The 288,358-nt window shown below is 40.7% G+C and overlaps 4 protein-coding genes and 2 pseudogenes across 26 annotated transcripts in view; 2 read left to right on the top strand and 4 right to left on the bottom strand.

Moving 5' to 3' along the window:
• ANKS1B (ankyrin repeat and sterile alpha motif domain containing 1B) overlaps positions 1-135,025 on the top strand; it is a 1,150,317-nt gene extending 1,015,292 nt beyond the window's left edge. For 3 of the 16 annotated variants that reach the window (XM_018048139.1, XM_013964002.2, XM_013964005.2), the window contains 10 exons: positions 36,327-36,434; positions 38,510-38,689; positions 61,587-61,661; positions 67,604-67,732; positions 69,936-70,007; positions 86,646-86,657; positions 87,558-87,644; positions 96,639-96,776; positions 129,597-129,764; positions 133,177-135,019. In XM_018048139.1, the coding sequence (XP_017903628.1) occupies positions 36,327-36,434; positions 38,510-38,689; positions 61,587-61,661; positions 67,604-67,732; positions 69,936-70,007; positions 86,646-86,657; positions 87,558-87,644; positions 96,639-96,776; positions 129,597-129,764; positions 133,177-133,287 (1,080 nt within the window). In that variant the 3' untranslated portion in view covers positions 133,288-135,019. Of the gene's footprint in view, positions 1-36,326; positions 36,435-38,509; positions 38,690-61,586; positions 61,662-67,603; positions 67,733-69,935; positions 70,008-86,645; positions 86,658-87,557; positions 87,645-96,638; positions 96,777-129,596; positions 129,765-133,160 lie in introns of all 16 variants that reach the window. The other 13 variants (XM_005680487.3, XM_005680486.3, XM_018048142.1 and 10 more) reach the window with 11 other exon arrangements.
• On the bottom strand, positions 111,039-112,064 carry LOC102189741 (annotated as a pseudogene). Its single transcript, XR_001295705.2, has one exon. The product of XR_001295705.2 is annotated as a 60S ribosomal protein L5 pseudogene (transcript).
• On the bottom strand, positions 153,209-235,688 carry APAF1 (apoptotic peptidase activating factor 1). Of its 5 annotated transcripts, XM_013963999.2 has the most exons (28): positions 235,087-235,674; positions 234,737-234,934; positions 231,626-231,804; positions 231,268-231,457; positions 230,434-230,631; positions 220,304-220,487; positions 218,267-218,379; positions 218,047-218,178; positions 213,003-213,241; positions 212,431-212,598; positions 211,110-211,241; positions 208,821-208,934; positions 208,192-208,376; positions 203,708-203,834; positions 202,311-202,436; positions 200,614-200,745; positions 198,164-198,289; positions 188,823-188,984; positions 184,801-184,929; positions 182,151-182,276; positions 179,551-179,670; positions 177,415-177,531; positions 175,406-175,531; positions 169,462-169,581; positions 169,023-169,148; positions 164,502-164,627; positions 162,596-162,742; positions 153,209-156,432 (listed from the first exon to the last, which is right to left on the bottom strand). In XM_013963999.2, the coding sequence occupies exons 3-28, from the start codon at positions 231,761-231,763 to the stop codon at positions 156,286-156,288; spliced, it is 3,750 nt and encodes a 1,249-aa protein (XP_013819453.1). In that variant the 5' UTR covers positions 231,764-231,804; positions 234,737-234,934; positions 235,087-235,674; the 3' UTR covers positions 153,209-156,285.
• Positions 235,765-262,058, top strand: IKBIP (IKBKB interacting protein). 2 transcript variants are annotated; one of them, XM_018048136.1, is made up of 3 exons: positions 235,765-236,168; positions 242,830-242,947; positions 261,106-262,058. In XM_018048136.1, the coding sequence occupies exons 1-3, from the start codon at positions 235,993-235,995 to the stop codon at positions 261,859-261,861; spliced, it is 1,050 nt and encodes a 349-aa protein (XP_017903625.1). In that variant the 5' UTR covers positions 235,765-235,992; the 3' UTR covers positions 261,862-262,058. The 2 variants fall into 2 exon arrangements, with proteins under 2 accessions (XP_017903625.1, XP_005680538.2); XM_005680481.3 differs by lacking the exon at positions 261,106-262,058 and adding an exon at positions 250,980-252,766 and having other exon boundaries at positions 235,880-236,168.
• Positions 246,224-246,583, bottom strand: LOC108636016 (annotated as a pseudogene).
• Positions 267,285-273,476, bottom strand: SLC25A3 (solute carrier family 25 member 3). 2 transcript variants are annotated; one of them, XM_005680479.3, is made up of 8 exons: positions 273,330-273,476; positions 272,933-273,093; positions 271,258-271,379; positions 269,862-270,041; positions 268,933-269,114; positions 268,283-268,455; positions 267,706-267,816; positions 267,285-267,625 (listed from the first exon to the last, which is right to left on the bottom strand). In XM_005680479.3, exons 2-8 carry the CDS (start codon positions 273,087-273,089, stop codon positions 267,465-267,467), a joined length of 1,086 nt encoding a protein of 361 aa, XP_005680536.1. In that variant the 5' UTR covers positions 273,090-273,093; positions 273,330-273,476; the 3' UTR covers positions 267,285-267,464. The 2 variants fall into 2 exon arrangements, with proteins under 2 accessions (XP_005680536.1, XP_005680534.1); XM_005680477.3 differs by lacking the exon at positions 271,258-271,379 and adding an exon at positions 271,536-271,660 and having other exon boundaries at positions 273,330-273,464.

The following is a 288,358-nucleotide window of genomic DNA, read 5'->3' as shown; positions in this document are numbered from 1 at the left end:
TCCAAAAACACTGTCGCAGAAACATCCTGAGTAATGTTTGAGCACATATCTGGGCACTCACTAGGAATCAGCTGTCTGGAGGTGGAAAGGTCCATGGATGGTGCATCATGCAGAGACATACAAAATCACCTCTAGTGACTTTAAAGGAGCACAGAGCATTGGAAAATTAATCACAGAGTATTTGGATATTAATCTTCGGCCGTGTGGACAAAGTGTTTTCTGAAATATCTCAAATGCTGATGGCATGACTGATTGTCCCTTGGGGAAAAGTAGCAAATACACGCACACAAAAAACAGACTTCCTTGAACGTGCTGGTTATCTTTGGGAAGGAAGAGAAAAATTCTAGCAGAACTGACTGAAAATTAACCAGGCATATGTTATGGGGCAGGTCTTATTGGGAAAACAGTAAGAACAAGATAGCTCCTTCCTTAAGCAAAGTAGAGTCTGAGGGGAGGTGATTTCTCTTATAGCCACTGGGGTGATAACACTGGCGTGCTTCCAGGCCACCTCCAAGAATATGAATGCATTTTTACGTTTAAGATAAATCTGGCACAGCACATGCATGTGTAGGTAATGCAGAGTGTTAGCAGATATTTATCTATTCCTTTTGTATCATCTCCAGTTAACTTTCTATCAAGATGATCATGGAAAGAGAATTCTCTAATATTTGTTGAATTTTGCCAGTTATACCTTTAGCATTTGTTCCTCAATAGATAATGTACCAGTTTATTTCTGTTCTCAATGGTCCATAGTTGATATGAAAAAACAGCATGTTTTTTTTATCTGTCAACCAAACTGACATGACGAGTAACAAATATTGTTTATATTTAAGAATATTCTCCTAATACTGAACCTATACACCAACATACATTATTCAATCCCTCCTTTAGAAAAAGGAGGCTAACAAATAATTTTTACATGCCTCGTACGGGAATTAAAAGTTTATTACCGTAATCTGACTAATCAGCATCCCCGCCTAAGCAGGCACAGCACATAGAAATGCCTTGCTTGGCTCAGATTCAGGGCCATTTGGGTTTTGTAGCTGATAATGAACGTCAGGACTCTGATCTGCATAGTTGGTGTCTCCTGTCTGTTGCCTGTGGAGAGGCTGTTAGCAGCAGAGGTCGCAGAGGCTGGGGTCCCGCAGAGCTGCAGGAAAACCCTGCTGTTTTGTTCTTCTCAGGTGAGAAAGGACAGAACCCCTCTATTATTAGTCATTATGGTTAATAAACATTAACTAATCCATTAGGGGGTAAACTCCACTTAGGGAACCTACAAGCTTATTATGCAGGGCAAGACTGGAAAAGTACCTGGAAAGACCTATCTTTAGGGGGGTCTCCCTGTCACAAATAAGCCAAGGACCTCACAGTTGGTGACAAACCCCCGTGACATGCATGGACTGTAGATGGTGTGGTTCATTGCAAGTGTGTTGGAGGTTATGTTGCACGATTTTTCGGTTTTCACGTAAGGACTGGGCTTCCTAGGTGGCGCTAGTAGTAAAGAAGCTGCCTGCCAAAGCGGGAGATGTAAGAGATGTGGGTTTGATCCCTGGGTCAGAAGATCCCCTAGAGGAGGAAGGGGCAACCCACTCCAGTGTTCTTGCCGGGACTGTCAGATGTTTGCAAGCATGCTGGACCATTAAATTGTGAAACTCTGTGATGCAGATCTATTGTTTTGTACTGGGGCCAAAAAAAAATTTCTGTGGGGACATATTTCTGTTAAAATGCTTACTTTGCGCATCACATTTCAGAACTCTAAATGAGTCTTGAATGTGTATGAATATGTATAAAATGTAAAGCACGTTGTCCTGAACAGTTTTTTGGGGAGAGAGGGACAGAAGGGACTGAGCATTACTGATTCATGCTTGAGAGTGCGAGCCTATTCTTTTTCAATAAATAGCTTTTCAGACTGCAGAAGTTGCTCATATTAGACATTTCCACAACATCCAGAAGTCGGTCATTGCTGAGTTACATTATTTGAGCAGAGGATTTTGTGGGGGGTAAAAGGTCAGTTCACACTTAATGATGAAATTTCACATTCTCAATAGTGTATTGTAAAGGTGAGTTCCCACTCCTCATATAAAGAATAATTATATAAATTATTTTTCAATTTTTCTGTTTTAATAGGGATTCCCTGATAGCTCAATTGGTAAAGAATCCGCTTGCAATGCAGGAGACCCTGGTTTAGTTCCTGGTTGGGAAGATCCACTGGAGAAGAGATAGACTACCCACTCCAGTATTCTTGGGCTTCCTTTGTGGCTCAGCTGGTGAAGAATCCACTTGCAATGCAGGAGACCTGGGTTCAATCTCTGGGTTGGGAAGATCCCTGGAGAAGGATATATCCGCAGCATCTTTTGTCAATCATTGCTGAGTAACACTATTTGAGCAGAGGATTTTGTGGGAAAAAATGTCAATTCACATTTAATGAAGAAATTTCACATTCTTGATAGTGTGTTGTGAAGCTGCGTTCCCACTACTCATATAAAGAATAATTATATAAATTATTTTTTAGTTTTTCTTTTCTAATAATAAAGATAACTGTGTTGGGTAGTTACTATGTGCTAGTCGCTCATTACCAGCTCTGCGTAGGTAAGCTTATTTATTCCCACCCAAATAACCTTATTATTAATATTGCCATTTTGTAGGTGAGACAACAGGACTGCAGAGAAAGTTAAGTAGCTCTTCCATGGATAAATTGCTGGGAAGTGGTAGCATAGTGCCTGAGTCAGTCCCACTGACCACAGAGCCCGTGCTGTGATATCATGCCAAGGTCAAGTCATTCATTTTCTTTAAGAAAAAGAAACTTCAGTGTCAGCATAACCACACCAAAATTTTATTACACCGAGGAATGACTAAAACAATATAGAATAAAAGAGAACTGACACAAACTCTTAACCTTTAGAAATTAATGCAGCAAATTTGTCTCTCAAAAAATTTTTAAAGGATTTTAAAAAGAAAGAAGGAAAATGAGATTTAAAATATTAATAGCATTTTAAACGTGGGGAAACAGGAAGGTCAGGATTTTTTAAAAATCATTTGTAACAGGAGAAAGCTAACCCCAAAATGACAGTGTTACTTTGTGTTATTCTTTTTCAAAGTGTGAATCTCAAAAACTGTGATTTGCGGTAGAAAAGCAGCATGTCAGAACTCAGAAGCCCAGGATTCACTTTTCTTCTAACTCTGGGTGACCTTGAACATATCACCCTCTAAGTTGCAGTTTCCACAACCTTAAAATCGTTTTATTCTAGTAATAGCCACAGTTCGTGCCAGCTCTAGCATTTTATAAATATCTTCGGACTAGAAATTAGTGTAGAACTCATACACGTAGTCTTAGAATCAAAACAAATTAATCTCTTTTCTAAGATGAGAATTCTGTTGTTTTCTTGATGAGATTAACAGCTAGACAGACTTTTCCCATCAGTGGCTCTTTGGTCATTTGCTGAGGTCGGTAAAGTCTATTCTCTTCAAGAAGGCACTGTCAGGCCTTAAGATCACAGTATAGAGCCGTATAGAACCATTAGAACAGCAAGCAACAAGGGTGATCTAGTCAATCAGCAGTGCTCGCTCTCCTCCCTTCTTTCTTTTTTCCCCCAAAGACGTTAAGTCAGTTTTCTCTTTATATCAGAAGTTAGGCTCCATGAAGTTCCTCCCAGGAAATCAACAGGAAGAAATGCTCAAATTAAGATAGCGAGCCTGATCCGTCTGTATTGACAACACCTCTATTGACAGCTGGGAATCATAAAGCAGTAGCATAGAGTCAGAAGGAGAATCTGTCATGATTTTACCCTAAGAGAACCTAGTGGAAAAAGTCAGAGTCTTTCCCACTTTTCCTAACCCAGGGAGAAGGGGGAGTAGGGACAGATGAACTATGAAGCCTTTCAGACTGCCACAGTTCTGTCAATAATCCTTTTATGGACTTAAAACCACTCTGTTCCCATTGCCCCTTCACCTCTCAGAAAACAGCAGCGACTCATGTCAATGGAGGGGAAATGAGAGCACTTTTCATTTGGGGACCCTTCAGCAGAAAGGAAGTCTGAGGAAGTCTCTTTGAATGCGCCTTTGACAGTGACATGCTTCTTCTTTTGACAGACCTGCAACGTCCTGCCTTTTTTTTTCCTCCCCCTTCTAATTTTGTGCATATTTTAAGTGAGGACTGTAGTGTGCTTCTCCATCAAGGTTTAATTAAGACATTAGTATTCATTCAGTAAGCACAAGGCAAGCTCGTATCTCCAAGGAGCAGAGATAGACACCACAGGGTCAAGCTAACTGAAATGAAAGTATGGCATCTTGTCTTGAAATTCAGAGACCCGGAGTCTGGCATTTGCGTGAAAAGCTGACACAGGGCAGCTTTAGCATGCAATGAAAAATCTGTGGTCCCTTTCAAATTCCTTTGTTTGGAGAATGTATTTCAGTGTCTGTGTTCAGCATCCAGGTGTGAAAACTGTGTATATTAGGATATTTGGGACTGTGAAAACACATAGGTTTTTTTAAATCTTTTGAGATTGCAGAAATCGCATCCATACATTAGCAGAACAGGTTTTTAAAATCATCTTGGAATGAGGGAAAACGTGAGTAGCCTACGTGAAACATATGGTAAGAACTGTTCATTCCATTTGTGTTTGTTTCTGAGAGCTGTACTTATTGCAGCTTATAAAATCAATTCAGTTTGGTTTCTGTTTCTCTGGGCAGTAAATTATTTTCTGTGTAATAAAGGAGACATGAACCCAAGATGCGGATATGGAAATGTTTTTATCACAAATAAAGATATCAGCATTTTGACTTCAAGCAAGATTGAAAAGTCTCTCTCCCCGAAACCAAAATATTAAGGAGCCTTTTCCATTTTGCTTGCACTGATCTTAAGAAAAATAGAATATATAAATGTCGGTTGTTTAGAAGACCACACAAGGCTGTACTTCTACTTCTGGGCTGAACTGATCTAAATAGCATCTAATACATTACCAATTTTAATTTGATTAACTAAAATATATTTTCTTAAAAATAATTTGTTATCCCTATTACTACCACTGGAAACATTGAACCAGCATCCAAATTATACTTTTCTGATGAAATTCTTACTCTGACGAGTCTTGTTTGTTGTCATTCATTGCTTCACTTCTAATTCATTATTAATCACAGCTCATGTGTTCAATTGCTATAAACAGTTCATAATGGCTTATTTGTAGCTCTTAGGTTTTCTTTAATCTCCCCACTGTGAATTACAGTAGAACTCAATTTATTTACTGGCCTTATTAAATAGTTGGTTAATACTCAGGTTTTGAATTGTTAGTCTTTTCTTTTTTTATATAAAGAACTGAAAAATCATGATTTGCTGTTCTTGCCAGAAACCAGTAAGAATTTTCAAAATATTTCTCTTTGAAGACTTGGGCTCGGATACTCTCACACATGTGAATGTTCTATTGAAGTTGTTTCTGGTAGCTTGAGCTCCCATAACTGTCTTTTCTTACTTGTCAGGTCAGAAGTCCTGGCATTACACCCAAACCCTCTTCTGGAACTCAGCCCTTATTTCCTCAGGAACAGAATGAGTTCATGGGGATGAAATGTCTGGCAAAATGTACCACAACAAGCGAGACATGACATTCTTTAGCAAATAGAAAGGCCATGAAAGTAAGCATTTTCCCACTTGCCCAAAATCTCAGAAAGAGACAATACCCCTCAGAGAAGCAGAAATCTTTTTAATATGATATATGCTCCTCTCTCATCCCACGGGAAACAGATGGCTCAAAGGACTTGCTTCCACAAGGAACACTGGGAGAAGCTAAGGTTGAATTTAGACAGACCTGCAGCAGAGCCTAGGTTTGCAGTCAAGTGCTTACCCCTGAGCTACACCCTCAGGGACCTAGGTGTGGACATCAGTTTCCAGCAGTGTGAGAACTGCAATCCTGTTTCTGTTCCATGGCTCCTTATCGCCCATGGAGTGAGGGTCAGATTCACAAACAATGAACGCATTTGGAAACTGAGTCTTAACCCCAACCTATACTTGCCTCACCTCTCAAAGCACAGCTGAAAGAGTGTCTCTTCCATTCTGCTGACCAGCTTGTCCTCTAAACGTGCTGTGCACACCCCGGCCTCTCTCTCCTACTCTGAACTGTGCTTTTTCATTGATTCAAAGAGCTGTCTCTTCCTGGGCTACGATATAGTGCTGTCTTGTCAATGGGATCCTCTCTAATCACCCCCGTTTGTTTGTGGGGAGCCCTGCTGTAGTGCATTAGGTTCCAAATTGTGACCTGAAGGCATTGGGGATGGGGGAGAGGTGTCGGGAGAAGGTGGAGGATGCACTGAACCACTAAAGCTGAATCTGTCTATGCAGCAAACATTGTCAGGAACACAAACACAACTAAAAGTACAACTAATGTCATAGACAGGTCGTGACAGTAAGGAGGGAACACTTACTAAGCAAAATCAGGACGCATCATAGTGAATTATATAAAACTGCAAACGTCCCTGATACTTTTCCCTTTGAGTATTCTTATTTTATGAACCATTCATTCAACTGTCTCTGCTTTGAAAATGCCAGTGATGGCCTTGCATATGTTTCTCCAATTCACTTGTAAATACCTTGAGTCAGAAGCCTTGCCTTCATTTGTTTCGTGTTTACTGATCCCCGTAAATAGCTCTTCAGACCTTTATTTCATGCTTCTTAAGCGTCTGCCCAGCCACCTTCATTCACTGAGTCAGTGACATTGCCTTTCACCATGCCAAGAGCATGAAGGTAACTAGGCATGTTCTCTTAGTACTTACTGCCAGAGGACAAAGGAAACTTTTGGAGGTGAGGGACATGTTTAGGACATAGGTGGTGGTAGTGGTTTCCCAGTTGTATGCTTATCTCCAAATTCACTGAGTTTTATACATTATATATGTACAGCTTTTTGTATGTCAATCATACCTCACTAAGGTGGGCTTTTTAAACCGAAGTATAGTTGATTTACAATATTTCAGATGTACAGCAAAGTGATTCAGTTTTATAGATAGATAGATAGATAGATGCTTTTTCAGATTATTTTCCAACATAGGTTATTACAAGATATTGGATATAATTTTCTCTGTTCCACAGCAGGGCCTTGTTGTTTATCTTCTTTATATATAGGAGTGTACATCTGTCAGTCTTAGATTCCTAACTTATCCCTCACCCTCCCCCCCTTTCCCTTTGGTAGCCATAAATTTGTTTTCTCTGTGAGTCTATTTCTGTTTTGTAAATAAGTTCATTTGTATCATTTTTTAGATTCTACATATAAGTGCTATCATATGATATTTGTCTTTCTCTGGTCAGATTAACGTGATTTTAAAAAGAAAAAGAATTTACCATTGTTCCACCTCTAGACTTACCCAAGTAACAGCCAGACTCACCTGCTCATAGGAACATGTGTCCCTCCTGCTTGCCAAAGCTAACCATTCTCTCAGTGCACTGCGTCCTTCGTCACTCCCCCTCTCCAAAGTCCATCAGCTCTTGTCTCCTTCTTCTAGCCTCGAGGCTCCCTGCAGCACCACCCCAGCTTCCTGCTGCTGAGATCGCCGTGCCTCTGCAGTATCAGAATATCTGCGATGCTCCAAGCATCGCTCACACAGTATCCCATTCCTAACTCCTCCTTCCCTGTGAACATCTCCTCCAAGACCTAGCTTAAAATATCCTCAGCTCCTTGAAAAATCTCCTTTTAAATGTCTTTTAATGTAGGACTGATCACAGTCTGGCAGGTGCTTTCTTATGCACATATATACATGCTTCCCCATTAGATTGAGAACTCATTGTATGCAGGGTTACATCTTAAGAATCATTGCCTTTCCCTTACGTGGCTTTCTTGCAGAGTCGTTACTTTAACACATGCTTGTGGCATAATTTTGCTTCCTTTTCTGTCACCAGGTAGGACGTAATGAAAGTAAACACTCATGTCATATGCCATTTGTGTTCTCAAATAGCTTTCTTTTGATGATGTGCCTTCCTAAAGATTCTTCTAGACATAGAAGAAAATATGCTTTAACAACTGTTTTGTTTTGTTTTCCTTTTGTTCCTAGCTAGTTGCTCTCATCTGTCCTCCTAGGCTCACAGAGGTTATTCAGGATCTGCCTGTGGCCACTCTCCCCCTTACCCTCATCTTACACAGCCCATCTGACTTCTAGAATAAAAAGGCAACTAATAGCGCTGACCACTGTCCTCACAGTCACAGTACATCATAAAGCAGAAGGGAAAAGTGTGAAAGTGTTAGCTGCTTAGTCGTGTCTGACTCTTTGAAACCCCTTGGACTGTAGCCCACCAGCCTCCTCTGGACAATCCCTTGTCCATGGGATTCTCCAGGCAAGAATACTGGAGTGGGTGGCCATGCCCTCCTCCAGGGGATCTTCCTGACTCAGGGATCAAGCCTGCTTCTCTTGCATCTCCTGCATCGGTAGGCAGGGTCTTTACCACTAGCACCACCCGGGAAGCCCCAGCATAAGGGAAGGGCAGTGTTTATTACTCCTGCACCCGACATGTGCACACATGTGCATGCACACACACAGCAGATCTGTGGAGGAGGTATGATTATCCTTTTCATTCCACACACGCAGAAGCGGAAGCTGGGAAAGAAGGATGCCTTCCCCGAGATCCAGCCTTAAATGTTAGAGCTAGGAATCAAACTTGGGTCAACCTTGCATCAAAGCCAGGGTGCTTTCTGTTCCTCATATGGCCTCAAAATAGGGGGAAGTGATTAATGTTAACGCTTGTAAGGCTCATATATATGACTGTGGTAGATTATTCATAGCTATATTGGGTATACATCATAAAAATATAAATTAGTCACTAAACCATGATGTATCAGGCTTCACATATGTTCCCAACTGCTGAGATAAGCACCTCGCAGAGCATCATTCACTGAGGCATTATGTAATCTGTGCTTGCAACCTTCATCTGAGGCAGAGGACACTCCATGGTTCAGAGGAGAAAGTCAAGGCCCAGAGAAGAGCAGATGCTCCCCCAGAGTCAGAGCGACAGTCTCAGGGTGTCACTCCACCCCGGATCTGTGTGTCTAGGTCTGATTAGCCATGCTTTTGAGAAACAGTCCATCAGCCAGTTTGTCTTGAAGGGGCAAAGTTGACACTTCCCCAACTAAGGATTCCAAACAACAGACTAATTTGGAAAGGATGCCAGGTTCACATGACAACCCCAGTTGTAAGAAGAAGACAGCAAAGGCATGTTGCAGTTCAAAAATATTTGAAGACCATATTTTTAAAAAACCACTGGCCAGGAGCCAGTTTTGAGTCCTGAATCCCTCTTTCCCAAACTTTTCCTACTAGTTTTGTATTTATGTAAGTGGGCCCAGCTTTTAAACCCTAGCAATTCTAGATTTTGTATATGGGTAGGATTATGAAAAAATAGATTAGGTTAGCTTCCATTTATTTTCTTCATTTAATACCCACTCTCTGCCAAGTATTCCATATAGTTTGAGTGAAGAACCAGAAATGATCCTTTTCAACATCAGAAAATTAAAGATGTTGCAGAATATGCTTCTATTTTCAAAAACTGATGAATAAGCACATTAAGCAGCAACACATGACGTGTAGGGATATTTAAGGCAGTGAAGCCCTTTGGGATGAGCAGATTAGCAAAATACAGCATCAGAAGAACAGGTTTCAGTGCTATAAATATGGCTGCTGCATATTTCAGCTCTCTTGACAACTATAGCCAGAATGCAGAATTCATGTTCCTTTCTTTAGAATTGTCAGAGAAGATATTTACTGCAAAACAAGTATTTTGCAAGGAGAGAGTTTCTAAAAAAGAGAAGAGCTGTTTAGTAGGATTAAAATCATTCAGTGGGAAATAGGTGAAATTCTCAATGACTGTCATTGTAGTTAACACTGAGGGAGTAAAACCATTGCTCCTGTAACGTGTTCCCAAATGGAAAATGCACCATTTCTTGGAAGCCAACATTGCTGCAATGCCATGAGGCCATCAGAAATATATTCCTGGTATATCAGAAGTGTGTAAGAAATATGTAAGAAATGACATCGCGGTAAGAAATTTAGAATTCTATTCTGAGCAGTTATCTGGCTTTGGCGCCAATGGTGAGAAAGTGCAAGTGTTGAAATGTAACAGACTTGGTTGCTTGCATAAGCTCCCTGAACCTGTTTCCTCATTTGTAAAATAGGGGGTGATATTACTCTCCATACAAGTTTTAAGGATTTGCTGTGATAAATTATGCATAGAGCCTGGCTGCAAACTAGTCTTATGTGGCTTTCTAGCCATATTACTATATATCATCTACTCATTTCGACCCTTAACAATTTATTTCACTGGTAGAAATGCAGGGGAACAAATGCAGTTCCAGAACCTCCCATGCCCTGAAATATGCAAATGGTTTCCTACAGTACCATTTCCTGGAGTAGTTTCTATTCCCACCCCGGCACATTCCTGATTCTCCTAGCAGTCGCACCACCCACCGAATGGTCCAAACACCTTCCTGGTCTACTTTGAGCAACTGTGAGTCCTTCTGTCTGCACAATTATTTTTATATGCCATACATATTTAACTAGGAGAGCAAGGGAGCTACTCCAAGGTTGAGGAATAGTGGTGTTTCTGTGCTCCTCCTTTGGGATTGAGTGCGAACCACTTGGTTCCTCTGGTTGACTTGTCCTGCTGATGAGACCACAGAGGTGGCCTCGGTCCACATATGAGCCGATCCACTGCTCCATTTCTGGTCCCAAACCATGACACAGCCTAACTGTGGAGCAGGATCCCCAGGTACTGGTCCTATGCTTTTCTGCCGTTTGTCTCATGATCTCAGGCTTAGCATCATTTGTTCATTAAAACAACAAATAGGTTCTGACAGCTTGCAACGTGTTAGGCCCATGCTAGGAGCTGAGCTGAATCAGGTAAAGACACGTTACCATACTCTGCACAGGCCCCTGATGGTGTTCAAAGGTTTTGTCCAGGGCAAGAACATAGCACATCTCACCCAGTGGCCACTTGCTCCCCACCCAGTGAGCATATTACCCAGTCTCTGAGGGAATTTTGCAGACACCAGTGGTGTGAATATAGATTTACTCAGAACCAAAGATCTTTGCGTGGTATCAATATAGGTTTACCCAGAACCAAGGCTCTTTGAGTGGTATCAATATTGATTTACTCAGAACCAAGATTCTTTGAGAAGGGATTGAAAGCAAAAGAGTTGTAAACTCTCTGACTTTGGAAAGCAAAATTCATTCTTTTCCAATACTTCAAATCCAGATTTTCATGTTTTAGGAAAATTGACAGATAAAGACAGAAAAACAACTCAACAAGTTCTCTGAACCATGGTTGAAAAGATGCCTTTGCCAGTCAAATGGTCTTAATACAGCATCCAGATCCTATCATATTTTGCACTTTTCTAGAATTCCTTAACAGGAATCTAAACATATTTTCTTCTTATTTTTTTTAATATCACCTTGTTTTTTATAGAATGCTTTATGCTTTTCAAAATATTTTCATGTCCTTTCAAAATATTTTCATGTCTTTTTTGGTTCCCTATGATAACTGTGTTGGTAAAGAATCTGCCTGCAATGCAAGAGACCACATGCAATACAGGAGACCTGGGCTGGGAAGATCCCCTTTTGAAGGAAATGGCAACCCACTACAGTATTCTTGCCTGGAAAATTCCATGGCCAGAGGAGCCTCTTGGGCTACAGTCCATGGGTTCTCAAGAGTCGGACATGACTCAGTGACTGGACCACCACCCGTGATATCTGTGTGAAAGGGGAAGGCAGGTTTGGGAGTATTCATGAACAAAAGTTAATCGAACATATGCTGTGGTTTCTTTGCAAAAGTACCTTGCCTCCTAGCCATGAGCTGTCAGAATGTGGAATATACCTTATTCCAAATGTTCGTTTTAAGAGGGGAGGCAGTATGGTGGAGTGATGAAAGCGCAAGCTTTGTGGCAGAAAGAAGTGTGTGTGTTTAATCTGGACTCTGCTGCCTGGTTAATCTTAAAGCCTTAGTTTCTCCACCTGTAACCAGGGGTAACAATACCAAACTCAGAGAAGGTCTGTAGGGATTAAACAAGGTGCCTGTGAAAGGCTCCTTTGCACTCCCTTGACCACTTTTTCTCAACACTCAGGAGAGGCTGAACCCAGCAGCTGCATGGACAGTAATCCTCACTCTTGTGCAAGAGCCTTGTCTTCCCCTCTGACCCTCTTCCTCTTCTCTGCAACCCTCGCCTAAGCCCAGTTCTCTGGCACATTCCTTTAAAAAATTCCCACTCCTTCATCGTTTACAGCTAACACTCATGGTCCCTGCCTTTTCTGCTGCCAAATGTTTCTGAGATCTACTCCCTCTACTCATTGCCATTCGTTTATTCATTCAGTGACTATTGGGTGCCTACTGCATGCAGCTACTTCACTGGACTTTAAGGTACACAGTGAATAAGACTTCATTCCTGACCTTCATTCTCACCCACTTGAATTATTTCAGTGTACCAACCTGTGGACGGGATCTCCTTACTCCAATCTGTTCTCAGTACTGACGTCAAATTTAGTATTCTAGAGCAATACTGATCTCTGACCTCATCAACTCTAATCTCATCCTTTCCCTTCTTTCAAACTTATGTCAACTTCCCAAAGATTTCACCATATAAAAAAGTCCATATTTGCTGAGCATACCTGCCATGCCAAGCATTATTCTAAGCACTTTACACATGTTGTCAAATATAATCAAGTTGGAAGACCAGGTTTCTTTAGAGTGCCCTTAAATCTGGCCACAACCCACCTTCAAGTCTCCTATCCTGCCATTTGCATATACAAAAGTTCCTCCTTGCCAAAAATGAACAGAGACATAAAGAAAAGCTGTTAAACCATAAACAAATATGCCATGTTCTTTTGTTTTTCACACTTCTGTGTTTTTGCACGTGATAGCTCTTTTGTCTGAATTCCTTTCCCTTCTCTTTCTGGAAAACTCCTACTCATCCCTGAAAACCTGTCTCCTACACCACAATCTCCCACAGGCAGAGATCATCACTACCAACGCCGAGCTTTCATAGCACTGAAGGTGCTCCCTCAGAGCATCTGTCACTTTATCTTCCCTACTGGACCCAGAATCTCTTGATGCAATAATTATGACACATTCACCTCTGTATACCCCTAAGCACCACCCAAAGAACCCTGGATGGAGAACTGTGTGCTGCAGGCTGCATCACTGGGGTCCCCCACCAAGGTGTGACAAGTTGACTGTAGGGACCTAGAACGGGGGGACTGTAACAGTTCTGACAAGGACACAGTGATCAACTTTTGTACAACATGCTGTGGTTCCTTAATAAGCTTTCTGGCTTTAGTGTTTTGCACTTTAAGTAAAAAAAGTAATATAATAAAACTCCATGCTTAATTAAAAGGTTGTTGCCTTGTTCAGTGTGAGGTTAAGTCTTGGCCAGCCTGAGTGCTGTGAAGATGACAGTATTGATGGGCTGGGCAGAAAGAATTGGAGAGGATCTTTTTCCCTTAAATCTTTTTCCCTTTAAACCTCCATTTAATTGCCTCGTATCTCCATTATATGGGAAATAGCTTCCAAGCCTCCAAAAGAAGCTTTCTGCCAAAATTTTAATCAAAGATCAAACTGAACATTTTGAAAAGGAGTACTTGCTAATGGAAGACCAGGCACTTATAATTCCTGGTACATAATAACTGATTAACCGTCTTCCCAGAAGTTTCCAGTTGTGGAGAATATGACAGTAGATCAGGAAGAATGGTAACGTGAACTCTTTCACTTACTGAGAGGTAATTCATTGAAGACATAAGCAACAAAATATGCTTAATTCTGTGCTCTTGAAAACTGACTTTTTTCATTTAATTAAGATAGGGTTCTAAATATTAAGTATGCCATGGGGTGACTGTCTGTCTGTCTCGTTTGGAAGCCAAGTAAATTTTCGGCAAGCATAATGATTTAATCATCAAGTAAACTGAACCAATCAGACGAAGTCCATTTGTTCTGTTGTCTTCATGATCAGTTCAGATCCTCCAGCTTCCTAATAAATTGCTTGGCAGTCAGTCCAAATTAGCTGGAGACATACATCTATTTTGACCTTGTATATAGACAAGATATTAGCCTTGAGGCCATTCCAAGGGATAACTTCAAATTCTATGTTTAAACATTCTTGAATTTAAGCTCTTTCATTTTGAGATGGATAGTTTATAAAACCTTTTCTCCCTGCAAAAACCCTCATAAATGACTGCAATGTTACTATTTTAAAATTAAAACTGTCTTTTTCAGCTTCTGCGTGACTAAAGATTTTGCAAATAACCATGTAAACCGTTATAAAATGGGGGGAGTGTTTGAAAAGTCACATTTTATTAAATTCCTAGCAAGATGCAAATTTTTTTTCTTTCAAATTCATGATTTAAATTATTCAGCTTTTGGTTTGCCCAAATGCAGCCTTTTTTTAGGAAACAAAAACTAAACCATACTTATGTAAGATTCAAGTGCTTCATAAAAACCACTATATTAGTAATACTTGGATTTTAAATATTATGTTTGGAAAGGTAGCATCTCTTTTCTCCCAGCCTCCTTAATTAGCATCTCTCATAAGTGACATTTCTCTAAGACACACTGCAGTTAAGGAGCTAAAGACTCCACAGTGATTTTTACCTTTGCCTGTGGTTTTCCTGCAGGGAGATTTCAACACATTCTGTCCATGTTCAAGAGATATAAATATCATTGTTCATGAACCTTGATGAGAAAAACAGTTAAACCTAAATAAAAACAAGACTTGCTGGAGAAAGGAAACCACTGTCATCTCAAGGAAGAAAAACATGAGATTTCAACAGTTGAGGCATTTGGCCTGAATAACTCTCAAGAAATTCTTTTTTAAAACTGAGATTAGAATACTTCTGTGGCAAACAGTCATTTTATATATACATTGGAAATAAGCTCTGGCACTTAAACTCATCAAAAATCACAAATTTCTTGAATCCCATAGAGATTGAACCAGGAAAATTTAATTTAAGCATGGGTGGAAAACTGTTGATGTAATCAGTAGGTTTAATATTGAAACTGTAGCATTTTCATCATTAATTATGCATTTCATGCATATCAGGTGCCCACTATGTGAATAACACTGTATTGATTAATTATTGACATGCCCTATACTATCGTCATTCTAGGGCAGCAAAAGAATCAGTTACCAATTTTTCATCATATGTTGTTTTCTGTCCAGCTTAATGTTAGAAATAACTTAAAGTAAAAATGAATAATCTCTCTCATGGTGTGAATGACATTATATGAAGGTAATGAGTTCAGTGACAATTGCATATTAAACCTTGTTTTCTACCACATGCTAAATCATGGTTTATTGCTTGGTTTTCATTGGAGACTTGTAAATTAGAGTGAATTATACTGACAACTGGGGGTATTACTTTTCCATTTGATAGTTCAGCATCTACTTTTCAGAAAGCATTGCTCTTCTTTTTGCTTTTTTGTCTTGAGCTCATAAATTCGATCAGCAAGCTTACAGACTTGATATAAAGTAAATATATTTCATTTTTTCATGTAGTGTGCTAAGTCGATATTTTTTCCTTGGAGCATGACTAATTTGATACTGTCATTCAAAAGTCTATTGCTGTGATTTGTTTTGAAATTTCTTTGTTTCGATCTGGTTTCGTTTAGTTTGGGGCTACTTTCTAATAACTGCATGTGAGGAATACAAAGAGAATAAGACTTTTTGCCTTCAAGATTTTGGTCTCGAGAAGGAAACAGGCAAACACCTAGCTGTTGTACAGTATGACAAGTGGCAGGGCATGGATGAAAAGGGTGTTGGTAGAAGTTTTGTCTTTCTCGAAGTAATATTTGAACTTGATCTTGACATGTTGAAAGATGATTAGAGATTCACCAGATAGAGAAGAGGTGAAGGACACTCTTAAAAGAAGGCACAGCTCATAAACCTCAAAAGCCTCAAGGATGTGTCCCATTTTATCATAGATTAGGTGCCCTGGCCCCCAAAGAATCCTCTAACCCTGAAAGATTACTTCTTTGCATGTCTTTATAAGAGACTTTACAGCAGAGCTTCTCAGTTCGTTCACTGCACAGGGCAACCTGGACACTGACCATGGTCATCCTTCTGTTCTCCAGGATGGGAAGATAAGACCAGCACCATGGACAGCTCATGACTCCATCTTCCTAGGACTCTCATTCTCCAGCTTTGTGAATCATGGCTGGCCTCAGCAAAGAGAAAGGAGAGAACGTTAAAAGGAGCTCACCCCTCTCCCTCAAAGAATTATTGTTATTTTTTTTTTACAATGAACCCTCCATTAACTGAAACTTTTAGATAGCTGATGTTGTCAGCCCTTGCTTTTGGTGCAAGCGACAGTGACAAACAACTGCTCCTAGGTATTTATTAAAAGGAGCAAAACCTGAGATGCTGCAAGGGCCAGTGTGCATTCCTCAGCCACCTTCTGAGGCAGGACTGTGGCCCAGGAACAAATGGTCTTCACACAGCATAATGCCGTGTGACATTCCAAATATTCAGGAAAGAATTAAGGACCATCAATTAACTGTACTTTGGCAGAGGAGGAGCAAAATTTGTTTCTGTCTATATATATTAGATACAGAGAGATTATTAGATATTATGTATAATATCTATCATATATAATATTTAGAATTCTTCCTAAATGTTTACATATATTATCTATAAAGATGATATATTATATGTTTAGAAAGAATATGTTTTATATATATCATATAACATTTAGAATTCTTCTTGTATATTTTTATATTTCACATTTACATGTATATCACTAAATATATGTTTATTTAGGAAGAATGTCAAACATTCTGTTATATGTGACATGTATAAATATAAATATATGATATATATATTTAGATAAAAAATCCAGTGAAGACACCAGCAACAGCAGGAAAAAGGTGTCATTTAGCCATTGTTGTTGCTGTTCAGACACTAAGTCATGTCCGACTCTGCAATCCATTGGACTGCAGCACGCCAGGCTTCCCTCTCCTTCACTATTTCCTGGAGTTTGCTTGAATTCATGTCCATTGAGTCTGTGATGCAATCTAACCATCTCATCCTCTGCCACCCTCTTCCTTTTGCCTTCAGTCTTTTTCCCAGCATCAGAGTCTTTTCCAATGAGTTGATACGCTAAGTGAAAATGTTGTATGCTATATGCATATCATTATTCTAAGGTTACCTAACACATCACCTCATTACCTAAAGGTAATTGAAGTTTTATCATGTAAATATGCAACATGGAACCTCTCATGCAGCCCTTGAAAGTTACCTTAATTTAAGAAAAAGGTTTTGACTATTCTAGGAATCATTACTGACTGACAGACTTCAGATTGCCCTCAAATTTCCCTCTACCTTTTCCTGGCCAGGGCTTCCCCTTCTGGCATGAAGAATGGTTTTGGAATAATGGTGAGAGAGTAAAAAGAATATAAGAAATATTAACAATCATTTCTGTGGTAGTTAAAATTAATAGATAAACTTGAAAAGACTTAGAACAAACTGTAGGGATCATATTGTAATAAATAACTGACTGTGACCACATGCATTCTCAGTTGTATCTGACTTTTTTCTACCCCATGGGCTGTAGCTCCCCCAAGCTCCTCTGTCCATGGAATTCTCCAGGCAAAAATACTGGAGTGAGTTGTCATTTCCTCCTTCCTCCAGGGGATCTTCCCAACCCAGGCATTGAACCTGAATCTGCTATGTCTCCTGCATTGACAGGTGGATTCTTTATCATTGTGCCACCTGGGATCCATGATAAATAAAATACTAGTCTATTAAATTAGCACATAGCCTTACAGCTAAATGAGTCTCTGGGGAAAGACCAAGAACTTTCAATCAGAAGATGTGGGTCGGGCACCATGCTAGGTGCTACTATTAAAACTGTCCTACTTGGGCCTCTCAGCACCTCTGAGAAAGAAATGACAGCAGGAGATAACAAATATAAAGAGCGTGAATTTTGGAAGTCAGCTCCTGTCTTTGCCACCTACTTTGGCAAGTTCCTAAAATCCCTGAGCCCCAGTCTATTCATTTCTAAAACAGAGATAAACACCAAGCTTATAAGACTGAAATGGTAAGGTAGATGAGGTGATCGATATTATATGTGTATTCCTTCCCTCTTCTGACCTGTCATTTAGTGTTCTTTCCACAAAAGCCTCTTTTTTTGTTGTTGTTGTTCAACTAAAAATTCAGATATTTCTGTGAACTTTGGCAAAACCATATCCTCCCATATCTTGAACTTGCACAGTTGATTTCCTTCAGCACCCTAGTATAGGACATTACATTTATCCATGTTGAATTGCATCTTTTTTGGTGTCAGCATGGCCTGTCAGCCTGTTGAGGGAATTTTGAATTTTGCATTGGCCTATTACCATATTCAATATCCTTTACCACCTGTGTCATTGAACATTCTGATACACGTTCCTCTTAGGTCTACTTGGATGCCATTAATAACAATATTGAATAGAGCAGAACCCGGGGCAGAGGTCTATGGCATTCTATCTGTGGTCCCCTACAGGCTGTAACAGAATTACTCATCAAGCCTTTTGGATATAGATTTACAACCAGCTGGGAATCCACTTAATTTTTCTCTCCTAGAACCCACCACGTTATAGATAATGAAAGACTTCATCAAGAGGTTTGTTGAAATCAAAGACACCATATCTATGGCATTCCCCTGGTCTGACAACCTCATACTAATAACCCTGTCAAAAAAGGAAATTAATATAGTGCAGCAAGAACTTATTTTTAATGAGAACACTGAAGTTTGAAGAGAGGCTGATGGCGCAGGTGTCGTTTCGGAGAAAAGATGCCTGGCCAGTTGCTGAGTGAGCCCTTTCCAGTGGTGACATGACGTTGATGTGTGACCAAGTTCCAGAGGCTGGGCTCAGCCCTTCTGGTTAAAAAACTGGACTAAATCACACACTGAATGAATTTCTATTTATTGAGAATCATTCTGTGCTGGGCACTGGGCTTAGGTGCTTTACATATATCTCGTTTAATGCCGACACTAAAGGTACGTACTATTTTTTTTAACTCCCATTATTTTGGATGAGTTAGGTGAAGCTGAGCGAGGCTAAATAATTAACCCAAAGTCATATATAGCAAGTGCCAAATCGCGGCTCACACTCAGTCACCCTGACACTGAGCCCTGCTCTCAGCCACTGTGTTCTCCCGATACAATCCTGTGTGTTTCTGTGGTGTTGATTTGGTTGATGTGAGAACAGCGTAGCAGCAAGATTTGCAGTCTGTTAATGTATTGTGGGAAGGCTTCCCTAACAGTGATCAAAGGCTCCCCACCCCCAATCTTTCACACTTCCTTTCCTGGTATCTGGGAACCGAAAAAAAAAAAAAACCAAAAAAACTGATTCTGTGATTGCTTCCTGATGCACATGGTATTGGAGGAAGAGGAATTTTGAGGGATATCTTGCTTAGATCAATACAGGACCTGATGAAATAGTCTCTTGAGTGAATGCTAAGTCACGTTAGTCATGTCTGACCATAGCCCACCAGGCTCCTCTGTCCGTGGAATTCTACAGGCAAGAATCCTAGAGCAGGTTGCCGTGTCCTGTTCCAGGAGATCTTCCAGACCCAGGGATGGAACCTGAGTCTCTTGAGTCTTCTGCATTGACAGAGGTGTTCTTTACCACTCGCACCACCTGGGAAACCTGAAGTAGTCTCTGCCCAGTGGCAGAAAACGTCTCCCAAGTGATCAAAGGGCTTCCTTTCTCCAGTCAAACTCTCTCTCTCAGCAGTACTGCCAAGGCTAGGCTCTCTAATTGTGTTTTTATCCACTGTTTTGCTGCTTGAATCTGCCCTCCACCCTTGCTTACATGCCCACCCACCTTGACACATACCTTCTTTGTTCAATTGGGTTTTAGTATCACAGATTCAACAAAATAGTCAAATTGCCAGTCTATTCCATAGGCTCTTTCTGGACCGAAAGTCATTCTGTCTCCATTCATTCTGTTGGTGTGATTAAGTGCTTAGAATGCCACCTTATTGCTGGTGTTTGGGGGCATCTCATTATCAGACTTGCTATCCCTACAGAACCCATATACACACTTGCTACCTCTACAGAACCCATGTTGGCTGCTAGTGAGCACTGCTCTCTTTTCAAGCTTTCACAAACCATTTGCTGCAAGCATTTGAAAAGTATAAACAGGACTTCCCTGGCAGTCCAGGGGCTAAGACAATGCACTCCCAATGCAGGGGGTCTGGGTTCAATCCCTGGTCAGGGAACTGGATCCTTCGTGCCACAACTAAAAGATCCTGAATGCTACTAAGACCTGGTGCTGTCAAATAAATAAATATTAAAAAAAAAAGCATAACCATTTGTACCAGTGTCATGGCTAAGAGGATTAAGTAAGACTCTTAAAATATACATTGGAAGCCTTAGGTCCTAATTTCCTGTACACATGTAACACAGAATGTCCTGCTCACTCACTAGTTTGTGGCTAAACAGCACTCTGTACCTAGAGCAGATCTACCTTTTGGGTCCCATTTCCCTTGAAAGATCCTGGATACCCTGCAGTTCTATGTTGCTTATCCTTTAGTCCAGGTGGAAAACGACGCATTCCTGGAGGGCAGTGGTTGCTCTCTGGACCAAGCTGAATTGCAGCCTTCAGGAATAGCTTACTTACACCTCACTTGCTGAATACTATTGAGGGCCTTCTTCCCAGCGTTATTCATTTCTTTCAAACAGCTTTATTGCTATGTAATTATGGATCATAAAAATCACCCATTTTAAATACACAGTTCAGTGAATTTTAGTAAATTTATACAGTTATTCACTCATCAGTACTATTCGATTTTGGACTCTTTCTATCAGTTTAAAAAATTCCCTCCGAGCCATCGCAGTCAATCCCATTCCCACCATAGGCAACCACTGATCTGCTTTCTCTAGATCCAGTTTTACATTTTCTAGAGACATCAAAAAATGAATCATGCAATAGCATTGAAACATATGCATTACCATATGTAAAATAAATAGCCAGTGGGAGTTCATGTTGATGTATGGCAAAAGCCATCACAATATTGTAAAGTAATTATCCTCTAATTTAAAAAAATGAATCATACAGCATGCAATCTTCTGTGTCTGGCTTCTTTCACTTGGCATATTGTTTTTGACACTCATCCATGCTGTAGCTTGTATCTCTAACCTGTTCTTTTTTATTTCTGACTAGTATTCCATTGCGTGAATGTATTATACTTGCTTTGCCATTGTACTTTGTATTATACTCGTCCATTTGCCATTAGATAAGACATTTGGATTGCTTCTGGGTTTTAGCTGTTATGAATAATGCCGTCTAAACATTGATTTTCAAATCTTTGGACGTGTTTCCATTTCTCTTGGGTCACTACCTTGGCATGTGCTTGATGGGTTGTATGATAAGAAACTGAATCATAATGTGAGATATTGGCAGTTGTCCCACACTTACATATACCATTTCACGTTGCCACTAGCAATATAAAAGTTTTAGTTTCTCCACGTCCTCACCACCACTTGATATTGTCAGTCTTTTTTATTTTTTATTGGAATATAATTGCTTTACCATAGTGTGTTAGTTTTTGCAGTGCAGAGGAATGAACCAGCTATATGTATACATATATCCTCTTCCTCTTGGACCTCCCCCCACCCACCACCCCATCCCACCCATCTAGGCCAACCCTCGCAGAGCGCTGAGCTGAGCCCCCTGTGCTATGCAACAGGTAGTCTTTTTTGTTTCATTCTGGTGGGTATATAGCGATTCCAGGTTTATTCTGTTATGTGATTCTTCAGAAGATAGAGATGATAAGGAGATAGCCAATGAGGGCTGGAAGAGACAATGAACAAAAAGGATTATAAAAAATCTTTCTCTCACTACCATCCTGCTTTCTCATCTTGATTCTGTCCATGGGACTAACAATAAGATCTGCTTTCCTTAGAAATCCTTTTTTTTTTAATCTTTAACATCCTTTTTCTTTCTGTACAGGGGGTGAAATATAGTGAACCCCCAATTCTAAAGTGCAGTAATAGCTAGCTAGGCTAAGTAAAATCCGTGCAAGCATTTTTTACACCTTAATTTTAGCTAGTTTTAGATAGATTTTTGCCTCCTCCCACACCAAATTCTTTTATCAGAGCAGCTGACGAGAATCAGGATTGACTGGTTTGAATTCGTTGCCTCTTTCACTCTTCTAACCTCTGTTGGAGGGTGTTACATGTCATGGAAGTAGCTGCACAGCAAGAAGGAGGCAGTAAGTGAGAAGAAAAGGAGACCATTTATAATCCAAAAATTGAATAATCAGGACCTCACCTGAGATTGTCTCTTGAGATTCAACTTGACTTAAAACTTCTCTTCAGATATGTATATACCCATATATTTTATAAATCTCAGTTTAATTTATAGTAAATGGACATGTATTAATAATGAATTTTGTTAAATGTAATTTCATTTACAATAATGAGCACATTGGGCATACAATATAATAGTAAGTTTTATGATCTCAAAAACCTAAATAAAATCAGTTGAAAAGTGCTTTCAATAACCATAAATATCCAGGGCTTTCCTGGTAGCTCAATGGTAAAGAATCCACCTGCCAATGCTGGAGACACAGATTTGATCCCATGCCCTGGAGCACCTAAGCCCATGTGCCAGAGGTGCTGATTCTGTGCTCTAGAGCCCAGGAACCACAACTACTGAGCCCACAAGGTGCAGCTACTGAAGCTCTGCCTGCCCTAGAGGCTGTGCTCCTCCACAAGAGAAGCCACTGCAATGAGAAGGCCACACACGGCACTAGAGAATAGCCTCAGCTCTCCACAACTAGAGAAAAGGCTACGCAGCAGTGAAGACCCAGCACAGTCAAATCAAATTATTTTTTAAAAATATCCAAAATATAAGCAAAAGTGTGGCCTCTATACTTTTTAAGATGCAGAGCATTTTCAGGTATTAATAATACTGCAAAGAGATTTGAAATTTTCAAATGCTATTAGCCCATCATCACATCCGTAAGAATAACGTCAGATATGGGATATAGCACACAGTTCTCATTTTTTTTATAACAAATTTTTCCTTCAGTAGTCTCAACAATTGGGTTATTGAGCAATGCAAACAAAATTTCTTCTATGAAAACACAATTTGCAGTAAACTGTACTCACTCACAAGTAACTTAAAAAGAAATTAGTTAGGAGTTGATTGGTTGGTTGGTTGGTTTGCATTTTTTAAAAAATCTCCTGGAGCAATGTTTATGTGAAAATATAATCAGAAAATTAGTACTTTCATCAAGAGGTAATTCAGAGAGCTTTACAAATAAACCTAAGATTCTCATTGATTACAAAAGAAGGCTTTCTATCTCCGGAACCCTTAAAACACTCAGAGGCAATTATACCATTAAGGTCTCTCTTTCTATGCAGAGATTATCTCACTGCCTCATAATTAGTATTTCCTGTTTATTGAGAAAGACTCCATTCAGAAAACACACGTTTTCCACCCCCGACCCAGCCTCACCTCCCTGTCACACTCGTCCTTCTCACTGTCCTTTTCTCTCTCTGTACCTTAGAACCTCTTTTCCTTGCCATAAGTTAACAGTTGTGTTTTGGGTTTGGGTCTGTTTTTTAAGTACAGTTGACTTACAGTATTACATTAGTTTCAAGTATACAACTTTGATATGTTCATGGATTATCTTCTATATAGTGAAAGTGAAAGTCCCTCAGTTGTGTCTGACTCTTTGCAACCGCATGGACTGTACAGTCCATGGAATTCTCCAGGCTAGAATACTGGAGTGGGTAGCCTTTCCCTCCTCCAGGGAATCTTCCCAACCCAGGGATCGAACCAAGGTCTCTCACATTGCGGGTGGATTCTTTACCAGATGGGCCACAAGGGAAGCCAAAGAATACTGGAGTGGGTAGCCTATCCCTTCTCCCGCAGATCTTCCCAACCCAGGAATCAAACCGGGGTCTCTGGTTACAGGCGAATTCTTTACCAACTGAGCTATCAGGGAAGCCCATTCTTCATATAAAGTCATTATAAATTACTGCTGCACATTACATCTTTGTAACTTATTTATTTTATAGCTGGTAGTTTGTGCCTCTTATTCTCCTTTACCTGTCTTGCCTCGCCCCCTCCCACTTCGCTCCCTTTGGTAACCCCTAGTTCTCTGTATCAGTGAGTCTGTTTCTGTTTTGTTATATTCATTTGTTTGTTTTATTCTTAAGATTCCACGTATAAGTGAAAATACATAATATTTGTCTTTGTCTGCCTAGCTTATTATTTCACTAACCATAATAGCTTCCAGATTCATTCATATCGTTGTTGTCAAATTTTTATTCTTTTTTTTTGGCTGAGTAATGTTCCATTGTATGTATATACCACATGTTACCTTCTTTATCCATTTATCTGTTTATGAACACTTAAGTTACTTCCATATCTTGGCTGTTGTAAATAATGCTGCTACAAACATTGGGGTCATATATCTTGTCAAATTAGTATTTTCATTTTTCTCAGATATATACCCAGGAGTGGAATTGCTGGATTATTTGGTAGTCTGTTTTTAATTTCTTGAAGAACCTTCATACTGTTTTCCATAGTGGCTGCATCACTTTACATTCCCAGCAACAGTGTCCTAGGAATCTATTCTGTCCACACCCTCACCAACACCTGTTATTTCTTTTATACAATAACCATTTGACAACTGTGAGGTGATATTCATTGTGGTTTGATTTGCATTTCCCTGATGGTTAGTGATGTTGAACGTCTTTTCATGTGCCTGTAGGCCAGCTGTATGTCTTCTTTGAGGAAATGTCTATTCAGGTTCTTTGCCCATTTTAAAAATCAAGTTGTTTGATGTTTTGATATTGAGTTGTAGAAGTTTTTTATATATTCTGAATATTAGCACCCTATCAATCAGACATATTATTTGCAAATGTCTTCTCACTTTCAGGAGGTTGCCTTTTTGTTTTGTTGATTGTTTCCTTAATTGTGCAAAAGCGTTTAGGTTTGATGAGGTTCCACTTGTTTATTTTTGCTTTTATTTCCCTTGCCCGAGAAAACAGATTCAAAAAATATTGCTAAGACCTATGTCACAGGACTGGAAAAGGTCAGTTTTCATTCCAATCCCAAAGAAAGGCAATGCCAAAGAATACTCAAATTACCGCACAATTGCACTCATCTCGCACGCTAGTAAAGTAATGCTCAAAATTCTCCAAGCCAGGCTTCAGCAGTACATGAACCGTGAACTTCCAGATTCTCAAGCTGGTTTTAGAAAAGGTAGAGGAACCAGAGATCAAATTGCCAACATCTGCTTGATCATTGAAAAAGCAAGAGTTCCAGAAAAACACCTATTTCTGCTTTATTGACTATGCCAAAGCCTTTGACTATGTGGATCGCAATAAACTGTGGAAAATTCTGAAAGAGATGGGACTGCCAGAGCACCTGACCTGCCTCTTGAGAAACCTATATGCAGGTCAGAAAGCAACAGTTAGAACTGGACATGGAACAACAGACTGGTTCCAAATAGGAAAAGGAGTACATCAAGGCTGTATATTGTCACCCTGCTTATTTAACTTCTATACAGAGTACATCGTGAGAAACGCTGGGCTGGAAGAAGCACAAGCTGGAATCAAGATTGCTGGGAGAAATATCAATCACCTCAGATATGCAGTGACACCACCTGTATGGCAGAAACTGAAGAGGAACTAAAAAACCTCTTGATGAAAGTGAAAGAGGAGAGTGAAAAAGTTGGCTTAAAACTCAACATTCAGAAGACTAAGATCATGGCATCTGGTCCCATCACTTCATGGGAAATAGATGGGGAAACAGTGGAAACAGTGTCAGACTTTATTTTGGGGGGGCTCCAAAATCACTGCAGATGGTGATTGCAGCCATGAAATTAAAAGATGCTCACTCCTTGGAAGGAAAGTTATGACCAGCCTAGACAGCATATTGAAAACCAGAGATATTACTTTGCCAACAAAGGCCCATCTAGTCAAGGCTATAGTTTTTCCAGTAGTCATGTATGGATATGAGAGTTGGACTGTGAAGAAAGCTGAGCTCTGAAGAACTGATGCTTTTGAACTGTGGTGTTGGAGAAGACTCTTAAGAGTCCCTTGGACTGCAAGGAGATCCAACCAGTCCATCCTAAAGGAGATCAGTCCTGGGTGTTCTTTGGAAGGAATGATGCTGAAGCTGAAACTCCAATACTTTGGCCACCTCATGCAAAGAGTTGACTCATTAGGAAAGACCCTGATGTTGGGAGGGATTAGGGGCAGGAGGAGAACGGGACGACAGAGAATGAGATGGCTGGATGGCATCACCAACTCAATGGACATGAGTTTGGGTGAACTCCGGGAGTTGGTGATGGACAGGGAGGCCTGGCATGCTGTGATTCATGGGGTCACAAAGAGTCAGACACGACTGAGCGACTGAACTGAACTGACGTCAAAAAGTATACTGCCTGTGTTTTCTTCTAGGAATTTTGTGGTTTCAGAACTTACATTTAGATCTTTTTATAAAATAAATCCATTTTGAATTTATTTCTGTATATAGTATAAAATATTCTAATTTCAATCTTTTACATCCAGCTGTCTAGTTTTCCCAACACCACTTATCAAAGAGACTGTCATTTCCTCATTGTATATTGTTGCCCCCTTTGTAGTAGATTAATTGGCCATATGTGCACAGGTTAATTTCTCGGCTCTGTTCTATTGCATTGATTTATGTGTCTTTTTTCATGCCATACCACACTGTTTTGATTACTGCAGCTCTGTAGTATAGTCTGAAGTCAGGACGTTTGATACTTCCAACTTTGTTCTTTTTTATTAAGTTTGCTTTGGCTCTTCAGGATTTTTTGTGGCCCATACAAATTTTAGGATTATGTGTTCTAGTTCTGTAAAAAAAAAAAAATGTCATGGTGTTTTGATAGAGATTGCATTGAATCTGTAGGTTGCTTTGAGTAGTATGGACATTTTATCAATATTAATTCTCCCAATTCATGAACACAGGGTAACTTTCCATTTCTTTGCATCATCTCCAGTTTCCAACACAGTTGTATTTTGATCGCATCTGTCATACAAACTGTTATTTGCAGATTATTTAATAGCATTTACAATAAAAAGTAATAGCAGAAGGAAAGAAAAATTGGAAAATCTAGTCATAGGTTTTTATTTTTTTAGTTGAAGTGTTAGAGGTATAGGGAAGGAGCTACAGATGGTGGAAGAGGAGGGAGGTTTATATCACCCTTGGCAAGACTATGTGAGAGAATTTGGTGCTAAAACTCTAAAGGAGTAGAAAATTATTGAGAGTAGAAAGGGAAAGAAATAGAATATGACTGTTCCTTTCTTCTCCTCCAGAGGATCTTCCCAACCCAGGGATCACCATGGGTCTCCTGCATTGCAGGCAGATTCTTTACTGTCTGAGCCACAGGGAAGTCCTATGTAGACATATATATTTAGGTGGATGGATGATAGGTAGGTAGGTGGGTGGGTGGATGGATGGATATGTGGATAATATGCAGGAATACATACATACCCATGTTTTTAAAACTATTTTCCATCTACTAGATTGAGAGCCCTAGAGGATTGAATAATTTTCTTTTTTGTTGCTCTCAAATTGCATAACGTGGTGATTATGTGAAAGACATCCAATAAATGTTTGTCAAATAAGATTATTATCATCTGCTTAATATCACACTTCAAAAACATTAAAGATCACTTAGCTAGAAGGAGAGGCAAGGCAAAAATAAAAATTTCATGATTGTCTCCTCCAGAGGTCCTTCCATCCACCGCACCATTTCAAACACGGACTATTTCAGCCCAAGAAATAAGAGAGAAAATGTCACAGTCAAAACGTAAATGCAAGTTCAAACAAGGATTTCTGGAATTGTGGGAGCTGAAACTGAGTGACACCCAGGCATGCTTGCCTTGATGCTCTCAGGTGGAAAGTGTTTAGAAATTATTAGCAGGGAGGGGGAAAGCTTTCACATTTAATTGCAATTTTATTTCTGCAGAAGAGAAAAGAGCTGATAAACTTCCATCTCAGCTTCCATTCTGGGCATTCAGAGCACCTGGAGTTTTTTAGAAGAGGTCCCTCTGAAGGTAGATGAGCTCTCTAGACTTGCATGGGAGCTGCTGTCCTTAGGTGGCAAACATTTCGCAAAGGAAAGGGGGAAATAGTCTACTTTCTAAAATTGAATGGGGCTTCCACATGCAGGGTGGAACTGTTTCATCCAAAATATTAGTTAAATAAAAATAAAAATCCCTTCCTAAATAAAAACCCAGAAATAAGAAAGATGCAGTCTCATGGTGAAAACTAGAATCTCCTGTGTGCTCAGCACTGCTGCATGTGTAATCACTGGAGGATTCCAGCTACATGTGCTATTTCATGTCTGTCAGCTAAATCTGAGCTCCAAAATATAACAAATGCAAAACGTGACACTGAGGAACATTATGTGAGTTTGTGATTTTCCCTGGAGGGTGTGGTCCAGCAGGCAAAAAACGGATTGAGATTTCATGTGGAACATGGAGACAGACTGTCAGTACATGCCTCTTCTTCGTGACTCACATGCATTCCTGCAGCTTTCTTTGGTGCAAACATGGCAACAAAAATGGAAGTTGAAGGATGATAGCATTTTTAAAAAACACGTGGAATATTTGCTGTCCTGGAAAGGAGCACAGACTAAATTTCCAACAGTGAGGAGAGTAGTTAATGAATTATGACATAACTTCTCTAAAACCCAGTGTGGTAATAAGGAGTTACTTTAAATTCCTACCAAGAGTCATATACTTAGGAAAGTTCTTTAGGTTTAATATTGAGTGAACAACATTAAGGTGAAAATTGTGCTTACATTATGACCACCACAAAGCATAATCATGGGGACAAAATGAAAGGAAATATAGCTAAACACGAAGAGCCTAGGATAATCTGTTCTCTTGTTTGTTTCTCTGTATTTCCTGTCTCTATAACAGGAAAGCAGTATTGTTCTTATAATCAAAACATTGTTTAATTTTTAAAAAGCAGATAAAAGAAAAAAGCATGTTTAATTTATATCACAGTAAACTTAACATGTTTAATTTATATCACATTAAATTTTTAAAGGAAAAAAAAGTCTGGGTATCCTGACTTCCAATTTGCTGTGACATATATTCTGATGTGAGCTGTTCAGTGTGAGGGTAATGTCATGATATTGCATAGCAGAATTCCCACAGCTAAACCCAGAAATGTAAATGACAGTTACATAGTATTATAGCCTTGTCACTCAGCACAGTTACTCTATTGTTGGAGTGTGCCAGCTGGTTTCTGACGTTTCCCTCTTGAGTCTCTATTGGAGAAGACTCCTAGAGGCAGCTACTGCTCTGATGAATGGAAACCAATATGCAGGCCTGCGTTGTTTCCACAACATTCCTTCCCTTCGACCCACATTTCTCATGAGAGTTATAATGAAAACCAAACCAAGCTTTCCCTTTAACTTTTCACCTGCTGGAGCTCAGCAGCTGGAACCACATTCTTATCTTCATGTGTATAATAATTTATTCTTAGTTAGTGGTTTGCGTGCATGCTTACTCGTGTGCTTGGTTGTGTCTGACTCTTTTGTGACCCCATGGACCATAACCCGCCAGAATCCTCCATCTGGGGATTTTCCAGGCAAGGATACTGGAGTGGGTAGCCATTCCTTTCTCCGGGAAATCTTCCCGGCCCACGGATTGAACCTGGGTCTCCTTCATTGCAGGCGGATTCTTTACCGTTACCAGGAAATCCAGTTAATGGTTTGGTGATATAGTATTTATACCAAGTTTCTCTGAGTTTCCTCTTTGAGTCTGCCAAATAATTTATGACAGAAGCCCATTATTGTTTTTTGAGCTGAGCAGAATTAGCTCAATATCTTGCAGTAACTAAATCCTCCGTATACTACCATTAGTCTACCTTTTACTCCAATAGGGTTTCTTCCTTTTACATGCAGTTAACTTTTCACCCGGAGAAGGCAATGGCACCCCACTCCAGTACTCTTGCCTGGAAAATTCCATGGATGGAGGAGCCTGGTGGGCTGCAGTCCATGGGGTCGCTAAGAGCCAGACAGGACTGAGTGACTTCACTTTCACTTTTCACTTTCATGCATTGGAGAAGGAAATGGCAACCCACTCCAGTGTTCTTGCCTGGAGAATCCCAGGGACGGGGGAGCCTGGTGGGCTGCCGTCTATGGGGTCGCACAGAGTTGGACACGAGTGAAGTGATTTAGCAGCAGCAGCAACTTTTCACCCAAGCAGTGATGAAATCCATACAGAGTTCTATACTAACACAATAATCGTTGCTCTGCCTCTTTGAAAACTGAAGATTTATAGGCTGACTGGTTGTGAGTTACAGTGCCTAGGGTGGCATAATTTTACTATCTCCCTATCTGCTTATAATGACAATCACTGAAGGCAAACCCAACTGCCTTTGGACTTGACTTTTCCATAATAACTGTCTTTCTTTAGAATAGTCTCTCTGTTATTGTTTTGCCAATTGGATTTCTTATTGTCAGCTTTGGAGTTTTGAAGCCAAATGTCTACCTTCCCTACCTGTGTAATATTAGTCAACTTGGATTGAATCTTGGGTCAGTGAGGACTTCTTGTCCTTTGGTATATACTCATTTTACAAGGAATTCTGTAAGATATGTGCCTGAGCTCTTTCCATCTGAAGCTTTAACCCTGCTACGAGCCTTGTCCAAAATTGAAGTTGTATTATTTTAATGTTTTCATATGATCGAGACCCAGTATAAATGTTTTGAACATGATAATTCAAAGAAAAAAAAAAGCACCAGCTGAAGAACCATTATAATGTGTAACCAGTAGTATGTGTGTGTGCTGCGTCGTGTCCAACTCTGCAACTCTATGGACTGAAGCCCATCAGGCTCCTCAGTCCATGGAATTCTCCAGGCAAGAAATATAGGAGTGGGTTGCCATTTCCTGCTGAGGGAATCTTCCTGACCCAGGGATTGAACCCACATTTCCTGTGTCTCCTGCAGTGGTAAGTGGATTCTTTACCACTGAGCCAGCTGGGAAGCCCAAACAATAGTATAGTGAAGTGAAGTCGCTCAGTCGTGTCCAACTCTTTGCGATCCCATGGACTGTAGTCTACTAGGCGTCTCTGTCCATGGGATTTTCCAGGCAAGAATACTGGAGTAGGTTGCCATTTCCTTCTCCAGGGGATCTTCCTGACCCAGGGATTGAACCCAGGTCTCCTGCATTGAAGGCAGACGCTTTACCCTAGTATAACTAAGGCCAAACACTATAGAGGTTGATAGCAACAAGAAGAGCCTGTGGTGAGTGGTAAAGAGCAGGTTCATAATCAGGTGCGTATTCCAGCCACGATATCCATTAGCAGTGAGACATTTGACAAATAACAGTATTTCTAAATCTCAGGTTTGGCATCTGTAAAATGGGAATGATACTGTTATTGTAAGAATTAAAGGAGATGTTTACACATATATAAATGCACCTGGCACAGTTTCTGGCACAACTGGAACATAGCAGATGTTCAATAAATGTAATCATCAGTATCTCCTATAACATGTGATCATTTCTAATAAGGAAGGGGAGTTACCCAGGCATTGTTGACACAAATCACATTCTGTGTTAACTAGTTCATTCTAGCTGCCTATATGTCTGTCTCCCTTTTGGGGGTGGTTCTATGGGGCAGGCAGCATCGGAGCTCCAGTGTGGAGAAGGACCTCAGTTTACCTCCTGTTGGAGTGTAAATGGTGGGATGGAAGACTAGGACACTTTCCTTTAGATTAGCTCTGGGACTAAACTAATAGCTAGAAACCAGACCCATTCCTACCAGAGCATGTCGCTTCCATGAGGACTTTTCTGAGGTTAAGCACGTCTCTTCCTGCAAGGCATCACCATATCTGTTTGACATGATTAACTTTATGAAAGTGACCAAGTCCCTGTTTCGCCGGGTCAGCTCTCCATGTATCCTTAGAGACTGTTAGCGGAAATGAGCACCCTGTGAAGTTACATCTTGTATGTGCAGGGCACTGTGCTGATTGTTTTCAGTTTCACTCTATCTTTCCAACAGCACTTGAGATGGGGCATTAACCTCCTCATTTTGTAGGCAGGAAAACTGGAAACAGAAGAGTCAGGTAACTTGCCCAAAATTGAGTTGTCAGTGAATAAATCAAAAGCAGCAATGGAGGTTACACCCACTCAGTTTTGCCACAGTTGTTATTTAGTGTCAGTTATTTGTCAAAATAATTTTGAATGTTTTTATTGCTATAAGAACATTTCTTGGCAGGATTCAAGGGTCTGTGATAGCACCATCACCATCAGGTTCAATTCCCTCCTGAGAGAAAGGCAGAGAGGATTTTGTGCAAGAAATTTACATTTAATAGAAGTTTTAGCCAAGTAGTTGAGAATAAGAATAAAAGGGAATAAGAAAATGTAGTGGTTTTTAGACTTGCAAATACACTTGAAAAGGTTAATGTTGTATTTTTCAGAAATGGAGGCTTTCTTTGATCTTGATGTTTAAAAAACAAGAAACAATGCAAGGGCATTTCTCTGGATTGTACAAACAGTATTGTCTGCAAGTAATCAGCCCTGGGACTGCATTTATTTAGCATATTTATAAATCATCTGAAAGAAGGGGTACATGGTGAAATTCCAGAGTTGCAAAAACTACTAAGTTCTTCCAGGTAGTGAAATGCCACTCTGGCTAATATGAATATAGAATGATAACACAAGTTTACATGAATGGGCAGAAGGATGGCAGATGGGCTTCTGCATGGACAACTGTAAGATAAGGAATGTAGGAGCAATCATTCAAACCATCCTTCCAAATTAAAGGGCTTTCAACTACCAGCTCTGACCGAATTAAGAGCTTTTACAGTCATTGTATATTTTTGTGCCTCTTTATTCCTACTGCAGCTATATGGCCAACCAAAAATCAAGAGTGCTTAGAAAAGGCATTTTTAAAGGGCATTAAAAGCAGGAAATGGTATCCTGCTTAAATGTAATGCCAAAGTTTACCTATACCTGGATTATTATGAGTAACTTGTTCAGCAGACCTGAAGCAGTTGAAATAGGGGAGGAGACAGTACAGAGAGAGTGGACTAAAGGGACTGCTTTATGAAAAGAGAGCTGCTTTATGGAAACAACCTGCCAAGATGAGGATTTATCAGTCTGGGGGAGATGAAGGTTTATAAAATCAAAGGGAGGTGTTGCCTGTAGACAGACCTTGATTAACATTCACCATCCCCACCCTCGACAGACATGGGTCAGAGAGTGAGTATAAAAAGGAATTGAACAAACTTACGGTTAACAAAGGGGACATGTAGTGGGAGAGGGATAAGTTAGGAGGTTGGGATTAACATATGCACACTGCTATGTATAAAACAGATAACCAACAGGGACTTCCTGTAAAGCACGTGCTTATGTGTATTCAGTCGAATCCGACTTTTTGCAACTCCAGACTGTAGCCCTTATAGAGCTTCCCTGGTGGCTCAGAGGTTAAAGCATCTGCCCGCAATGCAGGAGACCCGGGTTCGATCCTTGGGTTGGGAAGATCCCCTGGAGAAGGAAATGGCAACCCACGCCAGTACTCTTGCCTGGAGAATCCCACGGACGGAAGAGCCTGGGGCTACAATCCACGGGGTCGCAGAGTCGGACACGACTGAACTACTTCACTTCACTTCACACTGTAGCCCACCAGGCTCCTCTGCCTATGGAATTTTCCAGGCAAGAAATACTGGAATGGGTTGCCATTTCCTACTCTGGGGAGGTTCCCAACCCAGGGATCAAACCTACATCTCCTGCTCTCCTGCGTTGGTAGGCAGATTCTTTACCTCTGCACCACCTGGGAAGCTCTTACTTACTGTGTACAGCGTATGCACTGTATTTACACTCAGTTGTGTCCGACTCTTTGCAACCCCATTGATTATACAGTCCATGGAATTCTCCAGGTGGGTAGCCTTTCCCTTCTCCAGGGGATCTTCCCAACCTAGGGACAGAACCCAGGTCTCCCTCATTGCAGGCGGATTCTTTTACCAGCTGAGCCACAAGGGAAGCCCAAGAATACTGGAGTGGATAGCCTATCCCTTCTTCAGCAGATCTTCCTGACCCAGGAATCGAACCGGGGTCTCATGCATTGCAGGCAGATTCTTTACCAAAGGAACTCAATACAATATTCTGTAATAGCCAGTATGGGGAAAGAATTTGAGGAAGAATAGATATATGTATAACTGAATCACTTTGCTGAACACTTGAAATTAACACAAAATTGTAAATCAGCTATATTCCAATATAAAATTTTTAAAATATTGTAAAATTTAATTTAAAAATAAAAGGAATAGAACATCATGCTAACTTAAAATCAAAATCAATTTAGGCAGAGAGACCAATAGGCTAACTGACAAATAGGGTAGCACAGCATGAGTGCCAGAGAAATACCCCCTCAACCCTGTAAAATTTGAAGAGAATTTTTTTAAAAAATCATTTTAACAATGGGTCATATACTTTTGGAACTAGTTATCCAACAAGAATTGTTCTAACCTAGTACCGTACGTGTGTAGGAAAGAGGTGAACATATTTCTTATGAATGGATTTATAATTTGTTGTTTTTAAAAAATCAGTGATATTTGGAGAGATGCCCAAACTTTGCTGTTTGCCTTAGAGTAAAACAAATTTTTTTTTTTAAGAGTAAAACAAATTTTGGAGTCAGGCAAACCATATTCAAGCCCCAGAGCCACCATGTATTGGCTCTTTGGTAGGCTCCTTCACCACTCTGAGCCTCAGTCTCCTCTTCTGTAAATCAAGAAGAGCACCTTCCCATTAGGAATGTTGTGATGCAGGAAAGAGTGTAATGTGTAAAGCTCTGGGTAGGGCTGGGGACTGAGGCTCTCTGCAAGGCTTGCTTTCCTATGTCATCTCGTTTGCACTTTGCCCTTTGCAGTATGCTGTCAAACTCAAAAGTCCCATCCTGGGGAGACCCTGGTCAGCAGTACTTGATTCTATTCCTACTTTAGACTTGCATCTGCCTTAATATTCATTCTTCCATATTCATTGAGCTTCCATTATTTCAAACATTGTTGGGGAAATAATGATGATAAAGACATACCTGCTCTCTGGACACTTACCTGGGTGAATGTTTTTTTGAGAGCTTCCCTGGTAGCTTAGCCGGTAAAGAATCTGCCTGCAATGTGGAAGACCTTGGTATGATTCCTGGGTCAGGAAGACCCCCCTGGAAAAGGGATAGGCTACCCACTCCAGTATTCTTGGGCTTCCCTGGTGGCTCAGATGGTAAAGAATCCACCTGCAATGCAGATTCGATCCCTGGGTTGGGAAGATCCCCTGGAGAAGGGCATGGGAACCTACTCCAATATTCTTGCCTGTAGAATCCCCATGGACAGAGAGCCTGGCGAGCTACAGTCCATGGGGTCGCAAACAGTCGGACATGACTGAGCAGCTAAGCACAGGCAAGGCTGTCTTACCTGGGTGAGTGTTAGCGTCAATTGTTCAGTCGTGTCCAACTCTTTGCAATGCCATGGACTGGACTGTAGTCCAGCAAGCTCTTCTCTCCACAGGAAGTCTCCAGGCAAGAGTACTCGAGTGGATAGCCGTTCCCTTCTCCAGGGGATCTTCCTGACCCAGGAGTTGGACCCAGGTCCCCTGCATTGCAGGCAAATTCTTTACTTCCTGAGCCACCAGAGAAGCACCTTGTTGGGAGGACTACACAAACACCAACCCTGCAAATAAAGTTATTTCAGAGAATGCTACGAAGAGGTTGACAGGGTGGAGCATGATGGGGCTGAGGGCTCGATTCTTTTAGTAAGGAGGTGGGATGGGCCTTGGTGAAGAGACCATACTGAAGCAGCGTCCAGATGGATGAGAAAGCATCATTTGAAAATTGCAGGAGAGGCGGTGGGTCAGGATGCCGGGGGAGCGTTCCAGGCAGATGGAGAAACAGGGGTAGAGACCCCAAGGCCAGAATGAGTGTGACTGTTCAAGGAACAGAGAAAGCCAGAGGGGAGAGAGGCAGGGACCAGAGAGAGACAGAGAGCAGCCACCTCTGTTGGGCCTCGAGGCCAGGTCGGGACTCGGGTTTTGCTCTAAGAGCCGTAGGAAGCTAGTGGAGGGATGAGACCTGACTCACACTTGGAGAGGCCTTGTGGCTGCTGGGTGGTGAGCTGGACCGTGGGCAGCCTGACTGACGGAAGCCCTGCCCCTGCTCCTCCTCTGCCTCGCCGCCCCGGTCCTCTCTCCGTGGCCTCGCGGGGACACACGGATCTCATGCCACATCTCTCCTGGTGCAGAGGTAATTTTGCACAAATCTCTCCCCTCCTGCATCTTACAGGACAAGTAAAAATCATTTTTCTCAAGTGAAGTATTTAATCCAAATATATATGTCGTTTCAGGTTTTAAAAATCAATTTGATTGGCCACAGGAAACGTATCTTGGCATCTCTGGGAGACAGGCTGCACGACGACCCACCACAGAAGCCCCCTCGGTCCATCACCCTCAGGGTAAGTACCCCGCGTGCTTGTTCCGTCCTCCACTCATATCCTCAGAAACTGTGTTGTGCAGTAAGAGAGGAATGACTGAGCAGTGGGTCAGGAAGTACAGGCTGTTTTCCAGGTAGCTTACCTTATCTGTATAAAAAGCTTTCTTGCCTTTGATAGCATTTTCTAAGAGAAGGTTTGTTTTTCTCGGCTGGTTAAATGTGTGGTTTTGAGATTTAGATAAACATCTGAAAAACCATCACCTTTAAAAAACCTCTCTGCTGCCCCCCATCCCACACTCCCCTCAACACAGAGAGGAAATAAATTTTCTGTCAAACTCCTCAAACCCACAGAAAGAAAATCGATGAGGACCAGAGTTAAGTTAAAGATCGATTTAAAATTAACCTTCGGGCCTTCTGTTTTTTAACAAATGAATTGTTCGGTTTTTACCCACTTCAGAAATTAAGAATAGAGAATCTGGGACTTTAGTAAATTATTTCAGCTATATTTTAGAATTATGGGGTTAGAAAAACTGGAGAGAAACCATAGGAGGAAGAGAGAAATAAAGAGGAAGGGAAGGAGGGCAAGAAAAAGCAGGGGGAAAGAGACAAAGAGAGAGAAGATTCCAGGGAGAATGGTCCTGGGAAGGAGTAACCAGCAGTCTCTGGTGTTTATGAGGCCCATAGGAACTTTTCAAAAATTCACCATAAAGCCAGGGTCTCCATGACCAGTTGGAGGGTTCCACCTCTGTTCTCTTTATTGAGCCCTGTACTTGCTTGCTTCTGATTCCTTTTCTGCAAGTGTCAGAAAGGGTAGTGATAATAAATGAACACAAAAGTGGCACTTAGATGTAACTGCCAGCAATGAAATGCCGTTGAATGTTTCCTATGCTGTTTGACTTCAGCAAACAGCATAACTACTGTCAGGATAGCAGAGGATCAGGCAGGAGAGGAGCTGTTAAGATTTTGAGGCTGATTCCATTTTAAAGGAGAAGAAAATACACAAAGACCTCAGGAAAGGCGAGCGAATTGGCTCCAGGAGGGAGCCATGAGGAAAATTGATGACTAGGGGAATTGGGATATACGCGTTGTTTGGAAGCTGGTTGAGTAGTGACTATATATATATATATATATTTTTTTTTTAAAAAGGACCTATTTTTCTCCCTCAATAGAAGGAGCCTCAGATAAATTGGGGGGGGGGAGGGAAATGAGCCAGAAAGGGATTACTGTTTTGCCTTCATTTTGCTGAATGAAGAGGAAAATGATATAGGCACCCTCAGTATAACCATCCTAAATGACCTTTTGGAGAAGTAGTCCCTGCTGCATCCCGTACTGTCTCTCCTTCCTCTTCTGAACCTCTCCCTTTGGCTCTCTGGAAGAGACTTGAGGAAACAGCAAATAAATCAAAGAAAGAGGTTCCCAGGAAAAAAATGCAGGACCGTATGAATCCATCAGAGCCCGTCTGGAATGTCTTGGGGAGAAGTAGCTGGAGAACCAGCACGATCTGGCCCTCCTCTTCCTCTCAAACACCAGAGCCCAGCTCTCTGCCGCCCTTTATCTTCCTTCTCAACCAGTTTCCTCCAGTTGTCTTTGCCATCAAAGCCTGTCCTCGTGCATTGCTCTGGAGTCCGTGCAGCTGGCATGCCATTTCCATATCGTGTCCCCTCCCCTGCCTGATTGCCAGGCTGCTCTTTGATGGAAGATCAAGACCCATGAGGTCCTATTTTAGCTGTCTTGTCGTGGCACCTACCGTAATGAGGCCACTCTGTTCACATGGAGACACAGTTCCCTCCCTTGTATATACGTGTGACAGTGTGGGGGGTGCCTAGCATTTGTGTGCCTCTCTCCCGAGATCATCCATGATGGAGGCTTAAGAAAACAGCCTGGCTCTTTATACTGTAAACCTTTGACCTGAAAGGCTTAAGGGGGGACATGTTGATCATGCCATTAATAAAATGGTAGAATGTCATTGATTCCTCAGCAGTTAATTTAAAAATGACTCCCCACCCCCGCGGTGTATCTTGTCAGTGTTTCACAATTTTGAAACCAGAGGTCAGCCACAAGAACATGGTATTTATTTCATGATGTATTTCCATTCAGGAACCCAGTGGTAATCACACTCCTCCTCAGTTGTCTCCATCACTTAGCCAAAGCACTTACACCACTGGTGGCTCCCTAGACGTTCCTCACATTATCATGCAGGGCGATGCAAGGAGGAGAAGAAATGAAAACTACTTTGATGATATTCCCCGATCAAAACTGGAGAGGCAGATGGCCCAGGTAAGGTGTTCAGAGCCTCTGTGATGTTTTTGCCTTTCTCCCAGATAAAGTAATGCATTCCGATTTTGAACAGTCACTTACAATGGATGCATATTGTACCCAACCTAACTGGAATTTTCCCATTTTATGTCATGACTTTTATTCCCTGCTCAGTTGAGCTAGATTGAAACAGACCTTTCTCGGAATGGAATGTAGACTCAAATCATTGTTATCCAGTTCTTGACTGAAGATATTATGTCTGATCTCTTTGCACCCAGAAAGTCTTTGCTCTAAAGGGAATAATGCTGTGTAAGAATCATAACACAATGAAAAGTCATAAAGTTCTAGATTACAGAGTTAAATTGGTTGGATGACAGGGTGAAAGTCCCGGGGGCGGTAGGGGGAGTAGGGCTAACTCCAAGTAATGCTGTTAATTTCCTGCCAAGTTTACACATTTGTATAGGCTTGTACAGTGGGGACTAGTTACAACCATCTCATATTGTCATCTTGAGTAGCTGAAAATGATGCTGCTGCCTGACACAAATACCTGAAGAGAGAGATCTGTCCTGTTCAGATCTCTTCATGTTTTGGGTATGGATGTCTGGGTCTCTCCTGTCCCCAGGTCACTGCTCAAAAATTCAAGTCAGCCGTAGCCAGATGGCAGCTTGCCCTGCAGTATCACCCCGAGATTCCAAGCATTGGATCTGTTGACAACTATTGGCAGAATCAACTCTTTTCATCCTCATTCTAGGTTCAGACTGATGTGTTAAGAGACTTCTCTCTCCCTCCCACACCTAAGATGAGAATCTTGAGGTGAAAATTTGACTGTAATTGCTTTGCCTTGGTTGTTAAATATTTTTCTTATCTGTTTGGTGAGATTCTGTTTTTTTAAAGCCTTTGGTAAACATTCAGTGCTACCGCTTGTGAAAGAAATGTGAAAAGAATGTTCTGGAAGCCGTGGCTATTCTGCCTACAAATGCCCTGGAGAGAAGGGGTCTGAGATATTGTGTCTCCTTTCAGCTTGCTCAGTACTGAATTGGTTTCAGGGTTCTTTGTGCAGAGAATAGCAGTGTTGGGATTATGGAGAATCTTTTATTGCAGGGAGGTGGAAAACGTAGGAGAGACAAGAAAAGAATAATCTTCCCTCTCTCTCTTGTTCAGTATTGTCTTTTAATCCTTATTACTGTTTCCACTGATTATTTTTTTAAATAACGAATCTAAAACCTTCCCCCCAAAAAAATGTTCATATATTTTCTGCTGTTTGTTAGTATTTGTGGATCACATATGTGGGTGAATTTCTCTAATGACAGCAGAGACATTTGTTTTAACCTTGAACCATGTAGTCTTTATGTATGAATACAAACTGGATCTTTCCTAAACCCTTACCTACCCTGCTGGATAAGGGAGGATCATTCATTAATGAGAATTAGCCATTATTGACTGTGCCAAATTCAGCAACAGAATCACCTGGCTGAACTGCTCATGCAATTTATGAAATTTCTCCACATAGTGCAGTTTTTTTCCAAAGAGGAAATTAATTACTCTTCTGCCTGAGCGTGAACCCTCAGAGGTAATCTAGCAATTGCTCCCTTATGGTCTTTATGAGATTCACAAGCTAGGGGAAGTATTACTTTTTTGAAGAGTGGAGATCTTTTTCTTGTCGTTCCAATCAGAATGCATCCCTTTCAGGAATTGCCTTGCCCTTGAGAAAATTGAATGAACTTCTATCTGGCCAGGTGAGAAAGGCACAAATGCAGAAAGAAAGTGAGGTAAGCAGCAGATGAGATGTGAGCTGGAGAGGGTCTGTGTGTACGTGCTTATTTCCCTCCCTTCCCGCCCCCACCCTAGTGCTGTTCCCAGTGTTCAAATGACTGATGGAGACCTGGGCCTCCATCAGCAGCCAGGAGCTTATTAGAAGCTTTCTAAAATCCCACTGCTCAATATAGTGCTTTTGCTGCAGAGTAAATAGGAGATGGCACTACAGGAATCCGATCAATAAGAAGACGAGATTTGGGGATCTCAACTCTTTATGTTGTGTTAATTGCAGTCTTTTATTTGTCCTGAGACTCTTTCCTAGTCTAGAAATGCTAGAAATCGTGGAGAAATGAATGGATACCTTTTAAAAATAGCGTCATTTCAAAGCTTTAACCTGTCAAAATATGAAATACTCAGTTATTTTGTTGTTGAATGGCTTTATTTATGTGACTGTTCCACCATTCAGCCACTCTGTTGATGTTTTTTCTTATTTTTCTGTTTCTGATTGTTTGCTGTAATAATTTTTGAAATCCATTTGGTTTTTTTAAATATATAATCCATCATACTCTCTCTAGACCAAGTCTTCCCCAGAGTTATGCCCTTAGCCAGTATAAAGCTGAATTCAACTCTTCTTCCTAAAGACGTGAATTAGCAATTAAAATTCCTGTAGGAAAGCAGCTAGTTACACTTGCTTCCTACTGGGAGCTCAGTTCCCGCCGCCCCCACCCCAGCCCCCCCCGTGAAATCCTTTCCCAAGGGATTTCTCCTGAGGGGCTTACTGGAGGAATGCATGCCTAGCCAGTCTTGTTTCCCACTAAAAGGCAGAAGTCCACCTTCAGGCTTTCTTACTCCCTAACAGAAAGGAAAATTCAGGTAAAAGAAAACCACCAGGACAAATCCTTATTCATAGAGACCCCTCTGCTGCTTCAGATTTAGCTGAGCCCCCAGCAGAGTGATTTGAAATTCTAGCCATAGGCCAGGAACCTGAAGCTCTTAGTGGCTACAGTAATTATAGGAACCTAACTTTGTTAATGTTTGCCCAGCAGATGTGTGAAAGTGCTTTAACTTAGTAAGCTCCTTCTTAAGGTTAAATTGAGGTAAATTTAATGTCCATTCTACCTGTAAAATTTGTTAGCGTATATTTTTCAAATGGTAACCCAGTATTTAATTACTTATTTTCAATTGAAACTGTTTAAAATACGTTTCTTGGAATCCAGAGAATTTTAAATAGCAGGGCTATTGTTTGCTTTTATTCTGACATAAGCAATGTTGTGGCATCAAATTGTCTTACACAAATATGGGAGAAACAAAATCAAGTTAAGTACTATTAGGATTTTTGAAACCATGAAATGTAGTGATGTCAGCACGTTTAAACAATGGGTTTCCTATCACGCTGGAAACACTGGATTCATTGGCTCAGTTCTGAAAGGCTTCCCTATTTCCACACCCCTAATAGATAAATGTCGCATTCACATTTGTATAATAATACCTTAATATGTATAGAGCTTGCTTTTCAATTTCCAAAGTGCTTTCACATCTGTTCTCTCATTTTAGCACAAGCAAGGTGTCCTACACAACTATGTGTGTGTAGCACATTGCAGATCAGCTTTTAAGTCCAAGTTCTATGGAGATAAGATAGTTAAGTGAAAAATATGAAAAATAATAACAGAAGGAAGAAAAATATTTCCAGTATTTAGGACCTAATCGACAATATTTAGAAATTTTCTTGAGTGATACTTAGGGTAAATCAAAATGTTCTTAAAATGAATAATAAAGAAGAGTAATAGAATTAATAAAATTTAGGGGCCACATGCTCCAAAGTTATGAAAAAGAAACAAAAAATTTCCCAGTGTGACACTTATAGCCATTTATTTATAACCAAATACTTATGGGAAAATGAAATAATCCTATTTTCACAAAATAAAAAAGACTCCTGAGCAGTACGAGAAAACCCACGCTAAAGAAGTTCTTATGTTTTGATTGCTGTCATCTAAATAGCAATATCAATATTGCCTGAGGCAGTTACCTTACCTGATGTACACAAACCTTAGAAGCAGACTTATCCACATTTCAAAGACTGGGAAACTGAGAAATTATGTGACTTGGTCTGGGTAGCACAACGGGAAAAAGATGAAATCAGAACTTGCCTGAGGTGATATGTTAGGCACTAGAAAGGCTTTGTCTCCATTGCTTCTAAATCACTAGAAAGTTCATTCAGTGATGAATGTCTAATATATTTTGATCCAAACAGTATTACTTAATATGTATGACTAGATCAATTACTTCTTTTTTAATTAAATCTTCCTTTAAAGTCTTTATTGAATTTCTTACAATATTGCTTCTGTTTTATGTTTTGGGTTCTTGGCCGTGAGGCATTAGGAATGTGGGATCTTAGCTCCTTGACCAGGGATCGCAAATCTGCAAACCGTGCATTGGAAGGCAAAGTCTTAACCACTGGACCACCGGGATGGTACCTCAATTACTTCTTTATTTGAAAGCAGTTTACATATTATGTTAGCTCTACAAATGTTTGTTCTTTTGATACTGTTAGAGGAAGAAAAATGGAAATTGGGCCGCATAGAAGCCCTGCTGTGGCCCCACCCATACCTGAGACTCCACGTGCAGTATCTTATTTAAACCTCACCACAGCCCCTCCTATACTCAAGGAGCCCATGTGAGTGAGTGGTTTGCCTCACAGCTGCTGCATGGCAGAGCCCAAACACAAGCCGTCTGCCTGACCGTGTCCTGTTCTTCTATGCCCCTAGTGGGCTACTTCTGTTTTTAAATGATATGAAATGTCTTCATAACACTTCAATAAATACCAATTTCCCATATGCTATGTCAGATCCTCTATCCGTAGAATCCTCCAGGCAAGAATACTGAAGTGGATAGCCATTCCCTTGTCCAGGGGATCTTCCCAGCCTAGGGATCAAACCTAGGTCTCCTGCATTGCGGGCAGATTCTTCACTGTCTGAGCCACCAGGGAAGCCCATACGTACAAAGAGACAGTGAACAGAACAAGGATAATATCACTGGTGGTTAGTGGAAACTTATGGAATCAGCTCATGGTTCTCACCATAAAACTTAATTTTTTTAATTTTATTTTATTTCAGTATAGCTGAATTACAATATTGTGTTAGTTCCAGGTATACATGGACATCACCAGATGATCAATACTGAAATCAGATTGATTATATTCTTTGCAGTCAAAGATGGAGAAGCTCTATACAGTCAGCAAAAACAAGATGGGGAGCTGACTTTGGCTTAGATCATGAACTCCTTATTGCCAGATTCAGACCTAAACTGAAGAAAGTAGGGAAAACCACTAGACCATTCAGGTATGACCTAAGTCAAATCCCTTATGATTATACAGTGGAAGTGACAAATAGATTCAAGGGACTAGATCTGATAGAGTACCTGAAGAATTATGGATGGAGGTTCGTGACATTGTACAGGAGGTTCGTGACATTGATCAAGACCATCCCCAAGAAAAAGAAATGCAAGAAGGCAAAATAGTTGTCTGAGGAGGCCTTACAAATAGCTGAGAAAAGAAGAGAAACTAAAGGCAAAGGAGAAAAGGAAAGATATGCCCATCTGAATGCAGAGTTTCAAAGAATATCAAGAAGAGATAAGAAAGCCTTCCTCAGTGATCAATACAAAGAAATAGAGGAAAACAATAGAATGGGAAAGACTAGAGATCTCTTCAAGAAAATTAGAGATACCAAGGGAACATTTTATACAAAGATGGGTACAATAAAGGACAGAAACAATATGGACTAAAAGAAACAGAAGATATTAAGAAGAGGTGGCAAGAATACACAGAAGAACTATACAAAAAAAGATCTTCATGACCCAGATAATCACAATGGTGTGATCACTCATCTAGAGCCAGACATCCTGGAATGTGAAGTCAAGTGGGTCTTAGGAAGCGTCACTATGAACAAAGCTAGTGGAGGTGATGGAATTCCAGTCAAGCTCTTTCAAAACTTAAAAGATGATGCTGTTCAAGTGCTGCATTCAGTATACCAGCAAATTTGGAAAACTCAGCAGCGGCCACAGGACTGGAAGAGGCCAGTTTTCATTCAAATCCCAAAGAAGGGCAATGCCAAAGAATGCTCAAACTACTGCACACTTGCACTCATTTCACACGCTAGTAAAGTAATGCTCAAAATCCTCCAAGCCAGGCTTCAGCAGTATGTGAATCATGAACTTCCAGATGTTCAAGCCGGATTTAGAAAAGGCAGAGGAACCAGAGATCAAATTGCCAACATCCGTTGGATGTTAGAAAAAGCAAGAGAGTTCCAGAGAAACATCTACTTCTGTGTTATTGACTGTGCCAAACAAAGCCTTTGACTGTATGGATCACAACAAACTTTGGAAAATTCTTAAAGAGATGGGAATACCAAACCACCTTACCTGCTTCCTGAGAAATCTGTATGTAGGTCAAGAAGCAACAGTTAGAACCGGACATGGAACAACAGACTGGTTCCAAATAGGGAAAGAAGTATGTCAAGGCTGTATATTGTCACCCTGCTTATTTAACTTCTATGCAGAGTACATCATGAGAAACACCAGGCTGGGTGAAGCACAAGTTGGAATCAAGATTGCTGGGAGAAATATCAATAACCTCAGATATGCAGATGACACCACCCTTATGGCAGAAAGTGAAGAAGAACTAAAGAGCCTCTTGATGAAAGTGAAAGAGGAGAGCGAAAAAGTTGGCTTAAAACTCAACATTCAGAAAACTAAGATCATGGCATCTGGCCCTAGCACTTCATGGCAAATAGATGGGGAAACAATGGAAACAGTGAGAGACTTTTTCTTAGGCTCCAAAATCACTGCAAATGGTGAGTGCAGCCATGAAATTAAAAGTGGCTTGCTCCTTGGAAGAAAAGCTATGACCAACCTAGACAGCACATTAAAAAGCAGAAACATTACTTTACAGACAAAGGTCCATCTAGCCAAAGCTATGATTTTTCTGGTAGTCATGTATGAATATGAGAGTTGAACCATAAAGAAACCCGAGTGCCGAAGAATTGATGCTTTTGAACTGTGGTGTTGGAGAAGACTCTTGAGAGTCCCTTGGACTGCAAGATCAAACCAGTCACTCCTAAAGGAAATCAGTCCTGAATATTCATTGGAAGGACTGATGCTGAAGCTGAAGCTCCAATCCTTTGGCCACCTGATGTGAAGAACTGACTCACTGTAAAAGACCCTGATGCTGGGAAAGATTGAAGGTGGCAAGAGAAGGGGACAACAGAGGATGAAAAGGCTGGAGGGCATCACCAACTCGATGGACATGAGTTTGTATAAGCTCCGGGAGTTGGTGATAGACGGGGAAGCCTGATGTCCTACAGTCCATGGGGTCAAAAAGAGTTGGACACGACTGAGTGACTGAACTGAACTGAACTCCAAGTGTACAGCACAGTATGAGTTATACATACATGTATACATATCTGTTCTTTTTCAGATGCTTTTCCCTTATAGGTTATTACAAAATATTGAGTATAGTTCCCTGGGCTGTACAGTAGGTCCTTGTTGGTTATCTATTTTATGTGTAATAGTGTATATGTGCTAATCTCCTCTTCCTAATTTATCTCCTCCCCATTTTCCCCTTTGGTGATCGTAAGTTTGTTTTCTGCATCTGTGAGTCTGTTTCTGTTTTGTAGTACGTTCATTATCTTTAGATTTCACATAGAACTGACAGCATATGATATTTGTCTTTGGCTTGTTTTACTTAGTAGGATAATCTTTAGGTCCATCCGTGTTGCTGCATATGGTATTATTTAATTGTCTCTATGGCTGAGTAATATTCCATTGTGGTAATATTCCATTGTGTGAATGATAAAGAATATATGGTAATATCCATTCCATATCCATCAAGTGTCCTGTTGATGGACATTTAGGTTGCTCTCATGTCTTGGCTATTGTAAACAGTGCTGCTGAGAACATAAGGTGCAGGTATCTTGGCGTATAGTTGATTTACAATGATGTGTTAGTTTCAGGTATACAGCAGAGTGAATCAGTCATATATATATATATATATATATATATATATAATATATATACACGCACATATATCCATTCTTTTTTAGATTCTTTTCCCATATAAACCATTACAGAGTATTGAGTAGCATTCCCTGTGCCATACAGTAGGTCCTTAGGATTGCAGGATTACATTGTAACTCTGTTTTTAATTTTTTAAGGAACCTCCTTACTGTTCTCCATAGTGGCAGTACCAATTTGCATTCCCACCAACATAGGAGGGTTCCGTTTTCTCCAGATCCTCTCCAGCATTTATTATTTATAGACTTTTTGATGATGGCCATTCTGACTAGAATGAAATAATACCTCATTGTGGTTTTGATTTTCATTTCTCTAATAATTAGCAACGTTGAACACTTTTTCATGTGCCGTTGGCCACCTGTGTGTCTTCTTTGGAGAAATGTCTATTTAGGTCTTCTGCTTATTTTTTGATTGAATTGTTTGTTTTTTTGATATTGAGCTGTTAGTGTATTTTGGAAATTAATCCCTTGTTGCATCTTCTGCAAATATTTTCTTCCATTCTATAGGTTATCTTTTCACTTTGTTTATGATTTTCTTTGCTGTGCAAAAGCTTTTAAGTTTAATTAGGTCCCATTTGTTTATCTTTGTTTTTATTTTCATTCCTCTAGGAGGTAGATCTAAAAGGATCGCTGTGATTTATGTCAGTGTTCTGCTTATGTCTTCCTTCATGAGTTTTACAGTATCTGCTCTCACATTTAGGTTTTTAATCCATTTTTGAGTTTCTGCAGTGTTTATTTATTGATTCTCTTGTGGGAACTGCTCCCTGAACATCTTGGGAGAGCTCTGTCTTCCTGCCATGTTTGTGTAAAGCTTTGTATGTGGGTGTGGAGTTTATTGCTCAGAGAGAGAAGTTCGTACCTGTGGGGACCTCTCCAGTGAATGGATGCTGCTTCCTTAGCAGCTTCTTCAGTTGGAGGTTTGATTTGGTTTCTTTCTGACTCTGTGATCTGTATCAAGACATGTGATTTCTCTAACTCTAGTTTCCCTGTCTTTAAAACATAGATAAAGACTGCCTCACAGGTTTGTGTGAATCAGATAATTATTGTGAAAGTAGATTCTAAACTATGAATCATTATTGTGTACATATAGATAGATGTATGACTGTCAGTTCAGATATATCCTCTATCAGTCCCTAACTCAAAGGTCCCTGGTTCATAGTAGGACCAGTTAATAACAAAAGCGTTAGGTAAGTGGTCAGAGTGGTAACAATCTATAAAGACCACCCTTTTGTTCCAGTATTATACAGGCTTAGAATATATATTGAGAATGAAATTTGAACTTTCCTCCTTGTTATGTTAATTGTATGCATATGAAGGCCGCCACAGAGTATCTCTCATGATGGAAAAGGGATCTGTGAGATGATCACAAAGCAAGTGAAAGCAGAGGAGAGCTGGAAGAGTTCTCTGCAAATTAAGGGTACAAAAGTATGAGGCAAAGGATATCTTCCAGTAATAACACGTTATTATTGTAGTGTGGTAAGAGAAAACATTAAGCAAGAAAGAAAGGATTGTTTTTTCCTTAAATGAATCTTACAACTTGAAATAACCAAGTACACAAAATTGTCAACTAGAGAAGCATAGATATCCCAAAAATCCATGAGGTAAACACTGAGCCAGCCTCTGGGCACGAAGATAGTAATTTATACTTCTGTACTTTCCCTGAGAGAAAAAGCCTGGTCTTCCTAGGTTCTACCCACTGCTCTTATGTGATGGAATTTATAGAATCAGCCTTCAAAAAATGGCGCAACTGTTTTGAAAAGAACAGCATTTTACAAAGTGATTTCTCACCCCCCATGATACAAGTTTTATTACTGAGTTACATTAGATTTTTTGAAATGTCCATAAGTTAGTGGCTAGTTTTTAATTTAGATTTTTATCACTTCACTGCTGCTGCTAAGTCACTTCAGTCGTGTCCAACTCTGTGCGACCCCATAGACGGCAGCCCACCAGGCTCCCCCATCCCTGGGATTCTCCAGGCAAGAGTACTGGAGTGGGTTGCCATATCACTTCACTACTACTCAGAAAAACTCAGCATGACCATGACTTCAAAAATTTTTATGAAGGTCTAGGAAGAATAACTCCTAATACTTCACTACAGACAGATAATGTATAACTCAAAAAAGAAGGTTAAGAATAAACTCCATAAGCTCTTCCATCAGGAGCTCTCAGTATGAGCTTGTTGGGCAGACAAACTAGCACCCAGCTTCATTGATAACTTGGGATGATGATGATATCTGTGCCCCATTTCAAGCCAGAAACTCTGGACCATCAGCCGTCTATTCCCAAAGGCATCATGCCAAGCAAAAGTGCAAAATAGTGCTCTCATACCTGGAACTGAAACCTGATGTGTTGCACACCTAGTTTATTATTGTGGATGGTTAATTGCCTCTTCTCAACATATATGCTACTCTCCCCATGACAGTTTTGGTGCTGGAAATTCCAATATGATTAGCATCTTACAGGCAACATTGAAATGTTACTGTCTATCCTGTACCACAGTCAAAAAAATAATGAGGAGAACTTGGAGAATCACTCAGATGGCTTCCCCTTCAGGCTTTGATACTCCTCTTACAACTCTCGATTCTTTTTTTTAATATAAATTTATTTCTTTTAATTTGAGGTTAATTACTTTCTTGCTTCTTTCATTCTCTGTCCATTTCATCAGTGAAGCAAATTAGACAACCAGGAGTTTGTTCTGATCTATGCCATCAGACCTAAACACCTCCGGTCACTTGTGATGCCACCACCTCCCCTTCTGTGCTGGTACTTAACCGAGAAGAATGTTTCCAATGAAAACCAGACCACAGATTTTTAAAAAGACATAAACAGAAAAGGTCCTATTTTCAACTGAATATGTAAGAAATCTGACAATATATGAAAAACCCTATTTTAGTGGAATTGATCTTGTGATATTTAGTGGAGCCTTAGGCTGGCTGACACTAGCAGCTTGTTCACAAAGAGGCACACCAGGCTATTTTTCTCCACTTGTTAAATTTTCAGAATGTTCCTCATTAGATTCAGTCCAGTTCCTGGGTCCGCAGGTCAGTGTTGGCTGTTATAATGTGACCTTGATACATTTTCAAGTGGTATGAGAATTCTCTTATTCTTCTCCTTCTTCCTTTTCTTTTTCCAGTATTAAAGAAAATAAAGAGGTTTTTAATGTCTAGGGGAAATAGGGCTTATTGAGCAATCCTATCTCAGTAACTTCGTTCATGTATGAGTGAAGCAATAAATCAGCAGAGACTCTGCTGAGTGCATGCAGGTAACAGAAATCCAGCTCAAGCATGAAAGGGCGCATATTTGGGTCAGTTTTGCTACGCAGTCCTGGTAGCCTGGGTTCAGGTGCTCACTTGATGTCTTGGTCTTGGACTCCTCTTGTCTCAGCTCTGTTGTCCTCTGGGTTGGCTCTTTTCTCAAGCAGGCTTTTTCTACATGAGGGGAGTTTCAAGTCCAATTCCTGTTACACTCGAAAACCTGTGAGAAAGAGGGCTTATCTAACCAAGAGTTCCCCCAGAAAGACCCAAGATTGAGTCCCATTGGTTCAGATCAACCTGGATCTGGTTTGGATCATTTATCTGCCTTGAGCTAACCACACAGGAGTGTGTGTGTGTGTGTGTGTGTGTGTGTGTGTGTGTGTGTGTGTGGTGTGTGAGATGTGATTAGCCAGGAGCATGTGTGTGTGTGTGTGTGTGTGTGTGTGTGTGTGTGTGTGTGTGGTGGTGTGTGTGAGATGTGATTAGCCAGTCCTAGGTCACGTGCCTAGAGATGGCTTTAGCTCCACCAGAACCACAGGAACTGAGGGGTGAGAAGGGAGGCTCCTCCCGTTGACAGGCTGTTATGACCAGAAGTGACAGTGGTTTCTGGGCCAATAGAGATAGCAGTGGTGAGCACCTCAGTAAACCCACTCTGACTTCCAAATTCTGAAAATGTTTGATGGAAAATTATTATATTATTAATCCACGCCTGACCTGCTACAGTCCATGGGGTTGCAGAGTCGGATACAGCTGAGCGACTGGACAGCAGCAATGCACGAATATTACTTTCACTTTTGTGTACTTAATTTGAGGAGCTTTTAAAAAATAACGTGTACACTTATGGCGGATTCAAGCCAATGTATGGCAGAACCAATACAGTATTGTAAAGTACAATAAATTAATTAAATTTAAAAAATAAAATACTAACATAAAAAAATAAATAAAAAATATATTTGAAGTAATCAGATCAGGGTTAAAAACCCTATCTCTAATATCTAATACCTCTGTAACCTTGAACAAGCCTCTCAGCTACTCAGGGCCTTGGTTTTCTCTTCCTAAAGTAAGATTATTGCCCCCTCCCATCACTGTTGTGAGGCACAAGTAAAGTAGTAGTTGTCAAGTATTTAACAAACTATATAGCTCTACATTTGGGTGGTTTGGGAAATTATTATTATTTTGAGATAGCTCTAACTTCCTTCTTTTCTGTGCTTTTTCAACTTCAACTGGGAATGAATGCATTCTAAAATAAAGCTCATAACTTTTAGCTGTGTTTTACAAAAGTATTTCTATTTTCCAGCTGGTAAACCCCAAACTAATACCTCTCCACTGATATGGAAACAATAGTTCTTAGGACTACAAGCACTGTACAAGAACTTCCTATCTGTATTATAACCTAGTTAGTATTGAAGCTCTTTGGAGAGGATTTGTGGATGATTCCATACTTAAATACTTTATGAGTTAACATGTATTAAAATATGCCCTTATATGTTAAAACATTTTATTTCTGTTATAGTAGAGTCTATGTGGGCTATGTAGAGGTGAGACCTGACTCTTCCTTATTTTTTAATTCCCTATAATAAGCATCCCATACTTATCAGATTATACAAGGTTTTTAGGCACTGCAAAAGCCACAGGTTTTTTAAGATTTATTTTAATTAGAGGATAATTACTTTTACAGTGTTGTGTTGGTTTCTGCCATACAACAACGTGAATCAGCTATAAATATATATCACTTGAATCCTCAGAGCCAGGATGAGGACCGTGAACTGCCTACCAGCTCTGAGCTAGGCAGGTGATTAATTCATTGTCATTATCCTCAGAGCCAGCACTGATTAGTACAGCTTTATAATGAGGAAGTCAAGGCACAGAGGGTTTATGCTGTTGGCCCAAGACCACAAAGGTTGTAAGAAGCAGAGTCAGTACTTGAACCCAAGCTGTCTAGCTTCAGAGCCTGTGCTTTAACCACCGTGATGATGAACCCCTGGGTTGTATCTACACAGCAGACATGCTGCTGCTGCTAAGTCGCTTCAGTTGTGTCCGACTCTGTGCGACCCCATAGACGGCAGCCCACCAGGCTCCTCTGTCCATGGGATTCTCCAGGCAAGAGCACTGGAGTGGGTTGCCATTTCCTTCTCCACACAGCAGACATGACACATTCTAAAAACTCTAGAACCCCAAGAGGCTCCAGTACAATGTTTTGAGACTTTTGACATATTCTGCGAGTAATATTTAATACTTTATGTAAAATCACTTGTAGTAGAGACTTGAATCTCTAAGGTGGTGTGGACAGACATTATATTTGAAGAGAATCCTTTGCTCTTGATATCCAACTTTTTATTCTTTACAAATCAAGGGGAGTAAAGAGTAGCTTCATGAAATCAATTGCAAAATTATGTGATCTCCACCTTTCTGTATGGATCTCTACCCTGAGGCTTGAATGCAGCCTCACAGGAATTTACAGTAACTTGCGTTCTCTATATACATTTATGGCTAGAAGTTTCTTCTGTGCTCCTATTAAAGAAAACCAGAGAACTTTAGGGTGAGAAGGGGCCAGAAAAGTATCCAGTCCTGTGACTTGATGCAGCACCCCCTCCAACACAGCCTTAGTAAACAGCCACAAGTTTATACCTCTACTTGTCTCTGTAAGGCCGCCCCTACTTTGTGAGGCAGTCAGCCCCGTCATCACTGAATAAGTTCTAATTAATAGGACTTTTGCCTTATAGCGTATTGAAATTAGCCCCCTTAAAATTCCCACATAGTCAGTTAATGCTATCTTCTGAAAACACGAAGAGTAAATCTACTCCCTCTTGCTGAGAGTAGTGAAGACTAAAGACTCTGTGATGTCTTTCCTTTGCTATATTAACCACTTCCAGCTCTTGCCAATATCTTTCTGATAAGAGGGATATGGGCTACACAGCATTCTGATTCCCCAGCTCTGGTCATGTCGGTTTCATTGATGTTCATGCTTACCATTGGGATACTATTAATTCTTGTTGAACTTTTCTATGAAAATGCTTTAGTCTTTTTCAGTGGCCATGAGCCATGCCTCCCTTCTCAGGCCTCAAAAGTGCTGTGTGTGTGTGTGTGTGTGTGTGTGTGTGTGTGTGTGTGTGTGTGTGTGTTTAACCTTAATGCAGGATCTTACATTTACGTTATTCTTTTGCAGGTCTAACAGTTTTATCAAGTAATAAATCCTATTCTGTCAGTGCCTTTTTAGAACTTGGTCAATGCTCAACATGTCACTGATTCTTCCCAAGTATGTAATGTGCTGATTTTAAAAGCACACCTCAAAAAGTACCTATCAGGTAACTCCTCCAGTGTGTTGACTTCAATGTTGAACAGGGCAGACCTGAGGAAATACCTGTGTAGCCTTCCATCAGAGACCTCTTAGGTTGGCATCATTCAAGATGATCATTCAAGCAGACCTTGTTTTCCCATATATTCCACAAGGATAAAATGAGGAAATAGTGGGGTCTTGATAAGTATCAATGAATGAATGGCTTTGTCCAATACCCCCTTTTTTTAACTTCTTGGCTGCACCATGCAGCAAGTGCAATCTTACTTCCCCAACCAGGGATCAAACCAGCCCCCCCTGCAGTGGAAGCTCGGAGTCTTAAGTGCTGGCCTGCCAGGGAAGTACCTCCAACACCTCTTTTTCACTAGAGGCAGAAAGCAGTGTTGAGCATACAGTTTGTAAATGGGTTCAAATTCCTAAAAATGACATCCTCGATTTACAAGAAAGGAGCATGATTTATATTTTAAAGCGATGTTACTGGCAAAGAACAATTTTTACTTTGCAAAATCGAATTTCTTTGCAGCAGTTCATATTATGATAAAAAGCTGACTGCTGCTGTTCTGAATGAGTGATTAATATTTCTGCTAATGGCCCTGAAAAATGTTTATGTCAGGAGTAGCCAGACTTGGAGGTAGAACAAGTAAAATAGTCCATATTGCAAGAAACAGCATGATCCCAATTGACTTAAATTTCCTGCAACATCCAGGGAACCTGGGGCGCTGTACAATAAGATCGGAATTGTACAGTGTTCTGCTTTTGTTCCTCTGCTCTGTTTTTTTTTTCTTGTGAAGAGATTTCATAAATTTCATAAATAATCCTATAATGTCATTTAGGTCTACAACTGTCATATTAGGGAATGCAGGTTATGTATTATCTCTGCAAATGAATAACAGGTCACATAGCTTTAGTTCTCTCCTGTTTTGGCAGCTGAGAGCTCACTTTATGTGCTGTCAGCACCAGAGTCAGAATTTAAAGGGAAAGAGGGAAGAAAGCGAGGAAGGGGGAGGAGAAGAGGGGGAATAGAAGGAGAGAGGGAGGAAGTGGGAGAGGAAGTTGTAACTTTGCAGGCAGCAAGTACTGTCAGACTTCGTATCATGTCAGGGTACTAATGATGAGACCAAATGTGGTGTTTACTTCCACTTTTGCTAGGTCAATTCATTCTGATGCCAGCAATAATGGGTCACACATGGGAAAATGACTGTTGGCCTGGTTTTTCACTTCCAGCAGGTGATTACTGATCTGTCCCAGAATGTCCCTGATACAGGGACAAGGTCATATACATGAAGGTGTGAGAAGACTGCTCTTTAAGAAAGGGAAAAAATGACGGGGAGCAGGATTTTTTTTTTTTTTGAGTCCAGTATTCCCTGCAAATAAAATAGTTGACTCGAAACCTTTTACAAAAAGAGTCAGTGGTAAGAAAGCCTGAACTTGAGACGTTCCCAGCATAGTTGAAAAGAAAGAATCACATATAGTTGTTACAGGGGCGTGTACACATCACGAAGCTCACCTGAGAGGAGAGGAAGAGAATGGCTCCGTCTATGATGGTGGGACAGAATAAGGTGCTGGCCTGCGGCTTCTGGGTAACTCAGGAGAGACGAAAGGTTCTGGTTTCTGACTTCCAGGCAAGGTTCTGAGAGTGCCCACGGAAGAGGAGACCACAGGGGCCATCACCGCTGAAGAAAAGATGCACGCGAGGTGTTTGGTGTGTGGTTCCTTGGCTGAACTGAATTTTTCTGACTCCATCCTTTGACAGGTCTCACCTCATTTTGGGCTCTGCTCAAGGAGCTGCTGAGTTTTCTGGCTGCTGACCAAGGCTCCCTTTGTTAGGGTGCCCTTTTTTCTTTTGCCTTTGAAGCTGTTTTGTTCTCTCTTCAAGTTTGTTTTTGTTTTATTTTAGAAGCGCTGTCATCTGAGAGAAGAAATGGACTTCATTACTCTTTTAACTTTCACTCTGAACCTTTCCTATTTCTTGTTGGACTCTTTCTGGTCCGTTTCTGAACACCCCGAAGTGTGAAAGAATTATGACAGACATAAGAGAAACAGAGGGAAAGCTTTTTTTTTCAGGGCTAAAACAAGGCAGAAAATTTCATCTCTGATGGAATCTGACCAGAGGGCTCTATTCATACAAGTTTCTTTATTAAACTGGCTACACAGCATCAGCAGACACATGGAAGGTTTTCAGTGCCTAATTGATGTTACTGAGCAGGTGGAGCTGTCACAGACTTGCTCCTTCCAAGACCTGCCATCAGCTTCTGAATCCCAGTTGACTCCGGGTCCTGACAAAAGAAAATGGATCATGTCCATAGCAATGCCTGTTCTGTTCGCATTGACTGAAAGCAGGGCTGACCCCTGCTCACATTGTGACCCATGCCTTGTACCCCATAGATGAAAAGTAATTGTCTCTGAATGAATCTCAGGGTGCCAGGAAGACAGGTTCTTATGCTCTAAACTTTCTCCCCCATTTTCAGTTTGCACTTGAAAGACTAATCCCTTTGTAGCATGGAAAGCATGAACTTAATTTGGGTATAACATGCTGGGTGCTTGGGGAAGGCTTCTCTGGGAAGGCAACCCTGGAGTAGAAGGTGAGTGAGGAATTTGGTCATGCAGCATCTGGAGAAGGGGAAACAAGTGCAGAGGCTTTGATACAAGAGTGCGCTTTGCTGTCCACAAAGTGTGAACGGGAGGGAGAGAGGTGAGGCAGGGTAGGGGTAACAGAGGATGGAGTTCCTTGCAGGTCCATTATTAGGACTGAATTTTCTTCTGAGTAAAATGGAGCAGAGCAGCACGATGCAGCCTTCATTTTAAATGGATCGTTTTGGCTGTTGTATTGAGAATCAGCACAGCGGGCCCGAGGATGAGAGCAATGAGACCAGTGTAGAAGCTAATGGAAGAATCCAAGTGAAAAAAGGTAGTGTCTTGGACCAACTAGGGATAGGACGGTGAGATTTTAGAAGTAAATTCAGTAGGATTTGTGGCTGGATTGAATGTGAAAGGTGAGCAAGAGGATGACCCCAACTGGAAGAAGAGAGTTGCCATTTAGTGAAGTAAGACAGTTTATAGGAGAGAGAGGTCATTTGAAGCTTGGTTTGGGGCATTTAATTTAAGGTTAAGATGCTTTATTAATCATCAAGATTAAGAGAAGTGTTAAGAAGGCTGGGTCTCTGCCTCTGGAGTTCAGAGGAAAGGTTTGGGCTGGAGACATAAATTTGGGCATCAGGATAGGATGAGACCACCTGGTAAAGCCAGAAGTAAAGCATTAAGGACTTATACTGCAGGGGTCAGAGGATGATCAGGTCACAGTAACCAGCAGAGGAGCTAGGAAATGGGAGGAGTGATCAAGTGTCAGATGGTCAAGGAAAATGAACAGCTGGATTTGACAAAATGAAGAACAGTGGTTTCGGTAGAGTGGGCTCACGTGAGGAGAGGAAAGGGGAAGCAAAGACCATATAGATAGCTCTCGGGGCCTTTGCTTTCAAAGGACAGAAATTGAGCAGGAGCTCAGGTAAAATATTGGGTCAAGGGAAGGGGCTTATTTGCTTTTAATGGGAGATGTTTCAGTACTTACCACAAATGTTAAAAAACAGACAATGAGGAAGAGAAAAGTTACTGTAAATTACCAGGTTACTACCGATTGAGCAAAAAAGAAGTCGACCTTTAGGAGAAAGACTTTGGAGATAGATAATATTCTCTTTAGTTTGTTATTAGATTTGAATGCAAATGCGTTGTATTTTCTGAACTGTACTCATGGTAACCTGAGGTATTTGATGGTAACAAGAACAGGATGTGTGTTGTATTAGAAAAAACATTTCCAGAGTCAGGAGAGAGGTCTGAACTTGAGATAAAATTTATGCACCTCCAAAAGTGTGCTGACTTCATCACCAAAGAAATAAATATTAAATTATTGATATCTCAGTTCTAAGATTTCTATCCCTTTAATTAACCCCCATTTATTTGGATTTCATGGTAATTCAAATTCAGATCAACTAAATTAGCCTTTGCAATGTATGAGAAAAAAGAACTGAGAGAAAATTAATAAGCATATGAAATTGCAAAGGCTGTTTACCATCCTTTTACAGAACTGTTTCCAGGCTCCTACAAGCAGCCCGTTAGCAGATAGGTCTCTAATTACAGATGTTCCTCTCTTTTCAACGAAGTCAGCAGCTCTTTTTCAGCCTTTATCAGGAAAAAATGAGACCATCTCTAACAAGAAGTCTGCAAGGTTAATCTCTGATGCATTTTGCCAGAAGTGTGTTAGCAGTGATGTAGTTTACTGAGGGCCCAAGTGGCAGCAACAAAGTAGATCGACTAAAAATTATAACGAGGAGAGTAATTAATGTTTCCATGGTGCTTGGTCATTTGCCAAGAAATACTGAACACATTCTGTGATTCCATTCACTCAGTCAATACGTTTGACAGCTTCTGTATTTCAGGTCCTAGAAACCTAGTTGTGAAAAAGTTCCCTTTTGCATGAAGCTTAGCATGAGCTGCACAACAACCTGGTGAAATAAGTAGGCCGAGTGCTATTATTAATCTTTTCAGATGAGGATATTCTAATGTTTAATTAAAACTCAGATTTAACTCACTTCTGTTCTAGGAATTTGGGCCCCAGCTAAAATTTTATCACTAGTATTTTCTTTCTCAAAGCTTTTGAACACTCAGTACTTCAATACATGTTGTACTCTGAAATTTTATCTTCATAAATATAGTGGAGGAGAAGAGGGGGTCAGAGGATGAGATGGCTGGATGGCATCACCAATGCAAAGGATAGGAACTTGGGCAAACTTCGGGAGATGGTGAGGGACAGAGAGGCCTGGCATGCTGCAGTCCATGGGGTTGCAAAGAGTCGGACACGACTGGGTGACTGAACAACAACAAATATAATGAAATTCTGCAGGGGAAGCTCTTTTGCATTTAAAAAATTCATTCCATCACTCAGTCTGATAACCATGTGTCTGGAAGAGCCATTCCATGTTATGAAGACACCAGTTATAGCTGGTCCATCTTAAGTTACTACTCTAGGAGCGTGATCAAGTCTTCACTGTCATCAAAATTGGCTTCCCTGGTGGCTCAGTGGTAAAGAATCCTGCCAGGACAGGAGACGTGGGTTTGATCCCTGAGTTGGGAAGATCCCCTGGAGAAGGAAATGGCTACCCACTCCAGTATTCTTGCCTGGGAAATCCCATGGACAGAGGAGTCTGGCAGGCTACAATCCATAGGGTTGCAAAAGAGTTGGACACAACTAAGTGACTAAACAGCAACAGCAATCATCAAAGTTAGTGTGATAGCTGACATGTATCAGCTTTTTAAAAAAACAACCTCCGTAACATACTATTAACTGCCTTTATTTTAAACTGTTTTTAAAATCTGACTTTTTACCACTTACATTGAGGCACATAAATATTAGAAATGAGAACATATTTACTTTAAGTTTGCACATAGGTTTTAAATGAAAAACAGTTATTGTAACTTCTTTAAAAGGTATATATGGCACATAGGAACTCTCTTCAGTGTATATGACTGGAGGTAGGTTTTATTTCTTCATTGAAAAAATCTTACACAGATTTTTAAAAAATAAAATACTTGTGGCACAAGACCCTCTCTTTCCTTCTTGACTCTCTGGTAACTTCTGTGACTGTTGGGAGATATATTCACATAACAGGATGCTAAGGGGGAGCTTTCCTGTAGGCTCTAAGTACTGCACGTTCTAAAGAGAGAGCTGCTGGTAATGGAGCCCGACTCCCTCCTTGGAGTTGACCAACAGGTGGTGAGTCCTGTCCTGCATCGTCAGCTGCCTGTTCATAGAGGCAGAAGATTGCTGCTGGGAGGGCGGGGGGCGCAGGTCAGAAGAATGTCTGAGCCACAGTGCAAGGAGCTGAGGCTTTCCCTCCCTTCCCAGGGGAGGGGAGAGAGCACATGCCTGGGCAAGACAAGCCTGGGGAGAAGGGTTCCCAGGGTAACGTTCACCCAGAGTGGGGCAACCTGGCATCTCTCTCCGTCAGTGGACTTCTGGGAGCAGACACGTGTAGACCAGCCTGAATTGAGGAAGAGAGAGCTGGAGGGAAGTGTCCTGGCAGAGAGTGGAGTGGTTTCAGAGCCACGTGCTCTGCATGGCACAGATGTACGTGTGTGTGGTGTGGGTGGGCATTCAGGAAGAGGCTGGGCTTCTGTGTGCTCCCCTGCCTCCCACACAAGGGCGTCCTAGGAAGGTTGAGTAGGGGTCAGAGAAAGTCACCCTAGAGCCAAATTTCTCACATCAGGAACAGTGCTATCCGGACCCCACGCCCTTCCCAACAGAGCCCTCCAGAGAACCTGCGTGGATACAGTAGAATCCAGGGCCAGGCAGCTCCTACAGGAGGGGTCAGAGACCAAGTTAGTGTTACCCTGATCAGCAGACAACCAGCAGAGAGAATTCAGCCACTGCCAGATAAGAAAGGGGCCCTTGTCCTTCTCCCCAGAAAAGTGCATGAAGGCGGTAGAGCTTGGGGTGGGAGGGCTCCAAGGTGGGTTCTACTGCCCCACCAGGTGTGTGATGAGGAAGAGCAACGTTTGAATCATATATGATATTGGAGTATGGCCCATCTGGGGGTCATGATTGGAAAATAGAACATTAAGGTATCTGAACCCCGTGTGGAGTTGAGACTTTCATAAACTGACTCCATTTATATGTATTTCTTTCAGGATTAGTAAACAGATTCCATATAACTGAATAGACCCTCCGCCTTCTGGTGAAGTCATTACTGGGCTGGCACTCCTTCCTAGCCAGCTGACATGTTGTAACACTTTCCTGTGTGACCTCAGCGAGCTACTGAACCTCTCTGGATGTCATTGTCTTCATCTGTCAGATGACAGGTGATCCCTGGGTTACTTCTGTCACTAAAATTCTGTGAACATTGTAGAAGATGTAATGTATGTAAAAGAATTAGCTCAAATCTGTGGGTGACAGTGCTTTAAGGGTGTCCTCGAAGTATGTTTGGTGCCAGTTAAGATGGTAATCCTACTGAACCATGGAGTTAATATATTTAAATCAGATGACAGCTATTGGAGACAAAGCTGGGAGTTTAATGACCCCAATGCTTAACTTGCTAGAGATTTAATTTTTGAAAAGTAGGAAGGGGTAGATGCCCCCCTGTGGAGAAAATGGCATGATGTTTAGGGCAGAAACTGAGAAGAGCAGGGCTGCTTTTAAGTGAGAGGTGGTTGGAAGTGCCTTTTGGTCAGACCCCAAGTATCTTACTTTCTGAACAGAATGCCAGTTACCTGACAGTCTGTCCCCAGCAAGCCATCCAGATGACAGAAGGGATGGAGAGCAAGATGTAGGTGGGTATGGAGCTGCGTTTGGAACTGGAGAAAGAGATGTTAAATTTATGGTGAGCGTTTCTGGGAGGGTGGAGGTGGGAGAAACATTTAGCCAGAGGAAAGCTTTCGTTTCCGGAATCCGCACTTGCTGGTGATAGGGTTCCTTGCTGGGTTTCTAAACCATACTGTGCTCGTGTTCTTATCTCCTTTATGCACTGATCTTTGTACGCTCTGCTTGTGATTCTGGGGATGTTCACAGTGTTGGCTGAATAAGCTTAGGCGCTCTGCCATTTTCTGTGATTCGATTTCACAGCGTCTTTTAGGTGATGGAATTCAGGAAAAGAACTCTGTAAAGGTCAGGCCAGGAGCCTCGTTGGCTTATCTGGTGGTTTCTTCTGTAACTCCTGGGAGGCTTCTGGTTCATTGGGCATTTGATTCTAAGCAAACATTATTGCCTTTTAATAACTGTTGGATAATAATTATTGGATTGTTAATGGTGTGGTGGCGAGTCCAAAACATGGAGCTGACTCATTAGGCTCATAAAAAAGCAAATGCTGTTACCCAGAGTTTCTGGTGAGTAACAGAACTGAGCTTCCAGACCCCACCCCACCCCCCATTCCGCCTCCGCAGTGCCCCCTCCACCACCACACGCTCCCACTGCTGGGCAGCAAACGGACACTTCTCCCCTTGTTAATCACAGAGTTTCGCCCTTGAGAACTCTGGAGGGGGAAAATATCTCCTAGGTTTATCAAGCTGAGCAATGACTAAACTAGGAGAGTCGTTTTATTGCATTGTTTGCTCCTGGTCGTTTGCCTATATGAAAATAAAAATGTTTGGCCTGTGTTAAAGACTTTTTTCCCATCTTTCTTGAACTTCATGAAAATATTTATTCTATGAAATGAATGACGTGAAGGGGGAAAGTATTTCCATTCTCTTTGGCAAGTAGAAAAACACAGTTTGCTTTTTTCAAGATGTGAGTGGATTGGTAATTTCCTTTGACATAAAATTAATGCATAAATGGTCTTTTTTTTTTTCTCCCAGCCAACCCAAAATGTTTTTAAGCAAAAGAATGACTTGGAAGTCAATTATTAAACCTCGGGCACCTTAAGTATTTTTTGAGTGTTCTTGTTGTTTTTCTAAGAAATGTGATTCTTTGCTCTTTATCATTTTCCTCCTTCCCTTCCTTGATGCTACCTTGGTAGCTGCCGTGTTTTAAATATTGACAAGATGAGATAGTTTTCTGTTTATATCAGCAGTCGTCTGTCTGTGAGATATGGACGAATCAGAACGCTGGATTTCCTTTCTCAGCCATCCATCAGGTTCATAATGTAAGATTACAAATGGTTATTTTCTCTTCCTGACCTTGCGCTGTGTCGTGTGTGGCAAAGTGTCGTCAATAGCTATAGGGACTATGTCCTGGCAGTGCAGAAAATTTGTGATGTCTAACAACTCCTGAGAATTTTTTTTATCGTTCATTATATTTCATTCACTGTGCCTTGTGACTAGTTAACGTGCAAAACATTGTCCTGAAATGAGAAACATACTTGGTTTGGAAGTCTACAGTTAAAATCTGTCCCGTGTGAGTTTGGCTTTCATCCCAGGTGTCCGCGTTCACTTGCTTTCACAGGAGAAAGGAAAAGGGTAAATTGATATATATATACCCATGTATATATCAGTGTTAGTCTTCCCCATTTTGTACTTTCCTTGTCCATGGGCTATTCAGTCCTTTGTGCCTAATACAAAGGTTCATGTGCTTCACTTGTGAGAAATATTTGAGTATGATTTGCATGATATTCTATATAAGTTTTATGCAAATGCAAGAGGACTATAGCCAAGAGAGGCACCATTACAGCTACAAAGTGGTTCTCAGCCTAATCTTTTTTTTTTTTTTCCACTTGACAGTAGTGAATTGATCTTTGGAATGCATGCAAAATCACGACCTATTTTACTCTGAGCTGCTTAATATTCAGATATTCACATTTCACCTTTGCATACATTTAAAAATTCATTTTTGTTTGGAAAGTAAACATTTTCATGTTTGGGTTTTTTTATCTATTTCCTATTTTAAAATACAATCCTATTGTCACACTCTTAAATTTTTCTCATTGGGCAGCCTGCTGTCTGAGAGGTTGAGACTTTTGGTTGAGAATCACTCAAAAGAGCTTTTGCAGAGCTCTTGGGGCAGCATGCAGAGGGCCTCTTTGGGGTGCCATGCCAGGCGTACCCCTCCTTGTGTGCATGGGGTTCTGGCTCTTGGGGACCACAGTCTATACATCGCCTGGTACTGCTGCTCCAGTGACCCAGCGGTTCCTCCTGAACATGTAAGCGCTGCTGCTGCTGCTGCTGATGAGTCGCTTCAGTCGTGTCCGACTCTGTGCGACCCCATGGACGGCAGCCCACCAGGCTTCCCTGTCCCTGGGATTCTCCAGGCAAGAACACTGGAGTGGGTTGCCATTTCCTTCTCCAATGCATGAAAGTGAACAGTGAAAGGGAAGTCGCTCAGTCGTGTCCGACTTTGCGACCCCATGGACTGCAGCCCACCAGGCTCCTCCATCCATGGGATTTTCCAGGCAAGAGTACTGGAGTGGGGTGCCGTTGCCTTCTCCAAAACGCTCGCTAACCAGTGCTTTTTCATGTTCAGAAGTGGCCATCTCCGCTCTTTTATCAAAAGAAACAAATTTAGGATAACCAGCTGCATTCTTTATTCTTGAAGATGTTTTAGAAGAACTGCACCAGCCTCTTGCTTTCATGTGTATGTGAACTGTTTGTAGGAGGCCTTTCCTTACATTCACATCCCAATGTATGTATACATATTTATAAGTATGTGCCTTCTTCAGAGCTGTTGAGATAAGGGAAAGTAAATGTAATCACATATATCTTATGTATGTTTGGGTAGCCCATCTCTAATATTTGTTAGAATTATTGAAAGTGAAACCTGAAAATAACAATTGTCATTTAAAATCATTTTAGTTTTTCATTAAGTGATCTGAAGAAATAGAAAACAATGTTTGTTAATATTCAATCTAAATTTACAAGCAGGTAGGTGGGAGTTGTTCCTAATAGAAAAGATTTAAAAGCTTCTATTAAAAAATCAATTAAGTCCTCATTTAAAAATTTTTTTAAAGAATAAGATAAGGCTTGGAAAATACCATACCTTCCTGTTCATGTTAGAGAGCTAGATCCTAATCATAGCTTTTAATTATTTACTGACATCCTAACAAAACTTTTCCTTAGGAAGAAAGTAAGAATATAAATAATGTTTCCCCTTTGTATTCTCAGAACACATAGAATATGTGATATCTTCAGTTTCCTAACAAAACTTTTCCTTAAGAAGAAAGTAAGAATATAAACAGTGTCTCCCCTTTGTATTCTCAGAATACAATAGAATATGTGATATCTTCAGTTTCCATTTTGGGGAATAGGACGTTACACGATATGATGTTTTCGAATTAGATATCTGGTGCACATGAACTAAAACCATGCAGTTTTACCACCTTTTGAAATAATGAAAAGATTAATAGCTGCATTTTGGAATCTACCATCCAATAAACATCTATCATGGAATTTTGCAAATTTTTTTCCGCATTATAACTAAATTCAGTTAGTGGCTTATACTTTTCAGCCGGTGGTATGAAACATTTAATTTAATTACATTATATTGAGTATGGCCCAATTATAATCCTTCAAACTCAGCAGGCTGAGAATTTCTAGTTGGCAGTTGGTAAATACCTATTAAGCAGAATCAATTCCCTGTTTAAAACTTTAATCTCAAATTATGTTTTTCCTTCGTATTAGAAGATTAAGTTTTATTTGAGTTGGAGGGATAGCTAATAATGTACATTTTCTTCTGTTTAATTATGTCCTAAGGGAACAAATACATACATAAATGCCAAGTAAACAAGGTTTTAAGCCATGACCAAATTCTTGAACTATTAAGATCATTTAATACATGAACCTAAAGGAAAGGTTTTCCTCTAAGTATTTTAAGCTATAAAGAAGTAGCCTGAAGATATTTAGTAAGAGTGCCTTGAATCACTGTAATTTCTCTTCTGCAATTACTTAAGCCCTTTAAAGAGTACTGCCAGTCACTAATAGTTTACAACGTGACAGACTTCTGTGATTTTATTTTGTTATTCTAATTAAACATTATTGCCTCATAGTAACCCATGTTTTGCTAAACATAAGACTTTATTATAAACCGTTATTTCAGATAAAAGACTTTTTAAGTCTGTTTGATTTTTAGTTAATATTTGATAAGCATTTTTAACTGGGAGATTATTAATTTTTTAAATTTACCTTAAGAAATACAGATAATATCTGGATATAAATTTATTGCTTAATAGGACCTAATACTGGGCTTCACAATTGGAATTATTTTATATGTGAGGCAAACCCCTCCCATATTTTTCTCTCTACTGCTCCTGCATGTTATCACCATCTACCTGTCTCCCCCATAGTTCATTCCTGCTATAATTCGGCCTCCAAAAGGACAGAGATCTAAGGCACCCTTGCTCTCTAAGTTCTTTTGCTTTACTGTCCTTCAAGGAGATGAAGCTGAATCCCACCCCAGGGCAGGCCACATCTGCCCTTTACAATAGTGTAATGAGGAGTCCATCCATTCCCACTGAATTAATTCCAAAGAGAAAAATCAACACCTACAAACGGAGTCTTCTAAATACTCTTATATATAAGGTTAAGAAATAATAATAATAAGTTGATGAGTTTCCAGGAAGAAAAGAAAATTGTTTCCTTATCAATTCAATTTTAAGAACACTTTTCCGTCTGTTTGAAAACGAATTTCTGGAAATAGCACTCAGTATGACAAAATTCAGTTTCTATTTCCAGAAAGGCAGATTCAGTCCCTGTAGGGAATTTTTAAAATATTTGGTCTGGAGCATAGTTTCTGGGCCACAAAGAAAATAAGGATTCTGTTTCTCTTCCCTATAATTATCTTCCCCCATTGCATGTCGGGGAAGCTTGTCAGAGCACTCCAGATTCGGAGCAGGTGGTTTGGGATTTCTGGACAAAGTGGAGTCATAGGAGAGCAGATGATGGCGCTGCCTAAGCAGATGAAATGGACGCACCACTAGATTCTTCAAATGCTTACCAAATAAGAGATCGAGGTCATTTCCAGACTGACGTGCTATGTGCTGTTATTCCCAAAATGGCTGCTCTGACTTCTGTGGATGATGTAAATATTTGGATCAGCATTCTGCTTTAAGTGTATGTGGAACTCACGTTGAAATTTAATTATAAAAGTGCCTGAGTTAATTCAGCAATTAGAGAATGAGTTTGCATATGATTTGCATGCTTAACGTACAAACACCTGAAATGTCCCCATAGTCCCAGCTTCATCCCACCCATTCCCACCCCCAGCCCTCCCCCATCCCTTGACCCGCAACCCATGGTACCCCCAGCTCCTGCCATGTCTGTTCAGGCTTTTCTGAAAACTGCCTGTTGAGCTTGGCCAAGGTGAACCTCAGCTAAACGATGACAGGGCTAATGCTGAAGACTGGATGCTTGGTTTGCGTTGCCGCATCAGCACACACTGGATCCAAGGATCTCCTGAGGTCAACCACCTCCCTTTGTATCATTCCACGAAGTTGCGTGCAAACTTCTGTTGTTGCGTTAACAGTGTTACCTGTGACTTAAGTGTACAACACCTGTTTGCTGTGTTGTTGTTGCTTTATCAAGGGAGGGGGGAGACCAGTGGTGTCATTTAATGGGGGAGATGAGAGGATGATTTGCTGGATGTGGGAAGAACTTTGAATTAAGAGCTCACTGTTGCATGTTTCCAGAGTTTTTAACTGTTATCATTTAAAGGTTATTATAGTCACCTTTGAAATAATATTGAAATTCACATATTCTGCATTTTAAATTTTATGCTAGTCTTTTTAAGAGCAAATCACAGTCAGTTGAAATAAAGATCCAAACATTTAAGAGAGAAGGAAAAGAAAAGATCAAAATAGCAAGTCAGAGGAAAACTTAATTAGTTGCAACTAGTTACTGTTTTTACAAAATAAAAATCCATATAAACAAAGAGAAAACTTAAGAATGATTCAGGGATGGGTCATAAAATGAAGGATTTTTGCTTAAAAATGCTTAAGTAAATAAACCAGATAAAGTCTTAATGATATCAACAGATGGAAGATGGGAGAACCGAGCCCTGTGCAAGTAAATTAGCAACTGGAACAAAGCTAACAAGCAGAGTAGCTCAGAGAGAGGAGCTGGGGGTTCTGACCAGTCACACACTCCAGTGAGAAGCCAAGGAAATAACATGAGGCTCATTTTTCTCTTCCCGTGGTTGGGATTGACAGATCTCAAAGAGAAAATTTCAGGCTCTCTGCCTCACGAAATGGCCCGTGCATTCCTAAGGGGCTCTGGAATTCTTCTGTTTTTAAAACCAGTTAGAAATTTGACTTTATAGGCACTCACACTAAACCATTACAGTAATGAAACATGTTGAGGTTAACCTCGTGGAAAATGGTCATTAAAATGATGGGATGTCCTTCTGCCTTAAGCCTGTCTTAGTGGGCTCAGGTACTGTGTGATATACCGTCACATGGACTGTGCTTGTACTTGTGATCAGGCTCCACAAGTACATACACAAGCACATATGACCAAACCTGGTATTTAAATATTTATTCTTCATTCATGCTTTAGGTTTTCTGAGGGAGGTGTTTGAGTATATCCAAGACAATCACGGTGGCGTTATATTGATACAAATGAATTCAGAGGAGGGAAACTAGCTATCATCCACCAGTACATTTTCTTCTGAAATTTTGTCTAGTATCACGCCTACCATATTTTCTCTCCAGAGATACAGAATTTTTCAAAGTACATGGTACATGTCCTCATCAGGAACTGAAATTTATAAACCGGTGTATTGTGAATGCATTTCAAACTAAAAATTTCGAACAGTCAAGTTTAAAAACAGAAAAGTCTTTCAAAGATCATATGTTCTTTTCTGTTGGAACAGAAAATTATGACTTAGTAAATCATTTATGAATATCTTCATGTTTAATTTTAAGAGTACTTGGCTTAGGCTGTCATTCTAAAAATAGAGTAAATCAACTTCTTTCATACCTCAAAAGTTAACTCAGCTTTGGGAGACAGGATGCTAGGACATATAAAACCATGATAAACATATAATACACCCAAATGCATTTGCACCTTTATGGCACACAGGTTTAAGATGAACTCAGGCGAGCTATAGTGCATGAACTTAGCCTATTACTCATGCTACCTCTAGAATAAATGTGATTTTCAGACAGGAGACTGGGGAGAACCTTCCATTACCTTGCGACCTCCAAACGAAGCCACAGCCTCAACTCCAGTGCAGTACTGGCAACATCACCCGGAAAAGCTCATCTTCCAGTCATGTGATTACAAGGCTTTTGTAAGTTACCCAGAACTGAGTGCTTGGGTACCAGCAGGAATAGAGGGTACATTTCTAGCTTGTTTGCTTTTATATTCAGTATCCCCAGACATCCATCACTGAAATTTCTAAAATGTTTTCCCCTTCTCTTTTTTTCTTAAAGAAGCCTTCTTCAAAGGCTACTTGGAAATTCCAAACAAATATAACTTTATAACCCTTTTAATCTTGTAAGCTTAAGGTCTGTTTTGCCTTCTTCATATTAATCGTATTTTAAATTAAATGGGATAAATTGCTATCTTAAAATGGAAATGACTGTAAATAGAGCACATATAGGCATTTCCCCATAACTCACCAGTTATCTCAAAACATTGGGTCTACAGCTTTATGTAAATACCAGATTCTTTTCATTGTCATCATTTGGATTATATTACTAGGCCTTTTTTTTTTTAGATAGGAGAGGGAATCAGGCTTAGCTGAGATTGTGAGTGATATAAGCAGGTAAATGTTCAAAAGATACCATCAGTTTAGGGGCAGGTGGTTGTCATGACTATAGCAGGGAAAGTGGCTGAACCCTCAGCAGAACACTGAAACTGTCTTTCTTAAAAATGAATGTTTTAATTAGGACAAAGTTTCCTGATAACTTAAAAGATGAGAATTTCATATTTTCAAAAATAAGATAATGAAAAACATCAGAAAGAAGATAAGGATTTCACCACAATCATCATCGTTAGTTTATGAAGATGTAAAGGCCCTAATTATCTCACAGCAGCTCAGTCTTCATTTTGTGCCCTCTTGCACCTCTTTAACTGCTTATGTCTTGAAGCACTGGACTTATTTCAGTCGTAATCTCCCCCCAGACTGTAAGACTGCCGTTCCTCCTTCTTCCTCCAAGACCCAGACGCCAGATCCCTGAGCCTTTTTGAGCATGCCTTCTTGGAAGCCTTTGACTGAACCCTCTGCTATTGTGCCTGTGCACAAACTCTTCAAGTCTGAAATCTCCTGGGTCTAAAAGACTGATTCCCAGCCCAGTTTTTGCAGAGTGCCAGGGTCTCCTCAGTCACGTCCAGAAAACAATCATTTTAATACACTCTTTTAAAAAGACATATTGAGCTGTTTCTTTTCTCTCTTTTTTTGAAGGAAAGTAGAGAAAAATGACAGATGGAAAGAACCCTATTGAAGTTTCAAAAGGTTGTGTGTGTGCGTGCTAAGTAACATCTGACTCTTTGTGACTCTCTGGACTGTAGCTCGCCAGGCTCCTCTGTCCATGACATTCTCCCAGAAAGAATGCTGGAGTGGGTTGCCATGCCCTCCTCCAGGGAGTCTTCCTGAACCAGAGATCGAACCTGAGTCTCGTATCTCCTGCACTGGCAGGGAGGTTCTTTACCACTAGCGCCACCTGGGAAGCCCCTTTCAAAAGGTTCAAGGAGAGTCAATTGATAGGAAGGCAAAATAGACATTTTGCTAAAAACTTTTTGCCCCCAGCCAGAACTTGGAGTGTGTGTGACCATCTGTACTAAGGCAGCATTGGAGCCTATCACCTAACAGCAAAGTGATTGGTGATTCCTGGAAGGAGATACTGCCATCCTTCTCCTGCCCTGTTCAGCCCCTCCAGTGTCAGTTTGCACCAAGGAACTCAGCTCCCTGGGCTGTGGAACAACTGAGAATGGCATTCTGCCTCCCTGCATACTTCCAGCCCATTCTCAGGTGGATCAACCACCAGGCACGAAACTGAGAATGAAAAAGGTCCAAAACTTTTTCTCTGCCTAAAAGCAGCCGAACATTAATTACCTATGCAGCCAACTAAGTCCAAATGGGCTGTATGTTGCTTCGCTTCTCAGCTGTCTCATACAAGCCTGTAATTACATAGATAGTGATGTGATTTATTTTTGCAGACATTGCTGCCTCAAAAAAAAAGGGAAAACATTTTTAGATGGCCCCATTTTGCAGTTAAATATGATCTGAAAGATGGCTTCTTTAGAAACTACTGCAGTTTTATTATAAAGAGCAATTTACAGCTTTCAGAACTGTGGTTAATTCTGCTACATTCTCTGTATACATCATTTATTTGTTAGAATTAGTTACTGTTAGTTTTTAAAAGTTGTGCAGCAGCCTACAACCAGGAAAGCTGGCCAGTAGTACTTTTACAATCTGCTTTTAAATTGCTACTCATATTTATGTTCTGTTTTTCATAAATCATTGATTTATTTCTTTTTTTGTATTTCAGTATTTAGGTTCTATGCTGATAAAAGAGCTCAGGGGGACAGAATCAACCCAAGATGCTTGTGCAAAAATGCGGGTAAATTTGCCAAACGATTTTATTTCTTGTCACTGAAATACTAAACACTGGGTATGGATACAAATTGCTGCTTCTCAAATTACTATTTTCTTCATCTGTTGTCTACTGAATCACACTGGTGTTATATAAAAAGGTGTTTGGGTTTTGTTCGTGTTTATGCCACTGTGCTTTGATTTGATGTCTATTGGATACAGTTAGTATTATTTTTAAAGATTTAAAGTAATTTTATATACATTGATCATCTCCAGATTTGGAGAAAAATGACCTTTAGTTTACTATGAAAAAAATATTTTACGCACCCACATGGCAGTCTGAGAATACTTACTGACAAGACTGCCAACTAACTAAAAATTAACAAACGCAGGAATATTGAGAGCATGTTATATAAAGCTAATATGCCTTAGGAGCTTCTTATTCGTTTTTTTAAAATAAGAAAACCATACAACTCCACATTGAATCATGTAAGGACACAATCTTGACAGAAATGGCAATTCCAAATGTCTGTGATTGGTGGCTGCTGGGTTCCAAGGACCCTGTATTAGTCGAACCAATTCTCCCTGAGAGAGATCCAGTGAGCTTCTTCTTTCATGTGTCCCTTATTCTTCCTCCATAGCAGATGTGTAGAAGCCATGGTGATATCTGACTGATGATACAAAGCAAGAATAATCGGACTTAATCCACATAGCAACTAACCAGTCAAGTTTGAGATCATTAGCAAGTGAAACCCTAACTTCTGTTTATCATTTATTTTATACAAACAGCTTTGGTGGGAAATACTGAAAAGCATGTAACTTAACAGTCATTGCTCATGGAACACTAAACATGTATGAATCTTCATGACATTGATGTCTCTGTATGTAATGGCTGATTTGATATTTTGATAGTAGCAGAAAGACTGAAACAGTTGTCCTTCTGTTTGATGTAGGTGTGTAGGTATAGTATACTTAAATTGTCAGGACCAAGGAATCTTTATTCCAGGTACTGTGTTTAGATTTAAAAAAAAAAAAAATCCCTGATATGTGCAGGAGCTCCAGGTTCTAGTTCTGTTGTTGCTTGCTTGCCTTAGGGGTCACTTTATAGTCATAATAATAACTGGTAAATTGACTGAGTAGTTACAATGTGCCAATCTTCTGTGCTGAATACCTTGAGTGTTTGCTCATCTAATCTTTACCACAAAGCTATGAGATTAATACTGTTGTTATCCCCATTTTGTAGATGAAGAAACTGATTAAATAACTTTCCCAAGATCAGACAGTGAATAACTTGCCAATCTGGGACTGGGTCTGTCTGACTCCAGAGCCCAAGCTTTTAACTACTACATTCCCCTGCTTTTCCTGGGCTTCATTTTCTTAGGAAATAAGAACACTGGACTAGATCCCATTAGGGTTCTTCCGGGTTTTATAATTCTGGAAAACTTGTATTCTAATTATCTGTCAAAGAACAATAAGAAAATGGGAAAGGTTTTCAATCATTAAGCCTCGATAATTTTAGAGCCATTCATGAACATGTCGAGGAAATTAATTTGGCATCTCTGATTTAATACTATTAACTCAGTTATCTGAATCCAGCTACTTCGATGCAGTAATGAGCATAAATAGCACATAGAGCACATAGCGCCATCTAAAATACACCAGATTTAAATTTCAGTCAATTTCTTGAAATTAAGTGGATCTGAAATTCCATTTGGACAGCAATATCAAAACCATTTAATAGTCTCAGTGGAGAATAATTTAGTTAAATACTTGTCTGTTGCTTAAAATGAAAAAGCCATCTATTTAGAAGCCATTCTTCTGTTTTTTAGGGTGTTTTTCCAGTTTGCTGCCCTTGGTGTTTGTTTTGAGTAGTTTACATGAAAATAAAGAACTTCATTGCTACTTGGGATATCACAGACCCTTATTTCCCATCTTGATTAAATTAATATCAGTCTTTGACAGAGTAGCTAAAGTTGCACTCACTGGGTTCATCAGAGCCTTTAAACACCAGAAGTGCAAATTTGATCTGCTATCTGGGACTACTGAATTGTGAACTAGAGCTCTCACTGACTGAAAATGCTGTGGATCTCAGTTTGCAGTTAATGTTCAGTTTGAACCTCCAGTTACTGTTCTCTCTGTTTTCAATATGGTGACATTTCAGCCAAAAGTCCCAGTAGAATCAGATCTCCCTAGGGGAAGTATGTTAGGGCAGGGGTCCTTAACCTCTGGCATCTAATGCCTGGTGATCTGAGGTGGAGCTGATGTAATAATAATAAAAATAAAGTGCCTTGGGCTTCCCAGGTGGCACTGGTGATAAAGAATCTGCCTGTTAAGGCAGAAGACATAAGAGACATGGATTCAATCCTTGGGTCGGGAAGATCCCCTAGAGGAGGGCATGGCAACCCACTCCAGTATTCTTGCCTGAAGAATCCTATGGACTGAGGAGACTGGTGGGCTACAGTCCATGTGGTCACAAAGAGTCAGACATGACTCAGCTACTGAGCACGTACACACACACTACCCCTCACATGTGCCAATTAAACATTTATTTTTTTTCAATTAAACATTTATTGCCCTGAGTTTTAAAATATCTGAAAAGGTGGATCATTTATGTTGATAAAGAAATAGTTTTAGGGTAGTTTTAGGAACCCTTAAAGAGTCTATAGGATTCAGTCAGTTCAGTCACTCAGTCGTGTCTGACTCTTTGCAACCCCATGAATCACAGCACACGAGGCCTCCCTGTCCATCACCAATACCCGGAATCTACCCAAACTCATGTGCATCAGGTCGGTGATGCCATCCAGCCATCTCATCCTCTGTCGTCCCCTTCTCCTCCTGCCCCCAATCCCTCCCAGCACCAGGGTCTTTTCCAATGAGTCAACTCTTCGCATGAGGTAGTCAAAGTATTGGAGTTTCAGCTTTAGCATCAGTCCTTCCAAAGAATACCCAGGACTGATCTCTTTTAGGATGGACTGGTTGGGTCTCCTTGCAGTCCAAGGGACTCTCAAGAGTCTTCTGCAACACCACAGTTCAAAAGCATCAGTGCTCAGCTTTCTTCACAGTCCAACTCTCACATCTATACATGACCACTGGAAAAACCATAGCCTTGACTAGATGGACCTTAGTCGGCAAAGTAATGTCTCTGCTTTTGAATATGCTATCTAGGTTGGTCATAACTTTCCTTTCAAGGAGGAAGCATCTTTTAATTTCCTGGCTGCAGTCACCATCTGCAGTGATTTTGGAGCCCAAAAATTAAAGTCTGACAGTTTCCACTGTTTCCCCATCTATTTGCCATGAAGTGATGGGACCAGATGCCATGATCTTCGTTTTCTGAATGTTGAGCTTTAAGCCAACTTTTTCACTCTCCTCTTTCACTTTCATCAAGAGGCTTTTTAGTTCCTCTTCACTTTCTGCCATAAGGGTGATGTCATCTGCGTATCTGAGGTGATTGATATTTCTCCTGGCAATCTTGATTCCAGCTTGTGCTTCTTCCAGCCCAGCGTTTCTCATGATGTACTCTGCATATAAATGAAATAAGTAGGGTGACAAGCCTCAGACACAGCCTTGACGGACTCCTTTTCCTATTTGGAACCAGTCTGTTGTTCCATGTCCAGTTCTAACTGTTGCTTCCTGACCTGCATACAGGTTTCTCAAGAGGCAGGTTAGGTGGTCTGGTATTCCCATCTCTTTCAGAATTTTCCACAGTTTATTGTGATCCACACAGTCAAAGGCTTTGGCATAGTCAATTAAGCAGAAATAGGTGTTTTTCTGGAACTCTCTTGCTTTTTCGATGATCCAGCGGTGCCAACTAAATTAAACCATTTAGGTACAGACATATGTAGTAATTTGGGGTACATTCCAGTGTGCTAACGTAAATAAAAATTTTAGGAGATTTTTTTAAATTGCATACTTATCAACTGTAAATTTTTTTCCCCATAACACTTACTTCAGCACGTTCACTTTGCCCTAGCAGAAACCAAGCGCAGTCTTCCCTTCTCAGAAACACTTGGAGTGTTTGATAGTCATAACTGGTTAATTTCTAAGTTTATCTAAGCTTATTTATTCATCTCTAAGATCCCCTCAGTCCTGCTGCTGCTGCTAAGTCGCTTCAGTCCTGTCCGACTCTGTGCGACCCCATAGACGGCAGCCCACCAGGCTCCCCCATCCCTGAGATTCTCCAGGCAAGAACACTGGAGTGGGTTGCCATTTCCTTCTCCAATGCATGAAAATGAAAAGTGAAAGTGAAGTTGCTCAGTTGTGTCCGGCTCTTAGCGACCCCATGGACTGCAGCCCGCCAGGCTCCTCCACTCATGGGATTTTCCAGGCAAGAGTACTAGAGTGGGTTGCCATTGCCTAAAGCAATAATTCTACATTGCTCTCCTAGTGTTTTATTATACACCTATTATTTCAATTAAAAATATATCATAGTTAACTAGTGGTGTTAAAGAACCCGCCTGCCAGTGCAGGAGACAGAAGGGACACGAGTTCAATCCTTGGATTGGGAAGATTCCCAGGAAGAGAGCACAGCAACTCACTCCAGTTTTATCTGGAGAATCCCATAGTCAGATGAGCCTGACAGCTCATAGAGTCAGACACAGCTGAAGCAATTCCACACACACACACACACACACACACACACACATTTATCAGGTTTCCCACAGCCCCCGCCCCAGATCTAAACCCTAAATAATGCCCATCTTAAAATTACCTTTTAAATTGTTTATTGGGGAAGAATCAATAGAAACTTGCAGGAAACCCTGGTCATTTTTAAAGTAAAATTGCCTTTTTAAAAAATAAAGGCCTACAAAACTATCTTAGGAAGAATGATTTCTATGAATTATTTTGCACTTCAGTGGTACAACTTAGCTGCTTATTTCCTTTCCCATGACAGCTTTACAGACATGTCTATTTAAAATTAAAATTTTAAGACCTATCTTAATAATACGTGAGAAGCTGTAACAGATCTCTGAACACATTCATTTGGTACTGCCTTTATGTTTCTGGTTGGGTTTTCCAGCTAAATGTATGCTCAGAGACAGAGTCTTCATTCTGAAAGGACTCCTGAGAGGAATCCTGGCTCTGTGGTCCTGAATATGTGCTCCCCTAACATGTTACACAGAGAGCAGGGAACGTTCCCTCTGTCACACCTCACATCACACTACGTAACATCTGGCTGTCCCTGCCCCATGCCCCACAGAAGGCAGTAACCATGTATACTGTCTCCCCAAGGCCTGCTGTGTAACAGCTGCCTTAGGAGATGGTCGTGATGATTCCATAAAAGAATGCCTCTGAAGGGTCTAGTTCAGTAAAATCTTAAAACACATAGACCTCTTCCTCCAAATGTTTGAGAAATAAGTAAATTGATGGTTAGATTTGTGCTGGAATGTTTCATTTGTTTTTCCTCACCTCTGATGCCAGTACCGCAGCCTTTGCCCCAGTTTTCTGTGTGTTAATACACAGTATTAAAGAGAGTATTCAAACACCTAGGAACCCTGCACTCTTCTGTCCAGTTTTGTTTTTTAAATGTATTTATTTTATTACCTGGCTGCACGGGCCTTAGTTGTGATGTAGGGGAACTAGTTCCTTGACCAGGGATTGAACGCAGGCCCCCTGTACTGGGAGCATGGAGTCTTAGCCACGGGACCACCAGGGAAGTTTCTTCTGTCCAATTTTTAAAGGTCATTGCCAAAAGGGAGAAGGAAAACAAAAGGGCACTGTGGATATTATATGTAATTTTCATTTTATATTTAGGGGAGGTAATTTGTTTCTGAACTGATTGGGAGTTGCCTGTTTTAAATGATGTGTCCACAGACTGAACTTTGTAAAGCAATAGATTCTTTTGGCCTTTCAGTTCTCTTTGGTATGAGTAGCTGCCACTTCAAAGATTCTAAGTACAGAGTTTGGTAAAATGAGGGATTTGTTCTGACCACATGAGGTTCCACTATTCCATTTTCCTCCCTAGACTTACTCATGCCCTATTCCCCAACCCTGAATTTTGTCCCAGGGTATATGTATTAGTAATATACAGCACTCTCACTTCCCTAATTAAATATGCCATTAGGAACACATCTGCTCCTGTAAGAGGTAGGCCATTTTATTCAATTTAGTACTCTGAAATCTGACTTTCTCTAATCCCATATTTGAGGGTTAGAATTGTTCATTGGTGTATGTGTTCAAGGAAATTTCCCTTAAAAAAAAAAAAAAAGGAAATATCTGTTCTCAACTACGATAAGGTAGAAACCAGCCTTTCTGATGTAAGAATGGAAATATTTTTAAATTATTTTTAAGTCAGCAATAAGAAAATCTTCCAGTGTGTTTAGATTTTGGAACCTCTGTTTTCCAAAGGGCTTAGTTTCACAATCCATTCAGGCTTCTTGTTGAGTCTGTACCCTTTAATTTATATGATTTCCAAACTTTCAATCTGGAAGCAATTCTAAAGTTGAATTTTCAAATATATAGATTCCCAAATAATTGTCTGTGCCTTGGTTGAATCGTGAAGACCATCTTTTTTCCTATGGTTGCAAGGAAAGAAGTGAACGGCAGAGAATGGACTGGAAAGCTTGAAAAAGGTAGATTTTAGAATCAGATGGAAATGTTAAATTAAGAGTCCTCTTTCCTTAGGAGACACTCAAACAGAAGTCATGTTATAGATATATATATAATTTTATTTATTTTTTGACTGTGCTGGGTCTTCATTGCTGCAAGGGCTTTCTCCAGTTGTGGTGTGTGGGGACTACTCTCTAGCTGTGGTGTGAGAGCGCCTCATTCTGGTGGCTTCTCTTGTTGTAGGCCTTGTTTAGGGCCCTCGGTCTTCCGAAGCTGTGGCTTCCAGGCTCCAGAGCACCGGCTCAGCAGTCGTGGCGCGTGGTCTTCGTTGCCCCATGGCGTGTGGGATCTTCCTGGAAACAGGGGTCGATGCCATGTCCCCTGCTTTGGCAGGGGGATTCTTTACCACTGAGCCACCAGGGAAGCCCCAGAAGTCATGTTTAGTCCTGCACTCATAAAAATCCCTTCTGTGAGGAATTATTTTCAGAAATACCTTCAGGGACTACATCTCAGAAAACAGGCTGGGGGACAAAAAAAAACTATAAACAACTGCTTTTTAAAAAGTTTCTGTTGCCCAAGTTTCAGGGGAGAATCAAATTTTGTCTTTCTCTCTCTCAGAAGTCCCGCACAAGGCAGGTATGTGGTGTGTGTTGTTGGTGTGTGTGTATTAAAATAGTAATACACACACACAAACAGTCGCGCTTCTAACCCTGTTGCCAAGCTTTCCTGGGTACTTCTTGCTTTGTGAGTCTTGTCCTTTCTTAGGGGTCTATCCCAGTGGCAAACTAAACCACCCAAGCACCTTATCCCAGATCATCTTCATACCCCAGATCTCTTTATTTTTCATTTTTGTTTTTATTACTCTTGTTACTGGATTTTCTCCCATGTAACACCCTCGTTGCTCCACATCGCTAGAAGATTTTGTGCGCCTCTTCTGTCTTTAATTTCCACTTGTCTGAAGCTCTTTCTAAACATGGTGAGTCAGTTGTCTTTGATTCAGACATGCTGCTCTGCTGAATTTTCATTGGTGCAGCCATTTCACTGCCATCCTAGCATGTTGGCCCAGACATTATTCAGTTATCCTCATGGATTCCAATTTTACTTCTGCCCTCCTTTGCTAGTGGGCTGCTGTGCTCTGGAAAGCCAGCCATCCTCAGAGTAACAGTGACAGCCCAAATCTACTGATGCTAGGCATGTCTCATCTCACAGCAGCTCCACAAAGTAGATGCTATACTAACATACCCATTTTACAAATGAAGTAACTGAGACAAAGAGAGGTTAAAATACCTAGCCACATAGTTTGAAAGGGGTGGAGGGAAGACCGGACTCCAAACATACCCTCTGGTGTTCTTACTGTAGTGAGTAGAGGAGGCCCTGGAAGAAGGAGCTCCTCACTGGGTCCCTTCATAAATTCAAGATAACCCCCCAACCAACACACACACACTCACTCTGAAGCTGTACTTAAAAGTGACAGACTGAAAAAGTCCCTGTGTTTTTGCATGTTTACAATTGGCTTTTCTCACCTAAAAAATCTTAAATTTTTTCAACTTACATTTGCTTCTTACAAAAGCAGTATACATTCATTATTAGTCAACTTTCAAACAGAGATACAGAAAAGAGAAATAAAAACAACTGTAGTTAAAAAAAATGTAGTTTTATCATCCCGCAGTGTTAAACACCTGTTAACATCTTGTTGGTATGTAATCCTCCAGACTGATTATACATTCATAAGCATCACTTTTCTACCAAAAAATGGAAATATTATGAGCCTCCTGTTTTAATCTGTTTTTAAATATATTTTGAAACATTTTTATTCCAATAACTATTCATCCCCAATATTATTTGTACCAGTTGAAAAATACTCCAATCCATAACTGAACTAAACTTATTTAACCATTTCCCCTGGTTGATCATTAGCTTATTTCCATTTTTCTTCCAGCTATAACCAATACTATGGATAACATCCATAAACCTGAGTCTTTTGCAATGGGTCTGATTATGTCTTTAGAATAAGCCACTAAATGTAGAATGAGTAGGTCAAAGAATATACCCATTTTGAAACTCTTGATAAGTATTGCCAAACTGCCTTACAGAAAACACGTTCCAATTTATACTCCGAGAAGCAGTCTACAACTATGTATTGATGTTTGCTTGTCACATCTCTCAGGATGTGTTGGATGTGTTCCCATTGGTGGCACTAGTGGTAAAGAACCTGCCTGCCGATGCAGGAGACTTAAGAGGCATGGGCTCAATCCCTGGGTCGGGAAGATCTCCGGGAGGAGGGCATGGCAACCCACTCCAGTATTCTTGCCTGGAGAATCCCATGGACCGAGGAGCCTTGTGGGCTATAGTCCATAAGGTCTTAAAGAGTCAGACACTACTGAAGCAACTTAGCACACACACATATGGGGAATTTCTATGAGAAAACACATCTCCACCATGACCCCTGGGCTTATCAGCTCTATCCGGTCAACATCTATTCTAGATATAACTCTAGGATCTGTCTTTAGGACCCACACCCTTTATTTTATGTGCATAATGTTTTATTATACTTTCACAGTCCCTGAGGAACCACGGCCAAATTAAATAATACTTGTTAATTGTTCTGAAGACCAAGATCTGCAGCTAAGTGCTAACTAAGGATTTTTGGAAATCACTTGTCAAGTGGAAATAGCGTGTTTTGATAAATTAACATCTCTCTGAATTAATGTAAGTTGCAGCACAACTTTGTATGCATGGCAGCAGAGAACAGTTCTGACACTGACTTTCAATCAAATTGATCAACTGTATTTTTAGAGCAGAAATTCTCAGTGTGGTCCCCAAACTGGCAGCATTAGCAGCATCTGGAAACTTGTTAGAAATGCAGACTCTTGGGTGCTACCACTGACTTGCTGTCTCAGTCTGTTAGAGCCACTATAACAAAAACGGAGAAATTTATTTCTCATAGTTCTGGAAGCTGGGAAGTCCAAGATCAAGGCCCTGACAGGTTTGGTGTCTGGCAAATGAACTTTTCCTGGTTCATAGATGGCCAGCTTTTTACCATGCCCTCTTGACAGGAGGGGCAAGGGAGCTCTCAGGTCTCTTTTATAAACACAATACTTCCATTCCTGGGGGCTTCACAGGTGGCTCAGTGGTAAAGAATCTGCCTGTCAAGGCAGGAGATGCAAGAGACACATGTTCAGTTCCTGGGTTGGGAAGATCTCCTGGAGGTAGCCATGGCAACCCGCTCCAGTGTTCTTGCTTGGAGAATCCCATGGACAGAGGAGCCAGGCGGGCTACAGTCACAAAGAGTTGGCCACAGCCGAGCACACACACATGCACAGAGTCCCTTTCCTGAGGGCTCCACACTCATGAGCTTACAATCCTGTAAAGGCCCCACCTCCTAATACCATCAGTTGGGCATTAGGATTCAGTGAATGAATTTGGGGGTAGGGAGTGCAAACACTTGGCCTACAGCACTTCCTGAATCAGAAACTCTAGGGGTGGCATCTAACAGTCTGTTATTTACCAAGCACTCCATGGGATTCAAATGCTCTCAAGTTTGAGAACCACTGCGTTGGTCCATGGGCAACCAGAATGGCTGCTGTGTAGATAGACTGTCCTGGTAGAACATTGTGCCACGGTGCCTGGAAACCAGACAGGGCTGGAGGAACAGAGATCGAGGGCATTGCTTTGTGCCCTGCAGACTCGCCCAGGCTGTGTTCTTTACTCTGACAGTACACGCAGTAGCCGAATCTTAGGCAGGAGGACTGGTTTAAATGGCTGCCGCTTGCTGCGCTGTCTGGTCCGGTCACTGGGCCTTACTTAGGCTCTATATTCGCCGAGCCTTTGGGGCAGAGTCCTTGTGACCAGAAAAGCCCTTGTGAGGTCATTTATACCCTCATTTCACGCCAAGTGTGACGTACCCCAAAGTCGTTAGGAACAGATGAGAGTGACACTATGATTAAAGAGCAGGGGGGAAGCTTCTCAGCTTTGCCTCTAATGATTCTTCTGCCCTCTCAAAAAGGCTTTCCTTCTTATCTTGGTGCTGGCAGTTGGAGCCAGTTTCCTGTTGCCAAGGCCTAACCCTCTACTTGAAGCTGAACTATCACGAGATCTGTGAAGCGTTTGCCACCCCAGAGGAGTCTGTCTCGGTCCCTCTCTCATCACATCCATGGTTCTCCTCCCACATTCTTCGGAGGCCTGCAGGCCTGGCTCGGGGCATCTGGGTTCTCTGCAAAGTGTTCTGAGCTCTCCACGTGTTGAAAGGCTGGGACTGCAATTCTTCTCTGTAAAGCTGGCTTCCTACTCATTGCTGTACATTAATTCATTTGTTCATTCCTTTAACAGTCATAGATTTCAGCAGCTTTTAGATTGATTCCTGTAAAATTGCTGGTATTTAGCCATTTTGACCTTTAAAAAAAAATGGCGCCTTCATAAGTTTCACCTGAGACCTGTGCTAGTCATTGTAGGACAAATTTGGAAAGGTGGGGGCCGTCCTCGCGGAAAGGGGCGGGCCTCACGGGGAAGCTGACAGCCCCACCCGCACCGCGAGGGGAGGGAAGGGGAGGAAAGCAGCCCCTTCAGCCAGGAGGCCAGAAACTGACCAGAAGGCGACTCCAAAACTGAGCTTTTCCCAGAAAGTGACCTTGAAACTGAGCTTCAAAGGGTAAGAGATCATTTCAGATGGCTAATTTGCAGTCTACTTTTTCTCTCTTAACAGTCCCTGCAACTTAGCTGGTTTTGCCAAATACAAAAATCACCACAATATTGCTTGTTTGGTGTGGTTTTTTAGTCGTTTGAGAGTCACTTGGGGCTTCCAAACATTAAAGTTTGATCCTGTTTTAATTTACTTGCTGAAACTAAATATAATAATTAAGCATTGAAATAAGGAAAGTATTATATGGCAAAATTAATAGTTATGACTCAGCACTGGCTATCTCACTAGAAAGCATTCTCAGGGTAGTTGTGTGCAGGTTAATACATGCTATAAGTTGGATGGCAGTAGCCCATCAAGAAATCTGTGCCAGTCTGTGCTTAAAACACCCCCTGGCAATGATCGGATTTTGTAAGAATGAGGGGTCAGTGATATCCTCCCTGTGGGCTCTTCACTCTATACTGACTATGGGGCACAATTGAGTCCTATTCGGAGCATAAATGTCACTCTGGACCCAAACCTAACATTGCAGCTCACAACTGAAGTACTTCTCGTCTCAGCTCTAAACCTCTTTACTCTCATTTACCCATGAAAGTCCTGCTTTGAGATTTGTGCATGCTAAGTCACTTCAGTTGTGTCCAACTCTTTGCAACCCCGTGGGCTATAGCCTGCCAGGCTCCTCTGTCCATGGGATTCTCAGGCAAGAATACTGGAGTGGGTTGCTGTTCCCTTCTCCAGAGGATCTTCCCGACTCAGGGATTGAACCCAGGTCTCTTATGTCTCCTGCAATGGCAAGCACTTACCACTAGTGCCACCTGGGAAGCCCTGCTCTGAGATCCAAGGGCCCCTGTATTGCAAAACAATATGTTCTCATACTGTTGATTCTGCATTAGAAAATAAGAAACTATTTTGGGGGTGTAAGGCTAGAAAAGCTCAATGGCAATTTCTGACTTGATACAGATATTCCAAGCAGTTCATAATTTATACTTTAAAAGGAAATGAAAAGTGTTTGAAGAAAATTAAAAATGGTTGTTACTACTTTCCTTGGTGAATCCAAAAATCCCTCTTAAAAAAAAATGCTGTAAGAGTGTTCAGTTACTATTTCTATTACAAACAGTATTTCAGGGGCCTGCCCCCAGAGAGGAAATTATGATCCCTGTTCTGTATGATGCTTAAAAACAATATAAACCCCGAGTGCTAAAGAAAAGACTGGCTTTGAATTGATTCAGTACTTGCATTTTATTATAGGTTTCAGAAAGGTAACATCTGTATACAACTAAATACTGTTTCTCTTGGAATAATAAAAGGATGATAATCTTAACTGGGGAAATTGTGAAGGAAATACAATGAAATATCACTATATTCTTTCAGCTTTCAGTGGGAGAGCAGGATGCTGCAAAGGTGAAGTTAATTTGGGGCATTACCCATGAGCATACAGCTGATTAGGTAGGCAGAGGTCCTCATTACAAATTAGTCTGCCTGTGAAGCTGATGGTTTTCCCTAGTGGTTCAGAGGCTAAAGAATCTACATGTAATGCACGAGACCCAGATTCGATCCCTGAGTCGGGAAGATCCTCTGGGGAAGGGACTGGCAACCCACTCCAGTATTCTTGCCTGGAGAATCCTATGGACAGAGGAGCCTGGAGGGCTACAGTCCATGGGGTTGCAGAGTCGGACATGACTAAGCGACTAAAACACACACATACACGTGAAGCTGGTGGGGATTTGAAGACTCTGAGAAACCTTAGAAATTCCACCCAGAGTGTGGCATAGTAAAAAGGGCAACTGGAAACAAAAGGGAACCACAAAAGAAAGTTTGCCCTGAGCATTTTGCTGAGGAAATGGGCCTGAAAAAGAGAAGTCTATTTATACAAATAAATAAGGCTTCAATTTTTAATATACACCTGTGGGAGTATTCACCATCCAGAAACACAGCAAAGCATGCAGCTAGGTCATAGAAACCAAGTTGCCTGAGACCAAGTGCTTTGTAATTCAAGCAGTGTTGTCCAGACTAGGTGCCTTCGACCCTGGATCGGGGGGAGAAGATGGTTACAACACTGAAGGAGAAGCTGGGGAGGAAGGGACTTCGGCTTCTTCGGTCGGGCTGAGGCTCCAGGCTCACCTTTTCTTTTTGTAATTTTATTCATTTATTCATTTTTGGCTGTGCTGAGTGTGTGGGCTTTTCTCTAGTTGTGGTGCATGAACTGCTTCTTGCAGTGGCTTGTTGCAGAGCACGATAAGGCACGTGGACTTCAGGAGTTGCCACTCCTGGGTTCTAGAGCACAAGCTCAGTCATTGTGGCCACGGGCTTAGTTGCTCCGTGGCAGGTGAGATCTACCCAGATCACGGATTGAACCCAAGTCTCCTGCATTGGCAGGCAGATTCTTTACCACTGAGACATCAGGGAAGCCTGAGCTCACATTTTGATATCTGAAAAGCCTTCATAAAATGAAGCGCTTATTGGATTTCTTGCCTCCCTGATTAGCCAGTGAAGACTCAGTATATTTACCTTCTTTCTCTGTATTTTCATCTTTCATTAAAATCATGTGTGAATAGACCTCTTTAAAGCTCTGTAAAGTACACCATCAGAAAATCCTCTAGAAAGAGATTGGATCTGTGTCTCTTGTACAGAATAAAAATGCCTTAAAGGAGGTGATTACCCCGAAGACCTCCCACAGCCCCTCCCTGGCCGGATCCATCGTTGTCTTGTCTTGACTCAGTGGGAAGAGAAGTACAGTTTGGGCCACAACATGCAGCCACCCCACCACCAGCCCTCCTAGGCCTTTGTGTAACCTGCAACACTGGAACCCCATTGTGGCCTCCAGTTAGGAAAATGAGGATTCTTGATTCATTGCACCATTGAGGTTTTCTGTGTCTGCTGCCACTATTCGCCTGAAGCCCCTTTTGGTAAAATCAGCAACAGATTTTTCTATTTTTCCAAGCTGGGGCTTTCAGCCAGGAAACCCAGTAAAAGTAGCAACCACTCCCATGTGTGCCTGCCACTGTGCTCGGCACAGATTCTGTAGGCCTTTTTAGTTCTCTTGTCGTCGGGCACTGCTCCCACCCTCTAAGGAATCTTCTCTTGACTTCGTGATCCTGCTGTCAGGCTTCTTCCAACTTTGTTTCAGGTTCCTTCATTGACTCTACTTTCTTCCCCATTTCTTCATTAATACGTAACTTCTTAAGTATTAACCATCCCCTGCAGCGTGATTCTTAGCCCTTCTCTAGTTCACTCTGAGCCACTTTGTCTGCTCCTATTTCCTCAGTCACCCACTCTCTGTGTTTGGATTTCCAGATCTAATTCTTATTTCCAGTTTCCTGCTGGACAGCTCTGCCAGATTATCAAGGTGATAATCAGATTCAGAAAGGTTTCTTGCAAAAGTGCAGTCTGCTCTAGTGGTCCTTATCTCAGCTAATGGCCTCTGAGTCCTCAGCATCCTACCGCTCACCATGTGGACCAGTCAGAGATCCTCTTGATTCTTCCTCATCAGAATGGCAGCTTCCCTTCCATTCTCCAGAGCATCTACCTCAACTTGGGAGCTTAGGACTCTGGTTTGAATTTATACCTTCCTACCTCCCCACGTTCAGCCTCTAGCTGTTTCAGTCCATACAACCCACTGTAGCTATCTTTCTGCAACACAGACCTGATCAAGTCACTCCCTACTTGAAAGCATCCAATGGATCCTATGTTGGCAGAGTAAGTTACAACCATCCAAACCTACTCTACCATCCTAATCTCCCACCAGTTATTCCAAACCCACCATATTATTTCTCATTTCCAGGTGCGTGCATGTGTATATTGATTCTGGTGCTAAAACGGCTCTTTAGTCCTTTTCTGCCACCTGGAGAATCCTATCCATCCTTGAAGAGCCAGGTCAGTCACCTGGCTCAGGAGGCAGCTGGCTGAATGGATGAAGACTTGCCCACTCCCTCATGCAGAGTGAGGCTCTTCCTGCCCAGAAGTCATGAAGGACTCTGTTCACCTCTCTGTCACATTTGTCAACATTTGCGTTGTAGCTGCTCTCAAGCCAGGAATGGTGATATGTCCCTCCCTGTCCACAGCAGATGTTCCCAACCCTCCTGACTGCAGAGCCCAGACACAGCTCAGAATCCATCTCAACATAGCACTAGACAGCCGCATTCAGCAGACGGAAGTCTGCACACGATCTGAGGTCTCTGTGACGTCCCCCAAAGTAGACTGCATTTCTCCAGCTTGTGGGCCACTTATTATCCACTCAATTGCAGAATGAATAACAGATGGCTTTTCTTTTTCCTTTGGGATGGGGTTTCTTACTACTTCATAACATGTTGGTACTTTAACCTTATGTTAGGGGAACGTGTGTGTGTTAGTTGCTCAGTTGTGTCCCACTCTTTGCAACCCTATGGACTGCAGCCCACCAGGCTTCTCTGTCCCTGAAATTCTCCAGGCAAGAATACTGGAGTGGGTTGCTGTTCCCTTCTCCATATGTTAGGTGTATGTTAATACTATTTCATGTCACAGATAGCTGTCCACGAGAGTGTATTTGCAAGAGATGGGCGAGGTGATTTGTTGGAACCCATTGTTACTCTTTGCAAAGAATTCTTCACATGTATGCACACATTCAGTCCGCCAAAGTGCTGCCTGTTCCTGCCACAGCCTCTCTCTTTACAGAATTCAGCCCACGGTTTTACCTTCCAGTCAGCATGCTGCATGTTATTTCTTCTGGCCTTCAATTTATCTTGTACGTTTCTAAGAGCTGGTTGGATAAAGTATTAAAAAATAAAAGTATCTAACCTTACATTCCAATTTCATATCTCTTTTTGGCAATCACAAAAGAAAACTGGTGAGTCTGGGTGATTTTAAAACTAGTTAAAAATCACTTCACAGGTACTGCTTTTTTTCTGTACTGTATGAAAGTAGTAATACTCTCAGTAATCAATTTTCTTTATCTCTGATGCAAGTATAGTAGTTCTCAAAAAGGTGTGTCAAAACAACCAGGGAAATATGAAACACCTTTTCCATGGCTCAAGCGAAAAATGAAATGTAATTATCATTACAGAGTTCAATGAGTTGTATTCAAACTATCGGATCTTCTTTCATTCTGGTCACATTTCAGAGTTTATAAATGAAAAATGGGTAATATAAATGAAGAAATCAAGAAAGTTCATATTTTCCCTCAATTCCCTTAATGTACATAAGACAGCTGGTCCTGGAATGCTCAAAGCAGAAGGCTCGTGAGTGCCAGTCATAATAAGACCATGCAATGCAGTAAACAGAACAATGAGAAAACAGTAAAGACAAAGGAGAGACAGGGTCTGGAAAAGCCTGCAGCAGTTTCTGTAAGATAACAGTTGTACTGCATCGACATGTATCTATGGAGCCTGTTCTCTTTACTGTCTAATGAGTCTGTGCTGTTGGTGAATTACTGAAATCGCTTCCTCTCACCTTTTTATGTATTTTCTCTCCTGTTACGCTCTCACCTGTCTTGTCTGGAAAATCCATCAGGCTAACTGTCAGGTAGGTTCTTCTTGATGTTTAATGTGATTATTGGGAATGTCCACAGCACGAAATGAAGTAAACAGAATGCGGGTGACCTGTGATGAATGGTAAAACTAACCAGAAAAGGCAAATGCTAAATTACAGAGAAACTTTATGCAGATGCATGAAACTGTAGAAGCTGCTAACCCTAAGCACATTCAGCCATTGTGAACATCTAGCATAAGAACTTTAGCCTAAGGGATTAACCTCACCTCTAAATGATGAAGTAGGTTACCTGGACTGTCCGGTTTTACCAGGGCTCAAAATACAGCCTGCTCCCAGAGAGATCAAGTGTCATGGAGTGGTGTTGTATCCTATGTGGCCACAAGCAATTCTGCTGCAAATATGCTACCATCTTTTACAGATTTGGCCAGGTGCAAGAAAAATTCACAATGAGGTATTCTAAATCCCGATTTTAAGTATGTATTCAGACATGCCTTGTACCCTGAAGAAAGAGACTGGGAAGAAACGGGGAAAGGTGGCATGTATTTTGTTCATGCTAAACTCACCCTTGGAGTTCCATCTGACATGGCTTAACTCTCTTCCAAAGAATGTTGCTTGCAATTGCAGTAGGGGACAGAGCTGTTTGTTTCTCCTCTTGGTGTCACAAAAAGGCAGTATTCCTTCACCCACATGAAGCAGCAGAAAAGCTCTATTTAGATCCTCAATGCAAGACAGATACTTTGTAAACCTAAACCAGAGCTAAGCCCAAGAGAAGAGAAACATATATTTAAATTAAAGTATGTTTGGTGTGTGTGTGTGTGTGTGTTGTTGTTGTTTTTAACTTGAGCTTATTTTTGTCTTTCAAGAGAAAAAATTATGTGCTACAGTTGCCATGCAACACAAACTGCTCTAACAGCTTTCTAATTTTAATTTCAGAAGTCTACAGAGCAAATGAAGAAGGTCCCTACTATCATCCTTTCAGTCTCCTATAAAGGAGTCAAATTTATTGATGCAACAAATAAGGTGGGTACCATACCTCTACAGTCCTGAGTAAATGATCTAAAATCCTTTGCTTCCCATCATACTTAACATCCCCATTTTATTTGTTTAATTTTTCTTAATGTTTTGGCCACATCGTGTGGCATGTGGGATCTTAGTTCCCCAAGCAGGGATCAAACCTGAGTTTAAGTCTTAACCACTGGAGTCTTAATCACCGGACCACCAAGGGAAGTCCCATCATCCCCCATTTTAATCACTCCCCAACCCCCACCTTCATGCTCCCTAAACACAGCTATAGATACACACACACACCCACACCCACACACACACCCACCCACCCACCCACCCACCCACCCACCCACCCACACCCCCACCCACCCACCCACACCCACACCCCCACCCACCCACCCACACCCACACCCCCACCCACCCACCCACACCCACACCCCCACACACAGCGACACACACCCCCACACCCACACCCACCCACACCCCCACACCCACCTACCCACCCACCCACCCACACCCACCCACCCACCCGCCCACACCCACCCACCCACGCCCACCCACACCCACCCACACCCCCACACCCACACCCCCACCCCCACACCCCCACCCACACCCACACCCACCCACACCCACCCACACCCCCACCCCCACGCACACGCGCACGCGCACGCACACGCACACGCGCACACACACACACACACACACACAGGGGCACCTTGCATTTGGAGGCCTGATCCAGGATTTCTACACGTATTTTGCATTCACCTTTCCAAGGTACCTTCCCTCATAGACTGTGTTGTTCAGGATCCGACAATATCCCTTTGGGTCCAGGGAACATTAAAACAGGAAAAATCATATCTAGAGTGAAAACGCATCATTGTTCATTCCTCCGTCAGAGGAAGTGTCACTAGGCAACAGGCTAGAGTGTTTGTCTTTCCATTTCTCCAGAGATACGCCTGTCCTTTCTCTTGCTGTATGTAATGAATACCTGACACAGGGAACACACGCTCTGGCTTTTACATCATATAATTGCATTTCGTTCTCAACTACTGAGATGGAAGAGAGGGTTTCAACTGTATTGTTTTCTTAAGAGGCACCATCCGAAAAGCTCAGGCCATGCTGTGACCGTGCTATGACCTTGCACTCACCGGGAGAATGGTTCATGGGCTCCAAGGTCAAGTGCAGACAAATGGGTTGCATTTTACTTCAAAAGTGTCCTATCTTGGTAAAGACAATGGAGTGCAGGTGCTAAACTAGAAAATGTGGGTGTGACCACTCTCACCCTCCAGAAACTCAAACCTGACTGGCTTTTCCTCCCAAACCCCCACATGTCTCTGCATTTTAGTCTTACATCCTTCCAACCAATAAAGTATAGAAATTGGGGAAATGAGGTGATCCCCGTTTGTGAACACTGTTTTCTGGACTGCCTACCCAGTCTTCCCAGTTGGACCCACTCCATTCTGGGGAAAGGAAGCCGAAGTCATGAATCAGATGAATTTAAATGATGGAAATTTATGACCAAGGGCACCTGGATTTAGATTCAGGGAAACATCTTGTGGCTAGTGACTCTTGACTGTAATAAGCCTGACCATCTGAATCCCCAGATTCAATGGCTTTCACCCATTGAAAGCCTTCCCAGTTTGTTTTCTGTAATGAAGAAGACTGCTCTGTCAGTGATCACATAAGCCCAAGCTCCCCAAGTCTACTGAGGAGAACAACCTCCCAGTTTTAGAAGCAGTTCTGAAACCCAGGCAGAAAGCTGATAACTCAGCCTGCTCAAGCTAGCCAATGATGTCCAGAGCACACTCAGAGTCAGATTCCTTAGGTGGATAATGGCTTCAACCTGGCAATATGTCATTGACAGTTACTATTCAGTTTAGTTCAGTCGCTCAGTCGTGTCCGATTCTTTGTGACCCCATGAACCGCAGCACGCCAGGCCTCCCTGTCCATCACCAACTCCCAGAGTCCACCCAAACCCATGTCCATTGAGTCGGTGATGCCATCCAACCATCTCATCCTCTGTTGTCCCCTTCTCCTGCCCTCAATCTTTCCCAGCATCAGGGTCTTTTCCAATGAGTCAGCTCAGTTACCATTATCAGATTACAATTGTGGGGAGCCTGATCAGAAAAATCCCAATTGATTTGCTTTATCATTTCTTAGAAGCAATTTTAGTTGCTTCCTTTAGCCCTAGATTATAGTCAGTTGGTTTTTAAAGTTTCAAAACTTGATGGAATTCTTGAGACACCACTGCTTTCAGTGTATCTAAACTTCAAGAAAGTCTTTGGCATTGTTTTTTTCTTAGCCTGGAGCAGTTGCCTCTACCCCATTTGCACTTGAAAATCATGAATGGCAATATATTTTCAGCATATGAGTTTAACACTCTCTTAGATTAACAATGGTATTAGTAGGCTTGGATTCTGACATTTTCTAAACGAGTTGTATGTGCCCTGAGAAGTTTCCAGAGTCTTAAGACTGTCGTCCCATGAAGCTGGTGGCGTAACTGGGTGCATCTGTAATAACAGCATCCTCTCTAACGCTCTCCATCATCAGAGGAAGGAGGGAGCACTGTTGGCTCTGTGGCCTTTACCTTACAGACACGTTAGTGGCCGTAGATCTTGATTTCCTAGACTTTGAGAAGATGCTTCTGCTTCAGTCACCCGTACTTAGACGAATTACTCATATAGTGCTCCCCACTAAGGGCTACCTGGACATCTAAGCACTGAAAGATATGCCAAAGATAATTGCATGAATAAAGCCACTAGATGAAGAAAGCCCATGTCTTTCAAGTCCTCACAGTGTGGTTCTCAGCTTATTCTCAAAATCCAGAGCAAAGGCAGATGCATATGTTGGTGGCAGGTGGAGCCAACCTCTCTATGACCTTTAAGATAATATGTTACATTCCAATTTCATATCTTTTTTTGACAATCACAAAAGAAAACTGGTGAGTCTGGGTAACTTTAAAACTAGTTAAAAAGCACTTGCCTGACTTTTTCAGGAATTTGGGGACATTGACTTTAACACTGGTGGCTACACAGGGTCCCCATCCCAGTATCCTAGAGTGTAGCTGATCTGCTTCAATCTGATGGTGGATGGTGGGTGACTCAGGGCCGTGGCCTAGGAGTTAGTGTGTGAGAAACCAGAGCAGAGAGCTTGTGTTAGAAGGTAGAAAAGAGAATCAGTGAAGAGCTGCGCTGGTGGAGTTTGTCTGAGGAAGGCTGAGACACTGCCAGCCGGGGCTGAAGGCCTGGTTTCAGGGGGTGTGGAGGAGCCAGTGCTGAAGGGTCGTGTTTGGGTCGTGGGTGAAGGGAACTGTGCTCATCAGCAGTGTCTGCAGGGCATCGTGTGTGCCACTTGGTCTTGTGCAAAGTCCAGCCTCTGGTTAATGCCCGCAGCAGGGAAGGAGCAGGCTGATGCATTCCAGATCCTGCTTCCGGTTTACACCGCAGGTTCCTCCCCTGAAGCATTGTCGACAGGGAGCCATTCTGACTCGAAGTGAAGGATTTGTGATTTGTAGACACCTGGGAAGACCTCACAATTTGAGGTGCTGTGAACACTAAGCCTGTACTGAGACACAAGCAGAAGTCACAGGCTATTGTTTATGTTTGATGTTTCGTTGTACTTGATTCTTAAACTGTCCCCTCCCGACCGCCACATCTCTGTAACCCTGCCCTGGTCACATAGAGGGGGTGTTTGGACTGCTCTGGACACGTAGAGTAACCAAAGGCCTCAGACCCTTTTCCAAGGGACTGCCCTGCAGTGACACAGCCAGCTGGTCACCGAGAAGGACTAAAACTTGACTTTCCCATTCCCTAACCTAGTGCTTTTTTCTGTTACTCCACAGCTCCTCTACCAATTCGTTTGAAGTGCAATGGATGCTTAATTTACACTTCCATTCCTATTTGCTTGCATTTGACTAGGTAAAAGGTGAACCTTCCAGCAAAGCACTTCTTTCCTTTTACTTTCATGAAGAAATAGCTGTGGCTGAGTCCATGGAAAAGGTTAGGTGCCTGATTATCAACTCATGAGTTTACTACCTACCAACATAGGAAACAGATTGAATAACTAAACTCTATTGGAAAAGGAAGAAGCGAAAATGACATTGAACTAAAAATGGGACTTGGAATAGATTTATACTAAAATGTTACAGATAAATCACACCAGCTTTCTGGTGCTCCATAGCCCAGAGGTAGCTCTAGCATGGCTTTCCACCAAGAAGACTACAACTGCTTAGTTCCAAACCCCTCTTCAGAGCAGCAGGGCCTTCTAAGAGGTGACACAGTCCCCACATCCAGCACTTGACCAAGATTGGGTTGCATTTTGCCTTCCTGCTCTGACCCCTCCTCAGTCTTCCCATCCAGCTAAATTAGGAATAACTCAGTGCCTGGGTTTGTTTGTTTTGAATGTCAGCCTCAGGCGGGGCTTATGCTATTTTTTTAGGCACAGATTAATTGAGGACTTTTGCCTAAACAGGTTGTTTATAGCACATGCAGCCTCCATTCCCATCCCATGGAGACCTGGCCTTGCCGTTCTACAAAGGTGATGCAGAGTGATGACAGCATTGAGCTCAGTGTCGCCACATGTACATTTGTGTGCCTGACACACAGTGAGGCTAAACACTCCCAATGTCGGCGGTTTGAAGCAGAGAAAGGTTTATTGCAGGGCCAGGCAAGGAGAACGGGTGGCTCATGCCCATAAAACCCCAAACTCCCTGGAGGGTTTCAGCAAAGCATTTTTTTTTAACCAAAGAACCACCACACCTTTATTTAGTTTTTCAGCAGAGCATTTTTAAAGACCAAGTGAGGGACTGGTGTCCCCAGGTGTGTGATCAGCTCGTGCATAGTTCTCTTGACTGGCTGATGGTGATCAACTCTTAGGCACCAGATGGCCTGGTGGCTACGTGCCGTTGCTCATCAAGTAGTTCATTTTTTCCCAGGGGCTAGTAAAAAAGAACCTGCCTGCTGATGCCCACACAAGAGACGTGGGTTCGATCCCTAGGTCAAAGAGATCCCCTGGAGAAAGGCATGGCAACCCACTCCAGTATTCTTGCCTGGAGAATCCTATGGACAAAGGAGCCTGTTGGGCCACATTCCATGGGGTCGCAAAGAGTCCAGCATGACTGAAGTAACTAAGCATGCGAGCATGGTGGTGGTTTCTTAGCATCTGAAAAACTCAGGCATGAGATACTATTATCTGGGTACTTCTGAGAGGATGTGGGAGTGGGGTCTGTCCTGAAAAGGCCTCACTCGGTTACATCAGTAATGAGTTACATCGGTAGTGAGATCCCAGGTCCTCTCCACATTCCAGCACCATCAACCTATCAGGAAGTTCTGTTCAAGATACCTCCCTACCCAGTCTATCAGTATGAATTCATTTATAAGTATATTTTTCTGTTGCCAATTAGGATGATTAAATGCCAGTAAATGAGCTATTAACTGATTATAGAACGTTTTTATTAGCCTGCCTTTCCTCCGGTTTAGACCATGAGAACAGAGGAATAAAAGTTTCAGCAGTAGGTGAAGAGGCTGATTTTGGAACATGGAGCAGCACAGAGGAGGGCAGGGCCCCAGAGTTAAGAGACAGTCCCGGGCTCCTGGGGATGAGAGAAGTGAGGGAGTGGTTGTGGGGACGGATTTCAGAAAATTGGGAGGGAAAGTCAAGAAAGAGGAAGAGTGTCCTAGCGCTGTAATAAATTACCAGAGACGGGGTTGCTTAAACCACAGAGGCTGGAAACTCCAAAATTAAGTCAGCAACAGATTCAGTATCTGATGAAAGCCTCCATTTGCTGCTTCATAAACAGCCATCTTCCTGCTGTGTCCTCATGGCAGAGAGGGCCAGTTGGCTCTCTCAACTGTTTGGGTTTTTTTTTTTTTTTAAGCCAACTTAGGTTTATTTTTTTATTAAATTTTTATTAAATTTTATTAAATTTTTTTATTTTGTATTGGAGTATAGCTGATGAACAGTGTTGTGATAGTTTCAGGTGGACAGCAGAGGGACTCAGCCATACATACACATGTATCATTCTTCCCCAAACTCCTTTCCCATCCAGGCTGCCACATAACATTGAGCAGAGTTCCTAGAGAATGAACTTATGATTTCTGGGGGGAAAGATGGGGAGGACGGATAGTTAGGTAGTTTGGGATGAACAGGTACACACTGCTGTATTTAAAATGGATAACCAAGGACCTACTGGCTCCTCATCTTGTAAAAGCACTAATCACCTTCACGAGAGCTCCACCCTTGTGACCTAATCATATCCCAAAGCCCCACCTGTAAGCACCATCACACAGGGAGCTAGGATTTCAAGATACAAACTAGGGGAGGACAGACACATGAAGCTCATAATTAAGAGAGCGCTCCAGAGATAAAGCTTGATCTACTTTACAAGTTTTCCCTGGGCCACAGGGCTGTCATACATCATTGAAAATCAAGAGTGACATCTTATGAACTGGCAAGATTCAGGGTATTCAGTGCAATAAAAGTCATAGGGCACTTTTCACTGTAACACCTTCCTGAGAAGTTAATCTACCTTTTTTGTTGTTGTTCAGTCATGTCTGACTCTTTGCGACCCCATCAACTACAGCACACCAAGCTTCCCTGTCCTTCACTATCTCTTGGAGTTTGCTCAGATTCATGTCCATTGAGTTGATGATGTCATCCAACCATTTCATCCTCTGTGGCCCCCTTCTTTGCCCTCAGTCTTTCTCAGCATCAAGGTATTTTCCAGTGAGTCAGCTCTTTGCATCAGGTAGCCAAAGTATTGGAGCTTCAGCATCAGTCCTTCCAATGAATCTACCTTATGCTAGTTAAAAATCTCAAGAACACAACATAACAATTTAGTTAAAAGTTGGAGCCAATGCTCTATTTCCAATAATAGTGGATCCTGGATGATGAGACCACATCCACACAGACTTGCTGAAAAAACTCGCAGCCCCCAATTAAAATGACGGTGGAAACAAAATAAATGACGGTGGAGGCCTAGAGCACCTGCTAACACTGTGCCTATAAAGATCACACAGCTCTTATTAATTTTAAATTTAAGATTTCACAAGTTCCTAATTTAGTTTTCTTCTTGAAGAAATGCTGTCTGGATGTCAGAAGAGGATCTGGACCTTCTATCTTGAAATTCTATCCTGCAAGAGGATGTTACTTGTTTATGGGATTCTGACTCCAATTTGAGTTATTTTTGACAGTGCTACATTAGTATCAACATAAGGGACCACTGTGAAGAATGTCTTAATTTAATTTTCTTTCATGTGTTAATTCTGTAATTGCTTCCTAACCACACAGCTCAGCAGAGTGAGGGGCATGAAAAACTTGCTCGGGGCGCTGGCAGGGAAGGGCATTTTGTAAGCATTTTTAGACATTGATGGGTGTACCTGGAGCATTATATGTGCTTGGGTTATTTAAGACTGTGCAATTACGAAGTAATTAGGGTAATCATTAAAGGTTTTAGATCTATGACAACTGCAGAAATCATAAATGAGATATTATGAGATTATAAATGGGATATTATGAGATTAAGAAATGATTGCATGATTATATGAAATATTTTCCTTCTTAAATTCATCAATATATCAAAAGAAGTATCTGGCAGGGGTTTGCAGCCCAGTGGTTTCTCCTTGATTATTTTGTGCTTCAGGATAATGGTACCTAAACGTTTCCTCAGGTACTTTCCCATTATTCTTAAAGGCTGCTTGGGATGAGGAGGCTGGCAAGGAGAGGCCACGAAAAAATGCTAGGGAGAAGAAAAATGAAACAGCGTTGAACCAGTGAGAGAGGTTGGGGGTGAGAGGCATTGCATTGTATTTGAGAGAGCCTGAGGTCCGTCTAGTCAAGGCTATGGTTTTTCGAGTGGTCATGTATGGATGTGAGAGTTGGACTGTGCAGAAGGCTGAGTGCCGAAGAATTGATGCGTTTAAACTGTGGTGTTGGAGAAGACTCTTGAGAGTCCCTTGGACTGCAAGGAGATCCAACCAGTCCATTCTGAAGGAGATCAGCCCTGGGATTTCTTTAGAAGGAATGATGCTAAAGCTGAAGCTCCAGTACTTTGGCCACCTCATGCGAAGAGTTGAGTCATTGGAAAAGACTCTGATGCTGGGAGAGATTGGGGGCAGGAGGAGAAGGGGACGACCCAGGATGAGATGGCTGGATGGCATCCCTGACTCGATGGACGTGAGTCTGAGTGAACTCCGGAAGATGGTGGTGGACAGGGAGGCCTGGCATGCTGCGATTCATGGGGTCGCAAAGAATAGGACACGACTGAGCTGAGCGACTGAACTGAACTGAGTTCTGCCATCCGAAAACCCCAGACTGTGGGCTCAGCTCCGCCACCTGCCGTCCGTCAAGGCACTTCCACTGTCTGAAGACCAGTTTCCACCTGTGAGCTGCCGAGGCTAACCTCCAGCGCCCACTCGCAATTACAGCGCAGCGGGAATACTTAGCGAAGTGTGGTCATCCACGGGGCCCTGCATTGAGCCTGCGCTGCGCTGTTTCCCTCCTCCCACCCCTGCTCCCTCGTCTCTGCAGAGTTGTCAAGAGTGGGTGCCTTGACTTGCCCTCCCCAACCTACCTTGGCTCTGGGGTGCTCTGGCCGGCACAGGACAACAGTAAGGGATGGGGAGGGTACGGGCTCCTGGAGAAGCAGAACATCAGGGCAGGGGAGCTTTTCCAGGAAGAGTTGGGGGAAGGCAGCGCTGACCCTCCCGGTGTACGTGGGGGATAGAAATAGTAAAATCCTTAACAATAATTATTTTTTTAAAGTGTCTACACAGCGCCAGGCAAGAACTGCTGCTCCGGGTTCAGACTATTTTAGGTTGTTTTTCATTAAACGAAAATATTCCTTCCAGACCTGGTGTACCTTTGCCCACATATAGTGGGTCATTTTGAATGTTGCTGGTCTAAAACTTTCTAGGAAAAGGGACAGCAGCTGCTTCCCAGGTCATTTGCCTTGATTCTAAAATAGGCTGGTTTGCAGAGGAAAACAATGGTCATTTATGTCATTTCTTCCAGAACATAATTGCTGAGCATGAGATTCGTAATATCTCCTGTGCTGCCCAGGACCCGGAAGACCTCTCAACATTCGCTTATATCACGAAGGATTTGAAGTCCAATCACCACTACTGTCACGTGTTTACTGCCTTTGATGTGGTGAGTAACTGTCCTCTTTAGACTGACTAAATATTTCTGTGAATGCACCTGGAATTTATTGAAAGCAATTTAGATGCTTGGTTTATTTGAGGTGTTTTTTTTTTTTTTTAACTGTACTGGGTCTTCGTTGCTACATGTGGGCTTTCTCAAGTTGTGGCGAGCAAGGGGCTGCCCTCTGTTGAGCTTCTTATTGAAGTGGCTTCTCTTGCTGTACAGAACATGGGTTTTAGGTGCAGGCTTCAGTAGTTGTGGTACATAACTCAGGCTTGGTTACTCCTCAACATGTGGGATCTTCCTGGCTCAGGGATCAAACCTGTGTCCCCTGCGCTGGCAGGCAGATTCTTAACAACTGGACCACCAGGAAGTCCAAATGCTTGGTTTTTGTTTGTTTGGTGGTTTTACCAAATATTAGGGTATTCATGGTATAAGATATTTTGCAGACTTCAGCTTTTCTGAGCTTTTTCTATATTTTCACTCATCCATTAAATTTCAAACTCCACTTCTATTCAGTATCTGAACTGCCATGGATCAACTACTAACTTCACTTTTTTTTTTACTTTACAATACTGTATTGGTTTTGCCATACATTGACATGAATCCACCACGGGTGCCAGGACATGGAAACAACCTAACTTCACTTTTTAAATTTAATGAATCCCTTTCTTTCTGTGGTACCAAAATACAGTAAATGTCTTTCAGCTTGTGTTCCTTTACTATGTCTGTTGGTTTCTTGGGTAACCATTTCTAAATAGTAGGACATAGTAGTCTAGGTTTGTTTGGAAGAAATATAAATTTTAGTGCCTCATACAATACTTACAGTTTTCTATATTGAATAGTAATTAAATTAGACATCTACAAATAATAGTTGGGAACAGTGAGGGTTGGTCTATTTAAATATGACCCATATTCAGAAATTAGTCTTGTAATGATGTCCTTACGGTGTTATACCGCCTATAATCCTGTTTGTCATTGTCTTAAAACTAACCCATATGCAATATCTGTTTTTCTCTGACTTATTTTGTATGACAGACTCTAGGTCCATTCACGTCACTACAAATGACCCAATTTCATTTCTTTTTATCACTCACTTTCCATTGTGTACGTATACCACATCTTCTTTATCCATTCATCTGTCAATAAACATCTAGGTTGCTTCTATGTCCTGGCTATTGTAAATAGTGCTTCAGTGATCATTGAGTTACACGTGTCTTTTTGAATTATGGTTTTCTCAGGATATATGCCCAGGAGTGGGATTGCTAGGTCATATGGTAGTTCTACAACCTCCAACCTGTTCTCCATAGTGGCTGTATCAATTTACGTTCCCACCAACAGTGCAAGAGGGTTCCCTTTTCTCCACACCCTCTCCAGCATTTATTGTTTGTAGATTTCTTGAGAGTGGCCATTTTAATTGGTGTGGGGTAATATGTCATTGTAGTTTTGATTTGCATTTCTCTGATAATGAGTGGTGTTGAGTGTATTTCCCTTTGTTTGTTAGCTATCTGTATGTCTTCTTTGCGAAAATGTCTCTATATCTTCTGCCTATTTTTTGATTGGGTTTCTATTTTTTTGATATTGAGCTGCATGAGCTGCTTGTATATTTTGGAGATTCTTTTTCGGATACAGGTGGTCGGTGTTAACAGTTAAGGACTGCAAAGCCAAGCCCTTACAGTATCCCTGGATGCATTTGTTCCCACGGGATCAAAATTGTTGATTAAAGCCATATCAGCATTAGGTTTCTGGTGCCCTTAGCCAGAACTTGCCATTCTTGTGAGATGCAGTTATTTCTTTAAACAGCAGAATTTATCTTTCTATCCCCATACCTTTTGGTTTGCATGATACACCCTTCTCTGGAAGAGTGGGCTTGGTGTGATAGAAGGGACAAGCTGCCCAGAGTTCACATTCCAACTGGCTGCCTGCTCCCTGATGTTAGATGAGGAGCAGGACTCGGAGTCCCGATTTCCTTTGTCTACAGAACAGGTGCAGGGATTTGTCCCTCACAGGTTTCATGGGGACTGAAATGAAGGAACGTATGTAGAGGCTCATAAACAATGTGTCAGCACCACCACCACCTCTGTCTCTCTCCTTCCCTTCTGGCCTCACAATTCACTCTGGCCTTTTCCTGCTGAAAGACATAAGGTCGATTTTTCAGAAGTATATTTATGGTCCCGCATTTTCCCACTGCCCTTGCCAAAGAACTGAAGAAAACTAGAATAAATAAACAGAAGCAGTAAAAAGCAAACATAGACTCTGTAGGCCTTCTCTTGGTCTATTGCTTCTACATAGTGTTTTCATTGAGTGTCAGCATTAATATTCCAGTATTGTCAGGATGAATTCCAGCCTTCCCTTGGGAATTGCAGTGTTTCTCTCTAAATTGGTTTTAGAGTAATATATAATTTGCCTCCATAAGAGTATCTAAAACAGTGTTCTCTATTCAAACTAAAAATGATACCCATGGGCCATCTGGCCCCTTGAGTTTTTCAGCTGGTGTATATGTGACGCCAGAATTCTGAGGTGAAATATAGGGGGAAAATAGTCAACTGTTTGGTTTTAAGACCAACACAATGTCCCTGGTACATTTTGAAAACATGTGGAGAATTGCTTCACCTTTTATCTTTTCATCCAGATGTTTGATTTAATGTAGACATTCACTAGCTTAGGAGTCTGGTATCAGCTCCAAAGGGTTTTCATCTTACGCCATGAATCCGCCATTTTAATTCTCTCTAGGTGAAGAGTTTGTCTAACTTCAAAAACAGTCACAAAGGCCACCAGTCCTGACCTGGGCCTTTGAGCAGTTTTGAGATGCACCAAGCTTTGTTTGCACTGGAAAAAAAAAAAAAAAAAAAAGCCTCTTTGAGCATGGATTTTGTGTCTTTATGTAGGGCAGTTCAATATTCAGTCCATTCTTGAAGCGTTAACATTCTTCTGATATGAATCAGTCCCCCCAGGCTGCCCAAATGGCAAAAGAATACCTCCAGTATACATTTAGTCTTTCAGCTGATGTGTTTTGAGTATATATTTGCTTACTTTTTATTGGAGTATAATTCCTTTACAGTGTTGTGTTTCTGCTGTACAGCAGCATGAATCAGCTATATGTGTACATATATCCCCTCCCTCTTAAATCTCCCTCCCATCCGCCCCCCATCTAGGTTACCATAGAGCACCAAGCTGAGCTCCCTGCTACACAGCAGCTTCCTGCTAGCTCTCTGCTTTACACGTGGTAGTATACATATGTCAATGCAACTCTCTCAATTCATCCCACCGTCTTCTTCCCCCACCCCCCTACCATGACATACACATTTTTAATTGCAGTTATTACTACTTTCACTTTGTAGATCTTTTATGAGTCACAGGACGTTTTTCTGAATATCTCCTATTATCAAGGAAATCCTGTGGTCTTGGAAGGGAAGCTCAAGCCCCCCTACGAAAGCAAGCATGTGAATCTAACATAGTTATTTACTCTGAGACACTGCAGAGCCCTCAGCAGGCTCAGACACCAGGGCGGGCAATGCCCTGTGTTTTCCAGGGTCATTTGACCATGGGAGCCTCTTGCCAGGAGAGCTCCTCATGGGCCTGGCATTCTGCAGAACATACTTCAGAAAATGTTACACTTTATCTTCTCTAAGCTTGTTCTCATTCCTAAGAATCTATTAGGTTGGTACAAAAGTAATTGTAGTTTTGGACCGCAATTTTTAAATTTCGTACCATGAATTTTAAATCATTATAACTAGGCTCCAACACATCTTTATTAATCAAAATAGGAACCATTACAATCAACACATTTTTGCCAAAAAGATATGTTTATTCCTGTAGCATGCTTCAGGATTCTACAAACTCTTGGAAAGCATTTTCTGCATCCTGCTGCTTGTGGAAGCACTTTCCCTGCACAAAATTGTTGAGCTGCTTGAAGATGTGGAGGTCGGATTTTGAGAGGTCAGGCGAATATGGCAAATGAGGCAAAACTTTGTAGCCCAATTCATTCAACTTTTGAAGTGCTGGTTGTGCAACGTGCGATTGGGTGGTGTTATGGAGAAGACAACAGAATGGGCCCATTCTGTTGACCAGTGCTGGCTGAGGCATTGCAGTTTTCAGTGCATCTCATCAATTTGCTGAGCATACTTCTCAGATATAATGGTTTCACCAGGATTCAGAAAGCTGTAGTGGATCAAATGGGCAGCAGACCACCAGTGACTATGACCTTTTCTTGGTGCAAGTTTGGCTTTGGGAAGTGCTTTGGAGCTTCTTCTCAGTCCAGTCACTGAGCTGGTCATTGCTGGTTGTCATATAAAATTCACTTGTCACATGTCACAATGCGTTCGAGAAATGGTTCATTGTTGTTGCATAGAATGAGAGAAGATAACATGTTAAAATAACAATTTTTAAATTTTTAGTCAGCTGTGAGGCACCCACTTATTGAGCTTTTTCACCTTTACAATTTGCTTCAAATGCCAAACAACCATAGAATGGTCAATGTTGAGTTTTTGGGCAACTTTTCATGTAGTTTTAAGAGGATCAGCTTCAATGATCCTCTCAGTTGGTCATTGTTAACTTCCGATGGTCAGCCACTGTACTCCTCATCCTCAAGGCTCTCGTTTCCTTTGCAAAACTTCTTGAACAACCACTGTACTCTACATTCATTAGCAGTTACTGGGCCAGATGCATTGTTGATGTTTTGAGTTGTCTCTGCTGCTTTATGACCATTTTGATCTCAAATAAAAAATCGCTCAACTTTGCTTTTTGTCTAACATCATTTCTGTAGTCTAAAAGAAATATAAATTAAACAGCAAGTAATGTCATTAGCAAGAAAAAAAGCGAGAAATGCACATTAAAATGATGTATAGCAGAACCACATTTATTTAAGAATGTATTTCAATATTAAATGACAAAGTTCAACAATTGTAAAACTGAAATTACTTTTGCCCCAACCTAATACACTAAATTCAGCTTGTGATATTTTCAGTTTTAAATGACAGGTAGATGAAAATTTAAAAAAGACTAGATCAGAAGTGGAATTAGTGTTCCCAAGAAAAGCCAGTGTGTATTATACCTCATTGGGCTTCCCTAGTGGCTGAGATGGTAAAGAATCTGCCTCCAATGCAGGAGATCTGGGTTCGATCCCTAGGTTGGGAAGATACCCTGGAGGAGGGCATGGCAACCCATTCCAGTATTCTTGCTTGGAGAATCCCCATGGACAGAGGAACCTGGTGGGCTACAGTCCATGATATCGCAAAGAGTCGAACACAACTTAACGACTAAGAACACAGCATACACACCCATTATACCTACCAGCAAACTCCAGACCTACTCTGCATTCTAGACTCACTATGGTGGCAGCTGATTCCTAGTCACCTCTCTAATGGGACATGCCTCATCCACTTCTGAACAAGAAGCTGCCCAACCTCCACCTTCCAGGCTGTGAAAACTTGAGGGAAGAGAATAGGCCTAGGGAGGGGAAAAAAAAATGTGTGTTATGGGTCTAGGAGTGTAGTTTCCTGCAGTACAGAAGACCCAGGTTCTATCCTTGGTTTGGGACGATCTCCTGGAGAAGGAAATGGACACTCCAGTATTCCTGCCTGGAGAATTCCATGGACCAGAGGAGCCTGGTGGGCTACATACAGTCCATGGGGTCACAAAGAGTCGGACACAACTGAGTGGCTAACACTTTATGAGTCTAGGCATTTTGAGGCTTAAAACAACAAATTCAGCTTTTTTCTCCTCCACTCTTCTTTTTTGAAGGATCGATTTATTTTATTCTTGGCTATGCTGGTGTTCATTGCAGCACATGGGCTTTCTCTAGTTTCAGTGAGCAGGGGCTACTCTTCATGGTGGTGCGCTGGCTTCCCGTTGCAGCGGCTTCTCTTGTTGCGGAGCACGGGCTCTAGGTGCAAGGGCTTCAGTAGCTGTGGTTCTTGGGCTCCAGAGCACTGGCTCAGTAGTTACGGCACATGGGCTTAGCTTCTCCTTGGAATGCGGAGTCTTCCTGGACCAGGGATCAAACCCAAGTCTCCTGCACTGGCAGGCGGATTCTTAACCAGCGGACCACCAGGGAAGCCCCTCTCCTCCACCCTTGTCTCCAGTGAGTGAAGGGGAATACCATGCTGTTGGGCTGACAAGAGGGAGAATGGGTTGTTTCTGGGGCCACTGGATCCCAAGGCTGCAATGATTGTCCTTAAAAAGCCACCGAAAGAAACAGATAGATAGAATTAAGATCACTTGGAAACTGTCATCTTCTATATATTATTCACTCAGTCTAGACATCTAGGTCATAGAATGGAGACAGGCAGATCGGAAAGATTTTTATGCATTCTTTGTGAAACTGTCAGATTTATTTTAGAAATCTGGGAGGGATCTCATTCAGTAGTTTTATAGTATGAAATGTTTATTTTGTTTCAATAGCATCAAAAGCCATGACCACCACTAAACCGTCGCTAATTCTCACCTCTCTATACAGAGCATGTTTGCAGTCTTTGGGATTTTTAACCATGCTCATTTTTCTCTTACTTGCGACTCCCAAATTCTATAATCTTCAGTGTGTGAAGCTTAGACTAGTTCTGAAATATGTAGGTAACATCAAAGTCTTGATGCCTGTGGGTGGTGTGTGGGGGAGACGAGGATCCCTCTTTCCTGTGCTTTCTGGGTTGAATGTGGGCCGTGAAAGGATCCAAACTGGAAGAAGAGAGATGACAGAATGCAGGAAATTGTGGTCAGCAGGCTGGGGGCAGCATTCTATAGTCCTCTTCCATCACTAAGTATCAGCAAACTTAAGTGCAGGGGAAGAAGAACACCAGAGTCAAGCACACTGTGATCAGTTTAATGAAAGTGAGATTCCGGAGCCCTTTCTTTTTCTCCAGTTTAACTGAGATACAATTGGCATATAACACTGTATGAGTTTTAGGTATACAACAGAAGGATTTGATATATGTGCTGCACAATAAGTTTAGTTAACATCCGTCACATACTTACACATTGGGTTTGTTTGTATGTGTGATAAGAACTTCAGGATCTGCTCTGTCAGTAACTTTCAAATGTACAATATAGGCAAACCTCAAAGATATTGCAAGTTTGGTTTTCCAGATCACTGCAATGAATCAAATATCACAATAAAGTCGCATGAATTTTTTGATTCCCCAGAGCACATAAAAATTATGTGTACAGTGTCCTGTAGCCTGTTAAGTGTGCAGTAGCATCATGTCTAAAAAACAGTGTGTGTGCATGCTAAGTCACTTCAGTCGTATCCAACTCTTTGTGACCCCATGGACTGTGGCCCACCAGGCTCCTCTGTCCATGGGTTCTCCAGGCAGGAATACTGGAGTGGGATGTCATGTCCTTCTCGAGGGGATCTTCCCGACCCAGGGATTGAACCCGTGTCTCTTAGATCTCCCGCTCTGGCAGGCGGGTTCTTTACCACTAGTGCCACCTCTGGTGCTAATTTAAAAATGCTTTATTGCTAAAATATGCTAACCATCATCTGAGCCTTCAGCATGTTGTAATCTTTTTTCAGTGGTAACAGAAGATCTGATCACAGTTCAGCGTAACAAATATAATAATAATGAGAAAGTTTGAAATATTACAAGAATTATGAAAATGGGACACAGAAACATGAAGTGAGCAAAGGCTATTGGAAGAATTGTCGATAGGTTTGCTAAGTACAGGGTTCCACAAACATTCAATTTAAAAAAAAAAAGACAATATCATCAAAATACAACAAAATGAGGCGTGCCTGTATGGTAACTGTTAACTATAGTCATCTTGCTATACATGTGCACTCCAGGGACTTACTTATCTTACAGCTGAAAGTTTTTACCTTTTGACCATGTTCACCTATGTTTCCATTTCTTAAACTCGGAGTTGCTTTCCATTGAGGAGTGTGGGGTTCCTAGTGGAAAGTACTTGTGGCTTATGTTGCAGAGATTGTCCCACAAAGTGGGAATTCACCGTTGCAAGAGAACTTCTATTATTGATGTTAGCTGACCTCTGACGATGGAATTAATACTGTAATTAGAGTTAGATGGTCTCTTTCATTCTGTTTCTCATTTTCTCCATTTGAAAATGACCCTCAGGGACTTGACTGTGATACTATGAAAATAAATGGCAGTATTGTCATCGTCATTTAGTCATGTCTGACTCTGTGACCCCATGGACTGTAGCCCGCCAGGCTCCTCTGTCCGTGGGATTTTCCAGGCAAGAACACTGGAGTGGCAGTATAAGAAAGTGTTAAAGCGCATGTTAGAGTCCCTTAATATGGGACCATAACATGTTCCCTGGCAAGTCTCCCTCTTACAGAGTAGCAAGCTGCTCTCAGGCAGAAACCTTTCCCTGGCACAGCCCCTAAAATTCACCAGGTCTGTGGCAGTAGAGATCCTGCTCCCAAGATCAGTGATTGAATAAAAATGGCAGCACTCCCAGCCTTACAGCCCTTTCATACCACCACCTTACCTGATCCCCACCCCCTGCCACCGTCAAAAAAAGAAAACAGATTAAATTAATAGATTGTGTTTATCAGTACATCCTGTCCATTGGCATAAGTTGTTGAAAATTAAACAAGCCAAAAAATATTAAGAAAATAAGTCACTTTTTCTCTTATTCCTATTTTGGGGAGGAGGGGTGGTAAGGGGATGGCTCAGGCGGTAAAGAATCTGCCTGCACAAGAATATACAATGGATTAAAGACAATCTCTTCAACAAGTGGTGCTGGGAAAACTGGTCAACCACTTGTAAAAGAATGAAACTAGATCACTTTCTAACACCATACACAAAAATAAACTCAAAATGGATTAAAGATCTAAACGTAAGACCAGAAACTATAAAACTCCTAGAGGAGAACATAGGCAAAAGACTCTCCGACATAAATCACAGCAGGATCCTCTATGATCCACCTCCCAGAATACTGGAAATAAAAGCAAAAATAAACAAATGGGATCTAATTAAAATTAAAAGCTTCTGCACTACAAAGGAAACTATAAGCAAGGTGAAAAGACAGCCTTCAGAATGGGAGGAAATAATAGCAAATGAAGCAACTGACAAACAACTAATCTCAAAAATATACAAGCAACTCCTGCAGCTCTATTCCAGAAAAATAAGCGACCCAATCAAAAAATGGGCCAAAGAACTAAATAGACATTTCTCCAAAGAAGACATACGGATGGCTAACAAACACATGAAAAGATGCTCAACATCACTCATTATTAGAGAAATGCAAATCAAAACCACAATGAGGTACCATTTCACACCAGTCAGAATGGCTGCTATCCAAAAGTCTACAAGCAATAAATGCTGGAGAGGGTGTGGAGAAAAGGGAACTCTCTTACATCGTTGGTGGGAATGCAAACTAGTACAGCCACTATGGAGAACAGTGAGGAGATTCCTTAAAAAATTGTAAATAGAACTGACTTATGACCCAGCAATCCCACTGCTGGGCATACACACTGAGGAAACCAGAATTGAAAGAGACGTGTGCCCCAATGTTCATCGCAGCACTGTTTACAATAGCCAGGACATGGAAACAACCTAGATGTCCATCAGCAGATGAATGGATAAGCAAGCTGTGGTACATATACACAATGGAGTATTACTCAGCCATTAAAAAGAATACATTTGAATCAGTTCTAATGAGGTGGATAAAACTGGAGCCTATTATACAGAGTGAAGTAAGCCAGAAAGAAAAACACCAATACAGTATACTAACACAAATATATGGAATTTAGAAAGATGGTAACGATAACCCTGTATGTGAGACAGCAAAAGAGACACAGATGTTTAGAACGGACTTTTGGACTCTGTGGGAGGGGGAGAGGGTGGGATGATTTGGGAGAATGGCATTGAAACATGTATACTATCATGTAAGAAACAAATCGCCAGTCTATGTCCGATGCAGGATACAGGATGCTTGGGGCTGGTGGACGGGGATGATCCAGAGACATGATATGGGGTGGGAGGTGGGAGGGGGATTCATGATTGGGAACTCATGTATACCCATGGCTGATTCATGTCAATGTATGGCAAAACCAATGCAGTATTGTAAAGTAAAATAAAGTAAAAATAAAAATTAAAAAAAAAAAAAAAGAATCTGCCTGCAATGCAGGAGATTTGGGTTGGATCCCTGGGTCAGGAGGATCCCCTGGAGGAGGGCATGGCAACCCACTCCAACATTCTTGCCTGGAGAATCCCAGGGATAGAGGAGCCTGATGGGCTACAGTCCATGGGGTCACAAAGAGTTGGGCACAACTGAGTGACTAACACTTTCACTTTCAAGGGGTTGGATGTTATGAGTCTTAAATCAACCCTAATTTATGCTAAGTTAGAAGGTAGGCATTCTGATTGTTTTTTTCTCACAGATTGTTTTACAGCATTCATACATGTGTTCATTATAACTCCTCCTGTGTAACTGAAAAGCAAATGTCATGTCTAGGGTTGAGGTCTTTAGAATCAGTCTGGCTTTTTTATTTACTTATTTTTAATGGTAGGATAATTGCTTTACAGTGTTGTGTTGGTTCTGCCATATGCCAACATGAATCAGCCATAGGTATACATACGTTCCCCCCCGCTTGAACCTCCTCCCATCTCCTACCACATCCCACCTCTGTAGACTCGCCGAGCGCCACGTTGAGCACCCTGCACTACACACAGCTTACCTGAGCTAAGTGTTTTATATATGGTAATGTGTCTATTTCAGTGCCACTCTCAACCTGTCCCACCCTCTCCTGCCCCTGCTGCATCCATAAATCTGTCCTCTACGTCTGAGTCCCCATTCCTGTCCTGCAGATAGGATCATCAGTACCATTTTTCTAAATGCCATATATCTGTGTTAATATATGATACTTTATGTTTAACATATGTTAACATATGCCACTTTAATATATGTTTAACATAAATATATATGTTAATATGTTTTTCTCTTTCTGACTTGACTCTGTATAACAGACTCTAGGTTCATCCACCTCACTGGAACTGACTAAAATTTATCCCTTTTTATGGCTGAGTAATATTCTATTGTATGTATATTTGGCCACCTCATGCAAAGAGTTGACTCAGTGGAAAAGACTCTGATGCTGGGACGGATTGGGGGCAGGAGGAGAAGGGGACGACAGAGGATGAGATGGCTGGATGGCATCACCGACTCAATGGACATGAGTCTGAGTGAACTCCAGGAGACGGTGATAGACAGGGAGGCCTGGTGTGCTGCGATTCATGGGGTCGCAAAGAGTCGGACACGACTGAGCGACTGAACTGAACCAAACCACAACTTCAATTCATCTGTCAAGGGTCTAGGTCACTTCCCTGTCCTGGGTGTTGTAAATAGTGCTGCATTGAACATTGGGGTGCACGTGTCTTTTTCAGTTATGGTTTTTTCAGGATATATGCCCAGTAGTAGGATTTCTGGGTCATATCGTAGTTTTATTCCTAATTTTAAAATAAATCTCCGTATTGTTCTCCATAGTGGCTGTATCAGTTTACATTCCCACCAACAGTGCAAGAGGGTTCCCTTTCCTCCATATCCTCTCCAGAATTTATTGTTTGTAGCTTTGATGATGACCATTCTGGCCGGTGTGAGGTGACAGCTTATGGTAGTTTTGATCTCTTAGTGTTGTTCAGTCTCTAAGTCATGTTTGACTCTGCAACCCTGTAGGCTGCAGCACACCAGGCTTCCCTGTCCTTCACCATCTCCCAGAGTTTGCTCAAATTCATGTCCATTGAGTCGGTGATGCCATCCAACCATCTCATCCTCTGTCACCCCTTTCTCCTCCTGCCTTCAATCTTTCCCAGTATCAGGGTATTTTCCAATTAGTCCCCTCTTTGCATCAGGTGGCCAAAGTATTGGAGCTTCAGCATCAGTCCTTCCAGTGAATATTCAGGGTTTATTTCCTTTAGGATTGACTGTTTTGATCTCCTTGCTGTCCAAGGGACTCTCAAGAGTCTTCTGTAGCACCACAGTTGAAAAGCATCAATTCTTTGATTTGCATTTCTCTAATAAGTGATGTTGAGCATTTTTTCATGTGTTTATTAGCCATCTGTATGTCTTTGGAGAAATGTCTGTTTAGGTCTTCTGCTCATTTTTTGATTGAATTGTTTGTTTTTCTGATATTGAGCTGTATGAGCTGCTTATATATTTTAGAGATTAATCCTTTGTCAGTTGCTTCATTTGCAATTATTTTCTCCCACTCTGAGGGTTGTCCTTTCATCTTGTTTGTGGTTTCCTTTGCTGTATGGAAGTTTTTAAGTTTAATTAGGTCCCATTTATTTATGGTTTTTTTTCCATTACTCTAGGAGATGGGTCATAGAGGATCTCACTGTGATTTATATCAAAGAGTGTTCTGCCTATTTTTTCCTCTAAGAGTTTTATAGTTTCTGGTCTTACATTTAGGTCATTAGTCCATTTTGAGTTTATCTTTGTGTATGGTGTTAGTGTTCTAATTTCATTATTTTACACATAGCTGTCCAGCTTTCCCAGCACTGCTTATTGAAGAGATTATCTTTTCTCCATTGTATATTCTTGGCTCCTTTGTCCAAGATAAGGTGACCGTGGGTGTGTGGGTTATCTCTAGGCTTTCTATCTTGTTCCATTGGTCTATATTTCTGTTTTTGTGCCAACACGATGTAATCTTGATGACTGTAACTTGGTAGGATAGTCTGAAGTCAAGAAGGTTGATTCCTCCACTTCCATTCTTCTTTCTCAAGATTGCTTTGCTATCTGGAGTCTTTAGTGTTTCCATACAAATTGTGAAATTTTTTGTTCTAGTTCTGTGAAAAATGCTATTAGGTAATTTGATAGGGACTGCGGAGAAGGCAATGGCACCCCACTCCAGTACTCTTGCCTGGAAAATCCCATGGACAGAGGAGCCTGGTGGGCTGTGGTCCATGGGGTCGCGAAGAGTCGGACACGACTGAGCGACTTCCCTTTTACTTTTCACTTTCATGCACTGGAGAAGGAAATGGCAACCCACTCCAGTGTTCTTGCCTGGAGAATCCCAGGGACGGGAGAGCCTGGTGGGCTGCTGTCTATGGGGTCACACAGAGTCAGACACGACTGAAGTGACCTAGCAGCAGCAGCAGCACTGAATCTATAGATTGCTTTGGGTAGTATGATCACTTTCACAATATTGACAGAATCAGCCTGGTTTTGAATCCCAGGTCTGCACCTCTTAGTTTCATCGTTTGAACAAGAATGCCTCTAATCCTGTTTCCTCATCTGTAAAATAGAGATAACAGTAGCACCCTCCTCCTGGGGTTACTGTGAGGATTCAGCGAGATGACACACGCCCATGTCTGTTCATGGACACATGGCCCATGGTGCTCAGTCCATCTTAGCCACTGAGGAGGGAGAGCCGCAGCTGCAGTTATGGTGGTGCTTGTGTTCTTTCTTACCGGACCCTGTGTGAGGATTTGGTTTATAACATATTTGCTGCAGCAGTGTCCCACATCTCAGGGGAAAATCCAAGCCTATATAAAACACATTTCTGTCCTGGCAGTTCAAGCGCAAGTTAGAAAAGAATTTCCAGACAGAGCATTTCAGAAGGGAGTGAGTTTATTAAGAGCAGGGAGCGGAGGTAATGAAGGCACTGCAAACGCAGTGGGCTGACCTTCTGACACCCCAGAGACAGCTGACAGGATGCTATCAGAATAGCGGGCTGGCTCAAGGGAGAGCAGAGGCTTTTTGTGGGTTAATAGTCAATTTTTATAGCCTCAAGACAAAGGAAGTTCCTGCTGGAAGGGTGGTATTGGGTGATTGGTTTGAGTGCTGTAGGGTAAGTACAGGGGTGGGCATTTTTGCCTCATTTGGGGCCAGGAAGCTTGCTGGTGATGATCAGGGTGGACGGGAGCTTTTGGCAACAGTTACAAAGGGGCTCAGTCAACTTCAGAAGTGGCCTTGGTTCTAGACTCTGTGTCTCTGGCCTTGGTGCAAAGCCTCGCACTTGTGGCCTTGGGATAGGACGCCACAATTTCTATATTTATAGAGTGCTTACCCTGAATTGGACACAACTGAGTGACTGAACTAACTACCCTGAGTTAGTTACATGGCCCTGCTAAAATCTCAGAGTTTCAATAGGATTCAGTCCTCAGTCGTATCTGACTCTTTGTGACCTCATGGACTGCAGCACATCAGGCTTCCCTGTCCATCGCCAACCCCCACAGCTTGCTTAAACTCATGTCCATCAAGTCGGTGATGCCATCTAACCATCTCATCCCGTCATCCGCTTCTTCTGCCTTTTTAGTCTTTCCCAGCATCAAGATCTTTACTAGTGAGTCAGTTCTCTTTTTTTTTTTTTTCTGCTTGTTCAATAAGTTTATTATTGTATTATCTGAAAAATCTTGATAGAAAATTGTGGTTTGGTTTAACTCTCAGCAGCTCGTTCCTGAGCGCTAAGGAAGCTTGCCTTCTTCTGAGCTACCCGATCTTTCTTCTGGGCAAGTGACATTTTGGGATGGTTCCACCTCTTCTTTTTAAATTCTTTCTTAGGCTTCTTCTCATACACTGGATTCTCTCGTATTGCAGCATGAGCTTTCTTATACATCTCCTCCATCATGTCTGGAGTTATGTTGTTCTTTATGTACTGAGAGAACTGTTTCTTGTAAGCATCTTCATCTTCTTCAATCAGGTAACGCATGTAATCTGCAACGTTTTGCCCCATGATGTGCTTTTGGTGTACCTCAGCACTGAATTCTTTGCTTTCTGAATCATAACCAGGGAACCGTTTGGTACTGTGAGGGATAGACAAGCCTCCATCGACAGCTCCCTTTAGGGCCCCAAAATCTTTATTCCCGGTAGTAGTTCTGGCAAGTCCTGCATCCAAGTAACAGGTGAAGGCACCAGGTTGACCATCAATGCTTTCCACATTATATTCATCACCAGTCACCTCGACTTGGCCTTCATAAATTTTGTCCATACCAAACCTATTAAGAAGCCTGCAGGCCAGCAGCAGGCCAGTACAATATGCGGCAGCATAGTTTGTCAAGCCAACCTTCACACCGTATTTTAGGAGTTCGTGAGCATAAGCTGCACAAACTATCATATCTCCCTCTATACAGGCATAAGCAATCTGACAGATGATATCTCTGTTCGTTACACGAACTATCATTCTGTATTTAGGTGTGTTGTACTTATTTCTATCTTGGATTACTAATTGTTTCCAAGCATAGTAGTCAGTTTTGCCCTCTTGCCTTCTTCTGAATTTCACTTGGTATCTCTTGAAGTAGGCCTTGTTCTTGACAACTTTAACAAACCCCATCCTGCGGAACAGAACCCCAACTCCGCGGCTTGCCACAGAGCTGCAGAACCAGCACGGCTCCGGAGGGGAAAAAGCAGTGAGTCAGTTCTTTGCATCAGGTGGCCAAAGGATTGGAGCTTCAGCACCAGTCCTTGCAATGAATGTTCAGGACTGATTTCCTTTAGGAGGGACTGGTTGGATCTCCTTGCCGTCCAAGGGACTCTCAAGAGTCTCCTCCAATACCACAGTTCAAAAACATCAGTTCTTCAATGCTCAGCTTTATGGTTCAGCTCTCACATCCATACATGACTACTGGAAAAACTGTAGCTTTGACTGGATGGACCTGTGTCCATAAAGTAACGTCTTTGCTTTTTAATATGCTGTCTAGGTTTGTTACAGCTTTTCTTCCAAGGAATGACCATCTTTTAATTTCATGGCTACAGTCACCATCTTCAGTGATTTTGGAGCCCAAGAAAATAAAGTCTCACTGTTTCCATTGTTTCCCCATCTATTTGCCATGAAGTGATGGCACCGGATGCCATGGTCTTCATTTTTTGAATGTTGAGTTTTTTTTAATTTATTTAATTGGAGACTAATTACTTTACAATATTGTGATGGTTTTTGCCATACATCGACATGAATCAGCCATGGGTTTACATGTGTTTTCTGAATGTTGAGTTTTAAGCCAAGTTTTTCACTCTCCTCTTTCACTGTCATCAAGAGGCTCTTTAGTTCCTGTTCACTTTCTGCCATAACGCTGGTGTTATCTGCATATCTGAGGTTAGTGATATTTCTCCCTGCAATCTTGATTCCAGCTTGTGCTTCATTCTGTCTGGCATTTTGTATATACGTTAAATAAGCAGGGTGAAAACATACAGCCTTGATGTACTCCTTTCCCAATTTAGAACCAGTCCATTGTTCCATGTCCAGTTCTAACTGTTGCTTCTTCACCTGCAAACAGATTTCTCAAAACGGACACAGTAGATTGTTATTGTTGTTTAGTTACCAAGTCATGTCTGACTCTTTGAGAGCCCATGGACTACAGCACGCCAGACCTCCCTACCTCTCACCAGCTCCCAGAGTTTGCTCAAGTTTATGTCCATTGAATCAGTGATGCAATCCAACCATCTCATCTTCTTTCACCCTCTTCTTGTGCCTTCAATCTTTCCCAGCATCGGGGTCTTTTCCAATGAGTTAGCTGTTCTCATCAGGTGGCCAGAGTATTGGAGCTTCAGCATCGGTCCTTCCAATGAATATTCAGGACTGATTTCCTTTAGGATTGACTAACGTTTGATCTCCTTGCTGTCCAAGGGACTCTCAGGAGTCCTCTGCAGCACCACAGTTCAAAAGCATCAATTCTTCAGCACTCTGCATTCTTTGTGTCCAGCTCTCACATCCATACATGACTAATGGAAAGAATACAGCCTTTGACTAAATGGCCCTTTGTTGGGAAAATGGTGTCTTTGCTTTTTAACACACTGTCTAGATTTGTCTTAGCTTTCCTGCCAAGAAGCAACCATCAACCATCTTCTAATTTCATGGCTGCAGTCACTGTCCACAGTGATTTCAGAACCGAAGAGGAAATCTGCCACTGCTTCCACCTTTCCCCTTCCATTTACCATGAAGTGATGGGACCGGAAACCATGATCTTATTTTATTTAATATTGAGTTTAAGACGTAACAGACAGTTGCAGTCAAATCCTGTCCATGAGGCTGTGCCAGTCCCCAGCAGAGCGGGAGCACCCAGGGCAGAGGATTGAGTTTGAATGTTGAGTTGGTGTGAAAACATGTGGTTCTCTTGGAGGCGTGACAGTTCATTAATGCACTTTGGACAGATGAGGTCAGGCATTAGACAGGCATCTGCCATAAGCAAAGAAAAACTCATTTTTATCAACTGACTTGTTCCTTTGAGAAAGATTTTCAGAAGGGTTAAAATTTGGTAAGTGAAAAGGGTCTTAAATTGGTAAGTGCCCCTTTTCAGAGGCATCACGAGTTGGTGAAGGGTTTACAGTAGCTTCCACTTGGAGCTTTTATTTTTGAAGAGTGGGGAGGAGTTGAAATCTAGCAAACCTCCCTCCTGCACACTCTTTCCCCAAATCTCTGCTGAGTGACACGACAGAGATGGGTCATGCTCCCCTTCAGCCCAGGCAGGCCAGCCCCTCTGGCGAAGGTGTGAGAGGCCTGCCGTCAAGCCTCTGTGGGCTGTGGTTCCGTGTGAACAGGTGATCACAGGGCGTGCATGCTGCAGAGAACATGGAACTTTATGAGAAAGCAAGTCCTGCTTTACTGAGCTGGGGCCCAACCTCCTTTCTGTCTTTCACTGAGCTGGGGCCCAACCTCCTTTCCGTCTTTCACTGAGCTGCTGACCCTCATGGACTCGGGGTGAGGCATGACTTTAAACCTTAGTAGATGCAGTGGAATGCTCTGCTACCTTTAAAAATCTGGTTCTTGAAAACCATTTAATGGCATGCAAAAACCATTCATGGTTTAATGTTGCATGAAAAAGCAACTCGTGAAATTGCACATAAAGTATCATTCTAATTTTGTTTTTATAAATATTCATATAGCTTATAAAAGTAATCATGGATATATACAAATGTAAAATAAACCAAAATGTAGCAGTGGCTGTATCCCAGCAGTAGAATTTTTTAATTTATGTATTTTCAAAAATTTCTGCATAGACCCCTGTTCCATGTAGAGAGAAACATTAATTTCATGACTTTTAGTTAGCTGGAATTAGCCCTAAAGAGGCTCTCTGTTTTATCCAGTTGCCATGTCATCCCTGAACTAGATATTCATTTTAGCAGGATGCCTAATACTTAATTTCTAAATGCTGAAGACCTGTGATTAAGCAGTGTTTGTTTCTGTAAATGTGCGTGTGCTAAGTTGCTTCAGTGGTGTCTAACTCTTTGCAACTCTATGGACTGTGGCCCACCAGGCTCCTCTGTCCATGGAATTCTCCAGGCAAAAATACTGGAGAGGGTTGCCATGCCCTCCTCCAGGGGATTTTCCTGATCCAAGGATTGAACTCAGATCTCTTAGGTCTCCTGCATTGGCAGGTGGGTTCTTTACCACTAGCGCCACCTGGGAAGTCCATTCTATAAATATAATTTATCAAGATGAAATTTCTGACTTTACTTGAGAGACTAACTAGGTAGAGCTAAGGAGATGTCAATGAATTCTGTGAACATGCCCAGAATATTTTCAGTTATTTTTGCCTCAAGACGTGGGTGAAGCAAGTTGTAGATGAAGCCTACCCTGGGTCTTAAAAAAAATTAGACACAGAAGCAAGATACAGCTAAAGGAGAAATGTGGCTTCTTTCTGGAGACCTTGAACATATATCCTTCTTCAGATTCTTTTACATTATAAATTATTACAAGATATTCAATATAGTTCCCTGTGCTATATAGTAGAAGTCCTTGTTATTTATTTTATATATAGTAGTGTGTATCTGTTAATCCCAAATTACTGATTTACCCCCTCCAGTCCCCCTTTGGCAACCATATATTTGTTTTCTATGTCTGTGAGTCTATTTCTGTTTTATAAACAAGTTCTTCGGATCATTTTGTTAGAGTTCACATATAAGTGATATCATATGATAGTTGTCTTTGTCTGACTTCACTTATTATGATCATCTCCAAGTCCATCCATCTTGCTGAAATGGCATTATTCATTCAAAAATGAATTATTTCATTCATTATTTTATGGCTAATAGTCCTGTGAGGGTGTGTGTATACGAGTGCCACATCTTCATTCATCAGTGGACATTAGGTTGCTTCCATGTCTTGGCTACTGTAATAGCACTCCTTTGAACATTGCAGTGCATGTATCTGCAAATTAAGAGTTCCTGTCTTTTCTGGATACATGCCCAAGAATGGGATTGCTGGATCATATGGTACCTCTATTTTTAGGGTTGTTTTTTTTTTTTTTTAGGAAACTCCGTATTGTTCTTCACAGCAGCAGCACCAATTTACATTCCCACTAACAGTGTGGAAGGGCTCCTTTTTCTCCACATCCTCTTTGGCATTTGTTATTTGTGGGCTTTTTGATGATAGCCATTCTGACCAGTGTGCGGTGGTACATCATTGTAGTTTAGATTTGCATTTCTCTGTTAGCGATGTTGAGCATCTTTTAATGTGCCTGTTTACCATGTGTATATCATCTTTGGAGAAATGTCTGGTTAAGTCTTCTGCCCATTTTTTGATTGGGTTCTTCGTGTGTATTTTGGAAATTAATGCCTTGTTGGTTGCATCGTTTGCAAATATTTTCTCCCATTCTGTAGGTTGTCTTTTAGTCTTGTTTATGGTTTCATTTGCTATGCAAAGGCTTTTAAGTTTAATTGGGTTCAGTTTATTTTTGCTTTTGTTTCCATTACTCTAGGAGATGAATCCAAAAAATATATGTTGCTGTAATTCATGTCAAAAAGTATTTTGCCTATATTTTCCTCTAGAATTTTATGGAATCTAGGAGTTTAGAGTATACTAGTCTTACATTTAGGTCTGTAATCCATTTTGAGTTCATTTTTGTATATAGTATTAGAGAATGTTTAATTTCATTTTTTTATATGTAGCTGCCCAGTTTTCCCAGCACCACTTATTAAAAAAGACTGTCCTTTCTCCATTTTATATGCTCTTTTGTTGTAGATTAATTGACCATAAGTGTCTGGATTTATTTCTGGACTCTATTCTGATGCGTTAATCTGTTTTTGTACCAATACCACACTGTTTTGATTAGTGTAATTTTGTCATATAGTCTGAAGTCAGGGAGTCTGATTCCTCTAGCGCTGTTCTTCTTTCTCACAATTGTTTTGGCTGTTTGGGGTGTTTTGTGTTTCCATACAAATTTAAATTTTCCCACTTCTGTGAAAAATGCCATTGTAAATTTGGTAAGTATTACATTGAATCTATAGGTTGCATTGGGGGAGGTATGGTCATTTTAACAATATTGATTATTCCAATTCGAGATCATGGTGTATCTTTCCATCTCTGTCATCTTTCGTTTCTTTTATCAGCATCCTGTAGTTTTCAGAGTACAGGTAAACACCTCCTTAGGTTTTTTCCTAGGTATTTTATTCTTTTCGATGTGATGGTGGAAGAACTTTTCTTCCTGGGTCTCCAAGAAGGGATATTATGTGATGGTGTCTTCAGGAACATTCATATGCCAAATCTCCAAAACATAAGATGGTTCCTCAGAGGGTCCCTCAGTGCAAGTGGAGGCAGAACACCAGCAGATTCATGAAAGCAATAAGGCAGGGCAGCCTAGTGGCACAAAAGTCTTATCTAAAGTCAGATCTGGCTTTGAATCCTGGCTCTTTCCCTTACTAGCTGTGTGAACTTGGCCAAGTTAATCTCACTAATCCTGAATGTCTCACACATAAAATGGAGATAAGTCCTCCTCTACACGGTGATTGTGAGGGTTAGATAATCTGCATCAGGCCTTTAGCTCATCTCTGAGATGTACTTGGCAAAGTCATGTGATAGTTGTCACTACTGCTTTATCATCTATATGAGAGGAAGTAGAATGTGGTTCAAGTTCTCTGGTGGTCTGATTTGGTGCAGGGATCAAAACTAGCACAGCTACAAAACTGGATTGATTATGTGTCCATAAGTTAATGTCCACATAGAACATTTCCCAGCTAGGTTTGATAGAAATTGAACAGAATTTTTGCTCTGGACTTGGACTCGAGGTATTGGGGTTTCAGGTTAAAGAAAGAACTGAGTATTCTAAAATTCAGCTGAGCAGATGCTAGAATTGACATCCAATAGAAAACTGAAGAGCTTAAATGAGACTTTTGACCAAATGGATGGCCAGCGCCACTGGTTCATGGGGGTGAGTCATGGAAACACCAAAAAACAGGGTCTGGATTTTGCCTGGAGAAGTTCCCAGCCCTCTCTGCCAAAGAACAAATAGGCAGGTGATAGATATGAGCTAGATTTTCTCTTATTTTTAATTCTCAAATGCAAAAGCTTATTATTTTATGATTGTAAAATTATTCATTTTCATTTGAATGAAGTTCATACTGCTGCTGCTGCTGCTGCTGCTGCTGCTGCATGGCTTCAGTCGTGTCCAATTCTGTGCGACCCCACAGACGTCAGCCCACCAGGCTCCCCAGTCCCTGGGATTCTCAAGGCAAGAACACTGGAGTGGGTTGCCATTTCCTTCTCCAGTGCATGAAAGTGAAGTCGCTCAGTCGTGTCTGACTCTTAGCGACCCCATGGACTGCAGCCCACCAGGCTCCTCCATCCATGGGATTTTCCAGGCAAGAGTACTGGAGTGGGGTGCCATTGCCTTCTCCCAAAACATACAAAGAAGTATAAAAAAAACTGTCCTCAACACTCAATGATCTCAACTCAATGATCTCAACACTCAATGATAACCATTTCAGTTCAGTTCAGTCGACTCTTTGCGACCCCATGAATCACAGCACACCAAGGCCTCCCTGTCCATCACTAACACCTGGAGTTCACTCAGACTTAGGTCCATCTAGTCAGTGATGCCATCCAGCCATCTCATCCTCGGTCATTCCCTCCTCCTCCTGCCCCTAATCCCTCCTAGTATCAGGTCTTTTCCAATGAGTCAACTCTTCGTATGAGGTGGCCAAAGTACTAGAGTTTCAGCTTCAGCATCAGTCCTTCCAAAGAAATCCCAGGGCTGATCTCCTTCAGAATGGACTGGTTGGATCTTCTTGCAGTCCGAGGGACTCTCAAGAGTCTTCTCCAACACCACAGTTCAAAAGCATCAATTCTTCGGTGCTCAGCTTTCTTCACAGTCCAACTCTCACATCCATACATGACCACTGGAAAAACCATAGCCTTGACTAGATGGACCTTTGTTGGCAAAGTAATGTCTCTGCTTTTCAATATGCTAGCTAGGTTGGTTATAACTTTTCTTCCAAGGAGCAAGCGTCTTTTAATTTCATGGCTGCAGTCACCATCTGCAGTGATTTTGGAGCCCCCCAAAATAAAGTCTGACACTGTTTCCACTGTTTCCCCATCTATTTCCCATGAAGTGATGGGACCAGATGTCATGATCTTCATTTTCTGAATGTTGAGCTTTAAGCCAACTTTTTACTCTCCACTTTCACTTTCGTCAAGAGGCTTTTTAGTTCCTCTTTACTTTCTGCCATAAGGGTGATGTCATCTGCATATCTGAGGTTATTGATATTTCTCCCAGCAATCTATTTAATAACATTTTAATATATATACATTTTATATGCACAGATACCATCTATGTTTGTATGTATACATAAGTTTTACTGAGTCTTTTACTCAGTCTTTTAAATGCCTCTGTTTTCATCTTAAATGGCTGCCTAGTAGCCCCTGTGTCAATCTATGTAATATATTTAATCAGTTCCCTATTAAGGATATTTTTCACACTGTGATGAATATTCTTGCGAATATGCCATTGAACCCGTGAGCCCAAAAGATTTTCAAACCAGGAGTTTCCAACACAGAAAAATCCTAGCGATGTGCCAATTAATATAAATTATTTACCTGAGTGGCCAGAATTTTTCCTAGGGGACAGACTACTTATAGTCTACACAGCAGCTATTCTAACACCAAATTGATGAGAGTGCCAGATGAGATGCAGGGGGTCAATGAGAGACACCTCTTTGTCTATATCCTGAACCCCGTCTCTTTGACATCATTCAGAGAGCAATTCCTGGACACCTGTTAGAGGGCAGGCACCAAGGACTCAGCCCTCGACATAAGGAAGTAGCTTGGTAAATATCCATGGTGATTGACGTTCAACTGCCAGTCCTGACTGCCTTAAGAAGCTCACAGTAAATACAGGCTGGCCTGCAGACCTCTCTAGTTTCCATAGAATAATAAGTTTGCACCCTTGGATTATACTTAAAATCTGTCCTTAAAATATGGTGGCCCTCTAATGTAATCCACATAGCAAAATCCTAGGGAGTGGAGAAGGGGAAGGCCTTTGGAGATTGTAATGTGCCCCCTGAGGCCAGTGTCCCCATTGAATTGAGATTCCCTGCCTTCACCCCAAAGACACTCCATTGGAGAGGAAGAGTTGCCTTTCATCCCTTATATCATCCCTCACCATGCAAGGGGCAGAGCCACCAGCTGAGAATCCCTGTGTTAACAGTTCATGTGAAATTGTAGAGAACACCCTCTGCCTAGAGAACACCTGCCTGACTGGAGACACCCTCCAAGCATGAGACCCTCACCCAGCCAAGATACATCTATCACCCAGGAGCTTCTGTGTTTAATGTTAAGATTTTTTCTTTTTTAACAGTTTGAAGAGGTCTTCTATTTTTTTATTGAAGTATAGTTAATTTATAATGTTGTGTTAGTTTCTGGTGTACAACAAAGCGATTCAGTTATACATATATTTTTTCATTATAGTTTATTATAAGATACTGAATCTAGTTCCCTGTGCTATACAGCAGGTCCTTGGTGCTAGTCTATTTTATATGTAGCAGTGTGACTCTGTTCATCCCAAATCCCTAATTTATTCCTCCCCCACTTTTCCCTTTTGGTGACCATACATCTATCTTCTAGGTCTCTGAGTCTATCTCTGTTTGTAGATAAGTTCACTTGTATCATCATTTAGTCTCCACATATAAGTGATATCATATGGTATTTGAGTTTCTCTGACTTATTTCTCATAGTATGATAATCTGTAAGTCTATCACATTGCTGCAAGTGGAATTGTTTCATTCTTTTTATGGCTGTGTAGTATTCCATTGTGCGTATATGTGTGTATATATATACACACACACTACATCTTAGAACCCAGGTCTCCTGCATTGCAGGTGATTCTTTACTGTCTGAGCCACCAGAAAAGCCATCTATATCTGTATATCTATCTATCTATCTATCTATCTATATATATATATATAGAGAGAGAGAGAGAGAGAGAGAGAGAGGGGCACGCTACATCTTTATCCATTCCTCTGTTGATGGACATTTAGGTTGTTTCCATGACTTGGCTATTGTAAATAGTGCTACGATGAACGTTGGGGTGCATGTCATCTTTTCAGATTACAGTTTTCTCCAGATATGTGCCCAGCAGTGAGATTGCTGGATCATATGGTAACCCTATTTTTAGTTGTTTAAGGAATCACCATACTGTTTTCCATAGTACCCACCAACTTACATTCCCACCAACAGTACAGAAGGTTCCCTTCCCCCATACCCTCTGCTGCATTTATTCTTTGTAGACTTTGAATGATGGCCATTCTGACCAGCGTGAGGTAGTACCTCATTGTATGTAGTTTTAATTTGCATTTCTGTAATAATTAGCAATGTTGAGCATCTTTTCATGTGCCTAAAGTACTCTTGCCTGGAAAATCCCATGGACGGAGGAGCCTGGTGGGCTGCAGTCCATGGGGTCGCTAGGAGTCGGACACGACTGAGCGACTTCATTTTCACTTTTCACTTTCATGCATTGGAGAAGGAAGTGGCAACCCACTCCAGTGTTCTTGCCTTGAGAATCCCAGGGATGGGGGAGCCTGGTGGGCTGCTGTCTATGGGGTCGCACAGAGTCAGACACGACTGAAGCAACTTAGCAGCAGCAGCAGCAGCAATGACCATCTGTATGTATTCTTTAATGTCTATTTAGGTATGCAGAAGTCTTCTATTTAGAAAGGAAGTGAAAGTGTTAGTTGCTCAGTTATGTCTGACTCTTTGTGACCCCATGGACTGTCACCTACCAGGCTCCTCTGTCCATGGAATTCTCCAGGCAAGAATATTGGAGTGGGTTGCAATTTCCCTCTCCATGAGATCTTCCCAAACCCAGGTGTCCCACATTGCAGGCAGATTCTTTACCATGTGAGCCAATCTGAAGTATAATTCTAAGGTACAGTGGTCAAGAGCACAGCCTCTAGGGAAAACTGGATTTAGAGCCCAGCTCAGCCAGGTGTTGTCTTCATAAACAAGTTATTTAACCTTCCTGAGCTTAATTCTCTGACATGCAAAACAGAGATGATAATGGCCCCACACCTGTTTAATGTAACTTCCACAGGGTGGCTGTTAGGATTAAACGAGACAGTCCATGTGCAACATGGCACACAATGAATAATAAACGTTAGCTGGTATTATCATTAGGGTAAATGTTATTATGAATGATTCTCAAGGTAATCCAGTAAGGTGCATACATCATGTGTTACTATCCCCATTTTGAAAGAAGAAAACAGGCTCAGAGCATACTCTTCCCAGTAGTCACCTCCCCCACGCCAGCCCTGAGACACATGCAGTGACACAGGCTTCCTTCTTTCTTTGCAGTCAGTGTACGGTAGACAGTACTCAAAGTCAATTGCTGTAATAAGTGTGACCTCAAAAAGAGAGTCGGCTGGAAAGGCCAAGGCAGGTATTTTCCAGTAAGCTAGGAGCTAGGGTCAGAGACAAGCCGGTTATAGCATTTGAGGGATGGGAGGTAGTGAACATAAAACTAAATGAGTTTGGATTTATGCCCAAGTGAAGTAGCAACCAGAGATGAAAGTGTGGTTGTCAGCTCTGTGGTTTGGGCCAGCATGTGAAGGGACACCCAGGTGCTTACTGTGACCCAACAGATCACAGCATCAGCTAGCTTTCCCAAGGTCAGGGCTGGGGGTAGAGGCTCCGACCTCCTGGGACTGTGTACTGTTATTTTTTTAATTTTACTGAAGTATGATTGATTTACAGTGTTGCATTAATTTCTGCTATACAACAAAGTGATTCAGTTTATATTCTTTTTCATATTCTTTTGCATTATGGTTTATCGCAAGATACTGAATATATTTTCCTGTGCTATACAGTGCATGCTTAGTCGCTCAGTCCTGTCTGACTCTTTGTGACCCCATGGACTGCAGCCCTCCAGGCTCCTCTGTCCATGGGGATTCTCCAAGCAAGGATACTGGAGTGGGTTGCCATGCCTTCCTCCAGGGGTTCTTCCCAACCCAGGGATTAAACCCAGGTCTCCTACACTGCAGGCAGATTCTTTACCAGCTGAGCTACAAGGGAAGCCCACGAATACTGAAGTGGGTAGCCTATCCCTTCTCCAGGGGATCTTCCTGACCCAGGAATTGAGCCAGGGTCTCCTGCATTGCAGGCAGATTCTTGACCAGCTGAGCTACCAGGGAAGTCCGTGCTATACAATAGGGCCTTGTTTATCCATTCTTTCTATAATAGTGTGCATCTGATAACCCCAAACTCCCCATCCTTCCCTCCCCTGTCCTCCTCCTTCTTGGCAGCTACAAGTCTGTTTTCTCTGTGAGTCTGTTTCTGTTTCATAGATATATCCATTTGTGTCATATTTTAGATTCCACATATAAATATTTTTCTTTCTGGCTTCCTTCACTTAGTATGATAACCTCTAGGTCCATTCATATTGCTGCGAATGGCATTATTTCATTCTTTTTATGGCCGAGTAGTATTCCATTGTATATATGTATAGTATCTTCTTGTATGTACAGTATATTCATCTGTCAGTGGACATTCAGGTTATTTTCATGTCTTGGCTATTGTGAACAGTGCTATTATGAACACAGGGGTGCATGTATCTTTGAAATGGCAACCCACTCCAGTACTCTTGCCTGGAGAATCCCATGGAGGGAGGAGCCTGGCAGGCTACAGTCCATGGGGTCACAAAGAGTCGGACACAACTGAGCAACTTCACACACACACACACACACACATATTTGTCTGGATAGACTCATTGGAAAAGACTCTGATGCTGGGAGGGATTGAGGGCAGGAGGAGAAGGGGACGACAGAGGATGAGATGGTTGGATGGCATCACTGACTTGATGGACGTGAGTCTGAGTGAACTCTGGGAGTTGGTGATGGACAGGGAGGTCTGGCGTGCTGTGATTCATGGGGTCGCAGAGAGTCGGGCAGGACTGAGCAACTGAACTGAACTGACTGATGCACAAGAGTGGTATTGCTGGGTCATACAGTTCTATTTGTAGTTTTCTCAGTAACTTCCATACTGTTTTCCGTAGTGGCTATTCCAATTCACATTGCCACCAACTGCCATAGGAGGGTTCTCTTTTCTCCACACCTTCTCTAGCGTTTATTTGTAGACTTTTTAATGATAGCCATTCTGATTTGTGCGAGGTGGTACCTCACTGTAGTTTTGATTTGCATTTCTTTTAACAATTAGCAGTGTTAAGCTTCTTTCATGTGCCTGTTGGCCATCTGTGCGTTGTCTTTGAGGACCATGTCTTTTTAGGTGTTCTGCCTACTTTTTGATGGGGCTTCTTTTTTTTTTCATTATTGAGTTGTATAAGAGGTTTTTATATTCTGGCAGTCAAGTCGTATGGGTGGCGTCATTTTGCAAATATTTTCTCCTGGTCTGTAGGTTGTCCATTGTTTCGTTTATGGTTTCCTTTGCTCTGAAAAGCTTAGAAGTTTGATTAGGTCCCGTTTGTTTATCTTTGCTTTTATTTCTGTTGTCTTGAGAGGCTGACCAAGAAAACATTGATACAACTTATGTTAGAGAATGTCTTGCCCGTGTTCTCTTCGAGGAGTTTTATGGTGTCGTGTCCTGTATTTTACTTCTTTAAGCCATTTTGAGTTTATTTTTGTGTATGATGTGAGAGTGTGTTCTAACTTCAGTGATTTGCATGCTGCTGTCCAACTTTCCCAACACTGCTTGCTGAAGATATTGTCTTTTCCCCATTGTATATTCTTGATTCTTTTGCTGTAGATTAACTGACTATAAGTATATGGGTTTATTTCTGGACACTATTCTGTCCATTAATCCATATGTCTGTTTTTGTGCCAATACCACACTTCTGATTACTATACCTTTGTAGTATCGCCTGAAGACTGGGAGAATTAGGTTTCCTGCTTTGGCAATCTTGAGTCTTTTATGGTTCCATATAAATTTGAGGATTATTCTAGTTTTGTGAAAAATGTCACAGGTAATTTGATAAGGATCACTTTAAATCTGTATATTGCTTTGGATAGTATGGCCATTTTAACAATATTAAATCTTCCAGTCCAAGAGCATGGGATATCTTTCCATGTCTTTGAATAGTCTTTGATTTCCTTTATTAACATTTTGTAGTTCTCAGCATATAAGTCTTTCGCCTTCTTGGTGAGGTTTATTACTAAATATTTTTTGATGTAATGTTGAGATAGTTTATATTCCTTTTCTGATACCTCATTGTTAGTGTAAAGAAATGCAAAGAAATGTAATCCATTTCTGTATGTTACTCTTAACATCCTGCTACCTTGCTGAATTTATCAGTTCTAGTAGTTTTGAGTGGAATCTTGGGTTTTCCATGTATAGTATGCATATATACTATGCATCTGCATTTAAAGGCAATTTTGCCTTTTCCCTATCGATTTGGATACCTTTTATTTCTTTTCCAATTGCTCTGGCTAGGACTTACTATCTTGAATAGAAGAGGTGAGAGTGGGTATTCTTGAAATACCCAAGAATACCCGTTCCAGATCTTAGCAGGAAGGCTTTCAGCTTTTCACTATTATTATGTTGATCATGGGTTTGTCATAGTTTTTATGATGTTGAGGTATGTTCCCTCTATACCCACTTCCATAAAAGTTTTTATCATAAATGGATGCTGTTGAATTTTATCAAATGCTCTTTCTGTATCTGTTGAGATGACCGTGGGGTTTTTATCTTTTGTTGATGTGGCGTATCACATTGATTACTTTGTGTATGTTGAACTTTCCAAGTGACCGACCCTGCAGTGAATCCAACCTGGTTATGGTACATGAATTTTGTTTTGTTGGATTTGGCTTGCTAATCATGACTGTACTGTTCATCCCCGCTTGCAGGTTGATGGTTCCTCTTCCTGCCACCTGAATGAGGTCTAGCCAGCCTTCCTTTGCATTGCATGGTATTCCAGTTATCTACTGCTGTTTATTTAGCAAAACCCAAAACTCAGTGCTATAAAACAACATCCATTTTATCATGATAAAATGAGAGTCAGGTATCTGGGCAGAGCAGAGCACTTCTGCTCCATGATATCTGGGGCCCCCACTGGGGCCTCTGTCTGGGATCCTGGGTGTAGCCATCTCTTGGCGCTTGAATGTCTGGTGTCACTCCTTCGCTTCATTTATCTGGAGCCTGGCCTGGGATGGCTGCAACTGCTGTTTCTCTACAAACAACCTCTTCCCCTGGCCAGCTTGGAGATAGAGTGTGGTAATCTCAAGATGAGACGTTTTTCTATGTGGCTGGTTTCCCTCAGAGTGAGTGTTCCATGAGGTCCGGGTAGAAGCTGCAAGACTCTCACAATCTGTTCTCATAAGTCCCAGCATGTCACTTCTGCACATTCTGCTAGTTAGGGAAGTCAGGATAGCTAATCCAGATTCAAGGAGGTGAAAGAATAGACTAGGCCTCTCAGTGGGAACACGGTGGCATGAGGGAAGCGGAAGAGTGATGGCTGATGGGCAGACAAGCTACCACACACGGGGAGGGTGGGAACATACCTTTTTTGAAGCATAGCTGACTCACAATATTCCACGTGTTTATATAAAATACAGTGGATTGGCAGAATTGATACAAAGTTAAGAGATTCAGTTTGAGTCAGAGTTACCAGCCTAGGCATCTGCTTTTATATATATTCTTTTTTCAGATTCTTTTCCATTATAGGTTATTATAAGATACTGAGTAGTTCCCTGTGCTACACAGTAGGCCTTTGTTTTTCTATTTTATATATAGTAGTGTGTATGTGTTAGTCCCAAACTCCCAAGTTGTCCCCTGACCTTCCCCTTTGGTAACCATAAGTTTTCTATGTCTGGGAGTCTGTTTTATAAATAAGTTGATTTGTATCATTTTTTAAGATTCCACATATGTGATATCATACTTACCTCTTACTACACATAGTATGCTAACCTCTAGGTCTATGCATGTTAAAATGGAATTATTTCATTTTTCATGATTAATATTCCCTTACATACCACATCTTTATCCATTCATCTGTTGATGGACTTTAGGTTGCTTCCATGCCTTGTCTATTGTAAATAGTGCTGCTGTGAACATTGGGGTGCATAAATCTTTTCAAATTAGTTTGAAAGAACATACTTTTAGGTCACAAATATCGGTTCATACCACTGCTTTGTAACTTTCTAGCTTGTGATGTCAGATTAACCTTTCTGAGCCTCAGTTGCCTCATCTACAAAATGAGGAAAATGATATTCCACTGCAGATGATTGTGGTAAACTTTATTGGTTGGTTCAGTGCCTAATGTCTACAAAGTCCTCACTTAACAGTAGCAATGCTACCTGTAGTAATAATTAGTTGTGTTGTTACTCCAGCTTGACCTTTAGATATTCATTCATTCAGCAAACAAGCATCCCCTGCATGCCTGCAGTGTGCCAGGCACTGGCCTCCCCAGTTGTGAAGATGATGATATGTTGTAACCAGAGACTAATTGGGGTTTCGGGTTTTTTAAGCAGCATCTCTGGCGTCAGCAGGCCTGGCTCAGAGGAGGAAGGAAAGGCATGTCACCTAAGCCTCTCTGGTCCGACTGTGGTATCACTTTTGGTCCTGCATCTCCTGCTCTCACAGTCACTCTCCTCCCATCTTAAATAGTGGGGATGGTATTAAGAAGAGGCAGGAGACATGAACCCTCCTCCCCATTCAGATGTGTGTCCGCAGGTCTCATCTGCTGAGTCCCTCTAGGGCCCCAGTCTCTGCATGCAAAGCCGCATAAGCTGCTCTTTGCAGGCTGTCGCTGGCATCCAGGATCGAAGCCTCAAACACCGAGATGACAGAAAGCGTAGGCGAGGTAACAGTGTCCAGCTCTTGACAGATCATAAAAGAACAACTCTCAAAACGAGCATTCTAAATAAGATGAAACGCCAAGATGTCATGGAGAATGCAAGCCAAATGAGGAGAGGCCACCTGGCAGGGAACTTCATGGGCTAGTTGGGTCTCTGTGTCTTATCTCAGTGGTTTCCTTCCACTGGGAACTTCTTTAAAATGAAAGGGTAGAGCTTCTAAATAGAACCTTTCAAAAACCTTTAGCCTTCTGATAATAGTCTTGTGAAAATCTCACCTGCTCAAATGGCCTTCATTTGAAGACACTGGAGCTGTAAGTAAATCTCACTTTCGGGAACTTGTTTTTAGGTTAATGATAAAGGAATTCACACTCGTTAAGTACCTTTGTCCCAGCATCAAAAAGCTGCATGTTACAGAATCGCTGAGTCTGCCATCTTTCCCTCAGTCCAGCTGCCCGCCTAGAGCACCAGTGCCTGCTACTGACAGATGGACAGCCACCATCCACCTCCACAGCACCTGGAATGAGACAAGAGCCCGGACTTCGTGGGGCAGCCTAAGCCCGGGGCCCCTTTCCAGGGCACCACACTGGTGGCGACGTGAGGGCTCAGCCCTCCTCTGCTAGCATTTGTTGGTACATTGCTAATTTCCTGGTCTGACTCATCCTAGGAGGCAAATACTGGCCCATGTTCATTGAAGAAATAGCTTGGCTGGCTGTGTGAGGCTCAGCGTCTCCAGTAAGCACACATCTGTCTTGTGGGGTGTCGCTTCTTCACCTGTGTCTCTAAAGAGAAGACATGTCCTCTGTAAGACTGGTTCTCATGCTCAGAAGCATTTAGATCCCCCAACAGTCCGGCATGGATCTAAACTCTGGTCAGGGTAGAAACCCACGGGTTCTTCCACAGGGTCTTTGATGGCCATCCTGCATCTCCCTCCTCCTTCATCAAGATGAAACAGTCCCCACCAGACCCCTCAGAGTCATGGGAATTGAGCTTTTCTGTGTCCTGGATTCAAAACCAGCAAAGTTTTTCTGGTTTTGAGAAACCACACACAGACATCTAGGGATGTTCATCAGTGTGGAAACTTGAGAAAGACCTTGCCGGCACTCAGCTGGGGCAGTGGTTTTAAGAAAACTCACTGTAACCCATAGACATCTGGCTCATTGATGTGCTATTGACCTCAGGGTCAACATCTCGTTTTCTCAGTGAGAGATGATGGGGTGGGACAGTGCTTGAAAGAGAAGGCAGAAATGAAGAACCTGGAGAAGAGAAGCAAGACGTCATCCTAAGGGGAATGACTGAAGGTCTGAAGAAAAGAACTTCTCCCAGGCACTGCGTGGCATGGCATTCGGGCAGAATCTCCTTTCTCACACTGATTTGGTGATAAAATATGGAGTGGACCCACAGGGAGGGCAGACGCCTCAAGAAATAGATGGATAATTGGCTCTGTTTGCATGCTTGCTGCTGTGACTGCGAGACACCACACCAGCATGACTAATGCCTCTCCCCTCTGCCTAAATTAGACTGTGATTGTATTTCAGAGATGTTCACTGAATCACAGATGTTGGAGGTAAAAAGACCCAAACTTCTCAGGAGCACCTCCTGGGGAGTGTGTGGGCTCAACCTCATAGGCTGAGGGACTGGTGTAACCCCTTCTCTTCCAAGGCCTGGGAGCAAAACAGTCACCCAGGGCGGGCTCCTTAGGGTAGCTATACGCATGTGCATTGCAGCAGTGACTGATGCCTCCTGTAGACCCTAACTTGGACCCAGAGTGTGCAGTTTGTCAGATTTCCCCTGACTCGCTGCCACGTCAGGTGGAGCAGCTCAAGGTCCTCGCCGGTTCACCCCCTCAGTGTCCTCTCTTTGCGTGCTCAGTGACTCTGTTCTGACCTGCAGGATGCTGTTGTAAACTCCTTCTCATTTCTCTTGCAGAATTTAGCCTATGAGATCATCCTAACGCTCGGACAGGCATTTGAAGTCGCCTATCAGCTCGCGCTGCAAGCCAGGAAAGGGGGGCATTCCTCCACGCTTCCAGAAAGCTTTGAAAACAAGCCCTCCAAGCCCATCCCCAAGCCTCGCGTCAGCATTCGCAAGTCGGTGGTAAGTAGACAAGACAGATGTTCTGAGAACTGAAGGGAAGGATCTATGGTGGTGTGGGTGCTGGTGAGAACCCAGGGCCTGCCCTTCCTGTCCTCCCCTCAGCCTCATCCTAGCTTGTGACTGTCATCCTCTCAGCCCAATTCCTGCAGTCTTGGGGACCGTCTACTGACCCTGGAGGCTCCCGAGAAAGTCCCGCTTACCCTGTGCCCTGCAGCAGGCTAGGAGGGGGCTGGGTGCTGCTGTCCCAGGTCAGTCTCTCCTCTAGATCAAGGCTACCTGAGGACCAAGATCCCTGAGGCCGCAGCTGCCATCCCTCCAGGGTGCAGGCCTCTTCCAGGCCACTGGGCAGCAGAGAGGTTGGTAGAGGCTCACAGCGAGGGTGTCCCTGGTACCCAGCAAGTAGAAGCTGGGGGCTCAAGCTGTGCACGGAGTTGGGGTGGGAGAGGCCTAGGCACCAGGCCCTGTGTTCTCCCGGCAGCAGCTGAGGCTTCCTGCAGAGCGGGACTGTTCAGAAGGTACCGCCCCTCCTCCTCGCATCTGCCTTCCTCCAGGAATTTCCTCCCCTTCCCTCCCACACGCTCTGCACACATCCTGTCCTAACAGACTTTCCTGACTTCAAAGCGGCCTCCTCTGGTAGTAGCAGTACCCAGAAGCTGGAATGTTCCCAGCCAGCCTCACGTCTGGTTTCTGCTGCCGTATGGCATCCTTGGAACTCTGGGACTCCGGGCAGCAGTGCCATCCCAGAGGCCTCGCTCTCACACCCATATATCCTTCCATCTGTGACTCTCCTCCTCCTCCCCACTGACCCCAGGTCATGGGGAATTGTAGGGTTTTTAATATTTGCAGAAGCACCATGCTTGGAGACCACATGAGGCTTCTTGTTCATGACTTCTCTTTGGCCTCTGCTCCTGTGTCCACTGTTGGCAACTTCAACATCCATGGGGATGATCCTTCCAGCTCTGGTCCCTCTGCTCCTTGACAGCTCACATCTCAGATCTTTTCTTCCACCTCACCATTCACACCCATGCTTGTCCCTCACTGCTGACCATTGCCAGGAGCTGCACGTCCTCCCACCTCAGCACCTCCCAGCCCTACTGGCTCCCAACCCTGATGCACTCCCAGAGCCCCAGACCTACAGGTTCAATTTCTCCTTTGATACTTGGCAGACAGCCTAACTTACTACGCCTAGAACAGAATTCTTGATCTCTCCGCAAAGCTGTTTCTCTCTCTCCACCTCTGCCAGCTTAGTAAACAGGCTAACCAGTCACCAAGTTGCTCAGGCCATCAATCTAGAAGGCAGCCTTGATTCCTGTTTTCCTCTCACCCCTGTGTCCAGCGCACAAGCAGATTCCATCTATTTAGCCCCTAAAACATCTCTCAGCTCCATCCACGCCTCTCCATTTCTTCTGTCACTCTTCCCATCCTAGCCATCACCACCACATCTCCAAAACTACTCCAGTACATCTCCTGAAACTCCTTCCTCCACAGGGCAGCCACATCTTGGTACCACAGCCTTGACTTCCCACCAGACCCTTCCCAGGCACTCAGCCTCCCTATTCCTGGAATAGACAAAGCTTCCACCTACCTGTGTTCCCTCCACCTGGCTTCGTCTCCCCCTCATTTCTGCACGGCTGACTCCAGCTGGTCATCCAGGCCCCAGCTACACAAAGAGGCATCTCCTATTTGTTGTCTGTCTTACCCCACAGGAAAAGCAGGTTAAACATCCAGGAATTTTCAGAATATTTGGGGGACTAGCTCTAGTCTGTTATATACATTCCCGTGTGGGCTGGATAAATCTGTTCCTACCTCCATCTGACTTTTCTTTGGTCCCTGTAGACTTCTTCCAGGCAAGTATGAAGGGATGTGCACCATAAGGGCTCATAGACTATTCATTTAGGAGCCTTCACTGGAAAAGATGGGACATACACTGAATACTGCTGCTGCTCTCTAACTGCCCCCAGACCCCATCCCCCTCAGCAGGTGTCTGTGTTCCATTGTCCTCGGCCCTGGTAGTTTATTGTTGAGAAATATCCTGTGATTAGACATGTGAAGTTCCCCCCACAGCCTTGTGGAGGTACAGACAAATCACAAGCAGCTGAAAAGCACAAACCCCATAGCCTTCTGGCCAGCTCCCTTGTAGCTTTCCTGAGCAGAGCAGCCAGGGGCAGATGTGGAAACACCAAAGACAGATGGGGAAATCTGGTGCAGAACTGCCCCCTCCCTGATCCTCTCCCCCCACCCCACACCCTGCCCCCCGCCGCCCCGTCACCATGAGAGCTTAGAACTCAAGCTTTACCCAGGCAGGGCCTGCGTGACCTTGTAAACACAGGCACTGAAATGGTGTTGACGTTTTATAGCTCAGTTTGGTTCAAGGTCGAGGCTCAGCCTGACCTGGCTCTGCTCACCTCCTCACCCTCAGCTGTCTCCTCCCAGCTTCCCCGCAGCACCCTAACTGCAAACCCTCACTCCCCTCCACTCAGGGACTCTGCCCGTGCTGCTCCACACCCCGATCTTCACCAGGAAGTTTAACTTTCCAGCTCTCCATTTAGACGTATACCTTAATTTTTAAATAATGTCTAGTTGACAGGAATGGATTGGGTGCCTGTTGGTTACTGGGTTGCTGGAGCTTGTCAAAGTAGAGGGAAACCGTAGTAAACGGAACGAAGTCCACCTTTGTGAGCGTACATTTTACTGGCAGATGAACAAATAAACATGATGTGCATGGCATAAGGATTATAAAGAAGAGAGCAGAAAAGCTGAGGTGCTAGTTTACATGCAGTAAACTGGTGAGGAGGTGACATTTGTGCCACACTCTGACATTAGGGCGGGAAGCACACAGGTGTCTGGAGTGTATTCAGACAGAGCTGATGGGCACAGAGGGCATGGGCTTGGCAGGCAGGGAGCAAGAGGGAGGTTGGTGTGGCTGGAGCGCAGAAAGGCAGGCAGGGCCCCTAGAGGTCACGTCAAGGACGTTGGGCTTATTCTGACTCTGAAGGCAATCAATGGAGGTTTGAGAGCTGGGTAGGACATAGCCTGGTTCACCTCCTCCAGGAAGTTCCCCTGCCTCCCAACACAGGGTCAGTGGCCTTCCTAGGTACCCAGAGAGTGACCTCTTCCCTTTCAAATCTCACTTCTCAGTAAAGTGTTCCTATATCTGCTCCCCACCTGTGTGCCTTCAAGAGCAAGGGCCATGCCTCACTCATCGTCCCCCTCCCCAACCCGCCCCCCCACCCCGTGCCTTGAACACGGTTCCTATGCAGTAAACGTGATCAGAGGAACCAACAAATGGCTCACCCACCAGCATTCTGAAGTCTTGCCAGGGTGCAATGCTGATTTCTAGGCAGTGTTAGGATGCATGCGTGCACTCCCGAGCAGGTACCGTATAACAGGCATTAGCCTTTCTGTTCTAAAGCAGATCGACCCATCTGAGCAAAAGACTCTGGCCAACCTGCCATGGATCGTGGAGCCAGGACAAGAGGCCAAGCGGGGGATAAATACCAAGTATGAGACCACAATTTTCTGATACTCACCTCCTTCCCGTCCTCGTGGTGCCTTGCACGCCGAGCAGTCCTGGAGCAGGCTTTCCACCCAGCGCGGGAGGAAGACTGCTCTGTTTGTGTGGCCTTGTCATGGGCGAGAGGCCACTGGCCACTCCTGGGGACGTTCTTTCTGCACCGGTGACAGAAAGTGCAACCAAGACTTTCCAGCTGTAACCCCTGAGGGAAAGAGCAGAGGTTTGTGGCTGATGCTCCCAACCCCCACTCCTGGCCACCACCCGAGGTATTTCTCATGACTCTGCCCCAACCTCGCTTTGCTGTTATTTGGGGATAACACCTTGAAAAAACACAGGGGATCGCTTATACTGCCTAAAAGTGTAAAAATCTTGGGTTTATTTTCCACTGTCAGCCGTTTTCAAGGTAGAACAGAACTACCCCCAGAAAGCATCTCTAAAGTCATGATCTCACTAAGTATTGTTTCATGCAAGAGGACAGAAGTTACTCCCCTGATTGCCAGGGAATTCTGTTTCCCAGTTTCTATATTTGTGGATTTTATATGTAATCAACCATGTCAGATAAAGAAAACCTTTACATCTGTGGATTGATTCAAAAACCTAATGATTTAAAACAGAGGAATTTATTATGCACAGAAAAATGTGTCTTGTATTAAATATTTTTATTAAAAAGAATGTTTCACTAATGCATTGATAAGAAAACTAGGTTAGTCGTGAGGGATGTTTCTGGTTTCATTTCAAATAACTACATTTCTACTGCTACCACCTAGAGGGCTGCTCAGTGTGGCAGAGTACCCAGGCCACTCCCAAGAGCAGGAGATTCAGGCAGCAGACTGGCGTCTTACCGAAAATGCTGACGCAGCCATAAGCCGGCAAAGATGTTTTTTTTTTTTTTAATCTTCACAGTTTTAAAGAACATGTTAAAAAATCTAGGGCTCCTGCTGTCAAGATTTCTGTCATGGAAACCTTGTTTGAGAAAGGTGTTAATAACATTCTATTGCAAAAAACTTTTTTTCTAGAAAAAAAAAAAAAAACAAATAAAAAAAGAGAGATTCCAAAGTAATAAAACTTTCTTGAAACAAACTAAATAACTGTTTGCTTACTCTTTGAGTAAATAAAATTTACTTACATTTCTTTAAGGTATTTTAATTTTTTAATGTCTCTGTGGAGTATTTGTATGATACCATAATGTATATTTATGTAGAATCAAATTATATAAACAGTACCAATATCATTATAGAAAAAAATAACATTTTAATGTATATTGTTCTAACCAATCACATTGTGAATCATTTTGAAGTTCATTATAGCGATATTGATAAATTGTGGGATTGTCTTAATGTTTTTTTTTAATTAACCAATATTATTTTAAATCTGAGATTATCAGTTATATCATCAGTTGGTGAGTTTTGAAGAAAGAAAAGAATTTTATTTCAAACTGACAAATGTATATGGCTTTAGTTCAGTGTTAAAGAATTTTAATACAATATTAAATTACTTGAACTGAACAGTTCCTTGTATATATTTTGCCTATTCACTGTTGATATGTATGTAGTAAATTGAGAGTAAAATAACACTAAAATATGGTACCAAAAGGAAACTGTATAGGAGCAAAGTAAACAGTAGCTTTGCTGAAATGGAAACATATGTGTAAATATGCTTGGGCTTCCAGTTATAAATTTTGTAATTTTTGTCATTATTTATATCCTATTAAAAAAAAGCACATAAAATAAAATGGAAACTATACAGCTGCTGGTGCTTGGCATCATTCTGTGAGCACCTTCCCAGTTCCACTTCTAGGAAAGAACCAAAGGCTTAGCCTTCTCAGCATCCATAGTTAAATGAATTTTTTTACTTGGCCAATCTGTTGAAACTGGTTCGCTTCCAAGTTCAGCCAGTCTGAGAAAGATGCAGTGGCCTTTACAGTTTGAATTCGGCCATAAAGCCACCATTGTCTTTGTTTAAATAGTAAAGTGTGCTGTAACAAAGAACTGCTAAAGAGGAAGGACCACCGAACTAGATCATTTTTATGTTTGTCTACAGGCCTACACGTTTGTCTTAGGCTGCCATAACAAAATATTGGGTGGCTTAAACAAATTTCTTACAGTTCTGGAGGTGTGGGAAGTCCAAGATCGAGGTGCCAGCAAGGTAGGTTTCATTCTAAGGGCTTTTTCTCTTGGGTTGGCTTGTTGATGGCTGCTCTCTTGCTGTGTGTGCACAGGACCTCTCCTCTATGTGTGCCTGCAGAGGGTGGGGGAGCACCTCTTCTTATAAAGGCACTAATCCCACCATGAGGGCCCCACCCCCAAGGTCCCACCTTACCCTAATCTCCCAAAAGCCCATCTCTAGATACTCACTGTGGAGCATTAGTACATCAGCATATAGACTGAGGGGACACAGACTTTCCATAACAACATTTTTCCTAAAACACATGTACCAGCTCTGGGTCAAAAGATAAAAGGGCCATGTTAGAGAGACACGGGAAAAATCAATGATTCACATTCCATATCCTATAAGTTTCAGATCTCCCCACTGCTGGATCCAAGTGTGTTACTCTCCAAAACACATGTCGAACCAAACTTGGGGCATTCCTAGCCTGATATGCAGAGGCCTATGGCTTTGAACCCCAAAAGGCTAAAACCATCCTGAGATGAGGCAACATTCACAGAGGTAGAAGGGCAGATTTCCTGATGGGAACTTTGGGCTGGAATTTTAGACAGTAATGCTTTACATGAGCTAATTTGGCCCCTTTTCTAACAAGGTCAGAAATCCTCTTATTGAAAGTGAAAGTCACTAAGTCTTGTCTGACTCTTTGCAACCGCATGGACTATACAGTCTATGGAATTCTCCAGGCCAGAATTCTGGAGAGGGTAGCTGTTCCCTTCTCCAGGGACTCTTCCAACCCAGGGATCGAACCCAGATCCCCACATTGCAGGTGGATTCTTTACCAGCTAAGGCACAGGGGAAGCCCAAGAATACTGGAGTGGGTAGCCTGTCCCTTCTCCAGAGGATCCTCCCGACCCAGGAATCAAACCCAGATCTTCTGCATTGCAAGTAGATTCTTTCCAGCTGAGCCATCAGGGAAGCCCAATCCTCTTATTATCTCAGGATTAAGATGCTTATTTATATCAGTTATGGTCCCAACATGAAGAAGATGGCACCCTCCAATTGGGAGAATTTTAGGAGATTAATAATACTTACAGAGGTGTTGGCTGCATATAGGGAACAGTATCCGTTGTGCTGCTACAGCCTGAGGGAAAGTGGGGACAGAGGTGGCCTGTAGAAGGGGCTGCCAGACAGGTGCTACGGGCCTCAGAAAGGGAGCCTGGGTTAAAATATATTGACCTCAGGGAGAGTGGCCAAGATGGCAGTATAGAAAGACCTGAGCTCACCTCCACTCATGAGCACACCAGAATCACAACTATGAGCAGAACAACCATTGATAAAAAAGACTAGCAACTACCAGGAAAGATCTTCTATAGCTAAAGACATAAAGAAGGAACAACTAGACAGGTAACAGGGGCAGACTCGCATTATAATCAAATCCCTTTACCCACTGGGTGGATGACCCACAAACTGGAGATTGATTATATTGCAGAGATTCTCCCACAGGAGTGAGTCTTGAGCCACATGTCAGGCTCCACTGCCCAGAGGTCTGGCACCAGGATGACAAGCCCCCAGAGCATTTGAAACTGAAGGCCAACAAGGCTTAACTGCAGGAGCCCCACAGGACTAGTAGAAATAGAGACTTCACTTTTAAATGGCACACACAAAATCTCACATGCACCAGGACCCAGGGCAAGAGCAGTAATCTCACAGGAGCCTGGGCCAGACCCACCTGTTGGTGAGTATCCTGGAGAGGCAGGGTGGAGGTGCAGGGGACACCTAGCTGCAGCTCACCCTGAGGACACAGACACTGGAGGCAGACATGTTGGGGAACATTCAAACAGATCAACACTGTGCTGGCAGCTGACATCTTGGCTCATTAGCACTAAGACCCGGCCTCACCCAACAGCCTGTAGGTGCCAGTGCAGAGATGCCTCAGGCCAACAACTGGCTGGAGCACAGCTTCCCACCCCCATCAGTCCAGACCCTACCATGGGAGCAGATGGGCCCTGCCCAGTCCTCTAGCAGACTAACAGACACAGTCTTCAGGACCTCATACCCTACTGTTGTCAGGAAACACCATCACTCCACCACCATCACCACCAATGACCAATGATCTGAAACAAGCTCCGGGATCCCTGGGCCCTGCAGTGAGACTCTAGGAACCGGCTCTGCCTGCCAGTAATCTGGGACTAACCCAGGACCTGGCTTCATCTGCCAGTGGTGGGTAGCAGCCTTGGAGTCTTCAGGACAAAAAGAAAGAATATTAAAAGCAGCAAGAGGAAAGCAACAAATAACATACAAGGAAACTCCCAGAAGGGTATAAGCCAACTTTTTGGCAGGAACTCTGCAGGCCAGAGGGAGTGGCGCCGGGTATTTAAAGTGATGAAAAGGAAAAGCCTAGGGCCAAGAACACTCTACCCCATCACGCTCACATTTAGATTTGATGGAGAAATCAAAAGCTTTAGAGACAAAAGCTAAAATAATTTACCACCACAAAACCAACTTTATGATAAATGTTGAAGGAAGGACTCCAAATGAAAAAGCCATCACTAGAAACAAGAAAATTACAGAAGGAAAATCTCACTGGTAAAGGCAAATATACAGTAACGGTAGATAATCACCCACACACAAAACTAGTAGGGAGGTTAAGCGACAGAAGTAGTAAAATCGTCTGTATCCGCAATAAGCAGTTAAGGGTACACAAAACAACTAGATGTAAAATATGACATCAAAAACAGTAAGCATGAGGGAAGGAGTGTACAAACACAGGGTGTTTAAAACACAGTTGAAATTAAGAGATCAGCAACTTACAAGAATCATGTTTATTTATAGATGCTACACAAAAGCCTCATGGAAATCACAAACCAAAAATCTATAAAAGATAAAAAGGAATTCAAACATAACACTAAAGATAGTCAAATTACCAGAGAACAAAAGAAGGAGGAAAAAGACCCATAAAAACAAATACAAAACAATTAACAAAATGGCAACAAGAACATACATACTGATAATTATTTTAAATGTAAACAGACTAAATGTGCCAGCCAAAGGACATACACTGACTGAATGTATAAAAAAAGTAAAAGCTGTATATATGTTGCCTAGAAAAGGCTCACTTCAGGTTTAGAGACACACACAGACTGAAAGTGAGGGGATGGAAAAAGGCATTCCACTCATGGAAAAAAAATTTTCTTAAAGCTGGAGTAGCAATACTTGTATCAGATAAATGGACTTTAAATAAAGACTGTTACAAGAGACAAAGAAGAACACTGCATAATGATGAAGGGATCAATCCAAGAAGACATAACAATGACAAATACATGTGCATCCTGCACCTCAATTTATAAGGTTAATCCAGGTGGCACTAGTGGTAAAGAACCTGCCTGCCAATGCAGGAGACATAAGAGATGAAGGTTGGATCCCTGGGTCAGGAAGATCCCCTGGAGAAGGAAATGGCAACCCACTCCAGAGGATTCCATGGACAGAGGAGCCTGGCAGGCTACAGTCCATAGAGTCTCAAAGAGACACAACTGAAGTGATTTAGCAAACATGAATTAACAAACATAAAAAGAAAAATCAACAGTAATATAATAATACTAGAGGACTTTAACACCCTACTTACATCAATGGACAAGATCATCCACATAGAAAATGAATAAGGAAACACTGGCCTTAAAAATACATTAGACCAAGTGGACTTAATCAGTATTTATAGAGCATTCCATTCAAAAGCAGAATACACATTCTTTTCAAATGCACATGGAACATTCTCCAGGATAGACCACATGCTAGCCCACAAAATAAGCCTGAATAAATTTAAGAAAATTGAAATTATACCAAGCATCTTTTCCAACCACAGTGCCATGAGGCTAGAAATCAACTATAAGAAACAAACTGGAAAAACCACAATATGGGGAGGCTAAACAATATATTAAACAACCAATGGATTACTGAAGGAATGTATAACTAAATCACTTTGCTGTACAGAAGAAATTAACACATTGTAAATCAGCTATACTTCAATTAAACAACAAAAAAATAAGCTGATTAAAGAAGTCAAAGGTCACACAAACAGGCAAAGAGATAAACCATGTTCCTGGACTGGAAGAAGCAATATAGTCAAAATGACTATACTACCCTAAGGCAATCTACAGAATCAATGCAAGCCGCTTCAAGTTACCAATGGCATTTTTACGGAAATAGAACAAAATAAATCTTAAGATTTGTATGGAGACACAAAAGACCCCAAATATCCAAAGCATCTTGAAAAAGAAAAAAGGAGCTGGAGGAATCACGCTCCCTGGCTTCTGACTATACCACAAAGCCATAGTCCCCAAAACAGTATGATATTGACACAAAAATAGACAGATCAATGGAGCAGGCTAGAAAGACCAGAAATAAACCCATGAACCTATGGTCAATTAACTTATGACAAAAAAGACTATACAATAGAGGAAAGATAATCTCTTCAATAAATGGCGCTGGGAAAACTGGACAGCCACATGTTAAAAAATGAAATTATAACATTTTCTAACACCTTACACAAAAACAAAATGGATTAAAAACCTAAATGTGAAACTGGACAGTACAAAATTCTTAGAGGAAAAAACATAGGCTGAACACTGACATAAATTGCAGCAGTTATCTTTTTCAATCTGTCTCCCAGAGTAATGGAAATTTAAAAAATAAAATAAACATATGGGACCTAGTTCAGCTCAAAAGCTTTCACACAGCAAGTTCAGTTCAGCTCAGTCGCTCAGTCATGTACAACTCTTCACGACCCCATGAATTGCAGCACGCCAGGCTTCCCTGTCCATCACCAACTCCCTGAGCTTATTCAAACTTATGTCCATTGAGTCAGTGATGCCATCCAAACATCACATCCTCTGTCATCCTCTTCTCTTCCTGCACCTTCAATCATTCCCACCATCAGGGTCTTTTCAAATGAGTCAATTCTTTGCATCAGGTGGCCAAAGTATTGGAGTTTCAGCTTCAGGATCAGTCCTTCCAATGAACACTCAGGACTGACCTCATTGACAATGGACTGGTTGGATCTCCTTGAAGTTCAAGCGACTCTCAAGAGTATTCTCCAACATCACAGTTCAAAAGCATCAATTCTTCAGTGCTCAGCTTTCTTTATAGTCCAACTCTCACATCCATATATAACCACTGGAAAAACCAAAGCTTTGACAAGATGGACCTTTGTTGGCAAAGTAATGTTTCTGCATTTTAATATGCTATCTAGGTTGGTCATAACTTTTCTTCCAAGGAGCAAGCATCTTTTACTTTCATGGCTGCAGTCACCATCTGATGTGATTTTGGAGCCCCCCAAAATGAAGTCTCTCACCGTTTCCATTGTTTCCTCGTCTATTTGGCATGAAGTGATGGGACCAGATGCCATGATCTCTGTTTTCTGAATGCTGAGTTTTAAGCCAACTTTTTCACTCTCCTCTTTCACTTTCATCAAGAGGCTCTTTAGTTCTTCCCTTTCTCCGTAAGGGTGGTGTCATCTGCATATCTGAGGTTATTGATATTTGTCCCAGCAATCTTGATTCCAGCTTGTGCTGCTTCCAGCCCAGTGTTTCTCATGATGTACTCTGCATAGAAGCTAAATAAGCAGGGTGACAATATACAGCCTTGACGTACCCCTTTCCTGATTTAGAACCAGTCTGTTGTTCCATGTCCGGTTCCAACTGTTGCTTCTTGACCTGCATACAGATCTCTCAGGAGGCAGGTCAGGTGGTCTGGTATTCCCATCTCTTGAAGAATTTTCCAGTTTGTTGTGATCCACACAGTCAAAGGTTTTGGCATAGTCAATAAAGCAGATGTTTTTCTGGAACTCTCTCATTTTTTCCATGATCCAGTGGATGTTGGCAATTTGATCTCTGGTTCCTCTGCCTTTTCTAAATCCAGCTTGAACATATGGAAGTTCATGGTTCACATACTGTTAAAGCCTGGCTTGGAGGATGTTGAACATTACTTTGCCAGCATGTGAGATGAATGCAATTGTGCAGTAGTTTAAACATTCTTTGGCATTGCCTTTCTTTGGGATTGGAATGAAAACTGACCTTTTCCAGTCCTGTGACCACTGCTGAGTTTTCCAAATTTGCTGGCATGAGTGCAGCACTTTCACAGCATCATCTTGAAATTGCTCAACTCGAATTCCATCACCTCCACTACCTTTGTTTGTTTGTAGTGATGCTTCCTAAGGCCCACTTGACTTCACATTCCAGGATGTCTGGCTCTAGGTGAGTGATCACACCATTGTGATTATCTGGGTCATGAAGATCTTTTTTGTGTAATTCTTCTGTGTATTCTTGCCACCTCTTCTTAATATCTTCTGCTTCTGTTAGGTATATACTGTTTCTGTCCTTTATTGTGCCCATCTTTGCATGCAATGTTCCCTTGGTATGTCTAATTTTCTTGAAGAGATCTCTAGTCTTTCCTATTCTATTATTTTCCTCTATTTCTTTGCATTGATCACTGAGGAAGGCTGTCTTATCTCTCCTTGCTATCTTTGGAACTCTGCATTCAAATGGGTCTATCTTTCCTTTGCCTTTTGCTGCTCTTCGTTTCTCAGCTATTTGTAAGTCCTCCTCAGACAATGATTTTGCCTTCTTGCATTTCTTTTTCTTGCACAGCAATGGAAACCATAAACAAGCTAAAAGACAAAATATGGAATGGGAAAAATATTTGCAATTGATGTAACAAGGAGTTAATTTCCAAAATATAGAAAAGGCTAGTTCAATATCAAAAAACAAACAAACAACTTGATCAAAAAAAAAAAAAAGGGCAGATGGCCTAAATAAACATTTCTTCAAAAAAGATATAGATGGAACAGGCATATGAAAATAGTTCAACATCACTAATTATTACAGAAATGCAAATCAAAACTACAATGAGGAATCATCTCACACCAGTCAGAATGACCATCATCAAAATGCCTACAAATAATAACTTACTGGAGAGGATGTGGAGAAAAGAGAATCCTCATATACCATTGCTGGGAATGTAAATTGGTGCAGTCACTATGGAGAAAGCATGGAAGTTCCCTAAAAAACTAAAAGTTACCATATGATCCAGCAATCCCACTCCTGGGCATTTATTGGGAAATATAAGAACTAATTCAAAAAGATACATGCACCTCAATGTTCACAGCAGCAATATTTTCAATAGCCAAGACATGGAAGCAACCTAGATGTTCATCCACAGATGAATGCATAAAAATGATATGATATACACATACACACACTGGACTATTACTTGGCTACAAAAAAAAAAAAAAGAATGAAATAATGCCATTTGCAACATGGATTTTTTATTTTCCTTTTTGGGTGGAGAGAGGCATACTGCATAGCTTGTACAATGTTAGTTCCCCAATCAGGGATCAAACCCAGGCCCACAGCAGTGAAAGCACAGAGTGCTAACCACTGGACCACCAGAGAATTCCCTGTGACAACATGGATAAACATAGAGATTATCATACTAAGTGAAGTCAGACAAAGACAAGCATCTTATGATATCACTTATATGTAAACTCTAAAAAATGATACATATGAGCTTATTTACAAAACAGACTTACAGACGTAGCAAACTTATGGTTACCAAAGGGGAAAGGGATAATGGGATTAACAGATACACACACTATATAGAAAATAAACAACAAGGACAGGGAGCTACATTCAGTATCTTGCAATAACCTACTATGTGATGGAGAAAGTATATCTATGTGTGTGTGTGTATACCTACTGAATCACTTTGCTGTACACCTGAAACTAATGCAACATTGTAAATGAATGATACTCAAGTTTAAAAAAAAAAGAAAAAAAAATACCCTGATCTCACTCTCCACACTGCATTACCTGAACCAACTGGAAGCCACAGGGCAAGGTGCCATTGATTTGGTCTACACAAGGCACCACCAGTCACACAACAGGGCAGGCAGAGGGAGGAATGAGTCTGGGGCACAAAGAGAAGACAGCCAGCCCATGTATTAAAGGGATTTGGACTTAATTTTCTTGAAGGGGGAATCTGAGACATTGGCAACTGAAATATCCATGGTGGGTGGAGACACTTGAATGTTAATATTATTCCAAAAAAGACTTCAATTCTTTTACTTCATTTATTTTTTTCTTAAATGATAGTCTATGATAAATTTGGGTAAATGAACCCAATGAAAATTATGTCATTAGTTCATTAATAAGTCATGGAAGTGATTTTTCTCAAGACATACCAGATTTTCTGCTGAAATACTTGGAATATTGCTGGTGCATATAATGTTTGGATATCATGGGGCAGAAGACAGGCTTAGATGGTGAACACATGGCCAAATTCTCAGAAATCAGTGAAAATTAATACTTCGACCCCAAGCGGCATTGCTCCTAAGCTAGTTCTGAAAAGAAATAAAAATTTGATAAGTGGGCTAACCACCAGAGTTCTTTCTCCACAGAACTGAAATACCATGACCATGTTCATAAGTCTGTATGGAAGGCCCCCCCTTTTTTTAAAGACATCAAGTTTTTCAGTTCTCTTTTTATATTATATAACTATTCAGTAAGTATGTTTCCTATGAAAATTAAGCAACCTGACGGTATAAACACATTTCTTAAAATTTGGTAACCAGCCAACACAGGCCTGCAGAGTCTTCGTGAACCTAGGCTCCATCAGCCTCTTCCACACTCCATCCAGCTGGCCCCAAAATTGGGTCCTGCTTCCCAGAGAAAGGGAATTTCATTAGGTCTACTGCCCAATCACCATTCTGCATCCTGTGAGGCTCCATTTAGTACTCAAGAGCCAGGACTTATTTTTGCAGTGGAATTAACCGAAAGACTTTGGTGCTGACCTGGGGAATGCCAGTTCCACTTAACTGCTTCCTGTCTTCATCTCAAGTCAATCCTCTGATCAAAAGCTCACTCTGTACTCACCACAGCTCCATTTTACTTAGAGTTGGTAGTGCAAAGATGATTATTCCCAGCTCAACATAGTGTACTCTATATGTCACTCATAAATAATCATAGCTACAAATTATCATCCAAACAGTTTCTGTTTTTCTTTCCAAAACCCAGGAGACCTATGTTTGTGAAAGCTGCATGGGCATTTTAACTTTCCAAGCATGATGAATGACTGGTGACCTAAAGACTTACACACACCAGATTGAAATAGAGATTCTCTATTTAACGGCTCCAGGAGGGTCACCCCAGCCGAAGGTGGCAGTGCAGCCACGGAGGTCTACAGACAGCCAAGGAGCTGTTACTTCACAAGCCCAAAGACACTAACATGCATCTTGCAAGCCCTGCCATTTAGGAAAACTTGGAGTGATGTCTCAGTACTGAGATTAATAGTGAACCGACACGGAGCCACTCTTAAGAACCAAAGTCAGTTCACAACATGGTAATAAAAGCCACTCAGGTGCTTCTCTGGTGGTCTAGTGGTTAAGAATCCGCCTGCCAATGCAGAGGATGTGGGTTCGAGCCCTGGTCCAGGAAGATCCCACACGCAGCAGAGCAACTGGTCTAGCGCTCTACAGCACACAACTACTGCAGCCCATGCACCTAGAGCCCACGCTTGGCAACAGAGAAGCCACCCAATGAGAAGTCCATGCACTGCAACTAGTGAAAATCCCACACAGCAACGGAGACCTAGTGCAGCCAAAGATAAATAAAAACACATAAATCTTTAGAAAAAGACAAGCCATTCAAAGCTATCCATATTCAACACTCAGTCGTCCTCTGGATGTCTCGGTGCCTCAATCAAATGCCCAAAAGCTGCTCCCTGGGAGGTCTGCAGTTCCCCTCCTTGTTGCCTCTTGTCAGTAAGACAGGTGAGCAGGGAAGCCGAGATGCCCCCAAGTAAGAAGCAATATCAGGGCTTCCCAGGCAGCACTAGGGGTAAAGACCCTGCCTGCTAACACAGGAGACATAAGGGACTCAGGTTCAATCCCTGGGTCAGGAAGATCCCCTGGAGGAGAGCATGGCAACCCACTCCAGTATTCTTGCTTGGAGGATCCCCAGGTACAGAGGAGCCTGGTGGGCTACAGTTCATAGGATTGCAGAGAGTCAGACACAACTGAGACAACTTACCACACACGAAGCTGTTTTCTGACCTTTGACAGGCTGATTTCTCTCCACTCCTCAACAATACAGTTTTCTGAGAGAAAAACAAAAACCAAAAAGCCCAATATGCTAGTGTTTAGTCAGGTAGTATCAAGAACTAAACTTAGGGACTAGTATCAAAGACCAGAAGTAAGACTCTCTTAAAACAAGGGAGGGGAGACTTCCCAGTGATCCAGTAGTTAAGAATCCACCTTGCAAGGCAGGGTATGCAGGTTCAACCCTTTGTCAGGGAACTAGGATCCCACATACCTCAGAGCAACTAAGCCACAACTAAGACCTAAGGCAACCAAATAAATAACTTTTTTTTTTCAAAGGGAGGGGTTGAATTTCTTCTCGTGTAACATGAACTTCAGAGATAAATAGTACAGGGCTGGAATAGCAGCTCCACAATTATCATCAAAATCCCAAGTTCCTCCTGTATTTCTATTCTGCCATCCTTAGCTAGGGGCATCCATCTGCAAAGTCACCTCATGAGCACAAAATAGCTGCTGGAGCATCATTCAACATATCCACATTTCAGACAGGAAAAAAGATGGTAAGGACCAAAGGGCTCCTGCCTCACAACTGAGTAAGGCAATCTTTCAGGAGCTTTCCTGGAAGTTTCACCCTACAAGTTCTGCTTACATCTGCCACTCCGAGATAAGCAGTTGGAAAATATAGCTATTGTCGATTTTAGCTGAGCACACTGAAGCTGGCAAGAATACAGAAGTTGTTAGGAAAAGGGAAAGACTGAATATTAGGATGGCCCCCGACAGCATTTGCCACAATGGTAATGTCACAGTGCTAGGTAAAAGGTGGAAGAAGCAGACACAGGTGAAATACCTGGAGAGAGAAATCAGTGACTGGAGGAGGAAATGACAATAATTCAGCCTTGGCAGAGTAGTTCTGTAAGCTAGCCATCAAATCCAAGCAGGAAACATCCCCCTGAGCTGTGTTAATATGCACACCAAACGTCTGTGCTGCTCTGGACATTCCATTCCTGAGAGAGTCGCGACAGAGCATGTGTAGAGAGCACGCTGCAGAAGCAGACATCACAGGCACAGCTGGCTGTAGCTCAAGAGTGAGACTGGCAGTGGGTTGGTAGGCCATCCAGGGCGAGAGCTGAGGGTATAAGCTCTCAACCTGGCTGAACTCTAGAATAACCTGGGGAACTTTGAAAAATATGGATGCCTGGGTCCCATCTCTGGGGATTCTGGGTTAACAAGGTCTGGGTTAAGACCTGGGTTTGAGGAGGTTTTATACAGCTATGTATGTTAAGTTTCTGCAACCGGTCCACTCTAAAGGAGATCAGTCCTGGGTGTTCACTGGAAGGACTGATGCTAAAGCTGAAACTCCAGTACTTTGGCCACCTCATGCAAAGAGCTGACTCATTGGAAAAGACCCTGATGTTGAGAGGGATTGGGGGCAGGAGGAAAAGGGGACGACAGAGGATGAGATGGCTGGATGGCATCACTGACTCTATGGACATGAGTTTGAGTAAACTCCGGGAGTTGGTGATGGATAGGGAGGCCTGCAATCCATAGGGTCACAAAGAGTCGGACACGACTGAGCGACTGAACTGAACTGACTGATGATAAGTTTCCCTCCTGTAGACCAGGTCCTCCAGATCCCCTGAGAAGCTGGGCAGCCCGCAGAGAAGTCCCCCACATCTGAGGCTCCCTTGAGGTTAAACGATTTGCTGAAGGCCACACAGCTGGGACGGTAGGACAGCCAGGATCTGAACTTGGATCCATTTGACAGGTCAAAGCAAATGGCTCAGGGTCTTTTTTCCAGTCTCAATCCTCCACCACTTCACGGGTGCAAGCATATCCCAGGAAGTCTGGAACAGCTTTCCTGCTGAGCAAGGTCTGTCTCCGGGAGCTAACAGCCACGAGGACAGATCCACCAGGAGGGAGAGAAAGGTATCTGGAGAGAGGCGTGCTCTACAGAGCAAAAGCCGCACGATCCCAGTCTGCAAACCAAGTGCGCGAGCAGCAAAGGAAGAGGGGTGGCAACTGGGACAAAAGATGACCAACACTGCTGAGAACTGTGTCAGATGTCTGACCTATTTTTCAAACCTCACAAAAACCTGTCACTTAGATGCTGTGGTCCCTATTGACAAAGGAGGAAACTGAGGCTCTGACAGTTGACACCTTTTCAAATGAAAGGAAAAAGAAACAGAAACGAAATCAAGATGGCAGGAGAAACCTAAGTGTCCACTAACCCCAGGGCTGCTGCTAATTTGAAATGAACCCCCTAGAAGCTTCAGCAGAGAAGGCAACGGCAACCCAGTCCAGTACTCTTGCCTGGGAAATCCCATGGATGGAGGAGCCTGGTAGGCTACAGTCCATGGGGTCGCGAAGAGTCAGACATGACTGAGCGACTTCATTTTCACTTTTCACTTTCATTCACTGGAGAAAGAAATGGCAACCCACTCCAGTGTTTTTGCCTGGAGAATCCCAGGGACGGGGGAGCCCGGTGGGCTGCCGTCTATGAGGTCACACAGAGTCGGACACGACTGACGTGACTTAGCAGCAGCAGAAGCTTCAAAGTAGAATCAGGTTTCTCCATGGAGCAGGTCACAGTGGGGCCACCACCTATCTTGCCAAGTGCTGGCAAATCCAAAGCCACTCCCCACCTCCAAACCTCTGCTGTTCCTTCGGCCTCATCAGAACAGCCCCTGAGGCTTTTTCAAAGAGCCATCCCTATAGGCACAGGGATGGATTGCCAGGATAGCAAAGGGGCAGAGGGGGAAGCTCTTCAGGAGTAGGGACCACCTCCAATATCATCTCTGGGAGCTCAGGACTCAAGACCAGTCATGCACAAACCTCTGAGTGAATGAGTGAAATGAACAATGAATGAAGTGTAGAGCTGAAATGCTGCTCCTGGATCCTCCAGCCCAGGGGCTGTGGAGGAGGCTGATGACTGTGACCAAGACCACAGCTCCACCCCTTGGTTGTGGGCCCTGGTAACTTGACCTCTCTGCACCTGTTTCCACATCTAGAAAACATGTAACACCTTACAGCCTTGTCATTAGGATTTAATTAAATAATGTGTGAAAAATGCCCAGCATGGGGCCTGACACATAAAAGGCCCTAAAAAACAACAGTAGCTCCTTTTTCCTTCCTCCTAGACAGGATTTATGTCTTGGAGTCATTTGATAGAGTGCAGCAAATAAATCAGAAATGAGAAATACAGACTTCCAAAGTCTTCCCCAGCTGCTGAACTGCACACTGACCCCTAGCCTGGTTTTCATCTCATGAACCCAAGAGGATCCACTCCCAACTGAAACACTCAATGCGTAGCTTAGTGAGTCTGGCTATTTCCATAAAGAAAAGAAAAATCAGGTTTAGATTCCGTTCTTGGCCTTAACTGCTGGGGGATGTAGTTCTTCCTCTTTATACTAGGACTGTAGAGTCTGCAAACGCAATCAACTACTGTGAAGATAGGGAACTTCCCTGGTGGCCCAAATAGTAAAGTATCTGCCTGCAATGCAGAAGATCTGGGTTCGATCCCTGGGTCAGGAAACTCCCCTAGAGAAGGGAATGGAAACCCACTCCAGCATTCTTGCCTGGAGAATTCCATGGACAGAGGAGTCTGGCAGGCGTCCATGAGGTTGCACTCACCCACTGGATGTTTCCTGGTCAATCAGATGCTCAGAAACACCAAACCCAAACTCAGGTATAGAATGCTCTCTTAAGATACTCATTCTAGTCCTGGTGATGAGGAATTACAGAGAAATTTTCTTTCACTTCCATGTGGTTAAGTAGCTCTGAGGGCCTGACGTCATAAATGAATTTACAATGAACACGAGCGACTCATTTTCCTGAACCATAACTGAAATGAAGATGTCCCAAGTCTTGTTTTATTCACAATGTCATCTGACTCAGCAGTAAGTCCCTGCTGATGTCAAGTGACTTCAAAGGCCTGGTCTCCGATGAGCCCCATGTGACGCAAATTCTTCTGCTCCTGCCCTGTAGTCTTGGGCTTCCCTGGTGGCTCACATGGTAAAGAATCTGCCTGCAATGCAGGAGACCCGGGTTTGATCCCCAGACTGGGAAGATCCCTGAAGAAGGGAATGAACCCACTCCAATATTCTTGCCCAGAGAATTCCAAGGACAGAGGAGCCCAACAGGCCACAGTCCATGGAGTCACAAAGAGTCAGACACGACTCAACAACTAACACTTTCACTTTCACATCTATAGTCTGAAGGATAGGGGTTACAAGCAAGGGAATCCATTCAAGTGACCATTTTCAGAGACAAAGAGTTCTTAGAAAATCATTTTTCCTTCTCTGAGTTGGTAAGTAAATTATAATAACAACACAGAACATATGTTGAATAGATCACCATACTTGCCAACTGAAACGCTCCAGGGATATGTTTATTCATTTTATATAATCTGGAAGCAAATCTTTTTTATCCAAGTAAAATTTTACTTTTGCCTAACGATGCTTCACAATAAAGTGCCAAACTACAACAGGAAGATAAAGAAAATGCTGGTGATGTGATTCATCTTGACAGCCTCGTGACATCCTAGTGCAGAGGGAGAACAAAGAATGCGCTGCGGTCATGAGGGTATACGAGAATTCCGATCACTCAAAGAGGTACTTAGGCACCAACTGAAGCTGGGCTTACAGTAGACTGGAATAAAACACCTGGCAGACCTGGCTTTTGTGCAGTTTGCAATCTAATGGGGGACTCCATTAAGCAAACAGTACAGGGCAATAAAATTCATGACAGAGAAAAGACAGGGCTACAAGAGGACAGGGGAGCCTTCAGCAGAAGGGTTATCTCAAGGAAGAAGACAAGGAGGAATTAGGAACAAAAACCAGGTTGGGGAGGGGCAGTGTAGAAGTGAGAACAGCTACAAAAACTACAGAAGCAAGAGAACACAGCAGGTCCAGGGTTTTAAAGAGAAGTGACTGCAGCCATGAAATTAAAAGATGCTTACTCCTTGGAAGAAAAGTTATGACCAACTTAGATAGCACATTCAAAAACAGAGACATTACTTTGCCAACTAAGGTCCGTCTAGTCAAGGCTATGGTTTTTCCTGTGGTCATGTATGGATGTGAGAGTTGGACTGTGAAGAAGGCTGAGCGCTGAAGAATTGATGCTTTTGAACTGTGGTGTTGGAGAAGACTCTTGAGAGTCCCTTGGACTGCAAGGAGATCCAACCAGTCCATTCTGAAGGAGATCAGCCCTGGGATTTCTTTGGAAGGAATGATGATAAAGCTGAAACTCAGGTACTTTGGCCACCTCATGCAAAGAGTTGACTCATTGGAAAAGACTCTGATGCTGGGAGGGATTGGGGGCAGGAGGAGAAGGGGACGACAGAGGATGAGATGGCTGGATGGCATCCCTGACTCGATGAACATGAGTCTGAGTGAACTCTGGGAGTTGGTGATGGGCAGGGAGGCCTGGTGTGCCGTGATTCATGGGGTCGCAAAGAGTTGGACATGACTGAGTGGCTGAACTTAACTGACACGATAAGATGAGCAGTCTGGGAAGATCACTCAGAGGCAGGACTGCTGGGAGGGAGCACAACTAGGGAAGTGCCTGCTGCCACAAGAAAGCTGAAGAGACCCAAGTAACATTAAGGAACGTGCAGTGAGCACTTTCTTGGTCCAAGCACTGAGACAGTAAGTACTTTATGAACATTCTTATTAGATCCTTACAACAATCCTGAGGAGGAACTTCTACAGATGAGACAACTGTTGGTATTTTATTTTCTCATTTCCCCAATTTTCCCCCCAAACTAAAATGTGTCTGTTGCCTTCGCTGCTGCTTAAAACAGTACAAGGCACAGTAGATATTCAAGGCATAGAGGATGAGACAGGTGGCTGAATGAACCAATAAAGCAATCTTACTCACGAGCACACTGAGTGAAGGACCCCACGCCCACTGCACTTACCACACTAGGTTGCAACTGTTCGTCTCTGCTGGTCCTTCTCCATCTTGTATGCTGGTCCCTCAGCTCACCAACCTCCAGACTGTGCCGAGCTCAGACCAGGGCTTTCTTCTGTCTTATCTACATCCATTTCACTGCATCCCATCCTATGGTTTTAAATATCATCAACTGGCTGATGGCTCTCAGCTCTTTATCTCCATCAGAGACTTTCCCCCATGAACTCTAGATCTTTTTTTTCAGTGGTGGGTAGCGATGGGGGAGGAGGTTGGAGTGCAGCCCATGGGATCTTAGCTCACCAGCTAGGATCAAAGCCCTAGTTCACCAACTAGGGCTCACAGCAGTGAAAGCTGATCACCAGGGAATTCCCTCCAGACCCTTTTCTTCAATCACTTACTCAACATCTCCTCTTGGCTGCCTAACACTCACCTCAAACTTACTTTGTCCGAAAGTCAGCTCCTTTCTCTGTCTTCTCATCTCAGTCAAATGGCAACTATATTCTTCCAGCTGCATAAGTCAGAGGCCAACACCTTGGTATTGTTCTTGACTTGCGCCTCTCAAACCTTTATCTGCTCCATCAGCAACTCTTATTAACACTTACCTTCAAAATATATCCAGAATTCAGCTTGTCACAGCCTCTACTGCTGCCACCCCAGTCTGGCCGCCTTCATTTTGCCCAAATTATTGTAAAAGCTTCTCAGTGGTCTCCCCAATTCCCTCCCTGCTCTTTTGATTCTCAACTGCCATGGTTATGTCCAATGCCTCCACTGTTCACACTCCTGTGCTGGCTCCTGTCTCAGGCGAGACGTCCTCACCCTCGCCTGGGAGACCCCCGAAGAGCTGGCTGCATCTCCTCCTGCGCTCCCAGCTCTGCCTTCTCTGGCCACAGTGGCCCTCTTGCCTGTGCTGGAGCAGACCAAGCCATCCCAATGTCAAGCCTTCGTACTTGCTGTATCCTCACTTGGGGACACTCTCCAGACACCTGCCTGACTCACTACCTCACCTTTGAGGTCTCAACTCAAGTGCCACCCTTTGAATGAGCAGCCCCCTTGTAACCGCAACCCTCCTTCTCCCTACTCACATACAAGCTAATCATTAAATTTGACTTTTTGTCTGCCTCTCCTGAGCCCCCAACTGCAGGAGGGCAAGGACTTTACTTGGCTCACTGTTATATCCCCAATACTAACAAAAATGCGAAGCACAGGGGAGATCTCAACAAATATATACTGAATGAAGAAGGAATGAATGAATTCTCTTTACAGGATCTTCTCCGTGCTGGCCACACCGGGCATCAGAGACAAACTGAGGAGACAAAATTTCGATAGAACTGCATTACACATAACCCGATAAAGCATAGAGGCTGATGGCTTTAATTTGAAGAATCTCTCATATGTGTTTTCTGATCAAAAAAGAACAAGCAAGGAGTCTGAAACAATCTGAAAATGCTTTTAAAAAATATTTTAGGAATTTTATTATAAAATTTTTAATTCATGTATTAAAATGTATACCAAGGCAAAAAAATCATGTAAGCATATCACAATTACAAAAGTTTTCAAAACATACAAAACATACGCAATGTAAAAAAAAAAACTTACACATACAAAATACAATGTATTTCCAATTAAAAAATAATAAAGCAAGGAGAAATGTTTGAAAAATGCTCGTCCCAAAGTAAAAAACAAAACCCTCCCCTTGACTGGCCACTTAAGCTGCCTTGAAAGGCTCTTCTTCTTCCCTCATGTTACCTGGTCTTTCTTCTTATTTTTCTTTTGTTTGTAAGATAAAGGCCAATCAAGGCATTTTTAAAGGCATATCTGTTGCTATACTTTCATAGTCAAGTGACTTAATTCCAAAAGTTAAAACTTATACTCTGAGCTATAAACATAGAGTTCCTCAACACTGTATGCAAATCAAATTATGATTTGGGTACGCTATACAGAACATGCCACTACAGAAATTTCTTTTTATGAAATTGAGATTTTCACATTACATTTGCTTAAGTCACAGTAAGTCCATAAATCAGTTCCTCAACCCACCATAAAAAAAAAAAAACCAAAATCAAATCTAATCAAAGTATTTTATTCACTCTACTTATGGTTCCCTCAAGTGCTAAATAGGAACATCTAATCTAAAATACATCTGGAATGGTCTATCCCCCTACCCGCCCCACATCTACTAATATGCACCAACAACAGAAACTGGCTCAATGCTTGCCTACTATTAAAGCTGATATTCACTTGATTTAGTTGTTGCAGCAACAAAAACTTTTTGTCTTTTTATGTAAGAACCACATCTATTACGAACACTTAATAATATATTTCAGGGAAAATGTTTGGATTTAAGCTGCAAATAAAATTCCTAATCAGGAGGTCAAAAAAGCTAGTTTCTGATATTATTGATATGCTTTTCCCTGTCAAAAACTATCTTTGAGTGCTGGCAGCATCCGTGTTTGCTGTGCGTTAGGAGACTTTGACCTCTGCACTGACAAGATCAACTTTATCCCCGGGCTGCAGTTAGTCAACCCACACACTCACTGGATTATATCGAAGGGCAGTTTCCCAAGAGAGTCCCAGCTGCTTGGCCACCATCTAAACCTCCTGATGAAGAACACAGGCCTAAGGATGCTGACACAGGAAGTGTGTGGCATGAAGTCTGAGGGTCAGGCCACTGTCATCCAGTAGCTGGAGCAGACCATCAAGGATCAGGATAGCTAAGCTGGAGAAGCAATACCTCGCCCTAGAGGTGGGTCTGGAAGCCCTCAGGTTGGGCGAAAATGACGTCAGATATGAAAGGACTGTACAGGCCAAGTCCATCCAGACGTCCCTGATGGAAGAGGGTGGTGTGCTGGCACTTCCTCCTGGGGGGCCCCAAAGGTGGGCCCCCCACCCTTGACCGCACATGGAGAATCAGTGGAGCTGCCCTTGCCTTCGGGACCTCAGACCAAGTTCTGCTCAGAAATCTCTTTGGTCGTGTCTCCAAGGCGAATGCCAGTTCAGCCTGATGCACAGCCATCCCTCCAGCCTCCACCGCCTGCATCCCTTCCCTGGTCTGACAGTCACAGACAGGCCAGAGACGCCAGTGCTTCACTTATTTGGGAAAAAACTGAAGAACCATCCATAGGTTCATCCAAAACCCATCCAAAAGACCTCAGAAAACTCAAGAAAGACCTGAGAGCCTGTGAAGTTGAAGCGGGGAAAGTTTACCAAGTGTCCTCAAAAGGGCACATTTAGCCTTTCAAAGAAAACATGGAACACTTTCTTATTCAAGCTAAAATTGACCAAGAAGCAGATGAGAACTCACTGACAGAGACTCCTAAGTGCTTTTTGGAGACTACAGCCTATTTCTTCATGAGACCAAAAATTGGAAAGAAGGAAGTGTCCCCAAACGTTTTCTTCAGTATCTGGCATGAATTCAGCTCTGACTTTAAAGACTTTGGGAAGAAAGAGAACAAACTTATTCTCCAAGAAAGAGTAAAAGAAGCTGAAGAGGTGTGTAGGCAGAAAAAGGGAAAATCACTCTATAAAATAAAACTAAGACATGACTCTGGAATTAAAGCAAAAATAAGCATGAAAACCTGACCAATGAAAAGCAGAACAAAAATGAGTCACTGCAGCTGCTTCCATCTTCCTGTCTCCTTTAGTCCCTCCATGTGTATATGAACTTCAATGATATAATGGGCATTTAACAGAGATTGCTCTGTGCAATACTGTATTTAGTGTTTCTATTTTAATTTTTTTAGGATGTTAATTTATATGAAAATAAAATACATAATTTAGAAAAAGAAAAACTATCTTTTCTAATTTCTCTTTTTAATTAACTTTTGAGGGAGAGAAAGAAGGAGGAAGAGAAGGGAAGGAAAACAGACTGGCTGGGAGGTTAAAGGTGATATCTTCCAGTCACAATGACTCTTCCAGTATGGTGTAGAAAACCAGAGAATTCTCTTGAAATTCACTAAGAGAACAGCACTGGCAATGCCATTCATCTAAAAGTAAATGGAATTTAGAAGAAAATTATTATTATTATTATTTACTATTTTCTATATCTTAGAAGAAGTCTGTTGTTAAAACTTATGATTAAAATTATCTCCTCCTCAATTATTCCAATTTACTAACATTTAAATGTGGAACAATTGCTTTTAAGAAAAGAGAGAAAGTGAGGATTAAGAAAGGTTAAGTTCAGCCAAGTAGGAAGTCTGGTACATAAAAAACCAGACAGAGCAGGAGAGTGCCCAGTCCAGGGACTGACAGAGTCCAGGTCCAGCCTGGGGCTGCCACAAGCAAAGGGAAAAAGGTAGACAGACAAAATCTACTCTCTCCAACATGCATAACATTTGCTTCACAGAGAGAACTTTGAAACCTAAGACTCACTTATCAAGTGAATTAAAGAAAATTTTGCAAACTGTGCACATAGACACAATATTTTGAAAGCAAATTTTAAGGGGTGCAAAGAGGCTCAGAGATTATATTTGGGAGAATTATATACCCCCTTGGGGTGTGGTTCAGAAAGCAGGCTGGTACCACCACCCTGAGGCATGGTCTGCACCAATGACAGTATTAAAATAGATATATTTCCTTTCAATTATTTTCATTATTATGTCAACCAATTTGAATGCAGCAAGGAAGAATTTTACCAATGGTATAACTAGGTATATATTTACATTTTCATTTGCATCTTAAGGACAAACTGTTAAAAAATGATGGTGATAATGAAAAACAAGATTAAAGGCATGTTCATTTGGGAAAAATTACATTAACATTATTCATCCAACCACAAACACTTTTGTAATGAATGCAATACTACAAAACAATTCACAGCTTTATAAAAGTTAAAGTACAGAGTTTCATTAGGATTTTTTTCCAATTCAAAATTAAAAGAGGTCAACTTACATCACCACTTAACTATTTTACTCTAAAATCTTTAAAATATATAAAATACCAAGATTATCAACAGTCACATATGTTTTGAAGTCAGGGGACACATGTATTTTCTTAAGATTGGTTCCGTTTGTGTAGAAGGTCTGTGAGGATTCCCCAGTGACAACATTCCACCACTGTGCAGAGAAAAACAAAATTCTTATTAGGCTGGTAATTACAGTGTGAGACAATGTGCAGTGCCAACAGGATCCTTCGCCCCCACCCCTCCTACTCCCAAATTTAAGCTAATGCCAGGAAAGATGTCTATAGATAGCTTAATGCTAAATACAGTATCATCAACCCAGTCCGCCTTTCATGATTAGCCCTGGTGAGTGCCTCACAGCGACCCCACACCTAACTAACCCCCTTGTTAGGCAAAATGGAAAAACACACAGCCTACTCAAAACTGCAGTCACAGGCTACCCTAGAGCCCATTACAGCCACAGCTGGACTGAATTCTGTCTGCATGTCATCCTCAGTAGAATGGCAAGAACAATCCTCTATGTAGTCAAGTAGTCTTGACTGCTCATAATAGGAGCTGCAGAACAGAATAGGTTCTCTCTACTGAATCCTTTCACCAGGAGTGATTCAAGAGCCCATGACCAAATTTTTTATTTGGGCTTCCCTGGTGGCTCAGTGGTAAGGAATCTGACTGCCAATGCAAAAGACACAGGTTAGATCCCTGATACAGGAAGACCCCACAAGCCTCAGAGCAACGAAGCCACAACTCTTGAGCCTGTGCTCTAGAGCACAGGAGCCACAACTACTGAGCCCACGTGTCACAGAGCTGGTGCTCCACAGCAAGAGAAACCACTGCAATGAGAAGCCCATCGCTGCAATTAGAGTAGCCCCTGCTCACCACAACTAGAGAAAAGCCTGTGCAACAACGAAGACCTAGCACAGCCAAAAATAAAAAAATAATTTGTTTTAAAAAGTCTATACATGTATTTGCCAAATAAATACTGAACATTCAAATGCAGGAGGTTCTCAGACCAAGTCCTTCCTTTCTCCTCCCAATTGCTGAATTGGCTAAGATTATAATAATATTTATATTCTGTTACCAAATGGAGATCATGATGCTTACCTATATGTCACAGCTAAGGGCAAGAGACCATGTCCATGAACAACTTTTGAAAAGGCCTCAGGTACATCAAGATTCTGGGAATTATAAACGCAATGGTCACTTCTGTATCCGTGGCAATGCCCAGCATTCTGCCTTGCTCGTGTGACTGGATCAACTATTCCTGTTCACTATTGGTCATGCTAACTGGTAAAAGCATACCTTGTGGACTTAAGTAAAGCAACATGTACTAACTTGAAATTTTCCAAAACTAACAATTTCGCACTATAAAACAGCAGTGTAATCAAGACTGCAGAGGACAGCCACTAAAGGCAAATCATAGAGATCAGCTGGTCCAACTGCCCTACCTTAAAAGTAAGGAAACCAGGGTTGAGAGAGAAGAAAGGCCTTGTCACTGTGGATGACACTGCTAGCAGGTGGCAGAAGTGGAACAGATACCTGGTTTCCCAACCTTGTGCACCCATACCCTTCCCACTATTAAACCTCTCGGCTTGGAAACACTACCCCACAGTCATTAATGTGGTCATGGATGAAAAGACAATATTAAACAGGACTCTCTTTTTGGCCATACCACACAGCATACCCTTAGTTCCTTAACCAGTGATTGAATCTATGCCCCCCTGCAGTGGAAGCACAGAGTCTTAACCACTTAAACAGGACTTACACAGAGGACTTCTAGGGCAGTGAAACTGCTCTGCATAATACTACAATGGTGGACACATCATTATACATTCATCAAAATTCATAAAATGTACAATACCAAGAGTGAATCCTAACAGAAATTATGGACTTTAGTGATAATGAACATTCATCAGTTATAACAAATGTACCCTCTGGTGGAGGATGTTGATAGTGGGGAGGCTTCTATGTGGAGGCGGTGGGGTATATGAGAACTCGGTACTTTTCAACCAATTTTACTGTGAAAATAAATTTGCTCTAAGAAATAATTTTTTTTTAGAAATAGCAGTAGAGGAAAGGATACATTGGGAATTGGGGACTAACAGGTACAAACTACTATATATAAAATAGATAAGCAATAAGGACCTACTGTTACAGCACAGAGAATTATATTCAACATCTATATTATAAACATATATATAACTGAATCATTTTGCTGTACAACTGAAACACTAAATCAACTACACTTCACTTTTTTAAAAACGGAAAAAAACAGCTAACATTTACTCAGGGTACACGATGTGCCACCATGTATACGTACTTTACATGTATTAACTCCTTTAACCCTCCCAACCCTATGAGGTAGGTATTATTATTATACCAATTTTATAGATGAGAAATCATCTAATGCAAGATCACAAAGCTAACGAGTGGCAGAGCTAGGCTCTGAATTCAGGCAGTCTGCCCCAAGGCTCATTCTCCTGAACTTAATATTCTGTTGCCTCTAAGTAATGGCAAACCTGTACTTATCACCATGTATTTAATATTTCAAATCAGCCTTTCTCCTCCCGAGTATAACTTACTGTGGATTTCTTGCCTTTCTAACAGGAGGTACTCTGCAGCATAACACAAGTAAATTACATTATTTTTAACTTATAAATAGAAATAATGTTAAGAGCTTTTTAGCTACTGGATACACATTTTATCTTACTAACATTCAATTTATATAGCTTGGGTTATAAACAGACTCAAAAGGCCTATTTTCTTGGATGCTACAGCAGCTATTCCTTTTTACTTTTAATTTGCTTTGTGCTTTTGGATAGTCTCATTAACATGCTGGGTAGATGCAGACTGGGCTATATCATAATCAGTTTAACCATGCTGGTAACCAAACCAGAAGAAAGAATAGCCTGTCACTGAAATATACAGACTGAATACATAGGCTATAGGTTCTTTCATGCTCAAGACATAGCTCTACGGACGCTGATTCTGCTGTTTATCTCGTGCTTCTCTAGGAACGCTGGCTATCTAGTCACTGATCTCTATTCTGTCTTGTAAGCCAGACTCACAATTCTGTGATAGTCTTCTATGGGGCCCAGAGAATCTAAAGAAAGAGTCTCTAGAAGCTCAATATCAAAGCTGAGCAGTTAAGTTTTTCACCAGTTAATATAGCTGAAGACTCCCAGCTTCCAACACAAAAACAGCAATGCTGCTCCCCTAAGAATTATCCTCGGAGCAGTTTATCTCTACACTCAAGGAGGACAAGGGGTAACAGTATCTCAATCCCCCAATAACTAAATAAAGGTGTGCCTTTCTTTGTTGTTACTGTTTAGTTGTTGAGTCATGTCTGTGACCCTATGGGCCTTTATTTAGGTACAGGCTAAAGCAACATCTTGTGAACTACAGTGTACTTTCAATGTAAACTTGCAAAATGAATCACAATACACATCCTCTCATAGAGCTAAACACTGCCCTCTGACTTCTCTTTTTTACAAGCTAGAGTATTCATTCAATAAAATTGTATTTATATAGGTGCCATATATCCAAAAACTTCAATTCAGTCATTCAGATATTTTTGAACATCTATACTGTGCTAATGTTCAAATTACACCACAACTGCACTCATTTCACATGCTGGCAAATGCTCAAAATTCTCCAAGCGAGGCTTCAACAGTACATGAACCGAGAATTTCCAGATGTTCAAGATGAATTTAGAAAAGGCAGAGGAACCAGATATCAAATGGCAAACATCCGCTGGATCATAAAAAGAAGCAAGAGAATTCCAGAAAAACATCTACTTCTGCTTTATTGACTACACTAAAGCCTTTCACTGCATGGATCACAACAAACTGGGGAAAATTCTTAAAGGGATGGGAATACCAGACCACCTTACCTGCCTCCTGAAAAATCTGTATACAGGTCAAGAAGCAACAGTTAGAACCTGACATGGAACAATGGATTGGTTCCAAATTGGGCAAGGAGTACATCAAGGCTGTATGTTTTCACCTGATTATTTAACCTTATAAGCAGAATACATCATGCAAAATGCCAGACTGGATGAAGCACAAGCTGGAATCAAGACTGCTGGGAGACATATAAGATATGCAGATGACACCACCCTTATGGCAGAAAGAGAAGAGGAACTAAAGAGCCTCTTGATTAAAGTGAAAGAGGAGAGAAGAAGCTGGCTTAAAACTCAACATTCAAAAAAATGATGATCATGAGATCCAGTCCCATCATTTCATGGCAAATAGCAAGCAGATGGGCAAACAACGCAAACAGTGAGAGAATTTATATTTTTGAGCTCCAAAATCACTGCAGATTGTGACTGCAGCCATGAAATTGAAAGATGCTTGCTCCTTGGAAGAAAAGCTATGACCAACCTAGAAAGCATATTAAAAAGCAGAGACATTACTTTGCTAACAAAGGTCCGTCTAGTCAAAGCTATAGTTTTTCCAGTAGTCATGTATGGATGTTGAGAGTTGGGCCATAAAGAAGGCTGAGCATTGATGAACTGATGCTTTTGAACTGTGGTGTTGGAGAAAACTCTTGAGAATCCCTTAGACTGCAAGGATATCAAACCAGTCAATCCTAAAGGAAATCAGTCCTGAATATTCATTGGAAGGACTGATACTGAAGCTCCAATACTTAGGCCACCTGATGCAAAGAGCCAACTCATTAGAAAAGACCCTGATGCTGGGAAAGATTGAAGGCAGGAGGAGAAGGGGACGCAGAGGATGAGATGGTTGGATGGTATCACCGACTCAATCGACATGAGTTTGAACAAGCTCCAGGAGATAGTGAAGGACAGGGAAACCTGGCATGCTGCAGTCCATGGGGTCACAAAGAGTTGGACACAATTGAGTGACTGAACAACAACAACAATATTGTGCCAGGGGACTTCCCTGGTAGCTCAGCTGGTTCTCCTGGTCCTTTACCCCTGAGAAGGGACAGGCTACAGACTCCCATATTCTTGGGCTTCCTGGGTGGCTCAGATGCTAAAGAATCCACCAGCAACTCAGGAGACCTGGGTTTGATCCCTGGGTTGGGAAGATCCCCTGGAGAAGGGAATGGCAACTCACTCTAGTATTCTTGCCTGAAGAATCCCATGGACAGAGGAGCCTGGCGGGCTACAGTCCATGGGGTCGCAAAGAGTCAGATACAACTGGGCGATGAACCACAGTTGTAAAGTACACAATACTACACTACAGTACACATACACTACAGTAATGTGAAGTACACACACTGTACTAGACAATTAGAGTCATCTCCTACCCTTGAACATTTTCAGGAAGGAAAAAACAGTATCACAAGATCTAATTCAATACCATTCTATATTAAGCGATCGGTACAATATACAGTACCATCTTCAAACCCCTTTTACATATCAACTGCTACTCAAAAGGCTCAGCTCCAGCACCCCTTCCCCAGGAACCCTCTGTTGTCTCCTTCGTGCTTCCAATATCCTTCTGCAGACATGTCCTAGAACCCCTCTTACACTTAACAGACTTTATTTACTGTCTGTTTCCCTCAAAGACTGTCAACCACCTAGGCAAGAACCAAGTTTTAAACACTGTCCCACACAGGAGAGTCAGCACACAGTGGCACTTAGTACATTCTTAGTGAGGGGATGGATAAAAAGATGCAAGCATCAAAAAACAACCCTGAGGCACTACAACATACTCGACAGTGGCCTCAGTATTTACCAATACTAGGTTCATATAAGCAAATGTACTAAGCAATTTTAGGAAATTCACAACCTCTATGAACATCACTTTCCTCACCTACAAACCAAAGATGATAAAATTTAAGTCTCACAAAGCTGGCTACAAAGATGATGTAAGTAAAGTATTTTCTAAACTATAAAGCAATATGCTGCTATTGCTATTTTTATTATTACTACTACTATAATGATAGTATAATACTATTATTACTACTATTACCACTAATACTTAAGAAAAAAAATTTCACAAATAAAAAAATTTTTAAAGACTTTCAACCAACACAGTTCACAATTAGCAAAGTAGGAAATCAAATCCAGTTAAACACCCTACTTTCTAGTCATTCTGATCATCTAAGACTTGCATGGGGTGGTATGAGAGCTCTGGTCTGAGAACATCCCTAACACTGTCATCAGAACTTCCAAAAGACCTGAGGAAAGCAGCCTTGCAGATCCATCTCAACATCCAAAACAGGGTAATAGTAACTGCCCCTCCTTTCTGATGGGTTGTATGAGGCCCAGCTGAGACACAAGATGTGAAAATAGCTTGGAAAGCAGGGTACAGGCTGCTCTTTTCCTTCAGTCTTTGAGAATCCCTCACCTTGAGATATCCGCCAGCAGAAACAAGCATTTTGTTGTCTGGAGAAAAGCAAAGATCGGTCACCCAGCCTCCATGAGTAGCAGCTCCTTCTTCTACTGAAATTGGAGCACACAAATGAAGAAGCTCACCGTTTGAGACATTCCACATCTACAAAAGTGATACACAGTTCATTAGCAGGGTTACTCAGAAGTTTTATATCTATCTCATCTGGAACATATTTGGAAATTTTTCTTAAAAATATAATTACAATTCAGTGATACCTTAGTAATTTTTTTAGATTATATTCTTTTTCAAATTAAAAAATATATATACAATTAAAATGCATTACTTATGATATTTATCATTAACTATACACCAAAAAGAAATAACAAAAGGACTTAAGAGTGATTAATTAGAAAACTGCAACTCTTCCACTGAATAAAAAGAGTATGATAAGAGAAGCAGGGAATAAACAAAACAGGCCTAACAAATTAAACTACCTCAAAAGAACAAAGAATTCTAGTTTAGGATCTAGAATAACAACAGATACAATACAAACACAAAAAGTATACATATTTTAAACAGTAAGTCCAGTAAGTTTTTTTAATATACATAAGTATAATTTTTAATATTTTATATGTATAAAATAAGGAAGCAAACATATAAACATTCACTAAGATTATTTTACTGAACTCCTATAAACAACCTAATTACTAACAGATACTAATATTTCCATTTACTTCCAGTGATACTTAATATATCAGCAGTACTCTAATTTTTCAAAGAAATTACACATCAGAATAAGAAAAATAGAGGCATAAATAGCAAAAGAAAATAATAAAAATCATCATTTGTAAATACCTCCCTGGGAAATCCAAGAGAATCAAATGGAAAACTGACTAGAAAGAATTCAGTAAGACAGCTAGATATAAGATATACATATATATAAAATTAACTGCTTTCCTGTATTTTTGAAAAATCAAGTGGAAAAACAAATTTTTTTAATGTACTAAAGAAAATTTTTTGAACAGCACTTAAAGAGAGACAATTTTTACCTTTAGGGCTTTCTGGAGAATGAAACGCTGCCTTATAACCAATAAAGAGGTCCTTCCATCCAGAGATGAGGACTCAGAACAAAACCAATGTTCCCAAAGCAGCCCTGCTCCTTCAGCACGTGTGATATTTGTGAGAATGGCATAGAGATTACTTAGTTGATTACTTAGTTCTTAAGCAAGAGAATCTTATTTTCCTGGAAGGCCTATCTGATAATGCCTCTGTTCCAGCAAACTGCATACTGTCTCACTCTTCTACATTATATACCTATGCCTTCAATTTTAATTTCTCTTTCATTAAAAAAAAAAAAACTCTCCTTAATTATACTGGTTACCAAAGCACCCCAATGTCCAATCATTTTCAGCCACCCAGTGCTTCCAATACAACCAGCAGCAAAGAGCCCCATGAGGAAAGCAACAGGCCCTCCTCTAAATGTTGACTATTTAATGGATACAGTGCTAAAGAGACCTTTCAGTGCAGAAAACAGCAGAATTGCAATTCATTTATAATCTAGATAACAATTTACAAAAATTATTCTCCTCAAATTCTGCCACTAAAAACAATCTTTGGTTCAGATCCAAAAATTAGGATGAATCATTCTCAAGCTAACAGCAGAGAGCCAACCGCAAATAACTACGGCATCTGCCTTCTCACATACATAGGAAACGCTTCTAACTCTAAAATGAATTCTTTTCTGCAGTGGAGTGCAGCTGTGAACACAACGTGCACAGGAAACAGAACAAAGCATGCCTCATCCAACCAGAACCCCACGGCCTGTGCTTCCCTGTTACATTAACAAAGGGCCCCGACGTGGTACAGAGGATCAGCCAAAGCTATAAGAAAAACAGTGCTTTCATGTCAGCAAACACCCTACCCTGATTTCTCCATTGTCGTCTCCAGTCGCCAACATGGTATTGTCCACAGAGAAGGAAGAGCAGCGCACACAGCCTTTGTGGCCTCTCAATTCATGAAGAGGAGAAAGGAGTTCAAAACTCCAAATCTGGAAGGCAATTCAGATTGTTTAGAAATCTCAAAATAAGCATCTACAAACCCTGCCTCGAGTGCTGTGTGTGTTAGTTGCTCAGTCTGACTCTGCAACCCCATAGACTGTAGCCCGCCAGGCTCCTCTGTCCATGCAATTCTCCAGGCAAGAATACAGGGGTAGGTCGCCATTCTCTTCTCCAGGGGATCTTCCAGACCCAGGGCTTGAACCCAGGTCTCTTGCATTGCAGACAGATTCTTTACTGGCTAGTTAGACATAAATTCAATCATATGAAGTACTAATATTCAGCAGTTTATAACCTTTTATGGGAGGCCCAAATGCCAATTAGCAACCTTGTTAATATTTTAGTTTCCCTTTAATTATTCAAGTAAACTTCAGGATAAGGATCAAAGTCACAGCTTCCTTAACTTCTTTAGACTCAGAAGGAAGAACAGCAAAATGGTCTACAGAGTGATGAAGACTTGAGTGGAGTGCTGGCTCCACAATTTATTTGTTCCTTGGCCTAGGACAACCACATGAGCTTCTCTGGCTTCAGTTTCTGTATCTGTATGATGGGAATAGTAACACCTGTAAAGTGAAAATTAAATGAGATAATAGAGACTGAAATTCCTAGCCTATCTTTAGTTCTTCACTTTCTGCCATAAGGGTGGTGTCATCTGCATATCTGAGGTTATTGATTTATTTCTTCTGGCAATCCTGATTCCAGCTTGTGCTTCATCCAGCCCAGCATTTCTCATGATGTACTCTGCATATAAGTTAAATAAGCAGGGTGACAATATACAGCCGTGGTGTACTCCTTTCCTGATTGGAACCAGTCTGTTGTTTCATGTCCAGTTCTAACTGTTGTTTCCTGATATGCATACAGATTTCTCAAGAGGAAGGTAAGGTGGTCTGGTAGTCCCATCTCTTGAAGAATTTTCCAGTTTGTCATGACTGACACAGTCAAAGGCTTTGGCATAGTCAATAAAGCAGAAGTAGATGTTTTTCTGGAACTAACTTTCTTGCTATTTCAATGATCCAATGGATGTTGGCAATTTGATCTCTTGTTCCTTTGCCTTTCCTAAATCCAGCTTGAACATCTGGAAGTTCATGGTTCACATACTGTTGAAGCCTCACTTAGAGAATTTTGAGCATTACTTCGCTAGCATGCGAGATGAGTTCAATTGTGCAGTAGTTTGAGCATTCTTTGGCATTGCCTTTCTTTGGGACTGGAGTGAAAACTGACCTTTTCCAGTCCTGTGGCCGCTGCTGAGTTTTCCAAATTTGCTGACATATTGAGTGCAGCACTTTCACAACATCATCTTTTAGGATTTGAAATGGCTCAACTGGAATTCCATCACCTCCACTAGCTTTGTTCATAGTGATGCTTTTTAAGGCCCATTTGACTTCACATTCCAGGATGTCTGGCTCTAGGTGAGTGATCACACCATCGTGATTGTCTGGGTCATAAAGATCTTTCTTTGTATAGTTCTGTGTATTCTTGCCACTTCTTACCATCTTCTGCTTCTGTTAGGTACATACTGTTTCTGTCCTTTATTGTGCCCATCTTTGCATGAAATGTTCCCTTGGTATCTCTAATTTTCTTGAAGAGATCTCTAATCTTTCCCATTCTATTGCTTTCCTCTATTTCTTTGCACTGATCACTGAGGAAGGCTTTCTTATCTCTCTTTGCTATTCTTTAGAACTCTGCATTCAAATGGGTATATCTTTCCTTTTCTCCTTTGCCTTTCGAATCTCTTTTCATAGCTGTTTGTAAGGCCTCCTCAACTATTTTGCCTTTTTGCATTTCTTTTTCTTGCGGATGGTCTTGATCACTGCCTCCTGTACAATGTCACTAAACTCCATTCACAATTCATCAGGCCCTCTATCACAACTAATCACTTGAATCTAGTTCTCACTGTATAATTATAAGGATTTGATGAAGATCATACCTGAATGGTCTAGTGGTTTTCCCTACTTTCTTCAATTTAAGTCTGAATTTGGCAATAAGGAGTTCACGATGTGAGCCACAGTCAGCTTCCAGGCTTGTTTTTGCAGACTGTATAAAGCTTCTCCATCTTTGGCTACAAAGAATATAATCAATCTGATTTCCGTACTGACCATCTGGTGAGGTCCACGTATAGAGTCTTCTCTAGTGTTATTGGAAGAAGGTGTTTGCTATGAGCAGTGTGTTCTCTTGGCAGAACTCTATTAGCCTTTGCCCTGCTTCATTCTGTTACTCCAGGTGTTTCTTGACTTCCTACTTTTACATTCCAGTCCCCTATAATGAAAATGACATCTTTTTTGGATGTTAGTTTTAGAAGGTCTTGTAGGTCTTCATAGAACTGTTCAATTTCAGCTTCTTCAGCATTACTGGTCAGGGCATAGACTTGGATTACTGTGATATTGAATGGTTTGCCTTGGAAACGAACAGAGATCATTCTGCCGTTTTCGAGATTGCATCCAAGGACTGCATTTTGGACTCCTGTTGACTGTGATGACTACTGCATCTCTTCTAAGGGATTCTTTCCCACAGTAGTAGATATAATGGTCATCTGATTTGAATTCACCCATTCCAGTCCATTTTAGTTCGCTGATTCCTAAAATGTTGATGTTCACTCTTGCCATCTCCTGCTTGAGCACTTCCAATTTGCCTTGATTCATGGACCTAACATTCCAGGTTCCTATGCAATATTGCTCTTTACAGCATCGGACCTTCCTTTTATCATCAGTCACATCCACAACTGGGTGTTGTTTTTGCTTTGGCTCTGTCTCTTCATTCTTCCTGGAGTTATTTCTCCACTGATCTCCAGTAGCATACTGGGCACCTACCGACCTGGGGAGTTCCTCTTTCAGTGTCCTCTTTTTGCCTTTTCATACTGTTCATGGGGTTCTCAAGGCAAGAACACTGAAGTGGTTTGCCATTCCCTTCTCTGGTGGACCCCATTTGTCAGAACTCTCCATCATGACCCTACTATAATCCCTATACCAACCTACTATCTTGGCAGAAAGATGCTGTTCTTTTCCTTCCAATATTCTCCCTGGTGGTTCTGTCATCACCATTTAACAAGCACACACTGAAAAAATGTTCCAGACACTGAGCAAAGAACTGGTAGCACAAAGATAACCAGATTCAGTCCCTGACCTTGAAAAGTTTCTAGTTTAATCATAAATGGCTAAGCGAACAGTGGTATGAAGTAAATGATTAACATGAGAACATGTAATAGGAACACTTAAGGTAGAAGAGCTAATCCTGCCTGAGGGCCAGGAAAGAGTTCACTGAAGAATTGACCTCAAATGGCGATCTAAAAGCATGAGTCACGATGCACTGATATAAAATAGGATAAAAGGTTGAGTTGAGCCGAAGATAACAGTGTGCACAAAAAGGTGGAAGTAGAAGTAGTCTGGCACAGAGGAAACAATTCAGCAGAAAGAGACAGAGATGAGCTAAGGATATAGGCTTGTAAACCACCAAGTCTCAGAGGAGCTTCAACAGGGCACTTGGGCAGCAGCAGGGAAGATAAACTGGAGGAGGCGCAGACCAGTGGCAGGTCCACCAGTGAAAGAGGACAGCCTGGTCTTAGGGGTGGGGAAAAGGAAGAGAATAAGGATCCAAGAGACACTGAGTAGTAATCAACAGAACACAGAAGACAGGAAAATCCCAGGCAATTCCAAGGTTTACAGTTTGGAAAGATGGAGAGATAACATTCCCATTAACAAAGATGAAGAAAAAAGAATAGGATGGAGTCTTCAGTGTCCCCAAGCAGGCAGCATCATTTCACTGGAATATGATTTTCAGAAGCATCAATTTACACCGATTACAAAAAATTTAACTGTGGGTGTACAATTAAATGTAAATCTCTTTCAACACTTTTTATTTCTATAATATGCAGTAGATGCTGCCTTTGATTACTAACAGACAAAAATATATCAGTAAAGGAGAAATCAAAACTCCTCAGTGTCATTCACTTAACATATTTGGTACAAACTAAATGCCAATGGTCATCCTCCAAAAATTTATAAGAGACAGACATGTAGACAGAATATTATTTTTCTCTTTTACACATTAGTTAGTGTTCGTCACTTAGACATGTAGACAGAATATTATTTTTCTCTTTTACACATTAGTTAGCGTTCATCACTTAGTCATGTCCAACTCTTTGCAAATCCATAGACTGTAGCCTACCAGGCTCCCGTGTCTATGAAATTCTCCAGGTAAGAATTCTACAGTGGGTAACTATTCCCTTCTCCAGAGGATCTTCCCAACCCAGGGATCAAACCCAGGTCTCCCACATTGCAGATGGACTCTTTACCATCTGAGTCACCAGGGAAGTATTTTACACATTAGTTACACTCACAATACATAACCAACACTCAAGGTTTAGGCATGCACCTTTCACCCAATTGACCTACCTTTGCAGTCTTGTCAGCAGAGGTAGAAGAAAACTTAGCGCCATCAGAGGAAATATCACAAGAAAGAACTGTATCCTGGTGACACACAAAATCTTTTTCTATTCTTCTGGTAGTAATATTCCATACCTTCAAAGAAAAACTCAGAAGTTGACACTTTTTAGAACATTTTGTATTACTGAGCATAATTAGCCAGAAGAGAGCTATAAAACAAGAGCTTCAGCACACTGGTTGTTCTGACCTCTTTAAGCGCCTTTTAGTACAAATGTTCATAGACACACAGCAGATGTAAATGACTGCAATAAACAAAAAACAGGCATTTCTACTTTAGACATTTAAAAATTTAAGTATTTACATATCAGCCATCTGCTTTTGGCTGTCACTATATAATCAATACAATAGTAGAGTATTTCTTAACAAAGAAACGTCTGTTATAAATTACCTTTACTGTTCCATCAAATGACCAGGAAAGCAGTCTTGAATTTTTCAAGAGTTTAAAGTCTTTCACTGTTTCCTGGTGGGCTTGGAGAAAGAAAGGGTCCTCTGACTGCCAATTCCATATCTGAATATCAAAGAAATAAGTCTGTTATAACCCTTTTCTGAAAATACCCCATTAGAAGGGCAGGGGAGAAGCATTCCCTTGTCTGAAGTCTTTCATCTGCATGGCACTTCAGTAAAACATAGACAAGAACCAAATAAGAATATGGTATCCCCATTTTACAGAGAGAGAAGAGAAAAGCTGGAGCTAATTGACTTGACTAAGGGCAAAATAAAATATTTTTCCTCCTAAACAAAATTTGTTTCCTTCGGTTGCTTGGAGAGCAGTTAATTATATCAGAAGATAGAGAAAAGTCACAATATGCCAGTGAGCTCACCATCTGATTAAATTTTCCAGAGAAAATTATCCCAATTACATATTCATAGATTTCTGAACCTCACAAGCTAGGCCAAGCCCTGATTCCAGTTCAACGACTGAATCCTACTGGTCCTACTGCCTGTGAAGGTCCACTGACCAGAGCAGCTTCAAACCAGGTTGTGGAATTTCTGAGCTTCAGATATCTTAGCTAGCCCCCAGTACAATCTTCAAAATGACAAGTGATACAGTAGATCATTTCTCCCATGGCACTCCAGCAAGAACTCCTCATGACACGAGGGAAAGAGAAGAGACTGCAATGTTGGAGACAGGGCGTTCGAAGTAGGCTTGAGAAATGAACTGGAATTATGATTCACAAACGGAGAAGGGCATTTCAAACACACACTATGAATGCTTGAGTTAAAGCACAGGAGCAGGAAAAGGTGGAAAGGTTACAAGGACCTGTTCACAGTTTAATCTGGCTGGAGTACAGGATATGCAGAAGGAACAGTAGTGGGGAAAGGTTGAGAAGATATCCTAAGAAACAGCCCAGAGAGCCTGAAGCTAGACTTCTGGGCTTGAGGCAATTAGTCAGTCTCCCACAGAATTCTTTTTTTTTTTAACATAAGAGATAAAAAGATAAAGAAAAAGCAGCCACCATCTCAGATATGCACATTAATAATATTCTGGGTCTAGTTTCTGACTAGTGAAGGTTAAACAGTAGAAATCCCTTTGAGGCTTTTTCTATCAGGCTTAGGCCAAACCGTAAAAGAAATTACATCTCCTGAGCGACTGAACTAACTACCCTCTTTCTTTACTCCTCTATCCTCCACTTTTAGCACCCACCCTCCTACCTCCACCACGCCCTGGCTCTCAGACATCTCCATCTTTTCTGTCTCTGAGTGCCCATTCGCGGAAGCAAGGTTATCTTGTATGAGAGCAAGGGACCTTAGGAGAGGAGCTGGAAGTGAGAGTAACTCTGAGGAGAATGAATTAAGAATTTCAGTATTTTAAGAGCTCAATAAGATGCTAAGGTGAGGAGAAGAAACAGAAGCTTTCTGGCTCCCCAAATCGTATCAGACAAAAAGGCACCCTGAGTGACTAAACATAAAATACCCTGGACCACTGTCATAGAAAGTTTCTGGCTCCCTCCTTCAACTTTCTGGGCTTTAGCAGACTACAAGATCAGTGGTTTCTATTAACAGCTCCTCTTGGTTGACTGGTACTGCTATTCCCAGCTGTGTCTGACTCAGTGTTCATTCCTGACTGAGGTTCTTACTGCTACCTTCCACATCAAGAAGTTAGAGAGCCCTCCTGAGCAGACATAACAAAGAATTTGACAATCGCTGAGGGTGAAGAGACTAGCCTTAGCAGATTTTTTTTTTTTTTTTGGCAGTTGCTTTCTGATAAGGCAATGATGACAAAGATACTTTTTTGTTGGACTTAAACGTCCTGTGCTAATCAAATCATCTTATATAACAGCTAAACTTCTACCAACATTAGTCAAATGTATAAAGGTTGAGTTTGGCTATGTCTCTGCCGTTAGCTGTAATTTTTGCAATGTATGCACACTAGAATTTTTTCAGCTATATAAATTTAAATGTTTTAAAATGCTAAAGAAATCTTTTATACCTGTAAGAATCAATATATTTTCAATCTCAGGTGAACACAGCTACTATTTGGGCTTTATTTACATCCAGGTAAAAAGATAAAAAACTACCAAAATAGACCTCAATATTTACAGCTCTAGGTGCTATCATCAGGAGAGCTGATTCTTCAAATTTTGGCAATAACTTTAGTTCAGCTTGACAAAGATTTACCAAATCCCTACTACCTCGTAGGCACTAGGGATACAAAGATGATTAAAATAAACCTCCAAAACGGTGACTGTGTGAGGTATTTGCAGATTTGTTAATTAGCTTGATGGTGGTAATTATTTCACAATGTATACAGACATCAAATCATCACATTATATGCCTTAAACATACTACAGTTTTGTCAATTCAATCTCAATAAAGCTGGGGGGTGGGGGAACCAAACCTCCAATTGATTATTGACTAAAACACTAAAAAACTAAAACAAAAACCCAACTAGTCAATTCTTAGAAATACCTACCAAGAATTTTGTTACGTGAATCTATACACATTAAAACATTTTAAACGTTTTTAAATGTTAAAAAGTATTCTGAGTAGAGCAGAAAGAGAGGATGAAACACAACTCATTTCTAAAAATAACTTAACTCAGATTCTAAAAATATTCGTAGATATTATTTCTCCCTCTGGCTGAGAACATCTGATCTTCAAGCAGGTCATAAAGCCTATGGCTTTAGCTTTTGACAAAAAGGCTATAGAGTATATAATGTCTCAGCTGAATTTCATCAGATATAGCTTAGTTTTACCCATTTCAAAGCCATCTGGAGAGGAAGAAAAGTGAGTATTACACTGAGTTTCACAGCTAATACACTACTATCATGGGATTCCATAATGAGTAAGTCTCTGTACTAAAGGCAAACTTCATTCCAATCATATAGGACTCACAAAGACATAAAAGACTTTTTTCCAAAATAGTTTCTAATAGTATAAATACATGCAGGAAATACATAAATATATAAAAGCATACATACTAACTTCTGTTGAACATATGCATTTATCTCCTTTACTTCTAAAACCCCACTAAAATGACAAAGTCAAGAGAATGAGAAAGAAAATAACAAAACAGAGGCTGTAAAGCAGGAGAATGGTAACTGGCTTTGTAGACCCAGGAAAACAAGTCACTATTGAATACCAAACAAAGTCATTATGAGGGGAATAAAAGAGAATAAAGAGAATAATAAATAAAAAGAGAATAATGCTCCTAAAACTAGAAAGAAGACTCTCTGGATTCAAGGACAGCTGAGGGTAGGACTGCAGTTGTGAGATCAGGGGGAGCGGCAAAGGTCTGTACACTAAGCGCTGAGACAAGTGCGCCACCTGCAGCCCCCTCCCTCCTTCCCCCCTTGAGCTCTAGAGCCTGTCTGTGGGATCTACACCCTCCAGGCAGAAGACGGGAGACTCCTCTATAGGAATCTGACAAGACCAAGACAGACCTAAAGACGCAGACAACGAAGTTTTCCATCCAGATCGCCTTTCAGAGAAGGTCTCAGTCAACAAAGAGCATCCCAATCAGCATTTTAGCATCCACCTCTGGGTAGTGGATGACCACCACTCAGCTCAGGAAAGCCTTTAAAATAAGAGGCCAAAACAACCAAAAAGAAAATATAAGCTGGGACTTCCTTTGTGGGCCAGTGGCTAAGACTCCACACTCCCAATGTAGGGGGCTTAGGTTTAATCCCTAGTCAGGGAACTCGATCCCACATGCCACAACTAAGATCAAAGATCCCATGTGCCACAGCAAAGAACCAGCAGAGCCAAACAAATAAATATATTTGTAAAGAAAGAAAACAAACTTGGAGGGAAGGACAACTATGAAGGAAAATTAAATCTTGACAGAAAAATTATATATAACATATATTGTATCATTTATATATTATTTGGGCTTCCCTGGTGGTTCAGTCAATAAAGAATCAGCCTGCAATGCAGGAGCTGCTGCTGCTGCTGCTAAGTCGCTTCAGTCGGGTCCGACTCTGTGCGACCCCGTAGACGGCAGCCCGCCAGGCTCCTCCGTCCCTGAGATTCGCCAGGCAAGAACACTGGCGTGGGTTGCCACGTCCTTCTCCAGTGCATGAAAGTGAAGAGTGAAAGTGAAGTCGCTCAGTCAAATCTGACTATTAGCGACCCCATGGACTGAAGCCCACCAGGCTCCTCCACCCATGGGATTTTCAGGCAAGAGTACTGGAGTGGGTCGCCACTGCCCTCTCTGCAATGCAGGAGACTTGCCTGCAATGCAGGAGACCCAGGTTCGATCCCTGAGTTGGGAAGAAACTCTGGAGGAGGAAACGGCAACCCACTTCAGTATTCTTGCTTAGAGAATTCCATGGACAGAGAAGGCTGACAGGCTACAGTCCATGGAGTTGCAAGAGTCAGACATAGCGATTAAACCACCATATATTATTTACATATCCATCTATCCTCAGAGAAGAAGATATTTCATCTACAAAACAAGAATACCTACATACTCTCAAAAAGAACAAATAAAATTAGAAAGGCTCTCCAGCATTAAAAATACACCAAATGAAAAGCTCAAAGAAAGGGATGGAAGATAAAGCTGAGGAAACTTCCCAAGAAATAGAGCACAGTATACAAAAAAGATGAAATGTAGAAAAAGAAAATCAGATGATCAGTCCAAGAGATCCAGTATCTGAATAAGGAATAACAACAGAAAAAAGAAGAATATGGAAGGCAGGGGGTGTCAAAGAAATAATTCAAATAAACCTCTCTGAATTGAAAAACATAAGTTTCCAAATTGAGAAAGGTAGTGAAAGTCCAAAACAATGGACGAAATAAACACACTAAGACATACCATCACGAAATTTCACAATTCTAAGGACAAATGGAAGATCCTAAAACCATCCAAAGAGAAAGATTAGGAATCAGAATGGCTTCAGACTTCTCAACCTGAGCTCTAACATCTGGAAGAAAATAGAACATTGTCTTCAAGGTTTTAGGGTAAAATAATTTCCAACTACAACCAGGTTAAGTGTTTCCTGAACTGCACTAAGGCAGAAAAGGCATCCATAGTACACTTGTTCTACTTAGTCTGAACAGTGACACCAATGACCTAAAGAAAACTTTTTTGTGATTGTGTTGGGGTGAGGGGGATTGATAAAAGGGTGGGTGCACACACTGGAGGTAAGCAGGAGGAGAAAAAAGCTAAATTTTCATCTTAATATGAAAAATTCAATAAATTGTCAAAGCTAAAAATTAAGAATCATCACTATAAGTATGCACTGTGGGAACATGAAGATAAATAACAACAACAAAAAAATCTAAAAGCTAAAAGCGGTGGTTTAAGAGAAAGAGAAATGGGGGAGTCTGCTTTTATTAAAGAGCCTTGTAGTACTATTCGAGTTTTAAAAGTATATGTACTAGAACTTTGATTAAAAATAAAGTTTAAAAGAACATACAGTAGGCTTAAGACCTCTATACCCACAATCCTTAGCTTTGGTAAACAATTCTTTTTTCACAAGATTTTAGCCCTATAATAAATATCTTACACTTAAAGGAAACAATGAAAATATTTCAATCTAAAATAATTACTATTTTACTAGTGTAAAGAAAAATAAACAGAAATTACATAAATGTGGCATGAAGTATACTGACACAAATCCAAACACCAATACAGGTGGGAGAATTCAAATGAATGCTTGATTGACAAAGTAAACAATCTCCCAGTAGAGGGCTCTAAGCCAAACTGCCTGCCTCATGCACAGAAAAATACAAAACAGAACGGGTTTCATTTATGCCCATGTGCATAATCTAAAAGGAAGCCCAAACTCATCTGAAAGTTTAAACATGTGCTGGATTTGAGTCACAACCAAAGTGTTCCCTTGTTGGAGTCAGCGTTACACCCATTAGGAGGGCAACCTCCCTCTCACCTGAATTGCAGAATCATCAGAGCTTGAGATAAGAGTCTTTCCATCAGCTGTGAACTGGATGTGCCGAACAGTGGTTTTGTGCGCATTCCTGGATTGGAAGATTCTGTTGTTCAGGAGTTCTAAAATCTACAAAGCAGAAAACCGCAGAAAGTTAATACAAGGATATTCAGCAACACCTGAATTACACTCTGAAAATATTAAATCAAAACTAGACTACAGAAGGGCATAGAATTTGCATCTCATAGTGCTTTCAGTTTAACTAAAGACACACAAGTGAATAGCACAAAACAGACACACCTGTGCACACGCACACACATCTACACTCAAATAAAAAAAATAACCAGATAGCAGTGGGAACCAGTGGTCCTTCTGAGTACTCAGCTACCCAATTCATCAAACAATGGCAGTCTAAGCTCAGCCTCCAAAAAGCAAATGACATTTAAGATGGATGAGAAGGAAGAAAGAAAAACATCCGCAATGAGAGACAAGGCAATCTCTTTTCAAAATAACAGAGACAAGGAAAGACAAAGGATGGTGAGAGACAGGTAAAGGAAAAGAGGGTATGAATGGGCTGGAAGGCAGTACACTACAGAGACTTAAAAAGGCTGAAGATTAATATGACAAATGCAGAGATTAAGAAAAGTAGAACATAACTCAAAACCTAATGACTATGTCAAAAAGGCTGTCAAATAAATTCACATCAAAAAAGCAGATAAGCCCTAAATAAGTACAGGGGATATAATGTACAACATAATAAATATGATTAACAGTGCTGCATATTATAACTGAAAGTTACTGAGAGTAAATCCTAATAGTTCTCATCAAAAAGGAAAAATAATTTTCTATTTCTTTAATTCGGTAACTACATGAGATGGCAGATGTTCACTAAACTTATTGTGATAACCATTTCACAATGTAAGTCAAATAATTATGCTATACAGCTTAAAATAACATACACCGTGTTGCTATTTAGTCACTAGGTAGTGTCTGACTCTTGTTCGATCCCATGGACTGTAATCTGCCAAGCTCCTCTGTCCATGGGATTTCCCAGGCAAGAATACTGGAGTGGGCTGCTATTTCCTTCTCCAGGGGGTTTTCCCAACCCAGGGATGGAACCCATGTCTTCTACATTGGCAGGCAGACTCTTTACCCCTGAGCCACCAGAATGCTGTATGTTAATTATATCTCAGTAAAGCTGGAAGGGGAAAAAACTCAAAAAATATAAATATATATAACAGTCTCCTCTTTGTGGGGCAAATGGAACTGGAGAGTATTTGTATAATTCCTTATCACAATGAAGCCAATGTAAAATAAATGTGGCTAGTGCGATAATTAACAAATTAAGAAATAATTCCAAAAAGCTAGGTGAGAAAAAGTGAGAAAAACCACCATGTTCTCTGAACCATTATGTAGCTAGACAAAATATGCTTCTGTGATGAATTTCACTCATGATGAAATCACTTTTTTCCCAAAATGATTTCCATTATACTATCCTTTTTCCTTCAACCTGATTTTTATTTATTTAATCTTATTTGATAAATTAAGGATTTCAAGTGGTAAACAGGTGTACTTCTAATACCAAAAGCAGGACAGCAAAGATTGGTGAGGTGAGTAAATATAAGGTACCAACACTGAAATTCTCGACAAACCTGATCAGAACCAACATGGAAACAACTTACACCCCTATATGGCTGAGCTTCTAAGAAGAGAAAAAAATGCTCTTTGCATAACTAAATCTCTGAGAATGTTTAATATAATTCACGAACAGCAAGACAATTGGGCAGTGAATAAAGAACACAAAAACACAAAAAGTATGAGACAGAGCAATAAAAGCAATATGAAAAATATACAACCATAGGATTCTAAGATTATTTTTAATCTAACAGAGGAATGACTAATATACCATAGAAAGATTTATTTACTATGTAAGTCTACAAAGCCAGGTGTCTACTTAATTTTAAATAAAAACTATACTGCTCAGAATGCTTCTGCAGACGAGAACTGAATACCTGAATGGCTCCATCTTCAGCTCCGAATGCAAGGTACTGAAGATGTGGACTTAAACAACAGCAACTCACTTGAGCTTCAGTTAGGTAATCAATCTGACCTGTGTTTCCATTAATGAGCTAATGAAAAATAAGGCACAATCAGGTATTAGACTGTAAGAGCCATTTTTGTTCTTTAGAACAGAGATTGGAAAATAAAACAGAAAATAAACTGGAAAAATAAAACAGAAAATAACCAACAAGAGCTCCCAGGGGAACAACAAAGCCCTATTCTATTCTCAGCAGCTGCATTTAGCACTTCACACTTTCATTTCATTTTACTTTTGTGGTTCATATACATTTTCATAAAATAAAATGAGCTTTAAAAGGTTTAAAAAGCAGCTGCTGTGCCGGCCACCTGAGACACATCTGCCTGATTTGTAATCTCACAGCTAGCTCCACACACTCTTTCCCATTTCTTCACAGAGCCCATTTTAATAGTGCTATCGTTTGTTAAAATACACTTCTCATTTTTCAAGGAGTTTGGTGAAACAGGACTGAGACAGACATTATATAAAAAGACAAATTAAAATTAAATTGGGTTTTACATCCTCCAAATTCTTCACCAGACACTGCATAGTAAGATTTTTTTTTCTCCTCTTTCTTTTGGGAGAAGGAGGCACTGGAGAAGAACCCATTAGCACAACTTGGGTGGCTGGACTTGTAAGGTATAAACTAAGAGCATCACATTTCATAATCTGTACCAAAACTAAAGATTATTTTTTAAAATCCCACTAACAAAAATGCCTATCATTCAACTAAAACATGTGGCCCGGGAAAATATTTCTCAAGCTTAAGTCAACTGTCGGATAAATCTAACTAAGCATTACAACCTAAAAGTCCTGAATTATTTTTCAATATGAAATAAGCAATCACCTTTGTTTCAGGGACAAAGATTACAGGATCAATCAATCAAAGTAGCTTTTTCTTTACAATATTTTATCCAGCATGTTCTCTTAGGCATTCAAAATGACGACTAAACTATTAAAAGGCGAATATCTTTCCCTCAAAAATCAATTTTCATATTCTTTTAAGTAGTGACTAAAAAACTGCATGTTCACTTAAATGGAATGATTACTGGTCAGTTTATTCTCTAAACTCTTCCACAACCAATGACATAATAAAATGATACTTTTAATAGTCAGATGACTTCTTTAAGTCTTACAGTTACGATTACTGCTAAAGAAAGGTTATACAAATTTTAAAAAGGTAATACAAGTATTGAACTTGACAAGAAAACTGTAGTAGGAAAAAACCGCAACTGGAACAATCAGTCTGCTAAAAATCAGTAACGAGGAAACCACGCTTAACTCCACATTTCAATTCATACCAGAAATACAGGACATGAGGAGTTCCTCATAAACACATTAAGGACAACAGTAAAACTTGTAAAATACAGAACAAGCTATATTTAAGAGGTGTCTCACTGCTGGATTCTGACCCTCACAGCAGACAAGGAGAAATTACCACATGCCGTAGACAATTTATTCCCAGATCTCTGCTTCCTGTATTTGGACTCCAACATGACCCTTATAAACCAGCTTACAGATTTTTTTAAATTAAAAGGACCTTCTAGGTGAAGAAAGTGAGCCTCTGAGAAGTGATGCAATTCACTCAACATCACAGAACTAGCTGACGATAAAGCTTGAACTTGTACCTGGGTCTCCTGAGTGAACAGTCACTGTTCCCTCTACTACTTCCAGCTGAGCTTTGCAGCTCCAGAACTTAAGCTCTGGCCTCCCCTGCCAGTCTCTCTCAAGCTTGCCAGCTCTCACACCTTCCATGTGCCTGCTCCCTCTACTCCCCTCTCCTCTATTCTGTTTCTCTCTCCACTCCAGTTCCACCCCAATATTTTGTCTCATTTTCTTACATGTTCCTGCTCCCTGCCTTCCAGTTAACAAAAGGAGAGGAGTGTGGTAAAGCAAGGTTTAATTTTAAATACTAGCATTATCTGAGCCTCAGCTCAAAACCTATGTATTTATTCAACTGACATCTACTGAGCATTTCTTAGATACTAGACAATTATGCCTGATCAAGTCCATTTTGAATTCAGAGTTTGATCAAAACAATTTTTCCAACTGTTTTCTAAAAAATACTCACTTGCAGACGTCTTATATTGTCAACTGCAAGAACCGTCACTTCCTTTTCTTGAAACACAACATCTATCTCTTGCTTTAACACTGTAGCAGAGTTCTTACATACTTTCTTTGTCTCCCAGAGCTGATTAAGAGATTTAAAAAAAATACAGTAGGATCACTGCATTCTCTGAAATAATGTAAAGACAGTCTTAGTCTTAAAACCGTATACAACCATACTTCATGCTCCAATGCTAGAAAATTTTCAATTAGATTATAATTCAACAGTAAATATTTATTAATTGCATAAGTAGGGCTTTCCTGGTGGCTCTTTTCTGGTAAGAAGCAGGGCTTCCCTGCATTCAATAGTAAGAAGTAGGTAAAGAATCCACCTGCCAATGTAGAAGACACAGGTTTGAAGTCTGGGTTGGGAAGATCCCCTGGAGGAGGAAATGGCAACCTACTCCAGTATTCTTGCCTGGAAAATCCCATGAACAGAGGAGCCTGGCTGGGCTACAGCCCATGGGGTCACAAAAGAGGCAGATACCAATGAGTGACTAAACAACAGTGCATGCTAAGATGCCTCAGTCACATCCAACTCTTTGTGACCCCATGGACTATAGCTCACCAGGCTCCTCTGTCCATGGGATCCTCCAGGCAATAACACTGGAGTGGACTGCCAACTCCTCCTCCAAGGGATCTTCCTGACCCAGAGATCGAACCCACGTCTCTTATGTCTCCTGCATTGGCAGGCAGGTTCTTTACCACTAGCTCCACCTTATTAACAAGAATAGTAAGAAGCAGTCGTTATTAAGAGCAATGGGTGCTAGAATCAAGATGCCTTAGTGCGAATTCTAGTTCTACTGAAAGTTGTGACTTTGGGTATATTACTTAACCCTGTGTTACTCAAAGATGAGTCTGCTATTTCTCAAATTGTCTGACAGCAAGATAAGGAGCCTGAACCAGAAAGAGAATCAACTCTATCACTAAACACACTGTTAACAGTATGCTTATGATACAGCTGATTTTTTAAAATAAGACTTTCTTAATGAAGGAAGCACAGCTGATTTACATTCTGGCTCAAGCTTATTGAGACTTATTACACTGTAAATAGCACTGACATAACCTTTCTGTGACTGCTTCCTCAGCTACAAAAAGGACTGTTGTGAGAATCAGCAAATTAACCCATTCACAGTACTTTGCCCAATGTCTGGCATACAGTAAATACTAAATGAATTCTAACTACAATTTGTACAAGATACTGCATAAGATGCTACTTGGACAGACCAGGGTCTCCAGGCTCAAGAGCCTAATTTAAAATGTGTGAACAAGTTGGAGGGGTAGTGACACATCAGAGGTGAGGAGGTGAAATTCTTATCAAGGCAGAATTTGATAAGTACCATGAGAAAATGACACAAAGTTACATGGCACTGAAGGAGAAAAGACAGTCCTCTGATCAGAATACTAGGAAAGGCTTTACTGAAAGCTTGAGGGGACTCGTAGGATTCTTAGGATTTCAACACGGAGAGATACAGGGAAGTAGGGTATTCCAAACGTAAGAAACACAGAAGCAGGGAAGCACAAGGTGTCTAGGGAAATGTGAGCAGTCCAGTGCAGGTTACTTGAAGGAATAAATCAGAAGACAGACTGGTATAGAATAGCCTTAACCATAGAGAATTTTAAGAGTAATTTATTAACTCCAAATGGTAGGCAAGGCAGTCACTATCTTTTTGAGCAAAAATGACACGTCCGCATTGTACATAAGGAAAATATCTCACAAGCAGTATGCAGAAAACCAAGAAAGAAAAGACTTGCAAAGAGATTAGTATAAGAAAGACAACAGGTAATGAGTACCTAAACTTGAAATGGAAAAGTAGAAATAAATGATAGAAAATTAAAAAGTAGAATCCTGCAAGACAGGAAACAAGACACAGATGTGTATAACGGACTTTTGGACTCAGAGGGAGAGGGAGAGGGTGGGATGATTTGGGAGAATGGCATTCTAACATGTATACTATCATGTAAGAGTTGAATCGCCAGTCTATGTCTGACGCAGGATACAGCATGCTTGGGGCTGGTGCATGGGGATGACCCAGAGAGATGTTATGGGGAGGGAGGTGGGAGGGGGGTTCATGTTTGGGAACGCCTGTAAGAATTAAAGATTTTAAAATTAAAAAAATAAAAAACTAAAAAAAAAAAAAAAAAAGTAGAATCCATTCAAACCTCATACCTGCCAGAGATGCTCAGAGGGCACAAACAAAACCTTGTGCGCACCAGGACCCAGGGAAAGGAGCAGTAAAAGAATCTAATAATATTGGCAAGTAATTGGATGTGGGAATTTAAGGTAGGGAGTCAAAAGTTATTCTGATGAAACATATTTAAATTAACCAAAGTGCAGTTTTATTATTGGATTTTTCCAGCACCTGGGCCATGGTAACACTCAGTGTACATGTACTGAATGAATGTGACTGCTACAGTCCATATACCAGCACTTCTCAAGGATAAATGTGAATCCAGCAGTTTCTGTTTTACTTCCCCCCAATAGTGCCCATCAATTTCTCAATTGGTAGGAGATGAAGCTTACCATCATTAAATGTTTAAAATGAAAATCTCAATATTTCTCACCCTGACTGTCTGGTCATCAGAAGATGTCAAAAATGATGATCCATCAGGAGAAAACATCACACAATGGACCCAACTTAAATGTCCTCTGCAATCAGCTACTTTTAAACCTGAGTCCATACTCCACAACTACAGAATAAACACAATATATAGGAAATCACATTAATAATTATTTTGAATATATCAAGCATATTAAAAACAGCAAGAATGATCCAGCAATTCCACCTCTATGACTACAGCCCAAAAATACACTAGCAAAAATAACTTGTGTGGATTATTCACTGGGTCAATCGTTTTTAACAGCAAAAATCCCAAATGACCATCAGCAGGGAACTAAATAAACTTCATTAATCACAAAAAGGGACAATATACAACCGTTAAAAAAAGTATGAGAAAAACATCCTGACAATGACTAGTCTATGGCATATGTTACCAAGAATAGTATATACGTTTTTGCAGAAGTGTGTGTATTATATTTATAAATACTACATATATGCAAACTATACTAAATGAGATGAAAAATGAACGTGAGTATAGTATTAGATACAGTGTGACATATATAACAGCTGGACATATATGGCTATATTATACATATAGATACTGCTTATACATGCAAAAAGAAATATCAGGATGCTAAGACAAAAATGGTTACCTTCAGAAGGTGGGGACCAGAGTGGAAGGGATAGGGACGAAAGTCAGACTTCCCTGAATAAAACTTATGAAGCTTTGATTTGGAATCATATAAACATTTTACATATTTTTAAAAATCAATCTAAAAAATAACAGGATGAGCATTAAATGGCTTTCATATTCTGACTATTCTCTGTCATCTAATCTTCAATGACTGCAAAACCCTACAACAAATGAATGTACTAATTGTACAGGTATACTTATCTCCTGTTATTCATGCTTGTTACAAATTGTCAATGTCTGTCTCTAGCCTGGCTGCATTCTGTCCTGAGTTTTGCTGCAAATTACTCAAATATATTCCAGTCTAATGAAGTACCATATGTGCCTGAGTTCCTCTCATTACACTCTGAATTACAGCCCCTACTTTATGATTTTAGAACTAGCATGGACAAAACAAGTACTTCATCACATGCCCAGTGGTTTTCAATCAGTGAGTTCTATAATTATAAATTAGTTACAGGAAATTTTCTCTGCCTTATCTTGAGTCCAAGCTGAGACATACAGAGCTAAAGGCCAGAAATGAAAAGGGTTCCACAACTGAAAAATCTCACTTGAAAATCCTTCCTCTCTTCCCTTCTTGATCTCCCTAATCATTTCTGTTGTTCACAGCCTCCAAAACCAAGTAAGTGCCTACCTTTAAAAAAAGGAAGACAATACTCCTTGGAGATTTTTTAAGAAAAACAGAGGGTAAGGATTTTAGAAGTGATGGAAAGGGTAAAAGAAGAGTTGCTCCTTCACTCCTAATATCCAAGAAGAGGAAACTTCCAATCACACCTACCTTGAGGATAAGGTAAGGTAAGGTGCAAGAGCTCCTAGTAGCTCTGAATCTTTCGATTCAAAGTCTCTGCTGAAGAGAACACAGCCCACAGCACCTACTTCTAACCACCGCTGCAAATGGGACTGGAGCCCATTCACACTCAAGGGGAAGATTCTCACCAGGAAGGTCTTCAGTGTTAGCTGCACTGCTGTACACAGAATTAGGAAGAACTTATAGAGCTCATCCACTCACTCCCATCTTAATCTGTATCTGCATGCTGAAGGACTACAGCTCAGCCACTCTCCAGCCACACCTTCATGTATTAGGGCAAGGTTGGAAAACCCACTAAAAATTGCTGGAACAGGCACAGAACACTAAAGAAATGCTTGCCGTAGTCTAGCTTCCTTCGAAGGGAGCCTGTGAACCAAATGAACTTCCCTGTTTTACAAATAAAGGCCCATATCTATCTTCTTATGCTGTAAGCACAAGGGCTTCCATTACTTGGTGGTAAGAGTCACTTAAGGAATGATTAGTAACGAAGCTTGGAAAAACCATCTTTGGAGGAAAAAAAAACTATCTTTGGAGGAAATTCAATGCTTTTGAAAAAATTAATATTAGCAGCTCATTTGAGTAGAATTCTTTTAGATACAGACACTGGATACAGACACTGAATACAATAAAATCTATTAAGTTAAGGGCAAAATTATAAATATAAGCGAGAAGTCATTTTATTCATTAGTACTTAGCAATGAAAATACTAGATTGACCAATTTTAAATTTAACTTCCATCTTACCTTTCTCAGTGATCTAAGAAATTTGAACTGGACTCACTTCTCATCATCTCTTTTACAGAAGAGTCTATGCCCACATTTAAGAGATGCCATGTTCCCGCTTAGGAAACCAGTGGTCATTCCATTGTTTTCCCTAGACCTTGGCACATACTGACCATTCAGTAAATGCTTAGTGAATAATACTGCCTGTCATTCTCTGTCATACTGTCAAGCCAAGTCTTCAATCACTGCTAAAATACTGAAGCTGTCAATGTGGCTTAATATCCTAAAGCTAGAGGCCATTATGCTATGAAGAAAACACTCTTATGATTTCTCAAGCAAACATTCTCAGCAGTCAATGGTTTAAGCAACCCATTCTTTGACATTCTTGTACCTCTGGAGACCCAGACTTCACAGAGTAAATTCAACTACTCACCTCCACACAGTACTGGGACAAAGCCACCACTGCCAAATGGTTGTGGGGGGAGAAGTCACAGTACTGGACAGTGCTATGATGGCCCATGTGGATTTCTGCCAACAGGCCACTGGTGTGAATGTCAAAAAGCTGTCAACATAAAACAGAGAGATGTCTATAAAAGTAAGATATTTTAAAATATCTGCTATACCCAAAATGAAACTAAATTTATTTCCAAAAGAATACCCTCTCGTTTCAAACACAGAGTACAAGTCCTAAAGAAAAAACAACTACTAATAATTGACATAATTAAGTCATAAAAAACATAAATTAATATATATATAGTTTTTAAATAGTGCTCACATTGAAATCTGTTTCTTGTAAAGAAAACATCATAGATGATCTCTCAAGCAAGCTTAGGGAGAAATAAAACCTTTGTGAATATACAAATGGACTAGCCAAATTAATATACAGAACAGTTCTTCCTAATGCTTATTTATTCAAAGGGGAAAATGCATGCTCATAAATGAAGATGATAAAAATAATACAGAGCAGAGGCTTGCTAAAATGAAATAGTTCAATCATTTCTATTTCTTTTCAGAGTCCAAATTACTCCATTATCAGTCATTTTCCCATTTTTGAACCAAAAAAAAAAAGCTATTCAAATTTGAGTAATTTAAAATTCATTTCAATTTCTGAAAGATTTTTAAATGCTGAATGCAGCACTAGTGGGTAAAGAACCCATCTGCCAATGCAGGAGAAACATGGTTCGATCCCTGAGTAGGGAAGGTCCCCTGGAGGAGGGCATGGCTGCCCACTCCAGTATTCTTGTCTGAAGAATCCCATGGACAGAGGAGCCTGGTGGGTCCTGAGGGTTGCAAAGAGTTGGACACAACTGAAGTGACTTAGCACGTGTGCACACATACGCTTCCAAAGTTTTTGCCAAATGATAAAAATGTTTATACCAATACACCATATAATGATTTAAGACCAAGGCACAGTCTTCAGGAAGCAAAAAAAGAATTTCCAGTGGGTGCCATGAAAATGTTTTGTGAATGCACAGCCCTGTGAACATACAGAGGTAGTAAGCAGCACAGCATCAGGGGCCAACAATAAAGGACAGGAACTCATACTTAAAATGCTTCCCAGGACAAGCTGTTCTTAAGAATTAGTGGCTGATAGAGGGGTGGGATAGGAAGGGAGGTTCAACAGGGAGGGGATATATGTATACCCAATGGCTGATTCATGTTGAGGTTTGACAGAAAACAACAAAATTCTGTAAAGCAATTATCCTTCAATTAAAAAATTAATAAATTTTTAAAAAAGAATTAGTGGCTGAGAGTTGTAAAGGAAACTTTTCAAGTACAGAATAGGCAGTTGTCCCAATTATTGGGTAACAAAAAGACGTAATAACAGGAGTGGGCTAATAACACAAAAGAGTTCAAAAGAAAGACAGGAAAATAATAGAGAGACCAAGAGTAAGAAACTGGAATCTATGTGTGGTTAAGGATGATCTTAGGGTAGAGCTTTGTTTTACCACAGTAAAATACAGAGCTGGCCTACAGATTTTTAAAACAGAAAAGCATTTCACGCAATATAAAATTATTTTCCTCTTTCACTAGAACAGCTATTTTTTAATGTTCAAATTTTATTCAACACCATTAGTCATTAGGGGAATGTAAACCAAACTATAATGTGGTGCCACTTCACACCTAATATGATAGTTATAATTTTTTTAGAATGGAAAAAAGCAAGTGTTGGCAAGGATGTGAAGAAATTGGAAACCTTGTACACTACTAGTGGGAACAGAAAATGATACAGCCACTATGGAAAAGTCTGGTGGTTCACTGAAAGCCCAGAATTACCACATGACCCAGAAATTCTGCTCCTAGACATATATACAGAAGAACTGAAAGCAGGGCTCACACACATACTTGTACACCAGTGTTCTTGTGGCATTCATTCACAATAACCAAAAGGTGAAAACAACCCAACAATAAATAAGTGGATAAACAAAATATGGCATATCCATATAAGATTATTATTCAGTCATAAAAAGAAATGAAGTTCTAACACATGCTACATGGCAACCCACTCCAGCATTCTTGCCTGGAGCATCCCAGGGATGGGGGAGCCTGGTGGGCTGCCGTCTATGGGGTCGCACAGAGTCGGGCATGACTGAAGCGACTTAGCAGCAGCAGCAGCACAACATGAATGAACCCTGATATGTTACGCTAAATGAAATGAGCCAGACACAAAAAGACCTATATGACTCCACTTATATGAAATATCTAGAAAAGGTAAATTCATAGTTTAGAGGTTACCAGGGGCTGAAGAGGGAGTTACTACTTATTGGTTACAGTGTTTCTGTTTGATGAAAAAAGTTTTGGAAAAATGGTGATAGATGCATATGCAACATTGTGAATATAATGAATGCCACTGAACTGTGTATTTTAAAATAGCTAAAATGGCAAATTTTACAAATCTTCACATCTTGCAAATGCAGGGTTCCTTTCTGCGTTTATAGACTTTAACAAACTTAAGACAAAAAGGATAAATTTCTCTTTGGTTTCCTGCTAAAGGGGTAAAAACCTATAAGCAACCAAGATCCAAGGGTCATAACTACTAGATCAATAATAATAATATAAATAGTCCCTCCGTTAGTTTTTATACAACTATATGTATGCTTCAATTGTGTTCATTAAAACTGGAATCTCTTGGGTGGGAGAAATAGGGAAAGGCTGACAAAAGGATACAAACTTTTAGTTACAAGATAAATAAGGTCTGTGGATCTAATGTATAACATGGTGACTATCGGTGATATTGCACTGTAAAAGAGAGTAAAATGTTAACATCTTAAAGGAAGGGAGGGAGGAAGAAAAGCAGACAAATATGTAAGGTGACAATATGTTAATTAGCTCAACAAGAGTAATCCCTTCACGATGTATGTTGTTATTTAGTCGCTAAGTAACACCCAACTCTTTTGCAACCCCAAGGACTGTAGCCTACCAGGTTCCTCTTATCTATGGGATTTTCCAGGCAAGAATACTAGGGCGGGTTGCCATTTCTTTCTCCAGGGGATCTTCCCAACCCAGGAATTGAACCTAGGTCTCCTGGGTCTGCTGCACTGGCAGGCAGATTCTTCACCACAGAGCCACCAGGGAAGCCCTCACAATGTATCAAATCATCATGTTATATACACTTTAAATATTTTACAATTTTGTCAATCATACCTCAATAAAGCTGAAAATGAAATAAAACTGTAATCGAATATCGCTCATTAAGTTTTTAAAGTTACCATCAGAATATAATGACACTGGGCCCTAAATCAGAAGACCTAGGTCTCCAAATCACAGTGTAACTTTGGACACATTACTACCAGAGGGCTACTGCAATGTGCTGTGTCCTTTGGGTAGTTATATCAAGAGAAATTCTATATAAGAGCACTCTGAATACTACAAATGTAAACTGTTACAAGAACTGAAAAAAGAAGGCATTTCCTAGGCATTTACCTTCTTTTGCATATCTTCCTCATTTACTTCACAGAAATATCACAAACTTCAGTTGTCGATAAGTATTTCTATCAGTTACCAAATCATAATATTTTAGGGCTAAGAAAGTACTCTGAAAGTCACCTAAACCAATGTACTGGTAAATTGTGGGGGGAAGTGGGCTGAGTGATGCAGCCAGCATTCCATCTATGTTTTAGACCAATTTGAGATACACTGGTTGTAAACAACGGAAATTGTTTCTTTATTGTAGGACTTCTAGAGGCCATAGATATTATATATTAGTATACACTAAAGGGGGGAAAGTAATACGTAACATTTCCAAACCTGTTTGACCATGGAGACCTTTTCTCACAAGGCCTATGGACACTCCCTGAAGCACAGTTCTAAGAATTACAGGAGGTTAGAGCATCTGCCCCAAAAACATTCAGCTATACTTTATGTCAATAAACAGTGTAAAATGCAACAATCAACAGGTGTTTCAACTTTCTTTAAGTTAGACTAAATTTGGCTTTTTTAAATACCAGTACTTACAAAGACTTTATTTTTCGCGGCCACCATTATCTTAGCACCATCAGCAGACCACGAACAGCATTTCACTATCACTTCCAGATCCTCCTGAGGCTCCTCTGAATTCAGGAAGAACTGCTTCACATTAATGCTTTTCCTCTCATTTGCGGATTTCACATCCCAAAGCTTCAAATTTCAAAAATAAAAAAAAATGTTTTAAGTTTGTTTTGATCTCAAGTCACACCTCTAGAATCCCACCTGGATTAAATGTTACACAAAATATTCAAGTTCACTTAATGAATTATTTTTCATTATGCATAACTTTTTATAAGGCTTTTAAATTAAGTATTCCAGCTTCATTCATCACCTTCCTAAAAAGAAAAAAAAAATTAAAAGCACTCCAAAAAAGAATGTAAAACTATATAAAATGTTAAAAGAGCCTTGCATGGTGTGGAGGAGGCCAAAGATTAGGCACTGACAGCAGGATGAGCGCATAAGAAAGGCGTGGCTCACGACTTGCTACTGCTGCCCTCTGCTGTGCCAGCCATGAGGCGCGCCTCACAGTCTACCATATGCACAGCATGCGCGCGACACACAGGACCCAGTCCAAGCTGAGCTACAATCTAGCAGAGCATCCAGAGACATAAGGAAGTCCCTGAAAATACAAAACAAAGCTATGCTGAAAGGAAGCAGTCTTCTGCACTTGGTGGGGCTAAAGGGGTCTCTAAAATAACCGGATCCTGGGGAGTGGGAGACAAGACCAAACCTCACTTACTAGCAAAGCCATCTGAGCAGCCCGAAAAACAAAGGGCTTCAAAAAAGATCTTGGACTTTCCTGGTGGTCCAGTGGTTAACAATCCACCTTCCAATGCAAGGGGACACAGGTTTGATCCCTGGTCTGCAAAGTTCCACATGCTGTAGAGCAACTAAGCCTGTGCACAAATATTGAGCCTGTACTCTAGAGCCCACACGTCACCACTACTGAAGCCCAAGTGCCCTAGAGCCTGTGCTCCAGCAACAATAGAAGCCACTTCAATGAGAAGCTGACACACATCAAAGAGGAGCCCCCCACTCTCTGTAACTAGAGAAGGTCTTCGGACTGCAACAAAGACCCGACGCAGCCAAAAAATTACTTTTAACTACTTTTTAATCCATCTTCACTCCCCTTGGCCTGTGCAGTGTCCCAGCTTCGTCGAATGATAATGGCTGCCATACACAGACCTAGCGTTGGTCAAGGACAAGGATTTAAAACAAAACAAACAAACAAAAAAGCTGTTCCTCAGGCTTCAACTCAGCTTCCAAAGCACAGCTCCGAGAGTAAAACCAGATTTGACTGGCCAGACACAAGCTTCCCCAATGACTCAGTGGGCATAGAATCTGCCTCCACTGCCAAAGACAGAGTAGATAGAAGTTTGATCCCTGGATCAGGAAAATCCCCTGGAAAAGGAAATGGCAACCCACTCCAGTATGCTTGCCTGGGAAATCCCACAGACAGAGGAGCCTGGTGGGCTCCAGTCCATGGGGTCGTAAAGAGTCAGACACAACCAAGTGACTGAGCACACACGTTTAAATCTCTCAAGTTTAAAGATTATATACACTAGAAATACAGCCAAACCCAAAACCTTTCCCCATGCAATAACTTCAAATAAACTGGATGAACCCAAAGAGACTTCTGAAGTATTGTTAGCCCTTCTTGACACTCAAGAGAGAAAATCTAGAAGTGGGATGTTACTAAAGCATCCAGCTGGGTTGTCCTGGAATATTTACTTGAGTAGCATCTCAAGGGACTAGTGATTTAAGGAATCCTGTTTGGAAAATGTTGTACTGGATGTATTACCATTAAATCCTAGGGAAAAAAATTAAAAAAAAAAACAAAAATACTTTCTATTTCACTGATTTTACTTTCATTTGAAAATACTGGACAGTGCAAATAGAAGGTAAAATAAAATAAATATTGGGCTAGTTGAAGTACAGTTATCATTACTATATAGTCAAAAATTGATTTTCTAAATTGTAAACTCAAGATATTTTTGTAATATTACCCTGTGTTTTTTTCTTTATATTGATGTTATATTTTTTAAAACATAAAGATTAACAACAATGTCAAAAAAAAAAAAAAAAAAAAAAAAAGAGAGAAAATCTAAACTCCAGTGCCAGAAGCTTCAGTCACATCAGCCAGATTATATGAGAAATCACACTGTTTCCCTCAACACGAAAAACAAAAGCAATCACTGCCTTGATTTTAGGAAGAAAAAGAAAACTAATACAACCCAATTTCACTACATCTTTTACAGGTGGGCCTGACTTTAGCTCCTATCCAAGGAGTGATGAAATTCCACATGTTGAGGGACCAAATAAACACCTGAATTTCATTCTGAGCTAGTCATTGCCCTGTATCCAGGGCCCACATGCACCCTGGCCCTCGTGTGGTTTAAACGGCAATTTTTAAATAAAACTCACATTTTGAAACAGTTTATCATTGGGGCCTGAAAAACACGTTTATCAACATGATACACTATAAAACACTTAGATGATTACAGAGCCATTTGGAGCAAGAAATAATTTTACAGTTCTCCATCGTTTTAGAAAATAAAAGCTTTACAAGACATTGACCTTGAAATGTTGTTATCCAGCATCATTTTGCAGGATGTCTGCTTATTGCACGTCACTGTATCAGTGCAAACCAGCCAACGACACTGGCTTAATAGCTCTGTGGGAAAGCTGCCACAAACACAGCAGTTCTCACCCAGGGTGCAGTAATGTCTGTCCCCCTGCTGCTAGCGCTCTGTGCTCCACAATCACATTTGATACTCACCAATGAAATCAGAATCCTGTCCCTGAAGACTTTTAAAATGTTTTTCTTTTGAGTTTCGAGAAGTCTTAATTCAATCTGAAGGGACACGGTAAAGGTTTATCATCTTGCTCACATGATGTGAGTCACTTTGAGATTATATAAATGAATCGGATACAGACACTACTCTCAAGGAGTTCAGAGGCAGTAAAGGAGGTAAGACAAGCACATAAATGACTAACAGGACTTTCCTGGCAGTCCAGTGGTTTAAGACTTCCCCTTCCAATACAGGGGGTATGGATACAATCCCTGGTTGGGGAGCTAAGACCTATCTGCCCTGGGGCCAAAAAACCAAAACATAAAACAGAAGCAATATTGCAACAAATTCAATGATGACTTTTAAAAAACATGCTCCCCTTTAAAAAAAATAAAACCACAAGATATGTCAGATGAGTCATTTGAAAGGGAAACACACAACACAGTGGAAATGCTTTACCAAACCTGTGGGCTTGGGGAAACTTTTTACCTCCTCACTTTCCTGCCTGAAGATCAGCCTCTACACCAACTTAAAAAATAGAAAGAAAGTGAAGTCGCTCAGTAGTATCTGACTCTTTGCGACCCCATGGACTGCAGCCTACCAAGCTCCTCCTTCCATGGGATTTTCCAGACAAGAATACTGGAGTGGGTTGCCATTGCCTTCTCCAGGGGATCTTCCCAACCCAGGGATTGAACCCAGGTCTCCCGAACTGTAGTCAGACGCTTTACCATCTGAGCCACCAGGGACTATATCAACTTAAGATGGACACAATTTCCATACCAAAATGATACCCAGGAGTTTAGGCTAAGGGGTCAGCATAAATGAAGGTACAAAATAGGGAAGCAGAGATAAGGCAAAGGGAGGACAGAGCAGTATAGGAGCAGCAGCAAGGGTCTACATGCTCCCGCACAGAACCCTGCCTGCTCTGAGCCCCCTGACACATACTTTCATCATCTTCATGGTTTGTCTATGACTTGGTTTTCTCCTCACTAGACCCTGAACAACTTCAGGTCAGGAAATATACTTTTTCTCTAAAGTGTCTAAAAACCAAACATCTAGTACAGAATCTGCCACATAGTAAGTACTTAATAAATAGTCAGTAAATACATTTTAAGAGAAAAGACAGATTATTCCCATGTTTCAAGCACAGGTGAGAAGAGACAATAGCGTTAGTGAAACAAAACAGGGTTCTGCAGATAGAACACATATATTCACCTCCATACTCTCCCCAAACCCACATGAAACAGGAGTAAAGAGACTTTTTCTCTCTAGGCATATTTTGAGTACTCTCTTATAAAATTAATCATCATTTAAAAACAAAAAAAGAATGGGTACACTTAAAAATATGATAGCAGAAATTTAAAACAAAATAGGAGACGAAAATAAAGCTAAATAAATTTTCCAAGAAGTAGGACGAATGGATGAGGGGAGAAAAATAAGAAAACATCCCCAACAGACATTCTAGAAAAAGAAACTAGATGAGAATAAATCAAATGATTAAAGAAAACCTCCAGAACTGCAGGACATGAATTTCCAGATTGAAAGAGGCTACCAAGTGCCAAGAACAATAAACAAAGACAAACCCACACCAAGGCATACTGTCATGAAAGTTCTAAAAAGAGACACACTGGGAATTTTATAAAGATCTTAAAAGTTTCGAGACCAGGAAAATAGATCACATATGAATCAGAATGTCTTCAAACATCTCAAGTGAAACTTCGGGAGTTCAAAGACAAGGGAACAATGTCTCCAAAATTCTAAGAAGAAAATTATTTCCTTCTATATACAATCAAAAGTATCAATTAAATATGAAGCTAGAATAAAGGCACTTTTAGACAGATATGGTCTCAAAAATTTCCTCTCAGCATGCTTTCTTAGAAAGTTAGGGGAGACTTTCCACCACACTGAGACTAAACCAATAAATTCAGGAAACAAGGGTTTCAACTCAAGAGAAAAGCAGGAGGATCCCAGGATGATAGCAAAAGGAGATCCCAGGATGGCAGCTGAACACTGGGGATAAATAGTATCACCAGTCACAATGGAACAAGACAGATGCCTCCAAGAAAGTTATTTCTAAGAAGAGAAAATGTCAAATCAAAAAACTGAATTATTTAAGAGCAACTTAGACAGGGGATAGCTTGAAGATGGATGAGTGATATGCACATTAAAAAAAATTAGCAAATGAAAACACAGAACGACACTGTTAACTGTGCAACATATTTAATCCCAAAGAGAATAAAGTATTGTATGAAAAAGGAGGGGGGAAAAAAATTGTCATATACTACATAGCCCAACTGTGATCAGTCAGGATGATGTAAATCCTGAACAATGATCTAATCAAAACCATGAAAACATAGAGGAACCATAAAAAGTAGGTCAGTGTGGGGAAAAAAAAAAAAAGAAGAGTTCAGTTTGGAGCACAGTGATTTTGAGGTACAGTGTTTTATCTAAGTGACAGCAAATGAGCAGACAGTTAAAAATGCAGGACATAAGAGAAACGAGGGCTGGACAGAACACGTGTGAAACACACTCATGAGAGAGGAGATAAAGCCATGAGACTGGCTGACATGGAACAGAAAAAAGGTGATGGAGGTGGTAGTCAAGACTAGATGCTTGAGGAATGGCCATATTTTAATGGGAAGGGAAAAGTTAAAGAAGGGGTAAGAGAGACAGGCTTCCCTGGTGGCTCTGACGGTAAAGGATCCGCCTGCAATGCAGGAGACCTGGGTTTGATCCCTAGGTTGGGAAGATCCCCTGGAGGAGGGCATGGAAACCCACTCCAGCATTCTTGCCTGGAGAATCCACATGGACAGAGGAGCCCGGCGGGCTACAGTCCACAGGGTCACAAAGAGTCGGACACAACTGAGCAACTAGCACAGCACAGCAAGAAAGACAGGAGAAGAAAGAAGAAAACATCGATGCCAAATGAGGAGTTTCAAAAAGGAAACACAGGTGGTCAACAGGAGTGTGATAACATGGGAAAGAATAAAAACTGGATAAAGAAAAATACTGGATCCCACACTCTTCCAAAGAGCATTAGATTTTACATCAAAAAGAATGAAAATGAAATAAAACTGGATTTTACTCTTCAAGGGAATACGCAGAAGACAGACCAGGCTGAAAAAGGGTTAAGTAGTGAACAAGTAGATAGGAAGTGGAGGCGAGTGTAGGTGATTTAAAGGTCTAGTCAGAAAGAAAAACTGAATGTTTCAGAGGATAACACAATCAAGGAAGAATCAAAGGGTTTTCACTTTTTTGGTTTTATAATGCTTAGGAAGGCCCAAGAACATCTGTAAACTGTAGAAAGGGATTCAAAAGAAAAGAAAAACTGAAAATGCAATACAGAAATAACCAATGGGGCAAGGTGTCAGAGGAAGAAGGGAAAAAGAAACAGTAGGCACAAGTAGAGGACTTCCTGAGCATGGAGATGGGAGAAAAGAAGCGCAGTAGAGCCGTTTACTTCCCAGGTGGCACTAGAGGTAAAGAACCCTCCTGCCAATGCAAAAGACATGAGACACAGGTTCGATCCCTGGGATGGGGAAGGTCCCCTGAAGGAGGGTATGGCACGCCAGTATTCCATGGCACTCCAACCCACTCCAGTATTTTGGCCTGGAGATTCCTATGGACAGAGGAGCCTGGCAGGCTATGGTCCACAGGGTCACAAAGAGTCAGACACAACTGAAGCATCTTAGCGTGTAGCATGTAGAGTTTTTTATGGCAATTTCTGAGGGAGCTCATGACGGGTAGCTCTTGGGTGGTGTTAACCTTCTGAATAGGTATGAGGTAAAGTTATTTCCATAGAATGAATGAGATATAGTGACAGGGTTGGGGGCTTAAGAACAACAAAAAAGGTTTGGAACAGGCACAATGGTGAATTCAATTCAAGGAACAAACTATTACTTGGCAGCAAAGAAGGCCTAGTTGAATTGTACCAATTGAAATTGTTAAACAGATAAATGGCCTGGTTTCACAACTTTCTTCAACATTAACCTAATAATAATGGAATCTTCCCAGAACTTAGAATTAGCAATGGAGATAAAAGGAGAACCTGCCTTGAGATATAAAATGCTTTCTGAACTCATTCTCTAAGTAAAAATCAAAAACTTATAGGACTGAAAGAATCTTTCAGAACAACGTTGCCTTCACCAGACCTCTGAAAAACCTCCTCAGACATGGATCATCCCAAAGAAAACACAGATATTTGGTATTTACAGAGAACATGTCACAGAGGCCAAATCCATTTACCTGAATGTTCTAAGAATGCTCCCAACATCTACTAAATGCTAGGAAACTCTATAAAGTAACGTTCTACCCAGAAAATCCCTAGATGCCCTGAAGTAATCTATACAAAAATGAGATATCCTCAGTCAACAAAGAGAGGTTAAAGATTCAACCAAAGGATGAGCATCAAGAGAGTTTAGCTTGCTGTAACTTAAAAGTCACCTAGCAGCATTAACAAATCTCTAGAGATTCTAACAAACCAAACAGAGCCTGGTGGGTTCAAGTATTTCCCTGGAAGAGGTACATGCCAAGAAAATTTACTGAGCACATGTTTTGAATACAACTGTGTACAATGAACTTCAGAGTTACAACACGATGCCAAGGTCTCTGCAGGTCATAAACCTATATTTAACCTTATCAAAGAAACAGAAAACACATGAAAAATGAGTGAACTGAACCATACAACAAATTTATAAGCAGAGGGCTCCCCTGGTGGCTCAGTGGTAAAGAATCCCCCTGCCAATGCAGGAGACATGGGTTCAATCCCTAGTCCAGGAAGATCCCACATGCCACAGAGGAGCTAAGCCTATGGGCTACAACTACTGAGCCTATGCTCTAGACCCTGGGAGCCACGACTGCTGAGCCCATGTGCCGCAATTACTGAAGCCTGTATGCCTAGAGCCCATGCTCTGCAACAAGAGAAGCCACAGCAATGAGAAGCCTGCACACTGCAACTAGAGAGTAGCCCCCACTCAACACAGCTAGAGAAAAAGCCCATGCAGCAGTGAAGACCCGACACAGCCAAAATTTTTTAAAAATAAATCTTTTTTTTAATTTACAAGTGGAAATCAGAAGATCAAGCAGTTTCCATCTATACATACAGATACAGGTAGATAGATATGTATATATATTCTCACAACCAGATGGATGGATGTTATAAGAGAACACTTTCTGAAGAAGGCTTTGCATTTACTGTTTAAATTTATAAAGTTGAGGGTCATCAAAAACTTAGATAAGTGAATTGGAGGCCAAAAAAAAAAAAATTCCAAAAAAGACTTATGAAACACATATATAAGGACAGTAGTTGAAATAAGCACCCAAAATTATCTTGCCCAGAAGTGACAATTAAAATATTGAATAGGAACAGAGATAAGAATGATGAGGGTGAAGAGCCTTAGAGGTGTGTCAGATGAGGCTGGGTTTATAAAATTTAGAACTTGGTACTTTCATGTTCCAGCTAAAAAAGGCAAGATGAAAACAGAGGTAGAGAGTTCATCTACCAGCTATGTATGGGGATAAAGAGAGATGGAAATATACGGTAGAAGGTTGCTATGAGACATGAGTGTCTGACACCATGAACCAGAGCAAACAGTACAGCATGGGAGGGAGATGAGGAAGAGAGATGAGGAAGTCAAAGAAGGACTGGATCCAACACGAAAGGAAGACCAGAATAACAGCAGAGACAGGAAATGGCAAAAAAAAAAAAAAAAATTGGCACTAGTATCTTATTGAGAAGGTGGAGATTTAAAAAAATTTAGTTTTTTTAAACACTATAAATTTCAGGAGGCTGAATACATTTTTTTACCCCTAGCTCTGACTTTTCCCCCCATGATTTCTTAAGAACAGGAATATAGGAACATAAAAAGCAGAATAAGTAAACGATAAATAAAAGCAAGAACTTTACAAACTTGACACCATAGAGCTCAAAAGGTTTTACAAATCATAAATTAAATATAATGCTTAAAAATTAAAGAACTTGGGCTTCCCTGGTGGCTCAGTGGTAAAGAATCCACCTACCAATGCAGGAGATGAGGGTTTAATCCTTGATCCTGAAAGATCCCACATGCTGTGGAGCAACTAAGCCCATGTGCCACAACTACTGAGCCTGTGCTCTAGAGTCCAAGAGCTGCAACTACTTTATTCCCCATGCCCTAGAAACCATGCTCTAAGAAAAGAAGAGAAGCCACTGCAATGAGAAGCTCACACACCTCAACTAGAGAGTAGCCTCCACTTGCCAAAACTAGAGAAAAGTCCGATGAGCGACAAAGACCCAACACAGCCAAAAATAAGTATTAATAAACAAATGCATTTCTAAAAAACCAAAGAATTTCAATTATATGAACTTAAAAGCACAGGGTAGTAAACCATTAATAAACAATCATTATGAGAAGGAATTACAGTTACATTCAAAATGCTCCTGGATGGTGAAGGAAGAAGCTTTCTGTAGCAATGGGAAAACAGAAATCTATTTCCATAACCCAAGTATAAGACAATACAGTTATGCAAAACCCACTTTAACAATGAACAAAAGCATACCTTTAATGTTCCATCAGCTGAACAACTGGCCAAAACCTGATCATCTGGTGAAAATCTGCAGTGACTGACTGAATTTGTATGGCCAAACATGGTATTTCGACATTCTTCTTGATTCAGATCCCAGAGCTATTTGAGAAAGATAAAAAGACAACTGAAAAATTACCACTGAATGGGGAAAAATTAGAAATCATGTAAAGTTCTTCCTTCCCTCCCAATTAAGCTTTTCCAGTTATAGGAGTATCTTCAATTCAGTCTGACCAAGGTGTCAAACATAAAGGTGAGCATGGGATTAACAAGTAATGGGGCGGCCCTTAGATCAGCACCTAAATCTAAGGGACTTTAAGACTTACTTAGGCTTTCATCTGAGCACTAAACTAGCCAATGCTTATTTTTAACAAAGCAGTTTGAATTTTTTTTTTATTCAGCTCTATAATAAGTGATATGTAAAATAAATTACATTTTATTTGTAATTTTTTGAGATGCTAAGTTATCCAACTCTATAAACGGTCACTGCTAAGAGTTCCCGATACAAACCTTGAGTCTACTAACTAGGCTAAAATCTATTAACACTCTAAACAATGATTCAAAAATACCAAGACTGTAAAGATAGATATAGATTCATCTGACAGCAAACATAATGGATCAGAACAGCAAGTTAAACAACCCTTCCTGGAAGCAGTCAACCAAATCCAGAATGTGGGACATTCCACAGGAAAACTGACTCAATTTCTCTAACAAATCAGTGGCATAAAAAATGAGGTAGCAGGAAGAAGAACGTTTATAGAATCAAAGTGTCTTAACAGACCTATCAACCAAATGCCACTTGAAGTCTGGATTCTGACTGGAGTAGGTTGCCATCTCCTTCTCCAGAACCTACATCTCTTACATCTCCAGCACTGGAAGGCAGATTCTTTACCACTAGGACCACCTTGGGAAGCCCAAATCTATGGTAGAAAGATGTTTTGAGACTAACAAGAAAAAACGAATATGGACCAAGTATACTATGAAATTGTTTATTATGCTAGGTATGATAATGACATGCTATTTATGTTTTATACCTGAGAGACACATGCCAAAGTATACATCCCATCATTCTGAGTGAAATGATAGGATTTGCTATAAAATGCTTAGTCAAAAAAAAAAAAAAAAGGGAAGTGGTAGGGGAAAAAAAAGGGAGGTGGTAGGGGAATAAAATATGATTGGCAAAATGCTGATAATTGTTGGAGCTAGCAATGGACACCACGGGGTTCATGATTATTATTTCTCCTTTGGGGTATGTTTGAAAAGTATAAAAAATGTAAACAAAAGGCAACAGTCATCTCTGGTGATTTATGCTATCTAGGTTAAACAAAGAAGGAGATATCCTTTATCTCCCAAAATTAATTTTGGTAAAAATCCTTTGGGAATCATCAGTAAATGAGGTTAAGTCCTGATCTTTATGTCCATCTCCATTTTGGGCTTCTTTAATCCCAGTCTTGATAAACCCAAATCTGCAGATAACACAAGTTACATGGGGGCAACTTCAGATTTACATCTTTTCATTGACTTCTCTCAGTTCAAAAAGCACAAGAAGTAAGTTCTGACAGACCTCATGGAAATGCAGGTGGGAATGACAGGTTTTAAAGTAAAACTTGTCCTTAATTAAAATGGTTGACCAACCAATAACCACTTCCCACATCTTAGAGAATTTTGTCTATTATTAAAAAAAAGGAAATATGAACTTCCTTATCCTACAAAATGTTAAAAGGAAACGTCAAAAGTTATTCACAGATATTTGTTGTATATCTATCCCAAACAATTTTTCATCTTGAGAAGCATTAATTTTAATTAAGTCAGAAAAAGACAAATACTGTATGATATCACTTATATGTGTAAAAAATACAACAAACTAGTGAATATAACAAAAAAGAAACAGACTACAGATACACAGAACAAGCTAGTGGTTACCAGTGGGGAGAAGGAAGGGAAGGCAAGATAGTGGCAGGGGATTAAGAGGTACAAACTATCATGTATAAAATAAGCTACAAGGATCTATTGTACAACACAGTTTTCTCTATAGGAAAACTACGGGCCCTTACTCTGTGATTATGAGCTGTAGTAACCATGCACACCTGGAGCTAAGGATACCCCTATTTCCTGCCATACAGATAGAATACGCCTGAATCAACACAAAGGGAAACAGGATCCAGAGATGGAGGAGGAGTTTAAGAGCCTGAGAATGTAGGTTAGGCATCTGGAATCAGCTATGCCTGAAGACAGGCTCCTTCCAAACTTTCCAGTTTCAAGACCCAGTAATATCCTTTTTGCTGTTGTTGCTTGAGCTAACATGAAAGTTTCTATCCCTATAACCAAAAGATCCTTGATTAACACAATATATGAAAAGCAAAAATCAAAGGAGATGTTCTGATGTATCTATCAAATTTATCTACATGATTCTCATTCACACTTACTTTAAGGAAGTAGTCATTTGAACCAGTGGCTAAGAGAAGGTGACTACTGTTGTTGGTGAAGTGGCAGCAATTGACTTGCTCTGAGTGCTCATCATAGATACGCACTAGTTCCCCAGTCATTGAATTCCAAATCTGAAGAGAATAGAGAGAATAAAGTTTCAGTTCAGTCCAGTCGCTCAGTCGTGTCCGACTTTGTGACCCCATGAATTACAGCACACCAGGCCTCCCTGTCCATCACCAACTCCCGGAGCCTACCCAAACTCATGTTCATCAAGTTGGTGATGCCATCCAGCCATCTCATCCTCTGTTGTCCCCTTCTCCTCCTGCCCCCAATCCCTCCCAGTATCAGGGTCTTTTCCAATGAGTCAACTCTTTGCATGAGGTGGCCAAGGTATTGGAGTTTCAGCTTCAGCATCAATCCTTCCAATGAAGACCCAGGACTGATCTCCTTTAGGATGGACTGACTGGAAATCCTTGCAGTCCAAGGGACTCTCAAGAGTCCTCTCCAACACCACAGTTCAAAAGCATCAATTCTTCGGTGCTCAGGTTTCTTCACAGTCCAACTCTCACATCCATACATGACCACTGGAAAAACCATAGCCTTGACTAGACGGACCTTTGTTGGCAAAGTAATCTCTCTGCTTTTTAATATGCTGTCTAGGTTGGTCATAACTTTCTTTCCCAGGAGTAAGTGTCTTTTAATTTCCTGGCTGCAATCACCATCTGCAGTGATTTTGGAGCCCAAAAATTAAAGTCTGACACTGTTTCCACTGTTTCTCCATCTATTTGCCATGGTCTTAGTTTTCTGAATGTTGAGCTTTAAGCCAACTTTTCCACTCTCCTCTTTCACTTTCATCAAGAGGCTTTTTAGTTCCTCTTCACTTTCTGCCATAAGGGTTGTGTCGTCTGCATATCTGAGGTTATTGATATTTCTCCCGGCAATCTTGTTTCCAGCTTGTGCCTCTTCCAGCCCAGCGTTTCTCATGATGTACTCCGCATAGAAGTTAAATAAGCAGGGTGACAATATACAGCTTTAACGTACTCCTTTTCCTATCTGGAACCAGTCTGTTGTTCCATGTCCAGTTCTAACTGTTGCTTCCTGAGTTGCATACAGGTTTCTCAAGAGGCAGGTCAGGTGGTCTGGTATTCTCATCTCTTTCAGAATTTTCCACAGTTTATAGTGATAATTGAAGGTAAAAATCAATAGGTTTTCTTTTCTCTATTTACTCTGTAGACTAGTAACCTGATTGTTAGTATGTTTATTCATCTAGTTATGCACTGAATACAAGACAGTTCATAAAGATAAAAAATCTGGGTTGCATTTCACAGATTATATATTTTACAACAGGAATCAACTCAGACAATAATTTTGTGCAACAACACTTCCGATCACAATACACTCAGAGATTTCAACTGATATTTAACTCATAGACTTAAGAATAAGTGGCAGGCAAATTCATTAATTTGAAATGGTTCTTCCCAGCTGCCTGATAAATATCATGGGCTGATCAACCTAGGCATTTTTGCTGGTGCTTATAAATAAAAAATTTTAGACAGCATTAATTTATAATGGATAAAAACTGGTTGGCCTCAAGTGAGTAGATCAACAGGCAAGAGTCCTTTAACCCAACTTATTCTAGTCCCTCAGTAACAGAAAAAGAAAATCAATTTTATGGTGGTTGAAAATCGTTCCATACCTTCACTTTTTTATCCACTGAGCAGGTTGCTATAAATCTGTCATCTGCAGAGAATGCACAGCAAAGCACTTCATCCTCATGAGCCTTGATTTCTAGAAGTTTCTCTCCTGTTTCAGCTTTGAATACCTATACGTACAACAATAGATCTTTTTACTATAACTTCTTACCCATGGGTCATCATTCAATAAAAAGTATTTCTTTGAAAGATCTTAAACACTATTATTTTGCAAGAGAAGTGAACCTTGGCAGTCTCAATCCAAAAACAGTCAAAATTTGTCAGAATTTGTATGCCTTTACATAAAAAAGAAAATTGTCTCTTGTTAAATGTTTATAACATCAATAAAAAGAACTGACAGGAGAGCTTCAGTTCTTGAAAACAGCTTAGCAAATTCTTAACAATCAACAGAAAACAAATTATTCAATATGCTTCTGTGGCTCAAAAGCCAAATTAATACGCATGGTAATCAAGTACACATATAGAAGTAAGGCTTACAATCACAGTCTTGCAATATTAATTTTTTAAAAAAATACTATTTATTTGGCTGCACCAGGTCTTACTTGCAGCATGTGGGATCTTTTTTAGTTGTAGCACATGAACTCTTAGTTGCAGCACGTGGAATCTAGTTCCCCAACCAGGGATCGAACCTGGGCCCCCTGAGCTGGGAATGTGGAGTCTTAGCCACTAGACCACCAGGGAAGTCCTTTGTAATCTTAAATTTAAGTGTTTTAAACTAATTTTTGTTTCCTTCAAAATCAAAAGGTTCAATACTAATTTAAAGAAAAGCACTCCATCATGCTGTCTGAAAACAAATGAGAAATTAAAGAAAGCACCTTCAAGCACCTTAGGAAATAGTCTAGTCCAATTCCTATTTACAGTCAGAAATTTTCCCAAGCCTGTGATAAAACAGGTATTTGATTTAATCAGCATTTTTTAATCAGAGCCCTGTTCACTGCGCTGTGACATCCTTCTGGCCTTTAACCAAGTGATCATTTCCTCATTACCATTAGCTGGCACATGGGTGACAGTAACTGAATGCTAAGGTAAAAGGCACTTCTACAACACTTGGCAAGTTTAGAATTATGAAGACACACCATCATATCTTTTAAATCTATAGAGAAACCTTTCATAAGATATTTAAGAGATCTGAATGTTCCTCTGCTCCTAATGTGTAATTTTCTGAGTTTCAGAATTGAAATATACTCTAATATGTACACAGGAATTCCCTGGCAGTCTAATGGTTAGGACTCGGCACTTTCACTGCCAGGGTCCAGGCTCAATTCTTGGTTGGGGAACCAAGATCCCACAAGCCACGTGGCACGGCCAAAAAAGAAAAAACAAAAAGAAATGCACCCAGTATTAGGTACATGACTCAATTTTTCTCAAGAGGGAGGTTTACCTGTAAAGTTTTATCAGCTCCACAAGAAGCTATTCTTTGACCATCTTCAGAAAAGCAAGCATGGTAAACAGCATCTGTATGGGGGCGGACAACCAAGCGGGAGAGGTTCTTCATGTTTTTTTTGTTTCTAAATATAAGGAAAAATTGAACAGAAACCAAATAAATAAAAGTAATCATTTTCTTTCCATAATAAACTCTTTTAAGACAGTTATGCTCCAAAAAATACAAAACTCTTACATTACCAACATGTAAATGACAGCAGAAATCACCTGAAGTAAAAAAGCATAACAGAAAGCAGCATTTTAAGATAAGTTACCCTATATCAAGCAACCTATCATGTATTATAAATAATCAGTTAACCAAATACATGTCATTTTTTATTTTCCTGATACATTAATAACAACATGTGCAGAGAAAACATTATGAAAGGAAAAACCTCAAAAAAATCTCCATCTTTTTTAAAAGGAAAGTTATACCAAAATGAAGCTCATTCCCTAACTAAAATATGACATTACACCCACCATTATGATGTGCACTTTAAAACTGCTCTTCTCTAATTATTACAATATAGATGGGAAAAAAGTCATTTTCTTTGCATCTTAATCTACTAAATACTACTCCACTACTATATATATTATATTACTTTAGGGCTAAAGGATAAAGGAATATAATGCACATACTTATAAGGGGAAAGTATTAGAACAGTGTCTGAATTACACACACACACACCCCCCAGTCACAGTAAGTATGTTAAATGGTATCATCTTAAGAGTCAAAGGTTAGGAGTCAGACAAACCTAAAAGGCCACCCTAGTTCTACTACTTATTGGATGTGTTACACAAATAATGTAAGCTAGTAAGTTTCCTTTTCCTCATATGCAAATGTAAGTAACGATACCTATTCCAAGCAAGTGTCACACACGAAATAGACCAAAGGAAAAAAGGGAACACAAAGGTAAATCAGACTTAAATCTTGCCTGCTGCTGCTGCTGCTGCGAAGTCGCTTCAGTCGTGTCTGACTGACTCTGTGGGACCCCATAGATGGCAGCCCACTAGGCTCCCCAGTCCCTGGGATTCTCCAGGCAAGAACACTGGAGTGGGTTGCCATTTCCTTCTCCAATGCATGAAAGTGAAAAGTGAAAGTGAAGTTGCTCAGTCGTGTCCAACTCTTAGCTACCCCATGGACTGCAGCCTACCAGGCTCCTCTGTCCATGGGATTTTCCAGGCAAGAGTACTGGAGTGGGGTGTCATTGCCTTCTCCTAAATCTTGCCTAGGAAGTATTAAACTTCACTAGAAGTGATAAAAAAAACAAGCTACAAGAACTAGAGTGATGAGAATCCAGAGGATAAACAGGTAAGTTACCAGCAAAGTTTAGAGAGTAAGATTAAGAAACTACTTTCCACTATCTACTCCATTTCTCAAAATTCGGAAACTGACCAGTCACAATGATCCACATATAGCCAAAAAGTATTAAATAACAAATGAATCTATGAATAAATGGTTTCTTTGAAAGCTGAAACTCAGTTAAATTAAGTTTATATGAAACTAAACTTTCTACAGAAAGAACAGAAAATCTTTCTAGTACTGAAAAATAAAGCTTCTTTGAACATGACCTGGTCAAACCCAGTTAACGCTTACCCGGTGGCTCAGCAGTAAAGAACCCACCTGCCAATACCTGAGCTCTATACCTGACCCAGGAAGATCCCACATACTGTGGAGCAACTAAGCCTGTGCAACACAATTACTGAGTCTAAGCTCTAGAGCCCTAGGGCCACAACTACTAAAGCCTGTGCACCCTGGAGCCCATGCTCTGCAACAAGAAGCTACCACAATGAGAAGCCCGTACATTGCAACTAGAGAAAAGCCACGCAGCAACGAAGACCCAGCACAGCCAAAAATAATTAATTTATTAATTTAAAAAATACAGCTATAAAGGGAACTCCCTGGCAGTCCAGTGGTTGGGACTCCATGCTTCCACTGTACGGGGCACAGATTCCACCCTTGGTCAGGGAACTGGGATCTCACAAGCCACAGAGCCAGAAAAAAAGAAAAAAACAATGATAAAAGCATCAGAGGGTTGAAATACAACTGATGAAATGAGAAAAAAAAGAAAAAATAATAACAAAATCAACAATTCAAAAGAGAACAAGAACTAAATCTATGTCCATCTGATTATGAGACCAAGTATTACAATTCTATTTTAGCCACTAAGACTGTATATATTATATATAATTCAACTGTATATATTATACCAATTATATAAACCAGGCAAAATACAAAATGCTATTTATTCTTAATAACAACTACTAATATTCATGGAGCACTTTCTAAGATCTAAGTACTATTCTAAGCAACCAACAATTTTATGTTTTACATATACACACACATTCATTTAATCCTCACAATAATGCTATGAAACAGTACCACTAGGCAAGAGAAGCTGAGTAACTCTCTTCCAATAATACACAACTGAAAAACAGCATGAGCTAGGAGTCAAGCCCAGGCAACCTAGAGCCAGAGCCCACCAAGCTCCTCTGTCCATGGAGTTCCCCAAGCAAGAATACTGGTGTGGGTACTCTCTGCCATAAACTATAGCAGGATCCTCTATGACCCACCTCCCAGAATATTGGAAATAAAAGCAAAAATAAACAAATGGGACATAATTAAAATTAAAAGCTTCTGCACAACAAAGGAAACTATAAGCAAGGTGAAAAGACAGCCTTCAGAATGGGAGGAAATAATAGCAAACAAAGCAATGGACAAAGAATTAAAATATGTATCTCAATATATCTCAAAAATATACAAGCAACTCCTACAGCTCAATTCCAGAAAAATAAAAGACCCAATCAAAAAGTGGGCCAAAGAACTAAACAGACATTTCTCCAAAGACGACATACAGATGGCTAATAAACACATGAAAAGATGCTCAACATCCACTCATTATCAGAGAAATGCAAATCAAAACCACAATGAGGTACCATTTCACACCAGTCAGAATGGCAGCGATCCAAAAGTCTATAAGCAATAAATGCTGGAGAGGGTGTGGAGAAAAGGGAAACCTCTTACACTGTTGGTGGGAATGCAAACTAGTACAGCCACTATGGAGAACAGTGTGGAGATTCCTTAAAAAACTGGAAATAAAACTGCCTTATAACCCAGCAATCCTACTGCTGGGCATACACACCGAGGAAACCAGAACTGAAAGAGACACGTGTATCCCAATGTTCATCACAGCACTGTTTATAATAGCCAGGACATGGAAGCAACCTAGATGTCCATCAGCAGATGAATGGATAAGAAAGCTGTAGTACATATACACAATGGAATATTACTCAACCATTAACAAGCATACATTTGAATCAATTCTAATGAGGTGGATGAAACTGGAGCCTGTTATACAGAGTGAAGTAAGCCAGAAAGTAAAACACCAATACAGTATACTAGCGCATACATATGGAATTTAGACAGAAGGAAGGATAACCCTGTATGCGAGGTAGCAAAAGAGACACAGATGTATAGAACAGTCTTTTGGACTCTGTGGGAGAGGGCGAGAGTGGGATGATATGGGAGAATGGCACTGAAATATGTAAAATATCATATGTGAAATGAATCGCCAGTCCAGGTTTGATGCATGACATAGGGTGCTCGGAGCTGGTGCACTGGGATGACCCAGAGGGATGGGATGGGGAGGGAGGTAGGAGGGGGGTTCAGGATGGGGAACACATGTACCCTCATGGCGGATTCAAGTCAATGTATGGCAAGACCAATACAATATTGTAAAGTAAAATAAATTAATCAATTTAAAAAACCACAAAAATCAGATCACTACAATTGTGGAAAATAAGACTGTCATTCTGTATAAAAAGAAAAAAAAAGAATACTGGTGTGGGTAGCCATTCCCTTCTCCAGGGGATCTTCCTGACCCAGCGATCAACCCTGGGTCTCCTGCTTTGCAGATGGATTCTTTACCAGCTGAGCTACCAGGGAAGCCCAATAAGGGCTATATGCCAGGCAAAGTACTCATCACTTTATATCCAATATCTCATTTGAATCGTCACAAAAATTGAACTTATTTTAAAGGTTTGTTATCACTACTTGATGTATGAAAAAGGAAAGTAACCTGTAACTTGTTCAAAAATCACAAAACTCTTAAGGTTCCAGAACTGAGTCACAAACCCATGTTTGTAGCTTCAAAAACAATGCTCTTTGCTACTACATTGTAATTACAGTAAGTAAAGCATTTATACCAATATTTAGGATGACTTGTCAAAAGTCAACTTATAGGCAAGCATCTGTTTCAATGGACTCTTTGAAAACATATGGTTACTTTTCTAAAACTTTTCAATAAGAAAGAATGCTTATTAAAAGTTCAAGCCCTTTCTAGGAAGTAGTTAAATCTTCCTGGAGTGAATGTATTCGCTACCTGAGAAATAATGACATAGTCAGCACTCTGCTCCCTCTGGTTTCTCTCCTAACCTACTTACACCCACTCCAGGTAAAGCATTCCGTTATCGACCTCCTGCTTGGCCTGCAGCTTAGCTTGCCGATAAACCTCTGAAGTTTCCAGTTCACAGAGGCCCAGTTGCACAATATTAGGAAATGGCTGTCGTCCAAGAAGATGCCCATTTAAAGATAAAAACTCCTGGAAATTCTCACAGTCTGTACCATCCTATGAACAAAACAGAATTGCTTAGAAACATAACCAGAGCCAAGATCAGATATTTTTCTGTTTCTGTGATCTTGCCACTTTAAAGGCTTAAATATTCTCTATATGAGCTAAAATTAAATAGCCAACCATTAGGTAACAAATACACAGTGATCCTCTTCAGACTTTTAAACACAGGGTAAAAAAAATCTCATTATCAAAGTACTGCACTAACACATTCTTTTTCCTAGAAAAAAAGAAGAAAATCACTGAACAGTTTACTTCCCAGCTTTCAAATCTCAATCCTATCCACACTCCCAGTAGGACAGTAGGCAAAATAATCAGACTAATCCAGATTAACATGAGGAAATTATTGCTCTTCACCTCTTCTATTTTGCTCATCCCCAATATTAAATCTAGAATTAAATGTATGTCCTTTAAGGACTTATTTTTAATATTAATATGTACCTTTTCATCCAATATATGCCTGTATTCCACAAATTCATGAATCAGATGAGCAGGGCCTACAAGTTCTGTTTTTGCTTTAATCCAATCCAGGGAAAACATTAAAGCACACAGTTCCTTTTAAAAAAAAAGAAACAAAGATCAGGAGCACTGTTAAAGAGACCAAAGCATTTTAAATCTACCATCACTACCCTAACACTACTGAGAGAAACTTAGCAGATATCTAGAATTTAAGGACAAAACGGAACATATCATTAATAATTCCAAAGAAACAGAAAATGAACCTCACAGCTTAACTCAAATTTCAGTTGGACTATTAAGACTTAAATATAAAACAAACTTCAAAAACCACCAGAAGATACAGATATTTACTATTTTTGTAACCCTGGGGTGAAGGAAATTTTCATATACATGACACCAAAACAAAATATCAGAAAGAAAAACCGTGATGCATTTAACTACATACAAGCTCAAATCTTCAGTACGTTAAAAATCAATATAAATAAAATTTAAGACAAAAAACAGGAAAAGAATTTATTTACAAATGTATGGTAGATGAGAACTTATTATCTTTTCTTATAAAAATTATAACAAGAAAAAGACAAACACTCTAATAGAAAAATAGGTAAAGGCAATGGATGAGAGCCAACTCACAAAATAAAAAATACAAATGGTCATGAATTTCACCAGTAATCAAAGGGAAACAACAAAGATTTACAATTTATTATTATCAGATTTTTAAAGACTATTCAATCCTTGATTGGAGAACTAGATCCTCCCACATGCCACAACTAAGACATTCCCATGCTGCAACTAAGACCCAGTACAGCCAAATAAATAAATAATCTTTAAGCATATAAAAAATGTTAGCTCGTATCAGTCTATATTAACTGGCATAAAAAGATAACCATAAAATACAATTAAGCAGAAAAAATAAAATATAAGACTATATTCCTATCAAGATCCCATTCTGGTTTTAAACAACAGGTGTGTGTATCTGAGCAGCAAAATGATCTAGAAAACCACACACAAAAGCATTAGCAATGGTTGTGATCTTCATTTAATTTTTTCTTCTGTTTTCCAAAGAAAAAAAGGTTAAAAAAAAATGAAAGGAACTGAATCCTATGACACTATCATACATATCAAATGTTTTTAGAAGGTGCATTGACCCAGTAATTTCATTTCAGGGCATTTCCAAAGGAAATAATACAGGTGTGAAGACAAACAAGAATTTCATTACATCATCATAAAGGGGGAAAAAACTGAAAACAACCTAAATGTTCAACAACTACAGTTTGGCTAAGTAAGTTAGAGCACAGATATTTACTGGAATACCATCATTCCAATGTTGATTATTAAACAAACCATTTTGCTAGGTGGAAAAAAATAGGCTACAATACACCGTATTCATAATTAAGAGACAATATACCTTAGCATAGAAAAATTATTCAAAGTACATATGTTTTCTAAAATGTTAACATTTTGAATATAACTTCAAATACCATCTATGTGCTGATGATTCCCAAATTTTATCTTTATAACCTAACTTTCCCCAGAGGTTCGGGTTGGTATACCCAACTATATGCTCAACATTTTAAGTCAGATATCTTAATATGTACACCAGACTTAATATATTCCAAATGAGTTCCTAATCTTCCCATCATCCCTGGAAAAATACTTGTTTGACCCACAGCTATTCCCATCTCAGCTCACGGCAACTCCAATCTTTCCACTGCACAAGCTTGAAGTTATCTTTGACTCCTCTTTCTCTTATGATACACATCAAATTCTCAGCAAATCACGATGATCCCAACAGCAAAATCATCACTTCCTTTCTCCATGTAGGCTTTTTCCTTCTTGAGCGCCTACTATCCCTTGACATGGGAGAAATCTATCTGTCCTGTATCAGTATTTCTCCAGCATGTAAGTTCAATGAGAGCAGGGACTTTGTGCCCGTGGTATGTTGTTCATAATGAAGAATAATACCAGTACACAACAGGCACTCCATAAACATTTACTGAATGAATATACTTTCCCAGCCTCCATTTCCTCTCAAAACTTAAAAACAAATCCGTATCACCCACAAAGATAGTTACTGGTATGAAGAGAGTTAATTTTTAGGGGGTTCACTTACTACAGTTACTAAGGTAACTGCAGATAAAAACAGTTAACAAAAACTACATTACTTACATAGGGTATAACCCTATATTTACTAGTAAAAGAAAATTCTCAACATAAGACAAAAAAAAGGTCAGACCGAAGAAAATAATGTTTCTTAATGAGTCATCTTACTTTGTGCATATTAGCACTGGCCATGTGATAGGCCAGAAAATTGTACCAATACATGCAATCCTCCTGATCTGGTGTAAGAGAATATAACTGGTGATGTCTCTGGAACTGAGTGACCATCTTCTTGTGGAGATCCTGAAACCCAAATGAAACATGTCAGAAGACAGAAGCAATTTCATAACCCAAGCATCACAGAAACCCCATCTTCCAAAGCTATTTAAGAATGTACAGGACTTTCCTGGTGGCACAGTGGATGGGAATCCACCTGCCAATGCAGGAAACATGGGTTAGATCCCTGATCTGTGAAGATTCTGCATGCCACTGAGCAACTAAGCCCATGTGCCACAATTCCTGAGCCCTCGGCTCTAGAGTCGAAAGCTGTAACTACCAAGCCCATGAGCTGCAACTACGGAAGGCCGCACACCTAGAGCCCATACTCCACAAGAGAAGCCACCGTAAGGAGAGGCCCACGCACGCACTTGCTACAACTAGAGAAAGCCCGTGCAAACAAACGAAAATTAATAAAATTATATATTAAAGAAAAGGTACAGAGAATCTCCCCACAAGATACACAGTAATTACAAAAGGAAAAAACAACAACTTTACAGAGGAGAAACTTTAACCAGGTAATCAATGTTACTATCACTGATGAACCATTATCAACACCCTGGGTATGATGCACTGAGAAGGACACACAGCACCTCTGTAGTGTTACTGCCCAAAATATGTAACCTTGCTCTAGTCAAGAAAAAACATGAGACAAACCCAAACTAAGGAACACTGTGCAAAATAACTGGTGAGTACTCTTCCAAAGGGACCGCAGAAGAAAGCAAGCTGAGGCATTTGCCTAAATTTGAGTAAACTAAGGAAAGGACAATATTATGTAATATGGGAAACAGAATTGAATCTGATCTACAAAAAGGACATTAATGGGAAAGCTGGCAAAATCCAAATAAAGTATCAGTTAACAGTTCTTTTCTTGTTCTTGTTAATCGCTCAGTCATGTCCGATTCTGTGTGACCCCATGGACTGTCGTCCGCCAGGCTCCTCTGTCCATGGAATTTCCCAGGCTAGAATACTGGAGTAGGTTGCCATTCCCATCTCCAGGGAAAGTAAGTCACAGTACTTAGTCAATGTTAATGTTCTGGCTTTGATAACTGTATTACAGTTATTGAGATGTTAACATTGAGGGAAGCTAAGTAAAGGTATATGCACAGAAACTATACTATTTTCTATACTAAAATTCTGTAAGACTTAAGTATAAAATCATTTCAAAATAAAAACTTTAAAAAAAAAAAAAAGGAATGTACAGAGATGCAAGTACCTGAAGCTGGCTGCGATTCTTTTCAGTAAGGAAATCTACTTGCAGATCATGTAAATAATAAAGAAATGATTTTCCATTCCGGTCACAGAACAAGAGAGACTTATTAACAAATTCCTGTAATATGTCTTCAACTTCTTCCGTTTCTAAGTCCCAGAGGATACATAACACCTAGGAATCATTTTAAGCATTTAATGTGCCACAATGTACAGTGAACCAGGATTGCAGATAAGAGATTAACACACAAAAAAAATCATGTATTTAAATCCCCGAATAATATCTCCATTTGATAAGAAGTTCAAATATGCATCAAGATAAAAAAGAGAAAATTCTGAAGAAGTCAAATGTTTCTCCAGGTTCATGAAAATCACTGAGAAACAGGCAACTCACCTGAGTTCAACACCAAATCCTTGAAGAAAACTAAGAGTACTGGGATTTCTACATCCTCTACCCTATCTCCTCAGGCACACAGGTTTTATCTTGCTAATATCCTCTGTAACAATATCCTCAGTACTAAGCCAAAGCTTACATGCCACAAATAAGGGGATGACAAAGATTGTTGATCCATCTATTACCTTTGTAGGCACCTTAACATCTTTCTGAACGATGGAAAGATCTGTGTAATAATCTTTGATGTCTTCTCTGAGCATTTCAACACTTATAGACATGGCTTCATCTAGAGCCTCATAGTCATAAGATGAAGATTTTCTTATCCTCTTAAATTGCTTATTCTGAAGTTGCCTGAGGTAGTACTCCCAGCGGTTGGGAAAATCTCGTAAAAGTGCACCAATTAAAGACACTACAAGAGGGGAACCTAAAAAAAAAAAATCACTGTGTTAATACTGTATCATTTCCAAATTACCACTAAGTTAAGAATCAATCTGTCCTCAAAGAAAGAATTTTTGCTGCATTCTATCCAAAGCCTTAAAATACATAACTCTTGGATTCACTTCAAGTATTTATTCTAAGGAAGTCACTAAAAATAAGAACTATTTCATTTAAGGATGTTAATTACAGCATTGCTCAAAATAGTAAAAAAATTTTAAATAATAACAGGGAAATGACTGAATAAATTAAAGTATATCACAATATTATGCCACTGGTAAATTTTTTTCAAAAGATTTTAATGACAGAAAAATGCTCAAGATTTGCCATTAAATGGATAAGACTGAAAATTATGGGAATTCCCTGATGGTCTGATGGTTAGGACTCCATGCTGACTGCCAAGAGCATGGGCTATCATCCTGCAAAATAATTCAGGGAAATAAGATCCCACAAGTCAGAAGGCATGGCCAGAAAGTAAAAAAAAAAAGAAAGAAAATCCCATCAAAAAAAAAATTAAAGCTTGACTCTCACTATATTTTTTATTCTTTGAGAGCAAAGGCCATGTCTTCATCTTACCCCATGCATAACATATGTGTCTTCATTAACTATTATTTTAACTAATGAATGAACAACAAAATATCACTATCCATTTAGGGTACCACTGCTGCTACTGCTAAGTCGCTTCAGTCATGTCCGACTCTGTGCAACCCCATAGACAGCAGCCCATCAGGCTCCCCCATCCCTGGGATTCTCCAGGCAAGAACACTGGAGTGGGTTGCCGTTTCCTTCTCCAACGCATGAAAGTGAAAAGTGGAAGTCAAGTTGCTCAGTCGCGTCTGACTCTTCACAACCCCATGGACTGCAGCCTACCAGGCTCCTCCGTCCATGGGATTTTCCAAGCAAGAGTACTGGAGTGGGGTGCCATTGCCTTCTCCACAGAAGAACCTAAATACTAAATATTCTAGTAAAGTTTCTGAATGTCATGTGTTAAATTGTCATGTTCGAGGGCAGACAGAAGAAGCAAGAAGAAACCCAATCTCGCAGCCTCCAAAACAAAAACTACATTATAGAAAGTTAATCAGAATGAAAAAGCAAAAAGTTATGTGCCAGAAGAGACAAGATAAAACCCCAGGAAAACAATGAAATGAAGTGGAAATAGGTAACCTTCTAGAAAAATAACTCACAATAATGATAGTGAAGATGATCCAGGATCTCAGAAACAGAATGGAGAAATCACAAGAAATGTTTACCAAAGACGCAGAAGAACTAAAGAACAGACATGAACAATACACTAGAATGAATCAATAGCAGAATAACGGAGGCAGAAGAATGGAAAAATTTCCTGGAGGACAGAATGGTGGAAATCACTGCTGCAGAACAGAATATAGAAAAAAGAGTGGAAAAAAATGAAGAAAACCTGACAGACCTCTGTGACAACATTAAACACACCAATGTTGTTAGCATTATAAGGATCCCAGGATAAGAGGGAGTGAGAAAGGACCCAAGAAAATATTTGAAGACATAATAGCTAAAAACTTCTCTAACATTTTGGAAAGGAAATAGTCAACCAAGTCCAGGAACACCAGAGTGTTCCAGGCAGGATGAACCCAAGAAGGAACACACTGATACACACAGTAATCAAAATGATGAAAATTAAAGACAATGATAAGTGTTAAAAGCAACAAGGGAAAAACGCTAAATAACATACAAGGGAACTCCCATCAGGTTATCAGCTGATTTCTCAACAGAAACTACAAGTCAGAAGGGAATGTACAATATATTTAAAGTGATGAAAAGGAAAAAACCTATAACCAAGAATACTCTACCCAGCAAGAGTCTTGTTCAGATTTGATGAAGAAATCAAAAGCTTTTCAGACAAGCAAAAGTTAAGAGAATTCAGCACTACCAAACCAGCCTTACAACAAATGCTAGAGGAACTTTTCTAGACAGGAAACACAAGAGAAGACCTACACAAAATAAACCCAAAACGATTAAGAAAATGGTAATAGGATCATATATACTGATAATTACTTTAAATGTAAGTGGATTAAATGCACCAACCAAAAGACATAGACTGGCTGGGCAGGTGAAAATCTGAGCATGTATGCATTGGCACTTACGTCATTCTACATAACCCCCCCAAATTTTATGTAATTATTTTATATTGTTAGGTTAATCATGTTTCCACTATGGCTTGCAGTTGCAATTATCTGTTATTTATCATCTGGCTATTGACTGTGAAAATTGATAAAGAACTTTTACTGTTGCAATTATGTAACTATTATTCACTTAATACCACTGTAACATGATTAGTCAACAGAAAATAACAAAATTCTATTATCACTAAAACTACCATTTAATAGAAAAACCTGTAATCACTTTTAAAATTCAGATACATATCAGAATTATGTAGGAATTTTTTGAAAAATACAAATGCCCAGGTATTGCTTTTTTCACCAAAGCTCCAGATGTGTTTCTAATAAGAAGTCATATTTAAAAACAACTGGACTATGTGATGACCTCTTACTTTTACCTAGTTTTTCACTTTTTCTATTTCATATTCAGTGCTCCACTTCACTTAGTTTAGTTTTCCAATTTCATCTTTTTTGTTATAGTCTTCTCAAGCCTTTATCAAGTATAGTAGAAAAGCTTTTGTATACATATATAAATAGTATGCATTAATATATATTTTATAAAAATTATGAATTTTTTCCTAGCTCAAAAATTTGTGACATTTTGATTCCACCTGTTTGACTTGGTATGAATAGAATGCTAGATTTCTAGTTCATAGTCACTCAAAACTTTGCAGTAGTTTCATGTATTTTGGCATCTAGTATTACTGCTAAATACCAACTTCTGCTTTATTGACTACGCTAAAGCCTTTGACTGTGGGGATCACAACAAACTGTGGAAAATTCTTAAAAAGAGATGGGAATACCAAACCACCTTACCTGCCTCTGAGAAACCTGTATGCAGGTTAAGAAGCAACAATTAGAACCAGACATGGAATAGCAGATTGGTTCAAAATTGGGAAGGGAGTACATCAAGGCTATATATTGTCACCCTGATTGTTTAACATGTATGCAGAGTACATCATGCAAAATACTGGGCTTGATGAAGCACAAGCTGGAATCATGATGCCGGGAGAAATATCAATAACCTCAGATATGCAGATGACACCACCCTTACGGCAGAAAGTGAAGAGGAACTAAAGAGCTTCTTGATGAAAGTGAAAGAGGACAGTGAAAAAGCTGGCTTGAAATTCAACACTCAAAAAACGAAAATCATGGCATCCACTCCCATCATTCATGACAAACAGATAGGGAAACAATGGGAACAGTGAGAGACTTTCTTTTCTTGGGCTCCAAAATCACTGCAGCCATGAAGTTAAAAGATGCTTGCTCTATGGAAGAAAAACTATGACAAACCTAGATAGAATATTAAAAAGAAGAGATGTTATTTTGCCAACAAAGGCCCATAGGGTAAAAGCTATAGCTTTTCCAGTAGTCACGCATGGTCCAACAGAGCTAGACCATAAAGAAGGTTGAGCGCTGAAGAATTGATGTTTTTGAACTGTGGTGTTGGAAAATACTCTTGAGAGTCCTTGGACTGCAAGGAGATCCAACCAGTCCATCCTAAAGGAAATCAATCCTGAATAGTCACTGGAAGGACTGATGCTGAAACTCTAATACTTTGGCCACCTGATGCAAAGAGCTGACATTAGAAAAGACCCTGATGCTGGGAAAGATTGAAGGCAGGAGGAGAAGGGGACAATAGAGGACGAGATGGTTGGATGGCATCACTCAGATCAATGGATCTGAGTTTGAGCAAGCTCTGGGAGTTGGTGATGGAAAGGGAAGCCTGGCAGTGCTGCAGTCCCTGGGGTTGCAAAGAGTTCAGGCACGACTGAGCAACTGAACAACAACAGTTACTGCTAAAAGTCTAGAAAATGCATTATATTAGCGATTTAAAAAACAAAATGAGGCTTGAAAACTTTTAATCCAATTCTGAGAAGATAAAGAATTACCATTGTGGAAAAAAAAAAAAAACAGGAAATTAACATGTGACAGTATTATTAACTAAAATACAGATTTTCTTCAAATTTCACAAAATTTTATGCTAATGTCCATCATTTGTTTTCACAGCTTATTCAAGACTCCACACTGTATTTAACTGCATTGAACAGCTTTAGCTGCATGCAACAAACACTGGTAAATTCTCTTTTCATTTTTATCCTATTAAAAATAATTTTAAATTCTCCTTGCTACGGATTCTTAGATACAACCATCATTTAAATGTAGACATTTAATTACCAAATACGTAGGATTTTTTTAAAATATCTTTGATATTAATTTCTCATTTGGGTATTAATTTCTCATTTAAAAACTTTCTTCTCTGCAATCACCTTCTCTCTGCTTTTTTAGTCTTCTAACTTTATTGAGACTTTCAATACTAAGTCAAAGATCTCTCTTGGTAAATGTCACATTGCACTTGAAGATATGTGGGTTATTTCAAATACCTTTTGATATTGATTTCTAACATAACTCTATAGTGTTGAGAACAGACTCTGTATGATTTCAATATCTTTAGACCATGATATTGTGTACTGTTTTTTATGTCCCTGGGTATATCTCAGTGTCTCTTAGTTTATAGTCTATGGGAACTTAAATAGAATTTGTATCCTATTTTTGTAAAAAAAAAAAAAAGTAAATTGTCTTGTTCATTAGCTTATCTTACAAAAGGGTAAATTAATATCTCTATTAACTCCCTCATACACAAAATAAATAATTATACCTTTACATTCTTGTATAATACTGTGAGCTTGTTCTGGCAAATCTGCTTTCTTCATATTAACAAAAAGGGATAAAATTTCAAGTGCTTTTTCTTTTCCTAAACCACTCTCCACAGGCACTACATATTTAGGACCTGCAAAATCACCAAGACATAGTAAGCAATTTGGTATGCCACATATTTAAATGCAATTGAATCATCATAAAAAGAAAATAATACTTACCCATTACTGAATCTGTAACACTCTTATCTCTGGTTGTGAGAAGAATTCGACACTGATTGTCAAAAGCTTTTAACACCCAAGGATCCCAAATATCATCCAAGATCAATAAAGACCTTAATAAGAAAAAAATTGTTTTGCGCCACTAACGACATTTACTTTAAACTTCCTTTCAAAAAAAAAGAAAGAGCATGCCAGTGTGTTTCGTTTTTTTCTAATTTACAAAAATTTTTTTTAAAAGATGTCTATATTGGTTGTTCTTCTCTTTGGTATCCCTTATACAATATACCAATAAGAAAAAGATTTAGAGACTTCCCCTTCCTTCCACCCCAAATCATTTCATATTAAAGTTAAGGGACTTACAAAAAGAGAACTGTGAATACCATGCAAATATTAGAAAGAAGCCTCCTAGCATCTAAAAAGAACAATCCAAATAAGGAGATTTTTCCAATTTTGACTTTAAGCACCCAAACAAAACAAGAATTGGGCTTAGGTTAGCATTAGAAAGCATCAAGAACAATGACAATATTTGACCATTTTTTACCTATAAAATTAGCAATTTCATATGTTCCAACCTAACAGAATGCATCAGCAAATACTCTTTTTCACTTGGGCTTTGTTTTCCATCCAAGAAATCAATTTGTTTATGCATAAAGAACCTCTGTGCTAATTCCTAACTGGTCCCTCCAAAAACTCTTTTATACTCACCAGAACAAATAGAGAAAAAATACAACTAAAACCTGACAGCATAATTATATACTAGCGTTTTTATCTGGCTGGCACACTACTTCTATACACTACAAAAAAAAGACTCTAGGAATATACACAGGTTGGAAAATTACAAAAGCATAAACCAAAATGATGCTGAGTAACAAAATGACTACCTTTATATAACATGGTCTGATATATCTGAGAGTGGTTACAGTAATTTCCTAAACAGAAATCATTTTTATTTTTGCAGAGAAAGAAAGAAGGACTAAGGAGAAGTACAGAGCAAGAAAAGAGGAAGTGATTAGTGGTCTCAATCCTACTTCTCCATGAAAATAGATACTAGTGACTATCAAGGCAAGGGCAAGATAATGGAGTTATCTAGTAAAGAAACCAGAGAGAGCGGAGTCTGCTGTCTGTAGTGAGTATGATCATAATCACTAGGAGGTTTTTTTCCAAAAATTATTCCCCTTTCCCAATATCCTGATATGAATCCTCTTACCAATTTGGGAATCACTGCCGTACTCCAGCCTGTTACACATGAAAGCATATAGCATCACTAGGTGCATCAGGGCAATAAAAATATTCAGAACCATTACCTAAGTCTCACCCAATTTAACGTTACACTCACAAGGAATGCTTTATTCATCTTTGTACTTGTAGCACTTGACCCAGAACCTGGCACAACACTCACTGTTGGTTAAATGAACAAATGAAAGAAGGGCTGCTAGATCACAGAAACCAAATTGTTGACTAAATCCTTTAACTCTTAAGAAAGGCAACAACTAAGCTTCTGTCTCCCTCTGGTTAATGAAAATTATGGAATAGCTGGTAATACTTCCTGGCACATAATTATAATGGTATATATTTAAGAAAGTATTGAAATAAAAGAAACTACTAAAGTGTAGGAAGTAGAAGAGTTACATGTATACCCAAAAACTGAAATAACACAACAGAAGGATCCCATTAAATAAAAATCTTTCCTGACTCCATCTTTCACAAGTTGCCTACATTTATTCTGCCCTTTGTTCTATGTTAATCTATTAGAAATAATGGTTTCAAGGTAAAACGTTTGCATTTTTCTAATAAAGACCACCTACTTAGGAAATATTTCTTAGGAGCCTACAATGGTACACAAGAGAGAACATGGCAGGTATCATGCAAACGCCAGCGGCAACCACTTCTTTTTTTTAAATACAAGAGAAAGCAGAAAAGCAATGGTTCTCTTTCAGTCTTCTACCCAAGAGCAAGAAAAGGTTATGATGTTCTCCAGATGTCAGTAGTTAAGTCTCACTGGGACTTCACACATCAACTGAATACAACCATCTGTACCTTGGATGTTTGCGCAGCATCAGAATGCGGAGACGATCTTTAGCCTCTTCAATATTAAGTGGAAGCCTCTGGGAGAAGCTTTCATCCTGATCCAATCGTGCGCAAAGGTTCTGTAGCTTCATCAGAAGCCCAGATTTGTCCTGTTTCCCAACTGACACCCAATGCACGCCCCCTGGGAAACAATCTGGTGAGGAAAAGGAAAATAAATTTAAGGTCTTTAAACAGGAGTCCCCCTTTGAAAGATTTTACTGATAAGCAGCAGTAAAGATTTGTTCCAATCTTCGATTTCATCACATCTTCAAACTTCTCTTGATTCAGAGTATATATTTTGTTTGTAGGACTATTATTGAGCTTCAGAGCCCAAATCTAAGAAAAGTTGAAGATGTGAATAATCTGAAGTTTGGTGTTAAATCTGCTACATATCAGTAAAATCTTACCAAACAAAATTTTAAATCTTTGTCCTGTGTCTTCAATGATTACTGTATAACAGTTTCTCAACAGAAGCACTCTGGACATTTTGGGCCAGATAATTCTTTGTTGTGAGGGAACTGTCTTGAGCACTACAGGATGTTTAGCAGCCTCCCTGGCCTCTATCCACTAGATGCCAGCAGCACTTTCTCCCCCCAGTTATGTCAATCAAAAATGTCTCCGAAGTTTGTCACATATCCCCTGAGGGGGGAAAAAATCACCTCTGACTGAGAACCACTGATGTGGTTCCTGGGAATACATGACTAGTTCATTATGGTTCTCATATAGAGACTTCAAGTAAGAAGTTAGGCTCAAGTCTGGCTCTACTGCTTATTAGCTATGATACCGTTAGCAAATCACTAACTTCAATTTCATATACAATACTAGAATAAGACTGTTTACCCCTGCCTATTTCAGTTACTATAAGAAATTAATATATATGTGACTTGGCTATGTTAAAAGGTTGTAACAGACAGGATTATTAGTGATATGGATGAGACCACCTTTCATATAATTAAGCTTTGAACTAGTAAGCATTATAATAAGAACAGACGTTATTATTACTGGTACTGTCAACTGACATCGTCATCATTTTTGTTAATCAAGCCACATGTGCTAAGTCGCTACATCCGACTCTGTGCAACCCTATGGGCCAAAGGCCGCCAGGCTCCACTGTCCATTGGATTTCCCAGGCAAGAACACTGGAGTGGGTTGTCATTTCCTTCTCCAGGGGATCGTCCCAACTCAGGGACCGAACCCATGTCTCCTGCACTGGCAGGTGGATTCTTTACCACTGAGCCACCAGGGAAGCCCAATACAATGATTACACATCTACTAAATAAACTAAGTAAAATTGCCAAAGTATGATCATGAATTTAAACTGGAGTTCAGTCAGGTGATTTTCTTCTGCAAAGAAGACGGAAATAAAGTCTGGATGAAGCAACAGGGAGCACAGAGAAGGCATCAGCTTTCATTCAAGATAAGGAGAGAACTAAAGAGTATGTACTGAGAAGCAACTGAATAATAGGCAATAAAAATCTAGGCCCAAGGCTGAGAGGGGGCTGATGGGACAAACACTAAGGATATTATGCTATTAATGGATAAGACTCAGAAAACTCAGAACTTGAAAAATAGAATAGATGGAGGCAGGCAGGGTGGAATAGAATTTTATAGTCAAGATTTCAAAAGTGGTATAATTTCTGGTAATGCCAAAGGCCAGGATCCAACCTGTGATCAGTAAATTATATGGCTGAAGGGGGGAGTAAAGAAAATAGTCACTGTAGATACATAAGTCAAGGAACTGAGAGGTCAAGGTTTTGGATGACTCAACCACATAGATATCAAATCACTAAGATCGCCAGCAGAAGGAGGACTTATAAAATTTATAACTAAGAACTCCAATTATCAGTCAATCAGAGTGCTATAACATAACCGGGAAAGATTAGAAAAATGAACTTCAAAGGACAAAAAATTTAGCTCGCGAAAGGAGTATTAAAGGCCCAGATGAGGCAACAAAGAGCGAAAAAAGCATCCACCCATTTCTTGGTGCTGAAATATGTGAAATAGAAAGGGAAAAGGGTTACCACACCACTGAAAAAGGCTACAGAGAAGGAGGTATCCTCAGGAAAACTGGCCCGTTTCACATACGACAAGGAGGTCTAAGAAGGGTTGATGATATAGAGGAGTTTCCTGACCACAGAGGACGAAGTCTAGAAGGCACAGCAGAGGCTTGGGAATGAGAGGAAAGGACCTAGATCAGAATTTGGCAATGAAATGGGTAGTAACTACATGAGAATCTAAAAGACGACAAATGACCAGAAGAAAGAACTCTACATAATTGAGGTAAGACAGGGCTGTTAGGCATGGTTTGATTACCAGTGCCTATGTCTTAGATGAAGGTAAACAACAAGGCCCACACTTTGTTTTTTATTTTGGCTGCGCTGGGTCTTCGTTGCTGCATGCAGGCCACTGGGGGCTACTCTCTGGTTGCGGTGTGCAGCCTTCTCATTGGGTGGCTTCCCTTGTTGCAGAGCATGGGCTCTAGATCATGAGGGCTCAGTAGTTGCAGCACATGGGGTTAGTTGCTTCAAGACATGTGTGATCATAGTTCCCCAACCAGGGATTGAACCCCACTGGAAGGTGGATTCTTAACAACTGAACTGCCAGGGAAATCCCAATAAGTCTTACTCCTTCCTCCTGAAAGCTTATTGAAGTTCTCTAGGCTTGTTAAAGTCAACAGTTATGAAACAGTAAATCCCTGGGGCTTTGCTTAGTGCTACAGCTGTGTTCTGTGCTGGTGACAGTGTTCAGTCACTCAGTTGTGTCCAGCTCTTCTGTGTATGTACATGCGTGTAAATGCACAGGGAAAAAAAGTTTGGAAAAACTCACTCTAAACTGTTAACCATGACTACCTCTGGTGAAGAATTTAGGAGAAAGGAAAGAAGGACAAGTGAAAAGAAATTTTACTTCATTTTAAATGAAAATACTACTACTGTACTATTTAAAACAGTTTTAAACTACATGCTGCTCCTAAGGGGTTTTTCTTTAATTTGTGCTTTCTACTCAAGGTTTTTCAAACTCATCCTGGGGTTCAAGACAAGGTAAAGAAAGGAGCCAGACACAACTGGCTAGTGAACTCTGCAGATTTAAATTTAAATACCTGCTGCTACTAAGTCGCTTCAGTCGTGTTTGACTCTGTGCGACCCCATAGATGGCAGCCCACCAGGTTCTGCCGTCCCTGGGATTCTCCAGGCAAGAATACTGGAGTGGGTTCCCAATGCCTTCTCCAAAATACCTACTATCTACATCAAAGGTCTCTCTCCTAACCTTAGAAGTAAATTAGGGCATTACTAACATGCAAGAAAAATAATAAATTATTGCTTGGAGAGAAAGACAAACAGGACTATTCCCTGCTGGTCCAGTGGTTAAGACTCTGCTTTCGTTGCAGGAAAGTGAAAGTGAAGTCGCTCAGTCGTGTCTGACTCTTTGCGACCCCATGGACTGTAGCCTACCAGGGTCCTCCATCCATAGGATTTTCCAGGCAAGAGTATTGGAGTGGGGTGCCATTTCCTTCTCCAAGGCACAGGCTTGATGCCTGGTCAGAGAACTAGGATCCTGAATGCTTCATGGTGTGGTCAGGGCAAAAAAAAAAAAAGACCAACTGATCTGCAAACCTATCACTCGGACCATAAATTTCACATTTCAGAAAGAATCCAAACATCTTGCCTGTGGACACAAGAGGGAGCAATTTAGCCTTGAATGAGGCTTGTATCTATAATTCACTCAAGAGAAATTTAAGCAAAAAAAAAAAAACAAAAAAAACTGCCTTTATTCAGAGAAAATTAACCCATCCTAATCTCACAAGGGGTTTATTGAGGTAGCAATTAATAATCTAATAGCATCAGGGAAGTCCTGGGAAGGAAGGAAACAGACAGCCAACCTCTAAAGAACTCAGCACCGAAATACAATCATGTAAATGATGGAAAAATTCATCAACTCTTTTAATTTTTAATTCGTCAAATTAAATGGCTGAACTTTCAAAAGGAAACTGGGTTTCTTAAAAATATATAGACAAAAAGAGTTAAGAACTTAACAGTGTTCGTTAATTTATACCGAATACCACCCTAAGGTAACACAGTTTCTATAGAAACCAGTTTTAATGAAATTTGTAACCCATACAGTTACCTGCACTTTCAAAAGAAAAAATAAGGTTTTATAACAATGGCAAAATCTAATATTCCTATATTTTAGAACAGACATAAACTCCAGAGATAAAAATTTATCTTTGTTGTTGTCTTTCAGTCATGCCCAACTCTACCTTTAGGGAAGTATCTACTCTTGAACTAGTGGATATGCAAAAGCAGACTTCAGATTAAAGAGCTAAATATGAATGGTAAGACTATAATAGGACTCTTGCTGTCAGTTGCTAAGTTGTGTCCGACTCTTTGTGACCCCATGGACCCCATGTCAGGCTTCCCTGTCCTTCACTATCACCTGGAGTTTGTTCAGACTCATGTCCATTGAGTTGGTGATGCTATCTAACCATCCCAACTTCTGTTACCCCCTTCTCCTCCTGCCCTCAATCTTTCCCAGAGTCAGGGTCTTTTCCAATAAGTCAGCTCTTCAAGTCTGTCAACCAAAGTATTGGAGCTTCAGCATCAGATCTTCCAATGAATATTCAGGGCTGATTTCCTTTAGGATTGACTGGTTTGATCTCCTTGCTGTCCAAGGAACTCTCAAGCGTCTTCTCCAGCACCACAATTAGAAAGCATCAATTCTTTGGTGCTCAGCCTTCTTTATGATCCAACTCTCACATCCATACCTGATTACTGGATAATAATAATAATACTGGATAATAGGACTACTTAAAATTCAGGAAGCACAAATTAGAGGCAAAAAAAGTTGACTAATCTGACTACACCAGAATTAAAGATTTCTGTTAAGGACATCTAGGACAAGGTTAATACGATGATATAAGGAGAAAGTATTTACAGAGTCTAAAACCAGTAAGTCCTACTATCTACAGTATTCAAGAAACTCCTTAAAAGCAACAAGATGGAAAAAACATCAGAATTAAAGATTTCTATCAAGGACACCTAGGACAAAGTTAATACAGATGATACAAGGAGAAAGTATTTACCAAGTCTAAAACCAGTAAGTCCTACTATCTATAGTATTCAAGAAACTCCTTAAAAGCAACAAGATGGGAAAAAATGTGGTATCAAGATGTGGTATCATTGATATCACAAATGATATCAATAAACTTCATAATAAGGAAACTCAAAAAGCTAAAAAACTTTTAAAGAAATGGTCAAGCTCAAGTTATCACAGAAATATAAACTAAGATATCATTTCACATCTGCTAGCTTGTCAATAATCTCAAAGATGGAAGATAACCTAATATTACTAGGAAATGAGGACATAGTAATCACATGTTACTGATAGGAATGCAGATAGGAGGGCAATCAAATCTGATATTTATATACCCTGTATATTTACAAAGAATATAGACTAAGTAGGCTTCTCAGGTGGTGCTAGTGGTAAAGAACCTGCCTGCCAATGCAGGAGACATAAGACATGTGGGTTCAATCCCTGGGTCAGGAAGATCCCCTGGAGGAGGACACGGCAACCCACTCCAGTTTTCTCGCCTGGAGAATCCCATGGACAGAGAAGCCTGACGATTACAGTCCAGAGGGTCTAATAGAGTCAGAAATGACTAAAGTGACTTAGCACACACATGCACACATATATTAAATACATCCGAATGATCACCTATGGGGAGGTATGATTCTGTGATTAAATATATAAATATTTGATCTTTGTCACTATTCCTAGCACATAGGTCTAAATCCCTTGTAATTTCCCAGGTGAGAGCCTTAGGTGCATCTTTTAGCAGTTTTATTCCCAGTTCTTGAAACTGTTCCAGAGTATAAAAGTGAAATGGTGTCTTACGTTCATATGATAAGCCCCTTTCAACTACACCTGAGTTTATGTTAATAAAGTAATTTCTGGGAAGTCTTTAAATACCTAGGGATTTAGGGGAAACTTGCCAGGGGAATCAAACACTTGATTAGTACTAGAACTTTCAGTCCCACCTTCAGACCTCTGGGGAGAAGGAAGTGGTTAGAGATTGCATTCAATCACAAATGATTTAATCAACTACACCTATGTAACTGGAAACTCCATAAAAAACCAAAAGTGTAAGATTCAGAGCATGTGGATTGGTGAACACGAGGAGAACACAGAGAGTGATGCATCCACATGGGGCACAGGGACTCCACAGCCTTTCCCATACATCATGCCTGACACTTCTCTTCCGTCAGGCTGTTCCAGAGTTTTATGCTTTGTATGCATGTGTGTGTGCTAAATCCCACCAGTCACATCTGACTCTTTGCAACCTTATGGACTGCAGTCTACCAGGCTCCTCTGTACAAGGGATTCTCCAGGCAAGAACACTGGAGGGGATTGCTGTGCCCTCCTCCAGGGGACCTTCCCAACCCAGAGATCAAACCTGCATCTCTTGTATCTCCTGCATTGGCAGGAGGCTTCTTTACCACTAGCGCCACCTGGGAAGCCCCTTATGCTTGTCTAATAAACCAGTAATCTAGTAGGTATAGTTCAGAAGCACAGGTAACAACCTGGACTGGCAACTGTCATCTGAAAGGGTTGGGGTGGGGGCAGGCTGGTGTGAGCTGATATTATCTCCGGTAGGTAGCATCAGAAATGAATTAAACCATAGGACTCTCAGCAGGTATTGAAGAATTGCTGGATATGTGGAAAACTGATGTATCTAGTGTCAGAAATGAAGTAGTGTTGTAGTTGCATAGAGGAGACACAAAGGAGGAGTGCATTTTCCTTTAGAGGAGGGAAAGGGAAATGAGAATGGGACTTTTTTTTTTTTAAGGAAATGTACACACTAAGAAACTCAGATAGACTGAATATGAAAATAAGCTGTAAATTAAAGCATATGATTTACTCATCCCTCTGTACTTGAGATCTCACTAACGCTTATTAGGAATACAAATTAAGCTCATTATACACTAGAAAATTGCCAGTATCCCTGATCTTTTCTCAAAACAAAGTGGTTAAAATCTATTCCAAGACTACCTTTTATATAATATGATTCTTAGGTAATTAATTCCATAGGTTGTTGGTCAATTAACCCCTAAAATTAAAAATTCACCCCAATAATATTGAGTGATTTAAATAGCACTAAAGAGCACTTTTAATCCTAAAAATTGGTATATTTTAAAGGAAATTTATGATTATATTGAAACAAAAACCATTACTTCACACTAAACAAATTTAAACCAATTTTATCCTGAAATATCCTTGGTGATCAACTTTGCAGGAGAGGTTAAAAAAAAGTGAATAAATAAATCCTTGGCCCTGAGATTTGCATAGCTCTGAGTCACCTAAAACTTCTCTATGAAAACAAAACAACCAGGGTTTAGGAATCAGGCATATTTCTGACAAGAGTATAATCCAGGGTTTAGGAATCAGGCATATTTCTGACAAGAGTATGATCAACACCATTAACAAAGGCTGTGATGTATAAATTAAAACCAGGTGTGTACAAAAGCTGTGCCCCAGCCTCCAACTTTCTAAAACTCTCAGGTGCTTACCATTTACGCCACTCATTGTGTCATCTCATCATAAACTTTCTTTGCTTTTTTTTTCTGCTGCCCTGGGTCTTCTCTCAGGCTTTGTCTAGCTGCAGTGGGCAGGGGCTACTCTCTAGGCGTGGTGTGTAGTCCTCTACCGTGGTGGCTTCTCTCTTTGCAGAGCACAGGTCCCACGGCACACAGGCTTAGATACTCCTCGGCATCTGGAATCTTCCCGGACCAGGCATCAAACTTGTGTCACCTGCACTGGCCGATGGTTTCTTAACTACTGGGCCACCAGGGAAGTCCTCCTCACAGACTATTTTAACTGGTGATTACATATTGTAAACAACAACAACAAATATCTTAACCACTAGAAGTCGGGAACTATCTTTTTAAATTCCCCATAACTCACTAATGGCTGCAGGCAACCAAAGACTGAGGACGCTATATGAAATTCCTGCTAGGGAATACCCTGAGAACCTCCGGGACTCATCCGGGTCAGCAGTGCACCTGCCACATGTCCTAAGCCCTCTGCAGCACAGTCTGACCTTCCTCAGTCTGGTAACTACCCAACTCCCTTCCCACCTTCTCCACTCTCCCATCCTTGCTGAGTTCGCCTGCCAAACTTGTTTCTATTCTTCAAGCTCCAGCTAAAATGCCATCTCATCCTGGCCTGCTCATTCTCCTCCCCGATGGAAAGTGTCCTTCCTTTACTCTAACTTTGTAGGTACATTATACTTCTTTCTAATGTTCAGTTTATCACATATACCATAGTTAACCTCTCTTCCTCTCCTACCAGACTGTAAGTAAATTTCTTAGATGCATAGGCTATGCTTTCTGGATTTTGCCCAAAACAGTGCCAAAATCCGTAACAGAGTCTCAAACACTTACTGACTACATGAATATCTGAAGCAAGGAAAGTCAGTTGCCAGATATCTAATGAATCTATAAAGCCTGCCTGGAAAAATTCATTGGTTGCTACAGTCAACTTCCAATTTTTTTTTTCTTGGAGTTACACATAAGATAAATTACTAAAGATTTTTATTTTTAAAGGTAAATAAATGATAGAATTAACTGCAGAAAGGAAATTCATACTAATGATTCAGGATGCCAAATACAAGAAAGAATCACCCCGGGAAGTCATTAACGGAACTGCGTTTCCAACAATCTTCCCTACAGCACTCTGCAAGAACACTGGACTGCCAGGAAGCTACGTTAGTACAGTACTGTTGAAAGGCAGGGATACAAGCTGGACAACCTGTCAAGACACTTTTTCAACCATACAATTCCCTCAATTATTAAGATGGGGGGCAGTCAACGGGAAGGACTTTCCTGGTGGTCCAATGGTTTAGAATCCACCTTGCTAGGCAGAGGACTCAGGTTCAATCTCTGGTCGAGGAACTAAGATCCCACATGCCAAGGAGAAACTAAGCCCATGAACCACAACTACTAAATCTAAGAAACACAACTGAGTCTGAGCACCACAACTAGAGTCCATGCACCACAATGAAACATACTACATGATGCAACTAAGACCCTACACAGCCAAATAAATTTTTAAAATTTCAATTAAGATACAAGGGAACTAGTTTCATTCCAGGATTGCTCCTGCTGCTGCTGCTAAGTCGCTTCAGTCATCTCCGACTGTGTGCAACCCCACAGACGGCAGCCCACCAGGCTCCCCCGTCCCTGGGATTCTCCAGGCAAGAACACTGGAGTGGGTTGCCATTTCCTTCTCCAGTGCATGAAAGTGAAAAGTGAAAGTGAAGTTGCTCAGTTGTGTCCGACTCTGTGCGACCCCACGGACTGTAGCCCACCAGGCTCCTCCATCCATCGGATTTTCCAGGCAAGAGTACTGAAGTGGGGTGCCATTGCCTTCTCCGCATTCCAGGGTTAATGAGTGCCAAATGATAACACATGAACTTACTGGCCTGGGTAGTCAAGCCTCATTGTGACAGGTGAGGTAGAAAATTAAATTCAAATTTAATCCCCTGTGGTAGGTAGAAAACCGCCCCTCCCCTCCACATGATGTCCACAACCTATTCCACAGAATTTGTATATATGGCCCCTTATACAGCAAAGAGAGACTTTGCAAGTGCACTTAAATTAAGGATTTTGAGATGACATTATCCTGGATTATCCATTTGGCCCAATATAATCACAAGGGCCCTTGTAAGAGGGAGGCAAGATGGTCAGAGCAGATGTGATGACAGAAGCAAAGATCAGAGGAGAGAGAAATATCTGAAGATGTTATGTACTCCCAGGTTTGAAAATAAGAAAAAGGACTGTGAGTTAAGGAATGCAGGGCACCTCTAGAAGGAGGGAAATGGAAGGGAAAGGATTCTCCCTGAGCCTCAAAAATGAGTTAAGCACTGCTGACACTTTCATTTTAGCCCAGTAAGAGCTATTTGATCTTCTGACCTCCAGAACTACAACGATAATATCTGTGTTGTTTTAAGTCACCAAAAGCTTTGGTAATTTGTTATATCAGCAATAGGAAGCTAATGCAACACCTAAACAATATCTTCTTAGCCAGCAATGGTAATCAAAACTTACCTTCTAGGAAAGAATGATCTCGAACAGCTTCTGCAGCTAATACAGATTTCCCACAACCTGCCATTCCATATATGGTGACCCATCCCGGTTCACCATTCAGTTTGGAGAGCTTCTGCTGAATTGCATTCACTAGCTTCTTCCTAGTAACAAAAACAACGGGCCTCTGTGGTACTCCACCTTCACACAGGACTGTCCTTACTGAAATCCAAAACAAAACAAGCATGAATGAAGAGAACTTTGAAATAGCTACTCAAGTAATTCCATAAAAACCAAAGAGATCTCTGGCTGAGATCTCCGCCAGAATTTCCAACAGAAGAAAACATGGTTAGCATATTAACTTTAACTTTCTGATTTCTCAGAACAAAAGATACACCCTTCAAGATGACTATAGAGCAAGGAAAATCTCCATTTATATCTGCCCTTACCCATCCTCTCCCTCTCTAACTCTCCAATCTTTTTCCCATACTAAAGATTGAGAAGAGAGAGTAAAGGAAGGAATGTGGAATTGCTTTCAAGAACATAGATTTCTAAACATTTGCTCTTTCCTATGCTCAAACTCGGTAAACACACAACTGGAGAAAAATTTAAAGGCTTATAAATTATCTTATTATCTCTAAAAATTAAGGTATATTATTATCTCAGCAGTAGATAGTTCACTGGGTAAGGAAATGAGAAAGTAATATGGACACAAATAAAAACATCTGAATTGGAAAACAAGACTAATTTTTGCACATGTTTCACTGAACTGATAAGTCTCTCCAGCAGACACCATCTATAATAAAACAAAACTTCAGCCACATAGCCATTGTGACAGAAGGCATCACGGATACAAACCATATGAAGTTATTCCACTAACTGAATCTTTGCCATCGGAAGAAGAGACGACAGGAATGCCACCATGCAGCAGGGCAGCAAGATCTCTGTAACCTTCATGAAGTAGAGCATTGTAGAATGATATATAGGAATGATTATCTTTTTTAAGTATCATTTTAATTAGCATAGCTGCTCGTTGCCGTTGGGTGGGCTAAAAAAAAAAAAAAGTAATTCAGTATACTATAAAGAATATATTTGCAACATAAATTAGTGGACACCAGTACAAATTTTGAAATAAATTCTAAAAATTTTTAAGAAAGTACAGACTGAATTTTTTAAAAATCAAAAAGAAAGCATAGACTGCCTCAGAGGGCTTTACCTCATTTTTCACTTTTTCCTCCTCTGACACTGTTAAAACGCCATTACTAATCATGTGATCCATGATGTAGGATGTTTTGATGTCCCTTTCCAAGGCTTCTCGATGTTGAAGCAAACAATTTCGAGCTTTTGCATCCATCTTCCCTCAATTTTTTCTTTCTCTGAGCTGTCAACCATGAGCTACAGGCAAAACATCAAATTCTTAACAGGCAAATAAAGATATGAAAAGAGGTATAACCTCACTGGTATTGAAAAATATAAAGAAAGGATCTTATTTCTGCAAATTTTTTTTAAAATAAACAAAATCCAATGCTTTCAAAAACGTGAGGAAATTAGTATTCTTTTAAGATACCTGAGGAGAGATAGGGAATTTGGGATAGACATGTACACAGTGCTATATTTAAAACAGATAACCAACAAGGACCTATTGTATAGCACAGGGAACTCTGCTCAATGTTATATGACAGCCTGGATGGGAAGAGAATTTCAAGGAGAATGGATATAGGTGAATGCGTAGCTGAGCCCCTTAGCTGTCCACCTGAAACTATCTCAACATTGTTAATTAACTATGTGTCTGTGTGCTAAGTGGCTTCAGTCCTGTCCGACTCTTTGCCCACCCCATGGACTAAAGCCCACCAGGCTCCTCTGCCCACGGAATTCTCCAGGAGAGAATACTAGAATGGGTTGGTTTATTAGCTATCAGTTCAGTTCAGTTGCTCAGTTGTGTCCGACTCTTTGCGAACCCATGAATCACAGCACGCCAGACCTCCCTGTCCATCACCAACTCCTGGAGTTCACTCAGACTCACATCCATCGAGTCCGTGATGTCATCCAGCCATCTCATCCTCGGTCGTCCCCTTCTCCTCCTGCCCCTAATCCCTCCCAGCATCCGAGTCTTTTCCAATGAGTCAACTCTTCGCATGAGGTGGCCAAAGTATTGGAGCTTCAGCTTTAGCATCATTCCTTCCAAAGAAATCCCAGGGCTGATTTTCAGAATGGACTGGTTGGATCTCCTTGCAGTCCAAGGGACTCTCAAGAGTCTTCTCCAACACCATAGTTCAAAAGCATCAATTCTTCGGCGCTCAGCCTTCTTCACAGTCCAACTCTCACATCCATACATGACTAGTGGAAAAACCATAGCCTTGACTAGATGGACCTTAGTCGGCAAAGTAATGTCTCTGCTTTTGAATATGCTATCTAGGTTGGTCGACTTTCCTTCCAAGGAGTAAGCATCTTTTAATTTCATGGCTGCAGTCACCATCTGCAGTGATTTTGGAGCCCCCCAAAATAAAGTCTGACACTGTTTCACTCCAACACAAAATAAAAAGTTTTTAAAAAAAGTACCTGAGGGGAGTACAAAGTGGATGCAACTTTTCTGGAAGGCCATGTACGATGTATTTAAAGTAAGTATTCTCTTTAAACCAGAAATCCCACTTCTAGGAGTTTACCTCAAAGAGACAGTCATATATGTATGCAAAAGATATCCACAAAGAGTTAAAAGAGTGTTTAGATAAGATTAAAAAGATTAAAACAACCTAAATGCCCATTATTCTGAGTATGGATTTAAAAAATTAGAGTATGTATATACAATGGACTATTATACAGCCATTTAAAATAAGACACACCTCCATGTACTGACATGGAAAGGTGCTCATGACACATCACTGAAAAAATTTTAAATATGATCCCATGTGTAGCACAAAATATGTGTCGGTCTCATCTAAATACGTACGGAGATGTTTAGAAGTCTGTTCAACAAAGTGTCTGGGTTACTTCCAAGAATCAAGATTTAGGGACTTTTTCCCCTTTCTTTTCTGTTCTTTTCTATACTATCTTAATTTTTCTCAATACTCATTATCATTTGTACAATTATAAAACTTCGTTTAAGACTTTATAAACAATGATCATACCGAAGTCCTAATAATTACAAACTTGATTTCTCTGCCATCATAAAACTAAATAGAGCATTCTCAGTATTGAGTATTAGTTCTCAGTCAAGATGGACGTCAGCTGGTATGTCTTCACACATTTCTCATGGGCTTACTCCACGAGTTTCAGCTGAGCTGCTAAGTATGACAAAGCAACAGAAAATATCCTCTGATGTCATTTCTTAGATTAGGAGAACATAAAACCAGAATAATATTCTTCATAGTATAATACTCAAAGTTCCTACCAACTTTATTTCAAATATGATGAAAATTTTTCAATGAGTATAAACCCCAGATCACAATGTTTACAAGTTTTTAAAGAGAATCTACTAATGTATTACAGTGAGTGTCTAAATGTGCTTATTAATGTATTTAGTCAATAAATATTTGAGTCCCTCCTATGTAGGGCCCTGAATCTACAGAAATTAAATCATACCCATGAAGGAATTCACTAGCTGGTAGAAGAGGAAAATACAGATAACTATAATGTGATGCACTGAATGCAGAGAGATAAGCACAAGTAATTTCGAGCACACAGAAGAGGAGTAATGATTAAGCTTCAAGATTGATTAAAAAGTAAGACCACATGTGTCAGCTGCATACAAAGGTAAGTACAGCATTTCCCCATTATTGTCAATTCACAAAATTCCCAGTACTGACATGAAATTGCTTGATAAAAGAAAAAGCTATGGTTAGGACCAGGGCTACGGTAATTTTTAAGTGTTAATAATGTTTTTATTCGAGAAGGAAATGGCAACCCACTCCAGTGTTCTTGCCTGGAGAATAGCAGGGACGGGGGTGCCTGGTGGGAGGCCGTCTATGGGGTCGCACAGAGTCGGACACGACTGAAGCAGCAGTATTTAACTCGGAGAAGGCACCCCACTCCAGTACTCTTGCCTGGAAAATCCCATGGACGGAGGCTATCTCAAACATAAAATGTCCCTTAATTTTACAGTAATAAAATTTGGTTTGACAAAAACAGAAATAAACTTTTTAGGTTAGCTCCAATAGCTAAGGCAAAAGACACTGAACACTTATAACTAATTTTCAACTTTACCTACCCTATTAAAACTAAAGAAATTAAGTTAAAACTAAAGAAAACTTAAAACTAATTAAGTTTCATATGTTGTTTTCCTAAACTCTGTCCCCATTGAAACATTATGAACAAATTCTCAGCGTCCCACCTTTTGTAACCACATCAACGTAAAGTCAGGAGTCGTGAAATATAAAGCTCAGTTTCATCCAGGAAAACCGTAACAGTTGACCAGTTCCTTTTTAGACATTTCTCTTCCTGGTACAGTATTAGAGTGATTAACAAGTATCCCTTGAACGAGAATTCTAAGTCCCTTAAACTGGCTACTGAACCTCCGGAGAACCCAATTCTGAAAGAAAAGCGAGACGCAAACTTAGCCAAACCTTCGCACAAGGGTCTCACTGGGAAATCAAGCTGGTGCAGAAGCAACAGGGCTTCCAGAAAAAAATGCCAGGCTAGGGACACAGGCCGGGGTAGGTCGAGGCCTCACAGATGTCTCACCTGAGTGTTCGCAGCAAGGGGTACCTGGAGACCCCCCGCGAACCTCCGACCCGAGGAGAAGGGGGCGTCACCCCCACAGGCGACCGTCGCAGTCCCGCGGCGCCGAGGTGATCACTCCAACCCAGACACAAAGGAAGGAGGGTCACTAGGGCTGTGGCTCCTTCCCTCAGGCTGCACTTGCAGCCGGGCGGGAGCCTGGCGCCACTCTGGACTCCGCCGCTGCGGCTACTTCAAGTCCTCGCGGGTCGCTGACCGCTCAGGCTCCTCACGGCCGGCTCCCATACTCCTTCCGCACAGAAATAAAGGCAGCCTCTCCGCCTCAGGACCGCAGAGCATTCAAAACCCGCCTGCCGGCCCAGCTGGGACGTCGCGGCCCCGCGCAGGCAAATAAACACACCCGGAAATTCACGAGAAGGCCGCCGCCGCGCGCGCTCTACCCCATCTTGTGCCCGCGCGCGCACGAGAAAGCGCCTCCGCCCCACCCTCTGCGGGCGCGCGGCTAGGCCCCTCTGGGGCTCCGCACTCCACAGAAGGGAGGGCCCAGGCGGCGGCGCGCTTGACGTGGCGCGCGCGGCCCTGCCTCGCCCCTCCCCGCCCCGCCCCCTGGCGTCCTGACGGCCAGTACGCGCCCGAGAGCCAAGGTATCCTCGGGCTTGCGTTCCTAAAGCAGAGGTTTGGGCGACGTAGGAATGTCTCCTACCCGGACTCGAAAGCGGGTGGCTGGGAGATGCTGTGGAGCAGCGAGTTGATGGCGGGGAGGGAGGGAAAGGGGGCTGGCTCTGGGCGGTGCCAAGTCTAAAAGGGGGCGCGGTCAGCGCCGAGCCTTCTCACAGAGGCTGAGGCGGCCACGTCCCGCTACCCAAGGTTGTAGAGGCGTCCCTCCATTTGTCCTGGGGACCTCCAGACATGTCCGAGGTGAAGAGCCGGAAGAAGTCGGGGACGAAGGGAGCCCCGGCGGAGCCTGGGAAGCGGAGCGAGGGCGGGAAGAGTCCCGAGGCTCCGGGTGGTGGAGGCAGGGGCTGGGCCGACCCCCGGACCGGCGTGAGCCTGCTGTCACTGGGGACGTGCTTGGGCCTGGCCTGGTAAGTGGTCTGAGGCCGCTGGGCCGTGTCTGGCCTCCCGTGCTTGCCCTCTCCTTGGGCTCCCGCCTCTGCCCCAGCCCCGCACTGCTCGGCATCCTGCTGACCTCCAGCTCCCAAACTTGCCGCTTCTGTTTCTCTACATCAACCCCAAAGAAGGGACGGCGCAGCTTTTATTTTCCCTTTCGCTCATTTCTTGTACTGCCTGCGTGCCTGATCGCCCAACTGGAGTTGAGGCTAATATTTGAGAATGAGGCAGCCATAAAGAGGCTTCCCTGGTGGTTCAGATGGTAAAGAATCTGCCAGTTGTGCAGGAGACCTGGGTTGGAAAGATCCCCTGGAGAAAGGAATGGCAACCCACTCCAGTATTCTTGCCTGGAGAATCCCATGAACAGAGGAACCTGGTGGGCTACAGTCCGTGGGGTCCCTAAGAGTCGGTCACAACTGAGTGACTAACACTTTCACTTCACTTTGACTATTAAGAAACATACGTTCGGCCAAACTTCATTAAGCGCATTCTTCACGACTGAAGCGTTCCCGTTTTTATAGCACGTTACTTCCTGTCCACTGTGCATTTGGGACAGATTTGCTCCACCCCATCAATGCCTTGTGGCAACGTTTACAACTTGAAAAGGAAAAAGTTCATTATGATCTTAAAGAACCAATGTTCTTGATATCAAATTTTGGAGGAGTGCTCATATTTGAATCAATGTGCATGCGTTCAAAGTCTATTCCTAAGTTATGGACTGAGTTTTAGTATTGGAAATCTACAAAAGTATAGAAATTGTGTTCACCTAAAAGTACATATATATAGTTTTTAAACCAAGCAAATAGCGATATATTGATATCATAGGAAAAATGAATATTAAGAAATAACCTTACAACCAACTTATTTTCCTCAACCATATCCTTTAGGATTAACCTCTTTCACTTTAATAACGAGACTGATGCTTCAGAGTTTCCCTCCATTTTTCACCGATTTTTGAAGTATTTAGAAGATAGTTACTCGTGTTCAAGAGTAATTGGATTCTAGAAGCGACCCCAGATGTCCTTTCGTCTAGATTATTTTTGATGCTAGTAAATTTTGAAGTATACTAATCACTCATCCTGAGTCGAAGTCAATAAAATGTTACTAATACAATAAAGTGAAATATTGATTATTAAATATTATCTTCAAAGAGATAAATTATCTTACTAATATAGTATATTTGTTTATTGAATATTTTGATCTTAAATGTACAGAATTTACTATTTTAAATAAACTGGTTTTATGTCTTAAAATGCATGAGTTTCTTTGGGTAAATCAAAAACTGCTGGCAAAGTTGTTCAGAACTAGAACTTAGTAGGCTAAAATATATAGGTTGCTTCTTTCTGGAACCTAATACAACTGGTTTTAGTTACTGCATCCATTAATTCTTATTAACTATCCAGAAATTCATATTCATATGAGATAAATTACTTCAGAAAATGTTCAGCTTTTCAATAATTTAGTTACTATCCTGGGAAGGCTCACTAATAGGAATCTATAAAGGAAAAAGCTGTTGAAAAGCAGACACTTCAGCTCAGGAATTTACTGTTAGTGCCTACAATAAGAAACAAACAATTATATTCAAGTAGGAAGATTTTATTTGAACTGTGTCTGCAACATAATAAAACAATGCTCAAACATTATTTCTAAAATGGGCAAATTCAATAATTGTTATTGCTCTGGTGAAATCTTTTACCATAAGAGTTGAAGTATAAATTCAGTCACGATAGCAAATAGCTATTTGTGATAAATTTGGGAATAACAAATTATTAAGACAGCAAGAATTTTCTAAAAATATTTAGAATCTGAAAATACTAACAAGCACACTGGAATTATAACTAAGCCACTGGCATTTTTACCACTAGGATTAGCACCTAAAGATCGTTGTATTGAAAATGCTTACTGTACTGACTGTCCTAGTTGTTTAAATACAAAATTGAATATGTGCGCCTAAATACAGCTTAGGAGTGAGTCTAAGGGCAGAGATTTAAACCCTTGGCACTGTCCGAGGAGGATTTCAAGGCATCACTGTTTCAGGATCTTCAAACTTTTAGTCTTTGGATCCTTGTTTGGAAAATAAACAGAGACAATGCATAATAAAATAGTGGTACTTAAACATTTCACAGTTAAATGAAGTACTGATAGTCATCTTATGTCAGCTTAACAATAAGATAGAGGTAAGAGTTGCTCAGGACTGTAGGGCCTGAATGCTGGGTTTGCATACCTCATTTATAAATTCTTTATGGAAATTTTTCAGATAAGAGTATTGAAGACATTATGCTTTCAAAAAGTTTTTAAAGGTTATGAAGTTACTAAACAAGACACAAAGTCTTAAAAGCTTATCTTATTACACAGAAATTTAGTCAACTAGAAGTTCCATTGTAAAATTTTAGGTTCCTTCTGGAAATTTAAATAGATTCTCTAATTGCTTTTATAAAAGTTTGCCATAGCATTTGTGATAATTATATATCAAAAGTCAAAAGCTCTTTCAGCAATCAGATAATTCAGGAATTTTTTTTCCTCTATCAACTAATACAACTTTTTAAATCATTTATGCAGCAAAATCTTTGCTAACTCCAGTTTTTCAGCTTTTGTTGTCATTAGTAGAGTTTAAAAGAGGTATCCTTTAATTGTCTTGATTTTTTTTTTTTAATGGAATATGGTCATTGTTTTCCTGAATGTTCAGTATTATGTTAAAAATGAAGTTGTGGTATGAAACATGGCTAAATGGGTACTGACCCTAGAAGTCGCCCTGGAACTCCCTTGCTTGCAGAGGGTTCATGATAATAGCTTCTTGTGGGTTGCTTCTTTCTTATTACTAATTGAAACAGAGCCAGAGAAAATCCTGTATATATATATCCTCAATTAGCTGTCTGCCAACACAAGGAAATGCATGGTTTATTCCTTAGGGCCCTGAATCTATATGAGACCTCTGTAAACTGCAATGGATTATGAAGGAGTCAGAAAGATTCTTTTTGTTAAGGCTTACACTAAGGTAACCAGTTCATCTAGGGCCTTTTCCTCTATATCCATACCTTTAAAATCTTTAACTATGATAGTGAAATGAGGCCTCAAAACACAGGGTAAGAGAGTGCTTCTTTTCCTTTTAGTGGATCTCATCCATTCATTCCACCCTTTGTTGGCTGTAAACCCAAGGCTGGTTCAAACAGACCTGGAGCTTGTAATGATACCAAGAGTAAGTAGAAGAGAGCCCTATTGATCTATTTTACCACTCTTGGCTTGTCTGAAGATGGGAATCGCAGGTACACAAAGTAATTCAAAAGAAAAAGTCAAGGTACTTAGAATAGTTGATGTTTTATGTTCCAGGAAATGTAAGAACTTTATAAATACAAACCTATTTAATCTCTACAACACCCTAATCCCCACTTTACAGATGCGGAAACTAGCAAAGGTAAGTTAAATAACTTGCCTAGGGTGGTTGTACAGCTAGCGAATAGCAGTGCCAAAGTTGCCCAGCTTCACATTCAACCAATATGTTGAATCCTTTAGTATTCCTTTAGTATGTCCACCTTTAGTATTAATCCACAAACAGGCCAAGATTCTAGAAATAGAAATCCCTAGCCCAGAATTGTTTATAATCATTTTCTTTCTTCTCCTATCCCTTAGCAGACCCTAACTGTTGTCTTATCTAAGGGAAGGAAGATGGGAGTAAGGAGGTTTTGAACTGCTCCTATTTAAAAATCCCTAAAATGAAACAAAGCACCTTGGGCACTTATCCGGATGCCAGTTTCAAAAATTACTGTTTCAGAATTGAAACCACCTTCTCTCAGTGTACATTTTTGGCTTCTAGAAAATCATCCTCTTCCTTAATGTTAAATGAATTAATATTTACAAAGCTCTTAGAACAGTGTCTGGCACTTCTAAGTGAAAAATAAACCGGGAATTCCCTGGTGGTCCAGTGGTTAGGGCTTTGAGCTTCCACTGTAGGGGGCTCAGATTCATCCCTGGTTGGGGAACTAAGATCCCTCATGCCATGGGATGTGGCCAAAAAAGAAATGTATTTTAACTCAGCATCATACAGACCACTGTTGATTATTTTCATTACACACTAAATAAACTTTATACCTGTTTTTTCTTATATGCATTATTCATATGTAGAAATGGTGAATTTTTTTCCATTTTGGTGAGAAGCTAACTATGAAAAAAAAACCTGCAAATTATCATCAGAAATGATCATTCATATAATACAGTTTTCAAGTTTTTGCTTAATATTTGAGATTTTGAGACGTGCAGAGATAATATTAAAAAGATTAAATAAAATGAGAAGTCCTGTAATGAACTTTAATGGATCAACCTTCACAAAAAGTTCCCTCTATAAATGATTTTATTCTAAATGAACATATTGATCTATAGAGCAAATCCATGAGTTAACACTGTGGAGTAATGGATGATAAAACCAATTCCTGAAATTAGGCTTTTCTTTAGAGTGATCTTTGTTCTTCCCCTCTGTCTACTGGTCTCTTAAATGCCAACAATGAAATAGCCAATCAGAAAAGAGTTTTCTACACATCTTTCTTTGAAATTAGGATAATAGTGTTTTCTAACAACTAGAAGTTTTGTTTAAAAGTTCATATTAACACACAGGAGAAGTCAATCTGTACTAATTATGCAACCTGGGCTTGCTTACTTAAATCACTTATCTCATAGGATAAATATTTGCCATTATCAAAAGAAATTTATTTCATCCAACACTGTAAACATTTGTTTAAAAACACAAAAAATCCATTTTAGTTTTGTACAGTTTTAAGTAACAGCCTAATGATGGCTATGAGTTTGACTCACAAAAGTCAGAAGTCTTTCACCTCTCCATTGAGTTCTGGAACCTTTAAATGTTTGTCTTTCGCTCTGTCTTCCACTGTTTTTACAATAGTGTCAGTTAGTCATTCTCAGCTTGGCTGGGAGGTTCGAAAATGTATAATGTCTAAGTCACATCCCAAATCAACTAAGTCCGAATTTCTGTGGTAGGACCTAGACATTACACATTTTTAAAGCTGCCAGTTGTCTCCAATATGCAGTGAAGCTTTTGAACCACCGACCCGCATACTCTGATTAAGTCACTCCTCCAGTTCCTATTGGGTTTCACTTGGGGCTCACCTGGTAAAGAATCTGCGCGCAATGTGGGACACCTGGGTTCGATCCCTGGGTTGGGAAGATTCCCTGGAGAAAGGAACAGCTACTCACTCCAGTATTCTGGCCTGGGTCACAAGGAGTTGGACATGACTGAGTGACTGTCACTTCACTTCCGGTTCCTATGGTTTTGCTCCACTGCTTTTTTATTTTGCCACACCACAGGGTTTGCCACTTTTGAGATCTTACTTCCCCAACCAGGGGCTCTCGGCAGAAGAGCGCTGAGTCCTAACTACTGGATCACTAAAGAATTCCCTGCGCCACTGCTTTTTGATGACTCAGTTCAGTTCAGAGTTGTGCCCGACTCTGCAACCCCATGGACTGTAGCATGCCAGGTTTCCCCATCCATCCCCAACTCCTGGAGCTTGCTCAGACTCAGTCTGGCGAGTTGGTGATTTGATAACAATAAATACACAAAGAATTTCAGCTGCTACTTATTCTGGGCCCAAAGAATTGAGTCAAAATAACTTAACCAAAATGGTGCTAGATCCAAAACATTCCTTTTGTGCCTGGTCATTTCAAGCCCTTACAAACAAAAGATTATTTATTGTTTTTAAGATTGGGATAATTTTTTTGTGCTTTTACTTTTTACCAGATGGAGAATACATTCCAATTTTAGATTGGCATCTAAAGGACACTTGCAGCTCATAATTTAGGGTATAGTCAACTGCACATACTATACACCTTGAAAAGCCCATGTGTTGTATTGTCACATGGACAATGATTTCTGTTTTCAGTTTTGACCCCTGATATATTTTGACTTCTAATAATCATCACCTCTCTCTTCCACTCCACTGCTTTTTTTTTCTCGTATAGTTTTATTTTAAAATGCTTTTTTTTATCTTAGATAACTTTTGCTTCTCCTACATCTCAGTGTAAAACACTTATTTTCTAGATATTACTCAAATATCTCCTTGAAAAAATAGTAGAGATCACATATCTCACTCTAAATAATTCATTATTTCTTTCTTCCAAATGTTTCTTGCATGTAATTTCTATTATAGATGTTACTTCATCTCACTTACTGAGCTGTAAACTTGAAGAAAGGCAGTGTTTCACTCTTATTTGAATGTACAATTAAACCAGTACCCAACTACACATCAAGCTCTCCCAATGTTTGCTGAAATAAACTCATGTTTGTTGAAATAAACTATCTACACCAGAATTTATGTTGTCCTTGGAGGAACCTGGTAGACTGCAGTCCATGGGGTCACTAAGAGTCAAATAAGACTGAGCAACTTCACTTTCACTTTTCACTTTCATGCATTGGAGAAGGAAATGGCAACCCACTCCAGTGTTCTTGCCTGGAGAATCCCAGGGACAGGGGAGCCTGGTGGGCTGCCGTCTATGGGGTCACACAGTCAGACACGACTGAAGTTACTTAGCAGTAGCAGTAGCAATACCAGAGTGGGCAAAAATACTGCTTTAACATTCAGACTTTAGTGGGTATGAATTAGAAAGTAATGACCTGTTTTTCACCTTTTCTAGGTTTGTATTTCAGCAGTCAGAAAAGTTTGCAAAGGTGGAAAACCAATACAAGTTACTGAAGATGGAAACCAGTGAATTCCAAGGACTTCAAAGTAAAATCAGTTTAATTTCAGAAAAGGTAATTATTAATTGACATATTTGGAGAGATTTTACCATTTTTCTTCCCCATTGCCCCCCTTCTACCCCATTCATAAATTATTTTCTCCTGCCTTTTAGACCATTAGTACTTTAACCATTGCTGTTTTTCCTGCTTGTTCATATTCTCCCTTCAGTCTAAGCTAACCTTAGATTACATTTTGAAAGGACAAGACTTTTCTTAATATATAACAACTGTTATTGTCTAAAAGGACCAATCTTCTTATATTGATGTGACCTCAACTTTCTGTTTATATGAAGTGTCTAGGGCACCGAAAATATAATTGATTTTTAGGTATAAACTTAGCATAGGAGTAGCTCTTGTTGGACAAAGATCCACCGGTTTGTGTTTTATTTCTACTTGGCAAATATATACATATTCATATGCATATAAGAATGACTAACCTAAAAGAAGGGGCTTCCCCAGTGGTTCAGATGGTAAAGAGTCTGCCTGCAATTCAGGAGATGCGGGTTCTATCTCTGGGTCAGGAAGGTTCCATGGAGTAGGAAATGGCAACCCACTCCAGTATTCTTGCCTGGGAGATGTCATGGACAGAGGAGCTTGGCGGGCTACAGTTCATGAGGTCACAAAAGAGTCGGACACAACTTAGTGACTAAACAACAACAAACATAAAAAAAATATTGCTTATAGCCACATGAAAATTAAAATCCAAATCTATGTTGTAGTTCTTCAAGCTGTAAATATAAATGCATTATTACTGTGATTTTTAGAAATGTGAGACAGATAAATTTTTTACTACCTAGTTGTCTCAAAAGGGGTCAGGTGCAACCAGTAAGGCATCAGCTGGGCCTTATCTGGCTACCAGGGACCAAGCTATCATTGGGAAATATGCCTTGTTTTTTTCATTTATTCATTCACTAAACCTTTACTCCTGTCATAAGGTAAAAAAGGACTTGTGTTTGGCACCAGGGTACACAAGGAGGTTGCAAAATAGAAATTAAATAGATGGCCTAAGTTCCTGCCGCCTGATGTGCAGAATGAGCCTAAAACCCCCCAGAAGAAAAGAATCGTGGATGAAAATTATCCCTCACACATGCCAGTGAATTGCATGGAGCATGAGTTTAGGGGCCTCTGGAAAGGTGTTGCAAGAGTTTCTATTTTGACCTAGAGCTCAAGATGAAATCTGATTATAGTTATCTGCTGCTACTGCTGCTGCTAAGTCACTTCAGTCGTGTCTGACTCTGTGCAACCCCATAGACTGGGCAGCCCACCAGGCTCCCCAGTCCCTGGGATTCTCCACGCAAGAACACTGGAGTGGGTTGCCATTTCCTTCTCCAATGCATGAAAGTGAAAAGTGAAAGTGAAGTCACTCAGTCATGTCGGACTCTTAGCGACCCCATGGACTGCAGCCCACCAGGCTCCTCCGTCCATGGGATTTTCCAGGCAAGAGTACTGGAGTGGGGTACCATTGCCTTCTCCAAAATAGTTATCTAGGGCCCTCTAATCAGAGCAAACATGATAGAAAAATTCCAAGAAATAGAAACTTCATGTACTTAAATGCTATTGAAGAAAGATTTCCTTTCTTTTCAGCCATGTCACACAGCATGTAGGATCTTCATTTCTGACCAAGGATTGAACCCTTGCTCCCTGCAGTGGAAGCTCAGACTCCTAACTGCCAGAGAAGTCCCAAAGATTTCCTTTTTAAATGAAAAAATTTGGCAGCAATTAAAAAGATTTTGCAAGCAACAAGAATATAATTTATAGCACAGGGAAATATAGCCATTAGTTTGTAATAACTTCAAATGAAGTATAATCTATAAAAATATTGAAAATAAATAAAAAATAAAAATATTGAATCACTATGTTGTACACGTGAAACTAATATAAAATTGTAAATCAACTATACTTCAATTAAAAGTAAATAAATAAATGCTTTTGAAGCAGATATTTAAAATATCATCCTGCTGCTGCTGCTAAGTCACTTCAGTCGTGTCCGACTCTGTGCGACCCCATAGATGGCAGCCCACCAGGCTCCCCAGTCCCTGGAATTCTCCAGGCAAGAACACTGGAGTGGGTTGCCATTTCCTTCTCCAATGTATGAAAGTGAAAAGTGAAAGTGAAGTCACTCAGTCGTGTCCGACTCTTAGCGACCCCATGGACTGTAGCCCACCAGGCTCCTCAATCCATGGGATTTTCCAGGAAGAGTACTAGAGTGGAGTGCCATTATCATCCTAGGATTCAAGAAATATTCCAACTTCACAAAGCTCTTTCTCTCCCAATCTGCCCTAAGAGTAATTTAACAATAGCTGCCTCTTTACAGAGCAGGCCCTTAAAGGCCAGCTTCATACAGTAGGAGGGAAAACAGCTAGACATGGGCTCTCACAAAACTGTGTGACCTGGGAAAAATCACTTTAACTTCTCTTGGCCTCCATTTCATCACTTGTTAAAGGAGAGTAACAAAACTTTTATTAAAATCGAATGAGATACAATATATATGCAAACTCTTTGAAAACTTTCAAGCAGTAATAAATTTAAGAGTTTAACTTTTTTTAAAAAATGAAAAACTATTAAAATATATTCACAGCCCATAAATGCTAACTATTGTGTTCCAGGACTTCCCTGGTGGCTCAGCGGTAAGGAATCTGCCTGTGATACAGGAAATGTAGCAACCCACTCCAGTATTCTTGCCAGGAAAATCCCATGGACAGAGGAGCCTGGTGGGCTGCAGCTCATAGGGTTGCAAAGAGTCAGACATGACTGGTGTGAGCACCAGTCACTCATTAATTGCAGATTAAATCTTGAGACCTTTATTATCCTGAGAAGGTGATCTTGTCCTTGGAGTCTCCTAGGTTATACTGCCTCTAGGTTATAGTGAAACTCTGGTGAACAGCCTAAATAGGAGATTACCTTGCATGTGTACAAAGTCGCTTCAGTCGTGTCCAACTCTTTGTGACTCTATTGACTATATAGCCAGCCAGGCTCCCCTGTCCATGGGATTCTCCAGGCAAGAACACTGGAGTGGGTTGCCATGTCCTCCTCTGTGTGAACTTCCCAACACGTGGATTGAAACAGCGTCTCTTATGTCTTCTGCACTGGCAGGCTGGGTTCTTTACCACTAACTCTGCCTGGGAAGCCCGAACAAGAAATCACCTTGGATGAAGATAAGCTTGTCTCTTCAAAGTGCTGCTAATAAGATATCTAAACATAATACTGTTACCAACGTACAAGTATTTCTCAGAACTGCTTTTTAAAGTAACTTGCATTATGTCTACAAGTGTACAATAAAATATATATATATTTTTACAAAAGGTTATTCTTAAATGTACAATAGGTTCCAAGACAACACTTGATTCTAGCTATAGGTGGCAACAGATATTATGGCAGGGAATCCAGGTGTTTAAACAGATATGGAGCTAACGCTCATCATTGCCTCCGGCACAAGGAACAGCTTATTTTTTGCCAGATTTCTAAATTCCACCGGTGGCCAGGGTGCCTTTCCCCGCGGCCTTTGCTTTTAGCTCCTCGAGTTTCTTCTGCTCCGCCTTCTGCTTCTGCTCCAATGCCTTATCTTCCTCGTCCATCTCCTTGGCTTGCTTCTTGGGCTGCTTCAGCGGCTTCTTCTTGCCACTTTCACGGCCCGACATGGCGCCTGCCACCTCTTCCCCAGACCTAAAAATAATTTTTAAACAAGGTTTCAGAATGACACTGTTTGTGCATTGTTTGGGAACAATCAAACAATCACCTAGAACTATCACCTAGAATTGCTTCAGGTCCTGACTGGGGTAGACCCAGGTTTCCTGGACAGTTTTCCTCCTAAACATCAAGAAACATGTTCTTTAGACCCTGAGATATGAGCACTACAAAAAGGCATAAGACATGGTCTCTTCCTGTAAGGAATTTAGAAACCTTCATAGCTTCACCTGTTTAATTTATCAGCCTATTAGAGTCGGATTTGAGAGTCTAAACCTCTTCATTTCCTCCAGACTTCTGATTTCTCCTCTAAGCATGCCTTCTCCCCGTGCTAATTCTGGCATGGCACAAATAATCATCTACTGGGATTTGTATTGTTGTTGTTAATTCGTTTATCTCTTCCACTGCTCCTTAGAGCAAATGCTGTCTTTTTTCTCTATATCCTTAGTTCCTAATAGTGAAGCAGAGTACACTCAGTACATCTTATTAGGGATCCAAAATACATGACATAGAACATCCGAAACACTATCTCCCCTATCAAATTGTGAAGTCAAAGACGGTACTTTATCTGTATTTTTCTATTCAGTGTCTAGCTCAAGTCTGGTATAGCGTGAACACTCAAGAATTCTTGAGTTATATGTGCTAAGTACCAAATAAGTGGTAAATATGCAATACAATAGGTGCTACAGGAGTTCAGGCTCTCAGAGTGAGGGCCAGGATGGAAAGCTGCACTGAGGAGCTGAGGGAGGCCTGGCCTGAGTCTTGAACAAAAGAAAGAACTTAGCTAGGCAAAGTAGAAGAAAAATAGATATAGAGGGGTTATAGAATTTGGCACTTTCTCCTAGGAGTATGAGGAAGTAGTAAGTTCAGTTCAGTTCAGTTCAGTCGCTCAGTCGTGTCCAACTCTTTGCGACCCCATGAATCGCAGCACGCCAGGCCTCCCTGTCCATCACCAACTCCCGGAGTTCACTCAGACTCACATCCATCGAGTCCGTGATGCCATCCAGCCATCTCATCCTCTGTCGTCCCCTTCTCCTCCTGCCCCCAATCTCTCCCAGCATCAGAGTCTTTTCCAATGAGTCAACTCTTCGCACGAGGTGGCCAAAGTACTGGAGTTTCAGCTTTAGCATCATTCCTTCCAAAGAAATCCCAGGGCTGATCTCCTTCAGAATGGACTGGTTGGATCTCCTTGCAGTCCAAGGGACTCTCAAGAGTCTTCACCAACACCACAGTTCAAATGCATCAATTCTTCGGCACTCAGCCTTCTTCACAGTCCAACTCTCACATCCATACATGACCACTGGAAAAACCATAGCCTTGACTAGATGGACCTTAGTCGGCAAAGTAATGTCTCTGCTTTTGAATATGCTATCTAGGTTGGTCATAACTTTTCATCCAAGGAGTAAGCGTCTTTTAATTTCATGGCTGCAGTCACCATCTGCAGTGATTTTGGAGCCCCAAAAAATAAAGTCTGACACTGTTTCTACTGTTTCCCCATCTATTTCCCATGAAGTGATGGGACCAGGTGCCATGATCTTCGTTTTCTGAATGTTGAGCTGTAAGCCAACTTTTTCGCTCTCCTCTTTCACTTTCATCAAGAGGCTTTTTAGCTTCTCTTCACTTTCTGCCATAAGGGTGGTGTCATCTGCATATCTGAGGTTATTGATATTTCTCCCGGCAATCTTGATTCCAGCTTGTGCTTCTTCCAGTCCAGCGTTTCTCATGATGTACTCTGCATGTAAGTTAAATAAGCAGGGTGACAATATACAGTCTTGACGTACTCCTTTTCCTATTTGGAACCAGTCTGTAGTTCCATGTCCAGTTCTAACTGTTGCGGCCTGACCTGCATATAGATTTCTCAAGAGGCAGATTAGGTGGTCTGGTATTCCCATCTCTTTCAGAATTTTCCACAGTTTATTGTGATCCATACAGTCAAAGCCTTTGGCATAGTCAATAAAGCAGAAATAGATGTTCTGGAACTCTTTTGCTTTTTCCATGATCCAGCGGATGTTGGCAATTTGATCTCTGGTTCCTCTGCCTTTTCTAAAACCAGCTTGAACATCAGGGAGTTCACGGTTCATGTATTGCTGAAGTCTGGCTTGGAGAATTTTGAGCATTACTAGCATGTGAGATGAGTGCAATTGTGCAGTAGTTTGAGCATTCTTTGGCATTGCCTTTCTTTGGAATTGGAATGAAAACTGACCTTTTCCAGTCCTGTGGCCACTGCTGAGTTTTCCAAATTTGCTGGCATATTGAGTGCAGCACTTTCACAGCATCATCTTTCAGGATTTGAAACAGCTCAACTGGAATTCCATCACCTCCACTAGTTTGTTCATAGTGATGCTTTCTAAGGCCCACTTGACTTCACATTCCAAGGTGTCTGGCTCTAGATTAATGATCACATCATCATGATTATCTGGGTCTTGAAGATCTTTTTTGTACAGTTCTTCTGTGTATTCTTGCCACCTCTTCTTAATGTCTTCTGCTTCTGTTAGGTCCATATCATTTCTATCCTTTATCGAGCCCATCTTTGCATGAAATGTTCCCTTGGTATCTCTAATGTTCTTGAAGAGAGGTTTTCTTTAATCTTGTACCATGATGTACATCCAGAGAAGGCAATGGCACCTCACTCCAGTACTCTTGCCTGGAAAATCCCATGGGTAGAGGAGCCTGGTGGTCTGCAGTGCATGGGGTCTCTAAAAGTCGGACACGACTGAGTGACTTCACTTTCACTTTTCACTTTCATGCATTGGAGAAGAAAATGGCAACCCACTCCAGTGTTCTTGCCTGGAGAATCCCAGGGACTGGGGAGCCTGGTGGGCTGCCATCTATGGGGTCGCACAGAGTCGAACACGACTGAAGCGACTTAGCAGCAGCAGCATGATGTACATTTGGAGAAGCAAACGGCAACCCACTCCAGTGTTCTTGCCTGGAGAATTCCATGGACCAAAGAGCCTGGCATGCTAGAGTCCATGGGGTCACAAAGAGTCGGACACGACTAAGCGACTAACACACACACACGATGTACACAGCAGTTTTTAAAATCTTAAATCGGGCTGTAGTATGTAGGATGATTTAGAGGAAGGGACTAGAAGCAGGTATTAGATATTATTTCTATAACATTGTCCTTGGTCATTGAAGTTCAGTTTGGACACCCTATGTAATTGCTTCCGTTACTCTTTCCCTGTTAAGCACATGTAAACTTCACTTTCTCTCCAATTAAACTAAACTGTGCAAGGGCAGAACTGTGTTTTGTACAGTGCTATGTCTTTAACATCATGCTGCAGATATTTGCTAAAGATTCTTTCCAGGCCTTCCTGTAGTCTCTTAGGCTGTTATCTGTGTGTGAGGGTAGACTAAGAAAGAGGTCCTCAACCTGGTTCTTCTATATTCTGGATATAGTAGGAGATGCCAGGAGCTTACCATAATTTATAGATATTTACATATTTATACTTTTAGATAATTGCTGTTTACCATAATTTTTAGATACTTAGAACACTTTACTATTTGACATGAGTTGTCTCTGTAAACTGATCTTTTAATTCACTTTTTGCCTTTGTGATAGCTATAAGATCTGATTCTGGTACCTTTCCTGCAAAAACTCAGTCAACAAATTTCTTTACAGGCAGGAAGTTTTCCAGAGTCATACAACTTAGGAAAGTTAACAAATTTTGTAACTAAATCAGTTTCTAAAAAGCCAAGTAACTCTTAAAATGACAATTAAGTTTATTTACATTGGAATTTAAAAAGAAGGAAATGTGATATATTTCAGGCTTCTTTAACATTATTTGGAATATTTGAAAGTGTACAAGTAATCAATATTGAGGATTAGAAGTTCCAATGTTTATAGTTTGCTCTCCATATCCATAGGTTCCGCATCCAAGTGTTCAATCGTGTATCAAAAAATACTTGAAAACATCCAGAAAGTTTAAGAAAACAAAATCTGAATTTGCCATTCACTGGCAACTCTTGACATATCATTTACATTGTATTAGGAATTATACGTAGAGATGATTTAGTTTATAATACGCAAATACTGTGCCATTTTACAGTGTTTTTTATATGAGGGATTTGAGCATCCATGGATTTCAGTATCCACAGGGAAACCAATCCCACACAGGTGCATATCAAGGGATGAGAAACAGCTGTATTTTTATACCATAGCCCTAATCTATTAAATGTGTTTTAAATGTTTTTTTAAAAAACTATTAAGTGATAATTATTTTTGTCTGCATGATTCTGATGTACTTGGATATTTTAGACATCTTCAGAACTTGAACTTGGCACATTGTTGCTAAAGTGTGTTTCCCTAATATAAAAGTTATTAAGTAGCCTTGGGAATTGTTTTGTGTTATAAATGCAGCTTGCCTCTACTGAAAGTATCCTGCAGGAAGCTACATCCTCCATGTCTTTGGTGACCCAGTTTGAGCAGGAAGTAGCCACCCTCCAAAGAATCATGCATGACATTCAAACCAGTGAAGAGATGCTCACCCAAAAGATGAAAAGCCTTAATGAGAAGTTCCAGAATGTTACAGATTTCTGGAAGAGAAGCCTAGAAGAAATGAATGTTAATACAAACATTTTCAAATCAGAATCAAAACATATACATTCTCAAGTCACTGTCCAAATTAACTCAGCTGAACAGGAAATAAAATTGCTCACTGAAAGGCTAAACGATTTGGAAGATAGCACAGTCAGAAATATTAGAACTATACAGAGACAAGAAGAAGAGGATCTTCTGCGAGTAGAGGAGCAGCTTGGCTCCGACACAAAAGCGGTGGAGAAGTTAGAGGAGGAGCAGCATGCTCTCTTTGCCAGAGATGAAGACCTGACTAACAAACTCTCCAGCTATGAACCCAAAGTTGAAGAATGCAAGACACATTTGCCGACGATTGAAAGTGCTGTTCACTCTGTTCTGAGAGTCTCTCAGGATCTGATCGGGACAGAAAAGAAAATGGAAGACCTGACCCTTCAGATGTTTAACATGGAAGATGATATGCTGAAAGCAGTATCTGAAATCATGGAGATGCAGAAGACCCTGGAAGGAATTCAGTATGACAATAGCATATTAAAGATGCAGAATGACCTGGATGTTCTCAAAGGAAAAGTTCACGATTTTATAGTATATTCAAGCACAAGAGAAAAGGGGACTCCAGAAGAATATAATCTAGAAAATAAAGAAAGCGATAGTGACTTCTAAATGCACTGCATTTATTCTGATGAACCACACTATTATGCACACGCTGATTAGCTCCAGGCTTCTGAGTTATTTCCATATGCCTCACTTCATCCTAAATTATTAGAAAGTAAGTGAGACACCACAAAAATGGATTATCCAAATAATCAAACCTTATCTTTTTAAGCAATAAAATTTTTCATTTTAACCATTTAAAATAGAGATATTTTAAAAATGTTTCTCTGCTTTTTTGAAGTATATACTTAATATTTTTAAATGTTTTTCTGATAATTGTGTATCTGCTCAATCTCTCAGATGTGTCCAAATCTCTGTGGCCCCATGAACCATAGTCCACCAGGCTCTTCTTTCCATGGAATTTTCCAGGCAAGAATGCCGAAGCAGGTTACCATTTCCTATTCCAGGGAATCTTCCTGACCCAGAGATGGAACCTGAGTCTCTTGTGTTTCCTTCGTTGGAAGGCAGATTCTTTACCACCTGCACCATTTGGGAATCCCCTTTCTAATAGTTAACGGACATTATTAGGAATTTCATTTGTTATATTGGACCCAAATATATTACTGTTCCTAGGAGCTATTGAGAGGTGTTCATGTCCTTACTCAATGACCTCAGTTTGCTATTTTTCAAGTCTTAATGTCTCTTCCTTATACCTTTTCTGTCACCTGAAAAAGGGTTGCACTGAGCTGATCTTACCATCAGGTTGATCAGTAATGTGTTTGCCTCCACCAGTTCTTCATTTCTGTTGTAGTTTACTGCAGGCTAAGAATCCAGACAATTTTCTACAAAATAAAACATGCCTCGGGTGCTTTGCAATGAAATGATAATGCACTTTTTGGAAACTGAGGAGCCTGGGAAACATTTTTACGTTTTGTTAAGGTTCTAAACTGTTACAGATAATTGTAAGAACTTTTTTAAAAAAGAGTAAACCCGTTCTTTTTGAAGAATTTCCCTTTGAATTAAGTGTGGATCCTTTGAAGCATGGACTTTGGGAACATCTTTGTATACCTTTATTTTTTTTAAGGTTCTAACTGTGTTATAGACTCTTGAGTTTGCTTAGTATATGATCGCTATTATAAATTACTTATAATAAAAATATACCAGTAAACCTGTGGCATATTTTAAAGAGGAAAAAGCAGCAAAATAAGAAGTAATGTGATAATTATGGTAATTAAAAGTATGTCATTTAGAGTCCCCAAACCAATCACCCAACCAAATTTGTTTCACGCAGTGATTTTATTTTTTTATTTTATATTTAAATTAATCTTTATCGGAGTATAGTTGCTTTATAATGTTGCGTCAGTTTCTACTGTACAGCATACACAAAATTTTAATTTACACAAAATTATATAATAGAGTCACAAGGAATAAAACATGGACATATTGAAGTGAAATTAAGGGGAGGCCTAGACAGATTTTTGCAATAATGATAATCAGAAACGTACAGGTTTGGGGGAGCACATAAGACTTTTATTGGTAAACTAATGTATCAAGACCTATGGCTGATTCATGTTGAGGTTTGACAGAAAACAACAAAATTCTGTAAAGCAATTATCCTTCAAGAAAGAAAGAAACTGAAAAAAAAAAAAGTGTCCAAGGTTGGAGTTGAAAATTGAGTGAATTTTCAAAGATTGCACACAGAAGTAAAGTTCTTTCTTGTTTCTTCTTGCTAATAACCAATTATAGTCCCAGTTTTGTAATGCAATTTCAGTGGAATTAGTGAAAGCGGTCAGTTACAAAAGATAGGTGTGGTTAGGTGGTTTTATTCTGTAAATTTGTACATTTGTGGAAAAGTTCCAAATGAATGCTACCTTGGGATTAGGAAGATTTATAGTAGACAGCAAGAAAAGTAAGCCTGAAAGAGTGCTACTGTTAAGGAGCATAGCGTTAATTTCTGGAATCTTAACATTAAATTTCTTGACTTCTGAATGTCTAAATTCTTATCTGTGTGCACTGGTAAATTTTATTTGTTTTCTTTATTTTCACACTCATAAAATAGATTATAAAGTTAGCCAAAACTGTTTCGTTTCAGCCTCCATCCTGCCAGGACAGATATGATCTCTTTCACTCTTCAGTTTTATATATTTACCTATTTTTTGGCATGTCACCAGATATGATACATCTTTATTATTAACTGGAATATCTGTCATAGTGATGGTTACAGAAAATAAAATGGAAATAAGATGGTCACTGAGCTCTATAGTGACAGTTACAAGGAATATGAAAGCTACACTTCTGCAAGTATTTCTTGAGAAAATATTGTGCACATGTATGTACACATTTATATATTCCTTTATTCAGGTGTTTTCCTATTAAAAAGTGTAATTATAGAGATTTAAATGTACCTAATTTGTCTTCCTGTGTTTCTTAAATTCATTTATTTAACACAAGAAAGTGAAAGTGAAGTTGTGTCCGACTCTTTGCGACCCCATGGACTGTAGCCTACCAGGCTCCTCTGTCCATGAGATTCTCCAGGCAAGAATACTGGAGTGGGTTGCCATTTCCTTCTCCAGAGGATCTTCCCGACCCAGGGATCGAAGCCGGGTCTCCTGCATTGGAGTCAGACGCTTGAACCTTAAAATTTCCGAAAGTTCCCTAATGTATCAGATGTTAAGCTACATTATTAGTCTTTCCTTTAAGGAAGATTACCATGTTCTGAGACACATTTTTGTATCTTTGTAATTAATAATAAATTTTATATCAGTTTCTTCTAGAATACTGTGTCACTTTTTTCATTAGCACATATAAATCACTTATAAAATAAGCACCTAATTTTTTTTAAGTTTAAAAGTGAATTTGGGAGGACTCTTTACCCCCCTCAATGTCTATGCTGAGAGCTGCTGCTGCTAAGTGGCTTCAGTTGTGTCTAACTCTGTGTAGCCCCATAGACGGCAGCCCACCAGGCTCCCCCATCCCTGGGATTCTCCAGGCAAGAACACTGGAGTGGGTTGCCATTTTCTTCTCCAATGCATGAAAGTGAAAAGTGAAAGTGAAGTCGCTCATTCACCGACTCTTAGAGACCCCAAGGACTGCAGCCCACCAGGCTCTTCTGCCCATGGGATTTTCCAGGCAAGAGTACTGGAGTGGAGTGCCATTGCCTTCTCTGTAATAAATCCTATTTGTTTGCAAAAAAAAAAGTGTATTTGTAGTAATAGTTCCTTAAATTTTGTGTTAAGGTGAGAAGCTATTGACTAACGGTGAATTTTTATATTTTACAATGAAAAATGTTGATTTATTAGCCTGTATGGTTTGATAGAAAACTAAATTTGTAAGATACAAAGTTAATGTTTTTGGTTTGGTTTTTTTGAGGGGGTCGGGGTGGGGGCGGGCTATACTGTGTGACTTTTGGGAAATCTTGGTTCCCTGACCAGGGATTGAACCAGTGCCCTTGGCAGTAAAAGTGAGGAGTCCTAAACCACTGGACCATCAGGGAATTCCCAATAGCATTATTTTAATTTTAATCTAATTGTAGGTCTTTGTATGACTATAATCTTGAGCAAAGATTATTATGATGTTGTTATAAACTAATGATGCTCCAAATTCACCAAACACATTTGGTGTGCTCTGCAAATTCACCCAGCATCTGTTTCAGTTCAGCTATGAACTGTTAATTTCACACAAGTCAAAATGCTCCATTCCGGCTTTACAGAGCAGAGGAAGACAGAACCAGCCTTCTGGAGCCTATTGTGTGTCCCACTGCTAGGAGGCCTACGGTCCATCATCATCCTAACAGCTCTGCATATTGAGTACCTACCTGCCCCTGTCCCTGTCTCTGTGCGAGGCACTTTGCATGTGTTATTGCAAATTCTCACCACAGCTTTGCTAGCTAAGAGACCCCTTTTACAAATGAGGAGGCAGATCAAGATTCCAAATCTTACAGTCTTGCTGCTGAGTCTGTCCAACTCCAGAGGCTGTTCACCTCCCATTGTACCTGCTGCTGTTCAACCAAGAAGGAAAAGAAGAAATCGGCTATCAGTAGCACTATCTTGAGAATTCAAAAAGCTGTAATTCAGCCAAATGTGTTCACCACTATGTTGCCATTAAACTATATATAAGTCCCTCAAAAGTTTTAACTGTGACCTAAAATTATGTGGGCCTTGGGTGTAAGAAGGAATCAGTAGATGTTTAGGAAGACTGAGAAAAGAGTGGAAGAGAAAAAAAAACTTTAGACTGGAATCTTTTAATCTAGGCTTTGCCACTAACTCTGTGTGTTTTTGGGCACTCGGGGAGCTCAGCTTTTTAATTTGTAAAATGGGGAAATTGTGCCGAATAATTTCTAAAATCTCTTCTGGCTTTACAGTGTACAGAGTCAGTCATTCAGTCATGTCCAGCTTTTATGAACCCATGGACCATAACCCATCAGGCTCCTCTCTCCATGGGATTCTCCAGGCAAGAATACTGGAGTGAGTCACCATTTCCTTCTCCAGGGGATCTTCTCAACCCAGGGGTTGAACCTGGATCTCCTGCATTGCAGGCAGATTCTTTACTGTCTGAGCCAGCTGGGAAGCCCCTTCTGGTGTTAAGTGGTTTTAAATTCTAGAGATCAATAAAATTTCCAGGTCTCTTAGTATGGTTCAAAAATCCTTTAGCAAAGTTTTTGGAAGGCTGATTGGATCCAAAAATCATTCCCTTGACTCATGTTGCTTTGGCTTGAAGATTAAGACAATGTTTAACATTACAGGGCAGCATCTAGCTGCTTCTTGTTCAATCACTAAGTTGGGTCCAATTCTTAGCAATTCAATGGACTGTAGCAGGCCAGGCTTCTCTGTCCTCCACTATCTCCTAGAGATGTCCATAGAGTCAGTGATGCTATCTAACCATCTCATCCTCTGTCACCCGCTTCTCTTCCTGCCCTCAATCTTTCCCAGCATCAGGGTCTCATTCATTGAGTTGGTTCTTCTCATCAGGCGGCCAAAGTATTGGAGCTTCAGCTTCAGCCAGTCCTTCCAGTTAATATTCAGTGTTGATTTCCTTTAGGATTGACTGATTTGATTTCCTTGCAGTCTAAGGGACTCTCAAAAGTCTTCTCCAGCACCACAATTTGAAAGTATCTAGCTTAGTACCTTGTTTATGTGATAAGACTAGGAATATTAGTAAATATTTAAATTACTGGGTGAATCTTTTGAGCTGCTGATAGACTCCAACTCTTCTGTTCATCTTAGGCAAATAGCTTAAACAAGCCATTATGTAATAAACATAATTCAGTGAAGTAATTTCTAAGCTATTCCTATACTGTATTGAGTTTCTATTTTAGTGAAGACTAATAGAAGTTCATAATATACTGTTTTAAAGCTGACAAGTGAAACAAAGAAGCTTACTAGCAGTTTCTTAATGATCTAATACTTCTAAGAATAAAGTTAGCCCTTTCTAAGATGTCTTCATTGTTTAATACTGTTAAGTTATATCTGCTGCTGCTGCTGCTGCTAAGTCGCTTCAGTCGTGTCCGGCTCTGTGCGACCCCATAGACGGCAGCTGACCAGGCTCCACTGTCCCTGGGATTCTCCAGGCAAGAACACTGGAGTGGGTTGCCATTTTCTTCTCCAATGCATGGAAGTGAAAAGTGAAAGTGAAGTCACTGAGTTGTGTCCAACTCTCAGCGACCCCATGGACTGCAGCCTACCAGGCTCCTCCATCCATGGGATTTTCCAGGCTAGAGTACTGGAGTAGGGTGCCATCTACTCTACCAGAATAGGTACTTTAATAAATGATAACCTAGAATGAAATAGATGAAAGTAAGCCTTCTCCTTTCACCTTTGAGAATGTCTTTCAGCAAATATAATTTGTTGAAAAAATTTCCCCTAAAAAATAAAACTTAAGGTTTTGCAACTGCTGCTTGATTTCCTTCCTAGCTGTGGCTATTTGTTACTGTCACACCCACTATAACATTTTCACAATCTAAATTCTTTACCAAGATGAAAAAAAAAACCTTTGGGCCACCTTCCCCACCACTAATCAACACTGCATAGAACTATTGAGAATCATCTTAAAATATGTTTTGGAACCAAATATATATGATGGGGCAAAAAGGGGATATTGAGGCTTTGAATTAACTTTTTTACTGCCCCATTTCAGCTTGTCATTTCTTTGCAACTATATGACTGCTCCTTTTTTAAGCCTCCATAAAAATAATATTCCAAGCATATTAAATATTTATTTGCATTAAGTAGAATTAAGGTAATGTTACCAAAATAATTCTAGCAGATTACCTGAGTGAACCAGGCAAATGCAACTTAAGAAAGATAACTCATAAAAAACATGTCGAAGAAATACAATTATTTTGGGAAAAACTTGCTGACTTTAAACTGGCATATTTTAAAAAAAAATTTTTCAGTCTGCATATTTGGTTTTTATTCCTTATTTTTTCAGAATTTTAAATAATCTATTTACATTATTTTTCTTTCCCAAACTAAGTGACAAACTTCCTGAAAGCAGAAACTACTGATCAAACTAGTACATATCAGCACAGTAAATGTTGCTGAATGAATGCTGATTTTTAGTAGGAAACTATAGACAATTTCCGTGGTCATGTATGGACGTGAGAGTTGGACTGTGAAGAAGGCTCAGTGCCGAAGAATTGATGCTTTTGAACTGTGGTGTTGGAGAACACTCTTGAGAGTCCCTTGGACTGCAATGAGATCCAACCAGTCCATTCTGAAGGAGATCAGCCCTGGGATTTCTTTGGAAGGAATGATGCTAAAGCTGAAACTTCAGTACTTTGGCCACCTCATGCGAAGAGTTGACTCATTGGAAAAGACTCTGATGCTGGGAGGGATTGGGGGCAGGAGGAGAAGGGGAGGACAGAGGATGAGATGGCTGGATGGCATCACTGGCTCAATGGACGTGAGTCTGAGTGAACTCCGGGAGTGGACAGGGAGGCCTGGTGTGCTGCAATTCATGGGGTCGCAAAGAGTCGGACACAACTGAGCGACTGAACTGAACTGATAGACAATTTCCACTTTAAAACAATGCTTTCCTAGGAAACAAGCTGAAAGTTAAATGTGCTAAAGTTGAACAACTGACTCTTAATGTTATAAATGGAATTCCTTTTTTCAATGTAATCACAATGTATATCTGTTTGGACACAGGCTTTGAAAATATGTTTTACATTTGTTAATTTTTTTCTTCATAGTTTAGCACACAGCACACAGGCGTAAGTTAATCTTCTGATTGAAACTTAATTGAAGCCTGACGTGTTTTATTTTTTAATTAAATAAATTTGGCATATAACTGTGTAACTTTAAAGTGCACAGCATGATACTTTAATACATTTATATATTCAGTCATCAGAAGGAAGGATATCCTGCCATTTATGACAACATGGATAGATTTTGAGCATGTATGTTTTAATTTTCAATTTTGTATTGTTCATGATACTTACCCATCTTATCACCATAATCAGCACTTCAATTTGCCCCTTTTCCTCTTAACTTTATTAACTAATAGCACAATGCAACAAAACTTCAAATATTCAAAATACAATAAAATAACTCAGCTTCCCCCAAACCACTATATAACACATATACACAACAACAACAACAAAAATAACAACTTGAAGTTTTTCCAGGCAGTTGTGTGGCTCAAAATGGTCATCAGCTAATGTGTCCAAGTTAAACCAAAACAGTTTAGAGACATCAATTTTCAGTGGATGGTGGGGAAGGATGGTGGCACTGAAAAACCAAAAAGGTGAGAATGACTTGTATTTGTAATCATGGAATTTTAGAACCTTGGAGATCATTGTTTGTTTACTGTTTTGTTTTTACACATCCATCATCTCTATTATTTAACTATGGCACAGAGTTGAAGCCACAGCTGAAGCTGTGCTCATCTTTATGTCCCTCAGACTTCACATGCCTAACAACATACTAGGAACTTAGAGATCACTGCTGCTGCTGCTGCTGCTGCTGCTGCTAAGTCACTTCAGTCGTGTCTGACTCTGTGCAACCCCATAGACAGAAGCCTACCAGGCTCCTCCATCCCTGGGATTCTCCAGGCAAGAACACTGGAGTGGGTTGCCATTTCCTTCTCCAGTGCATGAAAGTGAAAAGTGAAAGTGAAGTCTCTCAGTCGTGTCGGACTCTTAGCAACCCCATGGACTGCAGCCCACCAGGCTCCTCCGTCCATGGCATTTTCCAGGCAAGAGTACTGGAGTGGGTCGCCATTGCCTTCTCCAGAGATCACTAATTAAATGGAATTAGTTCAATACCCAAAAAAAGTTTTCATGAAAGTAATTCGACAATAAAGTCCCTTCATTCTGGCACTTGTTATACCTACAAACTTGTGTTTCAGAGGTCATGTTGTCTTGATCCCCCCAGTTTATTTTTAATTAATTTCTACTGAAGTATAGTATAGTTGCAATAGTTTCAACTATACAGCAAAATGCATCAGCCCCTTTCCTCCCCTTTGGACTTCCTTCCCATACAGATCACCACAGTGTAGAAGGCAGAGTTCCTTGTGCTGCCCAGCATGTTCTCATTAGTTTCCTATTTTATACATAGTGTCAGCAGTGTTCAGTTCAGTTCAGTCGCTCAGTCCTGTCTGACTCTTTGCGACCCCATGAATCGCAACACGCCAGGCCTGCCTGTCCATCACCAACTCCTGTGCATCGAGTTAGTGTTGCCATCCAGCCATCTCATCCTCGGTCGTCCCCTTCTCCTTCTGCCCCCAACCCCTCCCAGCATCAGGGTCTTTTCCAATGAGTCAACTCTTCGCAGTGTATGACCTCTCAAATTTACTACAGCTCATCTGCAGGAGGGGCCTCCCGGATGGCTCAGACAGTAAAGAATCTGCCTGCAAAGCAGGAGACCTGGGGTCTATCCCTGGGTCGGGAAGATCCCCCGGAGAAGGGAATGGATACCCATTCCAGTATTCTTGCCTGGAGAATTCCATGGACAGAGGAGTATGGCCAGCTATAGTCCATGAGGTCACAGAGTCAGACACGAATGAACGACTAACACACACACACACACACACACACACACACACACACACACACGTACCTATGTACAGGTGGCTTCCTCCTCCCTTCTCCAGCAACTGAAAAAACATCATTGTCCCTCATTTTGTCTCTATGCTGAGGACTGAAGGTGCAAAAAGAACTGGAAAATGCCATTTGTAGTAACATAAAATTTCTTTAATGTTTTCCTTCCTATTCATTAGCAATACACAATGCATCTTTTACCAAATGCTTTCCAGAAGAGTAGTAACTTTATAGTTTAAAATGTTGCCTAAAATTTAAGTTGTATCTTAAATGTTGAGTTTTTAATCAATTTAATTATTCTGGTGCTATATTTTCTTACAGTGTCAGAAGTCTGAAGCCATCATAGAACAATTGAAGGCTTTTCAAACAATTACTCACCTAAAGCATCTACAGGAAGAAATTTATGAAGTGAAAACGTGGTCCAGCAGGATAAGCGAAAAGCAGGATATACTGAACAACAATCTGACGACTGTTTCTCAAGATGTTGCAAAAGTAGACCAAAGTACAGCTTCCATGGCAAAAGATGTGGGTCTCAAGATTACAACGATTAAAACAGACATACGACGTATGTCAGGTTTAGTAACTGATGTAACATCATTGACAGATTCTGTACAAGAACTGGAAAATAAAATAGAAAAAGTAGAAAAAAATACAGTCAAAAACATAGGTGACCTTCTTTCAAGTAGCATTGACCGAACAGCAATGCTCCGAAAGACAGCGTCTGAAAATTCACAAAGAATTAATTCTGTTAAGAAGATACTTTCTGAGCTACAGGGTGATTTCAACAAGCACACAGATAGGTTTTTAAGCTTAGAAAGTGACAGAGCGAAAGTCCTAAAGACAGTGACTTTTGCAAATGATCTAAAACCAAAGGTGTATAATCTAAAGAAGGATTTTTCCCGCTTGGAACCATTGGTAAATGATTTAACACTACGCATTGGGAGACTGGTTACTGACTTACAACAGAGAGAGAAAGAAATTGCTTTCTTAAAAGAGAAAATATCTAATTTAACAACAGTCCGAGCTGAGATAAAAGATATGAAAGATGAGATAAAACACATTTCAGATATGGATTAGACTGAAATTATTTAGAGTAGACTGAAATAAATAACTCTTTTTAGTAGGACCTCTGTCATGTTATAAAAAGACTGACAGCCAGAGATAATGAAATTTTGGAGTAAATATTATTTTGTAGTAGGTTCTATTTTGTACAGTAAAAATAAAAACTTGTGAAGGACTAAGCACTTGATTTCCCAAAATAAATGTGCTAAAACGTTTAGAACTTTATACAAAACGTGTTTGCAACTTTATATAGCAAGGACCTTATGCATTCCCCTTATATACAAACTCATGCATGTACATGCATGCATGCATGCATACTAAGCTGCTTCAGTCCTGTCTGAGTCTTTGCGACCCTATGGACTATAGCCCTCCAGGCTCCTCTGTCTGTGGGATTTTCCAGGCAAGAATACTGGAGTAGGCTGCCTTGCCCTCCAGGGGATCTTCCTGACCCAGGTATCAAACCCAAGTGTCTTACATGTCCTGCATTTGTAGGCGGGTTCTTTACCTCTAGCACCATCTGGGAAGCCCATGTATGTATGCACACACACACAAATGTACACACACTCATGGTCTGCCAGTCTAGCATTGGGAAATCAAGATGAGGCAGGATCTGAATGCCCACTTGCTCTCACTGACTGCCAAGGAGCATGGTATGTGAAGTGGGGTCTTATCTGGAGAACTGTCCATCAGGATCAGGGCTGTAACATGCATTATCCATTTAGAGTCAGCGAAACCATCAGTAGAAAAGTCACAACAACCAGGGAGCTGCAGGAAAAGAATCATGTAGGCCCTCCTGGGTCCTTCATGGCTGTAGGAAATAGGGAAAGGGCACCTAAAATGAGGCAGGGAAGTGGCAACTCAGAGTAGGGTTTGGGAGGTGGCGGCAGTGTACATTTCAGAGGGCTTGCCAAGTCTCATACAGAAGCTGCCCCAAAGCAGCACGACTCATGTATGGTGTTGATGTGACCAGAAGTGGCCAAAGCAAAGAAGGGAGTTCTAACATTTAAAATAGCCTTACGGGTGACTTCTCTGGTGGTCCAGTGGTTAAGACCTCACCTTACAATGCAAGGGGTGAGGGTTCAATCCCTGGTCTGGGAGCTAAGATCCCACATGCTCCTGGCCCTCCTGGCCAAAAACCAAAACATGAAACAGAAGCAATATTGTAACAGATTCAGTAGACTTTAAAAATGGTCCACGTTAAAAAATAATTAAAACAGCATTACATTAGCATGAGAAAACCCAATCTCATCTATAGAGGCAGAAAATAAATCAGCGGTTGCCTGGGAAATATAGCTTTTTAGAAAAGCAAATTTTGAGGGGTGAAGGATATTTATTACAATATCTTGATTGCAATGATGGTTTCATAGATATATACTTGTGTCAAACTCATCAAATTGTACTCTTTAATAAATATGTGCAGTTTACTGTATATCAGTTATTCCTTCATGAAGTTGTGGGAAAAAAAAAAGGTACGATACAGGGAATTCCCTGGCGGTCCAATAGTTAGGACTCCATACTCTCACTTCCCAGGGCTGGATTCAATTCCTGCTCAGGAAACTAAGATTCCACAAGCCCCATGGCACAGCCAAAGAAAAAAAGTACAATATAATAATCTTAAAAACAAAAATCACCCACAAACATTAGCTTCAGTTTCAAATGCCTAGCATGAATAGTATCTAGATGTATACAGCTAATTACCTCAAAAAGATGTTTATCCCTTTTTTCCTTCCAGTTTTACTGATATATATTCAACATGTAGTACCGTATGTTTAAGGTGTACAGCATAATGATTTGACTTACCTCATTAAGTGATTGCCACTTTTTAGTGAACCTAATTACCTCATGTAAACATAAAATTAAAGAAATACAAAAATGTTTTTCCTTATGCTGAGTACTCAGGATTTACTCTTTAACTTTCATATATAACATACACCAATGTTAATTGTATTTACCATGTACATTACATCATGTACATGTACAATGTAAGTGTGTACCATTTGAATACCTCAATCTAATCCCCTCTTCCTACCCGCTCCCCCTCCCCACCCCTGATACCAACAAATCTGAGCTCTGACTTTTGTCTTTGAAGTAGAATTAACCTGCAGCACTACATACGTTCCAGGTCCACAACATAGTGATTTTTCTATATATTTCAAAATGCTCACCGTAAGTCTAGTTCCTTCCATCACCATACAAATAACTACATTTTTATTAACTATCTTCCCCACCCTACATTTCATACCCATGACTCTTTGTAACTGGAAGTTTGCACCTCTTATTAATCTCCCTCATAGTTCTCTCCACTTCCTGCCAACTCCATTCCGTTTATTTAGTCGCTAAGTTGTGTCCAACTGTTTTGTGACCCCAGGGACTGTAACCTGCCAGGTTCCTTTGTCCATGGAATTTCCCAGACAAGAATACTGGCATGGGTTGCCATTTCCTTCTCCAGGGGGTCTTCCCAACCCAGAGGCTGAACTCGTGTCTCCTGCATTGGCAGGCAGGTTCTTCACCACTAGGGCCACCTGGGAAGCCCTTCAGTACAGCCAACCTGACTGTTGCATGCACGGCACTTTCAGAGTCTGTAAAAACCACTCATGGAACCTTAGTTACTTTCTAGGAAATTCAAGATACATGAACCGTATCAATGGTGAGATCAACATCTCTATAACTTCTGAGGATGTGAAGTCAAGGCTGCCATGCAAAAGAGAAAATGATTCAACAGGTAATACCTGAGGTAAGGGCTGTTGCAGTTCAGTTCAGTTCAGTCGCTCAGTTTAGGAGTAGCTAGTTATTAAGATATCTCGTTTGATGTATCAGGAGGCACTAGATTCATCGAAGCTTGAAATCAGTTTCTTATCCACATTGTATCTGGGATTTTTAACATTTTGTGAATTATCTTACAAATAATAAAAATATTGTGTAAAAAAATTACATAATTTAACTTTAAACTTTTTATTTTGTATTGGGGTATAGCAGATTAACAGTGTTGTGGTAGTTTCAGAGGAACAGCAAAGGAACTCAGCCATATATATATACATGTATCCATTCTCCCCCAAACCCCCTCCCATCCAAGTTGGCACATAACATTGAAGATTATATAATTTGTGCTAAAGAAACAACATGTAACTCTTAATTTGGCAGGAAGACTGACTGCCATGCACCAAACTTGAATATTGTGGACACTCCCCCAAATGGTATCAAAACAGTTCATAAAACTTTCACAAGATACAGATTTGGTTAAACTGTAACTTCAATTTCATTGTATCTATCACTGAAAGTCAAAGTCAGAGTGATGTCTGACTCTTTGCGACCCCATGGACCATACAGTCCATGGAATTCTCCAGGCCAGAATACTGGAGTGGGTAGCCTTTCCCTTCTCCAGGGGGTCTTCCCAACCCAGGGATGGAACCCAGGTCTCCTGCATTGCAGGCATTCTTTACCAGCTGAACCACAAGTATAATTCAGCAAAAATCGACTTTCTGATAATCCAATTAAACTAGTAATCATATATACTCATTCCACTGGGTTCTACTTTGTGGAACAGAAGTTTTATTAAAACTAAATGTGAGAAAACAATGTTATTAAAATTTCCTTATTAGAATATTTTCAGCATGAATCAATTTAAAAATATAAAGTAGAAATTCATATTTTAAGTGGTCATTTTAATTGAATTTTGATGAAATGGTTTTACCTTAGTAATAGCTCTCAAGTATCTCTGAACTATAAATAGCAAGTAATTCTTGACAGCTTGAACAAGCACACTTTATGTCAATATCCACAAATAAAACCTATTTCCTCTCTTGAAAATAAAAATTTGAATCCCACAAGGCTGGCAGTGGAAATCCATCTCATGGTGAAGCTTGGCTGAACCACATACTCTAAATCCAAAGTCCACCTTTGACTGGACAAACGCACACTATTCATACATACCCAATCCCACAGGCTCTTACAATGTAACTGACCCTCCTCCTAGAAGGAGGTGGAGTCAGTGTTCCTTTTCTTTGAAGCTGGGATTTGACCTTCTATGACTTCAGGTGATGAAGAGTATAGTGATCACCTTGACCACCTGCTGGTGGTCAAGACTAAGTCCTAAAAAAGACCTAGCTTCAGAGTCCTGAAATAAGTCCAGCTGCCTTTCAAGGAAAGGCTCAGCCACTAATAGGGAGATACTCAAAGAATCTCTCCTAGCCTGGATGTGAAAAACCCTTTGGAGAGGACCTCAGAGCTACCATCTCTTAACTTCAGGAGAAACCCAGAAGCAGAAGGGTCCAACAGATGCTCCTGAATTCCTGATCCACAAAAAGCTTGAGATCATATTGTCTCTTGCCAATATATTTCAGATGATTAGTTACACAACAGTAACTAATACACACTGGTGACACCAACTGTCACAGCCATCATTGCTTGAGCTCAGACTGCAGCTCTACCTTTTGACAGTTTGGTCCAAATTTATAAGCATAACCCTTCCCTTTCGTCTGCAACACAGGTAAAACAAAGACCGGAACCTTAAACTAAACCTGGTGATGATAATATACAGAAGTTTAACATGCAGTAAGATACACTTGTTTTCTAAACTTAGTTCACTGATCCTTATTACATGGGTTTGTAGTAAGAACATTTCTCTTGCTGTTTAGACTGCTTAGAAGTTTTTTCCTGAGGTCCCATCTGCATAATTTACACAGGGGCTGCAAACTCAGATTATTATACCCAAAGGCCTCAAGGTAAAATGTTATCAGACTTGAAAACAAACTTTATTGTAGACTGGGCTTTACAATTCCTAGCCAAAGACAAGGGGAAACTTAGTAGTTTTTAGAAAAATCATTTTGGGTTTAAATCAAATTACAGATGCGTGAATATATAAAGTGCTACTTTCTCAAGAGCATTCACCTAATCCAGTTGTCAAGTAAGTACCTTTGTGAAAAACTATACTGAAAATAGTTTAAGGTAAACTTTCTGTAACTCAGAAAGTCAGATTTGTGCAAGGACTATTAAGTTACCTGAAATACTTTCTAGCTATCGATAGCTTTGGTGTTTTAAAAACTATCATTCTCAGAATTAGCCTAATTTAGATTAAATTATTTTACAAATAAATAAGGATTAGTAAACTGATTAGGATTTTTAAAAGTATACTAAGTGTTATAAAAATTTGATTATATACTGAAATGTGTTGGTCAAAATAATAACTAGAAATGAATATTTATCCATATTCAAATTGAATAGTTAAATCAAGTTTTTAAAAATTTAGGGCATGGTTCTTAAAAATGTAAGAACTCTCTCGAGTGACCGAACTTGAGACATATGACAACTTACCACAAACAGGGATCACAGTATTCAACCAACAGTAAATTATTTTCCTTGAGGTTTTAATGTATGCATAATTCTTTCTACCTTAGAATTAATTCTTTAGCTTTAAAAATAATTATCAAATCACAGACAAATCATGTACAGTTGGGTTTATTTCCACATTAAGTTTGAAACTCTTGTTTTGACAAGAGTACTACAGTAATTATATTAGGAATAGACAACTTCCCACACTGTCAAATATATAAAAGTTCCTTCTGCATTTTCCTCAAACACTGATCAACACGCAGATTCAGTCCATATTTGCTTTCATTTATCTACTGAGTGTACCCAAGCTTTTTCTTCAGAGATTCTGGCATCTCAGGTGGAGGAGGGCGAGGGAGCCTGAAGTAGACCTTCACGGAGTCATAGATAAACCACTGTAGTGCAGTCAGAGTGCCAATCATGATGATACGGGCAAACAGTCCCTTCCATACTCCTGGATAAAATATGAAATGTAAGTGAAAAACACACTCCCAAGTGTTACTCCTTCTTTAGAGGGGAGGAAACAAATCCTACCTCTAAATCCAAGCCTCTTGAGGACCTGAGAGGCACTGCTACCCTTCTCTTTATTCAACACAGACACCACGGAATCAGCAGGGTGAGAAACAATGGCACAGAAGACTCCAGCTGAAAAAAAGTCAAGACAAATGACCCATTGTGGAGTCAATTAAAAAAACTTTTTTCACATGATAGCTGACAACCTTTCCATGAGTAGTAGAATTTTATGTTTTTTAAAAAACCGTATTGTAGAGCAAGACTGACAAATTATAAAGCAGTCTATCCTATGTAAAACAGAACCACCCTGCAAGTTATATTCAGATTTTAACCAACACTTTCTCTTGTATTAAAAATTTGTTCTTGGAAAAACTAACAAAAAAAGGTGTAGCAGTGAAGTCAATACATTCCCAAGTTTAATTATGACATGCAAACCACAAAATTATTATTTTAGGAACTAATTAGCAAGTATTTATGAGTATATCAAATGCAATAGAAAGGTAAAACTTCTTTGGAATATTTTTCCCTCACAAAGAAGTCAAGAATGGAACTGATTCTTTGTTCTTCATTTCACAAACATGTTCTAAGTAGTTCATACCTATGTAACCTGCCACAAATGTGACAACCAGCTGCTCTGGCTTTGAACATTCACTTCGGGGCTTGGGAACCACAAACTTGTACAATGCTTCAACAGTACGTTCAAAGCAGGCAAACTTCATCATGGTGTATGGTATCTGTCTCATCCAGAGAGGAGCAACTCCCTTGTAGAACCTAGGAAATCAGAAGACTTATTTCACTCAGTTGCACATATTCATCTAGCAGAGTTTTTCATTACTAACAGGAAGTGTCCGCACACCAGTCGAGTCCTGATAGCAAAAAATGGCAGCACAATTGCATGTCATTTCTATCAGAACCTAAGACTAACATGCAGGTATATTTATCTTACATGCCAATGACTCAAGCACCTTTGACTATACAACCAAAAAAGTTGCTGGATGTTTCTTTGACTGGAACTACAAGAAACCAGAAGTTTACAAGTAGAACTCAGCTCAAGACTGGCATCCACAAAGGTGGATCTAAGGAAGCATGTGTGGCCTGACCATATACCAAGTCTTAACGGTGAACACACATGACAGGAATTCTAACAAGGGTACTTTCCAACCCCTAAGTTGAGAGTTAATGTGCTAACAAATACAGTTTTATCAAATGAGTATTTTATACTACATATTTAGGCAAATGTTTACTTACGCCTTTAAGCCTTCTTCCTTATACATTTTGGGAGCTGCATCCCTCAGGGTGTTAGCATAACCTGGTTGGGTTTGAATTCGAACCTTAGCAGCTTCCATAGGAGCCAGAGCAATGTCAGCAAAGAATTCAGCACTGGCAGAGGCAGCCAAATACAGTGATGTGCGCCACAGATAAGCATTCTCCTGAATGAAGAAACACAAGGAGGAACATGAATTGCTGTTGCATTGGCTGTTCTCAGTAAGACACAGTTCCAGAAAATGGTAAATTTCAGGTATTTTAAGTGTTTCTCTATCACACAGTCCACAGATAACACACACCACTGAATACTTCTCAGTATTTAGTGTTTACTTTGGACACCAAGAATATCTAACCAGTCCATCCCAAGGGAAATCAATCCTGAATATTCTTTGGAAGGACTAATGCTGAAGCTGAAACTCCAATACTTTGGCCACCTGATGCAAAGAACTGACTAATTTGAAAAGACCCTGATGCTGGGAAAGATTGAAGAAGGGAGGAGAAAGTGACAATAGAGGATGAGATGGTTGGATGGCATCACCAACTCAATGGACATGAGTTTGAGCAAGCTCCGGGAGATGGTGATGGACAGGGAAGCCTGGTGTCCATGGGGTGGCAAAGAGTTGGGACACGACTGAGCAACTGAACTGAACATCAACCATAGTACACTGTGAATATTTTTAAACTCAAATCCAATTTCCTTGGAAAGCAGCACAGCATTAAAAAAAAAACACTGAAATCTAGTGAAATGCAGTTTGTCTTATTCTGTCTCTATTAAAATAGCCTTATGATTTGAAACATATTCATTCTTTCTGAGACTATTTTTTCTGCTCTAAAACAAGGTGGATTAAACCTTGGTCTTACCCTTTAAGTTAAAAGCTTAGAACTTTCCATTTCAAAATTAAATTCCATACCTCTCCAAGCATGTTGCTGTACAAAACTTTGAAGACTTCATAAAAGCCAAACTTGCAGAGTCCCTGCATGGAGTAGCCAATGAAAGTCGGAGCCCATCCTTTGGCCAAACCACGAAAACCATCCTCTTTGAGTGTAACTGAAAATCCATTAAATATGCCCTTGTACTTTTGTGGGTCCACCTTTACATAAAACGAGAAGAAAAAAAATTAAATGTACCAAAGGGGTAACACTTCTCACAGATAATTTTGTTATTAGTTTTTTCTTTTGGTTCTTATATAATCTCTAGTAACTATACAAAGTTAGGTAAATACAAGTTCACTCCATGTTATCCACTTAATGTCTGTAATTATCTTTGTAAATGTAACTTTTTGTACATTAAAGTCTAGCTTTCTTTCAGTGAGACTTAAGTCTTAATAGGTTATTAAGAGAATAAATTCCTATAAAAATACATAATAAAACTGACACTTTAAGAGATTTTTCCACCACCCAACTCTTCTAACAGCTTAAAAATTAGTCTTAAAGCTACTTTATAAACAATATATCATGTCCACATCCCTGAAATATGCTAGCTCATTAATTATAGTTTTGTGAACTTAAGACAATCAAATTAAATACAAATTAAAAAGGTACATCAACATAATTCTCTTTTGACTTAAATTCACTTTGAGACATGCATAAAACACTCTAGCAAAGGGATACTTAATATTCACTCTATTAACTAACAGGGGTAAAAATCTTATCTATTTCTGCCAGTACTATAAGGGCTGATATACATACATCACCTTCCTCTCCCTGCTAATATTTCAACTTCCTTTCTCTTTTAGGTAAGTAGACTTCTAATCCTGTTTGGGACAAATAAATTTTTGATGTTTGATTATTTTTGCTTCAATAATCCTACTTAAGACATTTTAATTGTAAAAGAAAATCTTTTTATGTAAGTATGCAAGAAGCTTTGCCCGCAAATTTTAAATACTCAAACACTGTCTTTTTTTAAAATCTACAGTGTTGTCTGCCTTGATCTTATCAATAAATAAGAGATATGAAGTCACAACATACAGTACACAAAGAATGACAGCCTGTTACGACACAGAACTGCTTATAGAACGTTACTTGGAGCATAAAAAATCAGCAGGCCTTTAAGAGCTCTAGGCAGAATTAAGCCCAGCAGCAAAAAAGAAAAAAACACATAGCTTTATCTTAAAAGAGGTATTTCTTGGATTTAAAACACTAAAGTACAAATCTTACTGAGTAAAAGAAATTTGAGTTTGGTTTCCTACTAAAATTTCTGGCAGTTGTAATGTCTTCAAATTCTTCTCACTTGTGAAGTCTCTTAATATTATTTGGAATTAAGTCATACACAAAAGAGATGTTCAGTGTTGTCATCTCAATACAAACCTGCATACGGCATTTCACTAAATCCAGAGGAACAACAGCAGTGTGTGTCAGACCACAACTTAAGACCCCACCAAAGCCACACAGTGCATAAAACTTCGCGGAGCCATATTCACAACTGTACTCTGTAATAAGACAAGACACACCATGCATTTTAATATAATACTCATGTTACTGGTTATCAACTTACCTCCTGGACAGTTAGGTTTCCACACAGCTTGTTAGTAGATAACAGCCATGCTTCAACAATGTTTTATTTAGTCCAACATGCAAAAACAAACCTGCATCCTGCATTTAACCAGATCTAGAGGAACCAATGCTGTATGTGTTGTGCCACAGCTAATAATTCCTCCAAGTCCACAAAGGATAAAGAATCTGCCAGATCCATAGTCACAGCTATACTGCTCTGTTTGATTGAAAAAAAAGAATCAAATAAGTATTTCTTCAGAGATGACTAAGGCCATGGAAATGCAAGAGAAACTACATTTCCTTGTGAAAAAGTACAATCACAACTTAACAGCTCTGGCCATGGTTTACAAGTAAACAAAGATAATTTTCCACCTGGTGTGAACATGAAATCCACTGCCAAAATCAAAACAATCGTTTAAAGATTATGAAGGTTCTTATCTGTGAGATACTATCCCTCTCTCATTATGCCATATTAATTTTAAAGAAAGTTTTCTACATCATTAATAGCTCTTCCAATTAAAACCAAACTTCAGATTATTACTGGCTGATAAGAACACATTTCTGAGGTACAAATCAAACTCAAATCGTGTAAAAGCTTGCAAACCTCTTACCCCAACCACTAACCAATACTATTCCCACTTATGGATTCCTATAGTGTAAAACTAGATAAGCAAATTTCTCCAGTCAAATACATTTACTACACAAATGACCACAGTTAACTTTCTAAATTGAAGGACCGATTGATCATGTAAAGGTTTTTTACCCACAGTAAATCTTTATACAGTTTACAAGTGCAAGGTAGGTAACATTTTCAGTACTCTTCCTGCAATTTGGTTTTCAAGTTTCTCTGTATATACACTCCACTGGGATTTAATACACAAAGGATTAAAATAAAGTTGTGTCTAAGCATCAAGAAAACAGAGATGATCAAAAGTATTCCTATCAACTCTTTATCTCCTTTCTGTGGTCTCTCCAGGGCTAAAGATCAGGAGCATTAAAAAAGACTCAGCTATCTCAGGCAGCTTGTGTCTGCTAGTATTAGACACCGGGAACACCCAAGGGAGGGAATAAAGGAACAACTGAGGGAGGGAGCACTTTTAAGAAAATTAAAGCAAAATCAAAGAACAGATAATACAGTTAGAACTACTGCGGCCAGAAGTTATCAAGAAGGCTTTACCCAATACTTTGTCTGCTGACCGAACGGGCTCACCGTGGAGAAGAGAAGGAGCTAGTCACGGCCTCTGGGCTATCGAGGACGTGGAGGTCACGGAGGGAACAGAGCCTAGGCCCTTCCACGTCCTTGAGGAAGAGCCAAGGATCCGACACCCGGCTGAGGGCGGAAAGGGCTGACATCCTCGGACAAAGCAACTGGGCTCCGTCATGAAGGGCTGACGCGTCCTTCCCTGTCCTCCAGGCCGGGCCAGGCCACGAAAGCCGAGGGGGCCACGAGTATACCTCCCGACCGTCTAGGGACAGGGTCTGACCTCACCTTCTACAGCCGCGGCTGCCAGGTTGCGGGAGCGGCGGGGTGGGCCCGGCGGCCCGGCGGGGTCGCTGCGGGGCCCCGCGAGACCATCATGCACCAACTGCAGATGAGGCGCGTTGAAGGGGTTCGCCCGCGCCAGGTGTACCACGGACGAGTACATCTTCCTAGAAGAAGAGGAAGCGGTGGTGAGAGGAAAGGTCAAAAGGGCTGGAAGGCCCGCCAAAGTCACCTGCACGCTGGGAACCCCCACACGGGCCTGGCCTCTTCCCGTCTCCGCGCCCTTGAAGAGGTCACAGCGGCCTCCCAAAAGGAGGAAGTCCACCGCGCCTACAGCCAAAGGAGCACACCACCCGGGCTCTGCTCCCTGCACCTTCAGCGGGGAAGGCCAAACCACACTCACTCCCTAAGATGGCGAACACACAACCAGTCTCTCAGAAAGGCTGCAGCTCACAGAGGCCGAACGTCCTCCGGGCCTTTAGATCTGTGCCCTTCGCGCGTCGTCAGCGCGACGCACACAGCACGTCACTACCGGCAGATAGCACCCATTGGCGGAGAAGAACGCCGAGGCCTTAACGTCTTCTCGTTCTCCTAGCAACCCTATCCCCGCCCCACTCGCCCCAGCCCTTCCGGCCCGGCCTTTGCGCAGGAGGATTCATTCTGCGCTTGCGCGCATTCCGGGCAGGGATTTTTGAGCTGTGTGGGAGCGTGTTTGCGACCTTTTTTTGTCCCTTCACCTTCAAACGTCTCTCTGGCTGCCGTTCTTTTCATTTAAATGAGTCCCAATATAGTAGTCACTTTAAAAAAATGTGGATACATGATGATACATTATTTCGGTGTTAGAATGTCACTACAGTATTTTGTGTCACAACTTCTGCCATTACGGTACTTTTTTTTTTTTTTTTTAAGTTGCATCCATTGACATTACACATAGACTTTCTGCATTTTCCATCAGACTTTAGGAAAGTATTTTAAAAGGAAACGTGTAATAAGAATTCTTAAGACTGCTTGCTGCTTCATCACAATAGTGTATATAACATATAACAGCACTGGGGCTTCCCAGGTGGCAAGTGGTAAATGCTTGCCAATGAAGGAGACATAAGAGACTCAGGTTCTATCCCTGGGTAGGGATGATCTTAAGACATGCCCTGGAGGAGGGCATGGCAACCCCCTCCAGTATTCTTGCCTGGAGAATCCCATGGATAGAGGAGCCTCCTGGGCTATAGTCCGTACGGTTGCAAAGAGTCCAATTGGAGCGAAGTGACGTAGCACGGAAGCACGCAGATGATAGCATTAAATAAATTATTTTTAACAAGTGGGAGTTCAAGGGTGAACTAGAGTGAAAGTGACTGGCTGCAGATTTTTAATGTCTAATAAATTTGGAAAATCTTCTTTAGCTTTACTTAAACAAAGTAATTCTTCTTAATTCTTCTTTAATTAAGAAGAATTTAGTAGAGGTCAAACCTCTGTTAGAATTCTGGCTCTCGCATTTCCCTAGCTATTGCTAAACTAACTTTGGGAATTTACTTCATCTCTGTGCACCTGACTGTTAAATGGTAGAAACAGAGCTGGCCTCATGGGCCTGTTACCTGTGCAGTTATACATGATCTATGCTTGGTTTAATTTCTGTTGTCACCGTTTTGAAATATTAATGAACAAGAGACCCTGTGTTTTTCATTTTGCACTGGGTCCTGCAGATTATGTAACTGGTCCTGGACAGGAGTCATACCTTTCCTGCAGAGTTTGTGAAAACTCAGTGAGATAGTATCTTTTTTTTTTCGTCCATTTTTGTCTGATTAAATGGACTTGAAAAATTAAGCTAAGTCATGTGTACTAATGGTAGCAATATTGACTAAAATTCCATTCCTATATAAGCATGCAAGATTTTTATAGAAAATTAGCATTACAATATTAGAAAATTATTCACTATTAGTATCCTAAGAAAAAAACCGGACAAACCTTTCAAAAGCAGATATCAGGGGCTTCATTCTTGTCAATTTCCCATCCTTTGACTAGAGTTCAATAATAATTTTGGTGTGATCAATATTTAGTGTTCACATTTTTATGACTATTATTTATAGTAAGCGATGGTAAATGGTATATTTCCAATATTGAATGATTTATTATCCTCCAGAGGTAATAATTGTCACTTTTAACATTTGTTTGGTTTTCTAATCACTCATCACTAGTTCAAAATCTGCTGTATTAGTTTGCTAGAGGCTATTATAACAAAGTACCTCAGACTGCATGGCATGAGCAAAAGAAACGTCTGTTCTCATAGTTCTCAGTGAAACAGTTTGTAAAAGTGGAGGTTTTTAGCCAAGGAGCAGAGTTGGGATGAGTGGGGTGTTAATGGATGAGAAGTTACTAAGAGATTAGGGTAATTCTTGCTAAATTGATGTAACAGGATTCCTGAAGAAGGAAGGCCAAAGTTGTCAGATATCACTTGAGAGATGAGGAATTTGATTAGGTATTGAGGATAATCAGTTACCAAGTTTGGGAGATTCTAGCTAAACTGATTTGCAGAATTCTTGCTACACTTGGGCTCCTTATGATTATGCCCAAGTATGGGCTTAGTGGAAAAAGGGTGCAGAGTAGCGTAACTACAGTTTGGTCAAGGAGAGAGTCTTCGTCAGTGCCTTCCTGTAGTATACCAAGGCAGTCTGGCATTTTAATTTCATTTCATATAGGCCACCATTGGATTAAAATTTCAGCCAAACTGTTTAGAGACACTCTCAGCAGATTGAGCTAAAACAGTGCACTGGGACACGGTCTTTACTGTACTCATATCAATTAACTTGGCTTGGTCTACCATTATATTCCTTCCCTTTTATTTCAGTTATTGCTACTTATCAAATTTCCTCAAAATCTAGGGACATAAAACAACAAACACTATCAGCTCATATTTTCTGAGGGCCAGGAATCTGGATATGGCTTAACCATGTGGCCTGACTCAAGGACTGTCATGGGGTTGTAGGCAAGCTTTTGACTGGGACTGTGGTCTCTGAAGACTTAATCTGCTTCCAAGACCACAAACTTGACTGCTTCAGTTCCTCATCACAGGGGCCTCTCCATAGCACTACTTGAGACATGGCTTTCCCAGAGTGAGTAATTCAAAAAGGAAAGAGCAACAGAAGCTCCAGTGTCCTTTATATCTAATCTCAGAAGCGACACAGCATCACTTCTGTATTTTGTTGGTCATGCAGATGAAAATGATGTGGGAAGAGAGGTGGGGATCATTGGTTAACTACTTAGTTATCCTCTAGTAGTTAACTTCTAGTTAACTACTACACATCCAAACAAACATGCTTAGCCTCCATCCCCAGGCACGCTGCCCAGGTTTCTGTTAACATAAATCTTGTACTCTTTTTGTCTTACCTTCTGGGATCTCCTGCATCAAGGTCTAAAAGCAGTGGGAGGTATTGCCAGTTGCTTTTGAGAAAGCCTAACACACTCTACAAGGCAACTACCTCAGGGAAGTCTAGTACAATTTTTCTGAGGAAAGGAGCAACTAGGCTGCACAGGTGAGGGAAGAAGGGCTATTTCTACTAGCAAAGGAGGCTCAACAGGATTTAGAGATTCATGATCCCAGTGTCATCTGAATCTTCTTGTGTGTTCCCATTCACGCTACTAAAAACAAATCAAAAAACACCTTATTTTAACACGAGGCTCGCAAGATTGGAAATTCAGTTGCATTGTAATTCAGGATTAGATTTCAGGTTTGGTTTGGTTTTTTCAGAGATTATGGGCTTCCCCTTGAGGCTCAGCTGGTAAGGAATCCGCCTGCAATGCGGGAGACCTGGGTTCAACCCCAGGGTTGGGAAGATCCCCTGGAGAAGGGAATGGATACCCATTCCAGTATTCTGGCCTGGAGAATTGCATGGGCTCTATAGTCCATGGGTTTGAAAAGAGTTGGACACAACTGAGCGACTCTCACACTTAGAAGTGCATATAGGAAGGCAGTCATATATGTTTTCTGGTCCTTTTTCTCATCTTAAACTGAGTTTAAAACCCTAAGTTCATCATTTCCTTTCCCCTAGTTATCCAACATAATTAGGAAAAGAAACAACCCCACTGTAGTCCTTATTTTCACTTAAATATTCTCTGGAATCATCTATTTGGTCACCCAAAGCTTTGCCTTATTTAGCCAATGGCTAATGATGTCCACAGATCATAATTTAAGATTTTTTTTTTTTTGCTAATGCACGCCATGAACAACAATGTCACAATTATGACAACTGGTTACCAATGCCTTTAAATTCAATAAGACCAGATAACTCAGAACAAATTCAGAGAAACCCATTCTTTTCTTTTTTTGGCTGTGCTATGGGGTTTGTGAGATCTTAGTTCCCCAACCAGAAATTGAACCCAGGACCAGGGCAGTGAAAGTGATGAGTCCTAACCACTGGACCACCAGGGAATTCCCAAGAAACCCATTTAAGGTTTGATTCTCCTGGAATTGCTTCCAATCCTACTGTCTATATCAGAGTTTGATCAGAGAAGCATAGGCACTATGAGTCATACGGAATACAAGATTTATTTGGGGGATTAGACCTTATGAAATTATGGGAGCTGGAGAAGAATTTGCCTCTCTGTCTGAGGTTGGACCTGAAATTACTGTAAATTGGTGGGACTTACAGCCAGACAGGAAAGCTGGACGTGAAGTGTGAGTGAGCAGGGACAAACTAGAACCCACAAAGTCAAACGAGACCGTAGTCTGTCTTGTCACTGACAGTGCAGGTTCCTACAGGAGGTGTGTTGTGGGTGTTCATGGGAGCCATGGCGCAAGTGCTTATGGGAGCACAGTGCTGCTGTGCATCTGGCCCAGGGCTCAGGAGAAACCAGGGAGGGCCAGGAGTTCTGCGATGGAGCGCCATACCTGGCTTCTGCCCCAATCTAAGGCGAGCCAGCTAATCAGCAGCAATGAGCACACGCGGCCACAGCACCTCGTGTCTTGCACTGACCTTCAGAGTGTGATGACTGCTGCTTCCCTTCTGCCTTTGGAATCTTGCACAAATCTCCCTTGTGACCAGTCCTAACTCAGGCTCATATTGGGAGATAAACAGTTAAACTTTGAGATACTAGAGAAAGTTCAAGGAGAACTTTGCCACATTTGAGAAATTTAGATTTAAAAGTCGTTTGCTTTTATAGATTTGATGATCTTCTCTGTCATGGGGAATCACCAGAAAGGCCTTAAATAATTCCTAGCATAGTCATGTAATAAAAAGATATAAAAAATTATGCAAGGAAGACAAAAGTCCAATTTCATATCCACCCTGAGGAAAAAAGGATGACATCCACTTATTTATTGTTTTTTTAATTAGAAATCTTGTTTTTTGGCAGGTTTTACTTTTTCATATTTTTGTGTGACTTCATAAACAGAGTAGAGAGAAGTTTGTCTCTACATATCTGAAATAAGTTAAAGTAGGCTTTACTTTTGAGGCTGTAATTTCCATTCTGGAAAGTTTTAAAATCCCTTCTTTGAAACAGTATCCTTGGTTGAGCCTAAATTACCTTGGCTGTAAAACTAGTGGTGAGCTCTACCATAGTGCACCCCAAGAAAGCAGACCCAGCTCTGAAGACTAGGCTTAGACTCTTAAAAAAATTTTTTTTTAAATTTATTTCATTTTTTTGGCTCTACTGGGTCTTTGTTGCTGCAAAGGCTTTTCTCTAGTTGTTGAGAGCAGGGGCTACTCTCTAGTTGTGATGCACAGGCTTCTCATTGTGGTGGCTTCTCTTGTTACAAAGCATGGGCTTTAGGGTGTGCAGGTTTCCATAGCTGCAACATGTGGACTCTGTAGTTGCAGCTCTCCGGCTCTGGAGCACAGGCTCAATAGCTGTGGTGCATGGGCTTAGCTGCTTGGTGGCATGTGGGAAATCTTCCTGGACCAGGGATCCAATCTGTGTTTCCTGCATTGGCAGGTGGATTCTTTACTATTGAGCCACCAGGAAATTGGCCCCCACCCCCCGCCCCCACCCCTCGCCGGCCAGGCTTAGACTCTTGAAGTCACCCATGTTTGTGTGTGCAGCTGAACACAGTGAAAGTTATAGCTGTATATTCAGAGATGTTTTATTTTATAGGAAATAATAGGCAGGTGAATCCTTTTACCCAGTCTTTATCACTTGTAATCTTGAAACTTCCTTTTTTCTGCAATTAAAAGCATAAAATATGCTTTGGTCCAGAGAGGAGAGGCATACCTAGATAAGGCAGGACCTAAAAGAGTCCACCTGGAAGGTGCACACCCACGTGGCACTCTAGTCACTCAGTGGCCACCGTTCATCACCTGGACAGATTTTATGAGGCTTGGTTATCACAAATTCAGTTCAGTTCAGTTCAGTCACTCAGTCGTGTCTGACTCTTTGCGACCCCATGAACTGCAGCATGCCAGGCTTCCCTGTCCATCTCCAACTCCCGGAACTTGCTCAAACTCATACCCGTTGAGTCAGTGATGCTATCCAACCATCTCATAACCTGTTGTTCCCTTCTCCTCCAGCCTTCAATCTTGCCCAGCATCAGCGTCTTTTCTAAGTTGTCAGTTCTTTGCATCAGGTGGCCAAAGTATTGGAATTTCAGCTTCAGCATTAGTCCTTCCAATGAATATTCAAGACTGATTTCCTTTAGGATGGACTGGTTGGACCTCTTTGCTGTCCAAGGGACTCTCAAGAGTCTTCTCCAACACCACAGTTCAAAAGCATCAATTCTTCGGCGCTCAGCTTTCTTTATAGTCCAACTCTCACATCCATACATGACTACTGGAAAAACCATTGATTTGACTAGGCAGACCTTTGTTGACAAAGTAATGTGTCTGCTTTTTAATATGCTATCTAGGTTGGTCATATCACAAATTAGAGTTCCCCAAATCTGGTTTCTCATCAAAGCACCTGGGGAGCTTTTAAAACACAGATGTTCTCAGATCTCAAAAGATTCTACTTTAATAAGTCTGATGAAGAGTCCTGCCGCTGCTGCTGCTGCTGCTGCTAAGTCGCTTCAGTCGTGTCCAACTCTGTGAGACCCCATAGACGGCAGCCCACCAGGGTCTTCTGTCCCTGGGATTCTCCAGGCAAGAACACTGGAGTGGATTGCCACTTCCTTCTCCAGTGCATGAAAGTGAAAAGTGAAAGTGAAGTTGCTCAGTCATGTCTGACTCTTCATGACCCCATGGACTGCAGCCTACCAGGCTCCTCAGTCCATGGGATTTTCCAGGCAAGAGTACTGGAGTGGGCTGCCATTGCCTTCTCTGGATGAAGAGTCCTAAAAACTGCCATTTTTAATAAGATTCCAAGGTTATTCTTAAAATAGCCAGGTGTAGGGACTGCTGATCTAAGAAATTCAGAGAGAGGCTGGAGCCTTTGAAATGGGCCTGCCCCAGCAGTGACAGCATCTTGAATTATCTAGTTTGCCATGGTTGTAAAATGCTCAGTTACTGGAAAGGAATCTCTGCTGAGCTGGTCTGCTTCAGACTGACTGTTGACTTTGATCTTCCACATGGAAGAGCAAGGTGCAAGGCTGCAGTGCACACCATCAGTGCCCCATAAAAACTCAAGCACCTTAAGTAAGAGAAGTATAAAAAGAGACAGGAGAATATCAGCTGCTTAAATACAGACACAGCCACGTGCTTGGTAACATACAGGAAATTTTAGAGAGAAATTTATATACCTGAAGAATAGCAAATGTGAAAAATAATGAGTATAAAATGAAGAGACTATGCAGTTCCCTGGAGGCCTACTGGTTGGGATTCCAGGGTTCCACTGCAATGGCCCAGGTTCAGTCCAGGGCCGAGGAACTGAGATCCTGCAAGCCAAAGAGAAAAGAAGGAACTAAGCCTTACTAAAAGGAATAGAAATAGTTTTGTTTATCCTTAGATGGTACAGACTATATCTAACACCTAAATTTAAATGTAGTTTTATCACAGTTCAAGTCTCACGCCACTTGGGATGTTTTTCCTGTAGCAACTAAGAGGCCTACTCACAAAAAAGATAAAGTACGTGCTCAGTTGCTCAGTCATGTCTGACTTTTTGCGACCCCATGGACTGTAGCCCGCCAGGTTCCTCTGTCCATGGGATTCTCCAGGCAAGAATACTGGAGTGGGTTGCCATGCCCTCTTCCAGAGGATCTTCCTGACCCAGAGACAGAACCCACATCTTCTGCAGCTCCTGCATTGGCAGGCAGATTACCTTACCACTGAGCCACTTGTGAAGCCCAAACAATAGAGAAAAGCCATCAAAATCAGGATATGACCAGTGATATAATACTACTGTCCAATCTATAGGTCCTACCTAAATTTTCCAATACTGTCATTTATAGCAAAAAAATAATAATAAAAACTAACCAAGAATACCTTTTATTCTAGTCCACTCTCCAGTCTAGGTGCATGCTGCATTTAATTTTCATGTCACTTTAAGTTTCTTCAATTTGGAACAGTTATAACTTTCTTTGTCATTCATGCCCTTGGCATTTTAAGAGTACAAGACAGTTATTTTGAAAAATGTTGTTCAAACTGGGCTTCTCTGATATTTTCTCAGGACTGGATTTAGAGTATACATTTAGGGCAGGAGTATCATAGGAATGATTCCTTCTTCTTTTCGGAGTGTCATATCAGAAGGCACATTATGTTGATTTGTTGTGTTACTGATGAGTGAAACTTTGATCACTTGATCAAGTTGGCATTTGCCCAGTTTCTTTACTGTAAGGTTACTATTTTTGTCTGTAATTAATATGTAGTTTGTGGGGAGATACTTTGAGACTGGGCTTCCTTGGTATCTCGGTGGTATAGAATCCACCTGCTAATACAGGAGACCCAGGTTTGATCCCTGGATTGGGAAGATCCCCTGGAGGAGGGCATGGCTATTCACACTAGCATTCTTGCCTGGAGAATCCCATGGACAGAGGAGCTTGGTGGGCTATAGTCCATAGCATCACACAGAGTTGGACACAGATGCTGAAGCTGAAACTCCAATATTTTGGCCACCTCATGCGAAGAGTTGACTCATTGGGAAAGACCCTGATGCTGGGAGGGATTGCGGGCAGGAGGAGAAGGGAACGACAGAGGATGAGATGGCCGGATGGCATCACCGACTCGATGGACATGAGTTTGAGTGAACTCGGGATGGGCAGAGAGGCCTGGCGTGCTGCGATTCATGGGGTCACAAAGAGTCGGACACGACTGAGCGACTGAACTGAACTGAACTGAACTGAACTGAACTGAAGCAACTTAGCACAGTACAGCATTTGAGACTACCTAAGTATTCTGTTCTACAACAAACTTTCAACTACTAATTTTCACATTTGTCAGTGATTATTGCTTGAATCAATTACTATTGTGATAATTGCCAAATAGTGATTTTCTAACTCTAGCAGTCCTACATTTATGCTACTACTAGGAAGTGCTTTCCTTTTCCCTCTTATTTAGTTCATTTATTTGTATCAGTATGGACTAATGGATCCCCATTTTATTCAACAAATTATAATCCAATACCAACATTATTTCTTTTAATGCTTCTCTTGTCCCAGATTTGACCACTGGGAACCCCTTTAAGCTGACCTTACATTTTTTTCTACAAGTCCCCATCATTTTTTGAGGACTTTGTTACATTCTGGTGCAGCAAGAGGTTCCAGGCTCACCTTATACTTTTTCTCCCCCAGCCCTGGAATCAGCCATTTCTCCGAAGAGCTTTGGTTCTGTTTACGAGAATGACAGAAACAAAAATCTGGGAGCAAAATATGGTTAATGTTCTGAGGTGTTTTCTCAGTGTATATACATACATACATACATACGCATTTCTATCAATCCATCCATCATTGATTATACCTTCTATTTTTAAAATTTTAAATAGTTTATTTTTTTCTGTGCTTGGTCTTCATTGCTGTGCACGAGCTACTCTCTGGCTGCCTTGCTCAGGCTTCTTCTTGTGCCTTGTCTTGTGGAGCACGTATTCTAGGCCGTGTGGCTCTGCAGTTGTAGCATGTGGGCGCCAGAGCACGGGCTCGGTTGCTCCAAGGCATGTGGAATCTTCCTGGACCAAGGATGGACCTGTGTCCCCTGCACTGGCAAGGGGATTCTTAACCACTGGACTACCAGGGAAGTCTGACTATATCTTCTTCCTTTTTAACTGCTATTCTTTGCTTCAACAACTCATCTGGTTTATATATATAAAGTTATTTTTTCATGTACTTTTGGCTGTCCTGGATCTTTGTTGCTGCTTGGGCTCTTCTCTCGCTGCGGTGAGCAGGGGGTACTCTCTAACTGCCGTATGCAGCCTTCTCATTGCAGTGGCTTCTCTTGCTGTGGACCAGGGGCTTGAGGGCATGGCGGCTTCAGCAGCTGTGGCTCCTGGGCTCTAGAGCACAGGCTTAGGAACTGTGGCGCACAGGCTTAGTTGCTCCATGGCACGTGGGATCTTCCCGGATCAGGGATCGAACCCATGTCTCCTGAGTTGGCAGGCAGACTCTTTACCACTGAGACACCAGGGAAGTCCCTGATTATATGTTCTTTTAAAAACCATGAGTGCACACAAATACTTCCAAGTCAGAATTCCCCAGAATTCATTCTAGCCTTTTTCTTTCCACACTTACAGTACCCTTATTTGGTTTTCATTACCTTCGATATAGTCTCTTACTTGCTTATCCCTTTCTTCTGGAACCAATTTCTCAATCCTGCCCACTGTCTCCCTGGCATAAACCTTACAGGCCCACTGGCCCTGATTACCTGAAATGAAGAAGAGAAACCAATAAATTAAAGACACAAACCAATGTTTTTTAAGGAAAAGAAAAATATAGGGAGAAGAGGAAGAGGAATGGAAAACAGCTTTGGCTATCATTATTAACAAATTAACTCCAAATTTGTATCAGTATAACTCAGTAAGAGTTTACTTCTTGCTTCTGTAATGCTTAATGCTGACTGAATGGTTCTCCAGGAAGTTCTCTTCCAAGTGGTGACTCATGAATCAAAGGTGCTTTAAACTTATGGCTATGCCATCTCAACACATGACGACTGCTGGTTTGGCCAAAGGACAGAGTTGCAACAAGGAAAAGGCACACCCTCTCTCAGCTGCCTCAGAATGAAAGGAAAACATCACTTCTGCTCATGTTCCTTGATGGAGAAATAATCTTATGACATCACCCAGATGTATAGGATTGAGAAAGGTAACAGCATATGGATATTCAAGGACTCATTGGGCATCCCTGGTGGCTCAGATGGTAAAGAATCTGCCTGCAATGTGGGACACCCAGGTTCGATCCCTGGGTCAGGAAGATCCTCTGGAGAAGGGAGCAGCAACCCATGCCAGTATTCTTGCCTGGAGAATTCCATGGACGGAGGAGCCTGGCAGGCTACAGTCCATAGGATCTCAAAGAGTTGGACAAGACTGAATGACTAACACATCCAATGTAGACACATTTGCACAGATTCTATTTATATCTAGATAACAATGTAGCTTCCTGATGAATATTCTTGGAGAATAACAATGAGAAAAAAATGAATAAACTTATTATACATAGCCCTTGGATATATACTATTAAATACAGCAGTCATCTATAAAAATGATTTCAGTTTTGGATTAGTTATATGCTTTATTAACTTTTTTAAACAAAATTCACATTTTATTTAGGTTGAAGTAAGAAAGGCAGTGCCAAAGAATGCTCAAACTACTGCACAATTGCACTCATCTCACACGCTAGCAAAGTAATGCTCAAAATTCTCCAAGCCAGGCTTCAGCAATACATGAACCGTGAACTCCCAGATGTTCAAGCTGGTTTTAGAAAAGGCAGAGGAACTAGACATCAAATTGCCAACATCCGCTGGATCATGGAAAAAGCAAGACAGTTCCAGAAAAACATCTATTTCTGCTTTATTGACTATGCCAAAGCCTTTGACTGTGTGGATCACAAACTGTGGCCGCTGGGTCTGGTCCATTGGCAGGCAAGTTGGCCCCCAAGTATCCCAAGTGGCCAGGATGTCAGTCTCAGCGAAGAAGAGTCCCACCAGAGTTGCCGTTTGTTGCAGGAAGAGGGACCCCTTCCAGGGCCCGAAACTGGGCTCTTGTCTAACACTCGGAAATGAATTGTCCGAGGAGACACATGTGCTGACAAAGCAAGAGATTTGATTGGGAAAGGGCACCCGGGTGGAGAGCAGTAGGGTAAGGGTTTGGCCCCAGGTAAATAGCAGGGAGAGAACACAGCTCCACCCATCAACAGAAAATTGGATTAAAAAACTGTAGTAAAGGTGCAGCCTTGTGCTTCCTTCCTTAATTGTTAACTATTTTTAAATTTTGAAATAATTTCAAATTTACAGCAAAGATGAAATAGTAAAAGGATGTACTTCATCTAGAGTTACCAGTTTTTAACATTTTGCCACAATTGATTTAATAGATTCTTTTCTGTCCATCCATCCATCCATCTTTATAATTGGAACCATTTGGGAGTAAGCTGCAGACTTATACTTTTACCTAAATACTTGAGTGTATTTCTCAAGAAGCATTATTTTCTTACACAATTCCAGTAAGATGATCAAAATCAGGAAATTTAACTGTGATAATATAATCTACAATCCCCATTCAAAATCTGCCAATAATCCCAATTATGTCCTTTAGTAATGGCTTTTTTTTTTTTTTTTGGTCCACATCCAATCCAGGATGACACATTGCATTTAGGGGTCATGTCTCTTTAGTTCCCTTTACTCTGTAAGTTTCTCGGTCTTTCTTCATCTTTCATGACATGGACAATTTTAAAGAGTACAGTTCAGATATTTTGTAAGATTTCCTTCTTTGATGTTTCCTCATGATTAAAGTTCTGCATTTAGGGAAGGAAGTATAGCTGATTAACAATGTTGTGATAGTTACAGGTGAACAGCAAAGGACTCAGCCATATATATGCATGTATCCATTCTCCCTCAACTCCCCCAACTCCCATCCAGGCTCCCACATAACACTGAGCTGAGCTCCATGTACTGTACAGTAGGTCTTTGTTGGTTATCCATTTTGAACGTAGCAGTGTGTGCATGTTGATCCCTAACTATCCCTTCTCCTCATTGCCCCCTCCCCCTCCGCCCCCCCCCCGGCAACCATAAGTTCATTCTCTAAGTCTATGAGTCTGTTTCTGTTTTGTAAATAACGTTCTTTTGTATAATTTCTTTTTAGAGTCTGTAGATAAGAGATGTCATATGATATTTTTACTTCTCTGACTTACTTCACTCATATGACAATCTCTAGGTCCACCCATGTTGCTGCAAATGACATTATTTCATTCTTTTTAATGGCTGAGTAATATTCCATTGTATATATACACCACCTCTTCTTTATCCATTTCTCTGTCGATGGACATTTAGGTGGCTTTCATGTCTTGGCTGTTGTAAACACTGCTGAGTGAACATTGGGATGCATGTATCCTTTTAGACCAATTTTTTCCTCTGAGTACCTGCCCAGGAGTGGGACTGAAGGGTCACACAGTAGCTCTGGGACTTTCCAGGTGGCGCTAGTGGTAAAGGACACACCTACCAATGTGTTCTAGGAGATGTAAGAGATGCAGGTTCAATCCCCGGGTGAGGAAGATCCGCTTGAGAAGGAAATGGCAACCCACTTCAGTATTCTTGCTGGAGGATCTCATGGACAGATAAGCCTGGCAGGCTACAGTCCATGGGGTCTCAAAGAGTCGAACGTGACTGAACTGACTTAGTACGCACATACAGTAGCTCCACTTTTAGTTCTTTAAGGAACTCCATAGTGGCTGTACCAATTTGCATCCCCCCCAACAGTGCAGGAAGGTTCCCTTCTCTTGAGAGGAGATACTTTTGAGACTGTGTCAATACCCTGTTTCTGAAATATCTCATACCGACTCATTTTCACATCCATTGATGATTCTTGCCTGAGTCAAAGACTACTACAATAGTTTAAAATGGTAATTTTTAAAGTTCTTTTCCCTTCTACATTTTTTAGTTGACTATTCTACTCTAAGAATGAGAGTCCCTTTTTAAAAAAATTTATTTCCTATTGATATAGACTCTGGATTCTGGGTTATAATACATTATGGTTATTTTGATGTTCAAATTATCCTAGTGAGAGCCCCTTTAGGATGACTTCTTGTTCTTTTAAAATGTCCCATCACTTTTTTGCACACATCCTTACTTTCCAAGATAAGATATTCTGGCTTCCCCCCCCCCCCGCCATTTTTCAATCTTTGAATCAGTAATTTCTCCATGAATCCCTGGCTCCTTGTACTGAGTAATAGTATTTAGGAACCTAGTCCTTTCTTAAGGAAGGGCTTACATTATTGAACCTAAAATGATTTGGACGGTCTTAACTGCAGAAGTCAATTAGGTCCCATTTGCTCCGGCTGAGAAAGCATTTACCTCCTTCACATTTCTGTAAGATCCTAAATTCTACAAGGATCTGTTTTGATTATCAGTGGGTTCTCAGCACATACAGTGCCAGAGATGCTTAAGAAAGTATTCCATAAACATTTGCTGAACAGTTTACATGCGGCCAAGAGAAATCTATTTGAGATATAGTTCCAGGTTTAAGTTCAAGGATCACTAATGTGCTCACATTTTTTGCATTCGTTATGGCCACTTATGCTACAGATTGGTAGCTTAAAATAGACTTACGTGCCCTTCTGTTTACCTTGATGTTTTGTATTATATTAGAAACCTTTAGGAGTCAACAGTTGAACCAAAATTTTTCAGTGTCCCTTTTTCAAGACTGTCCTGTCTTCATGATTTTCTAAATAACTAGGCCATGGTTTCCATAAATGTCATTTCTTTTTATGAAGACTGAGATGGTACTATAAAGTCTGAGGTGTTAATTCGCAATGAATAGTTGAGTATTTTATGCTTGTTTCCTCTGATAAAACTGAGGTCATAGTCAGTCAAGAAAAAGGAACAACACTAGTTATTTTAACAAAGCATTTGTTTACTATCGGATTTGGGTAAACAGGCACAAAGAAAACGTTGAAGTCACACAAATAACTACAGAAAGCAGTTACTGCCATCAATGCTGGGGGAGCTGATTTCAGACACAACAGCGGTGAGCAGTAGCTGGAAGTGAGACCTTAGTTCCCTGACCAGACGTCTAATTGCTAGACCAGAGGCCAGCAGCTAGGGCTTAAAGCCCCAGTCCTTGCCTACCTTGACAAGGAAGAATTCTGACAAGGAGGCAGAAGGTAAAGAGAAAAGTAAAATGTTTACTGGAAAAGCAGGGGAGGAATTCCCTGGTGGTTCAGTGGCTAAGACTCTGTGCTCCCAGTGCAGGGGGCCTGGGCTTGATCCCTGGTCAGGGAACTAGATCCTGCATGCTGCAGCTAGGAGTTCACCACAACTAAAGATCCTGTGTGCTGTAATGAAGACCTGGTGCAGCCAAACAAACAAAGATTTTAAAATGATATGTTTTTAAGAGAAAGTAAAGCAGAGCACATACAGGAAAACACATGGGCAAACTCAGTGA

This window comes from Capra hircus, chromosome 5 (genome assembly GCF_001704415.2).
Source record: "Capra hircus breed San Clemente chromosome 5, ASM170441v1, whole genome shotgun sequence".
Lineage (NCBI taxonomy): Eukaryota > Metazoa > Chordata > Mammalia > Artiodactyla > Bovidae > Capra > Capra hircus.
The sequence above is the reverse complement of the archived record's forward strand: the minus strand, read 5'-3'. Positions and strand labels throughout refer to the sequence as shown.

Excerpts from the sequence above, each read along its gene's own strand:
- IKBIP (XM_005680481.3), top strand. The coding sequence starts at position 235,993 with ATGTCCGAGGTGAAGAGCCGGAAGAAGTCGGGGACGAAGGGAGCCCCG. Across the intron at positions 236,169-242,829 it reads ACGTGCTTGGGCCTGGCCTG|GTTTGTATTTCAGCAGTCAG; the intron begins GTAAGTGGTCTG and ends CACCTTTTCTAG. Across the intron at positions 242,948-250,979 it reads TCAGTTTAATTTCAGAAAAG|CTTGCCTCTACTGAAAGTAT; the intron begins GTAATTATTAAT and ends TTATAAATGCAG.
- APAF1 (XM_013963999.2), bottom strand. The coding sequence starts at position 231,763 with ATGGATGCAAAAGCTCGAAATTGTTTGCTTCAACATCGAGAAGCCTTG. Across the intron at positions 212,599-213,002 it reads ATGTTAAGGTGCCTACAAAG|GTGTTATGTATCCTCTGGGA; the intron begins GTAATAGATGGA and ends AATGATTCCTAG. Across the intron at positions 188,985-198,163 it reads CAGCTGATGGAACATTAAAG|CTTTGGGATGTGAAATCCGC; the intron begins GTATGCTTTTGT and ends TGAAATTTGAAG.
- SLC25A3 (XM_005680477.3), bottom strand. The coding sequence starts at position 273,089 with ATGTACTCGTCCGTGGTACACCTGGCGCGGGCGAACCCCTTCAACGCG. Across the intron at positions 270,042-271,535 it reads TGGTTAAATGCAGGATGCAG|GTGGACCCACAAAAGTACAA; the intron begins GTTTGTTTTTGC and ends TTTTATGTAAAG. Across the intron at positions 267,817-268,282 it reads ATTTGTGGCAGGTTACATAG|CTGGAGTCTTCTGTGCCATT; the intron begins GTATGAACTACT and ends ACTTTTTTTCAG.